The 231,335-nt window shown below is 42.0% G+C and overlaps 10 protein-coding genes across 17 annotated transcripts; 8 read left to right on the top strand and 2 right to left on the bottom strand.

Annotated features, from left to right (window-relative positions):
- Nucleotides 1-65,096: 65,096 nt before the first annotated feature.
- On the top strand, nucleotides 65,097-81,691 carry LOC146991255 (protein Wiz-like). The gene is made up of 10 exons (XM_085797294.1): nucleotides 65,097-65,174; nucleotides 65,774-65,860; nucleotides 67,467-67,952; nucleotides 69,379-70,176; nucleotides 70,888-71,241; nucleotides 73,204-73,424; nucleotides 73,529-73,700; nucleotides 74,321-74,477; nucleotides 80,031-80,230; nucleotides 80,895-81,691. Exons 2-9 carry the CDS (start codon nucleotides 65,848-65,850, stop codon nucleotides 80,197-80,199), a joined length of 2,370 nt encoding a protein of 789 aa, XP_085653420.1. The 5' UTR covers nucleotides 65,097-65,174; nucleotides 65,774-65,847; the 3' UTR covers nucleotides 80,200-80,230; nucleotides 80,895-81,691.
- Nucleotides 81,692-115,634: 33,943 nt separating this feature from the next.
- On the top strand, nucleotides 115,635-119,481 carry LOC146991254 (prostaglandin E2 receptor EP1 subtype-like). Its single transcript, XM_085797167.1, has 3 exons — nucleotides 115,635-115,882; nucleotides 117,089-117,999; nucleotides 118,765-119,481. The coding sequence occupies exons 2-3, from the start codon at nucleotides 117,130-117,132 to the stop codon at nucleotides 119,032-119,034; spliced, it is 1,140 nt and encodes a 379-aa protein (XP_085653293.1). The 5' UTR covers nucleotides 115,635-115,882; nucleotides 117,089-117,129; the 3' UTR covers nucleotides 119,035-119,481.
- Nucleotides 119,482-121,250: 1,769 nt separating this feature from the next.
- On the top strand, nucleotides 121,251-137,160 carry LOC146991253 (interleukin enhancer-binding factor 3-like). The gene is made up of 20 exons (XM_085797031.1): nucleotides 121,251-121,378; nucleotides 121,689-121,832; nucleotides 122,649-122,760; nucleotides 123,233-123,429; nucleotides 123,570-123,738; nucleotides 125,065-125,233; nucleotides 127,037-127,128; nucleotides 127,670-127,765; nucleotides 128,495-128,606; nucleotides 128,896-128,993; nucleotides 129,070-129,178; nucleotides 129,270-129,410; nucleotides 131,036-131,226; nucleotides 131,363-131,482; nucleotides 131,630-131,761; nucleotides 132,929-133,090; nucleotides 133,186-133,312; nucleotides 133,435-133,473; nucleotides 136,088-136,435; nucleotides 136,567-137,160. Exons 2-20 carry the CDS (start codon nucleotides 121,720-121,722, stop codon nucleotides 136,680-136,682), a joined length of 2,643 nt encoding a protein of 880 aa, XP_085653157.1. The 5' UTR covers nucleotides 121,251-121,378; nucleotides 121,689-121,719; the 3' UTR covers nucleotides 136,683-137,160.
- Nucleotides 137,161-139,261: 2,101 nt separating this feature from the next.
- Nucleotides 139,262-141,619, top strand: acp5a (acid phosphatase 5a, tartrate resistant). The gene is made up of 6 exons (XM_085796911.1): nucleotides 139,262-139,292; nucleotides 139,421-139,511; nucleotides 139,590-139,789; nucleotides 139,890-140,014; nucleotides 140,765-141,110; nucleotides 141,195-141,619. Exons 2-6 carry the CDS (start codon nucleotides 139,421-139,423, stop codon nucleotides 141,432-141,434), a joined length of 1,002 nt encoding a protein of 333 aa, XP_085653037.1. The 5' UTR covers nucleotides 139,262-139,292; the 3' UTR covers nucleotides 141,435-141,619.
- Nucleotides 141,620-147,343: 5,724 nt separating this feature from the next.
- On the bottom strand, nucleotides 147,344-149,515 carry LOC146991251 (uncharacterized). The gene is made up of 3 exons (XM_085789933.1): nucleotides 149,297-149,515; nucleotides 148,807-149,108; nucleotides 147,344-147,752 (listed from the first exon to the last, which is right to left on the bottom strand). The coding sequence occupies exons 2-3, from the start codon at nucleotides 149,021-149,023 to the stop codon at nucleotides 147,478-147,480; spliced, it is 492 nt and encodes a 163-aa protein (XP_085646059.1). The 5' UTR covers nucleotides 149,024-149,108; nucleotides 149,297-149,515; the 3' UTR covers nucleotides 147,344-147,477.
- A 5,400-nt stretch (nucleotides 149,516-154,915) lies between these two features.
- syce2 (synaptonemal complex central element protein 2) lies at nucleotides 154,916-156,219 on the top strand. The gene is made up of 4 exons (XM_085788790.1): nucleotides 154,916-155,011; nucleotides 155,287-155,366; nucleotides 155,453-155,567; nucleotides 155,719-156,219. Exons 1-4 carry the CDS (start codon nucleotides 154,916-154,918, stop codon nucleotides 155,920-155,922), a joined length of 495 nt encoding a protein of 164 aa, XP_085644916.1. The 3' UTR covers nucleotides 155,923-156,219.
- LOC146991249 (glutaryl-CoA dehydrogenase, mitochondrial-like) lies at nucleotides 156,137-162,622 on the bottom strand. 4 transcript variants are annotated; one of them, XM_085796725.1, is made up of 12 exons: nucleotides 162,337-162,622; nucleotides 161,733-161,851; nucleotides 161,471-161,503; nucleotides 161,170-161,310; nucleotides 160,131-160,193; nucleotides 159,812-159,982; nucleotides 159,583-159,712; nucleotides 159,104-159,320; nucleotides 157,795-157,898; nucleotides 157,499-157,624; nucleotides 157,226-157,386; nucleotides 156,137-156,872 (listed from the first exon to the last, which is right to left on the bottom strand). In XM_085796725.1, the coding sequence occupies exons 2-12, from the start codon at nucleotides 161,842-161,844 to the stop codon at nucleotides 156,799-156,801; spliced, it is 1,332 nt and encodes a 443-aa protein (XP_085652851.1). In that variant the 5' UTR covers nucleotides 161,845-161,851; nucleotides 162,337-162,622; the 3' UTR covers nucleotides 156,137-156,798. The 4 variants fall into 4 exon arrangements, with proteins under 4 accessions (XP_085652851.1, XP_085652879.1, XP_085652945.1 ...); XM_085796753.1 differs by having other exon boundaries at nucleotides 161,471-161,494; nucleotides 162,259-162,363; XM_085796819.1 differs by having other exon boundaries at nucleotides 161,471-161,494; nucleotides 162,337-162,356.
- Nucleotides 162,623-166,714: 4,092 nt separating this feature from the next.
- Nucleotides 166,715-191,113, top strand: slc44a2 (solute carrier family 44 member 2 (CTL2 blood group)). Of its 4 annotated transcripts, none has more exons than XM_085796560.1 (22): nucleotides 166,715-166,927; nucleotides 176,693-176,741; nucleotides 176,833-176,906; nucleotides 179,155-179,239; nucleotides 179,415-179,499; nucleotides 179,592-179,711; nucleotides 179,814-179,874; nucleotides 179,971-180,097; nucleotides 181,581-181,664; nucleotides 181,964-182,076; nucleotides 182,163-182,294; nucleotides 182,392-182,491; nucleotides 183,605-183,697; nucleotides 183,844-183,928; nucleotides 184,128-184,390; nucleotides 185,089-185,183; nucleotides 186,173-186,276; nucleotides 186,366-186,439; nucleotides 186,529-186,599; nucleotides 186,705-186,793; nucleotides 187,759-187,843; nucleotides 190,286-191,113. In XM_085796560.1, the coding sequence occupies exons 1-22, from the start codon at nucleotides 166,891-166,893 to the stop codon at nucleotides 190,393-190,395; spliced, it is 2,136 nt and encodes a 711-aa protein (XP_085652686.1). In that variant the 5' UTR covers nucleotides 166,715-166,890; the 3' UTR covers nucleotides 190,396-191,113. The 4 variants fall into 4 exon arrangements, with proteins under 4 accessions (XP_085652686.1, XP_085652513.1, XP_085652763.1 ...); XM_085796387.1 differs by having other exon boundaries at nucleotides 166,738-166,927; nucleotides 188,101-191,113; XM_085796637.1 differs by lacking the exon at nucleotides 166,715-166,927 and adding an exon at nucleotides 174,356-174,466.
- Nucleotides 191,114-191,448: 335 nt separating this feature from the next.
- Nucleotides 191,449-198,979, top strand: odad3 (outer dynein arm docking complex subunit 3). Its single transcript, XM_085789922.1, has 13 exons — nucleotides 191,449-191,630; nucleotides 191,868-191,989; nucleotides 192,671-192,748; nucleotides 192,887-193,078; nucleotides 193,196-193,297; nucleotides 193,536-193,661; nucleotides 193,889-194,011; nucleotides 195,266-195,415; nucleotides 196,022-196,182; nucleotides 196,284-196,440; nucleotides 196,797-196,946; nucleotides 198,442-198,529; nucleotides 198,622-198,979. The coding sequence occupies exons 1-13, from the start codon at nucleotides 191,552-191,554 to the stop codon at nucleotides 198,744-198,746; spliced, it is 1,653 nt and encodes a 550-aa protein (XP_085646048.1). The 5' UTR covers nucleotides 191,449-191,551; the 3' UTR covers nucleotides 198,747-198,979.
- Nucleotides 198,980-202,181: 3,202 nt separating this feature from the next.
- Nucleotides 202,182-230,777, top strand: rgl3a (ral guanine nucleotide dissociation stimulator-like 3a). 2 transcript variants are annotated; one of them, XM_085796163.1, is made up of 19 exons: nucleotides 202,182-202,318; nucleotides 202,673-202,766; nucleotides 203,610-203,872; nucleotides 210,716-211,008; nucleotides 215,172-215,216; nucleotides 215,357-215,541; nucleotides 217,536-217,720; nucleotides 218,439-218,750; nucleotides 218,851-218,954; nucleotides 222,340-222,424; nucleotides 224,462-224,512; nucleotides 225,722-225,808; nucleotides 225,898-225,930; nucleotides 226,049-226,170; nucleotides 226,265-226,360; nucleotides 227,107-227,242; nucleotides 227,361-227,621; nucleotides 228,228-228,342; nucleotides 229,833-230,777. In XM_085796163.1, the coding sequence occupies exons 3-19, from the start codon at nucleotides 203,678-203,680 to the stop codon at nucleotides 230,003-230,005; spliced, it is 2,478 nt and encodes an 825-aa protein (XP_085652289.1). In that variant the 5' UTR covers nucleotides 202,182-202,318; nucleotides 202,673-202,766; nucleotides 203,610-203,677; the 3' UTR covers nucleotides 230,006-230,777. The 2 variants fall into 2 exon arrangements, with proteins under 2 accessions (XP_085652289.1, XP_085652381.1); XM_085796255.1 differs by lacking the exons at nucleotides 202,182-202,318; nucleotides 202,673-202,766; nucleotides 203,610-203,872 and adding an exon at nucleotides 208,763-208,888.
- Nucleotides 230,778-231,335: the final 558 nt, after the last annotated feature.

Here is a 231,335-nt window from a genome sequence, read left to right as displayed (position 1 = left end):
GAAGAATACGCGGCTTCACTGAATCCGATCTTTTTCTTAATCGTTTTGAAAAAAATCTCCGTAAACATGGCATCGTTTTCAGAAATATCTGCGTCCACACAGATCCACTGAAAACGACCCAAAATGCTGTAGTACATCCTCCAGGCCTGTGTGGAGCGTGTAAGCGCGTGTAAGCGCGTGTAAGCGCTGCCACACACAAACACTTCAGACAGAGAAGAAGACGGGAAGTCCCCGCTGAAATTCAATAGAAGAAGAAGTCCCCCACTGTATTCAAACTCAAACATGGGATTAAATGTTGACAGGGAGTCGTGTCAGAGTAAATATGACGATCAGTGATGATTAAACAGGCGCTATTCACGGTAGTAGGCCGTTGTTGTTGTTACGTCCATAGACTGTGTAGCTGCTGCAGCTGTGTGTGTGTGTCTCAGGATACAGGTAGCGGTGGGGGGTATGACATCATCGTTTCAGAAAAAAAACCGTATTGGCCGTCCAGACGAAAATTCAAATTCAAATTTTCCCACTCTGGGACCCGTTTTCCAAAAATACCGTTTTCACCCCCCCCGAAAAACGCTGTATCCGTGTGGGCGCGAGGCCGATCCGATAAAGTATTTATCCGGATTAGAAAAAAACGGATTTGTGTGGACGGCCCCTAGGTCTAGGGACCCTGAGAGGTTCCTAGAGAAATGAATTAATGTAGGTAATGTTCATGTAGTGTTATTTATATAACACTTTAGAGGACTGATCAGAATCTGAATTCTGTTTTTACCAAAAAAAAAAAAAAGGGGGCGGTGTTTAGCTCAGTTGGTAGAGCACCCGCCCCATGTGTTGAGGCTATAGTCCTCGCTGCAGGCAGCCCCGGTTCGAGTCCCGCGTCGGACGGCCCTATCCTGCATGTCATTCCCCCCATCTCTGCTTCCCATTTCCTGTCACACTCTCAACTGTCCTATCAAATAAAGGCATGAAAAACCAAAAAAAAAAAAGATAAAAAGAAAAGAAAGAAAAACAAGAAAGGCAACATACTTTAGAATTAGCAAATGTAGATACTTATTTCTTATATAAAATAGAATAAAACAAATTTAAGTCACTGTGTGGTGCAGTGTGGATGGATCAGTCTGTTGGCCAGCACATTGTGGAGAGAGTGTGAAGGAGAGTCCAGACCGTGGACACAATGTTGATGGGGGCATTATACGGTATGTCCCATCATATCCCCAGGACATTTTTTCTGTCAAGGCAGCGACCGCCCGGTCGCGGTCATTTGAACACTGTACAATTAGCGCGACATAGCGCATTTACCGTTTATTAGCGGCCAAGAGCGACCTATCCATGCGTCCGTGTCATAGGTCCGTGTGTGTCTGTGTGTGTGCCTGTGTGTGTCTGTGTGTGTACGTACGTGAGAGAGGCGGCAGGTGGAGGGGCTGACTGGCAGAGATGAGAGATAGTGAAACGCTGTTTGAAAAAAAGAAGCGACCAACTCCTGCTTTAGCTTTCAGCCATGGTTCTCCATGCGGCTACCGCTACACACACAAACAAGGAGGCGGGTAAGAAAGTGCATCACTGCCCGTAATTTGCTATGATTGGTCGTTCACGTTGACGACGTAACACGTCTGGTGCGTCCGTGCATCAGCATAGAACTGCAATTCATAGAATGTGCCCCTGACGATCCTACGATCTCTGCACTTTGGCAGATTGTCTACACGCTCTAATCACTTCACGATCTAATATCGTCATATCACCCACCCCTAAGTGCAAGATAAAATGTGATGGTGATGGTGATGGTGATGATGATGATGATGGTCAAGAGTTAACTGTTGACTATTGTTACCGGGTTATGTGGGTACCTGGGTTTATACTGTAAAAGAAAATCCGGATGAGACAAAAACATACAAAGTAGAGCATGGCTACCCGACCCGAGCCCGCGGGTAACCCGAGGCCCGACGGGTAACGAGCCGGGCCTGGTTTTTAATGAATTAATTCGGGCCCGGGTCGGGCCGGGCTGCACGCGGACAGCTGGTCTTGGTCGTTGGTCGCGAGCGCTCTGATATAACCCTTTGCTATGTAGCAAAGGGTTATAGTCAAGTTGCAGGGATTGATTATAATGAAACCTTTTCTCCAACTGTTAGTATGACATCTGTGCACAGTCTGATGCAGCTTGCAGTGCAGCATGGCTTAGAACTGCACCAGATGGATGTTAAAACTGCGTACCTGCATGCTCCTATTGATTGTGAAGTGTACATGGAGCAGCCTGAGGGTTTTGAAGTTAAATCAAAGACGGGTGAGAAATTAGTCTGCAAACTTAAAGGATCATAGGGCAGGATTAATGAGAACGGCCAGTGACGCGACGGCCGCTGCGCGTAACTACAGCAACCAGGGAAGCCACCGGCACGGGAGCGCGCACAGACTTTTCACTGTTTACTTTACTCTTTACAGTCTTTCCTATCTGGGGAGGGAGGGGGGGTATTTTACTGTAGGTTCTCGCTCTCACAGACAGACAGACAGACAGACAGACAGACACACACACACACACACACACACACCTTCACTGTGCTGCAGCAGGAGGCTGCTTGTCTGTTCCTCTGAGCTCCTCTGCATGGATCTGTATGGGCTCCTACTCCTACAGGCCGGTACCGAGAATTAACGCGCCGGGTCCGGGTGTCGGGCCGCATCTGTCAGGGTCCGCGGTCCCATGAAAACCAATAAACACCGGACATATTCATGATTTCATAAAAAAAAAAAAAACGGACGCGTCGCGGACACGCCGGCCAGGACGTGAAAAGTGGACGTGTCCGGGCAAAAGAGGACGTTTGTCCACCTGCCTGATAACGTTGTTAAAGTGAAATTCCGGCGTAAGTGTAAACCATGGTCAAACACACCGTAACACCGAGTTAGACCCCCCCTCGAGAGATCAATTTGCCCGACCGCTACATTCACGAGATCCACCAACTTCAGCAAATACCGCAATATCGCCACACACGGCGCTCTCCGGATCCACTGTCTGACCGCAACCAAAACGCCACCATTTGCCCAAAATAATGCTCAGAACTGCACCAAATGTCATCAATAGTACACACAGGGTCCCAGCACGTAGTACGAGTTGTCAAACATCTGCTAGCTTTGCCTGTTTTCTTTAGCAAGGAGATGCAACTCAACTCACCTACTTCTCCTCCGGGAGCCGCTCGTTGGTGAGGAAGCCCTGACGAGTCGATCACCGAGTGCACCGGAGTTCCGCAGCTCAATCAACAATTACCTCATGGAAATACAATCAGAGTTTTTTTTTTTTTTATCTTGCATATCACTTTATAACTATTATTATCGAGTGCTGGCCACGATATAGGCGCAAATGAGCATTTTTAAGAGCTGCGGAACTCCGGTGCACTCGGTGATCGACTCGTCAGGGCTTCCTCACCAACGAGCGGCTCCCGGAGGAGAAGTAGGTGAGTTGCGGTTGCGGTCAGACAGTGGATCCGGAGAGCGCCGCGTGTGGCGATATTGCGGTATTTGCTGAAGTTGGTGGATCTCGTGAATGTAGCGGTCGGGCAAATTGATCTCTCGAGGGGGGGTCTAACTCGGTGTTACGGTGTGTTTGACCATGGTTTACACTTACGCCGGAATTTCACTTTAAAGTTATAACGTCGGCTTTTAACCGCTAGCTGCGGTTAACGGCTAATAATAAGACAGTAGTGAAGAGGGAGAGGGTGTGTAAGTTAGTGACCTGCCTGCTGCTGTGTGCGTGTGTGAAGGGAGGGGGAGAGAGAGTGGCGGCGGCGGCGGCGGCGGCGGGGGGGGGGGTTAACAGGGCTTTCAGTTGTGCTGGGTCGTTTGCTGGCAGTAACAGTAGGCCTAATTTGGATCCACCGTGGTTCAGAGCGATTGATATAACAGGGAGTGTCGCCACTCTGTTACTATATCAGTCGCTCTGCCGCGGTTGCCCTCTTCATGTCTCCATTCCATTGATCCATTCGAAGGCAGTCGTGGACGCGCTGACGTCAGGTCCGCTGGCCAGCGCGCGAAATTCACCCCCTGAATTGCAGCGCATTTTGCAGCACAGACCCCGTTCAGGGCAATGGAGAGATACGCGGGTGGGCTCGTTCTTTTTGGTTTTGAACGCTTCCTCACCCATTATTATCTAAAAAATGTAAAACGCATGGGTATTTTCCGGTATTTTCTCACAAATCCTGCCCTATGATCCTTTAAAGCAGAAGTAAGCGGAATGTTTGTGTTAATATAAGTCTTAAATAGTTCTATCTTCCGACAGCAATCACTTATATAGAGTGTTTGGTCTGAAACACGGGTCTGTCAGTCACTCTGCTCTGCTGTAAGCCGAGGAGAAAACTTTCCTTGTATCCTACAAACTTTATCCAATGAGGAGAGAGAACGGCATAAAGGGGCGGTCCTATGTGTGCAGCCAAGGGATGCGCGTGAATGCGGTGACGTAGGGACGAGGGCGGGGACTGCTAACTCCATCGGCTGACAAGTTAGCCAAAACCACCGAATCGCATACTTCTGCTTTAATAGATCATTGTACAGTGTTTCCCCCAGAAAATGTTAGTTAAGGTGGTGTCTGTCCTGTCGGGGGGGGGGGGTATTAAGTTTGGCTTTCACCACGTGCTGCTGTTATGCATGCGCGCTTCTCTGTGGTGTGTATGTGTGTGAGAGGATGCGGATCTGGGTTGATGATCTTATCATTGCTGCTAATGACAATCAAACTGTGAAAAATGTAAAAGAGATGTTGGGAGCTAAATTTAAAATGAAAGACCTTGGTAAACTCAAACATTTCTTGGGTATTGATTTTGTGCAAAGAGATGGTGAAATAAAAATGAGTCAAAAAAGGTACATTACAAAGATTTTGGAGAGATTTGAAATGATCAACTGTAAACCCAGATTTACTCCATGTGAAAACAAACTGAAGTTTGACAATGTGGGTCAACCTGTTGACCAAAAGAAGTATCGTGAAGTTGTTGGCAGTTTGCTTTATGTCATGATTTGTACGAGACCAGATCTGAGTTGGATTGTTGGCAAATTGTCACAATACCTGTCTGAACCAAAAGAACAACACTGGGTAACAGCAAAACATGTGTTGAGATATTTGAAGGGAACTGTCAGGAATTTGGTTTCAAAAGAAGTGATGTAAATCTTAAACTTGTGGCATATAGTGATGCAGACTGGGCAGAAGACCAGAGTGACAGGAAAAGTACAACTGGGTACTGTTTTAGTTTGTCTGAGACAGGGCCTGTTATTTCCTGGAAGTCAAGGAAATAGCCTACAGTTGCTTTATCCACATGTGAGGCAGAGTACATGGCCCTGGCAGCGACAACTCAGGAAAGCATGTATCTAGTACAGTTAAAGCAGAAGTAAGCGATATTTCTGTGTTAATATAAGTCTTAAATAGTTATATCTTCTGACAGCAATCACTTACATAGAGTGTTTGGTCTGAAACACGGGTCTGTCAGTCACTCTGCTCTGCTCTGAGTCGAGGAGAAAACTTTTCTCGTATCCTACAAGTTTTATCCAATGAGGAGAGAGAACGGCATGAAGGGCTGTGTGTGCAGCGCCTGAATGTGACAAAGTAGGGGCGAGGACCAATAGAGCCATGACGAGGGCGGGGGCTGCCAACTCCATCGGCTGACAAGACGTTATGGTGCGTTCAAGGCAGCCCGTAACTCGTGTTGAGTTAACTCGTGAAGTTACGAGTGGCCGTTATAGTGACTTTCACAGGTAAAACAGGTCGGAGAAACGCGAGTTGCGGGTTTCCTGGAACGCTACAAAGTCGTAAATCGTGACTTGAAGCTGTAACTTACGGTTTCAAAAGCCTGCCTGGAACGCAGCATTAGCCAAAACGACCGGATCGCTTACTTCTGCTTTAATTAAAAAGCTTCAGAGTAATTGTGATGGTTAAAGCAGAAGTAAACAGAATGTTTGTGTTAATTAAATTAAAGTCTTAAATAGTTCTATCTTCCGACAGCAATCACTTATATAGAGTGTTTGGTCTGAAACACGGGTCTGTCAGTCACTCTGCTCTGCTGTAAGCCAAGGAGAAAACTTTCCTTGTATCCTACAACCTTTATCCAATGAGGTAGAGAGAACGGCATAAAGGGATGCGCGTGAATGTGGTGACGTAGGGACGAGGGCGGGGACTGCTAACTCCATCTGCTGACAAGAAGTTAGCCAAAACCACCGGATCGCTTACTTCTGCTTTAAATGGGATGGACAGTGATTGTGAATTTGCACCAGTGACAGTTTTTGAGGACAATCAGGGGGCTATTGCCTTGTCAAAAAACCCTGTATTGCGTCAGAGAGTAAGCATGTGGACATCAAATACCACTTGATCTGCTCTCAGTGATTGGAAAATCTGCATTGAATATTGCCCAACCGCTGACATGGTGGCAGATGTGTTAACTAAACCTGTAACAAGAGTCAGGATGGATAAGTTTGTGTGTTTTATGTTTGGGATAAAGTGAAATGTATGTAATGTTAGATCTTGCTGTCAGTATTAGAACAAGTGGGGGTGTTAAACTGTTGATAATGTCAAAATGTCTACTACTGCTCTTGAATATGCCCTCATAATGACACCAGTGCACCAGGTGAAGCAAATCTTAATAAATGACTGATGGCCTGCCTTTGTGCCAGTTCTCCGCAGTCAAACAAAACTCAGTTGTGTCGTCTATGCTGTGTACCCAGTATTCCAGCTCTTTATGATGGCTGCGCCAACAGTTAGCCTACCATACAGTTACAATAAAGGATTTCGGAATGTAGAGTTGATTTGAAAGTCAACTGAGGATTTACCCAACTGTTAAAAACAAATGCGCATGGCCAAGCAGTTGCTTTACTACCTAACTATTTTATGTAAAATGTTATTAAAAAATCTTCTATAAATGTTTTTTTTTTATTGAGCTTGTAAAAGTTTTTCTGTGTTGCATGAATTGCATTAAAGGCACATTTAACAGAGACTAAATTCAAAACAATAAAATTACTGGCAAAGCAGTGGGATGGCATCTTGTGCTGTGTCAATAATCATTGAAAATTAGAGTTTTCTTCCAGCAATCATGAGTTCACAAACTCTGAGTCCATGAACCCTGCGATGACAAATACGTTTTCAGTTCCAGTAATGCTTATTTGCATGTGCCAGTGGACTGTAAATAATTGGTCAAGGACAAACCACCAGCTGACAGAGGGAGAAGGAGCTTGCTGTGAGCCGGTGGCTAGTGAACTAGTGGTTGTAGGCATAACTAATCTCAACTCATCTCATATGAAATACCCCTTGAGACAATTGGGGACTGCTGGCCTAGCCTGCCTCCCTGTGTGGCTTTTGTATAATAAAGATAACACGGGACACCGATGTGTTGCTTAAAGTCGTCTCTCTGTTTACTGTGAACCAGGTAGCACATTACACGCATTGCATTGTGGGAGCTAAGCATCCTGGGAATAGTAGTCCTACTACTACTACACCTCCCCCTTATAGCTAAACTCTTTCTCCATTCAAATAAACTGTTGTGCAACTTCTATGTGTTTTACTTATGAACTAAAACTGAAACACAGTATATCATTTTTATCAACATTTTAACCTTTGCATACTTTTGTATTTTTTAACTCAAGACTTATGAACTGTAACATCCCAAATCACTTTTCATGGGAACATAACTGTCATTGTTAACATTATTCACAAGTCCATTAGGTCGGAGGTGACTTCTGTTTCTCCTGAGGAGACCCCTGTCAGTCTCTACCATATATGACCTCGGAGTGTTGGCTGATCGGACGACTGCTCCTGTGGTTCTCTCAGTGGTAATCCAGACCTTTTGACCAGCAGTCAGTGCTGGGAGAGGTCTTGAGCGGTGTCTCAGGTTGTAGTTTGTGGCCTGTCTATGTCTACCCTTCTCCTCCTTCATGCGAAAGGCCTGCAGGTCTGGCCACTTAGGATCCAGCTTGGTCGTTGATTGAGGTAGAGATGAACGCAGGTTTCTTTCCATCAGCAGCTGTGCTGGTGAGAACCCGTGCACCAATGGGGTGGACCTGTAGGCCAGCAGTGCTCTGCTGTAATCACTGTCTTTTTTCCACAAGTCCTTGATGGTCCGTACAGCGCGTTCCGCCTCCCCGTTTGCTTGAGGGTAGCGGGGGCTGCTTGTGATGTGTATGAAATTGTTCTCTTTGGCAAACTCTCTGAACACTGATGATGAAAACTGCGGCCCGTTGTCTGATATGACAAACTGTGCAGTCCCGTGCCTGGCGAAGACCTCTTTAATAGCCCTGATTGTCACCTCAGCCGAAGTGCTTTTGAGCTCTGCTATCTCAATGTATCTTGAGAAATAGTCTATGATCAACAGGTAATCTCTCTTGGACCACTCAAATAGATCCATACCAACTTTCTGCCAGGGGCGGTCCGGCAGGGGAGTAGGCACCAGTGGTTCTTTGAGCTGTGATCTGTGTTTCTGACATAGTTCGCACCTTTCCACCATTTGTCCTATCTGGGCGGAAATGCCCGGCCACCAGACGGATTCTTTTGCTCTTGCTCTGCATTTTGAGATCCCCTGATGTCCTTCATGCAGCCGCTGTAGCACATCTGCTCTTAAGGGGGGTGGAATAACAAGTCTCTCTCCTTTCATAAGGAGGCCGCGAGCGATGTGGAGATCCGCTCTGTCCCGCCAGTATGGGTTGATGTGTGGGTCAGCCTCACAGTTCTCTGGCCACTCTGTGAGACAGTGTTCTGTCACTTTTGCGCACACTTTATCTTCTTTCTGTGCCTTTTTGATCTTCTCCAGCCTTTTGTCTGTAGCTGGGAGAGAAGACAGTACACAGTCCACAAAAACCTCTACCTCGCAAGTTTGTGCACTGTTGTGATATAAGCCTCAGTCTCTCCGTCATGCTGACGTCTGTTGTTGAACTGTGCTCTCTCGAATATTATGTTGTACTTTCCGATGTAGTGCTGTTCAAATGCTGTTTTAACTGCCTCATATTCCTTTTTATCTTCATCAGTCAATGGTAAAACTGCTAGCACATCATCCGCTGCGTCACCCATTGCATACAGGAGTGAATTCACCTGGTATTCGTCCTCCTTTTCATCGAGAGCCGTTGCTATGCGAAACCTCTCAAACCTGCGGATCCACCGCGGCCATTCTGCTGGGCTTGAAAAGTCGAACGGGTCTGGGGGTGTTATTTGTACAGCTGTCGCCATCTGCGTTGATTCCCTCGTCCTTTCACTTTCGGAGTCTGGGACCTCGGTGCGCCGTCTCTCTCGACTCGCTCCTCGGTGTGCTGGTGCTAACGAGCTAGCGCTCCGCTCCGCTCGGGCTCTGCCGTCGTCTTCGTAGCGGTCAGTTCTGGTTTAAACTGCATGAAACGTTTGTATTCGCCAGCTAACACTTACTGAAACTACCGCGGAGACTTACAGTTCACCACTTCTGATACCATGTATAATAAAGATAACACGGGACACCGATGTGTTGCTTCGAGTCGTCTCTCTGTTTACTGTGAACCAGGTAGCACATTACACGCATTGCATTGTGGGAGCTAAGCATCCTGGGAATAGTAGTCCTACTACTACTACAGCTTTTGTTGTCCTACTTTTCAGAACAGGTGATAACAGTTAGTTCAATCAACTCTGAGATGCTTTGACCCTAGCTGTGTTAGAAATCATCCACTCACTCACTCACTCACTCCCTATCCCCCACATCGTGTATATGATATAGTGCACTACATCATGTACACTATGTACACGGTAAATTTCTGAACGTGGTTGCATCAGCAGATGCGCCAGGTGTTGCTGTGATGTAAGCAGACACGCCAAGAATCATGTAAACAAACCACACACATAAAAATAAAATAAGAAAAAACGGACACTTGCGGGAACATTTGAGGATGAGATTCTGCGTGGTTGTGTTTCTCGGATAAACTAAATTTAAATATCGGAAGTTTGGTTTGGTCAACTACTGTTGTGTTTCCCGACCGTGAGCCGTAACAGCTCGCGTGTGCAGGGGCGGCGCCAGAGAAATTTGATTGCACAGGTGCTATGGGTGTGCTCCAACATTGACGGGGGGGTGCTCCTAGAAATGCATAGGAGGTCCATCATTGTCGAAGATGACGTAGCTTCCTCCTGCTGTGTTGAGTTATCAGTGATTGTCTTGCTGGCGATGGTGACGTGGCCATGACAATGCACCGCGACTAGCTCTGGGTCAGCTTGGAAAGGCTTGATGCGAAGAAGACTCACGGCTTGTGTTTGCCACTTTGTTTTCTTTTTGCCACCAGCTTTCCTGTTTGTGTACATTGTTGTCCTCCCGTATATGACACGTGCCGTCCCCTGCAGACGGTAACTGTGGTTACTATTAGGGCTGGGTATTGTGGCCAATTTCCTGAATCGATTCGATTTCGATTCCTAAGGTTCTAAATCGATTAATCACGATTCGATTCGATTTCATTAGAATCGATTCAATCTCCTCTTGAAAAATGAAAATGGCTCAACTCTGTGTTACAAAATACACTGTTCTTTATTTTTTTCTTTTCACCATAAACAACAGCTTTTAAGTGCAAACTTGTAAATGTGACAGTTTAAACTTGAACTGTAAATAAAACTGTTCCAATTCTCAAAAGGGCAATTTTGAAATTAGAAAGGAATTGCAGGTGAAAGTGAACTTGAACTGCAACATTCCATCACTGCAAATTGCATTAATTAATTAATTTATAATTAAGGCATTGTTTCTTTAAGTGCAAAAATAATATTGATGCTTAAAAAAAAAAAAATCAAACTGTCTATAGTCAAGTCTGCAGCAGCTAAAGCTCCCTCCCTCCCTCTTTTCGAGGAAATGTGTAGAAACAGAGCCCATGGTAGGCTAAATAAAGTGACGGTGAATGTGTGGAGCGGTTCCTGTGACGAGTCCGGCCCGGTCAGGTCGCCTATCTCCGGAGTCCGGGCGTCATGTGTTATAATACGACGGTCATAAAGTGGAGGAGAAAAGTCCCACTGAAAACACGGAGCTGCTCGTGTCCTTTATTCTGCGGTAATAACACGTATCATACAGTATGTTGGCTCACCTTCGGCGTGAAGAACATGCGGTACCTGTAGATGTCTGTGTGTGTGTCAGCTCTGCACCGCTGCCACACGCACACACACACACACACACACAGCATCGGAGCGCTCAAGTGAAACAATAACCTGCAGATCACCTGAGCTGATGTGAACTCCGCTCGTAGTTTGGTTTGGTTTGGTTTTTATTCATATCAAACACAGCAATAGCTACATTGCACAGCTACAAAGAGGAAGAAAGAAACTCCGCTGAGTCAGAGTGTCAGACGTAACCGTGCCGCTGCTTCATCAGGCACGAGACTACCGGAGGAAAAAATCAATCTCACGCGCTGTGAATCGATATTACAAAATTTAAATGAAATCGATCCAGAAACGATTAAATCGATTTCTTTACCCAGCCCTAGTTACTATTGCATATTTCCTTTTGCTGCTATAGCCTAATAAACATTTGCTTATGATTGATTGTTATACAAATATGATGGAGAAAAAAATGTGTATCAAAATTACAGAAAGAAGTGGCGGGCAGGAAAGTGAAGTTTTGCTCAGTGGCAGAGGGAGAGAGAGTGTGAGAGCGGCATGAGCAGAGCAGAGAAGCAGATACATTTAAAGGGCCCATATTATGCAAAATCCACTTTCTACTGGTTTTGTAGCGGTCCTATGTGTTCCCGAGGCCTTTCTATGACACCTGGAGGTGAAAAAAGTCTGTTCACTCCCTTAAAGGGATAGTTCAACATTTTGGCAAATTGGCCCATTGCCATAATCGCTATAGTCATAGCAGTAGGTTCATTACCTTTAATTGTAGGTGTAAGCTATTTTCAGTACGGCGGAGCGCAGCAGCTGGCTGCTCAGAGCTACGCTATGGAGGCTAACGGAATTTCTTGGTTTCCCTCATTAAACTCATCAAATTCAACATCCCAAAACTCCACAGCGCTTTTGTAGACAAGTTGTGACCTGCACAACCACCACGCTATGAGATAATGACGGAACGATACAAACGGAGCCGTTTTCGAGGTAAATACAGGGTAAATACGGAGACTGCTTGCTGAAAAACTGTCCTTGAACGCAACGCGCATCAGCGGTTTTGTATGAATTTACCTCGAAAACGGCTCCGTTTCGTATCGTTCCATCATTAGCTTACACCTACAATTAATTAGCTTACACCTACAATTAAAGGTAATGAACCTACTGCTATGACTATAGCGATTATGGCAATGGGCCAATTTGCCAAAATGTTGAACTATCCCTTTAATTGCTTGCTACACTTTTTTGAGATCGTGTCTCCAAACGGGCGAATTGAAAGTGCTGTGCAGCTTGACGTCACAAGGCATCGAACTCAAGTGACTCCACCTCCCGGTACTTCCTTATCCTCCCCCTGGGCCAGTCTAGAAAAACGTGAGTTCCGCCCGGTGAGACATTTCCGTAACTCATCTGAACGACGAAGTTTCCTCTCCCGGTGCAAAATCACGTCAATATTCTCCGGTAGCTTCACCGTGCACACCCAGATAACTTTGGTGTCATTACAAGTCGTTCCGACGAAATTAGCTCCAGCCGAGAGCCATATCCGTATAATGCGAGTACACGGGGCACGCAATGCAGCTTCTAAATAACACATTATCCGCCGCGAAACTGGTTCATTTCACCAATATTTTGTTATGATACGCTAGTGCTATTCCCCTCTGAGTTAGCTGGTTAGCTGTTATCAACATCAGGGGTCTGTATGTTGACCCACTAACCTCTGACCTGGATGATATTGTTAGGGTGAAAACTGTCTTAACACTGAATGTTTGCCTTTTACTAACTGAGTTTGATATTGTGCCGTACTGACTAACAAATAAAACAGAGTGCCATTGTCTCGCTGACTGATGAGATAAAACTGAACCTGTGTCTCTACACTGGAGACTGCAAAACTGGACACAGACACCTCATCAGAACTAACACTGAACATATATTCTCCACTTTGACAGTACTGATCAACACTGAATTCTGGACAGCATACGGAGTAACGGATTGGACCTGAGCAAGTGTCAGGGGCAAGGATATGACAGCGCGGTCAACATGAATGGAGTTTATTCAGGTGTACAGGCCAGGATCATGGAGATGGAGCCGCTTGCCAAATATGTGCACTGTGCTGCACACAACCTGAATCTGACACTGAATGACTCTGTAAAAAATATAGCGGAGATGCGTCAATTTTATGACAGTAGCTGCGTTTCCATTACAGATTTTCGCAAAATAAAAGCGGAATTTCTGAAACTTCGAAATAGTGCAGTTGTTATTTGCGGGTGTTTCTAGAGTTGCACGATACCCACGGTAGCCACGGTGCCCCGCGGTGCCAAAACGTAACGGTTCCTACTATACTAGAAATTCTACACGACGGTACTACCGTGGATTACTACTATGGTGCCAGTTTCCGCTACATAGCGGCCGCCTCTCCTCTCAGCTTCTCCCTGCATGCTACTCCCTTGTAAACAAAACCCACATGCGCCCACTGCACCTAACTACACAGCTGCTGAATGATTGGCTGTTTGCCTGTTACTGGTGATGTCCGGGGATATGATACACTCAGGGTTCAAACTTAACTTTTTTGCTGGCTAGTGAGCTTTAAAAATCTACTGGCCAGAAAGATTTTTTACTGGCCAAAAATTATGTATAGCTGTTTTGTATATTTTTCATTGTGTTGAACTGTTATAATACACTCATAAGCATTTTTAACACATATCATAGCTATTAGCATATTTTTGTGTGGAATAAAGGAGTCAAGTTTGCCTTTTTTCCCTAAAAGGTTTATTTTAGGGATGCACATGGTTAACCGTTTAACCATTAACCTATAACAAGAACTTGACCGAATAATACTATCAGTTATTTATATATATTTATTTATTAGCTCATGAGGGCGTGTCGACATGTGCAGACTTCCACTGCCTTCAGTCATATTATTTAGTAGCTAAGAGTTACAGGAGGACTGACACTGTGCACCATGAAGGAAGATCAGACAATAAATGTAGCTACACGGACATAGATGTGCATCACCTGTAATAACGGCGCTGCAATAAAAAAAAAAAAAAAGACGTCGCAGCTCTCCTGCAGCTTCACAGAGGAGCTGTCAGAGGAGCTCTGCTGCTCCTCTCTCTTCAGTGAAAAAAAAAAAAATTGGAGCGATGTTTTTTTATTGCCGTTAAATAAACATGTGCGCTGCGATATCTGATCAATGCCACATCCATTGTGCTCTGTCTCAGCTGATCGCGCTCATATGGAACTTTTCTTATTGAAAGTGCAGCCAAACACCAGACTGAAGAGAGAGGAATACACACGTGCGCCGCGAGCGTTGTAATCGGTCACAAATCATTGCTATATACGGCATGTTGTGAGCTTTAAGATCTGAACGACACCGGCTCACAACCCAAGCGTCACAGCCGGGTCGGGAGGAACAGTAACAACAACGAAGTAGTTTTTTTTTTTCACTCGCCAGAGTGGCCAGTCAGCCGGCTTCCTTTACTCGCCAAAGCATAAAAGTTAGTCGCCACTGGCGACTGCTAATTTTGAACCCTGGATACACTGTTTCTGCACGCTGGGTCCGCCCGTCTGTTATCTGATTGGCTGTTTGTGTGTTCATGCCGGCAAGAACGAACTCCATGAAGACAGCTGAGACAGCTCCGCTTCGATAGAAATTCACTTCAAAACAAACAACGAGCTAAAGTTCTGTCTCGCCCAGACGCGCGCATGGCTTACAGTCACAAACACGAGACAACACACTCACCACGGCTGAAGCACCGGGCCCGAGCGGCGAGTCTGCTGCGTCGTCGTCGTCAGTGGCACTTAATTAATTTAGCTCTGTTTATTTTCTCATTGGCTAATATCAGGCTATATGCTCCGTGTACAGGCTGAGGAATAATATAATATATATATAATAGTTAAAGGATTTCCAAGTATAAAGCACCTAGAAAATGCATAAAAATATAGTTTTCACAGGGAATCAGTTCCTGTTCATTGTATTTTGTCCTCTATGGTTTATTAGGTTGGAGAAGAAGCATTATTGTCAAATAGATTTTTTTAAAAGACAGTGGATTATTTACATTTGTTAAACATAAATGAATGTGCAAGAGACTGAATGGTTATTTATTTTCAACCATATAAATTCTAACTTCATTTATTTGTTTTTTATTGCTTATTTAACACTAGCACCGCCATTGGACACTATATACCTATAACCGCCATGAGTCGTTCATTGGACAAACTGTAATAAAGCATTAATTAGTGCTGTGTAGTTATTACATGTGTCTAACAGCTAGGCGGGGGGGGGGGGGGGGGCACACCGTAGGAACCCCGAGAGAATAAATAAACCCAATAATGTCGGCGCAAATCGGTGAATTTTCTGGTCGTCCAATGAACGAACGTGGCGGTTACAGGTAAAAATGAGAAAACATGATCGATATTTTTGTGTGTGAATAATATTTATTGTATTTAACAAAACGGGGTGCTGCCCAACATCATTTTAGGAAAAGTCACAGACTGGTGCACTTCAATGTTTTTTTTAAAATAAAGTTATGCACAAATGAAAATCAAAGTCGTCCAATGAACGGCAGTTGGCGGTTCTAGTGTTAAAAATATTTGTTTCAGTCTAATTCCTACTTCACCAGTATTATGTTTATCATGCACCAAACAACATTATAAGTAATTAATAAGTATTTATAACTTGTACAAATACATTGCAGTTCATAAAAATAAAAGTAATAAAAAAAGGTTGCAGTATCGTGATATTACCCGGAACCGTGATACTTTGTCTGGTATAGTACCGTGGTTACTCATTTTGGTATCGTGACAACTCTAGGTGTTTCCATTGAAAGGTGTTTTGCGAATGAGCTGTAATGCGTTTCTATGGTGACGGCACAGCGACGAAAACAGTGATTATATAACTTGATTGCTGAAAGGCAAAGCCCGTGTGGCGCTGGCAGCGGCCACAAATAAGGGCGCACTCAAACTAGGGCCAGTTGTTCCGTACCGTGCTTGAAGCACGAATGCCCCCCCTCCTCTGTCCCCCGCTGGCCCGCACTCACACTACCACGAACCTAAGCGTGCTCAAGCACAGTTGCCTCCGATACATAGCTACGTTGATAGAGGGATTATTTGTTTACCAACATGGCGGATGTGCGCTTTAACCTGACTGCAGAAAGAACGGAGCCTTTTAAACAACAGCGGTGATAAGGTGTTGACAATACGGGGGTTGTGTCCACACACCCGTACTGGTTTTATGTGACTAAAGGGGACATGTCGGCGCAGGAGGGAGTGGGAGTGTGGATGTGAGCCAATCTCCTTCAACCATGCACGAAAAAGGGGAATGATAGGAAAGGTTTTTCTAATTTATTGAGAGACAATGCTCAAGTCAGCAATGCATGACAAAAAACATGTGGTTCATTCATCCCCTCCAGTCACATAAACCAACACAGCGTGGACACACACAACTCCGGTGACGTGTAGAAAAGCGAAAAAAGTGTTTCCATTACACTTTTGCGATACACGTTTGTATCACACATACCTATCACCCTAAATCCACAATTTTTTTTTTTTTTTTGGTTTGTTTGTTTTGGTTCCAAAAGAGAAATAAAGAAAAACATGTGGAAAACGGAAATGTAGAGTAAATTCTCCATGTAGAACCCCTGGCTTTTATTTAGAAGATAGCCTACTCTATAAAACCACCTGTGCTTCAACTGCCGAACTGACCCAGTTTCAATTAGAGACAGGGGACCCGACTGCTCCTTCTCTTACCTTTGGTCAGTCGGTTTTCATCTTGCTGTGTTTGGGTGGAAATTATGGTCAGGTCGGACCATGGCCTGGGCTTCCCTTTTTTCTTTTTTTGGGGGGGGGCTGGTGCTCGTGCGTCGGGTCTGAGGTTCAACAACCACAGCGATTGTGGGCTTTGAAAGATTTTGTTCACAAGAACTTGCAGAAAATAGAAATTGAACCGGCTTCTAACTGAGACCAGCTTTAATTTGAGAATTTACGGTAACGTTAATTCTCTTGATCAGTGGAGGAGAGTGTGGTGAAAGCCAGCAGTCTCGGGTGCAGGTGGGGGGGAAAAAAACCCTCCGCTATCACTGTGGCAATGTGTGTGTACGGGGGAAAGAGAGGGGCGGAGGGAACGGGGGTGACAGATCCAACAAGAGGATGAACTATCCTGCGTTTAAATAACATATCGAAAATATCTGCAGGACAACTCATGGAGCTGGAAACAAGCATAAATAAGCAACTACACTTTCACAACAAGCCCAAAGAAACCGCAACCCGCGACGACCAATATTTAGAAGCGACTTCAAAGTCGCGTATAATAAGCGGACTTGGCGAGTTTTTTCGAAATGTAGGTGTTTCCATTACCAGTTCTTCATTTCAATATTTAGGTTTTGCGCATTTCAAGGGGTAATGGAAACACACCTACTGTTGAGTGTCTTTACACCTTTTTTCGCCAAAGTATTAAGAGATGGTCGCTCCTTTCTGGCATAATCTCATCTGAACTCTCACAGCATGGTGGTCATAAAAGCATTAACAAAAATCACCCTCGTCAGTGGAGTAAAAAGAGGAACGGGATGAAGCCGCAGCCCTTAAAAAACAAATGGAACAGCTTCATTTTCCTAGTCGTACAGCAAACAAAAATACTGGAAAACGTGAATACAGTGTCAAAAATGTTGCAGAAGATTTCGACATCCAAAAGGCAGTCACTCTCCTTGAAAACACAATTCAGACCCTCTCTGCATACCGACATGACTTTGACCAGGTCAAGCGCACCGCTCAAAATCTTGCAGCACAATGGAGAGCACAGAGCGAGTTCATGGAAATGCGCAAAAGAAGAGTGAAACGCCACTTCGATGAACTTTGTATCAACAATTATCAAGATGGCGGACGGGGAGAATAGAGGTGCTGCTGGTGTGAGTAAAACTCGAATAAAACCTGAAATATACCGAACGGACACAGGGAAGATTATTGTGGAAGATGAACTTCTAAACTTCCTAGCTGTCAAAATGAAAACTTTGAGCCAAGATCAAGACATCATGGCCATGACAGTAGACCACTTTGGATCGGAGTGGATTGTGAATTCCACCAAAGTGCCCAAGCTCCACTCGCAAACTTGTAGCGCACACGGGGTGCAAAAAGATGTAAAAGACGTCAAGACTTGTAATTAAACTACTCAACAAGGTCGGCGAGGACGCTCCTCGTTTTGTTTCACATTTTCTTGATGAACTACCACCAGTGACTTTTAATAGCCTCGATGTCTCCTGCCTTTTGGAGAAGATCGAGCGGCTAGAAGCAGACGTCCACGCCATGACTCGGGCTTTGTCTATGCAGACAAGCACCTGTAACGACCTGCGTGCTGTGACCGCGGATATAACCCAAAGGCTGGGTGCCATTGAACAGTTTGGTGTAAGCGGAGGGAGATCACCGACTTCCCGAACCACTGAGGAACCCCGGGGCAGCGTGGAGGTCCAGACCAGCGAGGAAGACTCGAGCCGGAGGGTGGAGAGCTCAGCCTCAAGCCGGGATGGACCAAACAACGCAGCAACCGGAGCCCCGCATGCAGCATGGAGTCACGCGACAAACACCCCAAACTGGTCCCGCGTGGTCAAGGTGGGCCACCGACTGAAACATGTTACTGGAGACACCACGACAAAGCCCAAGCCCCAGAGAAAGCCCCTCAGGGAAAAGAAGGCAGGCGGCATTGTTGGAACCAGTGCTGGTGGGAACATTCGGGTAATAAAGACCAGATTGGTGAATGTCTTTGCGACAAAATTTTCCCCCACTTTAGACTCTCGTCAGCTACATGAAAGACAAACTTGGCCGTGAGGTAACCTGTCAAAAGTTAGATACTGTGCAGACCCGATTCAGCTCCTTTAAAGTAACAGCTGAGTGCACGGAGGTCGCTGAAATGTACGATCCTAATCTTTGGCCAGAAGGTATGTTTGTGCGGCGCTTCTATGAGGCGCGCAGACCAAATGTGGCTACTGTGGGGTCAGCACCGGCAGGTAGTGTGCCTGTACCGGAGGCTGGGTCATCAGATGCCGTGTAGAAGCCTCAGCCATGGCTATCAGAGTTGTGTCATATAATTCACGAGGCTTGCGCCTGGGACAGAGTGCTGGGGACAGAGCGCTTCGTGTTGTTATTGACCAGCTCCTGGAGAGCACTGACATTCTCTGTTTACAAGAGACTTTTTTAGCCAAACCAGACTTGGATAAACTGAACTCTGTTCATAATTTCCACGGGGCAGGAGAGTCCACAACGGACCTAAGCATGGGAATAGTGCGGAGAAGAATACCCGGAGGGGTGGCCATCTTGTGGCGCAAAAACTATGACCAACTGATCAGTGTGATCAGACTTGACGTGGACTGGTGTGTAGCAATTAAAGTTGTACATAACATGAATGTTTTTGTTATTTTAAATGTATACACTCCATATGATTGTCACAAAAATGAGGAGGAATATCTAGATAGATTAGCATTCATAGGCTCATTCATTGAGGAAAGTGCATAAATATACGTGATGGGGGACATGAATGCTGATGTTGCTGATGACAAGTCTATTTTTGGTCAGCGATTAATACAGTTCTGTCAAGATTAGGGCTGGGCGATATATCGATATAAAAAATATAAAAAAAAAATATAAAAAATAGTTCAAATTTGCGCTGTGATCCTTGCTCCAGGCAAGCTGCTGACCCGGAGCTCTCTGCACTGCTCTGCTCCCCCGCCCCTCCTGTTTCACGGACAGAGGGGGGAGGGGCTGGAGCGGAGCAGACAATCCGGCCGGCACTTCAACAAACATGGAGGAAGCAACAACGTCTGCGGAGCGTGCGGAGGACGAATTGGTTGGTAAAAGAAAAAGTAGTGGCTCAGTAATATGGAGATGGTTCGGATTCAAAGTATCAGATGAGCAACAAAATCACGTTATATGTAGGGAGTGCCATAAACAAGTTACGGACAGGGGTGGAAGCACTACAAATCTTTTTCACCACCTAAAACAGTGGCACAAACTGCAGTACGAAGAGTGTGTGAAACTCCGTGCTGCAGAAGCCCCAGCTGCAAGCCATCCACAACCTGCAAAAGCTCCAGCCCCGAAACAAAGCTCACTGCAAGCTTCATTTTCCCGCGGTATACCGTATGAAAAGAAAAGTGACAAGTGGTGTACTATAACTAAAGCGGTCACTTATCATATGTGACCTGATCCAGCAAACCCTTAGCAAAAAGTAGTTTATTCAAGTGTACTACAAGTATACTTATTTTATACTAAAACTGAGGCAGTATACTTGAAGTTTACTTTTTAAATACTATATTCTATATACTTAAGAAAAGTATAGTGAAGTATACTTGGCTTATACTGGAAAGTATAAAGAATAAATCAGTGATGTGCTAGGGGACAGTCCGACTGCCCACAAGTCCGACGGCTCATTTCTCCGACTACCCATTCTACAGTGTTGAGGTTAGGTTTAGGGTAAGGTTAAGGGTTAGGGCTACTTAAGTCGGAGAAGTGGGAGGTCGGACTGATGACGCAAAAATAAAGAAATGTATGGTCGGAGTGGTAGTCGGACAGACGTCATGCGCCCGATGTGCTAATGATTATGCCCAGTGGCGTCATTAGGCCTATTTTAGGGGGGCTGAAGCCCCCCTAAAATATTCTTAAGCCCCCCCAAATAATTTGGTGTTCTTTTATTATGTGACTTTTTTTTATATATATGTGACATATATTCTCCTTTTAAGAACCCCCAGCTGTCACCGCATTTGTCTCTTGTTATTTCTGATTTGTTTAATTTAATTAGTTTGTTGAGTGTGTGACCACCCCCCTCCCAGCTGTGAGTTGGTAGGGCCCATGTAGCGGCGGCTTGTTTGAAGCGCCGCTCCGAGCTCCGAGCCTGCAGTGACGGGCTGCAGGAGCTCTGATGTCAACAGAGGGAGAGAGTCAGTCCACCTGTAGCTAAAAGAGGACTAGCAGGTATCAGACAGTAAGCTACTACATCTCTAAATAGCAGTGTTGTCAAAATGACCGCGATAAAATTTGAATTCATGTGAAATATTAATTGCGTTGTAAACTGATCAGTTTTAAAGCTACAGTAGAGCGAAGATACAGATATTATATGAAACCAGGAGACTCGAGGCTTCTGTTGGTACCAACCATGGCATGATAGCTTGTCAGAAAACGGGCTAAATAATGCTCCAAAGTTCGGCTAGATTCTGGTGGGGAAAACTTTTAAACGGGGATCCTGAACACTCCTGTCATCATGTGTGTGTTCCTCTCTCTCTCTCTCTCTCTCTCTCTCTCTCTCTCTCTCTCTTTCTCTCTCTCATGTGCTGTGTATGTGTGTAATGTGTTACTGTAACATTCATCTGGTACTTTATAGCTTGGCTGTGTTAAAGAAAATAACATTTAGCAGTAAAAACAGATTATTTAATGGATTAATTTAAAATACTAATGATATCTGGTGCCACTGCAGGCAGCACAGACAGACAGGGAGAGCAATGCTGTAGGGAGAGGCCAGACAGAGACATGCCCTGAATATGCAGAAGATCAGGTAAGACACCGGAATATATAAAAACAGCATGATAACAATATAGGCTAGGTATAAATATATATATATATTTTTAAACCTAGTCCAAATAAAACTACTAATAAAAGCAGAATATTCAAATTAAAATGATTCTCAGGGTCAGTCATTTGCACAACCCCCCAATGTCTATTTCAGCTCAGAAAAAAAAAAATCTGAAATTTCTTGTGAAGGTCCTGGTTGTGTAGAAGATGAAGGGGTTTCTAGGGTGAAATGTGCACACTTTACCAGAAATATCTGCTCCAGTTGGAGTCGCACTTCATTTCTGTTGTCTGGTCTTATTTGAATTGGAAAATGTGAGGAGGTCTGGGTGAAATCAAAATGAGCCAAAAACAGCTGTATTTGGATGGAGTGTATAACCATTATGACACAGGCTACTAGTGAAATATAATTAGTTTTCGAGTCCACCTGGACATATCCATGATAGTCAAACACCTGAAAAATTACTCAGGTTCACTTTTTTTAGCATCTACTTTTACACGGTAAAATTCAAAAGTAGTTGAATTCTTAGATTCAACTAGCCCATGATTCAATACTCTAAATTTACTCTAAATTCTAAATATTGTGTTTTTTCTGGGCCATTGTGAAAGTTCGTGCTTGCGCACTACATTCGTTCACATCCTGTGCATCTACTGGGGGCTAAGCCCCCCCTGTCCTTAAAACCTAGTGACGCCCCTGATTATGCCTACTTGGGGAGCTGACAGCACAGTTCAGGGAAGATTATTAAAATTGAATCAAAAAGTTACCAAGATACGTGGAGGGAGGGAGGAGGGGGGGGGGGGGGAGAACAAGTATCAAGGGTTGTTGTGGTGAGTTAGCTCAGTGCTAACTAACTGCTAGGTAGCGGTAGCGGTTAGCATCCTCTGCTACTCCGACTGTATTTGCTTTCCTTTGCGGTCCTGGCAACTGTCTGCTAGGCCTACTACTTATGTCAGGGGCAGGCTAACTTACCTACACACTACTACTACTACTACTACTACTACTATTATTATTATTATTATTATAATTATTAATATTAACGTAACTGTTAATACTACCACTACCTGAGAGGAGGGGCCTAGTTTGAATGTCTTGTTTAACTGCAACGAACAAAACTCCAGACTCTACCTGAAATTCATAAAATGTTACTTACTTTTACTTTCCATCTGTGCTTGGTAGTCCTTGGGATCTCTGCTGTGTAATCCTCCAAATATATTTTATAGGGTCCACGACGTTTCGCCATGTTAGCTCTGATGAGCTAACTCAGGCAGAGTGCCCTGCCTTTTTCAGCTCTCGCTGCGTGTGTGTAGTTGCGCATTGCACTTCCGGCCGATGCCCCGCCCCCCTACCTGACTGCCAATGGGAGGAGCTCAATTTAAAATTGGCGCCCGCGTACGTAGTTAACGGTCTCAAACGGTCCTGTTCCGAACGTCTCTGCCAGCCCCCCTGTAATCCTCTCAGCAGGCACGCCGATTTTTCCCAGTGGCCACCCGTGGTACTGCAACAAAAAATCCCATGCGGCCCAGAAAGGATTTTTCCCATAGACCGCAATAGTAAAAGAGAAGCCTGTAAAACTGTTCACAGGACACTTCCAGCTGTAACCTCCGTTAATTACTAATCTTTGTATTCTATATTTTTAAGTCATGGACTTTTTATCCGTCAAAATGTTTTCTAACGGCCAGAAAAGCCACAGAAAAGTCTCTTTTCTGGGCGTGACGTCACGGCTGTGTCCGTGCACCAGCAGTGCGCGGTCGTGTGTGTCTCGGGACCGAGGATGCCTGAACTAATGAGACTCTGTCCGGTGCTAAAATCACTCAGAAAAGTGGAAAACACGGCTCAAAGGTGAGTTTTTGTTTGGTCACATCGAGTTAATTTAACTTTATGATATTTAATGTCTGTTATTAGTCTCTTGTCAACTCGTATTCTTAAACGTAACGTTTTAATTGATGAGATCGCCTCGTAGTGACTGCATTTACTGACGTGAAACCGGACTGTTTTACATTACTTTCCCTGTAAAACCCATATTTTTCAGTAATTTTAGCTTGATAAGTCATTTATGCTGTATGTGTTTGTGTGTGTCAACAGTGTCTCATCGCGGCTGATGTTCAACACCTGTTGCTCCGTTCACGTTAATTTATTTTACGGCTTTTGCCACGCTGGTAAAATGTAAACCGAGACTTCTCCTCCATGGTCGGTGTGTGTCGTGTGTGTGTCCTGACGGTGCAGCTGCTCCCCGTCTTCACCGGGGCCGGAGGAAGAACCGTGGACGTCCTCCTCCTCCTCCTCACCGTCGTCAGTGTGTGTTTGTTCAGTGTCAGTATGCTAAATGATCACTTAAACTCATAATCATATTATTAAATTATTCGGAAAAAAACAAACATGCTTGTGACTTTTTTCTTCTTCTACCAAATCCAACATCTGCAACTGTGTCTGGGGCATTCGTGTTTAATTAAAATGTCTGGTTCTGTAACAGCTGTATTTAGTGGACACTGATATTCTGCGTGTTGTGGAAATATTGTATAAATTGTAAGTTAAACTGTTGAATTACAAAGAGTCTCATCCACCTCAAGGCTTAATGATGATGATGAAACTATGAACACAGCCAGTAGGCTACAGACAATTATTAAAAGGAAGATGCATTTGCCAAAGAGTTCTAATTTTCTTTAATCACAGCTGTGGTTGATTAAAAACAAAACACGTGTGACTAAGTTTATAATACCTCCACCAACATCCTGTAGATACAACTGGTGAACTGTGCAGCAAATTAAAGCAGAAGTAGCCTAAGTGGTCCGGTCGTTTTCGCTAATGCTGCGTTCTAGGCAGGCTTTTGAAATCGTAAATTACAGCTTCAAGTCACAACTTACGACTTTGTAGCGTTTCAGGCAACCCACTCGTGTTTTTCCGACCTGTTTTACCGGTGAAAGTCACTATAACGGCCACTCGTAACTTTCGACCGGTGAACTCGTACCAGATCGAACTGGTACCACTTCACGGTCGGAAAAATACGAGTTTCCTTGAACGCACCATAACAGTCCTCGTCGCTACGTCGCCACATTCACGGCGTTCCTTGGCTGCACACACAGCCCTGCATGCCGTTCTCTCTCCTCATTGGATAAAAACTGTAGGATACGATAAATGTTTTCTCTTCGGCTCAGAGCAGAGCAGAGTGACTGACAGACCCGTGTTTCAGTTCAAACACTCTATGTAAGTGATTGCTGTCGGAAGATATAACTATTTAAGACTTATATTAACACAAATATATCACTTACTTCTGCTTTAATCTTTTAGTTAATTTTCGTTTCTTTTGGATTTTTGTGAGTATTTTGGAGCCGTTTTGGTCCATGTTTGTAAGCATTTTTCCCCCCCTGAATTATATTTTCTAAAGTGCAACAAGTGGGTTCGGAGTGTGTGATTGAAAGCACGGTCTGCTTCCCGTTCAAGGCCTATCTCCACCTTCGTTGGTTTACGAGGTTGTGGAGTCCCTCTGCTTAAAATCTGAGGCTTTGAAATCGTCTGCCGTTTAAATTATCTGACCAATCTGTGTGCTTTAATGAGATGCACTGGACAAACGTGGGTAAACTGCTATTTTGCGCGGGCATATCATTAGTGCAAAATCGTGTTAGGCCTTTTTTGGGGGGGGGGGGGGGAGTAGGCTTTTAAAAGATTTGTCGGAATGGCAACACGTTTAAAAAAGAAAAAAATACCGCCATTCCGACCTTAGGAGACGAAAATTGTCGGAATGGTGGGACGTTTATTAAAGGGTAAAGTGTTGCCATTCCGACAATGAGGGCCTAATGTCGGAATGGCGGCATGTCGGAATGGCGGTTGCCCCCCCATGCTGCTACCGCTCAGCTGAGCATCTGGTCCCGTACTACGTGATTTCACGTGGCTACCCTTGTTGTCATAAGTGCACCATTCAAGGACCCTCGGAAAGCGGAGAATCTCACGATCCAGATGCAGTTTACAGCTCGTCCCTATCAGGTTCAGAAGTTATGTATTGTATGTATTGTACTGTACATATCAAAATGGATGGCTGGTTAGCAACAGGGACAATTAAAAGAAAAGCCAGTCAAGAAACAGATGGCGAATCGACAGGTGATCTCCCCACTGTCAAACAAAAAAGAAGATGTAGGAGAAAGTACAGTGCAGAGTACTTAGGTTTGGGATTTTTTTGGACTGGCTCAGAAACTGAACAGTTACCGGTGTGCCTGCTGTGCTGTGAGACGCTGTCAAATGAAGCCTTGAAGCCCTGTAAACTACGCCACCTGGAGACAAAGCATGGGCAGTATGTGACAAAGCCACTTCACTTCTTTGAGAACAAGCTCAAAGAATATCAAAGTAAAAAGAAAGTTATGGAGTGTATGGGCAGCGAGAACACAAAGGCTGTGGAAGCATCATATCGCGTCTCCCAACTCATAGCCAAGGCAGGGAAACCGCACACAATAGGAGAGAATTTAATTCTTCCCGCAGCAAAACAAATAGTTGAAGTGATGTTGGGAGAGAAGGCAGTGCAGCCCATCAACCTCATCTCATTGTCAGATAACACAGTAAAGCGCAGAATTGATGAGATATCAGATAATGTGTGTGAACAGCTGGTACAAAACATAAAAGAGAGTCGGTTTTATGCCCTCCAATTAGATGAATCCACGGACATTGCAAATGTGTCAAACCTGCTTGCCTACGTAAGATATGAAAAAAATGGCGAAATAAGAGAAGACTTTCTATTTTGTAAACCTCTGATCACCCGTTCAACTGCTGAGGCTATTTTTGACATTCTTAACGCTTTCATAATTTCCAACGGGATTGAATGGTCCAGATGTGTTGGAGTGAGCAGTGACGGAGCCCGTGCGATGCTGGGGCAGCATAGCGGAGTTGTCAGGCGTGTGAAAGCGGTGGCTCCGCAAGCAACATCTGTCCACTGCAGCATACACCGCGAAGCGCTGGCTACAAAGAAAATGCCCCCAGATCTTAAGACTGTTTTAAATGAGGCGGTCAAATCAGTCAACTTCATCAAGAGCCGACCACTGCAAACACGTTTATTTGCCGTGTTATGTGGAGAGATGGGCAGTGACCATCAGCAGCTGCTGTTACACACTGAGGTGCGGTGGCTCTCCCGGGGCAAGGTACTGACGCGCCTGTTTGAGTTGCGCGATGAAGTGCGAGTGTTTTTTCTTGACTCAAAATTTGAACTTGCACACCGCTTCACTGATTTTGAATGGCTGGCCAAATTGGCTTACCTGGCTGATATTTTCAGCCATTTAAATGGGCTAAACCTCGCTCTCCAAGGAGCAGCTGTAAACACCTTCAATGTTCAGAATAAGGTGGAAGCAACGATAAGGAAACTGGCGCTGTGGGCAAAGCGAGTCAACAATTCAAACTGTGACTCGTTTGAAAATTTGTCTGATTTTCTGACAAAGGAAAAGATGAAGCTTCCCATCACTGTCACCAACACCATCAAGGAGCACCTGCAGGGTTTGAAAATGCAGCTGCGCGAGTACTTCCCTGTCCCAGATGTGCAGTGTAGCTGGATTGAAAATCCATTCTGCAGCAACACTGATGAGGCCCTTGCCGCCCTGAGCGCAAAAGAGCAAGATAGTCTCCTGGATCTCTCTTTTGACACAGCGCTGAAGCTGGTCTTCTCACAGAAGCACCTAATTAACTTTTGGCTCCATGTTGCTTCTGAGTATCCCGACCTGGCCGACAAAGCTGTGAGATTTCTGATGCCTTTCCCGACAACGTATCTCGGTGAGTGTGGATTTTCTGCACTTGTGGCATTAAAAACTAAGTACAGAAATAAACTGAATGTTGAGCCAGATCTTCGACTGAGGCTATCATCCATCCATTGTGCCGGACATTAAGCATCTGGTTGCCGCCATGCAACATCAGCCCTCACATTAGTTTAGTTTAGTTTAGTTTATTTATTTAGCACACAAATTTCAATGGTGCAAGGAGGGAACGAAGCCGGTTGGCTTGTACATAGGTTCCACCCCATAACAAATTACAACAAGACAAATTTCAATGGCTAACAAATAAACATAAAAAAAGAGATAAAGTGCATACATAATCAATGTTATATGAGCAGAAATGAACGGAAATGAGAAAAAAATAAGGGGATATAGTGCAAAGTGATTCGGTAACAAATAAAGACAATAGAGATAATATACAAAAAATTAATTAATTGAACTCATAAAAAGACAAAGTAAGGATGTGGGATATGGAGAGAGCGAAAGAGAGAGAGAGGAAAGAGTGGGAAATTCAAGAGAAGTTGAGATGTATTTTTAACTGCTTTTTAAAAAGTGAGTAAGAAGAAATGGATCTTAATGAAGGAGGTAGTCCATTCCAAAACATAGGACCTCTGTAAGTCAAATTAAACTGATGGTGTGATGTGCGGGTGAAGGGTAAATATAGAGTAAGATTATTACTGTGTCTAGTGCGGTGAGAATGTACATTATAAGTGAAGGTAAAGAAATTTTGAAAAGTGATAGGGAGATCTTGGTTCCTGTAAATAAACTTGTGAATAAACAAACAAATCTGATAGTTATTCAATGTGTGAATTGGTAGAAGAGAATACTTAATGAATAGTGGTGCTGACGGAGCATATCTATTTGAATGTGAGATGAATCTTATGAATCTCTTCTGAATAGTACATAATTTCTTGAGATGTGTAGGAGATGTAGCTGCCCAGACAATGTTACAGTAGTTCAAATAAGGAGATAAAAAACTATAATATAACATTAAATGAGCAGAAGGATTAATGAATGGGCACACTTTTCTTAAGATGCCCATCATCTTTGTTAATCTCTTGCAAACAAGGTCTATATGATTTGTCCAATCAAGTCTTTCGTCAACTAATATTCCGAGGAATTTGGTAGTTTTAACTTGGGTCATTTCTATTCCATTAATGTATAATTTAGCTTGCTCTTTAGGGTAAGACTTGTTAATATTGCAAAAGATTACAAAGTTACATTTCTTCACATTGAGTGTTAATTTATTAAGTTGAAACCATTTTGAAACTGAAGATAAATCATCGTTCACAGAATCAATCAGATAATTAAAATTATTATGAGTTGCTATAAGGGTAGTGTCATCGGCAAATAATACAGGAAGAAAATGTTTACAAGATAGAGCTAAATCGTTTATATAAATCAAAAATAATAAAGGGCCCAAAATAGAGCCTTGCGGCACCCCGTGTAGAATAGTGGACTTGGCAAAGGAGTGGCCATTAACTCATTGAGTGCCGCGCTCCTTTCCAAAGTTTTAGTCAAGTGTACCGGCAAATTAGACCATATTTGACTTTTTATTTTAGAGCCATAGTGTATTCTATATTATTGCCACCAACACATACTGTGGCTCATTTGAAAGGTTTAACTTTATCCTTCAAATGGCCACAAACCGTTTGTTTCTACGTGCCTCCGTTCCTGAGAAAAGTCAAGCTAAACATGGCTGGGTTTCACCAAAATCCCTCCTTTTTTTCTAGAAAAGGAGATAGAGCGTCTTTTATGAAAGGTGCGCTGTTTGTGCCTGTCGCTCTTCTCACACTCGCATTTCTGGATCAAAGGGCTCGTATAAGATAAATATACACAACAATTGTTGTTCTATTCACAAAACCACCATCGGGGGCGGGGGGGGCGCCACTAAACAACAATAACAAAGACGCACCGTGCCGTGTCACAGCCTCTCGCCGCGGAACGTGAGGCTCTGCCGGCCACAGCGGCTCGCGAACACCGGTCCCGCCGGTGGTCGCGGTCCTTCTGTGGTACGGGTCGGTGGTGCCGGTCTGCTTTGACCCAGAGACCATCAGATTTTACCGCGGGAGGACTTTGGGGAGGACACGGTGTTGCTCCAGATGAAGACCGGGCGGGACTGTCGGCTGAGAGCTTCCTGGTTCAGCTCCCAGCTGCTGCAGCCTCGCGGGTGAGAGCAGAGCAGCTGCGGCGCAGCTGCGCTGCATCTGCATGCAGAACTCCGTTTGCAGAAGCTGAGTTATGATAAAAACTTCCAGATCATGAGCTGTCATGTGACTTTGATCGTCATCTATTTCAGTTCTCCTCGTCGTAGAGTCCCCAAATTTACATATAATGTGTATTAAAGTGTCTATTTTCATAATTTAAAAAAAAAGCAAAAAACGAAAAATTTCGTTTTTGGCACTCAACGCATGGGAACGAAAAACGAGAAATTACGTGGTTGGCACTCAATGAGTTAAATGTCACATATTGTTGTCTGTTAAATAAATAATTTTTGAACCAATTCAGGGCAGTATCCTCCACACCGTATCTATTTAATTTGGCAATCAAAATACTGTGGTTGACAGTATCGAATGCCTTGGTTAACTCATTCACTGCCATTGACGTCTATAGACGTCAATCTATTTAGTAACGCCCACTGCCATTGACGTCTATAGACGTCAATTAGGCTTTTTAATGCGGGAGGCTTGGGAAGGGTCTGGCGCAGCTTGTCAATAAAGACGGCTTGTAAACTAACATTTATAACCGTAAATCAACAGCAGGTGGCAGCAGCGCACCTTGGGTATGAATATCGAGGGGAAGTTGTGATCCGATGTGGGGAGAAATGGCGAGACGGAAGGCGGACGTGAGGTACAAGCAGCTAACGATTGGTGAGAGTTTGAGACGTGGAGATAGTGTGAGCACTGTCGAAAAGACGAGGGATGATGGCGATGATGGAGATCCCGGAGAGGGGACCTCAATGGCTCGTCGTAGTGGTTCGGGAGGAAGAGCTGTTCAATGCGGTGAGGATCCTTGTAGCGCACGGCGCGCATCAAAGGAAAGCCGCGTTTCATTTGATGATTCATCTGATGAATTCAGCGAACCGGACCCGGATTCATCGGACGAGTGGTATCCCTCTGGATCAGCGGGGAGCAGCAGGGACTCGTTCCCAGAAAGGGACACTAACCCAGACAGACGAGGTAAGAAATCAACTTTTTAGCAATTTTGTAACTTAGCCGCTTAGCCATGACTTTGATCTTCTGGGTTCGCGTTTACGCTCGTGCATGGAGGGCTTTCATCTTCCGCCACTGCCGCTGCTGACGTAGATCCCGTGGAATAAAGTCAATATCTATTTACCTACGTATCTGATCGCTTCCACAAGTTCATCTAAAGTCTGTAACATTTGTTGCCAGTAATGATGTGAATGAATTTTCAATTTATAGATCGTGTGACCAGTGTGACCAGTGTTGGCAGTGTTGGCAGTGTGGAGCTGAAAGGTAAGCTATGCATCTTTCTTCACATCAGACTGCAGCAATAAAAAATAAATACTTTTATGATGATGACATGATGAATGAATATATGTATAAAATTCACAGATCATACATCCAGCAGAGATCCCACTCCCACTCCCGTTGGCAGTAAAAAAAAAGGTAAAAGAAATCTCCACCTTACACTGCAACAATGAATTTGTTTAGCTAATAGAATTTGTTGTTACAATCCCTAAGAATTATCAGCACTAAACTGGTGTTTTGAGTTGGGAAGAGGTAATCAATTCACACCTGATGTGTTCTGAACTAATAATATAGGTCCACAAAGATAAATGATCGGAGATAGAACTCAGTGTGCATGATTACTTTAGAAGTTGAAGTAATTTATAAAAAAGTGAAGCAGTAGTTAGTCCTGGGTAAAGTAATCTGGGTTGCAGCAATAACGTTTTTTTTTATGGTAATGGTGTATATGTATTTATAATTTTTAGGTCGTGCATCAAGCAGAGGTCGTGGGCAGGATTCTGGGTGGCTGGAAGATGGCTGGCAACCACTCCAGATCCCCTTCACTGAGACCTTTGGTCCCCTGAGCGCTGCAGCGGAGCTGGATTCAGACCTGCCTGCTGACTTCCTGGAGCTGTTCCTCACTGATGAGCTACTGGGGCAAGTTAAAACACTGCTTCAACTCCGTTTGATCTGAGCTTGCATATGGGGAACGCAACTTGAACATTTGAACTCTGAATATTGGAAACGTCGCTTGAAACTGTATGGCCTATGGCAAATCGATCATGGTAGAATAATCTGAGCCCCCCCCCCCTTTTTTTTCTATTTTTTATTCCCTCCTAAGGCTCTATTGACTTTTTTTTTGTTTTGTTTTGTTTTTTTGTCAGTATTGCCCGTATTTTTTTCCATATCCTTTTTTTTTTTTTTTTTTTTAAATTTATCATTTATCCAAGAATCCTGACTCTATTGACATTATAGCCCGTATCTTCCTATTCAATGGAGGAGGGCCGACGCGATCTGGCTGTCGCTCCTTTTGTTTTCTCTCGCTTCCTCTCTTTTGTTTTGTTCTTGTTTTGTTACGCTCACTCCTGTCTTGGGCACAGGACGCTATGTTGTCTGTTTGTTTCTGTTTTGTTTGTTTGTTTACTTATCTGGATGTCTGTATGTATGGAACCCCAGTAAAATCAGTTAGCCATCATTTACATGGGTCGTGATGAGTTCATGGTTGAAGGGGAGGATGTGAAGCTATGCATAAATCCAGCTGCTCATATAGAACTACAGCCCTTTAACAGATATGGTTAGCATGAATGGAGATGATGAAGATGCTCAATACTGTATTGATAACACTACTAATATTATTTGTGAAAAATATGACCCCGATCATCTTCAAGGATTAAAGGGGAACTAAACCCCTCAGTTTTGGATGACGTGCTCTAAGCTTGAAATTCAAAAAATGCCTTGATTATGGGCGGGACTCCAGGAGCACTCTACGATCCCCTGCGCCCCATTCACACCCGCGAAATCACACAAAAGAGAAAAAAAAGTAATAAACACACATCGACACTTCTGCTAGCGCTAACGAGCTACTAACGAGCTACTCTAACAGCACTAGTAGCGTGGACACTACTAGGAGAGGACGCCAGAGCCGTGACACAGCATCTACAGCCGATCCGCCGGCTCGTTAGCTCGTTAACGGCTCGTTAGCGCCGGCCGCACTAACGATTCCCATTCAGCAGCCGTTAGCCGCAGCAGAGCAGCTAGAGCGCCTAGCAACCGTTAGCGGCAGGCAGCAGCCGGTGCTGATTGGTCGGGGAGCTAGTGGCCGGTGACGAAAGCTGCCTCCAAAACGTCATCTGCCTCCATCTCAGCCAATAGAAAAATTCGATTGTAATAGCCGTGTTTCAACCCATAGAGGGCAGTCACTCTACATTTTTACTACAAAATACACCAAATTGAAATATTTTGACTAAAATGTCAAAAGTTGGACCAGAATCAACTGACAACACTACCTTATACCCAAATACATTTGTTTTCAGCAGAAAAAAGTGGTTTAGGGGTTTAGTTCCTCTTTAAGTGCCCGTAATAACTTTTCTGTGATGCATTTCAACATCAGAAGCCTGTCTAAAAATCATGATAACCTTGTCACATTTCTGTCTACTGTCAGGTGCACTTTTGATGTTATTGCTTGCAGCGAAACATGGTTAAATGAAAAGTCACACACTGACACTCTTAACTTGGAGGGCTATAAATTCTATCATAAAAACAGACCAGGGAGAACAGGAGGAGGTGTATGCATGTATGTAAATTCCAGACTCCAGGCAAATGTTTGTGATAATCTGGTATTGGATGATGAATACTCCGATTCTCTCTTTATCAGTATAAACACTGATAAAGGTGATGCTCTTCTAATCGGAGTTATCTACCGTCCACCCGACTCAAATCCAATTAATTTTATGCACAAGTTAGAGGAAACTCTGTATACAGTAAACAAGAATAATAATAAATGCCTATTCCTTGGAGATTTCAACATAGACATCTCCAAGATTAATTCAGTTACTAAGGATTTCAATAATATGTTAAACTCTACCTCATTTTACCCCACTATAAACATCTATACCAGAGTAACACATTCATCTAAGACTATCATTGATAATATTTTAACAAACATTCAAAATACCAAGTTGGAGTCTGGTGTTGTCATGTGTGATATATCTGACCATTTTCCTATTGTCTTATTTCTAAATGTTGCATGCAAATCTGCATCCTCTCATCATAAATTAACAAGCCAAGTATTGAATGACCGAACCCTGCAGCAGTTGTGTGAATGCTTGGAGACAAAAGACTGGTTAAATGTTCTTAATGCCAATGATCCTGATACTGCATATAACAGTCTGATACATGAATTAAATGACTGCATTTGCAAAACTATCCCAGAGAAGACTGTTACATGTAGAAATCAGGAAAAAAATCCCTGGCTTACAAAAGGGATACTTAACTCTATAAAACATAAAAATAAACTTTATAAGCGGTATATTAAAACCCCGAGTGATAACAACAAAAATAAATATTATACATTTAGAAATAAACTCACCCACATAATAAGGAAGAGCAAATGCAATTACTATACTGGACGCCTAAATGCAGTCCAGGGAGACTCCAAAAGAACATGGGCAGTTTTAAATAAAGTCCTCAACAGGGGTCAGAGGTCTCTAGTGCTTCCAGATACAGCGAATAGAAATCTACCTCTGCTTACTGATAGTTTTAATAACTACTTTGCCTCTATTGGTCAAGAACTTGCCAATAGAATCAGGCATCCTCAGGGAAATTCCTATAGAAACTACCTTTCAGGCCACTATGTGCACTCTTTTTTTATGAAACCCACTGATACGACTGAACTTAAAAAAATTATCAAAAACATGAAGAATACACATACAGCAGGGGCCGATGGTATATGCAGCAAAATCTTGATAGCAGTCACAGATCTCATTGTACTACCACTAGCACATTGCATTAATTTATCGCTTCTTCATGGTGTTGTGCCAAAAATGACTAAAATTGCAAGAATTATTCCAATTTACAAATCAGGAGACAAAAATAATATAAGTAATTATCGTCCAATTTCTGTTTTACCAACACTCTCCAAAGTACTGGAGAGAGTGGTGTATAATAGATTAAGTGAATACCTTGATAAGCTGCATGTTCTTTCCAGCTCACAGTATGGCTTCAGAAAAAAGAGCTCAACTTGTATGGCTATTCTAGACCTCATTGAAAAGGTTAACGATGCTGTTGAACGGGGAGATTGTGGAGTAAGCATCTTCTTGGACCTATCGAAAGCTTTCGATACAGTAGACTTTAATATTTTACTGGGAAAGTTGCACCATTATGGCATTAGGGGAACGGCGCATAACTGGTTTAAAAGCTATCTTTATGGTAGACAACAGTACGTGAAAATAAACAAGCAGAAATCACAGAACAAGGATGTCATAAATGGGGTCCCCCAGGGATCAATTTTAGGGCCATTACTTTTTATTATTTATATTAATGATTTTGTTAATTCTTCTGAAATATTCCATAAGATCATTTTTGCTGATGATACCAATTTGTTTTTTTCTCACACCAACACATCTGAACTACAGGAAATACTAAATACTGAATTACAGAAAATAGATATCTGGTTTAAGTGCAATAGGTTATCCCTTAATATAAGTAAGACCAATTATATTGTGTTTAACTCTAATAAAAAGGCATCAGAAGCTCACTTACATCTTAAAATAAGTGATGAAGAATTACACAGAGTGAGCTCTACTAAGTTCCTCGGGGTCCACATCGAGGAGTCCTTAAATTTTAAACATCATATAGAGCATATAATATCCAATCTAGCTAAATATGTCGGGCTCTTCTTTAAAATAAGACATTATTTTTCTTTAACTACACTACTTACTCTATACAAAACTCTGTTTGTGCCACACATTAACTACTGTAATGTCATTTGGTGCAACACCTACCCTAGCTATTTGAAAAGATTAGAAAGCCTTCAAAAAAAGATCATACGAGCTGTGTCGTGGTCCGAGTTCAATGCCCCCACAAGACCTCTATTTCATCGCTTCGGTCTCCTCCGGTTAACTGAAATTAATGTATTTCACAATGCCTGTGTGATGCATCAAATTATCCATAAAACCAACCACAGATTGTGTGAGCTTGTTCCAGTCTGCGGCCCTTGGCATGCGTATGATACCAGGAAAAAACATCTAATTACTGGGAAAAAAAGAAGATTAAAAAGAACGAGACTGTCTTTTGCATGCAGAGGACCGCAGATCTGGAACGAGCTAGATGAGAGCTTGAGGGTGGAGACGTCCATCTCCATTTTCAAGAAAAAGCTAAAAATTAAATTACTTAGTTTATATAGATAAATTGCAACCATTGAACATCTGAACCATAGTAAATTGAATGTAAATTTTATAATCATTTGCTTTTATCTACATGTTATGAAGACCTTCTGTTGGTATGCTTGGGGTCCACGTTGTCTATTAATGGTTCATGTACTGTATTGTTAGTTTTGTGCGTGCTTTATTGTGTGTGTCTGTGTGTGTATTTATACTGTTAATGTTTCGTGTGTATAGTAGTCTTGTACATGTTGTATTGTTTTGTGTTATATGTATCCAGGCTCCCGCAATAAGCTTTTGGTAGCTTCAATGGGAGACCTGATTCACACAAATTATGTGTTGTGTGTGTGTGTGTGTGTGTGTGTGTGAATAAACTTCATTCATGCTAAAGGATATAGTGGATCAGACAAACCTGTATGCTAATCAGTTCTTTGAGGCACACCCCGACAGTCTGCCACACAGTAGGAGGAACGCTTGGAAACCGGTGTCAGTCCAAGAAATCAAAACATTCTTTGGCCTAACTTTTATCACTGGCTATGTGAAAAAGCCAAACCTGGAACTCTACTGGAGTGTGGATGAGGTAGATGCCACCCCATATTTTTCCCAGACCATGTCCAGGAACAGGTTCCAACTGATATGGAGGTTCCTCCATTACAATGACAACAAAAACCAGGATGCCACTGACCGCATGTATAAGGTTCGCCCAGTGTTGAATTACATCGTAGGCAAGTTCAAGGAGCTGTACCAACCTGGCAGAAACATCTGCATTGATGAGGGGATGATGCTGTGGCGGGGGCGCCTTTCCTTCAAAGTCTACAACCCTCAAAAACCGGTAAAATATGGAATAAAATCCTACATTTTGTGTGACTCTACGACAGGGTACTGCTTCAACATGAAGCCTTATGTAGGGGAGGGCAGTACCCTGTCAGCCACCGTTTTTGAGCTGCTGGATCGCCTCCAGGGTCATGGATACACACTGTTCATGGACAACTTCTACAACTCTGTTTCACTCTGTGAGCGTCTGGTGGGCGAGAAGACCAATGTCTGTGGAACACTCCGCAAAAACAGGGGCGAGCCGAAGGTCATCACTGAGGTGACTAAGTCTGACTTGGGGGCTGGAGGAAGACTTGTCCGCCACAACGGGAAGGTGATGGTCCTTGCGTGGCAGGACAAACGCGTAGTGAAGATGGTAACAACCTGTCACCAAGACAAGATGGAGACAGTGGAAGTGTGGCAGAAAGGTCATGGAACCAGAGTCCCTCAGCTGAAGCCAGAATGTGTGGTGGCTTACAACGCCTGCATGAATGGGGTAGATAAGCTGGATCAGAACATCGCTTACTACCCCTTCATCCGACGGTCACTGAACTGGTCCAAAAAATTTGTGGCCTATCTGTTCCAGCTGGCAATGTTCAATGCCTATGTCCTGTACAGAGCCAGGAACCCAGGGAGGTGCAAATCTCATCTGGAGTTCATACGCAGAGTGGTGAGGTCCTGGACTGCAAAACGGCATGTGGGAGAGCAGGTAGAGGAGGATGAGGATGCTGCAGATGTGGAGGCTGAGGTTGGGGCCGAGGCAGGAAGAGGCACACAGAGGGCGCCCTACAACACAGACCCAGAGAGCCGACTAGATGGGGTGATGCAAAAGCATCAGCTGGACAACATGCAGCCGACCAGCAGCAAGTCAAGGCCAGCGAGGAGGTGCAGGGTGTGTGCACGGAGGGGCCAACGCAGTGAGACAAAGTTGTGGTGCATATCCTGCCGTGTCCCCCTGCATGCAGGGGAATGTTTCGCAGCCTACCACACAAAGAAAAATTATGCTGTGTAACACATACATGCACACATGCACGCACACACACACCACCTGTAAATAGTTTTTTTTTTGTCAAACATGACACAATGTTTTTCAAATGGTCTGTAAATAGTTCTTTTTTTTGTTTTGGTCAAATGTAAATAGCTGTTCACTTACACACACACTTACTGTACTCACTCACACCGCGTGCGGGGACGGACGGACACACACACACACACACACACACACACACACACACACACACACACACACACACACACACACACACACACACACACACACACACACACAAATAGCACCTGTAAATAGTTTTCATTTTTTGTGAATAGTTTTCACAATTTGTTTGCTGGATATGTGCAAATAAATACTTGTTTTGCCATCACAAGCCTTTTTTCAGTGTTGTTTTTGTTGTTCTATAGAAGTAAACAACTGTTCAGATGTCTGAGGTGTCACTGAAACAAAAAAAACATTGAGTAATAAGTTATTAGTCTCCATTCTGCTTCTCTGCAGAAAAAGCTTGTTTTCTCAGTTTTTTGGTCAAAATATGTTTTTTTTTGCTGAAACCACCTATGTTCTACTGCTGATTTCTAAATAGCCGAGCAAGCTAGAAACAAACTTTTTTTTTCCTGGTCAAAGAAGAGAGTCTACACTTTCTTTAGACATGTTCATTGTTCATGTAGTCATAAAACTCAATACTCTTTGAGTCTTGACAGTTCAGTCAAAATCCTCAAAAATGGCTGGCAGTATGGGCGTCTCTTTTCTGAAAATGGCTGGCAGTCAATGAGTTAAGTCTAGAAAGACCCCAAGAGCAAACTTTTTCTGGTCCATAGCAGATGAAATAATATTAGTTAACTGAAGTAAAGCATGCTCTGTAGAATGTTTTTTACGAAATCCATACTGGTGATCATGTAAAATATTATTTTCTTGTAGGTGCCTCAATATTCTAGAGTAAACTAATTTCTCCAGTAATTTAGAAATGCAGGGCAGGATGGATATAGGTCGATAATTTCCAAAATTATCAGTATCGCCCGTTTTAAAAATGGGGGTGACTTTAGCTATTTTTAAATCATGTGGGATATTACCAGATTGCAGTGATAAGGAAAGAATATGGGTTAAAGGAGAAACTAAATGATCAATGGTTTCTTTAATCAAAATGCTCTTTATGCCATCATGACCTGGGGCTGAGTTCTTTAATTCCAAGATGATATTATGGACCTCTTGTATAGTTGGAGGATCGAAGGTGTTAAAAGGAGGATATTGCCCCTTAATAAAAGAACAGGGGTTCTCACCAGCATCCGAGAAACTTGATGCCAGGACAGAGCCAACATTAACAAAAAAATTGTTAAAGCCATTTGCTATTTCATCGGGGTTTGAAAACGTCCCCACATTCCCATATGTAGTGTATTATTCACCTGAACTTTTAGCTTTAACATCATGTATTATGTTTATTCTTTGTATGTGTGCCTTTTTTGAGAATTGAAGGAAAGTGTGAATTGGTGCTCTGCTTCATGGATATGTTTTGCTTAGAAGTAAACAAATCGAAGGTAGATGTTATAAGAGAGAAAGACGCACATACATTTATAGATATATAAAGATGTTGCATTAGGTGTTTAGTTAACAGTAATAGATTAGATAGTGAGTGGCTCTTGTGAAATGTACCCTAGGAGAATATCTTTCCTGTTGTTCACATTTTTCCTGTGAGAGTCTTGCTTAAGTTTATGTTAGACTTGTCCGGAGTATGAATGCAAGGTCGTAAAACTCTATAGGCTAGATCCTGTCTCATGTCCATAGACGCAAGACATGAACTGTGTATGTTAAACACTTACAGGAATTGTTCATGTTATGCAATGTTGAACACTTAAAGTGAAATTCCGGCGTAAGTGTAAACCATGGTCAAACACACTGTAACACCGAGTTAGACCCCCCCTCGAGAGATCAATTTGCCCGACCGCTACATTCACGAGATCCACCAACTTCAGCAAATACCGCAATATCGCCACACACGGCGCTCTCCGGATCCACTGTCTGACCGCAACCAAAACGCCACCATTTGCCCAAAATAATGCTCAGAACTGCACCAAATGTCATCAATAGTACACACAGGGTCCCAGCATTTTTTGTACACTGTTCTTCTTCTTGTTAATAAACTTATTTTTAAATGCAAGTGAAGACGTGTCGGCGGTGATACCTTCTTTTCATCAACACATCAATATACCACACATACATTAATGTTGGTGATGCAGCTGATAATTTTTTACGGTTAAGCAGATGATTAATAAGGTTCCAGGTTGACTTGATGTCGTTAGAGGCCTGGGTGAATTTTTCTGCATAATACTTTTTTTTAGTTTTTCTTAGAACAGCTGTAAATTTATTTTATATATTTCTTGTAAGTTTCAATATTCAAAGGGGTGGGATTAGTAATGGTTTTCCTATAAAGTTTGTTTTTTTTACGGGAGCGTTTCTTTAGATCTTCAGTAATCCATGGTTTCCCTTTAGAAGAATTAGTTTTAGACTTAGGGTTGAACAAGGGAAAAGCTTCTAAAGCAGAGGTCTTCAACAGGGGGTCCGCGACCCCTAGGGGGTCCGCGGAGGTACTGCAGGGGGGTCGCAAAAGTTTTGGTTGAGGGAAAAAAAATATGAAAAAAGATATGGAAGTTATGAAAAAAAGATCCATTGTGAATATAGGGGTGTTCCCTGCTGCTGAACATCAGATTTTTAAGTCCTTTGTTTTCCTATAATATAGGTGTCAGGCGAGACTTTGTATTGTATCTGATACAAACACGGCGCACCGTCTCTCCCTCACTCCCCCCCCACCCCCCTCTAAAATCAGCCCGATGGCGGGCGCACACACACACACACACACACACACACACACACCACTGGTGCTGTGACACTCGGTCCCTGAACCGTCAGCTACACAACGATGGGACTTTAGTTTTAATTCTCCATACACACTCGTTAATTCACAGCACACACTCATACGACGGTGACATTAACGCGCGCCGCCACGTCTGCTCATAGCGCAGCGACAATGAAGCAGCGTCAGGCCCTCACTGAAACGCTCCGTGGAACCGAGACATGACACGGTGCGCCCGGTGTAAATGTTCCCAGAATCAGCTCCGGTGACCACGGTGCTGACGATTGGGGGTGAGTCGCGAGCGTCATATGTCTTGGTAGAGCACAGCCGCTACAGCGACCCTCCGACAGTCCCATTGCTGCGTGTCAATCCCCCCCTCTCACTTTCTCTCCGCGCCCCCGTCTCTCTCCAGCTGCCCTTTCAAAATAAATGCATAAAAAGCCAGAGAAAAAAACAAAGTAGGAGAAACACTGCTTTGTTTTCTCTGTCTTTTTATGGTTTAGTAATTCTTTCATTGGTGCAGTAGCAGCGTTCAGTTACCACAAGCGTAGTTGTGACCTGTTGTGATCATAGATGGCATGGCATATATTTTGTATGTAAGTCCCTTCGAAATATAAAGAGTCCCATGACCAGCCAAACTCCTAAAAAAAGCGTGATTTATAGTTCATAATATGGTACTTTTGGCATATGGCACCAGGGCCGTTGCTAGGAATCCTGGGCCCCCGGAAAGTATACTCAAAGACGGTTTATAAACCAAGACCTTTCATGACGAGTTAGCTTCCTGTATGCATGTCACGTGGGCTTCTGCACGGCCACGCCCCTTTAGAGAGACCAGAGGCAGCTTGGAGTGTATTGATTCCTATGGGACAATTTAATGTGAACACCGATTATGGTCGGGCCTTTCTCCCCACGGTCACTGAAGCAAATTTTGGACTCATTTTTCACAAGCCACATCTCTTCTGAACAGTTTGACACCAAAATGGTAATTTTCAGACGGAGAGATCCGGAGAAAATCCACTTTGTTCAAGACCTGTCTCTGTCTCTACGACACACTCTCGCGAGATTTGGCACAGATCTCCTAGGCAACGTCAAACAAACGCCCGCGAACTCCCGTGAAAATGATTTAAATTATTTTTGGCATGCTAAATATTACTGTTAGTAGTGTAAATATTTAATGTTATCATAAGAAAATATAAATATCTCACTTTCATCTACCTACAAATTGTATAAATCCACACACACACGATCACAGACAAGGTGGTGACGGTTGGCCACGCCCACTTAGAGAGACAGGAAGTGTATACCATTTCATATCATTGGAGCAGCCGCTCATGGAGTATCTTTCCATTTATTGAATATCTTTGGTATACTAAAGTGGGCCCCTGCCCCCTGACTTTTCCACTTTTACGTATCTATTATCATTTCTTATTTAGCCTACTTTGTTTTGATGCTAATGCAACACTATGAGTATCAGTCAGGGTCTTATGCAGAATAATTCAGTTATACAAAGATTAGACTACTGGGGTTTTTGTGGGCCCTACTGGGCGCTGGGCCCCTAGAATTATCATCACCTTTCTCCCCTATACAACGGCCCTGTATGGCACTACAGGACCAGTTAAATATAAAACACAGTTTTATACAATATACTGTATATAAGTAGGGGGTCCCCGCTCCATCTCTCCATCAGTTTGGGGGTCCTTGGCCTGGAAAACGTTGAAGACCCCTGTTCTAAAGCAGAATTAATAAATACTATAAATTATAGGCTGCATCAACATCATTCAACCGGAGGATCTCATCCCAGGGAAGGTGACTGATGGCTGTTTTGAAAGATTCCAAGTTATTTCTAGTGAATTTGCGGAATTTAGTTTGGACACATGTAGAATTTATAAGGTTAGGAGGATCAATCGCATATACAATCTGGAAAATCGGAAGATGATCAGATATATCACACAATAGTAGACCAGAGCTGACTTCATAGTCCAGAGAGTTGAAAAGAATATTATCGATTAGTGAGGCTGAAGATTTAGTAATTCGGGTTGGCTTTGTAATTAGGGGGAAAAAATTTTCAGAGTAAAGTGTATTTAGAAAGTCAGTTGTGGATCTCATTAGGCCTTGGACCCGATTGCACAGCAGCTTTATAAAAGTCCTGAGTGCAATGTTGTAATTTTGTATCCTTATAATTGTTCAATTGACCCTTTGTCAAGGCCCCGCCCCCCACGGTTACTGTTGCTAGGTTGGACAAACAATGGTCACGGAAGGGTCAACTCCCATTGGAAACCATTGAAAATTAGGAAGATTTAAGGGAAATTTGAATTAACTCACATATCAGAAAAATGGTGTCTGTGATAGAAGACAGACGTGGCTAAAGAACGATTGAACGGGCATTACCCGACTTTTCCGAAAAATTGGGAAAAATCATTGTTTTGTCACTAGCTAGTAGCTAACGGCGCTAGCTAACGTTAGCTACAAGCTAACGCTTAGGGCCCTAGTTTCCTAGACCAGGTGAAGTCTAACATCAGCGCAGCTTCGCCACGCCAACGGGGTGTGGCCCAGGTCCATTTCGCAAGATTGGTGGGCCGCGCAGTCAGACTTAGACCAGCGCAATCCCTCCCCTCGTCCCTCCCACCGGCGCAAACGGCAAAGAGGGAGGAGAGAGGGCGGGAGGGAGACAGGAGGAGGAGAGAAAGGCGTGGAGTGGGTTTGACACAGCCGAGTCAGATCTTCACCAATCAAAGGAGCTCCTCTCCTCACCTTTAACTGCGAGGCGGGTGATGCGCGCTGCAAGTTTGTCATTTTATACTTTGACATGGACGGAGGAAACAGCGACGCCAGAGGCCGAACCTCTCCCAGGAGGAAACAGCTGTTTTGGTCCGGAGGTCCGAGCTCAAAGTGACCAATAATGAGTTTACTAATATACTTAACCAGGATTGATCTGATACACTGAGAACCCCTACCCAATCTAAGAAACAACAACTAATAAACTAATAAAGAAACTCACATTTATTCAAACCCTGTGTAACCAAGATGAGAGGTGTAGGCTACACTAATCACAACATAAACAAAGACCATGTGGATGAAATCAGCGTAAAGGACGCGCGCTCTCTCTCTCCCTCTCTCTCTCTCTCTGTCCTCCTCTCTCTCTCTCTCTCTCTGTCCGTCTCTTTTTTTCTCTTTTTTTTCTGTGATAGAGATGCTGAGTATACTGTAGTAGGCTATATACTGACTATCTGATACCGAGGCTGTTGTGGTGGACTAAGAGAGATGATGATTTGTGTTTTGTTTTTTATTAAGGCTGCGTGATGCGGTCGCACGCGCTACTGAATTAATAAGTAAATAAATAAATACAGCGATCATCACAAGGGCAGAGTGGTATCTCAACACGGCAGCGACATGCAGTCATCCACCCTCAGTCCTGCTTTTGGGACATCCACAGCTGCTTTTCAGTGCCAGTTCGTCCCTGCTGTGTTAATTCAGGTGGAGTTTCCTTTACGCGCAGACAGCCTTTGATCTCTGCTTTGATCTGACGTCAGATGTGACGGGACAATCTATATAGATATAAATTCACGTGTTGATTCCGTTAGTTGCATTAAATAGTGGTTATTGTGGATATTTATTGCATTGAAATGTGTCTGGAACTGTGGAGATCTGCCTGTGAGGTCTTGGTGACGTGTGTGCACTGCAGGTCAGTCAGCCAAACTTGCACTGCACCTGCTGCGCTCCGCCCTGCGCTGAGATTAGACCTGGTTGGAGGTGGTGGCGAGCTTTCAGCGCAACCTCGGCGGGACATTTTCGCACAAAACTTGCACTGCACCAAGCTGAATCTGTGACGCCTCCCCCTGCTGCGCGGCCACGCCTATCTCAGCGCAGCGCGATCTGCCAATCTTCCAATCTGACTTTGCGCTAGGCTGCGCTGGTCGAAACTTGCATTAGACCGGCTGCGCTAGGCTACCTTGCGCCACCTGCGCTGCGCCAGCAAACTAGGGCCCGTAATCTCCGCCGATCTCCCGTTTCTCCTCGTAAAACTTCACAAAGTTCAAAAGACATTAGTAGCGGTAATGTTACGTTTGCTAGATAACTTTGAAGGTATTAGATCTTCTCTGTCTATGAACATGACCAGAGAGTGGACTGGAGAATGAATGAGCTTCAATAGCACTTCAGTAATACAGCCAGGGAAAACGGGCTCACTTCTCATGAGGACTGCACACAACAACAACAACAAACAAAACTTTGCAGATAAATGTATCCTATCAGGCATAAATATTATGAGCATGGGGAGAAGATAGGAAGGCAACTGGCTCACCAGATAAGAATATCTGAGGCCTCTAGACATATAACTGAAATTCGCACCGGTTCTGGGAATACAACAAAAGACCAATCAGAAATAAATCTAGAATTCAAACAATTTTATTCTAAACTATATACAAGTGAAACAGCAGTTAATTCTGGAACTATACAAGAGTTTTTTGATAAGTTGGAGATCCCTTCCATCTGTCAGGATGATAGGAGTTTGTTGGAGGAGCCTATAACTCTAGAGGAGGTTACCTCAGCAATATGCAGTTTACAAAGCTCGAAAGCACCAGGCCCGGATGGGTATACACCTGAATTTTATAAGACTTTTGTCACGGAGGTTGCACCTCTTCTCTTGAAAGTTTTTAACGAATCATCTGAGACAGGGTTTCTTCCGGCAACATTCTATCAGGCAACAATTTCTTTAATACACAAAAAAGGTAAAGACCCACTAGAAGCAGCATCTTACAGACCAGTGAGTCTGCTGAACATAGACACTAAAATTCTAGCTAAAATATTGGCAATTAGACTAGAAAATGTACTCCCAACAATAATTCACGTAGATCAAACGGGTTTTATTAAAAACAGACAATTGACACATAATATCCGCAGACTATTCAATATTATATATACATGTAACTCCAACTCACTCTCTGAAATATTATTATCATTGGACGCGGAGAAGGCCTTTGACAGGGTCGAGTGGGGGTATCTCTTCTCGGCCCTGTCAAGGTTTGGTTTTGGTTAAAAATATATTTCATGGATCAAGCTCCTTTATGCATCCCCAATGGCTTCAGTACAGACAAGATTAAATCGGAGTACTTTAGGTTAACATGTTCCACTAGGCAGGGATGTCCCCTATCGCCGCTGATTTTTGCACTGGCAATAGAGCCTCTTGCAGTCTCTTTGCGAGCTTCAAAAGAATATAGCGGGATTCATCGAGGAGGCAAGGAGCACAAGGTTTCACTGTTCGCCGATGATTTATTAATATACATCTCCGACCCTTCTAAACCAGTCCCTGCAATAATCTCAATTTTGAACAAATTTGGACAACTATCGGGATATAAAGTAAATATTAGCAAAAGTATATTATTCCCAATAAAGACCATAAAAGACCAACAACTCCTTGATAAATTACCCTTTAGGACCTCAACTCAGTTTAAGTATTTAGGTATTAATATCACCAAAACATTTGCAGATCTATACAAGGAGAATTTTCAAAATTTACTAGACATTACAACAGAAGACCTGCAGAGATGATCCCATATTTCCATAACATTAGCAGGTCGAATTAACATAATCAAAATGACCATCCTCCCCAAATTTCTTTTTTTATATCAGTGTATTCCCATATATATCAAAAAAGGTTTTTTTCAAAGCATAGATAAAATAATCTCAGAATTTATCTGGAATAAGAAAAAGCCTAGATTAAGGATGAGCTTTTTACAGAGACCAAAATCAGTAGGAGGCATGTGGTTGCCAAACTTTAAATTTTATTATTGGGCAAGCAACATTAAAATGATGACCTACTGGCTACAAAAAAAGCCTCCGCTATGGTTAAGTATAGAGAATGCCTGTTGTCACCCTTCTTCTCTCTCAGCCATGCTGCTCTCAGCTCTGCCCACTGTAGACCCTGGCTCACTAAATAATCCAATCGTCTCCCACTCACTCAAGATTTGGTCTCAAATTCGAAAATCTTATGGTTGGCAGTCTTGTTCACTTCAAAGCCCTCTTATCGAAAATCACACCTTTGCACCTTCATTCACTAATACATTATTTAAGGATTGGTTTGAAAAAGGAATTCATACCTTCCTGGATATATTCATAGATCAAGTTTTTCCAACATTTGAACAGGTGCAGGAAAAATATAATATTCCAAGGTCACAGTTTTATAAATATTTGCAGATAAGGAGCTTTGTTATTAAGAATAATCCATCATATCCAAATATTCCAAATCGATCCTCAATGGATTTGATACTTATGCAAGATCCTTCTAGAAAGGGAGGAATATCCAAGATATACGAAAATCTGTCAAATCTGGCTGGCAAAGATACTATGGATCATCTGAGGTTGGCATGGCAGGATGACCTAGGCAGGGGGATCACAGAAGATCAATGGCAGAGAGCCCTAACACAAACTCATAGCTCTTCAATATGTGCAAGACATGGCCTCCTGCAATTTAAAATAATACACCGTTTACATTGGTCAAAACAAAAGCTCCATAAAATATTTCCCTCAGTAGATCCTTCATGTGACAGATGTGGACTTGGACCAGCAACACAGGGCCATATGTTTTGGAGTTGCCCGAAGTTATCAAATTATTGGGACAATATCTTTCAGACTCTATCAAATATCTTACATAGACCTATTAATGTAGATCCATTGGTGGCGGTTCTAGGAATTATTGATTCAAGCATAACGAAAAGCAACAGGGAGCATAACATGGTTTCGTTTGTCAGCCTACTTGCACGAAGGTTGATATTACTTAATTGGAAACAAAAGGCAGCTCCAACTTATTCAAATCTTATGACAGATGTTATGAGACATTTAGAGCTGGAGAAAATCAGATTTTCACTGAAAAATCAGGAAAGAAAGTTCTATAGTATTTGGCAACCGTTTATTGATTATTTTAACCACAACATAGTGTGAGGGCAAGCTATAGAAATGCTCTTCTCGAAGGAAAGACTTTGTATTTTATTTTATTTTATTCTATTTTTTATATTTATACAAATATTTATTTTTCCCTATCTCTGTTTAGTTTTTGTCTCCCCCTTTTTTTTTTTTTTTTTTTTTTACTTTTGAAGAATGTATACATTGGGGTACGTAAAATCTTTTTTATTTCCTTTTTTTTATTTTTAAATTAATCCCCTTCATCTGTGTATTTTTCATTTTGAGATACATAAGTTAATACAATTTAAATGACCCTTTTTATGTAAACGTGTACGTGTAAATGTGTAAGATGTCTGTTGCGTCTGATGTGTTCTATGTTCAAAATGAGAAAAATCAATAAAGAGAGTTGAAAAAAAAAAAAAAAGTGTTGTGAACCTTGCTCTGTCATGTTGTGTATTCTACAGTATGTTCTTTGTGGTTTTTGTGAACTGTTTTTTGCAATGATTCTTTGTAGGCTAATATGTAAAAACCGTATAAATAGCTGGCTCGTCTGGCTCGCCGTGGCGGAGTCAAGCGCATCTCTGGTCTCATCTACGAGGAGACCCACGGGGCCCATTTTCGATAAATATATCGTTTTGTCTCTATCGTTATTTTGTTATTATTAGTGGTGGCAGAAATGCTGGGCGAGCCGACCAGCGTTTCCTTACTTTCGGTTTCGCGGCGAGTCATGATAATAACGCCACCGAATCGCCGTTCATGGTCGGAACTACGACGGTATGTGAACCTCTTTGAACCTCTGACTTTAATTATTGATGAATGAAAACATGAGTCCGTCTTGCGGCGGTCAAAGAAATGTACGGTGCGTGCGGAGGCCATACCTGTCAAGTTTTGGATTTGAAAATAAGGGAAATTTTCCGGCACCCGCCGCGAACAGTGCTGCCACCCCAACCAAGCTCCAGTATCCCTTACATTTTAAGACAAGAAAGCTAAAATCACTGGCTTTATGCACAGTTGCACTACTTCCTGATCTTCAGCCAGCCCGTCTGCCATTATTGGACAAACTGATTAATCCAGGTGTGCCTGACCTCAATAGTCACAACAACAATAATGTTTTTTTTTTTTTTTTCTAACACATACATGAGGCATTCTGGTGTACTCTGAGGAGAAACAGAGGGAAAAGACAACATTGCTTCAATTTTTTTCTTTTAAAGCAGATTCAGTACTGACTGAGGTTCCTATCATTGTAACTGCAAGAATGAAAGTGTATTAAAGTGAACTCAGAACTGGTTTAGTGTGGAGCTGTGGCTGGTGGGCAAAAACAAAACTCATTTTTTAAAATCTTTTGGCCTGGACCGGCCTTTCAAGGCCCCCTTTCCTCTGCTTCACCATGAAGCTCTAGGCCACACTGTCTTCTTCCACAACTTCTGCCCTATTCTCATCTGTATTTTGATAGCTGGAGCTACTGTCAGATATCTATATGACAGAAGGCCCACACATGCTTTAGCTTTATACTGCTGAATAACTGGAGCAGATATGTCCAGGGATTTTCAGCCTTCTATGATTATAGAATGACCCTGTCTTTTACAGCAGGTAGGCTACACAGACACAGACACACACACCTGTTACTCTGCTGTCCCTCTCAGTTGCTCTCTGGACTGGGCTGCCTAGCTGTTCTTTTGGGTTAAGTGAGCATGGACGACACAACTCGACCGTTACAAGCTTGATGAGCAGGACCTCAGTCAGTGCCGCGGTGATGTAGGCTTTGGACTGTGTACTCGCACATACAGTAGTGACGACGAGCACGCTCATCGTCGCTAACCAAGATAGGATTAATAGAGAGTTGGCCACTCCGAGGTAAAAACCAAAACCCAAATGAAATAGCAGCGTCCAGTCCGGGGTGCCGCCGGGACTGGCCCGGGGTATTATTATTTTTTAATAACGCGGGTTAAAATACGGGAGATTTACGGGAAAATACTAATACGGGAGGACGGCGGGAAAGAGGGGTAAAATACGGGACTTTCCCGGCCAAAACGGGATACTTGACAGGTATGGCGGAGGCTCATAAATGTAGTGTGAAAACGCTTCGCTTTTCCAGAACTCCTCGTTGTCCCTTTAATAGACATGAATATTTGACTGAAATTTTTTTTTTTTTTTTTGGTCATACTTGCACTAGAATACTGACTTTTGATAGACTTGGCCTACTCACTATGTTTAATTCATCACATTTGACTTGCAATGGCCTACTCTTCAATCAAGATGTTTACACTGTTATTGAATCAGTGAAGTTCCTGAGAGGACGTTCATCTGCAGTGCATCATGAAAATATCACTGCCAATCTAATCACGGTTTAACACAACCCAACTCTTGCATCTAAGCGTTAAGGATAATGTCGAGACCTGCGTTACATTTTCTGTAGTTAGCTAAATCAATATGGTTTGTTTTTAAACAACTGCATGAAACCACAGCCGAAAAGACAGCTTGCATAACACAACAAGTAACATCTCCTGATTACTGCTCATTTCATCACTCCATATCTTCATATGCTGATAGTTTCATAGGACTGTGATCTGACCCATGGCTGCTGCTTTAATGAATGCTGATGCCATTTCAGATATGATTGACTGATATTTTATTTATCCCCTCAAACTCGTCACTCTGCTTTACGTTATTTACACTGGTCTTTTTTGTGTGTGGAGGAATAACATAAAGGGCCCTAGTTTCTTAGACCAGGTGAAGTCTAACATCAGCGCAGCTTCGCCACGTCAACGGGGTGTGGCCCAGGTCCATTTCGCAAGATTGGTGGGCCGCGCAGTCAGACTTAGACCAGCGCAAGCCCTCCCCTCATCCCTCCCACCGGCGCAAACGGCAAAGAGGGAGGAGAGAGGGCGGGAGGGAGACAGGAGGAGGAGAGAAAGGCGTGGAGTGGGTTTGACACAGCCGAGTCAGATCTTCACCAATCAAATGAGCTCCTCTCCTCACCTTTAACTGCGCGGCGGGCGATGCGCGCTGCAAGTTTGTCATTTCATACTTGGACATGGACGGAGGAAACAGCGACGCCAGAGGCCGAACCTCTCCCAGGAGGAAACAGCTGTTTTGGTCCGGAGGTCCGAGCTCAGAGTGACCAATAATGAGTTTACTAATATACTTAACCAGGATTGATCTGATACACTGAGAACCGGTGCTCAGTGTAAGAAACAACAACTAATAAACTAATAAAGAAACTCACATTTATTCAAACCCTGTGTAAGCAAGATGAGAGGTGTAGGCTACACTAATCACAACATAAACAAACACCATGAAATCAGCGTAAAGGACGCTCTCTCTCTCTCTCTCTGTCCTCCTCTCTCTCTCTCTCTCTGTCCGTCTCTTTTTTCTCTCTTTTTTTCCTGTGATAGAGATGCTGAGTATACTGTAGTAGGCTATATACTGACTATCTGATACCGAGGCTGTTGTGGTGGACTAAGAGAGATGAAGATTTGTGTTTTGTTTTTCATTACGGCTGCGTGATGCGGTCGCTCGCGCTAATGAATTAATAAGTAAATAAATAAATAAAGCGATCATCACAAGGGCAGAGTGGTATCTCAACACGGCAGCAAAATGCAGTCATCCACCCTCAGTCCTGCTTTTGGGACATCCACAGCTGCTTTTCAGTGCCAGTTCGTCCCTGCTGTGTTAATTCAGGTGGAGTTTCCTTTACGCACCGACAGCCTTTGATCTCTGCTTTGATCTGACGTCAGATGTGACGGGACAATCTATATAGATATAAATTTACTGTTGATTCCATTAGTTGCATTAAATAGTGGTTATTGTGGATATTTATTGCATTGAAATGTGTCTGGAACTGTGGAGATCTGCCTGTGAGGTCTTGGTGACGTCCACTGCACCTGCTGCGCTCCGCCCTGCGCTGAGATTAGACCTGGTTGGAGGTGGCGAGCTTTCAGCGCAACCTCGGCGGGACATTTTCGCGCAAAACTTCCACTGCACCAAGCTGAATCTGTGACGCCTCCCCCTGCTGCGCGGCCACGCCTATCTCAGCGCAGCGCGATCTGCCAATCTTCCAATCTGACTTTGTGCTAGGCTGCGCTGGTCGAAACTTGCATTAGACCAGCTGCGTTACCTTGCGCCACCTGCGCTGCGCCAAGAAACTAGGGCCCAAAGTCTTCTCTGATATTATAACATGTAAAAGGCACATAAAACAGTGTATTTTATTTACAATTTATTAGCCATATTCTTATATTTATTATTATTAGTAGTATCATCATTATTCCCTAGTATGTTGTTTTGAATCTTTATGATGTTTTAGTGATAGTGATTTTGTTTATGAATTTGTATATAGCTACATCCTATACACGAATTCGGCGAAATAACCGTTAGTCGAGCAGCCGCCATTACTGCGGTGACAGCTCCCAGTCAGGCAGCGATGGGTTCTGTGCGCGAAGCGGGCATTTGAATGCAAGCGCCAAGAAGTGGACCTTTTCTCTTCTGTAAATATGTCTAGGAAGGCTGGGAGGACATGTGCTGTCCTTGACTGCTCTAATATCAGCAAAACACAGTCCCTTACTTCAGGAGGAGTGCCCGTGTTTAGACCGTAACGTTACGTACAGCGTGTCAGCAGCAGCAGCAGCCGCCAGCGACGCAGTCACAGCTGACCTGTACAACCTGGCTCCTCTCCCTTCTCACCGTTACCTTCACATCGTTTATGATGCTGTCATAGAGAATCAGTTTACTATGACTGACACATGTCACCGCAGCAATGGCGCCGCCGCAAGATGGCGGCATACACAAATCGCTCGCCGAATTCGTGTATATTTTGTGTTCATGGAACAGCTCTCAGTGTTGATGTTGGCAAGGACGGTAGAATGACGTATTAAAAGAGCTGAAAACTAACAACGCCTCATCAATACTTGCAAAGCAAAAGCAAAAGCAACAACAACAAAAAACAAAAAAAACACCAATTGACAGAGGATCTACACAACATCTTTAAATACCAAGGGGGCAGTTGTTGGTCTGAGAAGTGAAGCTCACTTCCGCGTTCAAAAAACTGCAATCCCCTTGGCTTCCTCTGGGGGCTGGTGTCAGAAGGGAGCATTCTCCATAGACCCCCATGTTAAAATCGCCGATTTTACATCCTCAATAAACATGTTAAAAGCCTGGTGTCAGAACGTTTTTTTGTCTCAATCGATAGTTTCTACCGCCGCACACACTCTGAGGGGGGTGAATTTTTTTTTAACTCTACCGTTTTACTGTTATTAGATTAAGATTAAGATTCCTTTATTTGTCCCACAGTGGGGAAATTTACATTTGTGCAGCAGCAGCAACAAATAGCAACAGGATAAAAGAGAAAAACAGAATAAAACAAAAGGAATAAAAAACATCACACAACAATAATTGCAGTAAAGTGCAGTAGCCTATGTGCAATAGTCCAAGTTTTGGGGGGGGGGTTACCGAGAGCGGTGCCTGTTGTGCAGTCTCACAACTGCAGGGAGGAAGGACCTGCGATACCGCTCCTTCACACACTTGGGGTGAAGGAGTCTATCGCTATGGGAGCTTTCAAGTGCAGTCAAGGTGTCTTTCAGGGGGTGGGAGTCGTTGTTCCTGAGGGAAGACAGCTTGGCCATCATTCTCCTCTCTCCCACCACCTCCACCGGGTCGAGGGGGCATCCCAGGACAGAGCTGGCCTTCTTAATAAGTTTGTCCAAGTTTGTAGGTTAAAACCCTGGCCAATTAGGGCGCGGAAACGTTGAGTGACAGGTCCGAGCAGCTCCGTGGACAGCTGCTTCGAGGCCAGTGGGCGGGTTCTTGGCCGGCCAATCCAACATGGCGCTGTTCAGGCCGCCATATTTGAGTCACAAAAACGACTCCCCAAAACCAATGGCTACGTCCATTCTTTTTTACAGTCTATGAAAAATACACATGCCCCTTAATATCAGAGGACAATATCAATATCAGAGGACAACCAATGTGTCGAAACCACTGGACACAGTGTTTCGAGAAAGCTTCCATGTAATGGGGTAGAGCTTGAGCTGACCAGTCTACAGGAAAACAAGGGCCCCTGCCCCTGCGAGTACTTCTAAAGGGATCCATCTGTGCCTTTGGCTCCACTCTCCTCTCATTGTCCAGGTCTTTTATAATGTTATATACAATAATGCACACTTGACATGTAATAACATAGTGTGTAGCCTAATGTAGATCATGATGATATGAGTGTGCCACAGTTCAATTTTATACATGGAGTATAAATAATTATTATAATAAATAATAATTCCATGAATCTGAGTTGTTGTGGTTCCTGTCAGTGCTGTTTCTGTGATTTGTAAACTGCAGTGCAGCTTCTACAGAGGCTTTAGAAAGTGTTCAGACAACTTTTGCACACTTTAATGTCTATTTGACTTAATGAGTAACTGCTATTTGGCTGCTCTAAGCCATAATGACAAAGTGAAAACATATATTTCGGTTTGTGAACATTATAAAAGTGTAAAACTAGACTGTATTGCAGATGCTGACACTTTTAATCGATTGATGGAGCCTTGATTTAACTTTCAACATCCTATCTGAAGCTCTCTGTCACTTGGTACACAGCAATAGGTGGCGCTGTTGTACCAAAGAGTAAGGGGCGTAAAAACTCAGCGAAGAAGTTATCCTCGTCTGTCTCTTCATTGACGTCTGCAGAGAGAGTTTGAAACGCGGCGCGTCCTGTAGCTGAATCAGTTGAGTAGTTTTGTACCCAGCACTGAAAATTAGTGGAAGAGGAAAGGGAGGAATACAATACAAACTATAAAACAAGAATTAACATTATGAATACACAGACGGGTCACACTAAGAGCGGTTACAAGCCTCTATGAAGAAGAAAACATCGAGAAGTGTACGTCGCCCGGACTGGCGTTACCGGGGCCCCACCCTGGAGCCAGGCCTGGGGTCGGAGCTAGCAGGCGAGCGTCTGGTGGCCGGGCGCAGCCCGAACGAGCGACGTGGGCCCGCCTTTCCGTAGGCTCACCTCCCGCGGGAGGGTTCAGAAGGGGCCGGTGCCGTGTGATTTGGGTGGCAGCCGTGGGCGGGGGCCCCGGCGACCCAATCCCCGGACAACGACTCTGGCTTTAGGGACATGGAATGTCACCTCGCTGGGGGGGAAAGAGCCTGAGCTCGTGCGGGAGGTTGAGAGGTATCGGCTAGAGATAGTCGGGCTCACCTCCACGCACAGCCTGGGCTCTGGAACCCAACTCCTTGAGAGAGGTTGGACTCTCTTCCACTCTGGAGTTGCCCATGGTGAGAGGCGGCGAGCTGGTGTGGGCTTGCTCATAGCTCCCCAGCTCAGCCGCCATGTGTTGGAGTTCTCCCCACTTAACGAGAGGGTCGCTTCCCTGCGCCTTCGGGTCGGGGATAGGTCTCTCACTGTCGTTTCGGCCTACGGGCCGAACGGCAGTGCAGAGTACCCGGCCTTCCTGGGGGCCCTGGGAGGGGTGCTGGAAAGTGCCCCAACCGGGGACTCCATCGTTCTGTTGGGGGACTACAACGCTCATGTGGGCAGCGACAGTGTTACCTGGAGAGGTGTGATTGGGAGGAACGGCCTCCCCGATCTGAACCCGAGTAGTGTTTTGTTATTGGACTTCTGTGCTAGCCACAGTCTGTCTATAACGAACACCATGTTCGAGCATAAGGGTGTCCATCAGTGCACGTGGCACCAGGACACCCTAGGACGGAGATCAATGATCGACTTTGTAGTCGTGTCATCTGACCTCCGGCCGTATGTCTTGGACACTCGGGTGAAGAGAGGGGCTGAGCTGTCAACTGATCACCACCTGGTGTTGGATCCGTTGGCAGGGGAGGAAGCTGGTCAGACCTGGAAGACCCAAGCGTATCGTGAGGGTCTGCTGGGAACGTCTGGCAGAATCCCCTGTCAGGGAGGTCTTCAACTCCCACCTCCGGGAGAGCTTTGACCGGATTCCGAGGGAGGCCGGAGACATTGAGTCCGAATGGACCATGTTCTCCACTTCCATTGTTGACGCAGCCGTCCGGAGCTGTGGCCGTAAGGTCTCCGGTGCCTGTCGCGGTGGCAATCCCCGAACCCGGTGGTGGACACCGGAAGTAAGGGATGCCGTCAAGCTGAAGAAGGAGTCCTACCCATAGACTGTAAAAAGAATGGACGTAGCACCCGTGACGTCAACCATTGGTTTGGGGGAGTCTGTTTTGTTCCGCTTCTACAAAATAATTAACCCTCCTGTTGTCTTTCTGGGTCAAATTGAACCAAATTTGAACTACGGGGGTTTGAACCGCGCCATGTTGGATTCTACTTGCCATATTTGGAGCGGTGCAGCCGTTAGCCGGCCGAGGGCCCGCCCACTGGCCTCGTAGCAGCGGTCTCCGGACCTGTCACTCAACGGTTCTGCGCCCTAATTGGCCAGAACTTTAAACCTAATAATAGTAAAACGGTAGAGTTTTAAAAAAAAATCACCCCCCTCAGAGTGTGTGCGGGGGTAGAAACTATCGGTTGAGACCAAAAAAATAAAATGTACCAGGCTGTAAATATGTTTTTTTAAGCTGTAAAATCGGCTATTTTAACATGGGGCTCAATTGGAGTTGCTCCCTTCTGGAGCCAGCCCCCAGCGACAGCCGAGGGGATTGCAGTTTTTTGAACGCGGAAGTGAGCTTCACTTCTCAGACCGACAACTGCCCCCTTGGTCCTACCGAGCCTGGCTAGCTCGGGGGACTCCCGAGGCAGCTGACGGGTACCGGCAGGCCAAGCGGACGGCAGCCCGGGCGGTCGCGGAAGCAAATAGTCGGGTCTGGGAAAAGTTCGGGGAGGCCATGGAGGAGGACTACCGGTCAGCCTCGAGGAAATTCTGGCAAACCATCCGGCGCCTCAGGAGGGGGAAGCAGTGCTCCGCCAACACTGTTTACAGTGGAGGAGGGGAGCTGTTGACCTCGACTGGGGATATCGTTGGGCGGTGGAAGGAATACTTCAAGGATCTCCTCAATCCCACTGACACGCCCTCCGTCGAGGAAGCAGAGGCTGAGGATTCAGAGGTTGATTCATTCATCACCCAAGCTGAAGTCACTGAGGTAGTCCGGAAGCTCCTCAGTGGCAAGGCACCGGGGGTGGATGGAATCCGCCCTGAGTACCTCAAGTCTCTGGATGTTGCGGGGCTGTCGTGGCTGACACGCCTCTGCAGCATCGCGTGGCAGTCGGGGACAGTGCCTCTGGACTGGCAGAACGGGGTGGTGGTCCCTTCTCTTCAAAAAGGGGGACCGGAGGGTGTGTTCCAACTACCGGGGGATCACAGTCCTCAGCCTCCTGGGGAAAGTCTATTCCAGGGTGCTGGAGAGGAGAATTCGGCCGATAGTCGAACCTCGGATTCAGGAGGAACAATGCGGTTTTCGTCCTGGCCGTGGAACGCTGGACCAGCTCTACACCCTGCGCAGGGTGCTCGAGGGCGCATGGGAGTTTGCCCAACCAGTCCACATGTGTTGTGTGGACTTGGAGAAGGCTTTCGACCGTGTCCCACATGGCATCCTGTGGGAGGTGCTCCGAGAGTATGGGGTCGGAGGCCCTCTGCTGAGGGCTGTACGGTCCCTGTATGACCGGAGCAGGAGCTTGGTTCGCATTGCCGGCAGTAAGTCAGACCTGTTCCCGGTGCGTGTTGGACTCCGGCAGGGCTGCCCTTTATCACCGGTTCTGTTCATTATTTTTATGGACAGAATTTCTAGGTGCAGCCAAGGGCCGGACGGGGTACGGTCAGTGGTGTAGTGGTCCCTGGAGAAGTGGGTATACTCTAAATTTTCATCGTTATTTAACCTCACCTGTGAATTTCCAGCCTCTCCTCCATCTCCTTCTCTACCTCATCCAGCTTCTCCTTCTCTACCTCTTCCTGCCTCTCCTCCTTCATCTGTTCTAGCCTCTCCTCCTCTACCTCCTATGGTCTCTCCTTCTCCATCTACTCCAGCCTCTCTACTGTCTGTCACCTGACAAAAATATGTTGATGCATGACATATGAACAGATACATTAGGGATACAATAGAGCTTGGTGGTAGGCCTACAGTTATTGCCAGAGGAAAAAAGGATTTTACTTTCACACACTTATGTGTCATTTATTCCCCCAAAATGTATAAAATTAGCCTACACGAGCATCTGGAATCTGAGGTTTTTTTCTAGGCCTTTTCCTGACCAATGTTATTTATTTTTGTTTTTTAAACAGTTGCTCTCTTTCACACAAAGGATAGGCCTACATGGAAATAAGCTAGTAGTAAAAATAACTTTTTAAAAAAAAAAAGTGTTTGCCATTAAAGGGATAGTTCACCCTAGAATGATATTTCGCTCATTATCTACTCACCCTCATATTGACTAAGGGCTGGAAGAATTCTCAGAGTCCACCGTCCCTTCTCTGAGTTACAGGGGGTCTTGGCGTAGCAGTGCATGTCCATATAACGGTTGCAAAGGGACACCAGAGCTCTTCGTAAAAAAACACACACAAAAAAACATCCAAATACCTCCATGATGGTCGTATGTAATGTCCGTCTTGTGCTGAAGCCCCAAATTGCGTAATTGTCCCTGTCGCTACCCGATTTGCGGGGACAGCTCTCCATTCCGACACCCCTCCATTTCGACACCCCGCTGTTCCGAAATACCCCCACTTCGAAACACCGCTGTTCCGACACAGTCCCCCCCAGATCTGTCCCACTTGCTTTCTCCCCGACTCTGTTGTTGGAGATCTCCACACAGTAATAGAAATACACTTTTTTTCTCCCCCCCTGCTCCGCTCGAGCGCGGCTGAACCCGGCTTGAGCTCACAGGGGCGCGAGGCTGCTGCAGCCGCCGCTCGTGCTGACTGAGGGAGATGCTTTGGTTGGGCTTAGGCAATGAAGAAAGGAGTTGGTTAAGTTTAGTAAAAAGACCAGGTAGAGGCTAGACAGGCTAAGCATAATGAACATTATATGTCATTAATATGAAGTATTTGCTTGTTTTGCAGTTAATTATGCACATGATCCGTTTGACCCCAAAAAGGAAAAAAGGATCAATGCGCACTGAGCACTGGGGGTTTCCCCCAATAGCCTTTTCGGAGTAGCGGGGTCTTTAGAAAAAATAGAAAACCCCGCTATTACGATGAATGGAAGTCTATTGTCGGAAAGGCGGGGTGTAACCCCGATTTGCAACGTTACCCGATTTGTGACAGCCACGTACGGCAACTCCACTTGGACAAACTTAGTTGAATTGACTTAGGATCACTGCCCTATGTGCGTCGCCAGAGACGGTTTATCTTTTTATTTATTTTTTTCAAATACTTTATTAGTAATGTAAATTGAGGGTTGGTTGTGGTGGTCTGGATCTTGATGCTCAGAAAACAGGAACAGAGGCGGACTTTTAATGTTTACTGTCCTCTTTTCTCGCCGGCCTCATCACCATTACAACCACAAACAATCACAACTACCACAACACTCACTGAATAAACGAGTCTGCCGCGGCTGTCTTATGACGGACCTCCGCGGTTTTTATTTTATTTTATTTTATTTTTTAAATCATTTTCACAGTACCGTATTTTAAATTCACAGAACTTTAAGCATGTACGCAAATCGGGCAGTGCCCAAATGAAGTTTGTCCAAGTGGAGTTGCCGTAGGCAGCTGTCCAAGATGGCGGCAGTTTTGTCACAGATCGGGTAGCGTCGCAAATCGGGTAGCGACAGTCCCGAAAAAAATGAAATAAGTCCACATTCCAAGCATGTTTGTAGCGGAAGCTTCTCGAAGCTCCTCTTCCTGGTCCGTCCAAATCTCGCGTGATTTGCGCCGGCGTCAGTGAGGTTACTGCCAATCACGCGAGATTTGGATGGACCAGGAAGAGGAGCTTCGAGAAGCTTCCGCTACAAACAAGCTTAAAATATAGACTTATTTAATTTTTTTCGGGACAATTACGCAATTTGGGGCTTCAGCACAAGACGGACATTACATACGAGCATCATGGAGGTATTTGGATGTTTTTTTGTGTGTGTTTTTTTACGAAGAGCTCTGGTGTCCCTTTGCAACCGTTATATGGACATGCACTGCTACGCCAAGACCCCCTGTAACTCAGAGAAGGGACGGTGGACTCTGAGAATTCTTCCAGCCCTTAGTCAACATGAGGGTGAGTAGATAATGAGCGAAATATCATTCTAGGGTGAACTATCCCTTTAAATATTGGCTTTTATTCATTATCTGTATTGTTGAGGCTCTACAGTTAGATACCATTTAAGTAACTTACACTTTCACTGATAGAGAAGTGTTTTATGTCCATTTTCCTTTTCTTTGACATCCTTATTACCAAGCACAGACCCACAGGCAGAGCACACACGCACGCACACACACACACACACACGCACGCATGCAAACAAACAGACAGACAGACAGACAGACAGACAGACAGACAGACAGAAACACATGTACATGACACCACTGATGTTAAAATCCGTCTAGCTAACGTGACCCAGGCAGAACAAAAGCCGAACATGTTGACAACTTACATTCACGGTTGCAGATTCAAGCACCGTGACCTCCTGTCCCGTCCGACCAACGAGCAGGTAACTTTTACAAGCAGACGGAGTGACAGCGGGGACAGCCAATCACATGTACGTTAGCGAGAAACGGCAGAGCCAATCGGAGATCGATATTCAGGTTAGAGGCGGGACTTCTAGCAGAGACCGACTGTTAACCCTTTGTGCGCATCAGGGGGGATTTAGAAGTGGGTATACGCAATCCTGACTGAAAAATAAGTAGGTATACGCCGTATACCGGCGTACCCCCTCGACTACACCACTGGGTACGGTTCGGGAGCCACTTGATTTCATCTCTGCTTTTTGCAGATGATGTGGGCGGTTTGCAGCCAAGTGTGAAGCAGCTGGGATGAGAATCAGCACCTCTAAGTCCGAGGCCATGGTTCTCGACCGGAAAAAGGTGGCTTGCACCCTCCAGGTCGGGGGAGAGTTCCTGCCTCAGGTGGAGGAGTTTAAGTATCTTGGGGTCTTGTTCTCGAGTGAGGGGAGAGTGGAGCGCGAGATCGACAGGCGGATCGGTGCGGTAATTGTATCGGTCCGTCGTGGTGAAGAAGGAGCTGAGCCAAAAGGCAAAGCTCTTGATTTACCGGTCGATCTACGTTCCCGTATCGTAATCGGACACCTCGAAGGGCATTATCCTGCTTGTACCATGGTCACTTACGAGATAAATACATATTAAATCAATTACTTATAATTTAATGTTGTTTTTCCCGTTAAAATCATACGTCTTTAAGCGGCTGAGCCGAGCGGACTATTTAATAACACTCGTCGGCGATAAAAGAAAAAAAAAAGAGGGACCCACTGTGACCGCAGCGTGTAGCCAGTGACTCTGCCACAGCCTGGTAGTTGATCAGTGAAGGGAGGTGAGGTGACGGCTTAAATGTTACGTGAGACAAAGTATTATTTCAGACGGCCAGTGCACTTCTTACCGCTTGTGTGTTTACAGACTCCAGTGCCGTGATGCGCTGAAAAAAAGTTGTTATGGTCCGAGTGTCCGTTGCCATGGTTACCAACAAGCGTTTGAGCCAGCGCAGTAATATTTAGAACGTAATCAGGCAATATGACCGGAACATCTTTATGGGTGTCCATTATCACTTTTTAATGGACACCCCGCAGCCAATCAGAATCGAGGATTCACCCAGACCATGGTATAAAAGTTGTTATTGGATCTCCAAGGTGTGGAGAGAGGATTTACACATAATGTTCAGTAAGGGCCCATTCACATGGAGCGTCTTTTGCGCGAGTGTTTTCAATGTAACCGCGCACGCGGTGCGATGCGCCTTTTTTTCCGTGCGTGTCCGAGGCGCACCAAGATGAAAATATCTCAACTTTTTGAATGCCGCACGCGTGTCATGTGATCAGAATCAGCTGCACGGAACTGCTTCACTAGCAGCAACAAGCAGCCTGGCTCAGTGCTTGCTGCTTTCAGCAGCTCCCTCTCCCCCTCCCACTCCATAGCTGCCGTAGCAGCAGTGTGATACCAGTACATTTAACCGCATTTTTAACTTTTATTAGACACAAGGTAGGGAGTTCACGTCTCGCCTGCCTCCCTCCTCTCCACACGGCGGTGAGTCCTCCATTCAAACTGACAGACAGATCGAGCAGTGAAGCTGCTGAGAGGGATTCACGGTGCTTGAAATCTGATCAGCTCTGTGTTTACTCAATTCCTGGTTAAATGACAGAAGCACACGTAAAAATCTGACAGGTTCTTTTGGTTGCTTAGTAACGGCAGACGCGACCATAGACGCGAGCTCGGAAGCACTTTGAAAAACATTTTGCACGCGTTTTCAGGCGCTCCATGTGAATGGGGCCTAACGATCACACTGTAAGGAAATCTGTCACTGATGTAATCTTAACAATGATAATATGAATTATAATAATAAGAAGAATTAGAATAAGAATAAGCAACATTCCATGTACTCCTAGAACCGCCAAGAGGTCATTTTGACCTCCATTCATTCTAATGCAAAAATGGTAAATGGACTGCATTTATATAGCCATATATATTATATAGCCAGCCAGACACACAGTTCAAAACACTTTATAGTAATGCTTCACATTCATATACATACACATACTTTACAAAAAATAACAACAGTCGTTGCTAGGCAACCAATATAGGCGACTCATTATTTTTCTATTTTTAGAACAGTGTGTGTATATAAAAAATTTCAAAATTGTTACAAATTTCTGAATTCATGTCCATTTCTCATGAGAGCAAGGGACTGACATTGTTATGTTCAATGTTTATGAGTAATGTTCATTTGTTATCTGTCTGACACCTGTTTTAACTGTTTGACAACTTTCTAATATGTGAACTCGTGTTGTGTTGTGGGATGAGGTCAAAATGACTAACTAACTATCTAACTAACTGACAAACTGACAAACTGAGTGACTAAATGGACATTCTTTAGCCCAGATTGCAATGATTGGAAAATCAGTTTTATAATTTTTTATATACACACACTTTTCGAAAAATAGAAAAATAAAGAGTTGTGGTTGCGTAGCAACGACTATTGTTATTTTTGGTAAAGTATGTGTATGTATATGAATGTGAAGCATTACCATAAAGTGTTTTGAACTGTGTGTCTGGCTGCATATATAATGGCTATATAAATGCAGTACATTTAGCATTTTTGCATTAGAATGAATGGAGGTCAAAATGACCTCTTGGCGGTTCTAGGTAAAATCACTCTTTTTTTCGTTCTCTTTTATACTAGAACCGTGAAAACGCATAAGATGATGTAGAACACACTTTTAGGAAAAGTCACCGACTGGGAGACATAGGGTTTTTACGCAAACAGAGTTACGCGCATTTTAAGAAGCGAGAGAGGTCAAAATGACCTCACGGCGGTTCTAGTGTTAAGGAGTCTAGCTGAAACACCATCAGGGCCAGCCGACTTGCCAGGACGCAGTCTCCTCAGTTCTGCCGACACTTCCTCCAGGGAGAGTAGAGTGTCATCGCCATATGGAGCAGGACCGCCAGGTGGAGCAGGACCGCCAGGAGGAGCAGGACCACCGGAAGCAGGACCGCCGGATGGAGCAGGACCGACAGGTAGAGCAGGACCGCCGGATGGAGCAGCACCGCCAGGAGGAGCAGGACCGCCGGAAGCAGGACTGCCAGGTGGAGCAGGACCACCGGCTGGAGCAGGACCACCGGATGGAGCAGGACCGCCAGGAGGAGCAGGACCACCGGAAGCAGGACCGCCGGATGGAGCAGTACCGCCAGGTAGAGCAGGACCTCCAGGAGGAGCAGGACCGCCAGGTAGAGCAGGACTGCCAGGAGGAGCAGGACCACCAGGTAGAGCAGGACCGCCAGTAGAGCAGGACCGCCAGGAGGAGCAGGACCGCCAAGTGGTGATAGTGAGGGAGAAGAGGCTATATTAAACCTGTTGTAAAACTGGTTAAACTCATTTGCCAGGTCAACATCTCCCTCAGGCTGCCTATTTCTCTCCTTGTATCCAGTGATGGTCCTCATTCCTCTCCAGACCTCCCTGATGTTATTATTTTGTAGTTTGCTCTCCAGCTTTTTCTTGTAGTCTCTCTTTGCTTGCCTTAGTCTCACTTTCAGTTCCTGCTGTGCTGTCTTAATCAAGACTGAGTCACCAATCTTAAAAGCATCCTTCTTCTTATTTAGGAAGCTTTTGATGTCACTTGTGATCCACGGTTTATTGTTAGTGAAGCAACAAACTGTTCTGACCGGCAACACCACATCCCTGCAGAAGTTTATATAGTCAGTGACACACTCTGCCATCTCATCAGTGTCAGTGGATGTGTTGTTAGGTGTCTGCGAGTGTAGCAGAACATTCCAGTCTGTAGACTCAAAGCAGTCCCTCAGAGCCTCAGTAGCCTCAGGTGTCCACTTCCTTACTGTGAGTGTAGTTGCAGGTTCCCTCTGCACACAGGGTTTGTAACAGGTCTGCAGACAAACCAGGTTGTGATCTGACCTGCCCAGTGGTGGCAAGGCAGTGGCTCTGTAAGCTTCTTTTACATAGGCATACAGCAAGTCAAGGGTTTTGTTTTTTCTGGTAGCACATTTAACAAACTGTGTGAATCCAGTCAGGTGGGAGGAGAGGATAACATGGTTGAAGTCACCTGATATTATAATAAGTGCCTCAGGATGTTTTGTCTGTATCCTAGCAACCATTTCATGCAGTATTTCACATGGAACATCAGCTGTTGCCTTGGGAGGGATGTACACAAGTATTGTTGTGATATGACTGAATTCTCTTGGTACATAATATGGCCGCATTCCAACAGTCAATAATTCAATATCTGGACAACACATCTTCTCTTTGACAGTAATATGTGCAGGATTACACCATCTATGGTTCACAAATAAGGCCAGACCTCCTCCTTTTTTCTTGCCACTTGCCTTAGCATCTCTGTCTGACCGTATGAGAGTGAAGCCAGGTACATCCACAATGGAGTCAGAGATGTTTTGATTCAACCAGGTCTCAGTAAAACACATCAGGCTGCACTCACGGTAAACTTTCTGAGTCTTCACCAATCTCCAGCTCATCACTCTTGTTGGTCAGAGAGTTGACATTCCCCATGATGACAGACGGCAGAATGGGCTTGTATCTCCACTTCCTTGCCTTTAAACCTGCACCAGCATGGCAACCACGAAAACGCCTCTTCAACTCAGCCGGAATAGTGTGATACACCCCAGATTTTCTCCACTTCAACGAAAAAAGATCTTCACTTGAAAAAAATTTTCTCTTCACAGAATCAGTAATTGAAAAAATATGATAAAATACAACAAAAACAGAGTAAGAAACTCAGTTAGCTTCCCATAAGGCTTTTAGGGCCTTTTTTTTTTTTTTTTTACCAGCCCCTTGGTTTCACCATTTTTATTGACGTTTACCTGCTGTTTTACCTTGATTTTATTCTGTCAATAAATAGTGGATATGCTCCTTGAATATTTGTTATTCATGGTCTCGTCTAATTTTAAAAGTACACAATAATTTACGAGCAGATCTCGAGGGGGGGCTACGGACACTACTATGAATTCCAGATTATATTTATTATAATTGCACTTATTTATTTGATTTTTTTTTTTTCTTTGATTGGAATTTAGATTATTAATTTAGCGTTAGGCTACATCTTTTCATATTTTGATTTTTTTTATTGATGATTTTCAATTGTTGGCTTGAACCTCTTTCTTTCTTTCTTTCTTTCTTTCCTTCTTTCTTTCTTTCTTTTTGATTGGGTGCTGTATGGATAAAGTATAGGCCTATTGGTATTTTACGGAGCGCCCAGCCTTTCTGTGGAGTGTCACTAGGGGGCACATAATCACCTGCAACAGTCCTAGTGGATCCTTGGGGCTTTTATTATGAAAAAGAAATGCATACTGGGACCGTGTCGACCAGTAGCTACTTCCGCTAGTCACATCCGTGTGTGAGACTGATGTTTTGAGGCAGTCGGTGAATGCTTCTAGGTGAGTACTTTAATGTGATCGTAATAATCTTGGTTAGATCTACAGCTGAAGGTGTAACACGCGTATCTGCTCGCTTTTTGACAAGTAACGTAGTTGTTGCGGGCACGTAGCTATCGTTAGCACGCTTCAGGAATACAAAGGGCTGAACAGAGGTAGCTCCAGTTAGCTTTCTGCTGTTTTCAGAAGATGCTCCAGTCACTCACGGTTTTTTTCCTTGTTTTTTTGTAAAGCTTTTCTCTCGACTAAGAGGTATTTTGTTGAAATGCGGAGCTGGAGTTTCATTTACAGAAGTTTTTCCAAACGTGAACAACATGTCAAATTTCAGTCTACAACTGTAGAGATGTTTCTCCACAGGCTAACGTTACTTCTCATCCCGAGCTCATGATCGTATCACGTTGTTTTAAAACTGACTGTCCGAGCAACAGGTTTGTTTTATTACTGCATCAGTCTGTGTACTGTAAACTAGTAAAGTTACCTTTATTTTTGCATTGAATTTTGCTTAACTAAAAGCTAAAAGCTATGTCTGATCATCTATAAGTTGTTGTGAACAAAGGTATTATTATTTCCCTGAGATTGATTAACCGTTTTACTAAATTCAGATTGTAGATCTGTGTCTTGAGAGGATCTGCAGGAAACCAGACCGTCAGTCCCTCCAAACTAAGACACAGCAGCCATGGATTCACCAGGTGAGGGAAGTTGTGAATGCTGACGTTTTGTTTATGTCACTGACACAGTCACCAGCCTCACCATCTTATGATTGTGACCAGATCAGGTTTTAAACTACAGTTCAAACAGTTAAAGTAGCTTGCATAGTTCTGGAGACATGCTTCATTTAAATATGCAACTTTACTTAAAAGAGATGGTTTGGTGCACTTTTATCCATCTCCTGAAGAAGAAATCAAATTTGACATAGCAGCCCAAGGGGAAAATGTCATGGGACGTGAAATGAAATGCTCTGTGCATATTCACAAAATTGTGGTTGGCACATGCAGGGCTCCAGACTAACTTTTTTTTAAAAACTAGGAACACAGTGGCCCACAACTTAAAATTGTTGGAGCACAAGCAGAAAATTTAGGGCCGCACACTGTAAACTGACTTGCAAGGCAAATATTCACATTTCCTTTTCAGTCATGATCCTCACACACATTGGCCTTCTACCTGTAATGACAGGTGGAAGGCCCTTTCCATGTTTCCAGTGTTAAAAAAAAAAAAAAAACAGTGCACATGCACTTGTTCTTACAAGACCGAAATAAACACACTAAAGTAGATTATTATTATTATTATTGTTATTAATTCAATTTATATAGCGCTTTTCAATGACCCAAAGACGCTTTAATTCATACCACATTCACTTTTACTTGCCCTGCCTCAAATTTTAGGGGCAAAATGCCCCCATTTAAGGGCAGTGTGGAGCACTGACATGTGTAGTTTAAAATAGAAGGTGGTTTTTGTACCAATTCTGTCACACATGTGCAGATCTGAAATTGGACTGTGGCATTACACAGTCCGATGACATGAAGGAATCACCCAGGCCTTTCGAGGTACGTGACTGGATGAGTCCTCAGTGCTTGTGAGCTGCCTCAGTTCAGCACATGGAGGATGACTGACCTTTATCTTCCATTTCACCACAAGCTTTTAATTGTGGAAAAGTATCACTTTTCAAGGCTTGGCCTAGAGATGTAATGAATCTGTAGTAGGGCTAACACTGTTCCTGTAACCAGTAAATATTAGTATCGATTTCAAAGCTTCTGCTGCCATGTGCAATGCAGTCAAAAAAAAAGTGTCAGTTAAAGCAGAAGTAAGCAATCCGGTGGTTTTGGCTAACTTCTTGTCAGCCGATGGAGTTAACAGTCCCCGCCCTCGTCCTACGTCACCACATTCACGCGCATCCCTTGGCTGCGCACACAGAGAGGACCGCCCCTTTATGCTGTTCTCTCTCCTCATTGGGTAAAGCTTGTAGGATACAAGGAAAGTTTTCTCCTCGGCTTACAGCAGAGCAGAGTGACTGACAGACCCGTGTTTCAGACCAAACACTCTATATAAGTGATTGCTGTTGGAACATATAACTATTTAAGACTTATATTAACGCAAACATTCCGCTTACTTTTGCTTTAACTCGGTCAGTCGTTAGAAACCTCATGTTACCTCACAGAGAATTGATCCCAATGAGTTCCATGCAGGAGTGATACAGATGTGCTGCAGATTGTAGATGTCGGGAGAGAGAGATCTGGCTTGTCTCATAACTAGAGACATAATTTGTGGTGACAGCCTCTCATTTGATCTTCCCCACAGCATCTCAACAGGCAGTCATATGTGAAGTCTGTGGGACATTCTTTGAGACACGCCGAGGGCTGTCCAGCCATGCTCGCCTACATCTACGGCAGCTCGGTGTGACCTTGTCAGAAAGCAGCGGTGCTCCCATAGAGCTCCTCTACCAGCTTATCCAGGAGAGGGATGGCTCCCTCCCCAACTTCAAAGCAGACTCCTCTACAACTGGAGCGGTCTCCCTCAAAAACACACCCCAGAAAGAGGCCACTCCCTCAGTAGCAGAGGAAAAGAGTTCCTCTTACAAGGCAGCGGTTAGAGTCACAACTACACCACAAAAAATGGATCATCAAGGATCTCCAGTTAGATTAAAACAATCGGCAACCACTGTCCTGCAGTCGCCTCCATCTTCTCTAAGGCTCAGTGAAGGCAGCAGCTCATCCTCTTCAGATCACCAGACCATAACTAAACCACTCTGGGCACCACTGGAAACCGATGCTCCTATTACATTAGGTATTGCTTAAGTGTTGCCTGAAAATAGCATAATCGTTACTTTCTATTTTTGCAAATCCAGTTAATGATCACTATTTTCATTGAATTTGTGGTGTTTTATTCAAATTAATAACATCTATGGTCTTCACTTGTTTAAAGGGATACGCCAACATTTTTTTTTTTCGTGTCTTGCCTCACTCCCGAGTCCATGACCAGCAGATAGACACCATCCTTTCGACTGTGCGTGCAGTAACAAGGGAGATAGATCCTGCATCGCCCGTAATTAGCTTAGCTCAAATGCTGGAAGTGCATAACCCCAGTCTGTAGTCACCTTTAAAAAAGGGCTTAAAACTTTTTTGTTCAGACAGGCTTTCCTAGGTCGTCCCTAGATGTTTTTTTTTCTCTCTCTGCACTTTAATCTCCAACTTTAGCTGTTTTATCCACTGCTGATTTTAACGTGTCTGATTTTTCTTTTGTTTATTTTGTTTCTGGTTTCTGTAGCACTTTGAGATTACTTTAAGAAAAGTGCTTTACAAATAAAATGTATCATTATTATTATTATTATTATTATTATTATTATTATAGGTAGTGTTAGCCTGCCTCCACCTAAAGTCATCAGAGAAACTCTTCAGCAACTCTAAATGGAAACCGGCGGGCCGATCTTCGTCTCAGAGCTGACAAAACTCTCCGGTAAGGCATCTTGAGCGGTCAAATGCCGGTAACGGGACGAGATCGGTCAAAACGGAGGGTTCAAGCAAAGACGGTTTAGTTTGGTTCAAGCTAGCTACGTAGAGGGTAGGTTAGCTTCCTATTCCTTCCTAAGTAAAAGCACAAATTGTATCGTCATGGTTTTCTGTATGTAAAGGGCATCGGGTGTTTTTTTGCAAAAGTAACCGGAAGTGTGTTGGTCACAACGGCTAGCTTGAGTAGCGCCGAATTGGCTGGTATTTAGACAAATTAACGACACACTGCTGATCTAAACGGCTACTTTCTCACCTAAAAATGTTTTAAATGTCGATAAAGTGATATATTTACAGAGTTTAGAGCTAAAATGAAATCAGCTTCTGGCTGCTGATTTTGGCTCGGGTAGGAGGCAGGCTAACACTACCTATGCACTTCCAGTATTTGAGCTAAGCTAATTACGGGCGATGCGGGCTCTATCTCCTTTGTTACTGCACGCACAGTCGAAAGGATGGTGTCTATCTGCTTGTCATGGACTCGGGAGTGAGGCAAGACACGAAAAAAAATGTTGGCGTATCCCTTTTTAAATTCGGGAGGACAGATGTTTTACAGTAGACAGAAAGACGTTATCTAAACTAAAGAAAAAGTGAGGTGTGCAGCTGTATGTGAAAGACAGTTTGAGTCTTCAGATGTAATATTCTTATTTTAGGAAAATATATTGCCTCAGTCTCCTGTTGACATGTTGCCTTTCTCCCATACTTTTCAGACACCAATGATGAGGTCCATGTTTGCCAGCTTTGTGGCTGCTGGTATGAGACACGCAAGGGCTTGTCCAGTCACGCTCGGGCCCATCTGCGACAGATTGGAATCCCTGACAGTGACATCAAGGGCAGCCCTATTGATTTTCTTTACCAGATTATGGAAGAGGAGGATCTCAAACCTATCAGCAGTGAGCAACAGAGGCCACAGACCTCAAACAGCCCCCCCAAGTCCTCCTCCAGACGTTCCTCCGACTTGTCCCTTCCATCTGCGGCTCCCCCCAACAAACGACCGAGAACGTCAGAGGATTGCACCTGTCTCCTGTGCGGGGAGGAATTTGAGAATCGTAAAGGCCTGGGCAGCCATGCTCGAGCTCACCTACGTCAGATGGGGGTGACTGACTTGACGGGGAAAACCTCTGCGGTCGACACCATCAGGGAACTGGTCAGCAGTGGCATGATAGAAGCTATGCACCCCCCCAGAACAAACAGGACATCCAGCTCATCTGCTGTGGCCTCTACTGCCCCAGCAGTGATTCCAACAATGGACCGGTCCCGGAGTCCACTTCCCTCCACATCCTTCATCTCAAGTCCTGGAAAGACCCCTCAGTCTCCTCAGTCTGCTTTCAGCAAGGCCCCGAAGGCTAAGAAAGGCTTTCGGCTAGCAGTAGACCCCCTCCTCAGGAAGCCCAAGCCTGAGCCTGAGGAGGTTGAACTCTCTCTTCAACCAAAATCCTCCGACACTCTCAGCAACTCTCCCATGCAGAAGTCCCCCACTGCTGACGCTTCAAAGCCTTTTAATACAGGTAAATCTGGCAGCCATACATGGTTAGCATAGGCTGGTTAAATAATTAAAGAAATATTATAACATTTTGGAAAATTGGCGCATTGCCATAATCCCTATAGTCATAGCAGTAGGTTCGTTACCTTTAATTGTCGGTGCAAGCTGTTTTTAGAACGGCGGAGCAGAGCCGCGAGCTGCTCAGAGCTACGCTACGGAGACTAATGGGATTTCTTGGTTACCCTCATCAAACTCATCAAATACACAATCCAACAACTCCACAACGCTCTGGTGGACAAGTTGTGACCTGCTCATTCACCACGCTATGAGATAATAACAGAACGTTACCAGAAAGAGTTGTTTTGATGAGGAAAAACCAAGAAATTCCGTTAGCCTCCGTAGCTCTGAGCAGCTCGCGGCTCTGCTCCGCCGTGCTAGTATCAAGGAAAGGTCTGTGTGTTTGGGGCGATCACAGTGTTTCTCTATGTCTCTGTGTGCAGCAGCCTGAAAAGCCTACAGCTCCCAGTTGAACAATCAAATCTATTTCTGGTCTGGTGGTTCCTGATTGGTTGAAGGGAAAGATTTGATTGGTCAAAGATACCGGGGGCTGTAGGCTTGTTTTCAAAACAAATCCTGCCTACCCCAGCTTAAGGTACAATTATAATACTGATTTGTGTTTATTTGTACACTGTATGATTTATATTATGTACATCACAATGTGCATTTGTTCCCTCAGTGTCCTCCACAGACGTCCACTCCCCACCAACAGTCCTCTGTGACTTCTGTGGTCAGCTTTTTGACACCCGCAAAGCCTTGTCTTGCCACGTCCGCGCTCATCTCCGTCAGCTGGGCCTCACCTGGTCCATCAAAACATCGCCAATTGACCTCCTCAGAGAGGTCATGTTGCATGGTGACGATGGCAAGAAATCGTCTTCAGCATCAGGAAAAGCCACATGGACCCCTCAAGGCTCCAAACGGCCCTTGGATGGCTCCCAGACGAGGGAACCGGCCTCCAACAGTTGTACCACCCCTCTTGATTATTCCATAAAAGAAACATCCCCAGCTGGCAAGAGTGCAGCCACACACACTGGTGAGTAGTTGACACCACTCTAAAGCAACAGTTAAAGGAGGATTCCCCCTAAATCGTTGTCCTGATGGTCACCCAGTGTTGGGGGGTGCAAAAAGTGCCACTAAAATTGATGCAGGCAAACCAGAGTTACACCATGGCTAGACGGCGCTAGGGATAGCAACAACGCTAACCTATGGGGGCAATTCTTTCAACCACAACAAACACTCAGAAAACAATCAAATATCTATGGTACATGACTGGAATCCTTATAACACACCACTGAACTCATATAGTGTACAGTATAAACAGTATAAACTTTGTGTTTTTGCATGTAGTCACTCACCTGAAACAGCCGAACTCTGAAACATCCTGGAAAGACATTACTATCTGATCGCAGAGCGCCTGCTCTCCCCGCCACAGAAACAAACACTTTTTCCTTGTTGTGATGATTTCTTTACAAAAATAAACGGTCAGAGATATTTTGGACATTACCACTGCACTGCTCCACCGTTTATTTTAGTAAAGAAATCATCACAACAAGGAAAAAGTGTTTGTTTCTGTGGCGGGGAGAGCAGGCGCTCTGCGATCGGATAGTAATGTCTTTCCAGGATGTTTCAGAGTTCGGCTGTCTGAGGTGAGTGACTACATGCAAAAACACAAAGTTTAAACTGTTTATACAGTGCACTATATGAGTTCAGTGGTGTGTCATAAGGATTAGATATTTGATTTTTGAGTGTTTGTTGTGTTTGAAAGAATTGCCCCCATGGGTTAGCGTTGTCGCTAGCGCTAGCGTCGTCTAGCCATGGTGTAACTCTGGTTTGCCTGCATCAATTTTAGTGGCGTTTTTTGCTCCAACCAACACTGGGTGACCATCAGAACAACGATTTAGGGGTCAAAAATGACCGGAATTCTCCTTTAAGAGGCTTGTGCCACTGAAGAAAATGTTTTCTTACATAGTGGTGGATCCGCATAGTCCACAGCTATAAAACTAGCGATGATCCTATATAATATGCACAGTACTTTCTATATTTTATAGGGCCCGACCGATATGGATTTTTTGGGGCCGATGCCGATGCCGATTATTAGGGGGGAAAAAATCCGATAACCGATTAATCGGCCGATTATTTTTTTTTTTATAAAGTTTTACAATTTTATTAATTTAAGTAATATATCTACATATATTATATAATATATAACTTAGGGCTGCCAAATTTTCATTGGTCAATTGGTTGCAGGAAAAAACAACAACATTTGGAGTACTGTCTTGTCAAAATTAAGTCAAAATCAATGACTGAACTGTGAAAGGCTATAGGGCTTTTATTTTGAAGGGCCACATACAGGAAGTCATGACACGTGACACTTTTTTGTTGTTGTTGTTGTTGTTTTTACACGGCACGGCGGTCTCTCTCTCTCTCTCGCTCTCTCTCTCTCTCTCTCGCTCTCTCTTTTTTTTTTTTGAAAAGCGACTTTTTCCAGTGTTGTTCCAGACGTTTCTGGTTTGTTGAACTCGACGTGGAAGCACGTATCACCGCTGTTTTCAATGTTTAGCGGGTGCTGCCGCGAGCCCCGGTCCCACAGCGCTCAGTGTGTCACGGAGCAGAGACATGATTGTCCCGCTGCAGTCAGAGACCCGCACCGCCGCCGCCCCCCACACAGCCTGAGCTCAGTCACTCACCCTCCTCATCCACTGTGTTTATTGATAAACGGGCGTAGCTACTGCCGGTAATAACTGTAAAACCCGACCGGCATACCGGCTTGTTGAATCTCGGACCCAACACGGCCGGAGTCACGGACTGCTAAGTAAATGGCTCTTGATGGTAACGTTGGCCAACATAGCAACAGAAAGAGTAACAAATTGCTCCATTTGTAGGTTTTCTAAAAGTTAAGAGTTAAAAAAAAAAAAAAAATCAGCTCTTGATATGTGGAACTCACTAAATTGGTAATGCGTGACTAATACTTGCCTCAACTTTCTCATCTCTTTAGTGCCAGACACATCCTGTGAGCTTTGTGGGTTTGATTTTGAAAACCGCAAGGCCCTGGCCAGTCATGCGCGGGCCCACCTCCGACAGCTGGGAATCATCGAATGGAAGGCCGACGGAGTGAGTTCGCCAATAGAGCTCCTCAGTGATTTGATCCGGAAGGACCCGGCCAAAGTGGCAGCAATAAACCGACGTTACCGTATGGGAGACCTTTATATCAAGAAGGTGGGCTGTGCTAAAATATGCTTAAAATAAATCTCTGTCAGACTGATTTGCACTCAAACATGTATGAAATTCCTCTTGATTTACCATGTGTTAATTGATTTCAGTCTCAGAGAGCTGCTGCTTCACCCTGCCTGTCCACAGACTCTGACTCTGTGCCTGGCAGCAGCTTTAAGCCTGAGCACAGGGCAGACAGAGAGGACCTGGGCATCATAGCCGGCTCATCCAGACAGTCACACGGCCACACACGCTCTCTTTCAACCCACATCCAGTCAAGGGGTAAGATAAAAACAACTCCGATAGATACAGTAGCAAGATCAGGGTATCCGGGGGGTCTTCAAAAGTATTAAAAGGTGATAAATCAATTTTGGGAAAATTAAAGTATTAAAAAGGCTTTTCACAACTTTATAAAGTCTTATAGTTTGAAGGTATTTTTTCTGAATTAGCTGTCCAAGAGTCTGAGTCCTAAAAAACATTGTGAAAGTGTGTGAATTTAAGATGAACAGGTACATAAAAAAGAAAAGAAGATTGTTGTTTTTGTTTTTTGAGAGTGGAAAAATGTTAATTTTTTAATTTTTTTTTTTTTTTTTTTAATAAACTTTGCCTTTGATTTATTATCCCAGCCTATTTTGAATTCTGTTGTACCATAATGATCTATAGTCTTTATCACAAACTAAAACTGTTGCGTTAAAAGTGTCACTGATGTAAATGGTTACAGCTTGAAGTGGCGGTGAGGTATTGAAAAATATTGCGATGGTCTTGAAAAAGTCTTAAAAAGGTATTAAAATTAACGTCAAGATTCCTGTATATACCCTGAAGATACAGACACACTGTTATTATGGATAGAAACATCTACATACTTATTTCTGCATGTTACTGTAACATCTCTGAAATTTCAGGGGTCCATCTACCAAGACATGTAGTTCGTAGGGTGGACAATCAGGACTCCAACTCCCAGCAGCCATCACGGTCTGGCAGCATCCCCGCTATGCTACCAAAGCCCCCACTAACACCGCTGGTCAAGCTGGTGGGCAAGGTCTACTCCCTCAAGTGCAGGTCAGTCTATAAAGTACAAAATATAAAGAATCACATTCCCGTTGTATTTTAGTGACCTATAGAGTAGGATACAGTGCTAACAGAGTTTGTGTTTCTGAAAAATCAAGTCATGTCCTTGACAGAAAGTAAGGCAGCTCAGACTGGACAGTAAGATTTGTGGAGACAGGTCCTAGGTTCCTGTATTTTCCACAGTGGAAACCTTATCCAGCTTCATGAATAACACCCTGTTCAGACTAACAAGTTCTATTTCAGGTGATTCAAGCACCGCCCACGTCTCCAGTGACCACTTGTGATTAAATCACGCTTCCCTACTTGAAATGCAAATAAACCTGGGTGCTATTCTTAGCCAGTCCGACTGTGACAGAAGGGTTCATTGTCATTCATTGTCATTAAGGGGTTGAGTGAATCCGCAGCTGAAATTGAAACGCTAGAATATTTTGGTTTGATGATGAAACTGGTGGCACTATTAGGGGACATCTGTGGATTAGGCGGTCCTTCAGTGGACCTCGCTGTGGCCCAGGACACATTTTCGCGTTCCCTCTGCTAAAGACTAGCACTTTAGTAATCAGTTGTATGATTGAATTCGAGGAGACAGATGTTAAAGGTCCCATATTATGAAAAACTGTTTTTTTTTTGGTCTCTACATACATAAACTGATCCTCCCTGAGCCTACACTGGGTACTAGTTTCATTTGGACGTTTCCCTCACGGAAAGCGTGATTCATGCGTTGCGTGAAATTGTAGGTCACATTGTAGCCACTAGGTGGAAGCATCGTACTGAGATGCAGCTCAAAAGATTTTGGGATAATTCCACGTTTGACCACAACGTAGCTGCAATGGAGAGTGGCGCTGTTCATAGGCCATAGGCTACTTCATTTGCAGCTGTGGTCGAGAGGGCTAGAGAGTGAATGGAGAGAGGGACCGCTACGCCGGTCAATCAGATCAATGTTGTTGTTTTTTATTGTATCACAGTGGTTACAGTAGCCTACGTTCAACAGGATCAGTGGTTCTCATGGGGGTCCTGGACCCCTCCATATTTTTGATCTCTCCTGTAGCCTGGCCGGGTCTGGCTCCAAGTTTGAGTAAATTGTCTCATATCTATTTTCTGCAAGTTCTGGTGAATGTAACAATCCACTCATAGCCCACGATCGCTCGTTTAGTTTCTAAGCTGCTTCGTCCGTGCCAGCAGCCTGGACCCGATGCGGCTGGACTCACGAGCGGAGCATTAATACACATCTGTCAGCAGCTGCTCCAAACACACAATTTGAAGGGACAGATTAGATGCTGATTTTGTTAACAGCAGGGATGCAAACAGCGTGCCGAAAAGCGAAACTTGCTTTTTTCATGACCAATTAGGTGACTTGTGTGAATCGTTCAGATCCGAAGAGTTTTTGTTTTGGGGAGGGGGGGGGGGTCTCAGCGTCTCAGCTGGGGTCAGTAAAATGTTTTTCTAACAGGCTGACAGTGACAATCACATGAAACTGAGGCGAACTCATTCATGGTTGCGTCTGATTACACTGATAACAGCCTACCTCCAATGTAGACGCGCGACATGCACGCCCATTAAAGCGGCGCGTATCCGCGTGCAGTCGGTGCTACGGCAACGCCGTTTTTTCCCCCGTGCATGTCCGTGGAGCTGTGAGCCGCGGACATGCACGGTTCCTACGTTGCTGTGTCAGGCAGATGTTTCCACGGGGCTCTGCCCCGTTTCAGAGGTGAAGGAAGCCCTAAGTGGAAAGACGTCACCTCCGCGATGTAGAATGTGTTCAATTCAAAAAGTGAAACTAACACATTATTTAGGCCTATATGTCCATGACACACTGAATGAAACATCCCATGTCTTTATTTATTCAGTTTATTTTAATAGTAATAATTATGACTAACATTCAGTGAAGACCTAAAAATCAGTATCTCCAAAATGGAAATATTGCAAAGGAATTTTTTTTTTTAAGCATTTTTAATATAGAAATGTTGGCCTTCTGAAAACTATGTCCATCTATATGCACTCAATACTTGGTTGGGGTTGAACTACTGGAAATTGACTTTTCCATGATATTGTAATGTACTTATTTGTTAATGGTGAGCACCCCATTGCTCTACAATCTCATAGTTTCAAAGAAAACGGATTGATTGATTTTTACTTAACGAAATGAAACGAAAACAATATAGGCCATGCCTATATTATATTACTATATTGTTGCAACTTTAGAAAAAATAATGCAGGGGGGAAAGGGCTTACAAACATGGACCAAAACGGCTCAGTAATACGCACAAAAATCCAAAAGAAACGAAAATGAACTAAAAAAAAAACTAAACATCATGAAGTGGTCTCAATCTGTGTTTTACGCATGCCTCTGTGCGTCTGGCACATGTGTCTTGGAGTTCTGAATGGAGGCTGTATGTTCAGCTCCCCTTACATGTGAAATTTATTACATGAAACACGACGAAATTTCTTCACTTAGACTATGAACTGAAAAGTGTGAGGAGAGCTACTGTAGGAACCGGTTTTTCTGTTCAAAGCAAACAGCTGAAGTACTGTGGGGGGCAGGACTTCTGTCTGACAATGTACTTGAGTGAAGTATCCACAAACACACCCATTGGTCAGAGATAAAGAGGATGTTAATGTGTCGCTAATGTGTTACATTGTGTCCAGCTGTCGTCACAGCAATTATTACAAGCACACCTATTGGTCATTGCTAATATTTTTTTACCAGTCCACCACAGTGTGCATGGCATGTGTGAGTGTGTTTGTATGTACTGCTGCTGTAACTTGCGAATTTCCCCGTCGTGGGATGAATAAAGGCATACTTTACTTTACTTTATATGTCTAGCCTATTAAGCTCATTACTTTCAATAGAGCCGAGAAGGTGGAAGATAGTAAAATATTTTTCATTCTAGTTTTAGAGGTTGCATTAAAATTTATATATATATACACACACATTGTGTATATATATATATATATATATATATATATATATATATATATAAAATGAAGTTATATACTTTACATCACATTCATAAGATGTGTAGTGCGTATCTGAGCCGTTTTGGTCCATGTTTGAAAGCCTTTTTTCCCCCTGGATTATATTTTCTAAAGTTACAACAATATATTAATATAATATTGTTTTCGTTTCATTTCGTTAAGTAAAAATCAATCAATCCATTTTCTTTGAAACTATGAGATTGCAGAGCACCTAAAAACCAGAGCACCAGTTCATAGCGATTTTCACAACACTGTCACTCTGGATCAGCGGTACCACAACGCTGGTTATCAACTCAGTAACTCAACCCTGGTTTGTCTTATTGTGAATTTCTGAACGCGCACGTATAAAAGGCGGATTCAAGGCAGCAGACAAGTCACAAACAGAGCACCGACGCGTCAGAGAGAAGCGAGTTCAGCGCAGCGCAGCGCACACCTCATTTCTCCTGTGACGAAGAAGAAGAGGAAAAAAAGAAGCCCGTGGTCCGACCAGACCCAGTTCTTGAATGTTTACGTTTATTTAGAAGAAGTTTAATTGGTGCTGATTAAACTTGTAAGTGAATGCTGCTCTGGATCAACCAGACCTATTTTAAACAGTGGCCAAACAACAGAACCATTTTATGATATTAGACTATATATTTTCCATTTTTGCTGAGCATAAGGTTTGTTCTAAATTAAATAAAAGTCTGTCCCATACAGACGCGTGTCTCTCTAAACGGGTCCGCTCGGCACACACACACACACACACACTGTCAAAACATGGATGAATGAAACCTATCAACTATGTATCGGTCGCGTCTTGTAGCCTATTTCTATCGAGGAAAAGTTATTTCAGGTTATCCTATGTTTTATCGCCCAGCCCGAAAGTGACATAGGCTATTGCCCGTTCATTCACGAGAAATCATCCAGCAACACTCAATCAAAGAAGGTGGGGAATGAGAAATCTGTGGCACTACTGTACAGTAGTTCGCTCATTTTAAAAACACAGACAGGTGTGTTTGGAGCTGACGAGACTGAGGACCGAAAAAAGAGAGTGAGACGTATACTGTAGCTGCTGTTGTCACATTTTTCTCATTGAAAAATCCGCGCGACTCTCACACTCACGCGTGAATCTCGCGTGAAATCGTCCAAATGAAACTAGTACCCACTGTACCAACTCCTACAATGAGGAAAGCAAACGGGTCCTGCATCGACTCTGCAGCCCACCAACTGGTAAAACGGTGCTCATACAGGCTGTTCAGACTCAGCTCCTGTGGTGATGTCACGACAGGAGTGAGGCCGGCCCCTCAGCGCCATAAAACGCCTACCATGTCTATTTCTATGGCTGCAGTGCACAGCAGGAAACTCCTGAGCTAAATTGATGAAATACCGACCAATTTTAAGTCATAAATTGGTAATAATCTTTGCCGTGTACAGTAGCCATGTTACTTAAAGGTACAGGCACAGAAACAGCTTGTTCTCAGTAGAGCTCTTTTGAGCGACTTTTAGACAGCTGACATTCAGGACCACGGATCAGTTTGGGGCATTACATTTCGAATACAGTTTAGTTGGACATCTGACAGCTGAGTGAAATTGAGTAAAAAGAGTATAATATGGGACCTTTAATACCAGGTCTGAACTGGGAAATAAAGTCAGACTGTGTTGACTGTGATTTAGCTGAACAACTAACATCAACTTGAGCAGAAACGGAAGGGAAAACCTGTGCAGTGCCATGTTGTTCATTTGGACAACAAAACTCATTCCCAATTCACTGTCACACTGTCATTCACTATAATTACAGTGATGGCAAGTAAGAGAAAGTCCAGTGCACCTACAACCTGGAACACTCCATCTGAAACTTACCACACTTTTATCATTAGGACAATTTAAATCTATAACTGGATCTTATTTTAACTCCAACTGCTCATGTTTTTAACTCGACTTCTCTGTTTTCAATTTATCTTTGTCACTCTTACTTTTTGGTATTTCGGATATGCTTGTATGTTTCAAACATTTTGTGTTGTGTCTTGTCCTCAAATGTTTTGTACTTGTCTCGGCTATATTGTAAATGAGGTTGCTCCTCAATATATTTCCGAGTTTAAATAAAGGTTATAATAATATTAATAATTTATGGACCGTAAATATTAGGGGTGGGAGAAAAAATCGATTCACATAAATATCGTGATCTTTTTTGACGATTTTTAAATCGATTTTTTTTTTCTTTCAAAAATCGATTTATTTTAAAAAAAAAAATTTTTTTTTTTCTTTTTTTGATTTTTTGGAATTTTTAAAAATATTGTGCAATGTGCATTTGTTAGCCTTTTTTACATACAGGGAGTACAGGTTTTGAAAAGGGTTTAAGTTCACTTTATAATGGAGTATGTTAATTTATAGGCTTCTACAGTATTTGTGTGCAGATAAATGTTAAAAATGCAGACTAAAAATCGAGAGAATCGGCAGTATCGTAGAATCGCAATTTAAATCGAATCGCCATTCCAAAAAAATCGTAGAAGAATCGAATCGGGAGAAAAGCATATCGTCCCAGCCCTACTAAATATTTTCATGTCGCTCATCTCTCTCTGTTTTGCTGTGCAGGTTCTGTGAAGAAGTGTTCCATGGACCTCTGTCTGTTCAAGAGCAGTGGATCACACACCTACAGAAACACATCCTGTCACTGGGCTACAAGGGCAAAGCGTCTCCACCTGCTGCACCAGTGGCAGCTCCAGTGGCAGCTCCAGCACTGGTGGATCCGGTCGCTGTGTAGTCCTCCAAATCTAAATCTTCAGGTTACACTATAGTCTACTTGCCAGCCCATAGGGCCCCATTGTGAACCCGGAAATGTTGAGTACCCCAAAGTTTTATGTTAGAAATATATAGTATGGGTCCCCAGTATTCAGAAACTGCCGGATGCTAACTTATATATATTGGGCAATTAGCACAATTGACATAATTAGCATAAATTACCATAGTTTCCTATATGGGCAATATTTCCGCAAAATTGACTTGGCTGATCTGGGCAATATTGGAGTGGTTTTAGGGGTTATTGATGATGCTGAATCCATTTCTGACATTTTCAAAATTCAAAATGGCTGTCTAAACCGGTAGTGACCAGATTTAAACCGCCAGTGGGCCGATTTTGATGGATTTCAATCTGGTCCCTTCCGGTTTAGACAGCCATTTTGAATTTTGAAAATGTCAGAAATGGATTCAGCATCATCAATAACCCCTAAAACCACTCCAATATTGCCCAGATCAGCCAAGTCAATTTTGCTGAAATATTGCCCATATAGGAAACTATGGTAATTTATGCTAATTATGTCAATTGTGCTAATTGCCCAATATATATAAGTTAGCATCCGGCAGTTTCTGAATACTGGAGACCCATACTATATATTTCTAACATAAAACATTGGGGTACTCAACATTTCCGGGTACTCATTTTTGGCAAGTAGACTACTACAAAAGGTCATCATTTCTATTTTTAATTGTCACATCAGAGTCAAGATGAAGTGTCTGTTGCTAAATAGACATTCTTGTCATGGAAAGGATAAACATGAGTCACACTAGGAAAGCAGCAGAAAACCAGCTACTCAGGTGAAATCTACATGATTTGTTGGATCACTGTTTTTTTGTTTTTTTTTAAGTACATTCCGTATTTTGATGATTGGTCCTTTCCTCCTCCTGTTCACACATTCCTTCCATTTGTACAAATGTCAAAAGTGTTTAAACGTGATTCAGTGTCTTTTCTTAACCAACATGTTCCACACTGAGAGGATGATCCCAGACAAAATGGATCCCTCTTCATTTTGCCTTTGAATTGAGCCTCCTTTTATAAAATACATTTTTAAGTGTATCTGAAAAGATGGATTTTTTTTTCCATCAAATGGAAAATATTTTAGAAAAACACAACACTGATACCATATAGTGGTAACGTCTTAAAAATCAAGGCCTCAGGCATTTTGACCGTTTCTGTGCTTCTATAGCTTCTAGTGTCCAACTGTTTCTGGCCTTTTTACACTAGTTTTTATAAAAACTTGTTACGTAAATTCAGTCATGACAATAAACATGTATTGTATAAAACATGCTTTTTATCTATAAAAGAAAACGGTCTGACATTAGGCTGTTTGGAAGAAATTGTTGAGAAACGGTCTGAATTTCACGGAAGAGTCCCAGCTCTCTCTGGAAGAGTCATGATACAGGTTGTCCACATGGGCAATAGATACATTTCTCTTAGTAGTTTCTAATATCATCCAGTATTGTTGAGCAATTTCCATCCATCATGTAATTCTCTCATTCACACATGTTTTGTATCCTCTTGTTTACATTGCCTTTTTCTGCCTGGTTTTCAAATAAATGTTTGGAATTTCACTGTACCAAAAGTTTCATTCATATTGATCACATCTGGATGTTTTTTTAATAATAATTATAGCTATTTTATACTTTTTATGAGAGGTGGGGAATGACATGCAGCAAAGGTCCTGTACATCGGTTCTGCACCACTTGTGATAAAGTGTCTCCTGTAGTTTTCCATTGTCCAAATCACTTTGTTTCCCAATGAGACACGTAAGACATCGATGTGTCCCACGTCTATTTGAGATTGAACCTTTTACACCAAACCAAACAGGATGTAGTTCTCCCTTTTTGGAAAAACCGGTAAACAGCACTTTGTTGCGTCACTGCAGAGAGTTTACAATTTATCTCTTGGATGTTTTTTGGTTTCAGCATCAGGCTGCAACATAACAAAACATGAAAAAAAAGATGTGGTCTGAATTCTTTCCAAATGCACTATATTTCTGGCTTGTGTAGTAGTGTTTTTTTTTATTATTTGATTTGATTGAAACTTCCCGTGTTTACACATTCCTTATTCTACTCCATATTTTAATTACAATATCTTTCCACTGTCTAAACCAACAACTTCAAGCTCATAGACTTTCAGCTCTATGTCATGAAAATATGAAAATCATGGAGAAAACCAGCTGCACATTCAGCATCAGAGCCGAGTCATGTTGATCTTCTAAACCAGGTCCTCACCAGAATACAACCGTGTGTGTTTCTGCACTTCTCAGCTCTGCGAAGGTTGTGGTAGACGTTGTGCGTCTTGATTTTAGTAGTCAGTGTTTTATTCTCAATTTTCTTTTCTTTTTTGTTTATTATGGGGGTTTTTTAGAGCACAGTAGTAAGTTGCTGTCACTCATCACCGTAGCATTCATTATAGTGCAGATTCTCATTTGATTGCCTCCACTTTCCAGGGCTTTAGTCATCAATGTGTTGACAGGGTGTCATTAATCCTACTACCAATATAGCCTCTGCAGTGAGCCCTCCATCCTTGATAGCTCCTAGATGGACTGAACCACTGAGCCTGAGGAAATAGGAAAGGTGTAAATTGGTAAAACCCTGTGAGGAATAATCTGTCTGTCTGCTCTGATTCTCACATGTTAGGGTCTGTATAATGTCCTACAAGAAAAAAGGGTAGAATATAAGTTATATTATATTGAGTATTTAGTAGTAATATGTGACACAACCTCTGCCATGCTAAGGAATGGCTTCTCTGCAATACATTCTATTGGTGGTGGTGGGGGTTCCGATGAGCAGGAAAAGTGGGTGTGGCTGTTTTTTTTTCCACCAAGGAGTGTTTTGGCTGTAAAACTAATGTTTGCGATCAACTCAGAATCACGAAAAACCCCTAGTTCGACCCCTCACAAGTTACTTAAAGCCAAATTTAACATTTCAGAATTTTCAAAAAATCTGGTTATGGGTACCCCAACTTTGAGTAGTTTTTTAGGGGGTTTCCCACGGGAGTTTAATTTCAACATTTTATTATATGATATCACACACCTTCCTAAACACAATGGTGAAGACATTTCATGAGCTTAGAATTACAAGGTTCTATCTCCGTTTTGGGTAGTTCCGAGATATTGAGCATCAAAGTTCCAACTCGGCTTATGTTTTGGTTGATAGAACCTTTTTATTTTATGAATAACTAATTAAAAAATGTTGAAAATTTAAAAATAACACCACACAGGCATTAACAGACCACTAATGGATGATATTATGCAAAAAACTCAATTCTAAGCTCACGATTTCTTGGTAATGATTTACCTCCCAGATTTTCATATGTTTCCAATGGAGAATAATGTGGAAAAATATAATGCTGAGGTCAAAGACCCCTAAAGGTCACCAAAGGTCAGCCACCAAAGTGGTTCCACGTCTGAAATCAAAGCTTGGGGTATGTCGGTATGTCGATGAAATGCTGAAAGTTTCATGCTTTAGTCATAAAATGCACAATACCTTCCATATGAGCTTATCTGCCCCACCATGTAGTTTATACATCCTCAAAAGCTGGGAGAAATTGAACAGCACAGTATTATTCCTATGTACTGTGTGATTACCTGGGATGTAAGGCTGCTCAAGTGTCTCTGCCACCTAATTGTCTCCTCCCAGAAAACCAAGGTAAATGATTCTGTGTCTGCAGAGAGGCCAGGGAGACTCTGCAGGGGCTGAGAGGATGATCCATAGTAGGTTTCCATGCGCCGTAACACTGTTTCTGTTTTCTGCTGTCTCCACCCTCCTCTGTCACTGCCTCTGTTTAATGTTCCCGTCACAGTGACGGCCCCTGGAGTCCAATACTGTGTGATTTACTGCCAGAAGGGAGTCCACTTCCAGCCACTGATGGACAAATCTGCTCCTCTGGCGCAATGCGAAGGCACTTACGGAGTGAGCGAGTTAACCCACCTGACGAGATCTGACCGGGCTGTTGCTCACAGCCATCAACACCTGATGCTTCAAACACAGACGCAAGGGACTCGGAGGGATTTCAAAGCAGTCATTGAAGTAAGAGCCCAAATTAGGAGCACATCTGTCTTCCAGAGCTGTGGGATCTTAGAGATCTGGCATAATAATTTAGTGGTTCATGGGGTTTTAAAACCATTGTGGCTTTATTATGGCTCCAGTTTGCAAAGAAGCTGGACAGTAGGTTACCCTTCACTAGACTGCAGGCATGAGTGATGACTTGAAACTCAATCTTATTTCTAAAACCATTAAATACTAAATAATCTTCACAGTAATGATGTGATTTAGGTGACATTTGTGGGCTTTTTGTGAATAATTAAAGGGTAAATTAATGGACCATAAATCCCTTAGGTCGTTTTAAAGACTTGTCTACATTGTTTCAGCAGTGGAAAATCATAAAACTTACCAAATAATAATTTCCATATTTCTCAATTAAAGGAGCAGTGAGTGGGGTTTTGGACTCTAGTGATGAGGTTACAAATTGCAACCAACTGAATACCCCTCTGTCCAAGAAGCTCCGGTGGCCTACAGGTGATAGAATACTCAGAAGGCCGGCTCCCTACAGTACACCAGCATGAACTCGGTTTACCAGGGATGGAAAGAAAAAGAGTCCAGATTATAGGGGTGACCCCCCTGTTGCAGTCAAGCCAAAAAATATGAATAAAGGAGGGAAAATAAAACAAAATAAATCAAACAATATTATATAATCAAGCAGTTAAAGCGGAAGACTTGAGCCATCAGCATTTGTGATTGCAAGTCTGTTTTCTTCTTGAAACATGTAACAAAGAAATAAAAATCAGCAAAGCCTGACTCAGCACCAATTAAACAGCGTTTACAGTAATAAACAGAGCTACAGCATCCATCATCAGCCAAAGCAAATTTATATAAAAGGAAATACAATTTCCAAATTATCAAGCAGAAGTCAATACAAGCTAAAACATTTAAAATCTATCTGCTCTGACCTTTCCTAGAAATGCTAACCAGTCATGGGTAATGGTAAACAGCTGTCTAATCCATCACACCACTGTTCAAAACATGTGAAATTCTGCACTCTGACCACAGTTTGTTGTATTCTGCTTTGATGAAAATGAACCTACTTCAAGGCTGCGTTGTGTTTGCAGTGTGCACATTATGGTTTGCAGTCCTCACACCAGCTCTAAGTCTGGCCATACACTCATAGTTGCTGTCTCAGCTTATATATTTATTCTTAATAATATTTCTTCCAGGAATGCAAAGTCATTTCTCCCAGTTTGTTTAAAATGTACTCTTTAAGGTGATATTAATGTAGGAGTCTATGCCTGCTGCTTTATTAGGGGGGAAGCCAGAGAGGGGATAAAAAAGGAACAAGGCTTTCTCTCCTTTCTTGAGTTTGTGAATGACTCATGTGTCTGGAAGTAAATTCTTCTAGCATCTCCAGCATGATTTATAGTATGTTTTGAGGGCTTGGCAGAGGATGGTGTTTTATCACATAACTTGTGGCTTCGCAATCATCCCTCAGAGAGGACAGATTCCCCGAGACTGTGCAACTCTGGCATTGTTTCATTTGTACTTTTCCGTTTCAGTTTTCTCCTTGTTTCTAGTCTCCGACTGCGTTTCAAGGACGGGTGTTTGCACACACTCAAGAGGAGTGTGTCGACAGCACAGATGCATGGACACAACAGTGTGTGCAATTATAACTGAGTGTCTGCTTAGTTAATGAAAAAAATCAAGTTTCCTTTTTCCTTACTTTTATAAACCACAAATAAAGCAATCCATCGCTAAGTTCAGTCTGATTCAGCATTTTCAGGCTTGTTTTTTAGGCACTGAGGATGTGATGAGGTCATCGGAGTGCACGTTGCCGCTCTGTATGTTTTGCAGTGTGTTGTTTTGTAGCAGCCTCCACTGAGACTAGACACCAGAGACGAGCAGAGAGCCTCTTCCAGGTGGTCATGCTGCTGCTGCTGGTCAGACGACCTCGCATAACCCCTGGATCAGTCAAGAAGAATCTGCAACCTATTTGCCACAAGCAACTAATCATTCCAGTGATTTACAGTGGAACAAATACATGACTCGTTGCCAAGATGCTTTTTGGAAATCCAGCCCCGACTCATAGTTGTGTATTACAACTCAGTTTTACAAGAAGTTAACAAGCAAAAGCTGTGCAGGGCTGGAGAGTGCAAAACAAAACACCAGTTCACCAACTGATTAAACAGCTGCAAAAGAAAAAAAAAGAGAGTCAGACAGGATACTGCAGCGAGACAGGACAAGGAGTGAGTGTTTGCATTTACAATTATTCATCAAGCTATCAATCTTTTAAAGTTAATTTAGGAGGAAATCAAATGTTCACCCTCTGCAGTGACCCATATCATTACATTGTTATGTTCATTAAAAAGTGCTTTGTCTGTGTCAAAATGTCAGATATTCACATTCCAAGTCAGATGTGAAATCCAGAAAAGTCGTGCCCTGCTTTTCATCCTCTACAGACTGATGTATGATTTTTTTAAAAGGAAAGAAAGAAAGACATTGTTTCATTGTTCTGGATAATTAACCCTCCCCCAGACAGACCTGACCATGAAACTACAACCGCTGCAGAGATTCAGAACAGACTTCTGTCACTCTGCATAATGATTACCAGCAAAACACTGGAGAATAGTGGAGCTCACATTTGCTCTGCGTGCGTACAGGTGTTTGCGTGTGGTAGTAGCTTTATCTGCGTGTCTGTGGGAGTTTCTGCCTGTGCATGTGCAGCCCCTGAAGTGATGTGTCCTGGCACATGATAACAGCATGTGTGTAGATGTAGACATGTAGCACCTCTGGCTCAACAAGCTAAACAAACACACCATGACAGAGAGGTCATGGGAGAATATCAACATAAATCACAGTGAGAGCAGGATTATGTAACTTTGAGCACTAATGTCACCTCTGGTGCAGCACTTGAAGCTATCACTCAGAGCTTTGTCAAGGTTGTTGTTTTTTCAATGAACACCCCCCAAAAAACTTTCCCACAACGCAAAAGAAAGACGTGATGATGGAGAAGAGATCAGACAAAAAAGATGAATTCTGTTCTGCCCTACAAAGGCAAAATGCAGTAGGCCTATCTATCTGTAAAAAATGCCAAACTGCATCAAATTATGAATAACTAGCAAGTCTATAATTGATTAGATAAAGGTGGACTGAATTAAATGTATTTTGTAATTTGTCTATCTGACCAATTTTGACCGTTTTATGGCAGATACTGCACTTTGCCTTGGTTTTACTCTGATGGAATTATAGAGTAAATTATAGAATAGGGAATACAGTACTCTTTGCAGATACTGCACTTTGCCTTGGTTTCACAGTGCTTTTTTGGATGGACAGCAAAATAAAAAGCCCAGTAGCTATGGAAATTTTAGCAGTACCAATATCAAATTCTACCAGATTGAAGAGAATATGCCACACTTTTGATTGGTAAAAAAAATATATATTTGAAAAAGTGCAGATACTGCACTTTGCCTTTGTAGGGCAGTGCTTATGTCCCAGAATTTTCTTATTATGTATGTTGTAAGGATGACACGTAAATTTAGCACAGAGACCAAGAGATAAAGAACAATAAGTCAGTGCTTATTAATAAACAATTGTTAATCACATTCTTACCCATTTTTGAACTGACTGGTGATAAAGAGTCCAAAGTCTGTTAACGATGCCAGTAAACATTAAACATGACTTAACAGTTTCTGAGAGTTTTTGGCCACCTCAAGGAGAACTCTATTGAGTTTTCATATTAGTGTCTCCTTTCATGTCTAGGGAGTCATGTTACTAAAAAAGGCGATTCACTCCCTGAGAGCAGGTCATGTTTTCCTTCCTGTTCAGAGAGGACACACACAATAGCATCACATGCACTTAATCACACAAACGCAGAGGGGAAAGAGTGAGCTACTAGTCACCTCGCAAACAAGTCAAATGGATCTGTGGCATCTCATTCCTCCGTGAAGTGTTGGAGCATTCATGACAAGATGGAGGCTAACATTGTGATTGTGTCTTTTTAAAGCGTATTGAACGCAGCCCCAAGTACTTCAGAGTCACTGCAATTTTGGCAATGACAGAAGTCTGAGGATGTGGAGTCAGAAAGAGCTTACCACTCCATCCCTGCATTGTATATCTTATCTGTGCAGGGCCACAGGGGGCTGGAGCCAATCACTGCTGACATAGGGTGGGGGCCATTTTGGTGCCCTAGGCGAGATTACTCCCAGCCCCCCCCCCCCATATAATAATGATCATATAACGATAACATATCAGTGTATCTGTATGTCCCCTCCGACCCTGAGATACACAACTTGCACAACAATCAGTAAAATTTCATGGAGTCAAGTCTCTCTACAGTCATGAAAACAACCTGTTGTGGTGCTTCAAATGGGTATATGGAAGTCTTTGCTTTACAAAAGCAGTGGAATATAGGCTACTGTATGAATAAAGTAATAGATAAGTGTAGAAAACAAGTTAAAATAAAATTTTGTGAAATCGCTTTTTGAGCATAAATGTTATCTGTCATTCTATTTTCACCAAATGTCTCAAATGTGAAATAAAAGAAGCTGAATATTGACTTCACATCACATTTCAAACTTCATGATATGTGTGTAGCCCTAAATGAGAAATTAGCTTTTTTTTCTCCTCCAAACAAAATATCAACTAAACAGACAAAAACACACAAAATTTACAATATTTAGCCTATATAATGTGGCCTACATGTTTTGTCACTGTGGTGCTGTTTGTTATTTTTTTGTATTAAGAAGTAATAGTACCAACTAGTTATAAAAATTGTGAAAGTTACACTTTTTTTATTTCTCATTTGTGGAGAAATAATCATTTGTGGACGGACGGCGCCTTTAGCATTTGCCTATACTGCTTATGCCACGAGCCGGCCCTGGGCGGGGCACACCCTGGACAAGTTGCCAGTTCATCACACGGCTGACATATAGAGTCAAAATAATACACACACACTCATATTCACACCTACAGAAATAGAGTTGCCAGTCTACCTAGTGTGCATGTCAACCTTTTACTTCAGCTGCATTGTGGGTTATGTAGGCACCACACTGGCTGGGGGAAACACTCCTGGTTCTGCTACATTGACTTTGAAACAATTTTAAATTATTATTTTTTTTAAATAGTGTTTTTCAATGGTGAATCAGACACTCCTTTTGTTGCAGCTGCTATAAACAATGACACATTATCACCCTAGAGCAAACTTGTTAACAGTAACATATTTATTTACGCATCAAGCAGTTGGGGAGTGACATCATCATTCATTTGGACTGACAAAAGTAAATCCAGTTCAGCTCTGAGGGAAATATCAGGTCCTGAGCTCCAAAAATAATATATTCATTACTATGAGCCACGCCTTTCACATCACAGTCATATTTGATCCATTTAAGGTATGACAGAAGACAAAGGGAAAAGTATCTTTTATAGATGGGTAGAATTTCCCCCTGTTACAAAAATTAATATGGAGCCAGGAGTTCCCCCTCACATCTTTACTGAAAACCAGTCATGCAACATTTCAGTAAATCCCTTCACATCATTCACCAGAGAACTTCAGGGGTCAGCCCAAATCAATAAAAAAAACTCAGTGTCCTCAAAAGCATCAGTGTAGAGGAACACAGTGCAGGGACGTGGAGTGGAAGTGTTATGCCCCCTTTATTTCCTGTAAAGAGTGAATCACACGCATGAGTGCCAAAAGAGAGCGTATCAAGCTGAAAAAGGGTTTGTCCTGTGGTGTTTTTCCCAACAACTTTCATCTGAGGAGAGACATGTGCTCTGCAACAGTTTACAGTCACAATAATAACTCAGGATGTTAAGCAACGTAACTGAATACATCCAGTCCACTGTATGTCACATGTGATGTTAGGGTTGCTGATGAGTCACGGGGGGATTTTTTTTTTCACAGATCATCATTTGAAGTTTGCATGTAATTTCTCAAATGCTTGATTAATCAATACTGATTGCTGAAAGATTACATCAGAACACGTAACCACTAAACAATATCAAACCCTTGAGGCGCTGAGCTGCACAGATCCCAATGACTCACCACAACTATTTTCATCCATAATTAAGAAAATGAGCTCAGATAAATGTGGCTAAATGAGTCTGCAGAGTCACTTAAATAGATGGTAATTGATTATCCACTTTTAGCCTGGAGCAAATCATTTCTAAATATTTTACCATCACTTGTAGGCTACTCTGTGAGTGTTATCTGATCACACATATAAAATATCTTTCTATTTTCATCAATCAATGCGTATTTCTTTATAGGGAGCGACTTTGGAGCAACAGGGAGCGACTTCCACAGATGAATTGGCTCAATACTGCAGCTCAGGCGTTTTTCCGTCGGTACATTTGATTGTATTGACTATCGTCCAATAACTGTTGAGAGGAACAACATGAAAACAAAATCAATCACGCTGCTTTTATTCATTTAAGAGGAAACCATGTAAGCAATTGCTTGTTGTTGTAGGGTGTTTCTCAGGAGCATGTGTGCACGGTTCAAACTTTGGTTGCCTTATTTCTCTCACATCAACACTGGGAGTGCAACAGGATTTCTTTATTTAGCTGCCATGCCTTGAAGGCCTCCGGTTGCTTTTCTGCACAGGATTTAAAACATGAACTTCATACCTGCACATGTGAAGGTGAAATTATTTGGTCTGCACAATATTTCCTGTCCATCTGGACTGGGTTGGTGTTGACATTTTTACTGTGCAAGGGCAAAAAATAATAATATTCTGTGGCATTAAAGTGGACAGTGCCAGGCCAGACTGCCAGTCCATCATTTCACTAATACAAATCGACAAGACACAATGTGATTCATATTCATGCTCAGGCAGTATAAAGAAATGATGTGACAGAGCATCAGATTGCTTCTCTCAGGAAATGACTGCTTGGCAAAATATAACAGTTTAGTATTAATAGTTAGTTTTCCTTTCATATACAATTTTTCTGGATGGATGTGACTTACAGGTGGCATACAGGCCCAAGCTGTCACTCCTTTAATAACTATTCTGAGTGTGAACCTGACTATATAAACATATGTGTTGAAAGTCCCCCCCCCTGACAACATGACCCAGAGGCTTTGACACAATAAATATCCTCAGTGTAATCCCTGGCATTTTCCAGACCCCCTGTCCAGCTCTGAATCATGGACTCCAGATTTATTCATGCCCCCCCCCCCGAACAGTACCCCTCCCTCCCTCCACATAAGCCACATAGTGTGAATAGGCCCAGAGAGAGTGCCACATTTCAGATGAATGAGCTGAGACATCTTTGAAATTTAAAGCAAATCATCAAAGTCCCTGAATTTCCACCAATTCCAGATAGTTCAATGAAAATGTCCCTCCCCTCCCAACACTGTATAACCTTACACGAACCATTTTTAACTTGGTAGGATCCTGTGACAGGACACAGCAGTTAGTGCAGCTGCGCTCATTACAGACAAGCCCCTCAGCCAAACTCACTTCACTCCAGACCAGTTGGCTCCTCGAATGTGGAGGCTTAACCAGGTGTGAGCCATGCAAAATAAATATTTCACTCCCAGGACTGAGTTTTTTTTTTTTTTTTTTTTTTAATGACTGACAGATGATTAGTTATTTTGTTCTGTTGACACTGGCTTTCCTTCCTCACTTCTCACTGTTGTACAGAAGGAAAATTAACAATCATTTTGTCTTTGTTCTACCTTCACCTTTGTTTCGTATGTTACATGAATATGTGAGAAAACAATATTTTTTTCTTGATTCTTTGATTGATTAAAAAAAAAGATAATTCAGGTACAAATATGTTAATGACAGTGATTGTGATCATGAGGTCAACTTCTGCTTAAAAAAGAAATCGAAATCAAAACAGATAGGATTTAGGAACAGAGATGGGTTTTAAGTCAGCAAGGTGGCACTTTGACAATTCTGCAATTCATTCAGTGAGACAAACTGTTTAACCATGTTTTACACCTGATGTTTCTTGAGACTCCAGATTTAAGCAATGAGTCATTTTCTAGAGAGGACTTCTTGTTTCTTTTACCTGGACCTGTGTTTGATTCAACATTCTTGCGCTTCATCTACCGTAGCATGAGAATGGATTTGCCTACCTAGCCCTTAGTCTGTTGATCGCAGTGTGACGTAGTTTAACTAACTTTCCTTTATTTGAATTGAAATCCACATCTCTTTACTAACTCTCCTGTCATTTCAGATCCTGCCTCCCTCCCATGCCAAGCATCTACTAATTTCCATCACCTGGTTTTTCCTGCCCCTCTCCTCACTTGCAGCTTATTTGCTCACTAGTCCCTCGGTATGTCTGTGTATACTTGTCCATTTTCATAATCTCTGCCAGATTGTCTTGTGTATTCTCAGCCAAACTCTCCAGCATTTCCAGTTTAGTCTTCCTGTTCTGACTCTGCTCTTGCTTTTTTGGATTTAAGGTTCCAGCCTGCCCTTTATCAGATTTGTTTGCCTTCTTCTGTTTGATCTCCTTTTTTTTTTTTTTGGACTGTGCCTGACTGACTTTAGTGATGCACTTGCCTGCCTCCGGTATCGTGCTTCTGGGTTCATTTCTGCCATTACTCAGTGTGTGTTACAAGCAGAGGAAGTAATGTACTCAAGTCAGCTAATAATACACCTGTTTTTCGTGATGTTTATACATGCAGTGTGATTTCTACTATTTTTACCTAGCAGATTAAAATCCACTGGGCTGAATTATGAACTGTGCCTGTAACTGATTCACACTGAGCTTCTTTACTGACTCAACCAAGCCACCAAGTAAATTCCAGGAACCATACAGGACAGTAAAGCTGGGGGGGTGGGAACTCTTTTAACTTGTCGACACTTTGGTATGGTTCATCTAAGAGTGAGCAGAGCAACATAAAATCAGTCAAGAAGGTCCAGGCACAGTGGAGTCAGACTAAATAAGTCTTCACATACACACATGCAGAGTATTTGTGGAAAAGATCCAGGTGGTGTAAAACATGAGAGATGAGCAGGCTATGATCTCCTGTAATTATTCAAAATGCAACACATAATTTATAACTCTAAAGCAACTTCAGCAGCACTAATCCCATATTCTACACTAACATTTTATTCAATACACATAGCACAATGTGTTTATATATTGTATCAGACATCTTATGCAATATGCGCAGCAGCTAGCTGTACTTTTTCTAGACGATAAAACCCCAGAGTGACATTTTTGTATATCTCACATCATTTGCTGAGCACAGTGAAAGTATACATTTGTACATAACACTGGTGAGTCTTCGTTGTGTCACATAAACACTCTGCAGCGCGGTGATGCTCAACAGGGCAGTGCAAGCTCCAAATATGGAACCAAAAAATTATTGGGGAGCGAGTCGACCAAAATCTCTAAAAGCCGGCTGCATGATTTTATTTTTGCTGTGTTTACACGGCCGCCTCATGGAGCAGTGAGTGCAGGCTGATGTAGCCGCCTGCTTCATCTTGATACCACTGAGAGAGAGAGAACAGAGTTTGGCCGCTGAGCAGCAGTTGACTCATGTTGTTTCATAATGAACTGCTCACTCCTCGATTTGTCTCATCATGTTCCTCCTGCTGCTCTCTGTGGAGCAGGAGTCGCCTCACCAGGAGTCCCTTCAAAAATCAAAACATGATGGAAGTGGAAAAATACTTAAAAACACCCTGGGGAGTTGTCCTCCACGTAGGCGGGATTTACTACTATGAATAAGGTTTAAATTTGTTTTTTCCCCATGGGAGCTCACTGACCTGCCATTACATGGATAAACAAACCAATTGTGTGCCATCAATGAAACCACATAGTAAGTAGAAACCAACCCATGGGTACACTCCAGTCCATCCATACCATAGAAAAGTCACTTCCTCTGGCTACACGATAAATCGTTTTTGAAGCCCCCCGAGGCTGCAGACAGACACTAATGGCCTTCTCATGATGGATCTTGTTTACCTCTTAAGTTTAGAACAATATTGGCAGACTTGTTTGTGACTGACGATGTTTCAGTCGTGGCTGCTAAGGAACAGATCAATAAGATCGGATTGAAGGCAGGGCTTTGAATTAATTGTGAAAAAGGAAGACAAAACCAGACTGTGCTCACAAGCAAAAACGTTGAACATTCTGACACACACATACACCTTTTTCTATATCACTTAGTGATGAGTCTTTTGCTGCAAATCCTCATGAGCTGTTTTTAGACAACCATGGAAATCAGCCAGCAGACTCCACCCACTCGCTTTGTGAATGGATGAAGCCAATCCAGTAATTCAGTGTCCTCTCCACCCACAGCGCTCGTAGGCCTGTCAACATATTAGCACATGAATCATCATTTTGGTGTATTCTAATTTTACCAGTAAAAATTTCCCAACTACTTCGGGACATGCTGCACCTCCAAAAGTGCAAGGGGTAAAAATGTGTATGTGTAGTGATTTTTAACTGAAACGCCCACCCACAGCATTTCCAGCAAGAACTCATTAAGTAGGAGAGAAAACATGATCTGACATTGCGATATAGCAGATCTCGTGTGGATAGTTTAGAAACGGAGAGCACGCAGCCAATCCACTGGACAAACTGCCAAAATGAATGTTCTCCCCTAACATCCACGAAACCTCTTGATTTTCAGCTTCACACCCATTGGACCAACCCCCCTTCTTTCCGCTGGGATCTGTGGTTCATGCATTTCAGAAGTCCGAGGTTCAGGGGAGAGACACAGTGTGCTTAAGAAATCATCAATGTTGTGATTATCAAGATTACAAAAGACTGAAACATCCCTGTAACAAAGAGCAGAGAAAGTACATCCAATCTTTCACCCACTGATCACCGCTGGGGACAGGGGTGTTTCTAGAGTTTGTCCGGGCCCAGGGCAGATATATTTTGCCCTGGGGCCCCCCAATCAACCATAATCACCGTTAAGTAATAAATTATCTGACACCAAGAAAAATGTTCAAAATCTAAATATTTTTAATCCCAAATGTCCGTGTTAGGGTTAGGGTTAGAAAATATGAGCATACGGATATAATTTTTTTTTTTAAGTAACTAAACAACTTCAACATGGTCAAAACATGAAGCCCCCTTTGAGAGGCTTAGTTTAGTTTAGTTTTTAGTTTAGTTTAGTTTATTGCCCATTGCTGTGGAGTTAAATTCTTCTTCTCACAAGCTGCTCCTCCAACTGGGGAGTATGGCAGAAATCCCCAAATGCCTGATGAAGTGTTATTTAGCTTTCAGTATATTGCTGAGCCTTTAGGATGACCACTAAAAACAGTGAGCCTCATAGTCAGACAGTTTGAGTGCAAGTTACATAATAGCAGATGTAGAAACCCATTTACACAACATCCACAAATGGAGAAATTCAATGCCTGGCTGATTTAGTTATAAATTAGGATTAGATAATCACTGTTAAGAGGAAGAGTATGAAGAAGATTCTTGAATAGCCGAGGACACATCTGTTTTGATCTTTAACTTGTAGTTCAGGCTCTATGGTTGTCATCACAGTCGCAACAGTTGGGAAGTAAGTGACAATTAATGTATATCAGCGGGGAGTTTTGCATCTGATAGACTCATCATATAAATATCTAATGGGCTTTCAAGAGCTGTACAATACTGTCCAATAACTGCGGGCCAGAAAACAGCTCAGTTTCTTCATCGGTAGTAACTGGAAAGTCCAACAGTTGTTTCATTCATCTCTCAATATTAACTTAATTTAGATACCAGATTTTTAAATAAAACCAGCCAGGCACAGGAAAATACAAAAGTAGAATATATTAGCTGTATACAGACTATTTCCTGTTCTAGGTAGCTGATCACTAGAAGAGTGTTCAGTTTGCTCCTCAAGATGAGTTTTATTAATGTACTCATTTACTCATTTAAATTAATGGATATGTATCACAAAGGGACTGAATTGTGAATGTGAGAGCTCTACAACATGTCTGAGTTCAGTTCAGTTCTGTCTAGCAAGGAGGTGCAATAATGGTGTGCAGATGTATATTACGCAGCTGAGATTAAACATCTGCAAAATGACTAAAGCAAGACTCCTCAGCACCGCCTCTTGAGGACTATATTTATATATTAACATAAACACAGCCTTAATAGCAAATTAATTAAAAACAAAAAGTGAGTGTTCAGATGAAATCTTTCACCGCCCTGTTGCACGTTGATCGCCTCCTCTGCACTGGCCTCCATTCATGGCTGCCCTCATCCGTATGCTGTCCAGCAGCAGTTTATCACAGCTGTCATCACATTGCTCATTTAACAGAAACTCAGGCAGGCTGGGTACACCTGCATGGAGGACAGCAGGAGCCAGAGCCTGTCCTGCTTTGGACTGGCATGAACATCACATAGAACTGCAGACTGGCAGCTGGCGCTTGGGAGCTATTAAGACTGGGATATGCAGCTTGAGATAAAAAAGAAATTTGTATGACCTGTCGTCCAAATACGTCTGAAGGAAAAGGTGTTTATGGCCTTTTCTGAATATTCACATAAAGGTGAAGTGAAAAGGCAGAGAAAGCTTGAGGGAGAAGTTCAGCTTCCCCTCACACACACACTTTGCCATTTCTTGCTTTCAATAGCCCCACATAGATTGTTGAGCGACAGAGAGTGTCTAAGCACCAGTAATGAATGGTGGTAACTCTTCTAATTTATATTCTGTCTAGTTCACTTAGTTAGCTAAATTAGTTAGAGGGATCACCCTGCAAATGTAGCTACTTCAATTGCAACTGAAATGTGTAGCCTTTCATTCCTTTTGGTGGATCTATCATGGCCTATTCCTATCCCTAAAAGCATTGTCCACTGGTGTTTAAAGTATGGCATCTAACAACGACAACAGACGGCCCCAGGATTACAAGTACAGGGTTTTAGATCATTTTAATGATCTAAAACCAAAATTAAGGCCCTTCAGACTCAAGTTTTTGACACAGCTTTCTCACACAACAATGTGGGCAGACACAACTGGGGACAGGTGGTAAAACCCTCCACAAGTCACACCTTATCACCGAGGCTTTGATTTTCTGAATAATGATGACATAAGTTGTTTCCATTCATACTCATTTGACCTTCAGCATGAATAAATTTGCACGTATTCAGCACACATCAGGATTATTATCATACTGAAAGCTGACATCTGTAAAACCAGTTATCATATCTGGTTTGGCCTGCAGCGTCTGAGTCAGCTGTGCATTTCAGTTGTTGTACTTTGTTCTCACTCCACTGGATGTTTTTTATGAGGATAATCCTGATTTTATCCCCTTAATACCAAAGTTTGCATTGGTTAGCTCAATCTACAATATCACATAAACTGCACCATTCCTGGAGGCCAAAATGGGTTTTTAGCTGTAGATTCTGACAAGAAAATGTAACATTATTATCATCATAGTACTGTACATTGCTACACATGGATGAAGGCAGTCAGGAACAATCAGAGGGGTGTGGTGAAATTCTGAAAGACCATTCAGAACTTGGTCCGCACACTAGAAGTACAGTAGCTCAAAAGTTGGTTTAAAGAAGATTATCACCATGTAGCTACGTTACATTTCAGCCCCTGACCCTATTGAAATAGCCTGAGGGAATAAAGTCTGACTCAGACAAACTAGGATATAGATTGCTGATTGTTTTACTGTGATATGCTGCCAAACAATAACCCTGTGTATTGTTTGGCAGCATATCATCACTTTATGGTAATCACACAGCGATCAATGTGTAAGTCATAGAGTCATCTGATACATCATTTATCTTCATTTTCATCGGAAAAATGTAACATTAATTCCAGACATTTTGATTACTAATCTTCTGGGTCTTCATTTATGTTAAAAAAAAAAAAAAAAGCCCTTTCTGTCATATACTCAAATTATGTATATACTGATACCATTGGAAGCTGTATGCAGCTGCTGATTTAATCTAAAGTGTGAGTTGTATCGTACTGTCTACCCTTACATGGATATAGCAGTGTTTGGCTGAGATTCTGGTTGTGGTGAGCTGCAGCATGTGCCAAACATGTGGTTTAGGTTCAGTGTGTGAGGATGCCAGGGCACACTGACATCCTGTAACTTAGTAGTTAAACACACACACATACTTACAACCAGGCGTTTTGGAGCACTTATGCCCTCTGAAGTAGGTTCTTCACTGGATTTTTTATCCGGCACATGTTTTGAGTTTCTAATGTGAGAAAGACAAAAGGGCAGAAGTCAAACTTGCATCCTTCAACTGGATTAAGTCGGCATTATAAAACAAAGTGCATAAAGTCAAATCATTCGTCTCCTCCCTGCTGACTAAACTTTCATTGCCAGTGAATCCATCTGGCCAGGTCACAGCAGCTGAGTGACTGTTGCACAAGGATGTGCAGGATTTGTTTTATTCTGCTATGGATGTTATTTATAACCCCAAATACTGACTTTGGAAATGATTTTGACTTGGACCGATTGGAGTTAGATGTGAGTGATGCGACTCTCAGGATGATCAAGGACCTTCTGCGCCATGAGCTGACAGTTAGCTTTGGTTAGCATAAAAACAGGAAATATTTTGCCAGGCTCTTTCCAAAGAAAAAAAAACTACAACTCTGGTACTTTCAACACATGATACCGATTTGTTTTATCCATAGGAAAAAATATGTGTGAAAAACCACACAGTGTGCAGTTTAATGGGAGGTTTATGTAGCCTACCAAACCAGCTAATGTTCTGCTAACTTCTATAAATCTCCATCTATTCATCAGGCTTTGTGAAAAATGTAAGCATATTCCTCTTGTTTTATTTTCCATAGTTTAAGACAATTGGCATCCTCTGTGGAAGCTGCAACTGGAAACAGAAAGCCTCATGTTATCATAAAGTTAACAAGTAAATTGTAAGTGAATTTATCAGCTTGGCAAACCCATGTACACAGACAGCTGTAGACACCACAGATGTGCTCATTTATTCTTATGTTTCAAGGATGTGTTCCATATAATATATGCACAGTAAATCATCTTTCACATAAATACATGTGCTCTATCAATCAGGGTGACAACATCCATGCTTTGTCTGCTGTGTTTATTGTTTTATAGATGAATTATTTGAGGTGAGGCCGGGTAACAGGGCACCTTCTCACACAACATCTCTCAAACTCATCCTCCCTGTTTACAGCTGAAGTCTTTTGATGCTTTCTTGTATTTGTGCTGTTTATTTCTATTAAGCTCTAATGTAGCCTACCATAGAAATAAATCTGCATTTCCATGCCTTGCTTTTTCCCGTCAGGTTCAGCCGTAGTATGGCGAAAGTTGCTTCAGGCCAACATGAACATTAGGCTACACATCAGCAAAGTGATAACATCGTCTCTCCGTCAAACAAAGGAACGTATTTGAGTTTAAGCAAAGATCAAAGAGGTGCGAATTTAAACAAATGTTTGTCAAACTAATTAAAAACATGAAAAATGTGAGGAGCGGGATCTGATGCTGAGATCACTGAGTAGATTATGAAAATAAGGTGAATCATATATTTGGACATTTCCAGTAATCAGAGCTAAAAGCAGTTGGATACCAATGAAAGATGTGTTAAACAGCACCAGCAGCTCTATGTGTTTGTATATTGGAGCTTACTAAAAGCATATTTATGAACACATTTAGGTGTTTAAAATGAAGGAGGTCCTAACCGTCATTGGCCTTTCAGTTTTTTGTAAAGACCGAAGGACCATAAAACAGGATTATGTACAAGTAATGAATTGTATATTGGTATTTTGAGTTGGCAGCCTTAATGAGGCCTATAGGTCTAATTCCAGCTAAATAATACATCTCATCGTTGGTCATTCCTTGCATAATATAATGTTCTTGCTATAAAATATCCACACACTGTTTACATCATGAAGTCTGACCAGTTGGCTGCTAAAAATCCCTTCATAAATATTGTGTGCAGACATGGTGTGGTGAATGGCAAGAAAAACTAAATTCTTCTGTCAAAGAGCAGCTGTGTTCCTCAGATCACACCTCAGACCAGGTTTATCTCTGTTCCATTGTATTTTAAACCCTGAACCCAAGAGGCCATCGCACCAGTTTGAGCCTGGCCTGCATTGTTGCTGTCGGGACGTGGCCCAGTGATGAGCCTTTGATCCTGTTCAAAGCCTCAACAGGTCCATGAAAAGCTACTGACTGGTCATTCTTGTATCTCGTCCAGGCTGTTTGTGAGACTGAACCAAAATATCACTGCTAAAATAATGATGAGAAGAGAAGTGATTTTGAGTTAAAGAGCAGTTCTCAGTCTGTGGTGTTGATTCAGTTTCTGTACGACGATGAAACATGTCTTCACACTGCAGATGGGTTTGATTTGCTACTTTTTAAGTCATGCCAACATAAATGTTTTTTAATCATTATTCCCAGCATATCAAGGTTATTAAACCACTAATAATTAATACATCATGTCCTTGGATCCAAATTATTAAACCCTGGGGTCTACTCTAGAGGGAACTGCATGAATGAATCACAGCAGAGTAGCAGAGCTGTCCTGATGACTTACAGAGCAACTCTTTGGCTCAGCTCCATTATGCAGCCTGAGGTTAGGGGTGCCCAAAGACGGCCTTATTTATTTAACCCCCAAATTATCTGTATCTGTGTGTTGGGAGAAAATGAACTGTGCTGAGAAGTGCATTAAAAACTTTAAAAATGATGTATCTGATGTGTGAGTTGCATCAAACCAACTGTGCTTTCCTGGTGCTGCCTTTAACACTGGATCGTGACAGCCTTTTAATATATCAGGGTACAACACTAAACTGGTTTAAAATAGTCTAATTTCTCTCTCGTCTATGCTGATGATGATTAACATGTGATGATTGTTGCACCAGATGCATCACAGATCATTGGAACCTCAGAAGAAATGTGTTTGTTGTGCTAAATTTGGAAGATGCAGCAGCACACTTTTACAGTAACTTTGGATAGTTGAAAACAGGTCTCTATCTCCTATAAATAGCTCCTATCAAATCAAAAGTCAAATTTTTCAGACATTTTCCTGCTATCCTGATATTAAGATATAATAAGTTAATGGCTAACAGGCCTCAGCAGCAGAGAGGGCACAGACACAGAGCTTTGTATCCTCCATAGTGAGTAAAAGTAGCACATTAACGGGCCTGTGAACTGTGAACTCACGTGTTGATGATAAATACTGTAAATTATTGAGACATCAGACTGACAGCTATACTTCGTGTCACAGTTTTAAATTAAATTTGCTATACACCTGTAGTTTTGAAATCAATATTGAGTGTGCTCACTTTTTCTTCGAACTTGTGACAGTTTTAAATGAAGGCATGTGATGTGGACAGGTGAGCCATGTCTTGAATCCTTACACACACAAAGGACACGAAGGGTGAGTGTTTAAAGGGATAGTTCACCCAAAATCGAAATTTCACTCATTATCTACACCCCTTCATGTGGACTAAGGGCTGGGAGAAGTTTCAGAGTCCTCCGTGGCTTCTCTGAGTTACAGGGGGTCTCGGCGTAGCAGTGCATGTCCATGGGTTCGTCCAAATTAATGACGAACCGGGAAGAGGAGCTTCCGCTACAAAACAAGCTTGAAATATAGACTTATTTAATTTTTCTCGGGACAATTTCGCATTTCGGGGTTTCAATATAAAACGGACATACATATGAGCAGCATGGAGGTATTTGGATGTTTTTTGGTGTGTCTTTTGTTACGAAGACAGTTGGTATCCATTTATCCAACCGTTATATGGACATGCACTGCTACGCCGAGACCCCCTGTAACTCAGAGAAGCCACGGAGGACTCTGAAACTTCTCCCAGCCCTTAGTCCACATGAGGGTGAGTAGATAATGAGTGAAATTTCAATTTTGGGTGAACTATCCCTTTAATGAAATAATCGTGCATTAACAACAAGAGGGCTTCTCCGAAATGACCACATGAACCTCTGCACTTTTTAGCTCATCTCTTGATGATGCTGCAAATCACACAACATAAAGGAGACAGAGGCCTCGTGCACACATGGACAGCAGAGAGAGAGAGTACAGATTTAGCCCACATGGCAAACATTTTAAGCTTAAAGGAGTCAATTTAGTGTTCACACTGTGTAACTTGTGTTAGACTAAACTAAGACCAAAATTGAGACCAGTCTAAAACTGCAAAAAGAAATGTTTTACCATTTCTGAGGTCATGAATTAACTTTATAATAGTTTTTTGTACATTTATAAAATGTTTATAACCAGTTTAAATTATTAATTTTTAATACATATTATTTTTTAAAAATGCAGTCATACTGTGTCATTCATAAAATATTTCTATTTCAGTTTTGCATGACAGAAGATTAAAAGTTATTGCAGAAGGGGAAACATTTGGACATTTACAAGAGTTACAGGTTTGAGCTCTGGCAAATTACGGGGACGTGAAAAAGATAAATATCCTTCTGTGAGTCAAGTGGAGAGAGTCAGACTGAAGGTAAACACTGTGTAATTACTATCAGCAGTATTACTAAAATCAGTGAGCTGGCACATTGCTTCAGCTGTGTCACCACAGTACAGTGCGTTCCTTGGAGAGAACTGCAAGCTCAGAGTCATGAAGGCAGCAGAAGCTTCAAGGTCGGGTGAGTGTGAGTTATCTGTCCCTCTGTAACGTCACTGCTGTGTGCAGCCTGCGCTAAATCTGTCCTACGGTACTGTACAGTCATCCCTGCTTCAGTGTCCAAGCTGAAGACAAATGCAGGGGAAGTAACTGAGGCAAGTGTCCAATATCTAACATAAAGCTTCTCCCCATCAGGCTAGTCCATCTGGAGCTTTTATTACTGAATATGAATGACATTTTTAAAAATCTGACTTTCAGTTATGTACTTTATTTGTGGGAAAGGAACATTTGCTATGTGATGAGTGTTAATACTTGAGTCCAGATGCATCCCATGGATTTCAAGCCTCAAGTCACAGCTTTCTGCCAATGACATTTCATCATTGATTGTGACTCTGATGATGAAACACAAACAAAATGGAAGAAAGGGGAAAGAGTGGAGTGCAAAGATAGATGGCTTCAAAATCCCACCCAAACCAGAGTTGTTTGGCATTGTAAACTTTTGTGCAAAGCATTCAATTTGATTCAATTTGATCTACTGTATGAGTCTGTGGTGGCTTTAAAATCTGTCTAACTTGTGTCTATGTGTACATGGCAGTCTGTGCAGGTTATAATCAAGCTGCAACAGTGGTACTAACTGCAACTGTCCAAATGGCCACTTAAAGCTGCTGTGAATCCATCCCCTTAAACTCTCATGGAGAAATGATACAGCAAAATTTATCACGTTTACAGACCAGTACAAAAATGGGTTGATCTTCAAGTCACTTGCTTAAAGGGATAGTTCAACAGTTGTTTTCGAGGCAAATGCAGAGACTGCTTGCTGAAAAACTGCCCCTGAAGGGAAGCGGTTTTGCATGAATTTCCTTCTAAAACAACTCTGTCTGGTAACGTTGTGTTATTATCTCATAGCGTGGTGAGTGTGCAGGTCACAACTTGTCCACCAGAGTGTTGTGGAGTTGTTGGATTGTGTATTTGATGAGTTTGATGAGGGAAACCAAGAAATCCCATGAGCCTCCGTAGCGTAGCTCTGAACAGTTCACGGCTCTGTTCTGCCGTTCTAAAAATAGCTTGCACCGACAATTAAAGGTAATGAATCCACTCCTAAAACTATAGGGATTATGGCAATGGGCCAATTTGCCAAAATGTTGAACTATCCCTTTACGTTTTGTGAAGGTTTAAATTTATACATAATTGTGAGTGTGGTACTTTGGGTAAGCGTATGCTTGCTATGAACCAGCAACATTGCTGCTGCTCTCCACCAGCTTTAGCAGACAGCTTTTGATGTGAATTTCCTCCACAATATCAAACAAAATCATGACAGAAGACTGACAGCTGAATTTATATTTAGATACAAGAACTTTTTAAAATAAAATAAAAACCTGCCAAAAATATTTTCTGTATTTCTCTGGTCACTTATTTTCCAGTTTGTGGTTCTGTCAGAGGAAAGTTATGATGTGTGAGAGAACATGAGCTGGATTTTAGCAAGACATGGCAGAGAACCAGAGAAACTTTCTGCATCATCTGATGCCATCCAGCATTCATTATATGGTTTGTGGGAGTTTATCACTTTCTTGGGTGGCATGAGTCAGAAACAGAGAAAAAGGAGAAGACCTGAGAATGACGGCCCCTGTTTAATTTTCTGGCACAGCTCATTTAAGGCTCTGTGGGTCAGCTAATGGTTTCATCGTTTCAAGCTAGACTCTGTTTATCTTCATTAAATATCATGTTAAGTATTTTAAGCTTTTCTTGCCAGTTGTTTTGATTATTTAAGCCTGCCTGTTACCAATAGATTTCACTCAGCAAATTGCCTCTGAAAAACAACCTGCCATTTAAAGGGATAGTTCACCCAAAATTGAAATTTCTCAGAAGCTTCTCTTCCCGGTTCGTCAAATTTGGACGAACCAGGGTCTGTCCTCTTCCCAGTTCGTCCAAATTTGACAAACCCAGAAGAGGAGCTTCCGCTACAAAACAAGCTTGAAATATAGACTTATTTAATTTTTTTCGGAACAATTTCGCATTTCGGGGCTTCAATACAAGACGGACATTACATACGAGCAGCATGGAGGTATTTGGATGTTTTTTGGTGTGTCTTTTTGTTACGAAGACAGTTGGTATCCATTTGCAACCGTTATTATGCACTGCTACGCCGAGACCCCCTGTAACTCAGAGAAGCCACGGATAACTCTGAAACTTCTCCCAGCCCTTAGTTGACATGAGGGTGAGTAGATAATGAGTGACATTTCAATTTTGGGTGAACTATCCCTTTAAAGAGGAATTGTTTGACTTCCTTGCTGAGAGTAGGTTGAGAATATGTCTGTGTTGAGTCAGTCTGAAGCCACAAACCAAGGTTCATTAGCATAGCCAGCATAAACACCAAAATACATCTTAGTATTTGTGTGGATTAAATAAATGACATACAGCTTGTTCATTTGTGAGCTCTAAAGCCATTGGTAGGTTTATCATGTGAGGATGGTTCTCAGGTTCTTGTCTAAATCTTATCAGTCTTGTCTTTACAAACACCAAATAGGCTAATGGTACTAAGTAAATAAAGCCATTTTAAATATTGCATGTTTTGATCACTCTTGATAAAAGAAACTGCTGAATGAAGATGGATTAACTTTTCATCTGCAGTTGTAGCCTTCTTCTCCACACCTCATGTACTTTACAACATCTCTACATACAGTATCAGTCATGGTCTAAATAAAAAGAAAAACGGATTAATGATTTTTACTGCAACAATTTCTAATCATCCAGATGTATGATATTTATCTTAACATCTGGTAAATATGTAGCCAACAGTCCTGTAAACACATGTACAAAACATTGAAGCCCACCATAAAGAGTCTGAACGACTACCGGCCAGTAGCACTCACACCAATTGTTACAAAGTGCTTTGAGAAACTGGTGCGGAGGCACATTATTGCCAGCCTGCCACCGGCCCTGGACACACATCAATTTGCCTACAGAGCAAATAGATCCACGGAGAATGATGCTATTGCTGCAGCTCTTCATGCTGCATTGTCCCATCTGGAGCAGCGGGGGGGGCTATGCAAGGTTCCTCTTCGTGTATTACTCCTCAGGCTTTAAAGGGATAGTTCACCCAAAATTCAAATTTCTCATTATCTACTCACTCTCATGTCAACTAAGAGCTGTGAGAATTTTACTTCTCTGAGTTACGGGGGGGTCCGTGCAGCAGTATTTGTCCATATAATGGTTGTCAATGGATACCAACTTTCTTAGTTCAAAAAGACACACCAAAAAACATCCAAATACTTCCATACTGCTCATCTGTAATGTCCCTCTTGTATTGAAGCCCCGACATGAGAAATTGTTCCGAAAAAAATTAAATAAGTCTATATTTTAAGCTTGTTTGTAGCGGAAGCTCCCAGTGTCTCGGTTCACTGCTCTGCCTGTGTCAGTGCAAAGAGATTTGCACTGACCGGCGGAACAATTTCTCATGTCGGGGCTTCAATACAAGAGGGACATTACAGACGAGCACTATGGAGGTATTTGGATGTTTTTTGGTGTGTCTTTTTGGACGAAGAAAGTTGGTATCCATTGACAACCATTATATGGATAAATACTGCTGCGCGGACCCCCCCTTAACTCAGAGAAGTGACGGAGGACTCTGAAAATTCTCACAGCTCTTAGTCGACATGAGGGTGAATAGATAATGAGTGAAATTTGAATTTTGGGTGAACTATCCCTTTAACACCATCCTCCCCCGTAGACTGGTGTCCAAGCTGACAGACCTGGGTCTTTCAACATCCATCTGCTCCTGGATCCTGGACTGTGGGTAGGCCCCCACATTTCAACAGCTCTCAGTCTCAGCGCTGGATCCCCACAGGGCTGTGTGCTGAGCCCCCTACTCTACACCCTCTACACTTAGGACTGTGTCTCTGCGTCCCTTCCCCACCCCAGCAACACCATCATAAAGTTTGCAGACGACACAACCGTGGTTGGACTCATCTCTGGGGGAGATGAGTCGGCCTACAGGGATGAGGTAGAGCGGCTGTGTGTGTGGTGCAGAGACAACAATCTGCTCCTCAACACTACCAGTAAAACGGACATTCATCCACTCTACATAAATGTTGTCTGTGTGGAGAGGGCAACAACATTCAAGTTCCTTGGGGTTCAGGTCACAGCAGAGACTTTACTTCCTCAGACTCCTCAGGAAGAACTGCCTCTCCCAGAAGCTACTGCTGGCCTTCTACCACTGCTGCATTGAAAGTTTGTTAAAGCACAAGTAAGCGGAATGTTTGTGTTAATATAAGTCTTAAATAGTTCTATCTTCTGACAGCAATCACTTATATAGAGTGTTTGGTCTGAAACACGGGTCTGTCAGTCACTCTGCTCTGCTGTAAGCCGAGGAGAAATCTTTCCTTGTATCCTACAACCTTTATCCAATGAGGAGAGAGAACGGCATAAAGGGGCGGTCCTCTCTGTGTGTGCAGCCAAGGGATGCGCGTGAATGTGGTGACGTAGGGACGAGGGCGGGGACTGCTAACTCCATCGGCTGACAGGAAGTTAGCCAAAACGGCCGGATCGCTTACTTCTGCTTTAAAGGGATAGTTCAACATTTTGGCAAATTGGCCCATTGCCATAATCGCTATAGTCACAGCAGTAGGTTCATTACCTTTAATTGTAGGTGTAAGCTATTTTCAGTACGGCGGAGCGCAGCAGCTGGCTGCTCAGAGCTACGCTATGGAGGCTAACGGAATTTCTTGGTTTCCCTCATTAAACTCATCAAATTCAACATCCCAAAACTCCACAGCGCTTTTGTAGACAAGTTGTGACCTGCACAACCACCACGCTATGAGATAATGACGGAACGATACGAAACGGAGCCGTTTTCGAGGTAAATACAGGGTAAATACGGAGACTGCTTGCTGAAAAACTGTCCCTGAACGCAACGCGCATCAGCGGTTTTGTATGAATTTACCTCGAAAACGGCTCCGTTTCGTATCGTTCCGTCATTATCTCATAGCGTGGTGGTTGTGCAGGTCACAACTTGTCTACAAATGCGCTGTGGAGTTTTGGGATGTTGAATTTGATGAGTTTAATGAGGGAAACCAAGAAATTCCGTTAGCCTCCATAGCGTAGCTCTGAGCAGCCAGCTGCTGCGCTCCGCCGTACTGAAAATAGCTTACACCTACAATTAAAGGTAATGAACCTACTGCTGTGACTATAGCGATTATGGCAATGGGCCAATTTGCCAAAATGTTGAACTATCCCTTTAACATATTGTCTGTGTATGCCAGCTGCACAGTAGCAGAGAAGGTGGCGCTTTAGCGGGCCATAACCACTGCCCAAAAGATCGTCGGCTCCACTCTCCCCACTTTGAATGGACTTTATAGCTCCCACTGTCTCACAAAAGCAAAAACAATCCTCAAAGACACAACACATCCTGGTCACTGTCTGTTAGAGCTACTCCCCTCTGGCAGGAGATACAGGACAATTAAAGCCACAAACAGATTAAAGAACAGTTTTTACCCCCAAAGCACTGATTGCACTTAATGCTGAGTAATGATGAGTGGTTAATGTGTGTTTTATGTTTTTTTTAATTTTTTTTTAAATGTTTTTATGAATTTTTGCACTGCAGGAGATGCACTTTCAATTTTGTTGTTGTGGAAATGACAATGACAATAAACGTATAAAACACTTAAACATACTGTGTGCACAATACCAGCATCTAATTCTTACAATAGCCTTGAGATTTGTGCAAAATGAACAAATTGTTTTTAAATGGAAATTGTGTGTTCCAGGTTGTAGAAAACAAAAGGTCAATGCATGAGGCTGATTGAACCTGTGACACAGTAATTGTGTGTTTGTGTGTGGGTGGGATGATAGGTAGTTGGGAGCTCCTATTAATAACATTCCTGCTGACTTAAATAGCAGGCAGTGGTTCTTAAATCTTGCTCCTGCTGCAGACTCATTTTAATTACCACTCCTCCTCTTTTATTCCCACTGACAGGAGTTATCATTAATCTCTGCACAGAGGCAAACCCTTCACTTTTATTACCGCAGACATCAGCAAAGCGACTGATCAAAATCCATGTGGTGTGAGGGTGGGCGCTGTTGTGGTGGATCTCACAGTTCAACCAGATTAGCTCAGTCCCTTTGCCTATTTCACCTCTGCACTGATTAGACATGTTGCTGCATTGGAAGCAGGCTTTTATTTCCTGATTAAAATGCAGGAATTTGAAAATCATATTCATGAAGTTGTGCAAAAAAATGTATGTCCTAATGCCTCAGGATTTTTGTTTGTCGCTGCCAATTTTGTATTAAAATTCTCCCTCTTTGTCCAGGATAAGCAAAGCACATCAGCCAACACAGCTGGCTACAGCCAGAGTCTCCATATAGATTCATACAGATATTGACTCAACGCAGGTTTAGTTTGGCCGAGGCAGATGAGGGAGAATTTGATCTGATTCAGACCATTTAACATTGATATGGAAACCATTCGTTGGTTTTCACTGTGAAATCAGATTTATGACAAAAAAGCCACAGATATGTTGTAGTTTTACTATTTGTAAAGACAACAGGAAAGGGGTTTTGAGAATTTCACGTCTTGAAAAAAAGGCGATCCTGTCCTGGATGCATTTCTTGCCATCTGCATTTTTGAGGCTCTGGAATTACATCATGACATTGGATTTCAGTTTAACTTTAAAATGAACTACATTACTTTGCTTTTTCATATTTTTAGAAAAAGTCATGGTTCTGATCTTAGAGAATAAAAACTAGAGCACAGAAAACTCAGACTGTTATGGCATGTCATCAACCAAGAATTTCTAAAGACTGATGTTTTAGCATCCAAATGTGCTTTACTTTGAGTTTGAAAAGTAGATAACCTGCAGCTTAATACTTTCCTAATTTATTGCAAATTGAGTCACTGTCGGGAGAAATGGTGTTTGAGGACATTTTAGGAGATGGATTGTGACAGAAAAAGTGAATGGAGAAGGGAAAATAAATCATAGGAAAGCAGTAGAGTACCTTTACATGGCAAATGCCAGGTAAGGACTCAGCGTGTGTGAGGTTGGATAACAGTAATAGCCAGGCTCATGTCCCAGTTACAGTAATGTTTCCCCCCTTTCTTTCTTGGTACTATTTGCATATAATGACACTTAGTTGTTTCACTCTCCTGACTGGAGCTATCTTGCTCTTTGCCTTCTTCTGTCTGCTCTACCTCCAACTCTCTAAACCTCAACAATTAAATCCTGACACGGGTCATAAATCTCACAGGCGCACGTTGTTGGCTTTGCCAATATCCTGTGTCTGTGACAGGCTGCTCAGTCAGAAACCTTCTTTCTTCAGAGATAGACAGACATCATCAAGTTATCAGCACTCAACACAGACACTTAAACCCACAGAAGTCATTGTCCTCTTGTCCTCTTGCCCTCTTGTCTACGGTGTCAAACCTTCAGTGAGGTGAAACAATGAAAACAGAGGGAATGTCAGAGGGGGTAAACCAGGGAAATGTTTGGGGTTCTCATTGGGGAAAAGGGGCTTCTGATGGCCCCTCATATTGGTACATTTTGCAGTGACATCTAGAACCTCCCATATCGACACTACACAGTGTGCACTGCTGTTACTTCAGACCTCTCATAAGTGGGGGAAGAGGGAACATCTGTGAATTGTTGCATTCTTCGATGGGTTGTTTTGTCTGGGTCCCCCCAGAGTCTACTGGGATCATTCCTGTTCACAGTGCACTGGCTGGCTGAGAGCTTTCAAGGACGTGACGTAGGCAGGCACTTCAGGGGAGCCAACATGGTGACAGATTTATAATAAAGGGAAAAGGTTGTCCCACAGAACCGTTTTCTTTTGTTGTGAAGAAAGAAGCCAACATTTTAGCTTCAGGAGCCATGTGAGGTTTTGCCTGATTTACATATTATCTGCTGCTGTACTGTTGCTGGAAGCAATCAGTAGACACTGTATCCGGCAGTGTGGTGTTTACATCTCTGACACAGTGAAGAGAACAAGAGTGTCTGCACCAGATTCTACGGTAATAGTCTACATCCACTTGTGGACAAGTCATTTGACACAAAACCAAAAATGTCAGACTGGTGGGTTGTTGACGTCAGGGCTTTGCTGCTTTGATGTACACATTTTTATGCAGTCACTCCAGAAAGACATTCTTTAAGACAAAGACCCAAGAGATACATTCATGTCCTGCTTGATTTACACAGCAGGTGTGTGTGAATTCGGCAGATGGGTTTCAGGAGGTTGACAGATGTTGTTGGACATAATACGCTCTTGTTCTAACACTGAGGCTCTTGTGGTGCTTTCATGAGACTCTGTAGCAATATATTTCACAGGATAAGTATAATCATGGCTCTCTGGAGAGGTTGAATAAAAAATATATATATATACAAACTCAAGCCAAATATGGACAGCAGGTTTCTTAACACTTCAAGAGAAAATATTTGATCTGGATGAGATTCTGTGAGGTCTAAATAAAACACAATCCCAGAATAAGTGCACGGTTCTCCAGGATCTTGAGCTTATACGTTTGTTTGTAACATCTCATGAAAGCCTTTGATTTCTCTCATGTCATGTTAGACCAGAGTGTTACTCTGTGTTGAGAGGGAAGGTGAATGAATCAGCCCACTGAAGCCCGTCTGTCTAAACATTTTAGTTCTGTTTGCACAAATGCTCCGGTAAGTTTTTACCTGCACATGTTGACACACAGTGTGGAAATTGTTCTATCTATCTATCTTCCTATTTGTTTTCGTGCTTTTGTTTCTCTGAAGGTACAGGTACCTTTGGTGAACCTGTATGCCAGTATTCCCAAACCTGTGAGCAATACAAATGAAGATAATGATTTTAATGTTTTAAAGTGAATTCTATCTCATTCTTTAATTTTTTTTGTTTGTTTTGTTTGTTTTATTCTTGTTCTGAGGCCTATCACTGTGATAAGCTAACAACAGGAACTTTTTAAACATTATACTTGTCTGCTATCTCTGATTGTGCACTTACCATATCAAAATTGTTAACTGTGTTAGAAATGAGAAGTATCAGAAGGAGATACAGTTAATACGCACATGGAGAATGGACACGTCATCTCTCCTTTACAATAAAAAATTAAACTTGAGCTTCCTCCATGTTGCCAGTGCTTTCAGTTCAGTCCTGTATGTTCTGTCCTTATCATTAAAATAAAAAGGGCTCTGAGAAAGCATAATTTGGCCTCTGTATTGTTACAGGGTCGGAGACAGGCTGCCAACATTTTTGAGTTTTTCAAGTGGGCCATGAGTTGGAAAAAGTCAGGAACCACTACTACTCGCCTTAAATATTCTTAAGCTTATTGGAGATAGCACTAACCGATCTGCATCCATCCATCAGTCCTGCCTTTACTCTTTACTATTTGCTTTGACTGACATGTATTTTGACATGCACTGGCATATTGTTTCCTCAAAATCTGTGCTGTATCACAGGACATACTTCATCATAATGCTGTACTGTATCCAAAGGAATGCTGGTTAACGGGTGCTTTTTCATATTTTGCGTTGCCCAGAATGAATTACAATTGCAAGTATTTGTGGATTTCACCATATTGTGATTGTGTTATTTTGCTTGGCACAATGACCACTTCACCCCATCCTAACAGTTTGAGACATACAGTAGGCAAAACAGTAACTGAATATTAGAAATGACCTCTTAGTTCCACCCAGACGGACAGACAGCAGTTTCTAAACAACTTGCACCACAAGGAGTGTGTGTTTCATCAGGGAGAAAAGTATCTGAACTTGTTTCTGCCTCTGACAGCTTGTTTGTCTCCTCTTCTCTCCGCTGAATATTCTCATGCAAACATTCCACTGTTTCATTTTTGGCCAGTAGTTTCTGAGACGCCCAGACAGATAGCGTGTGGCTTTCCACTCATAATAGCCAGCATCTCCTTAAAATGTCAGTGAGGAATGAACAAATACATGACCCCGTCGTTACCTTTGCCACACTGAATGCATTTACATGATGTCACATAGCTTGATTGAAGCTGGCACACTCTAGTCATGAGAATTACTGACTTCGGCCTGAATTTCCTTGCAGAAAGAAAAAAAATCATTTCAGAGATTAGAGAGCCGAGCGCTGGCAAACCGAGCTCCTGTCTGCTTCAAAGCAACTCAAATGGTAAGAAATACTCAATCTCCCTGACATACCGGCATGTGCTCTTGCAGAACGGTTTGGCGAAATGGCCGTTGAGAGGAACCGTTGAACAGTTGTGGTGGGGGGAGTTTGGAGTCTCAAAGCCAAGATGGAATACTTGTGTGCACATGCAACAAGAAAACTTTTTGAAAGCTTTTTCTGAAATATTACATTTCATGAAGAGATAGAGATCTCATTGTAAACTTTTCCAGTCTGAAGAGCGCCTCAATCGCAGAGCACTTTCAAGATGATCAGGTATGCAAAGAGTAAGGGTTTTTTTTTTTACTTTGTGGTCAGTAAAAGGGAAAAGGGTGTAGAACGAACCTCAATCCCATAAACCCTAGACTTGGTGTTGGAAGAGCCAGTGGTCTGCAGAGGCCAAATGGCAGCATTTGCAGGACCAATTGATGAGAAAAATGGGGGCAACAGGGTCTCCTTTCAGACCTGGAGGAATAACGCACATGGCGGCCAGACTCCTGATTGTTGCACTTAAGAGTCTAAATGGGCACCAGGAAAGGAAGCGATCAGACATGAATTATTGGTTCTCTGCTCCAAGAGCAACAGACACTGAAACATGTTTATTCTGATGTGCTAATAAGATGTACGAGGCTAATAAAATAAAAGCAATCTAACCTCTAGTCCCGAATCCCTTCTGTGGTCTTTGAAATCAACAACAGTCTGGTCAGGACTGAGTGTGCATAAATTTATAGTCATCTGTTTTTGAGTTCGACTGTTACTAAATGTGTTTTTACTATGAGAGGTCAACAGAAAAATACAGGCTAAATTAACAGTAGCGTGGATCTGAGGAGACCAACTGTCAGTCTTTCTGTCTGTCAGTCCACTATACTTTTGTCCTGTCTGATATATCTTGACTGCTGTGAAGAAACACCAGGTTGAGAACTTCGCTATTTTGTTGTTGTTGTTCCGTTTTCATTTTAAAACACATCTCTAGCTGTTGCTACATTTCCTCCCCATGTCCACATTACTTCAGAGAATGCATTTCCTGAAAACAGTGAGTTTTGCAAACACAAAGTTTGACAACAATGTGTAAAATGTGAGCTTGTTGTGAGCTGGATCCCTCCCTGGAAATCTAAAAGATGCACCTTTGAATGTGAATGTAGTGTAGTTACTTTCGAAACTCAATTAAAGAATCAATTTTGAGAAATAAGTGGAGACATGGTGCACTGCTTGGTAACAGCCAATCACGTGACAGGTTTAGAATTACGTAATTCTGACCTTACATCAAGATGACAGCAGGAAAATATTCAAGTGACAAGTGAAATAGGGTTCATTGGTGACCCAGCTGAACACCTATGGGAGATTTTGTCCGTCGTGCTATAGCTGCTTTCTCCACCATCATCATCTAAACAGCAAATGAGGAAATATCTTTCAGGGGAAACTGGTGTTGATCCCTCAAAGACCCAGATTTCTGTAGAGCACTGAAGCTGTTCTCACTGTGCAGTGGCCAAACTCCTTACTCAAACGCAGCATGTTGTTCTTTCCTTGAATTTCCTCTGTTCACAAACTCACCACACCGTTGCCAATAGAGCCTTTTGTTCAGCTGCCTCTCTCTCTAATTTTTTGTAAACCAATTTATGTGTCAGTGCCTACCTTCGCTCTCTTTCCAGTGAACCCGCAGCCCATCTGAAATGTTGCTTTTTCCCCCTAATTCCAAACCACAACTTGTGCAAGTATGTGCCGGCTGTGCTGCCAGTTCATTGTAAAATTAAAACAAACATGACCACCTGTCCCCAGTATGCAGCAAGAGAACCAAAATCAGACATACATCATGCCTCTCCCTAGTTTTTCCCCTCTCAGCCTGTCAATCAGCAAGATGAAAAATTGACATGTTGTCCTTGATGCAGCTGCAAAACTCCTCAGGACTAACATCAGTCTTGGAGGAACATCTGGATCTTTCATGAGGGCGAATATGACTTTTCCATACTATCCCCGCAAGTTTCCAGAACTAATAGGTATGTGGAGTTTCAAGAACACAACTGCAAAACAAACTAATTTTTAGATAATTTCACCTAATTTGGTCTTTTTATTTAACTCCAACTACCAGCTGACATACCCTCCCTGCACTGAGGTTATTTATTCAGAGGACTGAAATAGAAAACCAGACTGATTAACAGCATCAACAGCCCCGGATCCTCCTGGACAACTGATAGGCTACCTCAGGGGTTATTTTGAGCGCAGGGTTACACTGCATTTAACAGTAAAATAAAGTTAATGTGGTCTGCGAAACTGAATCTGTTCACATGATTCAGGCCTCAGCGTAGGTAACTGAACAATCTGGGGCCACGACAAGTGAAAGTCACAGACTCAAACCAAGTGCGTAAATCTAAACGATGTGGTGACAGTACTGTAATGGCTGAAACATCTGCAGCAGCAATGTAAATCAAAGGAGCTTTGGTGTCTCCAACGTGCTGCCAAAAGATAAAACAGACCTGTTTGAGCTAATTTCTTAGAACTGTAGGTGTGACACACACACACACACACACACACACACACACACACACACACACACACACACACACACACACACACACATGAGGTGAGTAACGACATTACACTGCGCTCACTAACCGTAATGTAAACAGCGCAGCGATACAAAGCGCAGCAGCAGCAGCAGCAGTAATAGCAGCAGCAGCAGTAACAGCAGCAGTAACAGGGGATGAGACGTGAACTTGTGTGAGGGGGCGCACAGCAGCAGAGCCGCCCACACACACACTCAAGACTGAAAGACGCGCTATAAAAACGTGTTTGTGTGTTGTAGTGTCAGAAGGGATCCTTTACAACCTCCAAGCCGCCATGCAGCAGCCGGACGCAGCCGGACATGGAGTCTACTCTGCACAGGACTTTTTCAAAGGGAAACATGATTTCTGATCTTCAGCAGAAAACATCTTTTCTCACGTCTATGGACCGCTGAGGGTATATATCCAATTTCAACAAACCAGATTTCACAAGGAAAAATATCTTTCGGATGTTCATTTCGGTCTGAGAAGGAGGATATCAGAACTATGTCGTGGTGAGTCATTTTGCTATTTTTTAAAATCTTCTTCATTTCATCTTTACCCTACTTAACTTTAAGGTAAAGATGAAATTCTTTCAAACGCGTGCAGATCACGAGCCTATTTAAATATCTGACTGAAAAAAACTATATATAAAATATAATATATATTGAAAAAATATATACTATATATAGTTTTTATATATAGTTTTTTTCAGTCAGATATTTAAATAGGCCCGTGATCTGCACGCGTTTGAAAGAATGGTCCTAGTAATAAAAACATTACAAACACAGATTGTAAAAGAGGCAGTCGCCCTCAGTAATTTAATCTTTACCTTTCATAAAGTAAGGTAAATTTATTTTAAATTAGCTATATTACTGATAATCTAAAATAAAACAAAATAATAAAATAAAAAAGTTTTGAGTTATATAAACGTATGTATGCTTGTAATCTAAACAGTAGTTGCCAGTTTAGACAACAAAACAAGAGGCTTGTTTATTCTCTATTATAGAAAAGTCCCATACGATCATGGGGTCATGATGAAAATAATGTACCATATTGTTCAGTGTGCTCTTAATGTAAACTGCTTTAGTAGTCAGTGTCTCGCTGGGGGATCTGTCCTGTTTATGACCTATATGACCTTCAGCCAAAATACACCTGAGTGATGAAATGCTCTACCTCATAACAGCTACTACTAGGCTACTACTTTTGAAATCATGCTGGAGGCAACACATCAGGTGAGGTTTAGGTATGAATTTATGAGATTAATTTGTCTTGTCAACTTGATTAGCATCTATAAATAATTTGTAGTTAATAAACTCTTTTTGGTTCAAGGGCCTCAGATCTTGATCGTAAAAGATACAGAGATTAAATTTTATAATTAAAACAAACGCCAACATAAATGTTATGAGTGAGGTGTGATTCCCATTAGCTTCCAAAACAGACTCACAAATGGAGGGTTCTAACTCGCCCACATAATGTTCAGATGAGATTGGTGACTGTAAAGGCCACAGCATATGATTCACAATCTTTATTTGTTTATTAAATCACTTAGCAAGTCCTCTTGTATGTGTGTGGAACTGATCATTTAATTTTCACCTCTATGTTGATGTTTAATGTTATTAATCAGATTTTTAATATCAACAACTAAGCAAAATTAAACTTTTTTCAGTTATTTGGCGTTTTGCAAATCATAACTGCCTCCTTTTCTTTTTTTATTGCAGCCTCCCTTGACGATGGACTTCAAGCCCTTCAGAGATCAGTGATGTTAGCTTTGAGCCACTACAACTCCTCAGCCTCCCCGCTCCTCCCCCGTTTCACTAATGACAGTGCAGGGAAGGTGGAGGTCAAGGTGGCTGTTGAAGGGCTGCTGCAGCAGGGAAACTCCACCTCGGTGCAGCCCACCACCAGCGGCGCCATCGTGGTCATACTGTTCATGACGCTGGGCATCATCTCCAACATTGTGGCCCTTTTCATCCTGGTTAACGCCTACTCCCTCCAGCGCCGGCGCTCCAAAGCCACATTCCTTCTCTTTGCCACTTCACTCGTGGTCACAGACTTCATTGGACATGTGATACCTGGGGCCTTGGTGCTCCGACTCTACCTCCAAGGAGGCGTGCACCCAGAGAACTACCACTCCTCTGATGGCATGTGCCAGTTCCTGGGTGGCAGCATGGTGTTCTTTGGCCTGTGCCCACTCTTCATGGGCTGCGCCATGGCTGCCGAGCGCTGCCTGGGGGTCACCAGACCACTGCTTCACTCCTCTCTGGTCACCAAGACCCGCACAAAGATCTGCCTGTCTGTCATCTGGTTGGCAGCTCTGAGTGTGGCCATCCTTCCCTGCTTCCAGCTGGGCTCTTACACCTACCATGTCCCAGGGACGTGGTGTTTCATCAATGTGCTCGGTGACACTGAGGGAGTGGATGTGGCGTTTATGGTGCTGTTCTCTGGACTTGGCCTGGCCTCGCTAGCTGTAGCACTGGTGTGCAACACCATCAGCGGACTGACGCTGGTGCTGGCTCGGCTCAGGAGGCAGCCGGGCTCCCATCACTCCGCCAAGTCCCACGACATAGAGATGGTGGTGCAGCTGGTCGGCATCATGGTCACCTCGTGCATCTGCTGGAGCCCTCTGCTGGTGAGTTTGGGGAAATGCATTGACAGGGAAGCATACAGTCTGTCATCCTCTGTCACTTTGCATGAGAATAAGAAGTCAGCCCTACTGCAAAGGCAATGGCAGCTCCATCACTGTGGTGGTACCTTGCTTTCACCTGTTGTTGTCAGCATATTATTTCCAGCATTCAAGTAATGACTTTCAGTTGATGACAGGTTCTGCTGCATGCTCCTTGAAACATGGGTGAGCAAATCGATAGTCCTGAGTATCAGTGTCCGTTCTGGCCTCAGTAGGATTGATTCCAAAAACACATGATCCACCACGACCATCTTCATTTCCTTTTTACCATAAAGCTCTTTGCATCTTAGCATGCATATTCACCAATCTCAGTACACATCATAGATTACAGCTTTATTATTTCTTTATGTTCACACTTCTACTATATTTTTATTTGGTTTAATTGAGGGCCTTTTAGTCCACTTTGTGGTATCACCCTCCATACTTTTACAGTTATAATGTATGGCTTGTAAGGTTCAGATGGAGTCACAAACACCCATGATTGGGCAGGATTAGTAAAATACTTGTTGACCTCAAGGTAAGATATTTAGTAAGATCATATTTGGTAAGATAAGATAAGATAAGGTAAACAACACTGGTCATCACCTGTTTGCACTGTAAAGCAAACTAGATCACTTTCTGAAAATTAAGTAAACAGTCCAAAGGCAGTGTTTTCACTCTTTCACCTCATAATAATCATAATAAATGCATGTATGTGTTTCATGCCTTCAGATCTTTGGCCTGATGTCCGTGATCCGCTCCTACACAGGATCCGTCGGGGACAACCTGTCCAGCTATAAAACCCTGATGGTGACGCTTGTGAGGCTAGCCACGTGGAACCAGATCCTCGACCCCTGGGTCTACATACTGTTGCGCCGCACGGTCCTCCGCAAAATCTACCTCATTGTTAAGTGCCAGGTGGGCCAGAGGGGTAATATAATAGGCCGCTGGGAGCACACCTCTTTTCAGAGTTCGGAGAAAAAGGAAGTCAACCAAGTGTGAGCTGGGGGGAAGGACTGATATGGATAGTTTATGGATGCACTTTCTCACCAGGTTATTGAGGATATAGTAGCTATATGAAGAGCTCATGCAAAGACATTTCGATGGAGAGTGCCACATAGTGACTGTGTGGACCAGTTTTGATGTGAAGTATGACATGTCTCAGCTGGTCCACTGTAGAACAGATTCAACCAAAATCTCTCTTTCATACTCCGTCGAAGTTTACCAGTGAGTTCATTGTCTGAAAATAGAAGCTAGCTATTGCTGTGATTTTGCACAACATATTACGGACATTGTACCGTTTACTTATAATAAGTGAACATTCCTTAGAATTATAACTATTGTTATAATTATACTCTCATTTCGAAATTCATAACAGCAAAGGGCAAAGATGTAGGCTGCAGGAATAATAATATTAATTATAATAATAGGCATGCTGCAAAGGGAGTAGTATTTGATTTTATTTCTAAGCCTCACCTCCACCAGCTTTGAAAGGGAAATGTAAATGGCACAGTGACATGTTCTTGTTGGTTAAAATAGAGCTGTAAGCACCAGAGGGAGCTAAATCCAGTGGTATGTTGAGTGTCTTTGTGATGTGACGTATTCTGTGAATGTATTTCATTAAGGACTGTTAATATTACAATACTGTGGAGTTTATGAATGTTTAAGCTTTGATATGCTTTGTATGTGTTTATACAGTGCTTTATGTGAAATAATATAAGATTTTATAGGTAATACTTGAACTGAACCCTCTATTACAGAGGAAATGTAAAGAACTTTGAATGTAAATAAAACAATACAATGTGACATATAGCCTAACCCTGAATTTTAAAAATGTATTTTTGACTAATTGTCTTTTCCACTACACCTATTAAGAATCGGTATCGGTGCGTGCGTGCGTGTGTGCGTGTGTGCGTGCGTGCGTATGTGGTTAGTAAATTTAGCAAAATGAATCCCTCTGGAAGTTTCTTCCATCAAAACACGATATCTGGGGCGCAGCCACAAGGAGAATATAAAGTTCTTGGTTACATCTCTTACCAAAGCCCCTGTCTCCTTATTGCTCAACCTCCAACACAGCAGATTTTAACCATCCCCAGATCAGTGCCTCAACACAACCCTGTCTGTGAGTCTGCAGACCGTCTGTTCACCTCTGACATGAACTGTCAGCTGTGAGACCTCATAGGCTACTCACAGCAGGTGCACCAGTCAAGATGTAGAAACATGTCAGAGACAATCAGTAGAGACTGGAGAAACCTGAGCTAAATTTCAAGTGTTACAACAAAGTAACAGAATATTCAATCTAATCCAGTTTTATCATTTTGTATTATTTAATTTATGATTAAATAATTTATGATTCACTAAACTAAACTAAACAGTATGCTATAAACTGAATTTAACACTGTCTGACAACAATGCTCAAACTCAGATAATTTGACAATGGGAGATGGAAAATGAATCATGATCATGTGAGATACTCACTCATGTCTTGAGGTTCAATTCCACATTTGTAAAAGAAATTTAGGATTTCGGTGTTGATATATTCATGAGGGATGAGCTTTGTGTGTGCATTTAAGTAGGCTATAAATACTAAGCTGGTTGATGATAACTAAAAATACAACAGAGATTAATATTCAGAAGAACATGCATGTAGGCCTATACTGTAAAGAGTCTGATGGAATTAACCATAAGACATAAAGTGCATTTGCCTGCACCAAGGCCTCATGAGACTGCATCTGCACCTGTAACTGAATATTTAGACCGCTACATCTATAAAGAAAAGAGTGATATGGATCAAATTCACAGTATTATTTTTAAGTTGTTTTTTGGCTATAATCATACTATAGGCTAGGTTAAACATGCCAATAACATTAGCCTACTTCTTTACAGTGAAAAACATTTGATTTGCAACCTCATTTCAAGGTTAGACAGCATAGCAAGATGCATATTGTCTTATAAAATCCTATGGATGCTATCCTATCACATTACCCAACATGACTTTATTGTGTTGTTTGAAAGAAAAAAGACTGATTTAAAATAATTTAATTAGCCTAAAACGTTTATGTTTGTTTGATTGTTTTGAGTAGAGCTAATGTAGTCTTTTTATTTTATTTTATGTAACCTATTTAAAAAAAAAAAAATGATGTAGCCTATTTTCTACCTTTTGCCGAAGAGGAGAGGTGAGTGTGGTCCACACTCCGACCTGTATGTGGCGGTAACGACTTTTTCACAACCGCCATTAACGGAAGGAAGAAGAAGGAAAGCAGAGGAGGAAGGAGAAGAAGCCAGAGAGGAAAATTAAAGAAGAAAGAGGAGGAGGAGGGAACAGCATAAAGGTGTTTTCGGTAAGGTACGTTTTCAGTGGTCAAACGCAACATAAGCTGCAGTTCGCACCGCTGTGCAACACGACCGGTGCTAACGGCAGGCGGGCTAGCACGGTGGCTAACGTTAGCCCGCTCCGTGACATCGGGTGGGCGGTCAGAGGTGTAAACATCTGCTGGCCGCTGTGGCCGTCGCTGCAGCTCCCCTGCACACAGGACGGGGGGAGCTTCACGACGTGAACGTGATTGTTGGACGTATGTTTTAACCGCGGGCCTGTCTCCAGCCCGGAGCTCAGTGGCTAACACGGCTGTTTGTGTGTTTGCTGGCTGCCGAAACAGGTGGTAGCTTCTCCGCGACAGTCGTGACAGCATGGCGGCCGCTGCAGGGTCAATGTGGGACGAGCACCAGGCGTATGAGGAGCTGCTGTACTGGGACAGTCTGATCCAGCAGGGCCACCGGCTCCTCCCGCATGACTTTGAAAGGTACACACACACACAACCCAGAGAGACAGATTTCAAGGGTACCAGAGCATCTTAAGCAGGGTAATGGCTGAGATGCTGCAAAAGCACTTCGATTTCACATATACACATTTGTACATTACCATTAGTTTCATTTATTTCTCAATTTGGATCTGAAAAAATGACTCCACCTTTACTTCAACTGTCTCCAAACAAACAATGTATTGTATTGGGCCTGACAGATATGTAGACAAAAACTTTGAATTTGCAGAGGTGACTAATACCCCCAGACGTTGGTTATGTTAAATGTTAGAGAAACTGTGAGGAAAAACACTGCACATCAAAACAGCCCAGTTGGGATGGGTGCACTAAAGAAGATGAATGAGTCCGCACACCAAAATTATGTTAAATTTTAACTCTCCTTGCTCATTCAAGTGGGGCAGAGGTTGTTTGAACCTTCAGAAGTCATCACCATCAAATGGCAAAGGCTGCTGCATCTAAGCTTAAAGCTTTATGTAAATGCAACCAGTTTGAGACTAGTTTCAGATCAGCCATCACTAACAGTTCATGCTGTAAAAATACACACACAAACATCGTAAAGTCCCACAGACACACAGAGAAAGTAATTTGTTGGTTTCATGCTGAAATAATTTTTAGCATTGCAGCCCTTTGAATTAAATGTGGGGTTATAATAAACCACATAAAGCTTCAGGGTTCAGGCTACAGGATCTTGGTAACCACTCAGTGTCGATCAAAATTATTGAAGCTTGTTGCATCTTTTGTCTGAAACATCTGAGCATCTCGTTTTTCGGTGCCGTCCTGATTTTGTGACGCCCTCAGATACGAGGAACTGCGGTACTGGTACGACTGCCTGTGCTACGAGGAGGAGCTGAGACAGTATCATGACTACATCGCCGCTATCGAGGAGATCGAGGATAAACATCACTTTGAGGTTTTTCTTCCTTCTGCTAACTTGGTGCAGACTTTTAATCCATTATTGTTGGAGTCATTTTATCCACTTCTTCTTTCACAAGATGGAACATCTACTGTTTTCCATCATTATTGTATTTCTTGTTAAGCTTTAAACAGCCTTGCTTAATGAAAACTGTATCTTGTGTGAATGTGTCTGTGTTATTTATTTATTTTTTTTAATAATGCTAATCTTTACTGTTTCTGCTAATATTGTACTACCTCGTAATTCTGTGTTCGCTTAGCTTGTTGTGTTTCACTGTGTCATGGTTACAATGTAGTTCATAAGGAATTTAAGAAATGTTTTAATGACTATTCAAAGTTGTGCTCATTACAAAATAATCTTGTGATTTTTATATGGACTTCACGTTTTCTATAATGCACACAGAGTTTTTCTTCTGTCCAATCCAATCATTGCTTTTGTTTTTTTTTGTTCTTGTTTTTCTCAAATGAAGGAAGCTTCATCCCCCCAGGTCCGCACGCCGTACGATCGCCACGTGATGGCCAAACACTCTGAGGTGTATCCCTCAACAGAGGAGCTGGATGCGGTGCAGAAAATCGTCTCCCATGTTGAATGTGCTCTGAAGACTGTCTCTGACCAGATGGATACTCCAAAAGAGAGCGAAGAAAACACAGACACCGAGACACCGAGGTAAGCGAAGTGCCCAAATGGACTGCAGCTGCTGTGACACACAAAGTACAACAAGGGAGTTTTAAAATGCATGAGTCCTGTTTTTAATATGAATAATGAGATCATATTCCTTCTTTTTCTTTCCCTCCTCTCCACCCAAGTTCTGATTCACAGGAGCGGGTCCTGCGTGGGGTAATGAGGGTCGGCCTGGTGGCCAAAGGACTCCTGCTGAAGGGAGACAAGGACCTGGAGCTGGTGCTGCTTTGCTCCAACAAACCTACGATCACCCTTCTTCAACAAGTGGCTGAAAAGCTAGCTGAACAGTTGGAGGTACACATTGACCTACCTGTCATTTTTATACAATGCCCGTCTAAAAAAAAAGTCACTACTTGGATTTAACTAAGCTAATAGGTAAGAGCCTCCCATTGGATAATTACTGCATGGATGATTGTATTTCAGCTGGCAACAACTTATTTAACCCTAACTGATGCAGTCCCATTTCCTAAACAACCTTGTCAGAAGCCACATCCCGTGGTCGTGGAAAAGATGTTAAAGGGGAATTGCCGTTTTTTACAATCTGGACCTTATTTCTAGCATAAAATACGATCATTTACTCACCCAGATAACTTTGGTGTCATTACAAGTCGACAGATCCAGTCGCGTATATCCATATAATGTGAGTCTACAGAGCAGCAGAATGCAGCCTCTAAATAACACATTATCTGCAGCGAAACTCGTTAATTTCACCAATATTTTGTTATGATACACTAGTGCTATTCCCCTCTGAGTCCGGGGTTAGCTGTTATCAACATCCGGGGTCTGTAGGTTGACCTACTAACCTCTGACCTGGATGATGTCATCTCCGACCGCTGCCCGGCTCATTCTGATCATAATCATTCTGGCTTGTGATGTAATAAGCCGAGTGAAATTAAAATGGCTAGTTAAGAGACACATTTTCTGACTAAAATGTTGACGTAGTTGTCAAAACTTATGTTTAAGGGGTGAGGAGGCACTCCGGATACACAAATACACATACTAAAGCAATGAAAAAGTGAGTTTTGCATAATATGTCCCCTTTAACGGAGAATTCCGGTCATTTTCTAAGTAACGCTCTACAGCTCTATGTCCCTGAGTGCGACCATAGGAAAAAATTTGAGAAAAATCTGTGCAGACCGGACCTAGCTCTCCTCCTGCTAGCTGCGCTACACTGCAGTTAAACAGTGAAGTTCAGTGCAGTTCTTCTAACCGCCACTTTGGCCTCTATATGATGCTCAAAATATCACTACACATGCTTTACAACACCCACCAGTTCCTTACCACACAACACAAGTGTGCATAACTCAGTTAATATGAGAGAGCAGTGTTAACGTGTGTTTTTATCATGTACCTCTGTTGACTGTCGAGCTCTGGACTGTTTCCATATCAACAAAGACAAAAACGCGAGGAAAACATGGATTTAGGAGTCACAAATAAATGTTGTGACATTGCAGAAACTTATCGAAACGATACCACAGGCATCTAATAAAATATCAGAGTGTGTGACTTTTTTGGGGGACGGGCAGTGTATCATTCTCCATTAACACAGATTTAAAAGATTGGGCTCTTGAAATCTGAAGAGTTCATCTTGGCATACCTGACTTTTTGTGGTTTTCCCAGGCTAATTCAGTGGGGACATACACAGTGAGCCAGTGTCCAGGTGATGCAGCCATCGTTGTGACAGGCACGAAGGAATTGGACCTGACTCTCACTATCCACTTGACGTCACCTCTTGTCAGGATGGAGAAAAAGAGTGAAACTGCAGAAGAAGAGGAAGAGCAAGAAGAAGGTACATACGTTGGTCCAGACATCCGCTACCACAAGGCTGATCTGTGTGCTCTCAGTGTGCAGACACTGTACTGCTCCACTGATCTGCAACTTTTCTGGATGTTCAAACCTCACTCAAGTTCTGCAACCTCTCATTCGACCTCAGTGGAGCTTGTACAGCGCTTGCCGCTGACCAAGGCCAGTGAACAACCAACAGATGTTGGCTCTTCACTCGCTCGAGAGTCCTTTCGTCGTTTTGTGACAAACTGGTGTTTTCCAGCAACACATTTCCCCTGTAGTCGCTGACACATTCTGCACATGTTGTTAATGACATTGCCTCAGTCATCAGAAAAGAAAAAAAACATTGTGTATTCTTGTTGAATTGTTTTCATGTTTAAAATGAAGGCTTTTTCAAGAATAACAACTTAAAGCGCGCATTGCATGTACTTGATGCTGAACATGTACATTTGGCACCAGCTGCAGCAAAACTGATCAGCAAAGAAGAGTTTGCTTTAGTATCTCAAGAGAGAATTTTAATTCAACTAGGAAGAAGGAGAAAAGAGGAGGAACAACTAAGTGATCGTTTGGTAATGTCTGAATTTGTTAGTCAGTGGAGTGTTGGTGGAGCTTCTGTGTTAATCGGCACGAGCTGATTTTTCACACAAAGGTCTGAAGTAACAGTGAGGTCATTTAAAGGTAGGGGGGAGTTTGCTGAAGCCCTACGCACAGAACCATACCGGTCTCCGTGCAGTTTTAGACCATTGACTACACTGCACTCTGGATTTTAGCTTCCGCTTGTGCATCAGTGACACTTTGTATTAGAGAAGCTTTGTTCAGGTACATTGAAACATATGCTTTATATTCACTGGTAAATTGTCTGACAGGTGAAGGTCAGGTGTGGTCATGGGCAGACTGATTAATGCGCCTGTGATGCTCAAACACGGCTGCTGTTGCTGCAGATGGTAACAGTTTAGACAGCTGTTGTGAAACTGCGTCTTCCCTCAGTGAGATTATTGATTTGTATTTGAAAACAATACTTTAAGTGGCAATTTAATTATTATAACTTCTGATTATAGCTATTGCTTTTGGTTTAAGAAAATAGTGATGTCAAGACCTACTTTTGTGTAAAGCTGAGGACATTTTGAATATCCAAGCTTTTATCACACAGCCTTGTTTTAACTTCATTCCGTTCATTTCGTTGAGGCACAGGATTGAAATCAACTGTGTTTGGCTTAGATTAGCTGAGTTGTAACTGTAGTGTAGACAATGAGCTAAAACTCACACACAGCTGGTATGGCTCTTTGGTTTTCCAAGTTTTCACAAGGCCTGCTGAAACCAGTTTTGGATGAGGGACTCCCATCAGTTTTGCTGCAGTGTGGGGCAGACGTGTAGATTCTCTAAATGCCTGTGATTTACAACTGATTGCATTTTAGTCTGTCAAGTTTTTTAGGAACGCTGGACCTTTGACCAACTGGACACACTGTCTCAGGAAGGGGGAGAAAGCAGCAAACCCAAGCCGAGGGGCTGGTGGAAAGGGGGTATTATCATAGATTTTTTTTTTTACCAAGCCGCATATATTAACAACATGCTATGCGATTTTTGCTTCCACTTTTCATACACTGTGGAAACATTAGTTGGGATCCATGGCAGGTGACTGTCTGGTTTGTTGGGACCAACATTATTACACATTAGGTACATTAGGCTTTGGGCCCCCTTTCCCTGCTGCTGGTGGTTTGTGGAAAGCTGCTACTCCCTGAGCTGCAAGACAGAGCCACCCCCTTGGTCAAACTGTACCTTTTCTTCTTACCCCACCTCGTCTGAATAGAAACGCGAACAGACAACGATCCGCCGGACGTTCTGGACAGGCAGAAATGCCTAACTGCCTTGGCGTCTCTCCGCCACGCCAAGTGGTTCCAGGTTTGCATTCACGTCCTTTTCTGTACTTAAGGTTGAACTGTTTCTTTCAGTCATCTCAAATTTAGACAGTAACAGTTTTTAACTGTGCTCCCAGTTGTTGTTGATGTAGCTCATAAATCCTGAAATGTCAAAGTTTAAAACAATTTTAGGGGTGTGATCTGCTGATCCATACCAACGACAAAATTAAATTGGTATCGACAGCAGCACACTGTTTATACAGATTAAACTCCCATGTACCAGAGCTGTACAACAAAGAGCAAGTAACGGACATGTCTAATATACAGTGGAGTCCAAAAGTCTGGGACCACCTTACCATTGCAGTGAATGGGAGGGTGGTCTCAGATGTTTGAATCCCACTGTATCTCACTACTTTTATATATTAGTTTAAACACTTGTTGATTCTGGAGACGGCTCAGATGTTCTGACCTTTCTGTGCCTGCCTTGTTTTCCGGGTCTTGTTGGAGCCCTGAAAGCACAGGGGTGAGTTGGTATTGAAGTCGGCAGCTCCTCTAAATGAACTGGCTTTTGTTTGTGTCTCTAGGCCAAAGTGAGCGAGCTGAGCTCTGCTGTTGTCGTGATCCGGATCGTGAGGGACTTGTGTAATCGTGTTCCTACCTGGATGCCACTGTCAGGATGGGTAAGGAAGCTGTTGATGCACATAATAGCAGCAGCTAAGATGTAGTTTTTCTTTTTGTATAAATCAACTTTTTTTCTCGTTTACGGTCAAAGACCCCCTCCCATGAAAATCGTGTTTTTCGTGCTTTTCACATGTTCCTGTGGCATTTTTCTTGTGTTAGAGCACATATCAGCAGAAAAGGAAGTGCAAAATTGCATTTCTGAGTTTTTCTGCCTTCAAATTGCTGTGAACCAATGGCAGACGCAAACTGGCCATTTCAGGGAGACTGGAGCTGACGTGTCACAGCTCCAGGGGAGGGCACTAGTGCTACAAGCTCTGCATCTGGCTCAGAGGTGAAAGGCTTGGCAGCTCGGTGTAGCTGTCAAGGTATAACAGGTATAGCTCACCTGGTAGAGCAGCTTGCACTGTGAGCAAGGACTATGTTCCAGTCTGGGATCGAATCCCAGTGTGGAGTTTTACGCTAAACGCGCTGAATCTGTAATTGTACAATGTCCAGCTGTCAGCAAGCGGGGGGTGGGGTGCAAGGAGGTGGCTGGGCGGGTGCAGAGCAGCGCAGTCTCCGCCCACCCTCCAGAGGTGCATTGCTAATGTGCATTGCTAATGAGCTGGTTTTAAAATGACCAAAAAGGGTCGCGGGAGGGGGACTTTAAATATTATCTTACTTTATTTTTTTTAAATTGTGGCAACATCTTGGTAAGCAGTGTGTTCACTCTGTTGTTCTCCACACAGCCGCTGGAGCTGCTGGTAGAGAAAGCTATCAGTACATCTGAGAGACCAATGGGAGCAGGTGAATCGTTCCGCAGGGTTTTGGAGTGTGTTGCCTCTGGGATCCTCCTGGATGGTGAGCTTGTCAAACCAGCACAAATGTTCATACACTGATCTTATTTTATTTATTTATTTTTATGTTATTAATATTCTTGTGTGTGTGTGTGTGTGTGTGTGTGTGTGTGTGTGTGTGTGTGTGTGTGTGTGTGTGTTGTGTGTGTGTGTGTGTGTGTGTGTGTGTGTGTGTGTGTGTGTGTGTGTGTGTGTGTGTGTGTGTGTGTGTGTGTGTGTGTGTGTGTGTGTGTGTGTGTGTGTGTGTGTGTGTGTGTGTGTGTGTGTGTGTGTGTGTGTGTGTGTGTCCAAAGATGGCCCCGGAATTAAGGATCCATGCGAGAGGGAACCGGTCGATGCCACAGAGCATCTAACTCTGCAACAGCGTGAAGACATTACACAGAGTGCCCAGGTCAGAAGAGGCTGCTAATACGTACACACACACTCATATTTTGATATGAATATCTAACTTTTGATGTTTTTCTTAGTTTGCCTTGAGGCAGTGTGCATTTGGACAAATGCACAAGGTGTTGGGGAGGGACTACAAACCTATGAGGACACGGAGACCATTGGGAGCCAGTGGCAAAGATGGCACAGGTACCTAATGATCTACAACCTCCGCCCTGTCCATGATGCATATCATTTGGAAAGGATGTATTCAGAGGCTTGTTTCTGTTGTGTCATGCAGCTCAGATCGGTCCTGCTGGTCCTTTCAGCCTGTCAGCTAAGAGACAATACTCTGAGGTGGAGAACGACGAGGATGAGCCCCATCTCAACAGCAAACAGAGGAAGTTGCTCAAGTTCCAGAAGCGATTTCAGAGGAAATCATGTTAGTGTTTTACTGTGAGAGTTGTTGGTGAAGGCTGAGATCAAACTATGTACTTTGATTGTGCAGACATGACCCACAGTTAGAGGTCCGACACTGTAATCACACACACAGACACACACGGTGGCATTAAAATGCTGCCTTTTGAAGGGTCTTCTTAACAGACGCAGTATGGGAAGATGTCCATTTTAAAGGACCTAGTATGTTGATATATATGGATATAGAACTCCAACAATTAATCTATTAATCGAACAATAAGCGATTATAAAATTAATCTTCTATTTCGATAATCGAATAATTGGTTTGAGTAGTTCTTTTAAGAAAAAAAGTCAAAATTCTCTGATTTCAGCTTCTTAAATGTTAATATTTCTGGTTCCTTGTTCCTTTATGACAATATACTGAGTATCTCTTTGGTTTGTGAACGAAACAAGACATTTGAGGACGTCATCTTGTGGTTTGGGAAACACTGATTGGCATTTTTCAACTTTTTTTTTTTTTTACATTTATTTTTGATTTTCAATTTAAACAAACATACAGCACATTTCATAAACAGCTCAGCCATGATTCATCAGTCTTTACAGATTCAAAAAAGAAAAAAACATAGGATACTGTCATTTCAATGAAATAAAATAAAGTACATAGCCATAGAGAATACACAGTTCATCCATCTCAAGGACTCCAAATTCTGTTAAATATTTGTGTTTTGTCCCTGCGAGAGAACTTTATCACATTAATCAGCTCTCTTTTCCACATAACATATGTTGGCACGTTATCTGACTTCTACATAAGTAGAATGAGTTTCTCGTTTTTTCAAAATTTTTTAACATTTTTTTGTCCAAACAACTACTCAATTAATTGTTTAAATAATCTACAGATCTATCGATAATAAAAGTAATTGTTAGTTGCAGCCCTATATGGATACATTGCATTTGTCCTAACACCACATCCTGACAAACAGCCAGCAAACCGGCGACGAAATCTCGCACGAAAGTGTCCTGATATGCAACGTGACGATTTTATTGCGAGTATATTCTATTGGTTCAGAATCCAAACCAATCATCTTCTGGCGCTATTTTTAGATTCCCCACATTTCCTGGTTGCCGTTTTTGACTTCTTGCAGTATTTTTTTTTTAAATTTTATTTTAATGCAATTCTCTCATATTTTCCTCTCTCTGCTAACTAGCTTGTCAACAGGAAGCAGGGTGTACTTTTCAACCAATAAGAAGTGTTTAGGGGCGGGACATATCGTCCAGATATAGAGACAGAGCGAGCAAATTTTTCAGGGTTGGGCGTCATCGCTGGACAAAGCGATGTCGTCCGCGGCGTGTCAGGACAAGCTGACTGGAAAGTGACGCATTCTAATCACTTTTTCTCGCTCACGTCGCCGTCGCATCTCTGTATGTCAGGATGGGGTGTTACAGCATCACATCACTCACTTGGTGTATGACACTGCACTGTGGAATCAGGAATATTTTAACTCTATATTTGTGGGGGAAAATTATGTAAATAAGTGAGGAAATGCAGACAGCAAGCACTAACATCCGCATGGTTAATCTCCAAATTTATTAAAATCATTTATGTGACCTCTTCTTTTTGTCCCTTTCTTTATTTGTTCTTTTGCTCTGTAGTCACTGATGATTTCAGCATGAATGCTGTGATGCGTCTTAACCAGTACAGACCAGGCCTGGAGTACCGGCTCACATCTCAAACTGGTCCGGTCCACGAGCCGGTCTTCACCATGGCTGTGGACCTGAACGGGAAGACCTACGAGGCCACTGGGCCTTCCAAACGAGCGGCCAAGCTCAATGTAGCCACCAAGGCAAGACTCGGTCAATCACTCTGCACTGGCTCATCCATTGGCTGCAATCACAAACCCGTTCTTGGCATCTTTGCTGACCTGAACCAATACAGTCTTAATGGTGCATGTATGAAATCGTGACTCTTGTCCTTCACAGGTCCTGCAGGATCTTGGTCTTCCAACAGGTTCAGAGACTAAATCTGAGCCCAGTGTTGATATTGAAGGAACCCAGGACTCGGTGAAAGATGCTTCCACAACCTCTTCTACATCAGAAGACGTATGTGCACATTTTGTTTTGTTCCTCCCTCTGGAGTGGTTTTACTCTCTCACAGTAAAGCCACTGTGACACTTGCATCCTGAAGAGAGAGGGGGTGCTCTTGAGTAAAGGACTCGAAGTCATTGTTTGTGCTCTTTCTGTTAACAGAACAGTCAGGGTCCCATCTTGACCAAACATGGTAAAAACCCTGTGATGGAGCTAAATGAGAAGCGGCGCAGTCTGAAGTACGAGCTGTCTGCAGAGACAGGAGGCTCCCATGAGAAGTGTTTTGTCATGGAGGTGAGTGTTGTTGCTTCACCCTAACCAAGTGTGTGTTGAATACTACAATTTAACCTTTAAAGTGACGTCTGCAGTTCTTGAGACTGCCCAGTGCTACAGCTTTTAGAGCTGGGCAGTTAATTCTATTAGATCAAGTTAATATATTTTTGATGATAATTTTGGCTTCCATTGATTTATAAAAGCAAAACATTCCAGATATACCAACTGTTCAGCCACATTTCTTTTCTGCAGCAAATTTCATCTCCCCTAAAGAAAAAAGAAAAAACACCCGACATCATGGGTTCTGCTCCTATTGCAACATAAAGGTCTCATGCACATTAACCAACTCTGTTTCTGATTGTTCACAAGTGATCTGAGGACACATCCACTGAAAGTCTGTCACAACCAGACGGAGAAATAAACAGTTTTATGAGTTAATGGTGAAGAGTGAATCCACTGGTTGTGGTTGTTGTTGTTGGTGTCTTCTTAAATAGCCTGAAATGGACCAGACATCTGTTAATTGAGTGCAGATGAGAAAATAAGAAAATTTAATTGTGTTGCCATAATCAAGCTTTGAAGTCTGAAGTGTTGCAGGTATAGCAATAAATAAAGAGAGATGCAGCCACCTTGACGTCAGCCAGAGGTTTCTGAGCAGCACAGTGGGCTGCTCCACCGTCACCATCTTGGCGCTTCCTCACTCTTTTGGATTAGCATTAGCTGGGCAAAGAAGAAGAGCACGTGTGGAGCTGAGACTGTAGTGATAAGCATTCACCCAGCCGCCTGTGACTCAAAGTAACCAACCTCAATTACAGGCCTTAAAGCTTTTTCTAAAATTTGAGTTCCTGACTCATGTTCACATTCACCCCCCACACAGTTGTCATGAAGGAGTAAAACATATTGCTCACCAGGCTGTAAACATATTTATTCCTGCTGTAAAGTTAGACATTTTAACATTGAGTTACTTTTGGAGCCAGCTGCAATTGGCATTTTGAAGTGCTGCAGTTCTTGGCACTTCAGCGTTGGCTTCATTTTTTAGTCACTAATGTTGCTGCTTGGTGTCGACATCTCCCTCTTACAGAAGAGGACCACTACAGCCAACTAAAAATGTTCACATTTATGTTTTGCAGATTCTTCTTTTCTGTTGAATCCAACAAGACTTTGATGTGTGTTCTGGTTCTTGTCTCACAGGTGGAGGTGGATGGGCAGAAGTTCAAAGGGAGAGGCTCCAACAAGAAGGAGGCAAAGGCGTATGCCGCCCTCGCTGCCCTTGAGAAGCTGTTCCCAGATGATAACGGAGTGTCGAGCGCCAACAGAGGTTTTGTAAAGAAGAAGGTTACCTACACCGACATGGTAACATATCCAGCTAGTGATCCTCAAAGACAACGAGTTAACTAAATTGTTAGCGGCACTTCACATTGTTTTTTCTGCTGTATCCTTTTGAACAGCACATCCCAGGGTTTGGCACCATCCGTGGCATTCCTTCAGACTCTGGATCCCGCGGCTGGGGTCCTCACAGAGGTCGTGGCCGGGGTCGAGGCAAACTGTTTCCTTCAGGACCCAGCTACAACAAGAGTAAGGAATTTTACACTTGCTAGACGTTGCCTTCGCTGTGCAAAGACAAAGTAGGATTCTTTTGAATATACATCATTATAGCTTTGAGGAAATTGATGAATTTCTCTCCATTATTTTAAAAGCTAACTACAGTTATGAGAGCAGCACTGGCACAGGCTATCGTAAGTATGGCCCACTCCTCTGTCTTGTGTTGTGTTTTTATTGTCTTATCTGCTGAACACACAGAAGAACTATTGTTCCGCATTATTCCTGTTTCATTTTAAGGAAATAAAAGGAAACTGGATTATTGTTAATAAAACACAAGAGGGTTCAAAGTCATGGAGAAACATGACCTACTTTACAGTGTTTTTTTAAATTCAAAATAAAACTACATCCTTCAGTAATTACAGTTTAATAAGTTCATATCTTATATGTCTGGGGTCATTCTGCTGTAATGCTCTCTGGTTTGTTCCAAGTAGAGCTAAAACATCATCAATTAGTCAGTTGTTAAAGGGATAGTTCAACATTTTTGGCAAAAATAATCTCTATAGTTTTAGGAGATTTCAGGGAGTACCAACAATTTAACACAGTGAAAACCCTCAAAGGATGCGGTCAAAAGTCAGTAGTGTCACCTTAGCTAGTCAGAAAAATCAAGCGAGATGTTGAAAACAATCCAAGGACTACTACCAAGGCTCAGTTCCTTCAGGACAGTCCTGGTAGTAGTCATTTTATAGTCTCGAGTGGTGTGACTATAAAAAGGCAAAGCCGGCAAGTTCATGGAACACGGTCCCTACTGCTTTGCCCATTTGTCACCAGGTAAAAACCACATCTCTGTGCCCACACGTTTTTGTGCAGTGTTTGTTGTAGTGTCTGTCTTGATATAGTGACACCACCTGCACTCAGTTCCTTCAGGACAGCCTTGGTAGTAGTCCTTGGATTGTTTTCAACATCTCGCTTAGGGATGTCACGATTAGACATTTTGTTGGTACGATTATTGTCAGAGAAATAATCACGGTATTATGATTATCACGATTATTGTACATTAATTAATTTCACAACACTATGAAAGTGTAAAATCAAATATAGTCAAACTATAGGTTACATTACTAATTATTTACACAAAATAATATAGTTAATAATTGTCATCTATACCAAAAAGTTTATTTTAATTTTTTTATTACAAATGACACGCTAACATATACCAATTCAATGTTACATTAGGAAAATTAACTTAATTTAAACCAGTAACTGTGCATTTACCTCTATTTTGGCGCTTATTTGCCAATATAGTTCTGACATAATCTTTTTTGTAAAGTGACGGTATTTAAGAATCATGACGATTAATTAATTGTGGTGTTTAATACCGCGGTTAATTGTGAAAACAAGTAATCGTGACATCCCTAATCTCACTTGATTTTTCTGACTAGCTGAGGTGACACTACTGACTTTTGACCGCATCCTTTGAGGGTTTTCACTGTGTTAAATCGTTGGTACTTCTTGAAATTTTTGCTACGTCTTGATGATACTTTGCACCATTGATACTGGCACCTTCTTGTATCGTTTTCCGTCCTTTTTTTGGCATTTCCAATGTGTCCTCACTGAGCTCTCTGGTCTTTGCCATCGCAAGTCTTGCGTTGACATGAAAATGACTGAAATGAATGTCACAAGCAAGTCAACTTTTATTGTCAGAAAACTGGTCAAAAAACTCCCAGAAACATTGAAAATAATTGTAAATACTTTAGACCCTTAAAGAGAATGGTTTGTTCGAACATTCTATGGACTTTTGTCTTGGTATCACTGGAGTATGAATAATTTTGGATATGGTGATTTTTGTTCAAAGTTCAAATAAACACCTTTAACAATGTAACTTTACTTAAAGCAGAAGTAAGTGATATATTTGTGTTAATATAAGTCTTAAATAGTTATATCTTCCGACAGCAATCACTTATTTGGACTGAAACACGGGTCTGTCAGTCACTCTGCTCTGCTCTGAGCCGAGGAGAAAACATTTATCGTATCCTACAGTTTTTATCCAATGAGGAGAGAGAACGGCATGCAGGGCTGTGTGTGCAGCCAAGGAACGCCGTGAATGTGGCGACGTAGGGACGAGGACTGTTATGGTGCGTTCAAGGAAACTCGTATTTTTCCGACCGTGAAGTGGTACCAGTTCGATCTGGTACGAGTTCACCGATCGGAAGTTACGAGTGGCCGTTATAGTGACTTTCACAGGTAAAACAGGTCGGAGAAACACGAGTGGGTTGCCTGAAACGCTACAAAGTCGTAAGTTGTGACTTGAAGCTGTAATTTACGATTTCAAAAGCCTGCCTGGAACGCAGCATTAGCGAAAACGACCGGACCACTTACTTCTGCTTTAAATAAATTGGTCATGGCTCCAGACTTTCTCTCTTGTCCTATTCATGTCAAATCTGAGTTGAAATACTAATCTGTGACTGACAAAATTAAGAAATTCCCTGTATTTGCCAGGGGTATGAATAATTTTGAGGACGACTGTAAATGTGATCAATGCAGAGTGACTAAAATTGATTTACTTCTGTGATGGTAAACAACATTTTATTGGTGTCTTTGACCTCTCCTCCTTTGTTATTTGGACAAAATGAGCAATTCAAATATGAAAACTTTGATAGACGTAGACATTCTTGAATTGCAGCTGTAGTACAAAGCTTGTCCGTCATTTGTTTTTCACCTCAGTTTGAAAATAAAAACATTGTAGCATGGATGTAGCACTAGGAACAATTCATTCTACATAGCAGTAATACTTGATTGTTTGTTTTCTAGATAAGCTCTATGGAAACACCACAGCCAGCACCACGGCCTCCAACCCCCCCGCATCCACTGAATCAGGCAGTGATATCGGCTACGGCACCTTTTACCCTGAGAGCAGCAGCAGCAGCACCACCTTCTCCTCCCCACCCGTCCCCACCTCCGACTACAGCGCCACGAAGCCGGAAAGCTACCAGACCATGCCTCCTCCGGCCGACCAGGAGAGCCCTTACAGCTACGGCTACGGAGATGAGAAGAAGAAGATGCTGACCCAAGGTCAGACTGAGAACCAGGGGGACTACTCTATGTACAGCACAGCCTACCCCAGCTCAGTGACGGGCGGTCAAGTGTATAATAATTATGGTGAGTAAGGATGGAGCGAGGTGAATTCAGTCACTTCTATCAAACAGAAACTGCCTGTGTCTGCCTGACGCTTCGTCTGTTTGCACTTGAAAATGATCCATTAAGTAACGGTGTGTTGTCTGGCTCCACAGGGTGGGGAGACCAATCGTCCTGGGCCGGTCAGCAGCAGCAGGGCTACAACATGTACCAGGGCTTCGGAGGACAGAACCAGGGTTCACACTCTGGATACAGTGACATGAATTACTAATCGTGGTGTCATGTACAGCCTTTCTCACCTCAGCTCTATGCCATCTCTGATTGTCCGCCCTCAACCATGATCCAAGGATACCACTTCGGGAAAACAAAGGAAAAAAAAATTGTTGTGTCTCTGTAACTGGAATTTTTTGTGTTTGTTTGTTTTGGTCACTCTTCACCTCGCTTGTCTCTTACAAGTTTTAGTTCACAGATGAAAGCTAATGTTTTATTGAAGTCCCTGTTTCCTTTAACTGCCGCAGCCCTCATTCACCTGGATATGTAAAAAAAAAAAAAAAAAAAAAACATACCTGGTCTATTTTTATGTCCTGTTTTGTTGGGTTGTTGTTGTTTTTTTAACCTAACATACTGGTTGTGTATCAGTATGTGGTTTTTGATTTGAAGCTGCTAGTTTTAAACTGATGATTTGTTCACTCATGTTACATAAAAATGCTCTAATAATTCTCATAAAAATAAATGACTCTTACTTTGGAGTGAATTTTCTTGCCACTACTTTACTAATTCACAAACAAATGTAAGTAAAATTTCTGAGCTCCAGCTCTTCAATTGTTTTGACATATGAGGCTTTGATATTGAATTTGACAGGTCAAGTCAGTGGAGTTATCATCCACAGGAGCTGAATTATGTCTTTGGCTCAGCTTGAGCTTCCCTTTAAAATGCCAAACATACTCCCCACATCTGTGATACCAAGAATGTTTTGCAACACCCACAAATCCTGTGAATGGCTTCTGCAATGCATGCAGATGCTTCACATCACCCAGTCCAACATGCACCTTCTATCATGTAGCGTGCATTATGTATAATGCAGCTATGTTGTTACAAAGCTGGGATGAGGCCTCAGTGACCTCTGTGAGGAAATTAGGGCATGTTGGCTGCAAAGATACTAGGAACTCATAGAAGCACAAGGACACATCCAATTTAGTATAGGAGGGATGAAAATTTGTCATTGTTGCATGCAAAGCAAACTTATAGTCTGCTGCATATTTTTCAGAATATTCTCTGACTCTGCATATGAAAGTAAATGCATTTGTACTATAGCCTCCAACTCACAGACCTTAATGAATATTACCAGTTACTCTCTGGAAGGGAGTCTATGTTTTTTTTTTTGTTTTTTTTTTTTCCAACTCTCTTTTTCCAATTGATTTTTCTCATTTTGAACATAGAACACATCAGACACAACAGACATCTTACACATTTACACGTACACCTTTACATAAAAAGGGTCAATTCAATTGTATTAACTTATGTAAAAATAGACAGATGAAGGGGATTAATTTCAAAATAAAAAAGATTATACGTACCCAAACATGTATACACTCTTCAGAAGTAAAAAAAGACAAAAACTAATCACAGACAGGGAAAAATAATATATTTATATATATACATATGTGTGTGTGTGTGTGTGTGTGTGTGTGTGTGTGTATATACTGTATATAAAAAATAGAATAAAAAAATTTATAAAATACAAAGTCTTTCCTTCTATGAAGATCACTTATATAGCTTGCCCTCAGACTATGTTGTGGTTAAAATAATCAATAAACAGTTGCCAAATACTATAGAACTTTCTTTCCTGAGAAGGGAGGCTATGTTTTAAAGTTTATTATCTGTATCTCCTTCCAAATGCTCTCTAACTGACCAAACTGGAATTTAACTGATGTCTAATGCATCATTTCATAATGCACTCTTGCATTGCATGCCTCCAAACTGTAAAGCAAAAAATTAATGTGCAAGTGAGAAAAGGCCAGTGTCATTTTAAGTGACAGAAACTGTGGAAACATAGATAGTATGGTTGGAGTAGAAAACAAAAAACAAGACCACACTCAGGGAGACTATGATACACTCTGAACACGCCATGATCCACTAGACTGCGGAAATATAAATTTATCAGGGCTGTATGTCTTACTCCCGATTTGCCCCAAAAACACGGAAACACAAGGACAAAAACAGAGGAGGAAAATGATGATTAACACCAAAGTGGAAACAGTGGAGTCTGGGCACCAGCTAAAATAACCATTGTGAATCACATGTGGCCCAGATGACCCTCTTTTGTCCCACGACTGAGACAGTGTCTGTGTGAGCAATGCTCATGCTGCTGCAGCGTGTCCCCTGGGCTGGTCCTCCTGCAGCCTCTCCTCCAGGAATGCTGATAAAAGGACGGCAGGAAGAGCGCAGCGAGGACAAGCTGCGTCCCGTCAGGTCATCCTCAGCACACCTCAGCAGTGAGTGCTTTATCTTTGGCATTGTTATCTCTGCACACCCACACCTACTCTCCTCACATTCAAGCTGTTTTTTTTCCTTTGAGGCTTTAACTTCTGCTGTGCTTGTGTTTGATGCTGTTTCTGCTGAGGCTGATGCAGGTCATTTGATCTGTGGGTTATGGTCGTTGTTTAGGAGAAGCTCAGTTATCCAGATATGCACTTTGTCAAAATGAAACTGTGACCTCTGACCCTCTCAGGCTCCTTTGATTAGCTTCCATTAGCTGCAGCTGGGATGTGTCAGCCTCAGCCTGCAGCCAATCATGCGCCACCTGCAGGCATAAAAAGCATGTTGTTGTTTAGTGAGGTAGGGGGAAGGTGAGACTGCCTGTGGTGCAGCTGCAGCAGTGGTTTGTTGCGCTTGTTTCCTGTTCCTCTTTACTTATATTTCGGTTCACTTTCAGTCGGTGTTAAATGTCTCATCTTGGTTTGAGTTCTGTTTTGTCCTGTTGCTGAAGATCTGTCTCTTTCTCTTCAGATGGCGCTTCTACTGGGATCCATCTTGATGGCTGCCATCTCCATGGCTTGCTGCTACCCCACTGCCTTCCAGGACCTGGTGGACAGCAGCAGTAAGTCTCCCCCCTTGATCTCTCAGTGTTTTGTTCCCTGGGTTCTTAGCTAAGAGTTAATCTCCTGTTCACTGACAGGCAACAGAACCTCCATTAAGTTCTTGGCCGTAGGAGACTGGGGTGGAGTCCCTTACCCCCCCTACATCACCGCTGTGCAGAAGGCCACAGCTCGAGAAATGAGCAAAGTGGCAGAGCAGATGGGAGCTGACTTTGTTCTGGCCCTCGGCGATAACTTCTACTACAAAGGTGTGGACAGCGTGGATTCTCCTCGATTTAAGGTTTGTGGAGAGAATCTGAAAAGAAAGTGGTGATAAATCAAAAATGATTGTGATATTTATATTTTTTTTTACTTGGTTTCTCTTCTCTTGCTTCCATCAGGATACTTTTGAGTCTGTGTACACTGCAAAGTCTCTCAGGGTCCCCTGGTATGTGCTCGCTGGTAATCATGACCACGCAGGAAATGTTAAAGCCCAGATTGATTACACCCGCAAGTCTGACAGATGGTATGGCAGATTTTGTTTTTTTGTTTTCTGTTCCAATCAAATGGAATTAAAACATCCAGGAGAGAAAAGTGTTAAAGGGATAGTTCACCCAAAATTCAAATTTCACTCATTATCTACTCACCCTCATGTTGACTAAGAGCTGTGAGAATTTTCAGAGTCCTCCGTGCCTTCTGAGTTACGGGGGGTCCGCGCAGCAGTATTTGTCCATACAATGGATACCAACTTTCTTTGTCCAAAAAGACACACCAAACAACATCCAAATACCTCCATAATGCTCGTCTGTAATGTCCCTCTTGTATTGAAGCCCCGACATGAGAAATTGTTCCGCCGGTCAGTGCAAATCATGTGAGATTTACACTGACACAGGAAGAGCAGTGAACCGAGACATTGGGAGCTTCCGCTACAAACAAGCTTAAAATATAGACTTAATTTTTTTTTCAGAACAATTTCTTATGTCGGGGCTTCAATACAAGAGGGACATTGTAGACGAGCAGTATGGAGGTATTTGGATGTTTTTTTGTTGTGTCTCTTTGGACAAAGAAAGTTGGTATCCATTCACAACCATTATATGGACAAATACTGCTGCGCGGGCCCCCCGTAACTCAGAGAAGGAACGGAGGACTCTGAAACTTCTCACAGCCCTTAGTCGACATGAGGGTGAGTAGATAATGAGTGAAATTTGAATTTTGGGTGAACTATCCCTTTAAACCGACAGAGACTTGGTTAAACTGTTATGCTTTATTATCACAGGAGATTTCCTTCTTATTACTATGAGCTGGACTTTCACATCCCCAACACTGGGAAGACCCTGACCATCATCATGCTGGACACCATAATGCTATGTGGAAACTCTGATGACTACGTAGATGAGAAGCCCCGCGGCCCGCTGCGTGAGGTGGATGCCAACCGTCAGCTGGCCTGGCTGCAGGAGAGACTGGCACAGTCCAAGGCAGACTTCCTGTTGGTGGCCGGCCACTACCCTGTGTGGTCGGTGTCGGAACACGGGCCCACAGAGTGCCTACTGCAGAGGCTCCATCCTCTGCTCATTAAATACAAGGCCACTGCCTACCTCTGCGGTCATGACCACAATCTGCAGGTTTGTTTTTTTAAGAAATGTGATTTGGTAAATTTGCAGTAATGATTCAAGCTTGGCTTCACTCCCAGTGTCTCTTGTCCACAGTACATTGAAGAGTCTGGTGTGGGCTACGTGGTGAGTGGAGCCGGAAACTTCTTGGATCCTGACGTCCGTCACTGGAACCACGTTCCAAAAGGTACGGTGAAGTTCTTCACAGGCCAAGCTTCAACACTCGGAGGCTTTGTCCATGCAGAAGTCACCAAGAACCAGATGATTGTGACCTTCTTCCAGGCCAAAGGGACCTCTCTCTTCCGCACTGTCCTTTCTCAAAGGCAATTTGAATAGATGAGCTTACAAGAACAATCATACAGCATCAGTCAGCAGTGAAATGGCTGACGAGTCTGTTTTTTAATCTATGGCATTAATGTATCAAAACATTTATTTTAAAGAGAATCAACTAGTTTTACATATAAATTTACTGTGATAAAAGAATAAATGTGGTTTTGTTTAAAAAATGCCTTGTCATCTTGGTTTCAGTCTTGTGACTTGATCTCTCAAATGATTTGCTTCGCTCTGCTCATTTTCCGTGCTTTGTTCTGTGGAAAATCGTAGCTTGCAGTCATGGGTTTTCCTCTTTGAACCAGAACTGAACGGCTCAATTAAGTCGTGTCATACAGTTTTTTTTTTTTGTTTTTTTTGTTTTTTCTTTCTCCCTTTCTCTCTCGACTGCACTGTCAAATGAAGGCCTTCATTTGACAGTGCAGTCGAGAGAGATAGGAAAGGGAGAGGCAGAGAGAGGGGGAATGACACGCAGGAAATGGCCGTTCGATGCAGGATTCGAACCAGGGCCGCCTGCACAAGGACTATAGCCTCAACACATGGGGTGCCTGCTTAACCCACTGCGCCCTGTTTGTGTCATACAGTTTTGCTTCCTGTAGCGTGACATTTGGACTGATGTTGGGGGCATTTAAAGGGCTATGTCATGTTACATTTGATACTGGGTCATTTGAACATGCAAACATGATGTAGCCTACACTTGTCCCTGACAAACTGTAACGTCAGATTTTTAGGTTTGGATTCATATCTAGCTTAGAATCCAAGTATTCAGCATTGTCTTTTGCAAAAGAGGAATTGAGAAACTAGTGGAAATTCCACATGTATGTGGTTTATTTAGTCACAGCTCTATTACTGTAAACATCACTGGACAGAGAGGCTACTACTGTACTGAAACATCAGGTGATTGTTTAACCTTCTCTTGTGTGTTCAGGTCACCAGTTACCCGTTTTCAGGTTTTAAATGCATAAAAGTACCACATAAATAGTTTATGGCATCAAGGCTTTTTGACTTTGTCAGAAATATCTATTTAAACAAAATTTCACAAAATTCCAAAATGCATGACATTTGTGGTGTTTGAGTCAATTTAAGATCAATAATTGAGACTGAAGTGCTAACATGTAACCAAGAGATCAGAAACAAATGGGATGATAAATAATTGTATTTTACAGCTGACTAACACCATAGATGGTAGCAGAAAGCTGACAAGAGGAAGGTTACATTGAAGCCAAGGGGTATACTGACAAAAGGCCCAGGGGCCCACACCAAAAAATATTAAAACTAATATTTTCATGGATAAGGAAGCCTAACAATGTAACCAAGAGAAGAAAACAAATTGGATGAAAAATGTTTTTAGTGTATTTTACAGCTGATTTAAAACACGGGTCAAAAATGACCCTAACATCATAGATGGTAGCAGAACGCTGACACAAGATGAAGGTTTATAAACCATAAACTTGCAGTTGGCTGTTGAGTAATAAATTGTCAGACTTGTATTTGCATATTAATATTGCCTGCTACTTCTAATGATACAACTTGGCTAAGCAAATCAATAGTTGAACAAACAGTTGGTTTAAATATGGATTTTGTTGCAAAACTAAAGGCAATCATCCTTTTTTCAAAGTCATTTTGTTGTGTTGGTCCTATATTGTGACATACTTTGATCCTGTAACCCAGCCATTAACTGTGCTGCATAAGCATCAGTCTGATGCTCATCATGGCACAAGCTCATGTGCAGAATTAAATGCTGACATTGACTGCTGCTGAAGGGCAGGAGAGGTCAAGATACACACAGTTGCTGCTCTTTTGTCCGTGGCACAGAGAACCACCTGGCCTGCCAACAGAGGATTAGGCTGGATGACAGCCGATTGGCAGCAACTGCAGGATAAACTCAACCAACCAATGACAATTAACCTGGAAGCAAAGCATGGACCCGAACAGCCGGGTTTCTATTTTTTCTCCTGCTTTCCTGCTGACATGCTAAATTGTTCAGCTCTGTCTTGAACGTTTGCATGATTGAAGTAGCACAGAGAAAAGGAACATACAAATAACCCACAGTATGGTGTGTAGTATATGCTATCCCTACCTCTGTTTTTCTAGTGGTGACCACAATTTGGCTACTGTAGGGTTACTGACTGTTGGTAGGTCATGTCCTGATCCAATTAGGATGAGTTACAGGCTGCTGGTGTCATGCATCGTCAGACGTGCACAGCTGAGTCAGTATCAACAAGAGATCGGCCGGGGATAGGCTGTCAAATGAGGATAAAGGACAGGTGAGGCTCACTTAACCCTGAGTGACGTAAACTCCCTCCAGACTGAAAGTCTCACTGCACATCAGTTGAGACGGACAGATGCGTATAGACACAAGGTCTGATTTTACAGTAACTGCATATGTATATGTTTTAATTTGCTGCTTACCAGTGTCTTGGATGGGTGCACCAATCAGTTAGCTGCAAATAAAAAAAACAATTGAAGTAGTTATCAATATTTACACAGTAATAATGCTGAAGATAATGACCTCTATGAGAGCAGTCAAAAGAAAAATGCTGATCAGCACCAACAACAGGCAGACACAGTGTGAAGCTAGCTGGTGGTGTGGCCCATTTTAGTGGCTAAAGAGTTGGTGGAGACCGAAAACAGAGCTAAAAGAGCGAGTGTTGATGATTCGTAAATGTTGTGTTCAAGAATTAGATTCAAAACAACACAAGAAACCTCACAGAGCTCAATCAGGGCCAAGTTGCAAGCTCTTATGTTGAAACCATTTAAAGATGGATGTAGCCTCTGTGGCATCACCTACATCACCTCAGAGTGGGCTGCTGCACCATCAGCATCCTGTCAGAGCCTGACTTCACCCCTACTGTCAGAAATGGGCAAAGGGGCGGAGCATGTTTGGATCCCATGCTTCAGTGAGTGCCAGTTCACATGCTCACCACCACCTGTCACTAAAAGCAGCGTGTCCTCAATGTTGTATGCTTTAAAGGCATCATGAAATTCAAATGGGTGATTTGTTCAATCCAATGTAATTAGTTTGCTTTGCCAGGCTGTAAACATGTTTACTTTCTCTAAAGTTGTGACAGTTTGACACTGCAGTCTATCATATGTTAACTTAACAGTTTTTGTGATCGTGTTCGATCTTTTTAGCCAAACTCTCAGTCACAGATTCAGTGGCCACGAGCTGTGTGTTTGAGGTTTTATGATCTGCTGCCAAATGTCCAGAACTGCAGCACAGTAATCCTGCACTCACATGTTCCACTTCAAAACCCAAACAGCAGCTTATCCTAAAAATGTCTCTCGAGAACAAAGCAAACAAAAGGATGATTTCACAAAGCAGTCAGGCCCATGCCGATTGTCCATTTGTTGATCCGACAGCTCATTATGTCACCACCACGTTGTTATTCTGATCTAAGTCTACACTGGATATGTACAGAAACACACACCACACAAACGTCTCAGTCTGAGGTCAAATGTTTCATTTATATTTTTTTCTTGGGTTAACATTGCATGGAAGTTTCTGGTGAATCACCTGCTTACAGCCTGACCTTCTTTGAGTCTTATTGGCTCTTAAGCCCTAACTCCTCTGCTCCAGTTGGACAGATCCTGTGCCACCAGTGGACCTCCCACCGAGCCACTGTGGTGTTTAGAGCCACAAGATCTCCTGCCTGAGGAAATAGGATTAGCGAAGGAAGCTTTTATCTTCTCTCAAGTCATAGAAAAAAGTCACATCTATATTGTAAGATGTAGATTTTTTTTTTTTTTTTTTTTTTACATTTAAGTTATAGTGTGGGTTAATTTGATACACATATGTTGTCAGATCACAGAATAGGGAACTGTTACTAAATCCTGATTGGTGCTTAGAATAATGTTCCCCATCATGTTCTCTATGAAAAATAACCAAAAATGTTATTTCTTTGGCAGACAACTGTGTTAGAATTGTGAAATGGTCTGATAGAGGAACTATTTTCTCAGGGACTTTAAGAATACCTAAAAGACCTCAAACCTGAGGCAACTTGTGCATTTCAAAATGCTCCTAGTTGGTTTTCTGAGAGAGAAAACTGATTTTCTTTTTTATAATTCAGTTTGTCTGAAGTAAAGTCCAAGTCTCCATTTATTTTGAACTTATTTTGTTTGAATTTCTCATGAAGGACATGAAAAAATAATCAATTTTCTCTTCCACTTCCCCCTTCGTGAATTGGCTGCACCAGCGCACATCACAACATGTACAGCTGCAAAACCACTTACACTCAACACAACATCTGTGCTTTTGTTTTCCCGTCTTGTTGCTACAAACATCAGCTCTTGCCTTAGATACAGTGTGTTGACTGTCTCTGCGGCGCAGGGCTGGAGTTTTCCTTTCCTGGCACTGTCCCGCCATGTAAAACAGCATCGCCGACATCATGGAGACCTCTGCCCAGGCCACCAGTAATCCAGACAGGCCGTTGACACGCGAGACCCACATCTCAGTCAGGCCCAGCCCACCCTGCAGGGCTGCAGGGCTGAGCCTGGATCAGGTCACACCTGTCAGACAACCACAATCACACGGTACGTCTCTGAAGCCCGTCTCCTCAGGTTGTGCTGCTGCTGTCCGATTATCTAATTCCACAGCTCAAAAGTAATAAAAGGACGCTGTATTAAAGGCTAAGCTGCTCATCTAATCTTCTCTCCCTAATCTCCATCCCTTACTGAATACAGGCACTCTGGGTTTCACAGATGGAATGAGCAATGTTACCTCGATGACAGTTCCTCTAAAAAAAAAATTTTTTTTTTAAATGTTTATACATTGTTTGTGTGGACGTAGACAGTAATGGTGGAATAATGTTTTCATATTTGGATGCAGTCACAGCCTTCATGTGCTTTTAATATCCCTGGCTTTCTGCTTTTCAGCCAATATCCTGCTTAAAAAACCCTGAAATCATCTTTTTGAGTTGTGTATTATTATTATTCGTTGATTTGAAACGGGACTCCACATATTCATGAACAACTTTTTGAGTTGTGTAACACATGTATTTGTGCGTCCATGCATGCATGCTTGTGTGTTTGAGAACAAGCAAAACAAAGCAAAAAGGATTGTATAGCTTCTGCAGCTGCATTCAAACACACAATGTCACATTTTACTCTTTAACTTGACACTGGGATTTTCTGTTAATGTAATTTACCTTCTTTACCAAAATTGAGAAGTGAACGTAATTTAACCACTATTTAATGGACACAGTAGCTGTCCTTATAAAAGGGCACTACAGAGTCACTTGAAAGAGGTCACCTCCACTAATTGAATTAACTCTACCCTATTAGTAAGTCAGGTCGATCCTACTAAAGACTGGCAATATATATAGTATCAGAATAAGACTTAAGCACGAGTGTCAGCAAACATTGTAGACACCAGTATTCACCTTTATTTGACACCAGAATTCAACACAATCATCCTGTGATGTGCACACAGCTCTCTTAAAATACACTGTTATAATGAGTCATGATTTTAACTGGCATTAACGATACAGTCATGTTGATGGCTAATCCCAAACTAGTGTTGAATATTAATTGTTTTTGGTTGAATATGGTTACAAGTTCCTAATAACTCAACTACTTGTTGTATCATGTTGAATCATGTGGACTCAGGGCGATCTTACATCCAAGCAAACTATGACAGCTTGGACTGATGTTACGAGCGAGTCTGGCAGGAGAAGGAGACATTTCGTGATGCTAACTTGGCACAAATCCACTGGGAAAATGAAGAAGTGAAGGCTTTCCCTTTGAGTATCCCAGGCTCTCTCAGAGTTTTTGTCTTTGTCAAGCCCAGAGATCAGTGGCTACAACAGAAGTGAATCCATTCATACTGTCTTTGATCCCTGCCTGTGTGTTTCCAGTTTAATGTGAAACATTGTCTTTGCTGGTCATATTCTGTGCCTTCAACTGTGACACCAATTTAAGGGGTGGAGGGGTGAAAGGTGTGTAGAGGTGAAAACAAGGAGCCACGGAAGCTCAACTACAGACACCCAAAGTGAGAGAGAGAAACACAATAACGATGCGATTATGTGAACACCGTCCTGGACCGAGTCCCTCATGCATCACTCTCCTTAGGGATAGGCTGGTTGTAGGATGGGCTGCCCAGGGAGGTGGGGAAAAATGACGGTATGTATGGCATGACAGACATCAGAGGGCTGCCCAGTGGGCTGCCATGTTGGGGCGTCATGGGAATGATAACATCATCCTGGTCCCACACGTGAAATGCATTCGGGTGGGAGTGGCAGAGGATAGGTGGCATGTGCAGAGGATTCTTTCCCCCCACCTCTCCGTCTTTTTTCATGTCCTCATCGATCGGGCCCAGCAAACAGTCTGTGGACAATCAGAGGGTGGAGAGAAGAGGTTATTTCGGTAACACTTTACAATAAGGGTCCCTTAATTAACGTTAGTTAGTACATTATTAAGCATTAATTAACTTTTTAAAGATATATTAACAATCATTATTATGTATTACTTAAGGTTAGGAAAGACATTAATTAATGTAACCTATTACTAAGCAGTTAATTAATGTTTACTACTCAAAGTTAGTTAATCAATTCAAAGTTGAGTAATGTAATTAGTTATCATTATGTATGCATTACTCAGCGTTAGTTAACACATTAGTTTATATATTAATGCTTAATAATGTACTAACTAACGTTAATGAAGGGACCCTTATTGTAAAGTGTTACCAACTCTTACACTGCTTTGTTCAGGTACCACATACAGTAGCCTAATTGCTAGAGAAAATTCAAAGTGTCTGAATTGCTACAATTACTTTGTTCCGTTTGTGTTACAACAGGCAAACAATTATGGTGTAATGTTTAGAAGAAGGAACAGGACTTCTTCTAATTCATTTATAAAGTCAAAACATCATGGTGTCACATGTGTCTACATTTTCAACACAGCATAATCAAACTATGCCTGAGACTGCAAGACTGCAGTGGCATTTTCAGTGCATTGTAACATTTAAAGCAAAAGGAAATCACCACACAACAGCTTGGAGTTCCAAAGATGTGATGACAAAATACCAGATATCAGCTCATAACACCTGATATTTAGCAAATTGTGTAAAAAAAAATTGAATATTATGCGTCATTCATTCAACCTGTGCGTTGAATAGAGTGGCAGTGCATCCGTTACATATCCGCCACCGAGGTAACCCATGTGTCTGTCGGTGGTTTGCACTCTGCCCTTAATAATAATTTCATTAAGCCAATATGTAGTGAGTACAGATGTCTTACACATTATCCTCCAATGTCACATTCAGTACTTCCCATATGTAATTAAGAAATCAGTAACACTGTGAGTTCATTCATGAGTACATTCACACTATCATCCAGTGTTGTAGTGAGATGGATTGAAGTCCTCTAATAGACTTGAATACCTGTTATATCCAGCATGAGGTCTTTGATGAGGTGACCCACGATAGCGTAAGCGACAGCGACCACAACCAGGGCGGCCATCACAAGGTAGACAACGGATTTGGGAAGCTGGATGAGGTCCCTGGGTGGAGGCTTGTACTCCTTGTACAGAGGCTCCACATTGTGAACCAGGAACTGGAATGGCTGTCCACCTTCACCAGTGTAATTAAAGCTGTCCATATTCCCAGAGTAGGAGCCTCCAGCAAGTCTAAGTTATTCCATTACATTGAAGGTGAAAATGTTCCTAACCACTTGATGTCACTCCCTGAAAAGCAAAGAAGGAAAGTCATGGTTGAAAATGAAATGAAATAGGCCTACTAATGTTTCATCATTTTCTGATTAATAAAATAATGTATTTTATTGCATCCATTTGAATACATTTTTATCTACTTTAATGGATTTCTTTTCTGACCTTTATCCACCATAAATAGGTCCATGAATAAATTCACCCACCTGACAAGACCACGTTTTTGCAGCTTCCAGATAAAATACACTTGCATCTTTGTTGCTAACATTTTTCTACACCATGATTATTCCCTGTCATCAGTGCCAGCATGTCGCTGCCTTCAGTTTATCCTTCACCAAGCGGACATCAGGACATCTCAGACGGTCTGTGAGCCTTGCCGCTGTGTGCTGTGTCCTCTCTGTGGAAATAATCCAGGCTGTGGGCGGTGACAGACAGAGAGAGGAAGGGAGGGATTACACTTCCAATCACAGCAGCGATCAATGAGTCCTTCATCCCACTGCCAACCTATCTCACACAGATTACCTAATCCACAACAGATAATCTGATTGAGTGCTTTCTTCCCTAAAATGCGCTCACACATTATAGCCTATCCACCCACACCCAATAGGCCTACACACAAAGAAATTGAAAGATCATAGTCTTTGCTAAGAAATTCTAAATTGTTTTGGGATCATGAGAAATAAATCCTCAATGTAATGACTTCCGGACTAGGCTGAAATTAAATCCTGCTCTACTTGCAGATCTACTGTAATTTCTCATGGCCATAGTATGATGATATAACAATTACATCGTTCAGTAACCAGCCTTTGACTAGGCTAAAATAAGAAACTGAAAAAGCAGCAATAAACTGCAAGAAGTAGGCCTAACACTTTTAATGAAATGAGTAGCCTATTTCTTACATTTCTTTTTCATCACTGTTTCAGATACCTGAATGGTTCATGACTTGTCTTGAGCAACCTAATCTCCTCACTCCCCAAACCCATCCTAAATTGCACACAGCTCCCAACATTCAAACCCATGCTCAAAACCCAACTTGATTAAATAAAATAAATATTACATTAACTTTTAACTCTCTATTGCATAGTGTTGCCATATGGCAACAATTACTTTATCTTAATTTTTCTAAAAAGCTACTTTTTTTGTTTTTACAGTTACGTGTGAAAAGGGGGCTTTTACTTTGAAGGACATACAATTTATGAGGTCAAATGACCAAGATATCCTGTTTGCCAGTCCCTTTTGCTCATGGACATTTGCCATGTAAACATCATTGTGTGGGGCTCCCGAAGACTGTCTTTTATTCAGAATTTTGGAAAATTTTCATTAAATGAAAAATTGAAATCACTATCTGGGGAAAGTAAACTGTATTTTTTTAACATTTAATTCAGTTTTGATGTAATAGTATTTTTGTAATATGCTAAAATACATTTGTTGCCATATGGCAACAGTATGCAAATATGAAAAATTCCTGGTGCATTCAACGCAATGGAGTCCCATTGACTTACATAGCATGAACCTACCCTGAGACTATGTTTATAACCTTTTCTTATATTTTAAAGGTAAAAACATTTTTTATATATATATATATATTTTGTGATGAAAGGTATTTTGTAACATATTATCTAAATAGACTACCTACGGCGCCCCCAACTTCCAGAGAACAGTCACCACACGCAGCATGCAGAACAAGTGGTAATTAACATATCCAACCACATATTAACCAAACATCAAGTGAAAGTATTGAGTAAAGGACTGAGCTATGTTCCTTCCTCTAAGGTTAATGCATTTAATTTAAAGGTGGACTGTTATAAATTCTTCAGACAGTTACACTTGAAACATTTCTTTCGCAACTCTGCTCAGACAGCTTTGGGGGGAGCTATTGATAAATTTAAAAAGAAATCCAAATTTGTTCCCACTGAGGCACCTAACCCCACATTAGCTACTTTTAGCAGAGTTGTTGAAAAAGATATAGAAGCACTGGTTAAATCCCAGCAGAGTCCAAAGAAATACAATGTCAGTATACTTGAAAGGAAAGCCTTACAAGAACTGCAGTCTAATCCTAAAATTATTATTAAGCAAGCTGATAAGGGGGGTTCCATAGTTGTAATGAACACTACTGATTATGTTAAAGAAGCTATGAGGCAATTGAGTAACACCACCTTTTATCAGATGTTGTCCAGCAATCCCACTGAAAGAATTGCAAATGAAAGAAATGTCATTTTAGATCATGCTCTTGCCAACAAATGGATTACTGAGAAACAGTTTGATTTTTTGAAAAATGATTTCCCCACTATTCCAGTATTGTATCTTCTTCCTAAGATTCACAAGTCTTTAACCGACCCACCGGGTAGACCTATTGTCTCCAGCAATGAGTCTCTTTTAGAACCTCTAAGCCAGTTTGTCGATTTTTATATAAGAGACATTGTAAAAACACTTCCCTCTTATGTTGCAGACACCGGTGACGTCCTGAGACACCTGAAGAACATTATTTTACCCAAAAATGCTTTTCTTGTCAGCTTTGATGTTGAAAGTTTATACACTAACATCCCCCACGAGGGCGGGGTAGAAGCTGTGCATCATTATCTTAGAGATGTCGAACATGCTCCTGTAGATTTGCTTATGAAACTTACCAAATTTATATTGGAATCGAATTATTTCATGTTCGACAATACATTTTATTTACAGACCCATGGCACTTCCATGGGCTCTCCTTTTGCGCCCAATTATGCAAACCTCTACATGGGCCTATGGGAAGAAAAATATATTTTTAACCTAAATAATCCATTTAAAGATCATGTCATATTTTTTAAGAGATACATTGATGATATTTTGTGTGTATTCACAGGTCCAGAGGAATTATTAATCCAATTCAGGGACTATCTTAATAACACGTACTCTTCCCTGAAGTTTACTATGGAGTACCACACAGACCAGATACACTTTTTAGATTTGCTGATCTCTGTGAATGAAGAAAGAACACTGGATACTACTATATTCCGTAAGGAAACCGATAGGAACACTGTTTTACATGCCCAAAGCCATCATCCTAAATCACTTAAAGATAATATTCCTTATGGGCAGTTCCTTAGGTTGAGGAGGATATGCAACAAAGAAACAGTTTTTGACTCTGAAGCCCAACTGATGACCGACAGGTTCATTCAGAGGGGCTACAGAAGAGAAACTGTCGAGAAAGCACTTAACAGGGCTAAAGATAAGAACAGAGAGAGTTTGTTAACACCTAGGCCACATGAATTAAAAGAAAACTCTGTCACATTTGTATCCGAATATAGCCATGCTTCTCATGCAGTAAAAAACATTATTCAAAAACACTGGAGCATGCTAAGTAGTGACCCTAGCCTTGGGGCTCTTGCTAAATGTAACCCCAAATTTTATTTCAGAAGAGGAAGAAATGTCGGGGACACTGTTGTTTCCTCCTTTTATAGGGAACCTAAGCCTGCTGGCAATTGGTTAGCCCAAGAGATTTATGGTAATTATAGATGTGGAAGATGTATACATTGTGCCCATACGCATGACACCAAAGTATTCAGTCACCCGCAGACGGGTGAAAAGTACAAAATTAGAGAATTCATAAATTGTATGTCAACACATGTAGTATATATGTTAAAATGTCCATGTGGTATGATTTATGTAGGACAAACTAAGCGCAACCTCAAACTGAGGATAGCAGAGCACAAAGCTGCCATTAGAAACGGGAATATGGATTATGCTATCGCGAGGCACTATAGAGACAGAAATCATGGGTCCGCTGCTTCTCTTAGATTTGTTGGGATAGAAAGGGTGTTGCCCAATCCAAGGGGAGGTAATCCAGTCAGAAAGCTTCTCCAGAGGGAAGCATACTGGATTCATACTCTCAACTCGCTAGAACCCCATGGTTTAAATGAATCTTCAGGACTAAGCTCCTATCTATAATTACTAATGTAGTTTGTTTTATGTCTCTTGATGAATTTTTGATGTTGTCCCTTACTCTAGAATCTTTGCCTACCTTCTTTTCACACAGGTAGTATATTCAAGAGACCGCTTCTCCCCCCTTTTTTCCTTCATTGGAAATAGTTGAGTATTTCAGTTCATATGTATATTGAATGTCATTATTATGTATATTTAATATCATTGTGATGTCTTGAGATGGGAATTATATTCATGCAGTTGTTTATTGACTTGTTTATTGACTTGTATAGGTCCTTATATTTGTTGTTTCTTGTATGTTTTTTGTATGCTACTGCATGTGGTGCATTTGTGTCGGTAGCTCATGATTTGTTTGTTATGCTTTCAGATGAGCCACCAAGTGAGGAGTAAGAGCAGCATTTCCCCTTCCCTCACAGGGGTTTTCTTAGGAAGTATGTCTTTCCTCAGATTTATTTTGTATAATTTAGACATGTGTGTATTGTATATTGGCATTTGTAGCAGCATTTGTTCTTATTTGTCAGGAGTTGAGATGTAACGAGTTGAAGGCAGGCCAGCCCATGGCAAGCTGTGGCTGATCCCACTGATTGCCGGGGGAGCCTACAAAGGAGCAGTGTCAGTGCCTGACCCACAAGCCTGATGAAGCCCACGGGGCGAAACGCGTTGCTGCGGTTTTAACAAATAAATTTATTGAATGTACCCCATTGAGTGCGGTGGAACCTTCTTTTCTTTTTTCATGGTTTTTGTTCCTGACACCACCTGCACCATTGTGGAGTTTTATCTGAGTTGTGCAGGGGCAATCTCTTCTCTACCCTGAGACTATGTTTATAACCTTTTCTTATATTTTAAAGGTAAAAACATTTTTTATATATATATATATATTTTGTGATGAAAGGTATTTTGTAACATATTATCTAAATAGACTTGCACTTATATCTTCTAGATAACTGAATGAAATGAAATAAAATGAGTGATTCAGTGTACTTCATTGAGACGGGTTCCAGGTTCTCAGACATTTTAGATAGGCTAACTGTTGAAATTATACAATGTTTTTATTGTATAAATGTTTGTTTGTTAGTTTTGGTTGAGTATGAGATGGATTTGTTGAGTGTTGCTTTAAATAAAATTAGTTTTTGGTCAAAAATGTTGATTTTATGGGCCTTTCCACCATTGCATATTGTTGCCAACAATTTACCAACGACCCCCCCTTTAAAAAAAATTAAGATTTTTAAAAAATATTTCTGTTATAATTTTAAGTAATAAAAACATGCAAAACATTTTTTACCATGCCGTAATATTTCATGCAATAGAGGGTTAATATTTGTGTGTTTATGGCTACTATTTAAATGACTTATTTTATATAATTTCTAGTAACTGTGTTAAGTGTCTTGAGCATTTGTATAAGTGCTTACAAATAAAATGTATAATTTTGTGTTGTTGTTATTATCGCTAATGTTGATGGGAGGTTGGAAATCAGAGGCTAAGCTAACAGGACAGTTAGCACTGAGCTAGCTAACAAGTTAGCTTGACCACATCCAGCTGCACTAAACCAGCAGCACTGTCGTATTATCGGCTTTATCTCTGTAGGTAACTCAATAAGTTATTCGTTTTCAACTGTGTGCGTTTTATATAGCTTACTTTGTTCTGCAAATATATTTTCAAGTGTTAAGTTTAAATAAATGATAGTTTAGCAGGTTAACATGAGCTAACAGTGTTGTTGCTAGTTAACTGTTAGAAACGAAATATGGGTAACTAAGTTAACAGGGTGGTCAAACTGTGAATCATATCAGCGTAATTCCTCTTGCAACGTTGTTCATGTATTTCTGTATGTATAAAACAGCTGTGGGATTTTTCTTTCTTTCTTTTCATTCATTAATTTACATTAAATTCAGATCTACTTGATTGGGATGGATGATATTGATTTCTACTTTGAGGACCCACCAGCAACGGTACAGTCCACCTCCAAGTCCATCCCCAGAGGCGCTCATGGAGATTCACACATGGTAACACTTTGTCTGATGAAAAAGACCCAGAAATTTCAAAATAATACTTTTCAAAACTTTAAAAGCAACATATGAGCTTTGGTACTTCAACAACAAACTGCCGTGATCCCATGGTGTGTGAGATGACACTGTTTCACCAAGCTAACACATTGTTTTTACACAGTTCAGCTTAGTATAGTTGTTTTGGTTTTTTTGTTTGTTTTGAAATACTATGACATTTTATACCTGGTGACAGAAATGTTTATAGCTGTTTTTTCTTTGTCCTTACAATACAGGCCGAGGACGAAGACCATGACTCGGCACAAGGGAAGTCTTCAGGGGTGAACGTGCCTGAGATCCAAGGGGATGATACCAGGTGCCCAGTACACCTACAGCTACAGACTAACTCAGACTAAAATTATGTTGCATTACCAACTTTTGTATGCTAATATCCTGTTCTAGCGCAAACATAGATTACATCAGCAGAAGAGTAGAGGAACTGGTAGGAAAGATTAACAGCAGCCGCACCAATGACCAGAAAGTGATGGACAGCTTTCAGGAGAGGTTAACAGAGAAGGTACAAAACTTGAATGTTTTGGTCCACTGCTCTGTATTTACACAGCTACCAAATTCTCATTTTATGATGGTCCTGAATGTACTGATACTGAATGTGCTGGGTGGGTACCTACATATCCTGAATGATCTCATCCTCCAACCTCTTACCGCAGGTGTCACAGACATGCCAGCTGATGAAGGAGCACATGTACACAGTCTACGAGAGGAACAGTAATGACATGCAAGTGAAGCTGCAGGAGTTGACCGAGGTGCTGGAGAGCTGCACCAAGCTCAACGGTGAGCTTCTGGAGGCCAGCCAGGCCCTGACAAGTCTACGAGGGGGTCTGAGCATTAGCAAGGCATCGCAATCCCCATAAAGTACGGTAGTTATCGTCCTGAATAAGTTAATATGTTCTTCTGTTTAATATTGTATTGACTGTTCAGAATAGTTCACTTTGTCTGCCCCAAACGAGAGGATAAGATTACTCTTTTGGTATCCTCTTTCTCTTATTCCAGGAATACACCGTTGTCTGTGTCTCTGTAGTTCAGGTTACAGCTCACAATTGCGGCCCAAGAATACAAAGACAAATGCTGAATTCATATTTTATTCATGTTCAGTTTCAGTATTCGTTGATTCAATAAATACGCTGCAAAGAAAAAGAAGAAAATGAATCAAATGATTTGACTCTGATGTTATCATTTTACATTTCTTATGCATTAACATGCCCCATTGTTTATATAGTTCTCTTCATCCCACCATACTAGAGATGTGTTAGCACTGATAAGCCACTCCTAAGTGACAAACATAACATAATATCATTTTTAACATATGACAATTTGATTACAGGTATTCAGGAGTTTGCACAGTATCTCATCTACACAGCTACAGTACATCCTCCCACTCATTCAGAACCATTCATTTACATGCTATCCAATTACACAGAATAAACACAACGTAACATGCAATAACCCTTACAAAAGTCTGCAGTATAATTCAGACATTTAAACTGTACAAATGTCTTATAACTCAGTTGGACCCAAAGCTTTACTCAGTTGCCTTTACACGTATATTGAGTGAAAACATGTATGTAATGAGGTATTTGTGTGACTGTGGTATCCCACCAGGCAAAGCGTGAGGAAGATTAATGACACCTCAAGTTAGAAATGAATTCCCAGTTGGTTTGAGTTTCTCAGAAGTTACACAAACTGTTATTCTACATCAAGTCCATTTCATGGAAAACAGTTGAAAGGCGTTAGTTTCCAACAGTGAAAGACTGCAGTCCAGTGATGGCTCTGCCCAGGATCAAGGCATGAATGTCATGAGTTCCTATAGAAAAAAATCATACAATATAATGAACAAGTTATATTTACCGCTAGAGATATTTAATTTATCATTAAAAATCACATTCTTCGTATCAAGAATAAAATTCTTAAGTCTGTAGAATCACAGACAATAGTTGTTAACCCTTTTTTTTATACTTCAACAATCTGTTGTATGAAAAAAAGGGCTCCTCCACTCAACAGGTCAACCTTTAATAATCTCTGCATTGCCGACCTCTGGTGGTGGACAAACATAACTGCAATTAAATCTCAAAACTATATCACTGTCAGCTGCTGGTGCTTTTGAAAATATTTTCATTTTACATTTAAGTGTGTATGTGGCCATTTGTGTGCGCCTACCTTCGTATGTGTTGACAGCCTCCAGGTTCATGACGTGACGGATGATGTGGTACTCATCTGCAATGCCGTTTCCTCCCAACATGTCTCTGGCTTGTCTGGCAATATCCAAAGCTTTGCCACAGCTATTCCTCTTCAGCATGGAAATCATATCTGGTGCCGCTCTAATAGGATGAGAGCAATCACATCAGGGGAAAATGTTTTTTTTAAGGAAAGGAGAGGACCAGTCACAAACCAAGTCCAAAACATGAAAGAAACTAAAGGACAGAAACTCACTTCTTCTCATCAATAAGTCTTCCCAGGGCCAGACACGACTGCAGACCAATAGTGATCTCTGTCAGCATGTCAGCCATCTTCTTCTGCATCAGCTGGTTCCTGGCCAGTGGCACCCCAAACTGGATTCTGATGGGCGGATATAAAGACATGTAAACTAACACCTCTAAATAGATGCTGAGGGAGACAATCTGAGTATGCAGAATGATAATGCTAACGTTTGCACATTTTCTCTCACATCAGACAGGTCCTATAAACTTGACCTTCATGCACACTACAACAGACAGACTGTCATTTACCTGTCCAGAGTGTACTGTCGGGCAGCGTGGAAGCAGAATTCAGCCGCTCCCAGAGCTCCCCAGGCAATGCCATACCGGGCGTTGTTGAGACAGCCGAAGGGACCCTTGGTTACAAAGGCCACAGACGAAAAACACAAGTCACATTTATGCTGTCAAATAAGAGTAAAATTAAAGGGCATTTCCAGTCATAATCAATGTTTACCTCAGATATCAGATCACCTACAGTATGATCAGTTCATTTCATACAATCCGTAGTTTTAAAATTTCTGTGGTCACAACAAGTAACGTATTTTTGGCCATCATTTACATTTTTTAATTACTCGGAATTACCACGGCTTCCACATTGTTCTTTTCCGGGTCAGAGAACACAACAGTAGAGGGACTCTGAGGCGTTTGTTCTCTGACACGGAAAGGAACAATGTGGAAGCCGTGGTAATTCAGAATTTTGATTTAAAGGTATAATGTGTAGGAATTCCCCCCCATCTAGTGGTGCAGTTGCATATCGGAACGTATTCTTGATGTTGCATTCAGGTGAAATCGGGCAGACATCAGACAGACAACAGACGCTGCATGTAACAGGATAAACAAGCGTCTATGTAAACAAGTGGTCCGCCAGCACGAGGCAAAACAATACAGGCGTGACAATATGTTGTCATGGTGATGTCGTATTGTTTACCTGACCCACGTTTTACCGTCTTTCTCTCGTGGAGTGAAATGACATCCGGTTGGTTTGCCGACGGCCGTCTGCCTGACTGCACCTGAATGCAACATCAGTGCCTCCGTCCTCCTCACACTACACAGTGGTGACAGTTTTAACAGGCGCTACCTGGAAAACTTTCTCCCCGAGCCGACAGCTCCGCTGAGTTTCCATGGTTACCTACGGTCACGCTGCCACTCAACGTAAAAAATGACGATGCAACATGGCCGCCTCGGTTCGGTGCGTCGCCCACTTATGTATTTGTAACGACTTGTAACAACTCATTCTAAGGTCCGAGAAAGCTTTCATTTGTATGCGGGTGTGATTCCACTTCAGTGAAATACGTATTTATGAAAGACATATTTTATTTTTGCTAATAAAAAGCCAAATAAGTTACATACTGGGGCTTTAGTTTAATTGTAAAGCGAATTATATATAATATATAATAATATATATATAAACGTCGACACACTGCAGTTGGGAGTATGGATGGTATGAAATGAACTGATCATAGGCGACCTGATATCTGAGGTAAACATTGATTACAACTGAAAATGCCCTTTAATTTGGTTTTGCTGGAGTTGAAAATGACATGAGAGAGCCAACACTCACAGCCAGGCCAGAGACATTGGGCAGGAGGTTCTCCTGGGGAACCTCTACGTCGTCCATCAGGATCATGCCAGTGGCGGACGCCCTCAGTGAGAACTTGCCCTCAATCTTGGGGGTGGAAAACCCCTTCATTCCACGCTCCAGGATGAAACCCCTCACCCTGCCATCCTCACACTTTGCCCAGACCACTGCAATGTCTGCCACTGGGGAATTTGTGATCCTACCAGAAGGAGAGTGAGAATCAAAGATAAAAGTCAGATAATAATAGTATGATAGCTTGTAATAGCAGGAGATTAATAGTATATAAACAAAAAAAAAGACAATTGGCAAAGACTCATAAAAAGCTTTAAGGTTTTAGTTTTTCTTGATCAGATAAAAATGCAGAGGGGTGGGCTCTGTCTCCAAATACCAGATCAACATTATATTTCATAAACTACTCTATAATCTAAAGCAAAAGTGGAAGTATATATATGTCCACATACCAAGTCTTTGATCCATTTAAGATGAAGGTGCCGCTGGACGGGTTGTACTTGGCCTTGGTCTCCATACCGCTGGGATCACTGCCGTGGTTGGGCTCCGTCAGGCCAAAGCAGCCCAGGATTTCTCCACGAGCTGCAGGAAAAATCGACAGCGAGCTTACAATAAAAAAAAAAAAACCTTGTGCTTTGAACTTTGCTGTTTAAAATGTCACGATCAAGAGGTGTTTCTTACCAAGCCTTGGTAAGTACTTCTCCTTTTGGGCCTCTGTGCCATAGGCATTAATTGGGTGCATGACCAGTGAAGACTGGACACTCATGACTGACCGATACCCACTGTCAACTCTCTCCACTTCTCTGGCGATGAGACCATATGCCACATAACTAGTGCCAGCACAGCCGTATCCTGCAGGGTAAACAGAAGGGAATCTAATTCCAAATAATCCTGCGCAGTGAGTACATACGTAATATGACAAAAATATCATGTGGTGTATTGACAAAGCAGAGAGAAATAAACCTATAGAAAATAAAAATGAGGAGTGTTTTTTGTTTACCTTTAATAGTTGGGCCTAGGACGCCCATCTCTCCCATCTCTGAAACAATCTCACGGTGGAAATCTGTAACATGTTGGGTAACAGACACCAATAGTCAAAGATTGAGCAGAGACTCAACAGTTTACACATTTGACGGGTAGGGTCAGCAGAAATGAAGTTATTCTTTGTAATCTAGATTCTATGAGATTTCATAAACAAAACCACTGGCGAGAAACTACAGGCAAAAACACTGATTTTGGGCTATTTTTCTTCCTGAACATGTCTTCTTTCAGAAAAGTCAAAAGAAATGGTAGAACATCCACATTAAGGTGGTTATTTTACTTCATTGTGTCTCTTTCGTCGGTAGATTTCTCCTAAATTCACCAAAAGTTAACAGCTGCTGTGACAGACTGAGCTGTGCCTGTTGTCTGACCCATGTCATGTCAGGTATCATTGTAAAGCTCTCTCTCTCCCGAACAATGATGTAGGCTCCAAAAATTGTCATCTACTCCATATCCGCAACCAATCGTAAAAGTACAATTTACATTAACACATATGGAATTTTACAGTACAAGTCTTTAAAGGCCGTTTTCTCAAAATGAGTTTTTCCTCAGACTGAGTTAGTAATCTCCACGTCAGCAGCACTTACAGACACCAAACCTTCCAGTTTTATTGCTGTCTATATTCTGAAGGTTTTTACAGAGGGGATTGTTGATATATCATTCACAGCCTGATTTATACAACATTTTATTCCTAAAAATATGGCGAAATTGATAAAAAGAGATACTGTATCCAAAATACCCTCTGTAAAAACTTCTCACTCTAATATGTCTACAATATAAAATTAGTGCATATTTCATCAGATATTGCCTCATAAACATAAAATTTGACAAAACTTGTAATACGTAATGTGATAAACTTGGGAAGTTTCATGGTGATATCTGTTATTTAAAATGTTTTCCCTATTCATCTGTAGTGTCTCCCCTTAAACAATCTGTACATTCCGATCCCACGCCTAAAAACCCCATCTGCTCTGATCACGGATGTGTGTTTAGCTCACGTTCATGTCTGTTAGCCATGAGGATGCGGGGCATGAGCTTTTCCTGGCAGTAGTCACGGAAGGAGTCTCGGATCATGATCTCCTCCTCTGTCAGCTGACCCTCCAGGTTGAGGGCGTCCCGCCAGTTGAATGCCACCTTGGCTGAGGGTCAAAATATGAACGCGCACACACACACACACACACACACACACACACACACACATACATCCATATGCTGTGGTTATGTCACAGTCAGATGTTGTAACAGAAGGTGGAAAAGAAACTGAGCAGGCCAGACTGAGCTCATTGAAATGTCACATACCAGCCTTGGCAGGTTTTTTGACTTCTTCCACATCTAATGGAGAAAAAGTAAAGAAAAAGTCCTGTGAATTACACATCCTCTTACACCAATTTAAACAAATTATACATCATAATCCTTTGTGTTCGTTTTCTGTTGTGCATGCTAGTGGGAATATGTGTTTACTACATTAAGAAGCTAATGTGTTTTCCAAACAGCACCCATAAAACCTACCACCCTCTCTGTATATTTACAGAATGAGTCTGGATTGTCTAATGTAGCCTACCTTTGTGAGCTGAGGCAGCTGTGGCAGCTGTGCCCTGGGCTCTGGACAGTGTGACAGCAGCACATTTCTGACTGCTGGAGAGCAGACGCGTGACAGCACCTCTGACAGCCATGTGTTTACTGAAAATGGAGGAGACGAAGAAGACATGTTGTCGTATTTAACATAACAGTGTGTGGACACGGTTTACAGGTGGCAATGGCACATTGTGCAACACTGTAGCAGGTTCAGTAGGCAGACAAGGGAAAACAGAGTAAATATGCACAATAAAATGAATCAGTATGGTAGTTTTCAGTATGATAATAAACACACTTGTGTTGGACCAGAGTTGTTGTTATTATTATTACATTATAAACACTCAATGCAAGACAAGCTGTATGAGTTTGGGTTTTATTGTGGCAATGGGTTAGAAATTTTAATGTTTACATTTTAAATCTTTACCTTTAAATATTTTCTCAACAACTAAAACAGTTTTGTACACATTTCAAATCAAACAGGCAATCTGTCCTGTGAGTCAGAGCAGCTTAACCTGCACGTGCAGCAAAGTTTACAGTTAGTGGCTTATTTTCAGTTTTCTTTAGGAAGCCTCGTCCTAAACGCACAGTACCTTTTTTAATCTCTCGGTGAGTTTATCTGATGATCCGGTGACTTCCCCGACCTGCAAAAAGTTGCTTAAGTAATATTCCTCCCGGTGAAACGTCACCAAGATACGTAACAGCCAACATGGGCGCTCCGCTCCACCATGACAGGTGAGGCACGAGCCACTTCTCCACTTCGAACTTATGCAACACACTGAAGTTACACAACTAACCTTAGTGTGACTCCCAATGGGGTATCATGAATGTGTTGGATACACACCGAGCCCGTGCCTGTTGTGGATGTGAGGACTTTGTTTCTATGTCTGGTGTGGAGTTGTGTCGTTTAAATTGGGGTGTGTAAAGTTGGATTTGGGAGAAATGTCCTCACCCAAGATGGCGCCTGAGGACTGACGTATGGTCGGGCTGTGTGGAGGGTGTCGGCCCACCACTTCTCAGCTCATTGGCTGGTAAAATAAGGAGTCATGTACTGAATGTCTGAGCGCCTATATGCAACTTGTGTAAGTGACAGTGCAGCTGGTGGTGGAGCCACCTGACCACAGGCTGACACAACAACACCTACAGCCCATAGACTGTAAAAAATATATTAATAACCTGCTACTGAAAACATTTTTCATTGTGCTCCTAAAGTAAACTAACAAATGTTAGTGTAGAGCGCCCTTAATAAGCAATGTTCAGCTTTTTATACGGAGGGAAGTTTAGGTTAACAGCTCACACTTTATGTAGATCAGTAGCTGGCTAAGATCCTCGAGTAGGCCTAATGCTTAAAACAAACTGGTAAGCTTCATTATTTTTGGTAGATTTTTACTTTTGTGAATGCTTGTTAATGCTGATCTTATCTAGGCTATCTCATGATGTTACAGTATCTTTATTTCTTATTTCAAATTAGCCATAATGGAATGTTGTGACTGGACTTTATGCTTAGTAAGTCAGTCCACCCTACAGATTGAAAAACATTAGATCCCTGTTTATCATTCAAACTGAGAAACAATCCTGAAATATTGCAATCATGTTACAAATAAGCTGTAGATAACACCCAGGAGCTGAAAGCATTATAGTTTATAGTGGACATTCTAAATGGAATGTGTTCAGGTGTTCTCTAAATAAAGGCATATTTTAGCTCAAATTGTCGTGGTAAGGAGAACATCATTGTTTTTTTAGTCTTGGAACCCATTTTATTGGATTCCTTGACTCCGAAAATGTAGGCATACAGTTTGACACCAAAATTGTCATTATAGCTACAACAGAAGCAAAGATATTGGCCTCTCAAGTATGGTCGGCAACCATTTTTTTAAAAACATGACTTATTTCGGACACAAAGTGTGATCTCACTTGTGTCTTAAGATTTATTTGTATGACCCTAAGGTACTTCCATGCCAAAGGGGACCTTTGCATCATGATTTGAAGTCAAAAGTCGCTTAACCTCCCTACTAATAGGCTGTGTGTGAATTTTAGGCTTACATAAGGAAGAGCAGGAGAATCAGACCAAGTTGTTTCCTTTTCCTTTTCCTTTTCAGAGGTGTTTGTATTACACCTCTATACTTAGAGAGGTGTTATACTTATATCACACATCTCTACCTCTCTTCCCTTCTGCACCTCTCCCACTCTGCCCTCAATTTAGGTCCAGTAAACTCATCAAACTCTCCATCCCCAAAGCCTGCGCCATCTTTGGACGCAGCGCTTACCAGTTTGCTGCAGCTAATGACTGGAACACTTTACAAAGCACCCTCAAACTCACTGTCCTCACATCACTCACTCTTTAAACAAAATCTGCAACAAATTACAGTTGACTCTTGCACCTGTTGAATAGGCCTAGGGGAGAGTGGGGTAAAGTGAGACACTTTTTACATTTGCTCCCCTCTAAGCGAGCTAAAATGATTTATCAGTAAAATTTAAACATTTCCCATGAATTCAGGATGTTGCCTAGAAATGGAAATTATCAGAATGTATTTAGGACGAAGGACAGTGAAAATATGATTGTTTTAAAAAAAGTGGTCTTGTGTCTCACTTTACCCCAGGTCAGGGGTAAACTGAGACAAACTAGAAAAATCAAGGGGGTAAACTGATCCACTTACTTTTTCCACTCTGAAACTACCATAACAACACATGTTCTAACAGTTAGAGTCCTGACAGCTAGCTTGACAACCACACTTCCCAGAACTAATGTCGGACTAGTAGCAGAATCATGGGGATTTGTCAATTAAGCACTTTTGTTTTCTCAACACAAAGTGACTCAAAACCAAAATCAAATACAACACAAAATGTTTTAATTAACATTCAAATGACAGATAGAACCAGTTAGATAGTCTGGGGGTTAGATTGTAGGCCCTGACAATCGTGACCATTTTGATCAAAAGTCCTCTTGTTTGTGGGGGGAGCCAACAAAGTGGAATGTGACTAAAATTGAGTTAATTAACCAATAAATAAGTGAGCTGACTGAGAGCACATCATAACAAAGTAGTGTGGCTAGAGATCATGTTTGATCACGCAAGATTTCTGGTTTGGGGGACGAGATTCTAGTGTAAATCTTTGTGTGTGGTGCTCACAGTGTCTCACTCATGGATTTATTATAATACATCCATGGTCTCACTTTACCCCGCAGCATTTGTCTCACTTTACCCCAACACCCCCATTTTAGAAAAAACGACCTCTCTTAGAAATTCAGGCTAATTTTCAGCCAGCATCTTCACATGGTATGATGTGTTAGTAGTTCATCATCGTGTATCATATAAGTTTTTCTACCTGAATCAATTTGCTTTGGCACAAGAGTTGATTAAGTTGACAGCAAGAAAATTTACTTTTACATGCAAAAATTATATTTTTGTGAAAAAACATGCTTTCCACAGCATCATGAGGTCCTCTCCTTCATGACCATGGGGAAATGGAAGGGGCTTGAAAACATAATGGTCAGATGACCATAAATGTGTTCCGTTTTCTAGATACAGGGGGTGTCTCACATTACCCGGTGTCTCACATTACCCCACTCTCCCCTACTTGTCACGTCTCACTGTTTTTACTGTTTCATTGTAATGTATTTGTATTAACTGTTTGTTATTTGGCTCAGGCTGCACTTGTAAATAAGAATACATTGCTTGCCTGGGTAAACAAAGGTTAAATGAAAAAAAGAAGAAGAAAGAAACAGAAACAGTCTTTTATATCTCAGCAGCTATTTCTTGCATTTTTTTCAGGATGAAAATCAAATTAAGTCTATTTATATAGCACTTTACAGCATCTAAAATGATGATCAAAGGGCTTTGATTATAGACAGTGCAGTTAATTTGTCAGGGGATATGTCTAGAAAAATGGGTTTGCTTGTTTGCTTGTTATTTTAGATGGCTAAGTTGTTCTCATGATTTTCTTTGGAAAGCTGATAATATTTCATGATGTTAAATTATTCATCACTTTACCGGCACACCTTCTACTCGTGACATTGTGGTCAAAGGTTGGGCAGAGCAGTTAGCTGCCACAGTTCACCTTCCATCCAGATCAGTTTTAGAAAAAAATACATTCCAGTGTATTTGTCTGACAGAGTTTATCATTAATATAACTTGTAATATAACTTATATTATTTGTTAGCATCATCATAGAGTCACATCATAGAGTTACCATAAAATAGACCAGACATTTCTCCTCTGTTGTCTCACTTGTGAAATTTATGATCTGAAAAAAGAAAAAGAAAAAAAACTCTAAGTGGACTACTAGGGTAGGGTATTGCTACCGCACTGTGATCCACTTTTAAATGAACTTCAGTATAATGGTTCATGTGAGGAGATGTAGTATTGTCGATATTGTCTCAAAGTAGAGGGATAATTCAGTGGTGGATGGAATCTGTCACTGTACATGACTAAAAAAAATATTTCCTCATTCAAACTTTTGTTTAAACAATTTAAAGAGTAGCCTACAGAAAGGGTAGGCTATGTAAAATGGAATGAAAGCATATAACAGCACATTTAATGCAGTATTCTCTTATGTCATGTCGGCTGTCTGGTAGAGGTTAAGCCAAATTTGGCTACTTTGTATACACTTATTTAATACTTACATCTATCAATACTACAAAGTTTAGTAGGCTATTAAGAATTAGCTCTGCATTGAACAGGAGTAAATTTAATGTGTGTTATTCTCCACCATGTTGTCTGTTTAAGTGTGTATGTTTCTAATGGCCAAATATATAATGAATGATGCTCTTGGGTGTAATTGATCATATAAAAGAAAGTGGAGTTCTTCAGTCTCACTCATTTGAAACCCACAAGTCTTTACAAACACATCCAACACATTCCATTGAAGAAGCGACAGGACAAATGATTTTGTCCCGCTAACGCGCCCTCTGGTTGGCTGCGTCAGCTGTCAGTCAGCAGCCCTCTGCCCTCTGATTGGCTGTCCCTCTCTGTCAGCCTGGAATGCGCCGTGCTTCAGTTTGGGTTGGGATGGTCTCTCCCTCCCTCCCTCTCTCTCTCAGTATCTACAGCAGTGGGCCACTGTTATTGATGTTTTTTGCCTCGACATTTCCATGGTAACTGTCCAGTCTAAGGTCTGATCAGCAGCGAGCAGTCAAACGGAGAGTGAGAATGGAGCCGGAGGAAAAGAACCCGGACCCTAAATACGGTAAGAGGAGCCGCTCGGTACCGATTTGTCCTCGATCTTTAGATTTTTCTCTAAACGGGCGAAGAAATGGAAACAATGAGTGTAATGGATGGATGGGTGTGGACCTCATGGGTCGTATGCAGATCTGCAGGCATCCTCATCCTCCACAGCCAGTTCCTCAGGAGGCAACAGCTTCATTATAGGACACTGTGCGTTAGATTAGTTTTTAATTAGACACCTACAATAAATGAAAGCAGCGTGTTGTTCGCGGCTTGGTGTAGATATGACTGGTTTGATCGCTTTAAATGGCCTATTACAAACTAAAATAGCCTACAGCTCCTACAGCTCTAAATGATGGTGTTTATTGTAGATAAATGCCATAATATGACTGATCTTATCTTAACAGCTCATTTGTCTTATTCTGAAAAACATGAGATTAAGGAAACACATGCATGGATAGCATATTTGATTTATTGTGTTTTCCCCTGGGCCTAAAACCATTTGGATTGACAAATGGTTGTTTCACAGATACACACACACACACACACACACACACACACACACACACACACACACACACACACTCACAGACACTTGCACAAACCTGCAAACACATGTTTACACTGATTTTTTGCATGCACGTTCTATGGAAAATTCTTCTTCTATATAAGACAAACACATGACTCATTGCCGGCTATTTTGTGTGTCACACATGCATTTTCTCCTCCAGCACTAACAGGCCAGCCTGCAGCAGTCTGCTGTGTTCCTCGTGTGTCTGGGATGGGCTGTGGTTCATATGGACTGCTTAGTCATGAAGTCTTCATAACCCGTGTTGTTCTTGCTTTAATACCCCCATGTCAGTGTTGTTACATGAGAGCATGGCCTCTGACAGCAGAGCTGCAGACCCCAGTCATCACACTGGTATTTCACTAATACTGTCTGACTCTTGACTTATTACATCTTTCACAATATAAGATGCTTCCAACAGCCCACACCCACAATAATCCCGTCCCGTCCCATCCATGGAGCATTTCCTTGTTGCTTTCCTGTTACCACATAAACAGCTCTTTTTCCTCCCCTCCCCCACGAAGGCTAAAGGTCGAAAACCACAGTCCTTTTAAAACCACTGAAGGTTTATAGGATGCAAAAACAATAAAACAATAGAAATTCAAGCACATTTTAAACAGTGGTTTGCTCAGTCAGCTGTCCCTCTAGTTAGGGCCGCGGGCAATCGCACCGGGCACTGGTCCCAACAGCTATGAAATAGCTGCAGGGACCAGTGCCCGGGCAAAGCCCGGGCACTACTGTTATTGTGTGGATTTTTTCTTCTTATTAGTGTGACTGCTGAAGCAGTCACACTATTGTTCTTCTGTTTGGCCATTTTCTTCCGCCTTTTTACGGTCTTCTTCTAGTCCTTCATACTTTGTGCTATTTCAACAATTCATATATCAAAACGTGCAGCTTTTTTTGAACTTTATCGGCATTACTTTTCTCTTTTTAACTATTTATACTTTTTCAAATATTTAACTTTTTCACAAAAAATCTCACATTCATCAAAGTCTCAACCTCTCTTCATCACAACTCCACTGTAGTGTAGGGGGTAGGGTAATTGCTTGCCACCCCTAAGGTCACTGGTTCGAATCCAAGGGAAGAATTCTTGTTATGTTATGTTGAATTCTGCTCTCCTCCCCCGCCTTCAATTGGTTACAGGTGTTTGTTATCTCCTTGATTACTCATACCAGTTTGCAGCACATCATCACATTACAATGAATGACAACAGTCTTGAAAGCAGTGTGCTCTCTGTAGCCGAGTGGCAGAGTAAAGGTTTAGTGATCATATGGTTATGGGATCCTCTTATCAAAGGTTTTCTTTACCCCTCACATACTGTCTCTGTCTGTAGCCTAGTGGTTAGCTTGCTGGTCTGGAGACCTGAAGGTTGCTGGTTCAAATCTTGTCTCAACAACAATTATAGTGAATTATTTTCCCAGTTGTCCTCTGTTGACTTCTGATAACTTGCTTCATGTTGAAACTGCTGCTCTCAGCCTGAAATTCACAGAAATTTTCATTCTAAGTCATTCAAGCTTGACTCTCAAGCTTTCTTGATGTTGACAGTGTGCAGATCATTAACAGACAACAGTCTCTGCAACTGTGTGTGCACTGTGGCCTAGAGGCAGAGTGGAAGTCTAATGACCATGAGGTTGTGGGTTCGATTCCGACCTTGGTCAAACATTTGTATGGTGATCACTGCTTGCACTATTTGCTAATTCTGCAACAGCATTCAGTTGCTATCAGCAGTCACACCATTTCCATTCTTGGAAATGCTTTTTCTAGTTATTTTTCCACTTCCGGCCAACTTTCGATTCGCTACTAGTCCTGCAACTCGAAGAGTTGCAGGACATATTATATATCAAAACGTGCGTCCTGATCGGGATCGGTGTGCTATTACTTTTCTCAACAGTGTACGAATTATTCGCGACGTAAGTCGCGAAATACTGCGCAAAATTTTTGCATGTAAGTCAATGGGACGGGCGGGAAAAAAAGAGCGAAAAAGACCAATCATCGGAGTTTAACAAAAGTCTACTGCTCAGGCATACTTTCACCTAGAGACTCCATTTAAACTTTAAACAGTAGACACAAGTCTTGTGTATTGTCGTATTACTCCACGTTTTGATAGGTCATATAGTTTTTGATCAATCCCTGATCAATGACCATGATCATTTTTGGAGAAATTATGAGTTTATAATGGGTGTGTATTGCATGGAATGTTCGTGTCAGAGTGCGTGACATCATCGGTTAGAGTGGGAGAGAGTGAAGAAACATTCTGTATTTTTTCTGGATAAATTGCCACCACGGCCACAATTTTCACTCTACACACATAATTTTTTCAGAATTTGTAAGACAAACTTGTTATCTCTCATGTCATGTGCTCAAAATATCAGAGAGACTTACAGAATTGACAGAATCAGCCTCTGAGTGCGGCCACGTCTGTCTCTGCTCCTCATTGAGTCCAATACAAATATTTTCTGAGAGGAGCAGAACGGCCTGATGTTTTAAAACTGCCAGCGTCGCCAAAATATTTACTGTAGAAACACCAAATCGTACCGAAATTTTCAGGAAGTCCTTAGAGCAACGTTGATCTGTGTTTTGTTCTGATAGGAGTTACCGTTTTCTCACCCTAAGCCTAATTGTGAGACCGGTTTAGAGGCAGAAAATGGCTGTTTTTCTCCACGTTTCTGTCTGTCTCAGCCTGCGGGGGCCCCTATCGCCGTGGTAACCTCTTTGATCCTCAGGCCAGAGCTCGTTAACTTCATAAACAATCCAGCTGGCGCTCGTTTAAATGTTTATAAACACAGACACAGCTAAATCAGACTGACACAGGATGCAGCTACTAACTAACTATGTGTCAAGTCAGTCACACACACAGACTCTAGAGCCAGCTTCATGTGATTACAGTCACACACACACACACACACACACACACACACACACACACCTTCATGTGATTAAAACACAGTTAACGTGCAACAGAATTTAAACTTAAACCATGATTTAATCTGGTTTTAAAGTTAAACCTTGTTGGTGTCACACACACACACACACACACACACACACACACACACACACACACACACACACACACACACACAGGTAACCTAATGTGGTTACAGCTCCTCCATATCAGTGCTTATAGAAAGATGATCATGTGTCTGTCTGATCAGCTCTGTCTTGCGCTTAAGATCGTGGGTTTGATTCCCATGTTGACAGAGATGGTAAAATCGGCAGTAGCCCCGCGGCCCATTCAAAATTTCCCGAGAGGAAATTTTCTAGTTTCCTCCTACTGTTACTACTACATTTCCCCTCTGTCTGGACCTGTGTGCTTCCAGGCTGGCAGGCAGGCTGCAGCCTGCTCTGGGATCAGCCTCGCCCGCTCTACCCACTCAGCAGACAGTGTCAAGAGGCTTCCAGTCAATACCAAGCTGGCACACGCTCAGATGCATTGCCACACACACACAAATACACTGCTGGTAAATGTTAAACAATGGTCTCTTATCGTTCTGAATGCTGCCTGTTGCTGTTTGATCCAAGCAGTCACTGTGAGGAGTCGAGGGAAACGCTGATCTGAGCCAGTGGTTGTCAGTTTTTTATGTATCTAACAGTTCAGAGAGACTGAGATGTGTTTCTTCTTTTCCCTCTTAGAGTATGTACTGTAGGCCACTGACCTCGTAAGTGGCTGAGATGGAGGAGTTTTTGATGTAGATGCAGCTGCCTGATACTGTTGCTTCTGAAATTCTATGAGCGCAATATCAATCATCCTCATCTATATGTCCTAAATAGAAAGGTAATGTCAGGAAGAAGAGCACAGGAGACAAAATGTACTCAATTTGCACTCACACACACATACACACACACAGGCACAGACAACCGCAGTGGCCACTAACCCATTAAGGTAGCCAGGGAAGAGCTCATCTGATAACCCCTCTGGGCCCATTAGTGATTCACATCAGTCATGACATCATCACTTCCTTTAACGCACACACTCATACACACTGACAGAACTACAAAAACACATCTTATTGTCAGTAGAGGCAGAGTCGCATTTATTCTAGTTTTGGATTTTATACCTTGGTCATTTATAGAGAATTGATCAGGATTTTTAATAAATGCTCATCAGGTTTCAGTAACATTTGGCAGACAGACATGAATGCAGACTGAGACTACCTATAGTTCCCTTGTGTTTTCATGATCAGTGTCCCTGGTGTGTGTGTAATGAACTTCCAAAGGAACCCAGATTATCCAAATGTTGGGAGCGGGACATGTACTGCAGCAAATTGACATTAGTAAACCACTGTCCCAATTACAAACACAAACAAGACCATTAACCAGACATTTGGCAGCCTGTACGCAACAACAACAAATGCTTTTCTGCACAATCAGAGATTGTTTGGAGGGACAGAACAGGCATAGAGTCGCCTGTTGCTGCAGCACTAATGGAGCTGTGTCTCTCACATTCACAGATGGTCCTACAAATGAAAGGCTGATGGAAAAATCACTCCCAGTGTTTGTCCTCTTCAGTATAAAGAAAGAGAAAATGTGTACACATACTGTAGGCAGGGTGGAGGAGTCAGACAGACAGCAAGCTCTTTGGTTAACAAAGATATCTCAGTACTGACATTGGAATATAGGTAACACTTTACTTGAATAGGTATTCATAAGATTGACATAAAACTGTCATAACCATGACATAACAGCTGTCATAAACATCAATGAATACTTATAACAGCTGTTGTTAAGTGTCATTCTGTAAGTTATGTCACTTTTGATGCAAAGTTGACATTATTTGAGATGTCCTTGTCATGAGAACTTGACATAATTTTTTTAAGTTTAGCAATTAGGTCTGCTATGACAGTTTAAATTGTCTTTATGTCAAGTTGTCAGAACAAAAACATCTCAAATAATGTCAACTTTGCATCAAAAGTGACATAACTTACCGAATGACACTTAATGACAGCTGTCATAAGTATTCATTGATGTTTATGACAGCTGTTATGTCATGGTTATGACAGTGTTATGTCAATCTTATGAATACCTATTCAAGTAAAGTGTTACCGGAATATATTTTATAATTAACTGTACAGGTGACATTTTTAAAAACAATACATTCTAATTGTAAATTACATATATTATACATCAATACTGATAACATCAGTTTGTGGCATCAGCATGAACAATAGTAGAAAGATTTGTAGCGCAGAAACACAAAGACTCATTTTGAGCAACTGAGACCAAATTTATTTTTATAGCTGTAACATCCTGCTCTGGATTGGTCACCTTTTTTATATAAAATAAAATGATAATTTATGGTATGTTTGCATGATAAAACCTGGAGAAATTCAATATATTACAGGCTCTAATGCAAGTGAAATAAACTGGGTTTGCAAGGAGATGAAACTGTGTTCAGTAGATGGTATTTGGTGCAGGCTGTGGGCACATCACATGGCAGTGGAGGTGGGCAGAGCAGACCACAGTCACATGCCACCAGAGAACATGTAGGACTGTCTCATATCTGATACATCTCATCGCGGGCACATGTGTGACAATCAGCCCGATGTATCATAATCAAATTATTGTCTGGATGCACAAAACTATTCCAAGAAATCTCTACGCACTGTTTGGAAAGTTTAAAAACACTTACACAGGATATGTAGTCAAAACAGTGGTTACAGTCCAGTAAATACATCTGCAAACAGAAACAGGAAGCTGAGAAAATATCGAGAGGACCATTAATCTTTATACGTAGAAGACGTCAGACTACAGTGAAGGGAGGGTACAGCTGTTGCTCTGTGTCCTAATAGACATTTTAAAATAGCTGAATTAAGGAAACACTTAAACCATCCATTTAATGGATTGAGTAAGAGCCTAACCTCTTGTGTTCAGGTCACCAGTTACCCGTTTCCAGGTTTTAAATGCATAAAAGTACCACATAAATTTGTTTATAGCATCAAGGCTTTTTGGCTTGGTCAGGAACCTCTATTTAAACAAAATAAAACAAAAACAAAAATGTTCACAACATTCTAAAATGCTCTGGTTAAAATGATGACATTTGTGGTGTTAGGGTCACTCAAAACTAATATTATTTAGGCCCCTGGGAGTTAAAACTGAAATCATAAGTGCAAAACCAACCTTTTCATGGATAAGGAAGTCTAACAATGTAACCAAGAGATGAGAAACAAATGAGATGATAAATAATAGTTTCTAGTGTGTTTTACAGCTGGTTGAAGACTCAGGTCAGAACTGACCCTAACACCATAGATGGTAGCAGAAAGCTAACAAGAGGAAGGTTACATTGAAGCCAAGGGTCATACTGACAAAAAAGGCCCAGGGGCCCACACCAAAAAAATATTAAAACCAATATTTTCATGGATAAGGAAGCCAAACAATGTAACCAAGAGAAGAAAAACAGATTGAATGAAAAAAAAATGTATTTAGTGTATTTTACAGCTGATTTAAAACACGGGTCAAAACTGACCTGAACACCATAGATGGCAGTAGAAAGCTAACACAAGACAAAGGCTAAAATAACTGTTATGATGACTTTGATTCAAAGCCATCGTCACCTACTGCTGCAGCTAACACGCCCTCTTAGTGTTGGCTAGTGTGTGTGTGCGTGCACGGGCGCCTGTGTGTGTATGTGTGTGTGTGTAAACTGCTAGTTTTGGCAGCAGCAGATTCTCAGGCGCCATACGTCTTTGTTGTGTTTGAGCTCCTCTCTCAATTCTCCCATCAGTGCTTTTTTTTCTGCTGCAATTCCCCCGACGAGCCCTGAACCCTGAGCCAAGAGCAGAGAGGCAGGGAGTAGCTACGCTGACACAACTCTGACTGAGCGCTCTGAAAGGAGGAAGTGAGGAGTTAGAGGTCTGAGAACCCAGACCTCCTACAGGAAGGAAACTTATAGACACAAAGAAACTGTCATACAGTGTAGACGGAGAGGAGTCTATACACACGTACATGACAGAAACTCTGAGAGCAGTGAGGACAGAATGACAAAATACGAAAGAGCAGGTACAGTAGCCTACTGTAACAGTCAGTCCAGCTGGATTCATTTGGTTTGTTGTTGTTGTTGTTGTTGAATGTCTTCTTGATGTGACTACAGTCTGTCAGATAGAGATGACTGAAGGCTCCTTTCCAAATTGTGAAAGCTAATGGAGACACAAAGTGTACTTTAAAATACAAAGTCACATCTTTCAGTTGTGTGAGCAGCAGTGTGTGTGGGTGTGTGGGTAGAGGATGTGTGATGTGTGTATCCTGTGTACATGTTTTTGACGCAGCAAGCGTCGTAACAGTCGGTGACAACAAGTAGCTGAGCTCCACTCTGAGTCCGTAGCAGAGCATGTACAGAAAAAAAGATGATCTGAAATGTTGCAAAGGTTGCGTGATGCCACACAGCACCGTGGCAGGATGTGTAGACTGGTTATCTGTGTGTGGAGGATGTTGTGTTTACATGTGGTGGAGGCAGCAGAAGTCTGAACAGCACAGATGAAGAAATCCACGTTCTTGTTCCTCTTCTTATTCCTGCTCATGTTGACTCACGTTGTTGACTCATGATGATCTCACCACAGACATGTTGGGCTGGGTTGATGCTTCTTCTCTGCCGCGCCAGAGGTGTTACCATGGCTGCTGGCTGCTGGCTGCTGGTGATGCCCACAGGGAGCTCACTGTCACTAGGGAGCCATTTTGTAGGTTTCCTGGGCATAACAGTGAGGCAGAAGAATCCCTTTGTCCTGTCTCTGTCAGTACATGGGCTTAAAGTATACAAACACTTTGACAGTGCAGTTAATCACAATAGTGTCCATGACACACTGTGGATTAAACGCAGCTGAAACTAATCCTCCTACAGTACATGAAGGTAATGTCTGTTGTTGTAGTCGGGCCTAATTTGTTTTTTATAGTTGTACAGCTGCAGTTACTGTTTGACAGTGATGATGTATCTGAATCTAATGGGGAATGCATCAAATCACAAGATTTTCAGTTTTCAGTTTGGCAAAATCCTAACAACTGAGCAGCTTGTCAGACAAATGTCTGCTTGTAAGAAAAAAAAAACTTGCCAATTATTATTATTTATGTGTCCAGTGATCAATCAATTCATTGACCAATTCTTTAAATCATATACATTCACACTCATTGTGCCAGTGTCTTCTCCACTGTGGCATATTTTTATTTTTCATGTGATGACTGATAGCCTCAGTACTCTGGCCATCAGGGACAAACTGTGCTAGAAAACAGAAAAGATCCAACACTGCTGATCAATAAATCACTATCTATTAACTGAGAAAAGATCCAACTTTGCCACACATTCAGCAACTAAATGGCTTAGTGAGGGGGATTATATCACAGTGATTAGAGACTGAGAAAGGGTATTATAATATATTATATATATTATAAATGCTGTTTTCACAAGTGTGAAGAGTTTAGCGCGTTGCATGGCAGTTTCCACCATCAGTGTGTGAATGTGTGTGTGAATGGGTGAATGCGATGTATGATGTAAAAGCGCTTTGGGTATCGTTGCAGGTATAGTAAAGCGCTATATACAGTAAATACCATTTACCATTCTCCATCACTTCTAAAGTATTTTTTGGGTGATTTATAGTATGATAGTATGATACTATACTAGATAATATTAATGGCAAGTGAGAGGAAATTGAGGGAGAGAATGGGGAAATGACATGCAGTAATGTATCACACACAGTGGCGCCAGTGAACTGCTGTCATCTGATATATAAAAAAAACTTGACAGCTGAAAACTGTTTGTGCAGTTTCAGTTCATTTCCAACCAGACCACAATAGACACAATTCAACAAGACCGTTACAGTAACACAACAAGAACAAACAAGCAAAACAAACAGTAAACACTAACATATCAATACAGTAAATGTATTCTGGTTTGAAATAAACTGAAACTGAAAACTGTTTGTTGTTGCACTGGACACATTAGTTTGATGTTTTACATTTACATTGACACATAATCAATATTAGAGATAGAGAACACTCCTCATTATAACACACAGTTAAATGTTGTTTCTCAAAACATGGCCGAGTGATGGGTCATTTTCATACATGTAAATTATCCATGACTTGCTACATCTTAACTTAAGCTGTGGGGAATTGTTTCTCTTTAAGGTGGTCATTGAAATGAAGCCAAAGGTTTTTGGTAAACCAACACATGTCAAAATGAGATTGAGGTTAAAAAAAAAGTCTGTTTATGAACCTGTGGTCTCTCTTTATCACCAGGGGAGTCCAGAAAGTTTGATCCAAACTTCAAAGGGCCGATCCACAACAGGTGAGACATCTGTTCTGACCACTCACCATCACTCCTTTTCCTTCTGTAGTGCCAGACGACAGTAACAGTTTGTCTCTTATCCTCTGTTCAGGGGCTGCACAGACGTCTTCTGCTGTATTCTCTTCATCTTGGGATTGCTGGGCTACTTCGCTGTGGGTATCCTCGGTAAGCCAGAGCCTTCATCCCCACAACACTACAAGTACTCTTTCATAGACACTTCAGTGCTTAGACACATGGGTTTAGAGGATAACCTGCTTTTGAACACCTGTACATCATATATTTTAAAACCAATCACCAGAATAGTTCACTCACTGGCAAAACAGCAGTGTCATGTCTTTGTCAGGGTGCTGTATTGGGTCTTTTACACTTTGTATAGATACATGATTTCCTAGAGAAATATAAACCACCATCAGCACTAACTACATAAAATTACAAATAGTGAAGTGTTGTATTTCAAAAGCACTGATCATCACCCCAAAGATTTGAGTGACAGTCCGTGATCATGGCAACAGAGAGAAGATTTGTGCTACATATTTTTAGTTAGGCTGGCATCGAAGGTCACAGTGGTCTGCAGTATGTTAATAATAATGATTTTATTTATAGAGCACTTTCCATCAAAGTGCTGTACAGTTACAGAACGTTTAAAAACATGTGAAAACAGACACAACAATAAAACAACAGTTCAAACATGGATGACAGAGAAGGCAAAAACACCTACTCATACGTGACAGTATACAAGTGGGTCTTAAGCTTAGCTTTAAAGACCTCAACTGAACATGACTGCCTGATGTCCAAGGGAAGACTGTTCCACAAAGTAGGTGCGCGGAAGGAAAAAGCCCGCTCACCTGCTGTTTTTTTATTCACCTTTGGGACACTCAGGTAATCACTCGCCTGGGAGCGCAAAGGTCGTACAGGTACATAAGTGTTAACAAGATCTGACATATAGATCGGAGCAAGACCATTTAAAATTTTGTACGTCAACAACAGCACCTTGAAATCGGCTCTAACCCGAACAGGGAGCCAATGAAGAGAGGCCAATACAGGGCTGACATGTTCATAGCGGGATGATCCGGTCAGCAAACGGGCTGCTGCATTTTGGACTAACTGCAGACCACAAAATTACAAGTAGTGAAGTGTTGTATTTCAAAAGCACTGATCATCACCCCAAAGATTTGAGTGACAGTCCTTGATCATGGCAACAGAGAGAAGATTTGTGCTACATATTTTTAGTTAGGCTGGCATCGAAGGTCACAGTGGTCTGCAGTATGTTGTGTAAGTGTGTGTGTGTTTCTCTGTGTTGTTAAATTTCAAGACATTATGCTTTGTCTATCTGCTTTCTGAGAATGCAACATGAATGTCTGTCCATGTCCTTGGCACGGTATGAAAAGAGTCTGTGTTTAGGAGCTGAGGTTCAACTTAAATGTTGTTTCTTAGTTCAAAAAAGCACAACCCACACTGTATGCTGCTGCTGCCTTTTATCTATCACAGGTTGTTGGTTATTTTATTGTTTCATTGATGTTTTATGTACAGTAGTATGCTGTTGTTTTATCTAGTTTTTGGCTTGTGTTGGTTCATATTTTAATCTAGTGTTTTGCTGCTTTGATGAGAGTAAGGCAAGGCAATTTTATTTGTATAGCCTGTTTTTACAAACTGTTTGTCTCAAAGGGCTTTACATGGCATCATAACAACATCCTCTGTCCTTAGACCCTCACATCCACTGAGGAAAAACTCCATAGAAAACCCCTTTAACAGGGAAAAATCAGAGAAACCTCAGAGTGAGCAACAGAGGAGGGATCCCTCACCCAGGACGGGCAGACGTGACATAGATGTTGTTACAGACAAGAAAACAGTTTATAGTTTATGACAGAATGTGGGAAACATGGAAATGTTAATAACAGCTGATGGAGGCAGCTTCTGGTGGGAGGAAAGGCAGGGAGAGCAGGCCAGCTTAATGGGAGGACTGGATGGCAGACTGGTTCATGGGAAGGGAGGGCAGGCGGCGGTTGGTGCAGAGAGATGGAGCTCCGGTGGATCTGTGGAAACACAGAGAGAGTGCGAGACACCAAGGCCAAACTACGAGGTGCAACAGATAATGATAATGACAGTTCAAAATGTGCGGAGAGGAGAGCTACCTGAACCAGCCCGGAAGGTCTTAAGTCTAGACTTAAATGTAGTTAGAGTGTCTGCCTCTCTGACCCATGGAGAGAGCTGGTTCCACAGTAAAGGAGCCCGGTAACTGAAGGCTCTACACCTCCCAGTCTGTCAAGCTGAAATTGTGTCATTGGAAACTGCAAAGACAATAAAACATTATTGTCTAACGCTTATGGTCACAGAACACATTCAGTTTAATGTTACTGGAGGCCCTGCAGTAAGCATTTGTCAGTTGGTTTCATGTGCATGTCTCTGCTTGCAGCCTGGTCTCAGGGTGACCCCAGGAAAGTGATCTATCCCACCGACAGCAGAGGAGAGTTCTGTGGACAAGCTGGAACACATCTGGAGTGAGTGTCATGGCAACATGATTACTGTGGTGATCACTGTAAATACACCAGTTTAGCTGCAGTTTATCAAGTACTACTGTAATGTGATGATGTCCTTCATTTGGGTCTTGGAGACATGTATGTGTTATCTTGGCCTAATTATAGCTTTGTTTCACTGTTGTTCCTGTTCAAACAGGAAGAAGCCTCTTCTGTTCTACTTCAACATCCTGAAATGTGCCAGTCCTCTGGTTCTGCTGGAGTTCCAGTGTCCCACCACCCAGGTCAGACACACAATCTGCCCATCTCTAAGATTATATCTTATGTATGTGTATATCTCGCATTAAAGCTTGTCATGATTGTTTGCTGTGTCCAGTTATGCGTGGAAAAATGTCCTGACCGGCATCTTACCTTGGTGAAAGCCAAGGTAGGCAACAAAGAAGACCGGGAATACTACAGACAATTCTGCAAGGAGGGTGTGGACTTTGCCACAATGGTAAATAATTAGATAATTCACTTTATTCATATCATATACATGTTTAAATGACAAATACGTTTTAAATAGATACACCAATAACTACTTTCTTGCTTTACTCAGAGTCCTCCTGAGATCCTGAGGGATGGCTTGTGCCCTGCCATGTTGATGCCCAGTAAAGCCTGTAAGTGTTGAAGATTTTCACCCACACAACAAGCTGCTTTGTCTTAAACAAGTAGAGCCATATAAACACTGATCATCTCCCCCCTCCCCTTCACAGTCACACGTCGCTGCCTCCCTGCCTTGGGAACACTGAAAGGTGGGGTGGTGGTGGTGGGCAACGAAACCAGTTTTGATTCTGGGCAGGGCGCCAGTATCAACGCCACTCAGGTGTTGGAGGCATCAAAGTGAGTCATTTTCACTGTATGAAAACATGTACAAATACTGTATACTGTACATACAGTATGCAATAGGATGTCACAATTACGTGTTTTCATGATTAATCGCGGTATTAAACGCCACAATTACTTAATCGTAAAGGTTCCTAAACAACGTCACCTTCCAAAAAAGATTATGTAGGAACCATGTCGGCAGATCAGCGCAACTCGCACGGAATGAAAACAAAGTTACGCAACATTATGAACGATATGAATCATCACCTGCGGGATAACGACCTTGCTTTGTACCCCAGAGTAAAGGTAAATACACAGAAACTGGGTTAAATTATGTTAATGTAAATTTAACATAACACTGAACTGGTAGGAATTTAAATGTTAGCGCCTCATTTGTAAGAAGAAAAAAAAAGATTAAAAAAACTTCAAACATTTCCTCAGAAGGATTAATAATTGGTCCTATATTACTGTAATAGATACTAATATAATATAATAATCGTGATCATTTCTCTGACAATAATCATACCAAGAAAATCCATAATCGTGACATCCCTAATATGCAATGATGATGATTTTAGTCTTTAGTCTTCTTTAGTGTGTGAGATTGTGGCAAGGCTCCTCCACACGCTGCCGAGTGATCAGGCCTCAAATGTACTGTATGTTGGAAAGAACTTTTTTATTTATTTTTTTTAATTTTATGAGGGTTTTTCTTTTTCTTTTTTACAGTAACAAACAGACAAATCACACACAGAAAAAGACGAAATAAAACAAACAAACCAACCAACAAACAAACAAAAAACAAATTGCCCATTTTAGCAGGTCTGAGTCAACTAGGCAAGGAAAGGCAATTTGCGGGAACTAGAGAATATAACATCAGAATGTAAAGTTCCAAAGACCTTACAGAAAAAAGGGAACAATTGAAGGTATCCTTACCTGCTAAGATAGTTACAAAACAAAACAGAAAAAAAAAAATTATAGGGGGGCAGTCCAATAACAACAACAACAACATAGTTGACACTGAACTTTTAGCTGCACATTGGTGATCAGATCACCAGAGATGGATGTTGTGAATGTTGACACCTGAGGCTTTAAACTCCATTCAGACCTATTGATGGATAAACTAGCTATCCCAGTGCATTAAAAGTTATTATTTCAGTCTAAAAACTTGTCCCTTGTACAAAAAACAAAAAACGTATGACTTTAACCTTTTTTTTTCTTTCCTGGCCACCATTCAGTGTTGAATTACAGTTAAATTGAAATCTCTTTGGTCTTAGACTATTAAAACATAGAGGTGGACATCAGTCATAACTGTTTTTTAGTTCTAGAGAAAATGATGTGTACTTGCTGCAGCCTGTACGCCGTGGTTCTGCTCTCATGCCCACGGGGGAATGCCCCGTCAGGCAACTTTGTCAGTTTCCTGACTGACGCTTTGTCAAACACTTTGTTAGTGTTACCTACATGTCGGAGCTGATTTTATTTCCATTTCCTTTCATCGCAGGAAATCAAATGTTGTTGTTGAAGCTCGCCAAGTGGCCATGAGAATCTTTGAGGACTACACTCAGTCTTGGCATTGGATATTGCTGTAAGTCTGAGCACTCTGCACTGGTAACAGGATGTGTTTGTAGATTATTTTTAAAATAAAAAAGACTTTTAGAAAAATATATACATCATATACACAACTATCAGTTTGTTGTCTCTAGACAGAATAAGTCACCTCTGCTGTTGTTTACACTTACACTTATTATCATGGCTGAAATGTTGAAGAATGACCATCACTTGGAAACCTGAAAATATCCATGAACACAACTGAAAGATCACAGACTGAAATGTAATAAGACTGTTGTTCATCTGTTACTGTGTTAAACTGTCCTCTGTCTCTAGTGGTCTGGTGATAGCCATGGTCGTCAGCTTGATTTTCATCGTCCTGCTGAGATTCCTGGCTGGTGTCATGGTCTGGGTCATGATTGTTTTGGTTATTATAGTCATTGGATATGGTGAGTCTTCATCCTTTGAAAATGATAAGGTTGCATGTATTGAAATGAAATTGAAAACATTCTAAATATTCAACAAATATTTGTAGGCATTTTCCACTGCTACATGGAGTATGCCAGTCTCAAAGGAGAGCCTGGCGCTGACGTCACCATCCGTGACCTGGGCATCCAGACGGACTTCTCTGTCTACCTGCAGATCAGACAGACTTGGCTGGCCTTTAGTAAGCACAGACAGACATGCTTTTATGGAATTATGCAACAATTTATAGATTATAGTATTTATAAATCCTATAATCTGTTTCATTCATTATTTTACAGTGATCATCCTGGCCATTGTGGAATTCATCATCATCCTGCTACTCATCTTCCTCAGGAAGAGAATCCTGATCGCCATCGCTCTCATCAAAGAGGCCAGCAGGTTAGACTCAGCTGGAAATTTATCTCAGTCTTGTATTTCTCTCCTGGGTTTTCTGAAGTAGAACGGTACTTGGACCAGCTCACTTATTTTAAAGCCGTACCAATAAAGGAGGAAATTAATGTTAGTTAGCATTAGCTTTTAGTAAAAGAAAGAAAGGAAGAAAAAAGGCATCAAAATTACATTAATGTACAATACTAAGTTATGACCAATTTAAAAATGCATACCGCTCTGATTTTGTTTCAGCCAGACTTTAACATTTTTATTAAAAATCCTGATGTCTCGGGTTAGTTTTATTTTGGTTGGTAGTGAGTTCCACAGCTGGGAGCCCTTCATAGAGAAGGCTGATTGCCCAAAGGAGGTCTAGATTTTACAGTTACCACTTGTTGTTCCCTTGGTGATCCTATCACTATTTTGTCTGCTAAAAAGACTGCACAGAACATCTAGTGCCAAATTCTGCAAACAATTTAGCAGCTGAAGAACCAGATGTATGTATATGCAGGCTTCTTTAAAGACCCACTCCCGTGAAAATCGTGTTTTTTGAGCTTTTCACATGTTCCTGTGGCATTTTTCTGATGTTAGAGGACATAGTAGCAGGGAAAGAAGTGCACAATTGCATTTCTGAGTTTTTCTGCCTTCAAACTGCTGTGAACCACTGGCAGACGCAAACTGGCAGTTTCAGGGAGACTGGAGCTGACGTGTCACAGCTCCAGGGGAGGGCACTAGTGCTACAAGCTCCCGCCCCGCTCTGCATCTGGCTCAGAGGTGAAAGGCTTGGCAGCTCGGTGTAGCTGTCAAGGTATAACAGGTATAGCTCACCTGGTAGAGCAGCTTGCACCGCAAGCAAGGACTATGTTCCAGTCTGGGATCAAATCCCAGTGTGGAGTTTTACGCTAAACGCGCTGAATCTGTAATTGTACAATGTCCAGCTGTCAGCAAGCGGGGGTGGGGTGCAAGGAGGTGGCTGGGCGGGTGCAGAGCAGTGCAGTCTCCGCCCACCCTCCAGAGGTGCATTGCTAATGTGCATTGCTGATGAGCTGGTTTTAACATTACCGAAAAGGGTCGCGGGAGTGGGACTTTAATACAACACTTAAACCATTGTTTTCTTTTTTTCAGAGCCGTGGGGCATGTGATGTCATCTCTCTTCTACCCACTGCTGACCTTTGCCCTGCTGGCTGTGGTGATTGCCTACTGGGCCATCACCGCTGTGTATCCTTTCACTTTTCAGATGTTTGTCAAGGACAGTCGGAAAATACATCTTTTAATTGTTTACAATTGTTCCCTCCTTTGACCAAAGTAGCAGCTGTAGCTTGGATAGATCCTCACCTCGTTGTTTCCTTGACAGCTCTGACCAGTTTCTTGTCCACCTCTAATGAGCAGGTGTACAAAGTCTTCAACAACTCTGAGTGTGAGTACTCACGAGAGACCTGCGACCCCAAGGTATGTCTCTTAACGCCTTAGAGTCACATTACATTTAATATTAGAAAATTTCAGAAATACTAAAGGCCAAAGAGCCAACACAGTCTGACCCATTACACTTTTAATTCATCCTGCTATACAAGGATAACATTACAGTTTGCTGTATGAAGAAATCTGTATAGATAATCCTACCTAACCTTCCTATTCTCTCTTTCCTCAGACATTCAACACCTCCAACGCCTCAGCTCAGTGTCCAGATGCAGAGTGCCTGTTTGCCTTCTACGGTGGTGAGACCCTCTACCACAAGTACCTCATCCTTTTCCAGTTTTACAACGTCTTCCTGTTCTTCTGGTGCGCCAACTTCGTGACGGCACTGGGCCAGGTCACTCTGTCTGGAGCCTTCGCCTCTTATTACTGGGCCTTCAAGAAGCCTGATGATATTCCCGCCTACCCCATCTTCTCCTCACTGGGACGCGCCCTCAGGTAAAGAGATGCATTTGTGTTTTCTTTGTCTCAGGTTTGTTCACATGCACCTAGATATATAAATTCATTGCTTTTAAGATAAGATACACTTTACTTATTCCAAGCTGGGAAATGACTGTTTTTCAGTGACAATATGTTTTCATAAACAAATACTATACGGTTAATGTTTAGTGCGAAGTTGTCATACTAATATTTGTCTTATCTCTAGTTAAAATGTAATTCTAGTCAAAACAAATCTAATTATACTAAAAATAAGCCTAATAAAAAGTAGCTTGTTTTTTTGGACACTTTTTATTTCTTTCAAGCATATTTTCACTTGAAATAAGTAGAAAAATCTGAGTGGAGCAAGTTTTTCTTTCTTATTACAAGCACAAAAAAACTGCTTTCACTGGCAGATTTTTCTACTTATCAAGTGAAAATTAGTTTGAAATAAATGAAAATGATCTAAAAACAAGTTAATTTTTAGGTGGTGAGTCTTATTTTAAGTGGAAAGAGATTAGCTTTGACTAAAATTGAGGCATTTTGATAAGAAATAAGACAAATATTCTTGGAAAGAGTTTGAGTTTTTGCAGTGTGTGGGTTATTCTCTCTGTATACGACAGAGGGGAAGGTCAGTGGGTACCGGCTCAGCCTCCTGTGTGATGGGAGAAGAGGGTTTGATGCTCACAGTTGGCCTCTGTTTCATCCTTTCGTTACAGATACCACACAGGCTCTCTGGCATTTGGCTCTCTGATCCTGTCCGTGGTCCAGGTCATCAGGGTCATTCTGGAGTACCTGGATCATAAATTGAAAGGTCAGCTGATTTATCAGAATAAAACTAGTACTAAATACACTTGGGTGTTGAATGACACTGTATCTCTTCATTATTATCCTATATTCATCAGTAACGATGGTTATATGCATTTATAATTATATTGTTAAACTGAATGTACTGCTGGTGTTGAATGCAAAGCTATAAATCAGAATAATCTGCAGCTTCAGTCACAGCAGACCTGGTTAAAGGGATAGTTCAACATTTTGGCAAATTAATAATCCCTATAGTTTTAGGAGTAGGTTTGTTACCTAATTGTCGGAGCAAGTTATTTTTAGAACTGATATTCAATATGCTACAGTGGCAACTATTGTCCTTCGTTACTGTTAACATTTATTTATTTCCCACACACCTTTAATAACCTCCTCATGCTCATATGTCACTTTGTGCTGAAATGTATTTTCTGATGTGTTTATGGCAACCAGGATATTTATATTGTATCAAAGATAGAAGAAGAAGCAGCACTCGTGTCCTTCTTATTGACTTTTTATTGCAAACTGCATCAGCACTTACAACACACAGACCGGTTTCCACAACGTTTTCCTCAGTGTGTAACCTTAAACAGGAAGTGATGTACTTAAATAGCATACACGCAGCTGTGGTCAATCACTCAATACCATGAAGTCGTACAAGCAGCAATAATAAAGAATCACAAGTGGAATCACAGATATTTGACAAATATTAGAACAATTAGAAAAACGCATCAAGTGTTCAATTACAATATACCCAAGAACCCATAAGTAGACGTCTAAAGTACCACAGGTATATAGAACAATATTGTTCAATTTTTGGCCGTGAACCTCTTAAGTTTTTTCCTTAAGGTTTTTTTGGAGAGTGCGTGTTTTTTCTTTGATTCGTATACTATAGTATCAAATATACCAATGAGTATAAATACAACCCAAACATAGGTTAATAGACAGTTGCTGCTTGAATTTGTTGTTGTAAACACATGCTTTCCTCTCATCCTGCAGGTGCTCAGAACAAGTTTGCTAAATTCCTGCTGAGCTGCATGAAGTGCTGCTTCTGGTGTCTGGAGAAATGTATCAAATTCCTTAACAGGAACGCGTACATCATGGTGAGCCCTTGTAACTCAACATAGTTATATGAACAATGTGCTATGTGATGGGATTTAAAAAATGAATTCAAAAAATGTCTTTTATCTAGATTGCAATCTATGGAAAAAGTTTCTGTACCTCTGCCAGAGATGCCTTTTTCCTTCTCATGAGGAACATCGTCAGGTTGGGTTTCATTTCATTCATGAAGCTACTGACAGTCTAGTGTGATTCCATGCAGTCTCATATTCTGTCCTGTGCCTGCTTCATCTCAGGGTGGCTGTTCTGGACAAAGTGACTGACTTCCTGCTGTTTCTTGGGAAGCTCCTCATCGTTGGCATTGTTGGTAAGGGAGCTTTTATTTATATTTATGTAGGCCTACACCAGTGGAGAGAGATCTGCCTTTGTTTCTTTTGCTACCCACACATTCTAATTCTTTTTCTCTGCACAGGTATCTTCTCCTTCTTCTTCTTCTCTGGAAGAATCAAAGCAGTTGAAGATGCCGCTCCGTCTCTGAACTACTATTGGGTGCCAATATTGGTAAGAATCAGTCACATCTGTGTGATTTTTTATTTAGTTTCTATTGTTTTATCTATTTCCAATATTTTTATCTTATGCTTGTTCACTGTTTTCTGTATGATGTTTTTTTCATTTTTGTCTTAAAGGACAATTCCGGGCAAATTCAACTCGGGGGTGTATTTTCCTAACATTTTAGGTCTAAAAGAAGGAATCTGAAGATTTTCAGTTTATTGCTCCTGTTTTGCGGTAGTTGTGTCTGTCCCCGCATCGCCACGGCAGAAATGAATGGGAGCGGATGCAAGTTCCGCTGCTTAGGCTGTTTACATCCCTCAAAGCCGCAATTTTTTCCACAGACAGCGTCAGATGGCGACTCAAACATGCACCCAGAAGTTTATTTACTTCAAGCAAGCCGACATGTTTGTAAAACTAGATCTATTTCAAAGTCTCCCGGAGTCTCGCGCGAGACCCAGTTGCAGTGCTTGGTGTGTTCACATGCAGTGGGAAAGCTACCGTTTGTGTCATAAACACAGGAATATCAACTCTTGACTTGCTTCAAGTAAAAAAAACTTCTTGGCGCATGTTTGAGTGGCCATCTGACGCTGTGTGTGGAAAAAAATTGCGGCTTTGAGGGATGTAAACAGCCTAAGCAGCGGAACTTGCATCCGCTCCCATTCATTGCTGCCATGGCGATGCGGGGACAGACACAACTACCGCAAAACAGGAGTGATTAAACTGAAAATCTTCAGATTCCTTCTTTTAGACCTAAAATGTTAGGAAAATACAGCCCGAGTTGAATTCGCCTGGAATTGTCCTTTAATTGCTTCATTATCTCAATGATATTGTATTTTGTATTTTGTGAAGCACCTTGTAACCCTGGTTTTGGAAGGTGATATAGAAATAAAGTTTATTATTATTATTTAATGAGCTCACCTATGGGCTCTGATGTTGTAGCACAGGTTTTGACATGTGTATTTTTCTTCCCCCAGACCGTGGTGGTGGGATCCTACCTCATCGCCCATGGTTTCTTCAGTGTGTATGCTATGTGTGTGGACACACTGTTCCTCTGCTTCTGTGAGTACCTTCCTTTCATAGCAAGATCTCCTGTGGATTGTTTTTCTTCTTCATGGTTTCAGGCTGAGCTGCTGGTTTCTTCTTCTTCCTGCCACGGTTCTGACTCTTTTTCTTCTCTTTGTCTCGTTTCTCCCATTAATTTCACTTTACTTTTATTTTCACATATTCCCTTTATTCCATGTTTTCATTTCCCCTCCTAATTTTCCATTAACCCCCAACCAAACACACTACAAATGCATCCCCGCACACTCAAAAAGGTGAGGATTTGGAAAGAAATGACGGCTCCTCTGACAGGCCGTACTTCATGTCCCCCGAGCTGCACGAGATCCTCTCCAAAACGAAACGACCGGAGGAGGAAGATCGTGACGGCGTCGAGCAGGCGGATCCTGTGAAGCAAGTGGACGAGGTGAAGCTGGAGGAGGAAACGCCTCTTCACCAGGAACAAGACGGAGAGATCCAACTGAAACAGCAGACGGTGCTCAAGCAGGACAACGAAGAGGAGCAGCCACTGCAGTCTAAGATCGATGCTGAAGAGCCAAACCAAGAGGGAGGTGTGAAAGTGAGTCAGGAAGAGGGGAAGGATGAAAAGATAGAAGACGTGGAGATGAAAGAAAAAGAAGTGGCAGAGCAGGAGGAGGTAAAACAGGGAGAAGAAAAGGTGGAGGAGGCGTCGCCGCCGCCAGCTGCCGAGGCTCAGGGAGAAGAGAGCGGTGAGAAAGAAGAGAAAACAGAGGAGTCAAAGGAAGAAACCCCTCCCTCCGCACCACAGGAGTAGATGTCATGGCAACATAAAGGTGAGGCTTGGTAAACCTCAGAAAGCAGAAAGAATGAAAGACCTGTCCCTACGACTTTGTGATATGGACCTGATAAATGTAACGGCATACAACAAGCTAAAGTTTCAGACGGCCTTGCTACTGTATGTGAGCGGCAGCGTGACGTCCGGCTGGAGGAGGATGAGGAGGATGAAGCAGGTCAAAGCCCAGTGCATCTCTGTAGCTTGAACAAAACGCTCTCTTGTGTTGGTTTTAGAACAGTGTTGGTTTTTATATCGTGAAGATCTGTAGAAGTTTGTGAGTGCTGAACCTGTGCCTGATTACTGTCACTAATATTTGTTGTCTTAATCCTGTTGATGAATGCACTACAGAACCACTCGAGTACTGTACACAGTCGGAACAAACACATCTCAGTCGATGGTGAACCCTCTTTCACTGTTTACAACAAAACCAGCTGACGCCAAAATCTTACAGACATGTTTGATAAACTACTGTATATGAATACTGGATTTTTTTTTTTCCCTCTGTGGAACGTGTGTATACACACAGTGGTGTATGTCTATGATGTGGTGTTTGGCTTCAGTCTTGTAGAGATCGTCGCCGAGATGGGATCCCATGTATTTGCCACCTACTTGCCTTGGTATTTCAGACTGAACTGGCGTAAGTGCTGTGACTGCGTCTCCATGACGCAGCCATCGTGACCTCTCAGACTCTGTGGACTCCACCATTGTTTACTGACTTCAACTACCTTGCTCTGTCCCTGTCCTCTTTCTCTCTCTCTCTAAGTGCTGCATGGTGTTGACTTGGCCTTCTGAATGCTCGCAACTAACATCTTAAGTCTCTGGATGCTTTTGTACTCTTTTTCTCGTTTGCCACTTTGTGAATTATGTAAGTTGATTTTCCACTGAAACTAATGATGACATTCCATATTAATGTCTGTAAATCTTGATTAAAGGTGATTGTATTAATCATAGTAGTTCTGTTATGGGTAAATACTGTATGTGTGCATCATGCATGTGTTTGGTGTTGGAAAAGCAGGTGAGTTTTGTGTTGTTTACAACAGAATCAGACATAACAGGGCTGATCTTGGATTAAAGGGGCACTCCAACATTTTTTGGTGACATCAGAAGTATAAGGCAGTAGTTGTAGATGTTTTTATGTGGAGCTTTCTGAAGTCCAAAGTGGTTACTTCTAGATGAAACATCTGCTGGAAAGGCTTGGGGTTGATAAATTACGAAGAACTAACTTAATTATTAGGATATCTGAGCTTTTACAGAAAAATAAGCAATTCTCTGTAACAAAGACCCAGCCCTCTCATGATGTGTCTAAACTCCCAGTACACCACTGATTTAGAGCACTCATACATTATTATCTTCTCATCATGCTGCAGTGATTTATGTACAACACCACCAACATCCCTGCTGGGTGTGGTTACAAGTTTAACAAAACACACACTTCCAACCAACAGGCCTCAAATTTTCATCTTTGGGGCAGAAAACCAGTGTCTTACAAATGCAGTAATTAACCTGCTGGAGTGTCCCTTTCATACTTACTGTAACATGCTAAAAGACAAAACTGATCACACAGACAGCACATAAATGCAAGCATGGTTACATGACAGCGCAGTGTTAGCATGTATGTCCCTCAACTTCATCTGTCCATGTCACAGTGGAGGACCTAGAGCGTAACGATGGATCAGCAGAGAGGCCGTACTTCATGTCGCAGAACCTGCTCAGCCTCCTGAAGAAGTCCAATGAAGCAGCCAAATCTGTGGATTAAGTGTGTGTGTGTGTGTGTGTGTGTGTGTGTGTGTGTGTGTGTCAGTATATGTAAGTGAATAAAAGGAGGAATGTAGTGCCATTACCTGTTATGTACAGAATAAGTGTACCTTGCCGTCACATGGGATTCATTTATTGTGTCTGTACATTATTGATTCAACCTTCTGATCTCATTCTCTCCCCGTACCCAGCCAACAAGTGTGATTTATTTAGGCTACAGAAGGAATTTAGGAGCATGAGTTTCAGACTATAGTTGATAACTATGTTAATGTAAGCAACGGTTTTCCTTAAAAGGTTGTAATTTACTGTAATTTTGTATGATACATTTCGGATTATGTTACCTTTGTTTCCGTGCTATGCATTTTATGTTGAAGCTTTATAGGGTCCAGTATCTTTCAACGAGATCTCCAGTTTTTTTGACTGATGTAACCTGATACATAAGTAAAGCTGTGCTTTATCAGTTTACCTAACATGTTGCACTCACCAAAGCAGATTTGCTAACTTGTTGGCAAGACTTTTCAAGCCTCAAGAGATTATACGACCCAAGTGGTTGAAGTTGAACTTGCAGTTTTTATAGCGTTCTTTTTTGATTATCTTTACTTAATAGAAAATATAGGCAAGATGAATGTGCAAGTCAGTGTAAAGTTTTATATTGCCTCTCCTTTGTTGTAAACTAATAAAAGTTTCTGTTGCCATACCAGTGTTCAAAGAAAAGAAAATACTGTGGTTTCTTCAATTTATTTGGTTGTTTGCTTTTTTCACTTCTGACCATTTTAGAAAAATCATGTTTTCTTATAATATAATCTTTAAATATTTTTTAGGTATGAAATGTGTAGCCTATAATCATAAGAGCCATTGTGTAGTCATATAGCTATATAGGCCTTACATGAAATATACAGTATAACACACCAGGGACTTTTTAAAATGAAATGACACAACCAACCTGTTGACAGGTGAGTAGTGTCTCGTACTGTCACGACCTGGCTTCTGTGTTGCCTTGGTGACCGTAGAGCTGCAGCCTTTTGGCGTTACAAGCTTCCGTGTACAGGTTGCTAGGCAACCCCACAGCCTGCAGGAGCTCTTCCTCCAGGTTTTAGCTAACGCTCACTGTGGCCACAGTTTCTGTGTTGGGTCTCTATTTTACAACAGCATCAGAAATGGCGTCCAGTAGCTACACCGTCAAACCTCCGCTTCATGACCAAATAACGGAGATGCAACGTAAAATACAACTACTGGGTAAGTTTGTTTCCAAGCACTCGGTGAGCGTCGATTACAGTTCATGCTAAAGGAAGTGCGCTATAGTTAGCTAGCTGCCATGTTTAGGTTAACTTTACCACATAATTAACCTGAAGCCTTACACACAGGACTCTGTCCAATGGAAACAGCAATTAGCTGTGTAATATGTGGTTCTAAGTAATGAGACGCCTACATTGATAATGTGTTGTTGGTGTAACGCGTGAACGTGTCCACCAGAGGGCGACAGAGCTGCGTACTATGAGAGCTCCCAGTCCGCCATCCAGAAGAACAGAGAGTCCATCCGCCAGCTGAGGCAGGACAACAAGAGGCTGCACAGGAGGCTGGCAGAGGCCAATGCAGTAAGTACACCAAACAAAGTTTACCATTTGGTTTTGCTTTGTTTTTTACACTTACAAGTAGATGCATCACTATCATGTTGTAGTCAAGACCACCTAATACCTGACAAGACCAATATCAAATATTTACATTATTAGTACTCAGCTAAACAGAAAAGATCATTTTGAAATAAAGTTTGGATTGAACAGAATAACACAGCAGCACAGAACCTGCTAAAGTCTTCCACTTTTGACACTGGTGCAACCAAGTTTTTCAGATGGTTACACAAGCATACACTTTTGTAAAACAATCTTAAAGTTATTGAATTACATTACATGAAGCAAAGTGAGCGAGTGACAGAGAGAGACATTTGTGGTTTAAAAAAAGCTGTGGTATTGTCCAGCTCAACTGAAACCGAGTCAAGACCAAGTAAAAATGTAGTCAGAGAGACGAAAAAAGCACAAGGCTTGCTTCAGGCACTCACACGCAAGGAGACAAGGTGATGCGCAAAAGGCCTTTAATTAATCAGGGCATGGATACAGGATAAAAAAGACGCCGACCGGTTTCGACCAACACAGTCAAGAAGACCCTCTTTTAAAATGTAGTCAATCCTGAGAGACCAAGACCTTGAAAACGTGGTCTCAAGACCGGTCTCGAGTACCACAACACTATCACTAATAGATACTTTTCTTATTCCCTCCCAGGGTGATGAACTTATCATCAAAGTAGCCTTTCATAACAGAGGTGCAGAGAAGGATGCCTTCCGCAACATGTCAGGGAAGGTGGGACTTTAAATGTTTTGTTGTTACTGTCCAGTCATTATGGTGTTGGTGGCTGAGTAAAATCAAAATTTTAAATTCAATCCTCAGACAAGAGTTTTCATTCTGCCTCTCTCTCCTGTCTGCATGTCTGCCTCTCAGGAGGCTCTCGTCACACTGGACCAGAAGGTGCTGTCCAAGATGAAGCGTCTCAATGCCTTCAAACACATCACTCATACCTATCAGCAGCGCCTAAAAGAGCTGAAGGTGGAGTGCCAGAGACTGAAACCAGAGGGCTGCAGGGGAGTACAGTCTGCTGATGCAAGAGCTCAGAAAAAAGAGGAAGATGCCATGGTATTTACGTCTTGCTGTGGCGATTGCACAAAAAGTACAACATTTCTGTCTTCTACTTGACAGAAAGAAACACACAGCTAAAAATAAGTAATAATCAAAATGAAACTGTGTCTTCAGAACATCCGGGCACTGGAGAACAGTCTGGAGAAGACCCAGTTTAAGTGCAAGGAGGCTGAAAACATCATGATAAACTATCTGAAACTCAAAAGTCACCTGCAGGTTTGTCCAACATGAACTTTTTTAAGCTTCAAAATAATGTTTTTTCCACAAATTCAACACCACTGTCACACTAAAATCACATAAATTCACTTTCCAATCTCTTAAAATTGGCTATTACATTGATGTTAATACATGCTGTATACAATATAAATTGACACATCTGCCTCATCTTTCATTCATTCTGTATATATTTCCTGTGCTTTTCTGTTGCTTCACTTTTACACATTCATCCCTTCAGGAGGAGAGTCTGACTTACCAGGGCCGGCTGGACAGTCTGGAAGCAGAGATCCTGAAGCATAGACAGGAGCTTCACAACCTGCAGATCATGAATAACGATGCCCAGTTCTCTAAAGAGGCTGCTAAGGTGACCGATAACCCTTCTCAACATGCACGTTTCCAGTAAAGGCATCAGAAGATGATTCACTGACTATTACTGTCAGTTGGGAGGAGTCGTAGTGTTTGGCCTCATTTCTGTGCCTTAATTATAGCCAGCATTAACACACTGCTGTGTTAAACTGTGATGGTTTCCTTCTCTCCTTCCCATATTTCCCTCACTCCCTGTCCTTTGTGCCTCTTCTTTCCTGCTGCTAGGCCGAGTCTCAGCAGCAGGAGGAACAACTCTACAAGGAGCGCAAAGAGAGAGAACGCATCATAGCCATCTTGAGGAAAAGAGTTGAGGAGCACAAGGCCCAGGCTGAGAAAATTGATAGAAGGGTAAGATGCACATGATGTTACGGTAACACTTTACTTGGAGGGTGGGTGCATAGCACATTCATACTACAGATGAAAAATAGCCTCTTGGCTAATTCTGGCGCATTTACAGTGATGTTATTAATGTGCACTGTCCCTGTTTTTTCAAATAAGACCTTTCATACGTTGTTCATAATGCATTCACAACAGCTTCATAAGGAATTCATACATCGGGTTACACTGTCATGGAATAACAAACTTGGATTATTATTTTTTTCAAAATAAAAGCCTCCCAAATAAAAGCACTTGTGCACTAATGCACTTGGAAATTTAAGAACAAAATACCTCTATTCAGCATTCTATTGCAATGGTTCATGAAGGCCTCGAAAACACAAATGCATAGTGTGTTGCCCAGATGTTTCATCAAAGTCCCTTTAACGCACCTGGAAGTAGACCTACAGAGACAAAATACCAAGTCGTGCAAAGGCTTCATTAAACTCATGCAGAATTTATGCATTGTTTGCTCCTGTCGCCCAAAGTTGCCCAGACACTGAACCATTCCAGAGGTAGCATCATTTGTAATTCAGTAATGAATCCTTCACCACCTGTATAGTAAAGTGACATGCGAAGTAACATTCATAAACCATCCAAGAAGCATTTACAAATAACTCCTTGCCCTTATGAAGCCTTCACTGACTGTATTGTACTGTGTGTATTCTTGTTTCCAGGTGCAATTAGGGTACTTTTATTTTTTTTTAAAAATCATTATTTCAATTCATCATTCATTATTCCATAGGAGTGTATGAATTCCTTATAGAGCCGTCATGAATGCATTACAAATACCTTATGAAAGGTCTTATGAATGTGCTACGCACCCACCCGTCAAGTAAAGTGTTACCATCGTTTTTACGTTGTTTCTCCATTTCTAGATCTGTCACGATCACATGGACAGGATTTTCCATATTGCAAAACATATCTCTGTAATGCCTATAATTTCTTCAGAATTGGTACAAACATTCACTTCAACTAAAGGACAAACTGATTAGACTTTGGTGGTAAAAGGTCACAGTGACCTCAGTAACCACTTCTTAGCCATTACTCAGGACTTCACATCGCAATTACAAAATCCCACTCACATGGTTCATATTTTATATGACTGGCCACCTTCACTCATTACACTCTTTGCCACATATGTAATTTGATTCAAAGCAGAGACATTATGTGTGGTAAACACGAGTAATTCACTTTTGCGTTGGTTGTAAACTTCGCTCCCTGCAGATCCAGAGAGCAAATATGCAGCCAGATGAGCTGAGCAGTGAGGCCCAGCGCAGCACCACCAGGATGGCAGTGGAGGAGGAGAAGGCCATCTCCACTTTTGAGGAGGCCTTCCTACGTATCAAGGAGGCCACTGGGGTGACAGATATACAGGTGTGGGTGTGGACAGAGAAGGATTTACTGTATTTATTTGTTAAAGGGATACTTCACCCAAAATCGATAATTCACCAATCATCTACTCACCGTCATACCAAGGAAGGGTTTTGCTTTCAGAGTCATCAAATCGCTTTTGGAGTTCCAGGGGGGGTCCGGCTGGCAGCGGATTTTCATATACTGTAATGGCGGCGGATAGACTTCACTTTTGAATGGTCCAAAACACACACTATGAAACATCCTGTCTGTACTGACCCAAGTGTCCTGAAGCCGCAGCATGAAAAGGATTTTCTGCGAGATGTTCGTTCGTCGTTGTAAACCATTGGATGTACAGTATGATGTAAACACAGAAGAACATCTCGCAGCAAATCTCATGCAGCCACTGGGAGCTACTGCTACAACAAGTTTGCCAGCCGGACCCCCCATGGAACTCCAAATGCGTTTTGATGAATCTGAAAGTTCTCCAAACCCTTCCTTGGCATGACGGTGAGTAGAAAATTGGTGAGTTATCGATTTTGGGTGAAGTATCCCTTTAAATAAGTGAGTGTCACTGTCACTGTTTACATATTTATACTTTTTTCCCCCTGTACTGTACATGGCATGAAGGAGATAGTGGAGCGCTTCATCTCACAAAAGGAGAGACAGCAACATCTAGAGAAGCTGAAGGGAGAGAATGAGAAAGTCCTGGAGCAGCTGAAAGAACAGAAGGCACAGCTGTACCAGCAGTTCCAGGATATGAAGTACTCTGGAGAGGCGAAACTCTCCAGGTGAGACAGCGGGACAGTGGCAGAGGATCAAAGGTAACATGTCTGCAGCTGTGTAGTGCTTCATCTCTCTCTGTCCCTGTCTTTTTCTCTTGCTTCAATAGTGACCAACAGATGCTGGAGGAGTGTGAGCACCAGCTGCAGGCTCAGCAGCAGAGGTGCGATGCAGCTAAAGAGCATCTGGATTGGCTGGTTAAAACCATCAGTACTATCCGAGCAGGAGTGGAGCACCTGGCAAACAAACTTCAACACATCACACTGGTAAATACGACCTTCTTGACTTTAGTTTTAAATCCTTTCTTCTCAGAAAACAACAAAACAGCAACCGCACACTCAAAACACTGTACATATATCAATTTATTCCAGCGGTTCCAGCAGTAACATGCCAGACAAAATGCCAGACACCTGTGTCAAACGTGGCAAAGGCTAGAAAAGCATCATGGGAATTGTAGTCCCAACAGAAAGGTTGTAGTCCTAGATCAAGTTATTCTAATAGCCTTAGACACAAAGTGTCTACTGAAAACAGGAAACACCAATACATTGAGGTTATTATATAAATCATTTCTTCTTGAAATTTCACTCAAGTAGCCAACAAGCTTTCTTCTATTTCTCTCCAGAGCGAGGATATCGCGCCCGAGCTGTCTCCAGACTCAGATGAGTTTGTGTTGGAGCTGATGACCCAGTGCGAGCTGAAGCTGCAGTTACTGCAGGAGGAGCTTCAGGGGAAAGATCTGGCTGCTATTATGACTGAGATGGAGAAAGAAGAGGTGAGAGGGAACTCTACACACTGTCAGCTGCCATCACTGTGGTTTTAAATACCGGTTCACAGACTCAATAGTTATGTCGAAAACTGAGTTGCATGCAAATTGTTCTCGTGCACTTACCGAGAATATCTGTTTACAGTGTATGTGGGGAATGTGTAGGCTGATCATTAGATGAATCACAATGCACATACTGCCAGAGAATGTTGGCACATGACACTGTTTGAGTCAGCTCCATCAGATCTGTCATCATACACTGTCATTACTGTCACTATAGCTGCTGTAGGTGGGAAGCTCCTGTCACTTTTAACCAAATACTAAAACTAACTTTAATTATTATTATATGCCATTAGGAATGATTGTTATATAGCGCTGGAAAGTGCTGAAAAACATAGTAAATAACTACCGTGGTATAGCATGACTGTGTCGAGGTGTCAGTTAGATGTAGTCTTAAATTTAACTTGCTGAACCCTGCAGAAACCTCAACTTCAACCTCCAATGATAAATGTAGTTTTGGCAAAAAGTACATTGTGACTGTTGCTGAAACCTACAGTACATGGTCCAGCACATGAGCACAGCATGGCTGAGCATTTATGCATGCGTGCTGCTGTGCTTGCATAGCTTATCCAAATGGAAAAGCAGCCATCAGAGCGACCTGAAGTGTTTGCTCCTTATTACTAACGCTCAGCAGCACCTCCGCTGTTTGAGAACGTGAGATATCAGAGTGTACCGTAGGAAACACGTAACAGTCTGTGGGCCACTTACAAATGACATTGACAATGTAACACTCAGGTCCACTTCAGGGAGGCAGAATCTATGTAACTGACGCAGCTCTGAGCTGATATTCGTAAGATCAGTTGAGACTTGTTTGTTTGACAGTTGCTGTTGGCCAGCGATGCTCTGGTCTTGTGCTTCTACCGTTCTTGCCAAGGAAATATCAAGTCTAGAAAACGCTGGTTGTCCCTCGTCGCTTTTACATAATGAGAACTTAATGCCCCTAATCACTCCGGCATTCAGCTCCAATAATTATCATAATATATCATCATAACAAGTCATAACAATTAGGGAAATTAACTTAAATACTGCAATTAACTGTTTGCATAACAAAATGTGATGTCAGCCACAGTCCCTGCTTTTTTTTAAAAAAGATTTAACAAAAATAATATCCCATGTTGCAACAGTGTAAGTATTATACCTGTAAAACATATTTTTTCAGTTTTGTGAAATATCACATTTCATTTTTTATTTTATTTTTTTATTACTGCCACAATGTGGATGTAAAAGTAAAAGTCTGATAGACATTGTATTTCATAAATACTGTAGGCCTATATTTGAATATTTTGATACCAAATCAAAAACGAAAAAAAAAAAGCCACAAGGAAATAATGGACTTTGTTCATCATGAAAAATTACACTGACAAATGTAGAAAATAGTTTTGTCACTGGTGGTAACTGATCATTGATCATTGACTATTTGCGCTTTGTGTTTTACTTTGAGCAGTTCTACGTGAGGATTGAGAGGAAACTGCCTGCCTACAACACCCGGGTCAAGCTCCCTGAGGACCAAGACCTGGACCTTTTCAAAGACGGTGAGTTGGGAGCCACATGCACCCACACACACACATACACACAGTCTTAATCTCAGTTTAACGGAAAAAAAAAACTGTGCTGTATGTCTCAGAGGATGTAAGCGACGAGGAGGAGGCTGACATCATCTCACGGGAGGCACTGAAGCGCCAGTCTCAGCTCATCATTGACTCCAAATCCAAGAAGAAACTTTGGAAGAAGAACAAGGGCAAGTTCTGATTCAGCCCCAGAGTCACAAGAAAAATATTTACTACCAAAAGAAGATCTTAAGTCAAGGACAAAGAACATGTAAGGATTTTCAGTGCTATTTCAACCAGCTAATGTTTTATATCTAAAATTTCTAGTTTATTGTGGCTGATTCATTGCTAAATGTTGTGACAACAACAATGTCCTTTGTGTGGAGTCACTGTTGCACTAATATTATTTATAATCATGACAGACCTGTGTCCAAAGCTTCTTTTTTTTGTGATGTTGTGGATTTACTATACACCGACACCATTCACCGTAGCCCGCCGTACTCTGAGGAACCAACCTTTGTTCATGTGTGATCCACATCAAGACTAAAGACGCTCAGGTTTTGACTCAGTCTAACATGATTCCAAGCTCCACTGTGTGTAGCGTCAACACCTGAACTATCTCTGCTATGTTGAGCATCTCATTAACGCCTCTGCTCAAATGCTCTGCAGTTACTGATGTCAGGTGGAGTGCCTATGGCTGAACTGGCAAAACAATGAATATCCATACCTGAATGTCAGAGGGAAAGACAACCGTGTTTTTAAGTCCTTAAGTGTCCAACAACTCAGAGAGTTACACAGTGTGACCACCACACTACTGTCTGTGGACAAAAGCTTTGACTGATTGACTGGAGCACAAGAATTAGGTGCTTCTTTGTGTGTGTATATAGATAGTTTTTTCCTTTCAGCTCCTCCAAGTCTATCCACATTTAAACTTCCTGCAACTGTTATTGTCAGCACATTTAATAATAGTAGCCACCAGGACTTTACCGATATAATGTTTTTGATGTGAGGACAGAAGCAAAGTTGTCATTTGGGGCTAGAAAGTCTACAGTAGCCCATGTTTCACATATTTATATTTGACTGCTCTCACTCCAAATAAATGAAATGAAATGAAACATTACTAGTAATCATGGCTTTACCTCAAATCCTGATTTTCTAGGTATGACATCATTTGTCAAAGTCATCAAACCAAGGGGGCAGTTGTCGGTCTGAGAAGTGAAGCTCACTTCCGCGTTCAAAAAGCTGCAATCCCCTCGGCTTCCTCTGGGGGCTGGCTCCAGAAGGGAGCAACTCCAATTGAGCCCCATGTTAAAATAGCCGATTTTACAGCTTTAAAAAACACATTTACAGCCTGGTACATTTCATTTTTTTGGTCTCAATCGATAGTTTCTACCCCCGCACACACTCTGAGGGGGGTGAATTTTTTTTAAACTCTACCGTTTTACTGTTATTAGGTTTAAAGTTCTGGCCAATTAGGGCGCAGAACCGTTGAGTGACAGGTCCGGCGACCACTGCTACGAGGCCAGTGGGCGGGCTCTCGGCCGGCCAACGGCCGCACCGCTCCAAATATGGCAAGTAGAATCCAACATGGCGCGGCTCAAACCCCCGTAGTAGCGGCACAAAACAGACTCCCCCAAACCAATGGGTGACGTCACGGACGCTACGTCCATTCTTTTTACAGTCTATGCATCAAACACATACATTTAGGACAAAGACTGAGCTGTGGTTTCAGCTGGCACTTTGCTGACCAGTGGTGGAGATATCAACACTCAGTCAGTGACATTAGAAGTTTTGGTGGCCTCACTATGGCAGGCCAGCCAAAAATAGAAGTGAAAAAAAAAAAAACTTTACTATAACACCACTTGATTGGTCCAGACACTTAGGTTGGGAATCACTCATTTGAAAGTCTCCACCAATGTGGCTTTGCAGATAACTGCTGTTGAATAGCAAATGTAGACATCATCTATAGTTAATACTGGGATTTAGCATACATATCCAACAGACCTCCATGTTATGAATGATCGTCTAAATTTTATCAAAGAGAAAAACCACAGTAAATATAAAGTAGGACAAGAAGTATAGTGATATTAAACAAAAAATATAGAAGCTGAAGAACTAGAAAGACCAAAATAATTTCTTCAATCATCCAAATCTATAACTCATTGTACAGATTATCAAAGATCTCAAGACAATGAATGTGTCTTCCATGATATCTCCTGAGAATGTGACGAAAATTTTAAAATATATAAATGTATAATTGTATGTCAAAGTAAAGGCCCCCGACCATTTAAGAAGATCCAACCCTAAATGCATTGGATTGCTCTCTCCTTCATGACCCCCAGACCTCTTTCAAAAGTCTAGTGTAAGTCCAGTCAGTACTGTTTTCGTACTCTCGATGACAGACAAACAAGCAAATACACCAACAGCTCTATGGTGAGACATAACGTCACTGACTGGCCGAGGTCATTATGTAAAGCATATTTAATGCGTTTAAACTGAAGCATGACACATGATAAGAAACAGTTAATTAAGTTAGTTAAGAGACACTGAGAGCCTGCTTTACAGTATGTGGTGATCACAACAAAGAACTCACTGTCTATGTTTGTGTGTCTCATCTCACATATTATAGCACCTATACAAATACAATACTCTACTCTAAAATAAATAATAAACATACTATGTTATACTTAAAGCAGAAGTAAGTGATCCGGTCGTTTTGGCTAACTTCTTGTCAGCCGATGGAGTTAGCAGTCCCTGCCCTCGTCCCTACGTCACCACATTCACGCGCATCCCTTGGCTGCACACACAGAGAGGACCGCCCCTTTATGTCGTTCTCTCTCCTCATTGGATAAAGGTTGTAGGATACAAGGAAAGTTTTCTCCTCGGCTTACTGCAGAGCTCAGTGACTGACAGACCCGTGTTTCAGACCAAACACTAAGTATAAGTGTGTATAATATATAAGTGATTGCTGTCGGAAGATATAACTATTTAAGACTTATATTAACACAAACATTCCACTTACTTATGCTTTAAATATTATGTTAAACATTTCTGAACATAATATATTTTTTTTAAATCTCAGATGAACTGAAAGGTGAAAACCTTCATTGTATTAAATCCTTTTCTTTTCTTTTTTTAAATGAACTTTATTGAAAAGGGTTTAAACAATTGAAAGCACCGATCAAACATCAAACAGGGGCTCCACATAATGTCACATTAATCAGAGAAAAATAATACTCATTAGTCTATATTGTGCATATGGCTATGAGCAGTATTACCAGTATTTTTTTTTTTTAAATAATAAAATATAAGTAAATAAATAAACAAATAAATAACATGACATGGGCATAAGAAGAAAGGGAAACAGAATGGACATGCATTAGGCTACTCTTCTTTGAAAAGATTCTCATAGATTCGTAGTTGTGACGCTTTGTTTAATATCAATAAGTGTTAAGGTTTTAATATCCTTAAATTTAAAAAAAACTCATGAAGTTGGGTGAGACTTTGGACTGTTTACATTGGTCTATATGTAATTTGGTAATTTGCCGTGCAAAACAAATCCCGATAGCTACGGCAGTCAATCAATAGGCTACATCAGCGCATATTGACCAATCAGAGAGGGGAGTCCCCGCTGCGCTTCCTGGTACACGTTTTGAATCGCGGGACAGCGTTTCTTCAACATCTCCTCTCAATCTAACATGTCAAGTGTTTCAGTCGTGACTCTATCATGGCTTTAGACGTCCACCTGCTCTGAGTAACCTGTCGCCCACCCAGGTAAGACACATTTAATATTTAATCGACAGATGCCATCAGACGGTCGAGTTCATTAGTAAAAAGCGAATGGATTATTGTGAATTTCGTGTACATAGCCCGTCTTTTACTGTTTGTATCAGTAGCCAAAGTGACACTGAAGCCAGAGAGTTTGTGTCTTATTCCAATGGGGAGTTAGAGACTAGGATCATAATTGCAGATAATTATCTTTCTCAGAGCACAGCCAAACACGGAGGAGGCCATTCCAACAAACATGCGCAGAGCATCCTCCACCCACAAACGCAAAGAACAATCCGCCCTCGGTGATAAATGCCGGAGTCTTCATCCAAGTTTCACACTGTGTCTCTGCATGATCAGTCCGGCTGAAGACACACACACACAGGCTACAGATCTGAACATGCTCCAAGGACGTCAGGACTCATGATGCTGATCCAGGAGAGCCACAAGTACAGTTAAGTGATTTATTTCTTTACCTTCATATGTTTTTAACTGTATTTAAAGTAGCCTATTATATGAATGCTAATATATATCCATATTTGTCTTGTGGTTGATACAAAAGAAGACTTGGTGTTCGGTTATTAAGACTGGTTGAGCTTTGAGAAGTAGTGGTGTAATTTGTTGTAGTGGGTATCACACTGCTTTTTATACTGCTGCTATTTTATGGTTATATGCAGCATTGACCAGAAAGGTCCAGACTCTATCACTGCAGTATTTGTATTTTATTTAATACCACTTTAGAGCATACAGTATAGCTACTGCCAATGCCAGTACTGCCATTTCATTAAAAGCAACCACACTGTTGTTTATGCTCCTTTCCAGCTAAGTGCTTTAAGTCAAATTTCAATTTCTCACTTCATCAAGACAAAGTGGGAGTGTATAATTTATAGATTGTAGCTTTTCTCTGTAGTTTACAAGTTTTACACGGCCCTCTTATTTGTGAAGGGATTTAGGTGAGTTTAAATGATTCACGTTATCTGTGGTGCTGCTGCTGCTGAATTGTATTAGGCAGCATCATTAACTCTATTTATGTCCCTGCATGGTTAATTTAATTGTGATTTGTGTACTTACATTCAGCCACCACTGACCCAGTTTTTGTTTTAGAGCTTGTCTTTGTTTCATGAAGATACTGGGTTATGTGGTGTTGTTTTAACACCCACAGCAAAACCAGGACAGGACACACACACTCAGCGTTACGTGGCATTACATAGGCCTACATACATACAGTGCATGTTGTTTGGAATGATAGTGCGAGGAGCCGTGGCTGACTGTACTCACGCTCTCCTCCCCGACACAGATGAGGCAGCAGGTGTGGGAGAGATCTGACGAGGTGCGTGGGATCTGTAGCGTGACACGGAGCGGGAGATGAGGACCATTCTGGCAGCGTGTGGAGGCGGCGGCGGAGGCGGAGGGGAGTCCCGAGGCCTCTGCAGCAGGATGGGCCGGATGAAGAGGCTGCTGTGGCTCAGGCCCAGTCAGTGCGTGGACGTCCACATGGACACAGAGCCCGGAGTGTGGCTGAGGAGCTTCCAGATGTTGGACACCGATGCACAGTGCAAGGTGAGAGAGTTAAAACCCGTTCTTAAATGGCTTACAGGTTGTTGAAATATAAGACACAGAGGTCGAAGCATCCACACACTCATCTTTTTTGGTCTTTGGACAAACAGATCTTCAGAAGTCTTCACCGAGATATGGAAACATTAACAGTATACTAACACTCACTTTAGGGTGAGGTGCTCTTCCTTAAGCCAGGAGGAAGTATAACAATATAATATGATTCATTCTAATATGATACAGTATAGAACATCGTCTGACATTTCGCTTTTTAAAATTTGAGACCCATGGCTTATGATTGATCTGAAACATTATGGAGTCAGATGTCTGAGTCTGACTCTTAAGTGATCAATCACTGACCTCTAGGGCGGCTATAAGCAAATAGTTTTCATCAATTATTGATCTACAGATTTCACCTCTCAGGTATCAGTCCGTAAAACTTCAGGAAGTATTGACTTGACATGTTGACATGGGCAAACAATCCAAAACCCAATGGATTTTATCACTGATTAATGTTCTGTTGATCGTCAATTAATTAATGAACTCATTGTTGCCTAACAGACACTTGTGTTAGAGTCTAACAGACAGCCACAACACTATGCCCTTAAATGTCCCATTTACTTTTCAGTACAGTGGTTATGTTTTTTTCAAATGGTTGATTATCTTACTTTTTATGTTATTCAATTCATCATTTTAATTTTACTGAGACGATGTCACCTGTGATTCAGTGTCATTTACACGTAAAGCATGATCAGGGTTGATTTACCAGCTCGTGTATTATAAAACACACTGTATCCGTGTCTGTGACGGAACAGCTGTCATATATTCAGCCTTTGTTTACTCTTGGTTTCTCTCTGGGAACTTCCACCATTGTTTTCCATTCAGGTTAACATTTTTTCACACGGCATCATGGACAGCAGAAGCTGCTCTGTGACTCAGATCAACATCTACAGTAGACCGATCCTGTTCCTGTGGCTCTACCGCACGTTTTAGACAAAAAGCCAAGTGAGGTTTTTGAGGAAATAACTGTAACCAGTATATTTCAGCATCATGGTGCTTTGGCTCATTGCCGGCCGACCTGCCACCTCATCACCCATTCATGTGTCTAATCAGTACTAATTGAGGGTCTGTTTCTCTGCTCTTTTGTCCAGACTGTGTGGAGGGACTGGGTGGTGTGGACAAACAGGGGGAGATGAAGGGTTGATTTTCAGTTCAGAGAGAAAGAAACTCATTAGAGAAACAAAAAGCTCATTCTTCTCCCTGAGCTACAAAGGCGGCGGATGGCCTAATTTTATAACATCTCATCTTGCTTGCTTGTCAGTTTTGCTATCTTTTCTTTTCCCTGTGTGGTGTTTTCGGTTCCACCAAAAGATTTTCATCTCCACCTTTTCCAGGATTCATGCTTACTTGAAGCCACAGAGTTGACGTCACTTTAGAATCACACCAGACCTGTTTTCATGTGGTATGTCCTCCACCCCTGTCATCATGGGCAGAGATGTAACCTCCAAGGTATTGAGTAAAACTGTCCCGACTGGATTCTTTTAGACTCAGACGCTCTGTGTGCACTGTTGTTAGTGGCTTTTAGTTGACAGAAATATCTTCCTGAGAATATTGCATTTGATCTCTTCCTGTAAAATGATCTGGGGTGATATTTGTGAAGCTGAAAATAACACTTCCTGATAGAACGTGGAGTTGTTTTAAACAGACTTGTTCTTGATCAGGTGTTACAACATTGTCTCTGTCATGTACTGCAAAAACTCAAAATCTTACCAAGAATATTTGTCTTATTTCTAGTCAAAATGTAATTTCTAGTCAAAACAAATCTCATTATACTTAAAATAAGACTTATCACATAAAAAGTAGCTTGTTTTTAGACACTTTTTACTTCTTTCAAGCATATTTTCACTTGAAATAAGTAGATAAATCTGAAAGTGGATCACTGGCAGATTTTTCTACTTATTTCAAGTGAAAATTTGTTTGAAACAAATGAAAATGATCTAAAAACAAGTTCATTTTTAGGTGATGAGTCTTATTTTAAGTGAAAAGAGTTTAGTTTTGAAATTAGACATTTTGAGAAGAAATAAGACAAATATTCTTGGAAAGATTTAGAGTTTTTGCAATAAGAATACAGTACGCCCACAGTGATAATAAATAGTCATGAAATGAACGTAAAGCTGGGATATGTGTGACTGTAGTGGGGTCAAGGGTTTGGTGATTTGACTAGAATTTTTTAAATGAATTAACAACATAATTTGCTATCACACACGATGGTAATTCATCCATAATCAGCTGACAGGCGAGGTGGGGTACACAGGTTAGATTAGATTAGATTAGATTATACTTTATTATCAGATCACTCTGAAATTTGTCTTGCGTCCCATGACGTCCAAAGTTTCACATAAATAATAACAAAATACAAAAAACATACATTTACAGAAAGCATAAATGTTACCCTCAAAAGTCACATTTAAAGAAAAACACAAACTACCTCCTAACTCCTCGCAACATAAATCCAACATTACAAAGTGTCTTTGGTGCAACACCCAGTGCTCAGTCTGTACATGAACCTTAGGGTCTATTTAAAGACCAAACTCTGATTTAGCAGTTTGACAGACTGAGGGACAAAAGAGTTCCTCAGCCTGTTCAGTCGAGCTTGTGGAACTCTAAACCTTCTGTTTGATGGCAGAAGCTGATATTCCTCGAATAACACATGAGAGGGGTCAGATGAGATATTACTTGCAAGGGACAACATTCTTTTAGTGTATGCTGCTTGAAAATGTAACTCCAAAGTTTGACCCACAATCTTTGAACAGATATGTAGCAGTCTGGTTAGTTTGGTTTTAGGTTAGGTTGGCAGGTCAGCAGACTATTGCAGGGGGAACACACAACCATTCATACTCACATTCACACCTATGGGCAGTTTAGAGTCAACACTTAGCCAATGAAAGTAACCTACACATGTTTGGACTGTGGGGGCAAGCTGGTCCCAGGACAAGCCCACACAGCCATAAGGAGAACATGAAAACTCCTCACAGCCACTAGGTTTGATACTGGAAACTTTTTTTTGTGAGGCACCAGTGGTAATAACCACTGAACCACCCTGCTGCCTACATGGATGTTAATGCCCCACGAAATGGACAATAATAAAAACACATGAGGCATACACTAGACTAGACTGTCAAGCATCCGAATAAGGTTTCAAGGTCTGACTATAAAATAGCGGCCATGCTGTACTGAGACAGAGTGGAGCTGACAGCAGAGCCCACAGACGTCGTCTCTAACTGGGAATAATGGCTTTCCAGGCCCACAGATGTGACACCGTGATAGAACCTCATAAAGTCTCCTTATGGTCATTGTGTTTCATTTATTATTGTCGGTCACAGTTTCTTAAGACTTTTGCAACACATTGTGAGAATATTTACAACAGTTCATATTGCAGCCTCAGTCATTTCCAGTGTGCAGGGACTGACTTTGACCACTGTACTGTACTGTACTCCAGCTACTGCACATTTCTTTAAGTAATAATAAGTGAATAAATTACTTCTCTTTTAGTGACTGAGTGTTTTTTACCATGTTAAATAGTTTTAACTGGTTTAAGCCCATAATGTGACCCCATATCATATGTATACTACTGCCAGCACGTGTACTGTAAGTGGCTGCTGTGACTATTCAAATAGCACATTAAAATGGTAAGATAACTTTTTTAAATGTTTTTTTTTTCAGGCAACCCACTATTATTAATACTTTCTTTATATAATGTTTGTTACTTTCTATAGGATAATATATTCATATTTAAGGGGAGACACTACAGGTGAATAGAGTAAAAATTTTGAATAACAGATATCACCATGAAACTTCCCAAGTTTATCACTTAGCTACATTAAGACAAATATTTTTTGTATTACAAGTTTTGTCAAATTTTATGTTTAAATATATAAATGAGGCAATAAATATGCGCTAATTTGAATACATTTCCAGAACCGAAATCTGAACAATGGATAAAGCCCCTTTCAAAATTCTTGTTTTATTTTGTTGACATATTAGAGTCAGAAGTTTTTACAGAGGGGATTTTGGATAGCTCTTTTTATCACTTTGTAAATGAGAAAATACTGTCACCAGCCCTGAAAAATCCAATTTTGCCATGTTTTTAGGGATAAAATGTTGTATAAATCAGGCTGTGAATGATATATCAACAATCCCCTCTGTAAAAACCTTCAGAATATAGACAGGAATAAAACTGGAAGGTTTGGTGTCTCTAAGTGCTGCTGAAGTGGAGATTACAGGCCCAGAGTCTGAGGAAAAACTTATTTTGAGGAAACGGCCTTTAAAGACTTGTAATTCCATAGATTGTTAATGTAAATCATACTTTTACAATTGGTTGAGGATACAAAGGAAATGACAATTTTTGGAGCCTACATCATTGTTCAGGAGAGAGAGAGCTTTACAATGATACCTGACATGACATGGGTCAGATAACAAGCACAGCTCAGTCTATCACAGTACTGGTCTGTTAACTGTTGGTGAATTTTGGACAAATCTACTGAAAAAAGAGACAAAATGAAGTAAAATAACCACCTTAATGTGGATGTTCTACCATTTCTTTTGACTTTTCTGAAAGAATACATGTTGAGGAAGAAAAATAGCCCAAAATCTCAAAATGGATAAGTGCGTGAAAAAACAGTGTTTTTGCCTGTAGTGTCTCGCTTTAAAATCTGCATAAAATTTTTCTCTGTAATATCCATTGGTCCACTGTATTAGCTCCGCCCACACCTGACTTATTAGCTCCGCCCAGTGAAACACACTCCGCTCTTAAACTGGTCTGTCCACTTGCTCGAGCGTGACTCCAGCGGCAGGACAGAACTAACTCACTCTGTCTCATACTTGGTCGTGTCTGAAAAAATGAAGCGTGTGAGTGAAGTGAGCTGTGGGAGGACGGAGCTGAGCCCGTGAGCACCGCAGCAGCAGGAGATTGGGATTCATTTTTTCAGTTGACATAACATGGGAAAATGGCACTTATCGATGGTAGGTTCAATGACGTAAAACCTTGCATTTTTTTTTAAGTTTGCATGAGTGGTGGAGCCTAATCGCTTCTCTGTGCTCACCGAGACAAACACATGGATAAATGTTTGCATTCAGTGGAGGATGTCTGATCCAGCAGCTGCTCTGACTTGGTTCACAGTCTGTGTCATGTGGTATCAGGTGCTTTTTGGATGCTGCTTTTGTCAGATGAGCTCTAAATAACAGTGTTATTAACTGAGGTGCTTGTTGACAATCAGCATCAGGCTTCACTTTGACCGCATCTTTCCTTTTAACTTTATCTGTCATTAGGCACACACCTTATCACGACAGGTCACACCTATTATTGTTGTCTTTATCTAAATGATTTATATTGTAATTGTCTTTGTATGTTTTAATCTGAATGACATAGTCACTATAGGGCACTATAACAGGACATTTCTTACTGGCACCATCATCATTCATGTGGTGTTGGAGGAAAATCAGTGTTTTAGTAGAGACTTACTTGAACATTATTGTTGTGTTTGTATACAACCCCAGAGTTACAGTAAATGGAGTGTGTTTAACTTATTTTTATTGGTGGAATTGTGTGATTAAAAAATAACTAAGATGACATAGTACAGTAATATTAACACATTATGTTTGTAGTAGTATGTAGTGGTTAAATGGTGTGACAAGAAAGAAAAAGGCAAGGCAATTTTATTTGCATAGCCCGTTTTTACAAACAGTTTGTCTCAAAGGGCTTTACATAGCATCATAACAACATCCTCTGCCCTTAGACCCTCACATCCACTGAGGGAAAACTCCATAAAACCCTTTTAACAGGGAAAAACCGGAGAAACCTCAGGTTGAGCAGCAGAGGAGGGATCCCTCACCCAGGACAGGCAGACGTGCAATAGATGTTGTTACAGACAAGAAAACAGCACATTAAACACATTAGATGACAAAGCAGATAGGTGCCAGCCAAGATCAATAATGGGTAATCATACAGGCAATATTATGATGCTATTCTTTCTCAATAGAATGAATATGAAAAAATGGTAAGTGTAAATATCAACATGCCACAACTGTCATATAAATTAAAAAATATTCAGGTTATCAACATTTATACTTACTTGGCTTCTCTTTTCCACTTCAAGATCAGTTCAGAGCCAAGAAAGAAAAAAAAAAAAAAAAAAGGTGTCAAGTTGGAATTGAATTTTAAAAAAGTATGTCACGGCTGAATAAATTCTCCCTGTGTTCCTGGACGTAAACACACTCAGGCAGTGAAGGTCTTTCTGCCAACTAGTCATCAGGTGTCTGTCTGCGTCAGAGTTCAAGGCTGGGTCACAGCCAGAATCTCAAGAATGAGCTTAATTGACGTTGAGTTTGACCTTTTTAATGACATTACTGAGTTTGAAGGTTTATCACATTTGTCATGACTCATGAGGTATTTGTTGCAGATATGTCGGATTGTCACAGTCATTCAGTTAAACAGCCTGGGTCCAAGGAGCTCCCCGACTGTGACTTTTTTTTTCTTCTTTTTTTTTTAATTCTATGGCAAATTCTGAAACAAGCTGAGGCTATTTAATGTAGTCTTATTTTTGCAATGCACATATTTGCACATGTAGACATAATATTATTAAAATGTGCACTGTTTCTAATATCTTCTATATAGTCCAGGGAATCATTGTGTTTCTGTTTAGTTTTATCAGACACTAAACCAACCTCTCATATGTATACTGTGGCCTGTATTATGTACACCGTCCTAAAGAAATGAGCACAATAGACCGTATCATGTGTTTGAATTTCTCTATGCCATATCTTGATGACCTTGCTTTCTCCCCCCGGCAGGACCCGGTGCAGGAGTGGGGGGAGGAGGAGGAGGACGGGGCCGTGTTCGGCATCACGCTGCGCCGGGAGCCCGTCCCGCCCAGCTCGGACGCGGCGGCGGAGCTCCCCACGGCGCTCGGCTTCGCCCAGTACCACACGGTGAAGGTGCGCAGGCTGAAGGCCGCCACCCTGGAGCGGCTGGTCACCCACCTGCTGGACCGGGAGCAGCAGGACGCCGACTTCACCCGGATCTTCCTCTCCACCTACAGGGCCTTCACCTCCACCAGCACCCTCATCGAGCTGCTGTTTCAGAGGTGAGAAACCCTCCACACTGTTGAACTGACACGTATGCTAACAAAACCCATGAGGGCCCAGCCGGCCGGTCTGGAAGCCCACATGTTGGCTCATTATTGGTGTTCCACTGAGAGGGATCTGCACAGTTCTCTGCTGATGGAGACCCTGTGTTTAAAGGGATAGTAGCATTTTTTAAAAGTGGGGTTGTATGATCTACAAATAGCCCCTAAGTACTTTAATTGCAGTAGAAGACTCTCTGCACTCCTCCCGTTAGCAACGCCAGCCCATAGCCCTGCCCAGAGATTTACAACATACAGTGTTGTGAACAGACCCAAAGAAACAGCCTATTTTCACGGCCTAAAAGAGGTTTTACCTGAAAAAAAATACACAGTTCCATTGTTCGCTATAATATCATTTTTTCCAGCCCTTCAAAGTTCAGGAAAAACGCTGTTTTTATTTGGACCAACTCACGTATCCCTCTGCCCAGGGTTAGCGCCTGCTGATCAGCAGTTGGTTAGGTCCAAATAAAAACTGCGTTTTTCCTGCACTTTGAAGGGCTGGGAAAAATTATATTATAGCGAACAATGGAACTGTGTTTTTTTTTTCAGGTAAAACCTCTTTTAGGCCGCGAAATTAGGCCGTTTCTTTGGGTCCATTCACAACAATGTATGTTGTAAATCTCTGGGCAGGGCTATGGGCTGGCGTTGCTAACGGGAGGAGTGCAGAGAGTCTTCTACTGCAATTAAAGTACTTAGGGGCTATTTGTAGATCATACAACCCCACTTTTAAAAAATGCTACTATCCCTTTAAAGCATTTTAGGAAAGATGCTTATTTGGCTACTCGTTGAGAGTTATATGAGAAGATTATAACACTGTTGTTTCGAATGCAGCTGTCAGCTTATCTCAGCACTAAGACTGGCACTGGGGAAAAGCGCAGACCAGCTGTCTAAATGTGACAAACACTACTGTACTTCCACCATGTTTTATGGGGGGTTTATAAGCTTTGGGCAGAGCCAGCTGACCACTTCTGTTTGTTTCCAGTCTTTATGCCAAGATAACTTCAACAGCTGCTGGCCACAGTTTCATATTCATATTATAGATCTTCCCATGTAACTTATTAACATGGCAAGCAGGTAAATAAGTGCAGGTGACTCAGAAAGCGGTTACATTTTTTTTTTTTAACAATATATTTATTGTTTTTGACATTGGTGTCCCATATTTCTCTGAACTTGTGTAGCTTCCCTTTGGCAACTTAAGTTAATTTCTCCAGTGCCAACACTGCAAAACCTCAAGAATATCTGTCTTATTTCTAGTCAAAATGTAATTTCTAGTAAAAACAAATCTCATTATACTTAAAATAAGACTCATCACATTAAAAAGTAGCTTGTTTTTAGACACTTTTTACTTTTTCAGACATATTTTCCCACTTAAAATAAGTAGAAAAATCTGATGGTGGAGCAAGTTTCTCTTCCTTATTTCAAGCACAAAAACCTTTAACTGGCTGATTTTTCTACTTATTTCAAGTGAAAATTTGTTTGAAACAAGTGAAACTTAAATTATAAAAAGTTAATTTTTAGGTGATGAGTCTTATTTTAAGTGGAAAGAGATTAGTTTTGACTAGAAATGAAACAAATATCTAGGAAAAATTTTGAGTTTTTGCAGTGAAGCATGATATTTCAGGTGTAGGGCCGTCCATACTTTTACCCCTCAATGCAGTTACTCTCCTAGCCTGAAGCAGGGATGGATGGATCAATCATGGGTGCAGTGTTGCGGCCTGGTGCAAAGTGGTTAGGATAGATACCTAATAAACAGAGCTTGGCCTCAAGTGGAACCACCATATTAGCGATCAAGTCATGACATTATGTAGGTTATGTCTTTCCAAAATGACTGGATTTTGTTTTTACATTCTCACATGCAGTGCAACCGGTTATATTTTGTGATTGTAAAGTCTCACAAAGATTCATAACAAAATAACAAGTTAATAAAACAGTAGTGTCAGTAAAGCAGTGTTTAGAATATGACTGAAATAACTTGAGTTGAATTTACTATATGAAAAAGCCAAAGTTGTTGGACATGTGACACGTCTCCTTATGAGAAACAAAACACAGATTTGAGGGCGTTGTTGGTATTGGTCATTGATTTGTTACTTGACTGATTTGTTGTTCTAGTGTTTGCTCTTATACAAATGTAAATAGAGCAGCTTTATGCTGTGATACAAACACTATCTGGAAACAGGGCAACAACAATGTAACACCATCTCTGTTGACCCAGGGTAAGTTTCTATGACAGGTATTATCGTCATGAGTTAAACAAAGCACCTGGGAGCTTTGTTCCTCTCCGGAGTCGTCATGACTACGCCTTCCACACCCAACACAGGAACTTCTCCACTTAGATGAAGCGTAGGGATTTGACCTGATACATGTTTATCCGCATCTAATAAGTGTCACGAATAAACTCCTCGGTCGTTAGTGGTTATAAAGGAGACCGTTGATAGAAATTAGTAGATGAGTTGAACTTTTCCTCTATCAGCTCCTTATCATTGCTTCAAAGCTCACCTTTGTTTAACGTGCTGCAGAGTGCCGCCTGTTTGAGAAGTGGCCATTAGCGCTGTAGGTTTGCTGTGTTATTTGTCAAACAGTCACCCTCATATCTGAGGTGCTGGTGGCAACAGGTTTCCTGTGAGCCTGATGTGAGGCTGGCCGCAGGACAACATGGGAAGTGTGTTTTCGCCTCACAGGATTCTGTACAGGATGTTTTGTTGCTGCCATTAAGTTCTCAACCACCTGTACTATAGCGTGACAGGTCATAATGTTGATGATGGTGATTGTTATTTTATAAACTGTAAAAGTCACATTAAATCATTTGCTCCCTGTGACCTGTTACTTTTTACTGAGCACAAACAGCCTCATTATGAATGAATATTTAAAGACCCCCTAAACCAAAAATGTCCTTTTTTAAATGATTAACATGTCAATTTAGTGTGTGGGCTCTGCTACAAGGCATTTCAGGAGCAAAATTGCTAATCCACACTATAACTGAGCATTTTAGACTTGAAAATGCAGTTTCAATACCAGAGTCTGAAAAAACTGGATTCAATTTTTCAAATTGGAGTCAGTTTTCGTGCGTCACGAAACTATAGCAACCAATCCCGTTGATTTTCCTCCCATCTCATTACATAAAATATGCACAGGGTATAAAGCGGGAGTAACGTACGTTAAACAGCGATGACGGCAACGTTGCTCTGTGTTCGGGTGAGGAGCGGTTAAGGACGATGATACCAGCCTGTTACCGAGCAACTCAGAGACTCTGGGCATGGCCCCTGGATGCGAGCACCTAAAGAACTCTATAATTCACAGCAGCAGCGGCGGCGGCTCTCAGGAGCTCATGTCGTTGTTTGCTGTAGTAGTTCACCGCGATAGTGACACTTCACATATACAGCTAGATGCACTAGATTTGAATGAATGGTCGCGGTGGCTGAGCGGTAGCGTTGCCGCCTTGTAATCTGTAGACTGTTCAAATCCCGGTGTGATCATTTTTTTTTTTTCTTTGTTATAAACTTTATTCACATTTCAATACAAAGACTCCCCGGAGAAAACACAAGCTTGCACTCGAAACCTGACGTGAGCTTCGTGTTTTGACATCACCTTTCTGTCTCCCTTGCCCCTGACGCGAACCGCCGTTACCTAGCAACCCTGACCAGGCAGTCATGCATATTAATAGAAGCTGAATTTTTCAATGAGGGAGAAATAATAGACGTGTTTTTAGTGTCTTAGAGAGTTATTTTAAACAACTTTTTGTGGGTAAGCAATTTTAATCAAAAAATAGTTATAGCAGAACATTTTCACACATTTTAAAATGTCTCTTTAGGGGTCTTTAATGCTATTGTCACAGTTTGATGCAGCTACAGTTGGGACAGCAGCATGGCACTTTGCTTCAATTACTCCGCATTATATTTAATGATGTTGTTATTCATTCCTGAGGGGAACAGTCGTCTGTTTGTCCTCCACGCCCTGCACCAAGGCCACCGTGTCCCCGAGTGTTGCAGGACACTTCCACAGGATGAACGGGCCCAGAGGGAGCAGGTTGTTTGTACAGGATGATCTGTGTCTCCAGGTCGCAGCACCGTCCCACCGCTGATATGTGGCACTTTAATGATTGATCATTGTGTTTCTCTTTTCCACAGAGAGGACTTAATCGCTAACCTGGACAACACCGTCTGCCCTCGCAGGTGAGTGTGGCGACTCCTCTGTTTACATAGATTAGTTTGGTTTTGCCAAATGTAGTATAATCAAAGCTTAACATGGTCTGACACTAAGCAGACTGCCGTCCAGGCCGATGTTAATCTGCCTCCCCTCCCTCCCCCCTCAGTCCCTTACCCCCCGTGATCCGTCTGTGGCTGGAGGAATACAGCGTGGACTTCAACGAGCCCCCCCAGCACCAGGCCCTCAGACTGCTGTGTGTGCACTTACGACAGCGTCTCTGCTTCAGACGCCTGGCTAAGACTGCAGAGACCCTGCTCAAGAGTCTGCAGGAGGAAGGGACACGGACATCCAGTAAGAGACGTGTTTGTTTATATCACACTGCTGTCTGTGCATGTTGACTCTAGATACATGAGACATTAATTACATAATCCCATTAGAGTTTCAGTCACTTTGCCTCATTGATTTTCATATTAAAGGTAAACGGTTTGCAGACAATCCATCTTGCGCTCAACCTTCCTTTTATTCAGTCAGTTCACATCCTCCATTCAAAGCAAAAAATACATTACATTACATTGTGAAATGAATGGAGATGGAGAGGTTGGTAAGGAAAAAAACGACTTCATTCATTGTGAAAAGCAACTATTATTTGTTTATATCACACTGGTGTGTGTGCATGTTTACTCTAGATACATGAGCTATTAACTCATTGAGTGCTGCACTCCTTTCCAAAGTTTTAGTCAAGTGTACCGGCAATTTTTTGACGATTTTTGTAGAGCCACAGTGTATTCTATATTATTGCCACCAACACATACTGTGGCTCATTTGAAAGGTGAAACTTTATGCTTCAAATGGCCACAAACCGTTTGTTTCTACGAGCCTCCGTTCCTGAGAAAAGTCAAGCTAAACATGGCTTTTTTTCTAGAAAAGGAGATAGAGCGTCTTTTATGAAAGGTGCTCTGTTTGTGCCTGTCGCTCTTCTGACACTCGCATTTCTGGATCAAAGGGCTCGTGTAAGATAAATATATACAACAATTGTTGTTCTATTCACAAAACCACCATCGGGGGCGGGGGGGGCGCCACTAAACAACAATAACACAGACGCCGTGTCACAGCCTCTCACCGCGGAATGTGATGGTCTCTCGGCCACAGCAGGCCGGGAACACGGGTCGGTGCCGGCGGCCTGCTTTGGTCCAGAGACCATCACATTTTACCGCGGGAGGACCTTGGGGAGGACACGGTGTTGCTCCAGATGAAGACCGGGCGGGACAGTCGGCTGAGAGCTTCCTGTTTCGGCTCCGAGCTGCTGGAGCCTCGCGGGTGAGAGCGGAGCAGCTGCGCTGCATCTACATGCAGAACTCCGTTTGCAAAAGCCGAGTTATGATAAAAACTTAATGAGCTGTCATAAGACTTTGATCGTCATCTATTTCAGTTCTACTCGTCGTAGAGTCCCCAAATTTACACATCAGGTGTGTTAAAGTGTCTATTTCCATAATTTAAAAAAAAGTAAAAAACGTAAAATCTTGTTTTTGGCACTCAACGCATGGGAACGAAAAATGAGAAATTACGTGTTTGGCACTCAATGAGTTAATTACATCATGTGATTAGAGTTTCAGTCACATAGGTTTTCATATTAAAGGTAAATGGCTTGCACACAATCCATCGGTTACACTCAACCCCTGCTTAATTGTATTTATTTATTTAGATTGCGGAAATTGTATACATGTGAATATGTAAATATGCCAGATTATAGCCACGGCTCATTTCCGTCTGTAGTCTCCAGGCAGTAAAAAAAGACACATGAGAAATACGTAGAAGAACCATAGAATACCAATACAAAGACAGAATACTGACTCAATGAAGAACATGCACACACAAGTACAATAAAATGAAAACAAAAGTAGTACATATCAAAAACAGTTTATAGCGACCCTACCCTTCCACTTTCATTATAAATAATAAAGAGGTTGGTAAGAAAGAGGTTGGTAAGAAAAGAGATGATATCATTCATTGAGATGATATCATTCATTGTGAAAAGCGACTACTCATGCTACGGTGACCTCAGCTGAACTGTGGGCTGTTCCTGACTGAACAATTAAAGTGTAGATGATATAAAATCCCTCATCAGTTCCCCCTCAGTGCAGGTGTGCTCAGTGTGCTGACAGCAATGATTAATATCAGTGAAATTGATGACCTCAATAAAAAATAAACTCATCGTTTTTAACAAGTCACGTGATAAAAAGGCATCATGTGTCACTTATGATTATTGCAGAGTTGTCTATGTTTTCTACTGAGAGTCCAGTAAGCCGCCTGTTTTGTTGTCATTTATGATGGGTTGTGTTTGACAGATTGCAGCCGCTCTGCGTCACAGCGCGGCCGTGAATCACCGCAGCAGCAGCAGCAGCAGCAGCAGCAGCAGCAGGCCAGCGATCAGGAGGACGGAGGAGAGACGTCCACTAAGGAGGAAGACAGATTCAGCTTTATGGACTGTCCTGTGGGAGAAGTAGCAGAGCAGCTGACCAGACTGGATGCTGTAGGTTTTCGTAAATCAAATATATAAAGCTCCATTTCCACATCAACCATGTCACTCCATGCGTTAAAGGGATAGTTCACCCAAAATTCAAATTGCACTCATTATCTACTCACCCTCATGTCGACTAAGAGCTGTGAGAATTTTCCTTCCTTCCTTTCCTTCCTTAGTCCTCCGTCCCTTCTCTGAGTTACGGGGGGGTCAGCGCAGCAGTATTTGTCCATATAATGGTTGTGAATGGATAGCAATTTTCTTCGTCCAAAAGGACACACCAAAAACATCCAAATACCTCCATACTGCTCGTCTGTAATGTCCCTCTTGTATTGAAGCCCCAACATGAGAAATTGTTCCGCCGGTGACACAGGAAGAGCAGTGAACCGAGACACTGGGAGCTTCCGCTACAAACAAGCTTAAAATATAGACTTATTTAATTTTTTTCGGAACAATTTCTCATGTCGGGGCTTCAATACAAGAGGGACATTACAGATGAGCAGTATGGAGGTATTTGGATGTTTTTTGGTGTGTCTTTTTGGACGAAGAAAGTTGGTATCCATTGACAACCATTATATGGACAAATACTGCTGCACGGAGCCCCGCTGTAACTCAGAGAAGGAACGGAGGACTCACAGCTCTTAGTTGACATGAGGGTGAGTAGATAATGAGTGAAATTTGAATTTTGGGTGAACTATCCCTTTAATATTGTGTCTCCTTGTCCCCTCAGGAGCTGTTTGTCCGAGTGGTGCCCTTCCACTGCCTGGGCTGCGTCTGGTCCCAGCGCGACAAGAAAGAAAACCGCAACCTGGCGCCCACCGTCCGCGCCACCATCTCCCAGTTTAACGCCGTCACCAACCGTGTCATCACCTCGCTGCTCTGTCCTTCCTCGCCCGGCCCGTCCACTTCCTCTCCCCTCTCATCGCCCGTCTCCTCCTCTACCTTCCTGTTCCCGTCCACCGCCCCGAGCTCACCCCGCTGCCCTCGCACCGGCCCCGTCCACCGAGCGCGCATCATCGAGAGGTGGATCGCCATCGCCCAGGTCAGGGTTTCAAATGATTTCAAGTCACAGGCATAAACAAATGATTTTTTTTGTTTTAAAAAAGCAAAACCAACTGTCCTTCCTTCCTCTGTCTGTTCAGGAGTGCAGACAGCTGAAGAACTTCTCCTCTCTGAGGGCCATCCTCTCGGCCCTGCAGTCCAACGCCGTGTATCGCCTCAAGAAGACCTGGGCTGCTGTCAGCAGGTCAGACAACAAGACTCTCACTCTCTACTTAGAGAAACGTTGACCTGAGTTACTTGTTGAAGGCACAAAGTGAAAGAGACTGAGAGAATAAAACATGAAATCAATGGTTTACAGCACACATGTCAAACTCAAGGCCTGGGGGCCAGATCCAGACCACGATACAAAGTTACGTGGCCCGCGAGCAATTTTCATCACAATTTTAGCCTGGGTGTTCCCATGCTACCTTGCGTGCGATTTTATGATTTTATTCACTCTGCAAGTCAGCCTCAACGAGGGAGCCAATCACAGAACAGGGGAGGGGGCAGCAAGACGATGACGACACACCGAAGTGACTTTGTTGATAGCTTGTTGATCCAACATGGCCGCAGACACTTTACCTTTCGATGCAGCATTAGAAAGTGTTTTCAGATTCAGATTCAGCTTTATTTGTCCTTTACAGGAAACTTGTTTTCACCTCCCCGTACAAAAACTCACAACCTCAAGATACATAAATACATTACATGGCCACTATACATACATACCCACTGGCACCCATACAAATTAAACAGAAGCACACATTTAGCGACGCAATCTATTTAGTTCTGTTATAGCAGAGGGGAGTTAAGAAGTTTAGACCTCAGGTTTATTTTGTAAAAAGAGCAACGTTCTGTCACTCTACATACGTCATCGGGTATGATTGATATGATTGGCTATAAGCTACGTACAGATGCATTTGATAGACATTAGTAGCGCCCAATAAACAGCTCTGGGGCCTCATTTATCATTGTGGATACACGCTTTTTTACACGCTCTTTCCCCCATTTTGTGCGTACGCACTTTTCTCCGCCTAATTTGGGATCTATCAAACCAAAACTTGTCCGGAGTAAGAGCAAAAATTTACGACCAGTCCGACCATGGCGTACCGGCATTTACACGCTTTTTGAAGAACAGGAGGAATTGGCGACGCCGCTGCAGAGTCAGAGAACTGCAGTATGCGAGGGAGAGAGGAGCGCGGACACTGTTTGAAGTAGCAAGTGGTGGTGATGATGACCCCCCCCCCCCCACCACCACCGCCGCACACGTGTTGACGTCGGCACTTTACATGAAAAGCACAGCGACTCAGATTTTTCCCCTGTGCATTTACACTAGTTTGCTCCTAAATACTGGCTTTATAAAACGAATTTCGTTTTCTTTTGATATCATATTGATATTTTTCCCTTGCATGTAGGCTACACCTCTTCCACAACCCATCTGTCCAGTCTGGAAAATAATTTCTGCGACGTGCGTGTGTTACGTAGCCAGACTGGACACACACAAGCAAGCAGCAAGCACAATAATGTCGGCGCAAATCAAAGCAAATGAGAAAACATGATCGATATTTTTTGTGTGAATAATATTTATTGTATTTAACAAAAATGGGTGCTAGCTGCCCAACATCAGGAAAAGTCACAGACTGGTGGACTTCAATGTTTTTTTTTGTTTTTTTTTTAATATATAGCTATGCACAAATGAAAATCAAAGTCTTCCAGTGAACGGAAGTTGAGGGTTAGTGGAAAGGGGTGCAAAGTAGTACTGACTGGCAGTGGAAACCCTGCTTTAAATTATTATGACATAATCTAAAATAAGGGGCAGAATAAATAATTCTTCTTCTTTCTGTTCTGTTTCATTTAGATTTGGGAGTTTTTTTTGTATTTATTGTAGCCTTTCAATGCAAGATGATGTTTCTGACTGATATTGCCGTGTTACCGTGTATCTCGCTTTCAGAGAAATTCCGCTTCTTTCTCCGCTCTCCGTCCGTCTGTTGTCTTCACCGTCTTCCACTGACGTCATTCCACAGGTTTCCAGAGTGCACATGGCTACTTAATATGCACGTAACTGATTTGCATTGACCACATATGGTTGTGTGGGGCTGTTTAGGGGGCTGGGTATGAGGCGTGTTCTCATCCACGCTTTTCTCAGGTCCGGTGTGACTTATCAAGGGAAATACCGTGCAGCCGTGTGTACGCGGAGTTTGATAGATCTGAAAAGAGTGTATATTTTTTGGTCGTACGCACATTTTGCCTTTCCGTCGTACTGAAAATTTAAGAGGACTTTTACACGCTCTTTGATAAATGAGGCCCCTGGGCTTTCGTAACCACGCCTCAAATACAAAAAAATGAACGGGTGGTTCCAGACCGAATCTCAATCTACGTTGAGATGAATTCTGGTGTTAGCCAGACTATCACAATACAGTTTTCACCAGCTTGTTCATATCTGATTTATTCTTGAAGGCACGGTTAATGAAAAACAAAGTTATTTTAATTTTTATTTATTATATTCTTACTTCATTCATTTATTTATTTTATTTTTTTCAAGTATATTTTTTGGCTTTTTGCCTTTATTTGATAGCACACAGTAGAGATAGACAGGAGAGGGGGAGTGACATGCAGGCAAGGGCTGCCCGACGCGGGATTCGAACCGGGGCCGCCTGCAGTGAGGACTGTAGCCTCTACATGGGGCGGCCGCTTTTCACGCACAGCCCCTTCATTTTATTTTTTATTGAGAAAATTGACAATATGCTGGCTGTTCAAATTCATTTCTCTCATTGAAACAATGTCAGTTTTAGTCGAAACTTGTTTGACCCGTGACATATTTTGTGTTTTAAAGGGATAGTTCAACATTTTGGCAAATTGGCCCATTGCCATAATCGCTATAGTCATAGCAGTAGGTTCATTACCTTTAATTGTAGGTGTAAGCTATTTTCAGTACGGCGGAGCGCAGCAGCTGGCTGCTCAGAGCTATGCTATGGAGGCTAACGGAATTTCTTGGTTTCCCTCATTAAACTCATCAAATTCAACATCGCTTTTGTAGACAAGTTGTGACCTGCACAACCACCACGCTATGAGATAATGACGGAACGATACGAAACTGAGCCGTTTTCGAGGTAAATTCATACAAAACCGCTGATGCGCGTTGCGTTCAGGGACAGTTTTTCAGCAAGCAGTCTCCGTATTTACCCTGTATTTACCTCGAAAACGGCTCCGTTTCGTATCGTTCCGTCATTATCTCATAGCGTGGTGGTTGTGCAGGTCACAACTTGTCTACAAAAGCGCTGTGGAGTTTTGGGATGTTGAATTTGATGAGTTTAATGAGGGAAACCAAGAAATTCCGTTAGCCTCCATAGCGTAGCTCTGAGCAGCCAGCTGCTGCGCTCCGCCGTACTGAAAATAGCTTACACCTACAATTAAAGGTAATGAACCTACTGCTATGACTATAGCGATTATGGCAATGGGCCAATTTGCCAAAATGTTGAACTATCCCTTTAAGTTTTGGCCCCTTGTGTGATTGAGTTTGAAACCCCTGGTTTACAGTAAGTTGATGATATTTTGGATATTGTCTTTACAGATACAATTTGTTTCTGTTTCAGGGAAAATATGGCCATCTTTGACAACCTGTGTGAAACCTTCCCTGATGATAACTGCGTGCTCATCACCAGAGAAATCCTCGTGGAGGTAAATAATACATGTGTGTTTGACGTTGAGTACACGTGTGGGACAGTGTGTACTGAGGGAAATACCTGCACAGCTGTTATTTTAGTGTTGTAATTGTTTCCAGAGGAATGGGTGGAGGGTGTTGTCATGATTGAGTTGGATTATTAAATCTAGTGCTGTTAATTTAAGGGCTTCCTTCCCACTGCGCTGCACAGGAGCCTTGTTTGACTTAATGCTGCCTGATTGTCCCTCGTAGAGCTCCTTGGGCTCAGCCTTGTTAAAACTCTACATACTGTCATTACCCTGAGGTGTGAAAACTAGTTTAGCATGCAGTTAATTGATCAACAGAATTACTAAGCAGCTGCTCTGATAATCACTGAATTATATGAGTGGTTAAACAGTCAAAACCTCCACCTGACTGACAGCAGCTCCTCCTCCACTGTCACCATTCTGCTATGAATGCATCTGACTTTTAGACTTTTTACAAGACAAAACAAGTTGCTGAGTTCATTTAAAAAGTGATGCAATAAGCAGTAATTATATAATTGTTAATTGCAGCATCAGGCGTGTTATGTATTATTAAAGGGACATTGTGTAACTTCTCCTGTTATCTATTCAGGAAAATCGATTATTTGGTTCAAAAGTCTGTTTTTCATTAATCAGTAATCCCCCCATCAACAAACTGAAGTGTTCCGTTAAAGCAGAAGTAAGCGATCCGGTGGTTTTGTCTAACTTCCTGTCAGCCGATGGAGTTAGCAGTCCCCGCCCTCGTCCCTACGTCACCACATTCACGTGCATCCCTTGGCTGCACACACAGAGAGGACCGCCCCTTTATGCCGTTCTCTCTCCTCATTGGATAAAGGTTGTAGGATACAAGGAAAGTTTTCTCCTCGGCTTACAGCAGAGCAGAGTGACTGACAGACCCGTGTTTCAGACCAAACACTCTATATAAGTGATTGCTGTCGGAAGATATAACTATTTAAGACTTATATTAACACAAACATTCCGCTTACTTCTGCTTTCAGCTCTGAATTTGCCGTTCATATCATTCATATCTACATGGAGCGGGTAAGCTCGGTGCTGGCTGCCATGTGGTGTCGCAATGTTTTTACGTTCAGTGGCAGCGTGAAACCACAAAAACTCAGCGGAGACACCGGAGCTGTCGGCTCAGGTCGAGGTGGCCTCTGTGAAAAGTCACCGCGGTAACACAGTGAGGAGGAATGGAGCGTTACACTGATGCTGCGTTCACCTGCAGTCGGGCAGACGGCCGTCGGTAACAAACCAGATGTCATTTTAGTCACAGAAGTGGAGAGGAAGCCGGTAAAACGTGGGTCAGGTAAACAATATGACATCGCCGTGACAACATATTGTCACGTGTATTGTTTTGCCTCGTGCTGACGGACCACTTGTTTACATAGAGGCTTGTTTATGCCGTTACGTGCAGCGGCTGTCGTCCGTCTGCCGTCTGCCCAATTTCACGTGAATGCAGCATGAAAAATACAACTGAGTTGTTGCGATCTACAACCACAACGCTAGATGGGAGGAATTCCTACACAGTGTACCTTTAAGGGTTGCACACACACATCAACCTGTCAGCATGATTCTCATTGGTAGCCGATTTGTTTTGCTCCTCATGGCCCAGCCTAGTGCTTTCTTTGGTGTTTATCTCTGAATCTGCTCTCTAATGTGTCTCCTTTGTCCCCTGTGAAAAACAATTGATATGAATGTGTAATTAGTGACATTGCTGTTATCAGCAGTCCGGTTTCTATACAACAATGAAAAGGCCGTTTGTAGGCCAACACAAATAAAACCACAAATGGAACCAGTGGCGCTAATCAAGAGGTATTAATTTCACTGAGGACAGGCAGCCACATACACACACACACACACACACACATGCACACACACAGTACACACCTGATGGCAAATAACACGATAGGGTGTAACTGTGACAGGATTTCCTTGGAATCCATAGTCGTCACCCGGCCTCCTGCAACACATCGACCTTCACTTATTTAGTCAATCAGAACTGACATGACCGTCATGTGTTTTCTGCAGGATGGGACTCAGTCAGACGCCAGTGCCAGCCCGGGCTCCAAATCACAGATGGTAAGAAAATGGACATTTATTTTGGAGATAACCCTGTTGCTCCACACTTCTCAGTTTTACCATCAGGATGAAGTGAAGACAGAGAAAATGAAAGGCAGAGGTGTTTTTCTTTCTGCCTCAATCATCAGTTCTGCTTCCCCAAAAATCACATGATTTCAATCTAAAATAGACAAGTTCCCTCTTCTTTTTCTGTCTGTTCATTTACTAGAAAAGATTTGCACATGTAGAGCTCATGTGACAGTTTGGGTTCTCCTTTGCGGAGGAGAGGACGTGTACAGAGTTTCGCACTGTTTAGTCCGGGTGGGGCTGTGTCTGTGTAAAAGTTTTATAGCCCACCACAATCACTCTGATCACTCTGTTTACATAGTGACGCTCCTGTGATTTCACTTGTGTGTATGTTTCTGTGTCAGTTATATATATATTTTAAACATGTTTCAAAGGAGGTTAAATCGAAAGCAACTGGACTTAGTTATTTGTCTAGGAAGACGTTTCACCTCCCATCCAAGAGGCTTCATCAGTTCATGTATGCATCTGACCAGGCTGTGACTGGTCCTGGACCAGCCTGGTCAGATGCGTACATGAACTGCTTTCGATTTAACCTCCTTTGAAATACTATGACCTGGACAAATGAGAATATGCACAGGCTTTTTAAACATGTGTTTATTGTTTTTTCACCAATTTGACCAACCATATTCATACTTAACTGACGACAATACACAACCTTTTGCCTAGATTAAACAGAGATCATGCTTGCAGAATACCCTCCACCCCTCAATCGCTGTTGAAACAAAATATTCACAGCATGCCTAACTGAGTAAAAAAAAAAAAAAAAGTTTATCAAGGTGAAAAGGTTGCAGCAGGCAAACAAAAAAAGAGACTCCTATGTAACCCTCTACATTTCCTCTAACACTGTCAACAAAAAACAAAATGAAAAACGAAACAATAAAAATGTATGTATACATATACTCCAATGATGTCAAATTGCCAAAAGACAGGAAGAACAAAAAACGGAAGAAAAAGAAAAAGAGAGAAAAAAAGACAAGAGATTTGGTTTTGGTATTTGGATGTGTCAGTTATATTTTGTCATTGCGTTATCTCCATATCCTGCTCAGACTCAAGAGTCATAACATTAGAAGTGTGCACCTGTATTAAATTAATATGTTATATTTAAGAATATGTTGAATGTAAACACTTGTTGTGTACCTTCAGGGCTTCAGCAGCGGTGTTGTGCCGTACCTGGGCACGTACCTGACCGTCCTCACCATGCTGGACACAGCGCTGACCGACACTGTGGAGGTGAGGACACATCACATCCTCAAACACAACTGTCTTTTTGTGCTACTTAAACAGATTTATAATGCCGTAATGTTTTTCCTTTCTCTCAGGGCGGACTCATCAACTTTGAGAAACGCAGGCGGGTAGGTGTCGCCTCCTAGTGGTGTCTCATACTAACATGCTCAACTTAGATTTTGTGCGCCGTCATTCTTTCTGTTTCAGGAATTGACCTGCGTCTTGTTTTATTTCTCTCTGTTTCAGGAGTTTGAGATTCTTTCCCAGATTCGACAACTTCAGGATTCCTGCTCCCACTACAAATTCCCAGAGAGCCTTCGTATCACTGCCTGGCTGCAGACGCACACGCTGCTCACAGACCAGGAGAGGTGAGACACACACTGACACCGCAGCAATCCACTATCAGGACAATTAATGCTGTTTGCATAGTGTCTTAGTCTCTGCTTTTTATGTCCTGTGAAGCTACGAGCTGTCCCGTGAGCTGGAGCCTCCAGTTGACCCCTGTCCCAGTTCCCCCAACACATGGAGCAGTCGTCTACTCACAAAGAAGCTTGCCTCGTAAGTCTGGATTCATGAGATCAGCCTTGTGTAAAATGTGTCAGAGCTCACAGCACTTTGGGTTTATTTAAGAAGTTAAAGGTTCCATATTTGATACTTTTCAAGTGTTTTTTGTTGTTGTTGTTTTTTTGACGGATTGACAACCACAAGATGACATTTGTGGTTTTAAGTGACAAAAGCCGTCTGAATGTGGTTTTTTGTCAGGTGTCTCTCTGCAGCTCTCGTAACTACAGGTCAGTCAGCCAATTAAAGCCGGAGATTTGCTCACTGACCTGTTGCAGGGATATTCACCCCTGCAAGTTTGGATGGTGGATCTCTGTAGGCGGGGCTTGGGTCATGGCAAAGAACGGTGACTGTAACGTTGTGACATCATAAAGTTACAGATGTCCTGACAGCCTGTTGTAAGGCCCAGTTTACAGGTTGTGTGCATTCCTCTGTGGACTGAGCACAGAACTTAGACCTGTTTTATAATCCGAAAATACACTGAAATCTCATTTTATATACTATAGGACCTTTAATCTAGTTTCCTTTCATTTTGGACATAAGTTGCTTTGTACATTACATCATTTGCATTTTTCTCAGTGACACATGGCTGAGGTCATGAACAAAAACTCCCAATGCTGAAAACAACCTGAACTCTATTTTCCTTTACTTAAAAACTAAAGTGTATTTTTCTTCCCAGTTAAGAAAAAGTGATTTCAGCTACTGCTCTGTGAAAAAGCTCTGCTTCGATTGTGTGTGTGCAGGTTGCGATCGGCCAGTGAGAGCTCCCTAAGGAAGACCCACGCTGATCAGATCAGTGTGTCGTCGTCAGGCTCCAGCAGCTCGGACATGGAGGACCTTTCCGTCCCTCAGCCGTCCCCCCTCAGACTCAAACTCAAGGTATAAGCACCAGCTGGTTCCCGTCATGTCATAATGTTGGTGGGCAGCAAGGACAAAGTTACTTTTAGCAATTAGCTGGAACCGAATAATAAGAAATCCTCCTGTGTCTTCTGCCCAGTCTCTCTCAGGCTCTCTTCACAACGTAGCAGAGGACTTCTCCTCCTCCTCCTCCTCTCCAAGTCTGTCCAGCTCGTCCTGCAGCTCCTCTCACCCAGACCTCAGCTCCTCGTCTCTGCCGATGAGTCCTGAGTCCTCGTTGTCCTCCAGCTGCTCGTCTCAGGCTGTGCTGCCTGTCTACAACAAACAGGTCGCTGACTCATGTATCATCAGGGTCAGTGTGGAGTCTGTCAGCAATGGAAATGTCTACAAGAGCATACTGGTGAGCACGCTGGTTTTGTAACCATGTTTTGAGGTCAGGCAGTCTGTTGCCTCTGATCTAGTTTAACACTTTCTAAAAATGGAAAGCAGAAGTAAGTGTGAGGGGAGCGGTGTTGCTCAATGACCAGTCATTCAAAAGTGTTTAAACAGAGGTTACTTTTGAGCAGCTTTCATGCCTGATCAGAAATCCTACAATTGATTTATTGTTGTTAGCCTAGGATTTATGAATAAATCCTTTAGTGCGTCGGTAAAGCAACACAATCAGGCTGAAAATATCAGTTATTTCCACTGTCAAAGCTTTAAACAGTTGATTTTTAACTCAGATTTCATACTGATACTCACTCCAAGTGTTCAGCTCTAACATCAATAATCATAACAATGCAAATTTCCGATAAAACTGATAATGTTGATGTTGGATGATAAATGCGATAGAAGCTTTCACCAACAACCAATCTGGCATTTTGCCTTATAAACACCTGAAACAATTAACTAACTTCAAATCACAGTGTATTTTGTATAGTATGTAATACTATAATAGTGATGTTAAAATGTGTAGATAAAATGACAGCCTGTTGTTGACACTGTGACTGTGACGTTCCCTCTCCAGCTGACCAGTCAGGACCACACGCCTCAGGTGGTTCAGAGAGCCATTGAAAAGCACAATATGGAGGACGTGAGCTGCCACGACTTCAGCCTCTGCCAGAAACTCAACAATGGAAAAGGTGAATATCTCCTCAGGCCTGTGTCAGTCTCATCTTCTCTGAGTAAAGGTCTGAGCTGTTTATAGAGCAGGACTCTGACTTTTATATAGGTTTCTCTTTTTCCCTCTAACTTATGATCAAATAACACAATAAGTCCATTGACAAGTAGAAGAAGGAGCTGATTCTGTACAGAGGTGGGTAGAGTAGCCAAAAATGGTACTCAAGTAAGAGTATAGTTACTTTAGAATAATGTTACTCAAGTAAAAGTAAAAAGTATCCATTCAAACATTTACTTGAGTAAGAGTAGAAAGTACTTGATGAAAAAGCTACTCGAGTACTGAGTAACTGCTGAGTAACCTCTGATTTGTTCGTTTAATGATCAGCGTGTAAATGTAGGCCTAATCAAATACAGAAAAATATAATAGCAATGAAAAAAATCAGATATTGCCAAAGAACAACATTTAACAACTAAGACAAAAGCCTAAATGACATTTTTTTTTTACAAAGTAACATAAATTACGACAAATTCAGCCACAATAATTTACATAGGCCTATCTTTGAACTGTCCATAAGCTCTTTGTGTGGGTGTGTGTGTTTGTCTGTGTGTCTATCTGTGACCCTGTGTGTGGGCGTGTGTGTGTGTGTGTGTTACATTTCGCGTCGGACAGTTCACGTCTCCATGTCGCCTATTAATCCCTGATCATTGTTCACCTCGTCGGGCATTATCCACGACATACCAGGGCTGACGTCATCCTAATCATTTACTAGCCGCAGTTTCTCAAATTTGAGGCGGAGTGGCCATCCTGTTTACCGCAGAGATTTTGTGTGACTGTCTGGCTCCGTCTGATTGGTTAAACGGAGGCGAACGTCGCGAGTGGCTACATCTGATGGGTCAAACGCAGTCATGTGACAGAGGCTCGGAAGTATCTCCATTAAAACATAAACAAACAATTTGCACATTGGATCAATAAGAAAAAGTAGCGAGTAGCGACCGGAATGTAGCTCAATGGAACGGAGTAAAAGTACTGCTTCTTCTGAAGAAATATACTCAAGTAAAAGTAACAAGTATGCTGCATTGAAACTACCCTTAGAAGTACAATTTTTCCAAAAAGTTACTCAAGTAAATGTAATGGAGTAAATGTAGCGCGTTACTACCCACCTCTGATTCTGTACAAAGCTGCCAGTCAAGCAGCAAAAAAAAAAAAATCACTTCTATGTAAACTGTAAATGTATGTTTCCAAATGTGATTTAAAAGCAGGAAAGTTTTGGCAGCTTTAACTATAACAATAAGTGGTGTAATAAACTATCATCCAAATCAGTCATTATGTTTTCAACTAGGGTTTAAATTCTCAGCTGGAAAACAACTCACTGCCTCCAATTATACTATAATTCTCTCTAAATAGATTTAAAATGGAGACATTTCTGAAAATAGCTCTGCATGTAATCCTCAGAAATACAGCAGCGAAACAGAAACGGGCTGAGGAAAAATAAATTGTCTTTTTCTGCCTCAGAGCTCCTGATCCCCGACAAAGCCAATGTGTTTTATGCCATGTGCACCACCGCCAACTACGACTTTGTCCTGCGGCAGCACTGGAGGAGCCACGGGAAACACCTGGGCTCCTCCTCCTCCTCCTCCTCCTCCTCCAGCCCCGGAGCTCAGCCTAGGAGCCGCCACGCCAAGTGATGAGCCTGCTTCATGACTGAAGGGTGATGAGCCCTTCATCTGACACAACCACCACCACCAGACAACAACACTTGTGGCTGTTTTTATCCACTCGTTATCACGGGGTTGTCGCTGTGCAGCAGGTATGAGCCGCTGAGTTTCAGCTGAAACAGAACCTGGAGGAGTTCTCAGCTAGAAGCCGTCACCACAGGGAGCAACATCGAGAGGTGCCGCACCGCAAAATATGCTATAGTGTTTGAGGAATTTGAGGTAAACGTCCAAGTATACAGAAGAGAGACACTAAGAAGAAGAGCCACTTTCTATTCTCCAGTTGTTCTCCGTCCATGTTTGGATTAATGAACCACATTTACCCAGGATCTTACTTCCTGACATAAACACACTTTGGATTTTTACATTGCGGATCATTGTGGGTGATGAATCCCCATCCAGCCCCTGTTAGAAAACTTGACTTTCACTGCAGCCAGTACAAACATCAGGGAGCAGCTGGTCTGACACAAGCGTCCTGTGTTTATGAGGCTCCGGGGAAACGTGATGTGAACGTGGACACATGCTGGGCTGCAGCAGCAGATGTGGGACTTCTCCTTCATCTCGTTTGGCTGAATGACTAACAGGAGTTTCCTGCTGACACAGAACATGATGAATGGTCAGACGGAGTGACTAAAGACGAGATCCGCGCCAGAAGATGACGACGTCGGAAATGATCTGGATCCGTTTGGACCCGTGGAGATTTTAACTGTCTGAATTAGTAATAAATATTCACATATTTAATCGTCTTCTAGTTGACAGTTTAAATGTTTTAATGTAATTTTTATCAACTTAAATTATTTAATGCATCTCAGTATTCAGATTTTAGAGCGCAAGTAGCATGATAAAAATGTTTTGTGTTTGACTTCATTTTGGATCCTGTCTTCGCTCCTCTCAGACACTGAAGACGTCCTTAACTTGAGTTCTCTGAGGCTCAGCTGCTGACTGCGTCTGCTTGGAGGGAGAAAGCAGCTTTTCAAATGAAGGAGACTTTGTGTGCGAGCATAAAAGTGTGCATGTTTTAAATGTTTTAAAACGTCTTGCCCGGAGTGTGTGCGTTCCTGAACCGTTATGTCGACAGCACAGGCTGTGATTCAGGTGAAGCTGCTGATGACTTTAAGTACATGATCACGCTGTGAATGAGATTTAATTGAATGAAGGCTCGTGTATGTGGAAACAAGGTATCTCAGTAAGTTAATGAATGTGACTTAAATGATGGTCTCGGTGATGTGAAGTCCTCCACAAAGCCAGTGTTGGTTGGTGGTACAGGAATAATAAAAAGTAAAGTAAAACTCATTGCTGGAAC

The sequence above is a fragment of the Trachurus japonicus genome, chromosome 1 (genome assembly GCF_045865225.1).
Source record: "Trachurus japonicus isolate A0001 chromosome 1, Traja_1.0".
Classification (NCBI taxonomy): Eukaryota; Metazoa; Chordata; class Actinopteri; order Carangiformes; family Carangidae; genus Trachurus; species Trachurus japonicus.
The sequence above is the reverse complement of the archived record's forward strand: the minus strand, read 5'-3'. Positions and strand labels throughout refer to the sequence as shown.

Coding starts and splice junctions, on each gene's coding strand:
- LOC146991255 (XM_085797294.1), top strand. Junction 67,953..69,378: donor CGATGCTCCTATTACATTAG/GTATTGCTTAAG, acceptor CATACTTTTCAG/ACACCAATGATGAGGTCCAT. Junction 71,242..73,203: donor GAGTGCAGCCACACACACTG/GTGAGTAGTTGA, acceptor TCATCTCTTTAG/TGCCAGACACATCCTGTGAG.
- LOC146991254 (XM_085797167.1), top strand. CDS start 117,130: ATGTTAGCTTTGAGCCACTACAACTCCTCAGCCTCCCCGCTCCTCCCC. Junction 118,000..118,764: donor TCTGCTGGAGCCCTCTGCTG/GTGAGTTTGGGG, acceptor TCATGCCTTCAG/ATCTTTGGCCTGATGTCCGT.
- LOC146991253 (XM_085797031.1), top strand. CDS start 121,720: ATGGCGGCCGCTGCAGGGTCAATGTGGGACGAGCACCAGGCGTATGAG. Junction 129,179..129,269: donor CAGTGGCAAAGATGGCACAG/GTACCTAATGAT, acceptor TGTGTCATGCAG/CTCAGATCGGTCCTGCTGGT. Junction 129,411..131,035: donor GCGATTTCAGAGGAAATCAT/GTTAGTGTTTTA, acceptor TTTGCTCTGTAG/TCACTGATGATTTCAGCATG.
- acp5a (XM_085796911.1), top strand. CDS start 139,421: ATGGCGCTTCTACTGGGATCCATCTTGATGGCTGCCATCTCCATGGCT. Junction 139,790..139,889: donor TGGATTCTCCTCGATTTAAG/GTTTGTGGAGAG, acceptor TGCTTCCATCAG/GATACTTTTGAGTCTGTGTA. Junction 140,015..140,764: donor ACCCGCAAGTCTGACAGATG/GTATGGCAGATT, acceptor TTATTATCACAG/GAGATTTCCTTCTTATTACT.
- LOC146991251 (XM_085789933.1), bottom strand. CDS start 149,023: ATGGACAGCTTTAATTACACTGGTGAAGGTGGACAGCCATTCCAGTTC. Junction 147,753..148,806: donor CCTCATGCTGGATATAACAG/GTATTCAAGTCT, acceptor GATTGTCCACAG/ACTGTTTGCTGGGCCCGATC.
- syce2 (XM_085788790.1), top strand. CDS start 154,916: ATGGATGATATTGATTTCTACTTTGAGGACCCACCAGCAACGGTACAG. Junction 155,012..155,286: donor CTCATGGAGATTCACACATG/GTAACACTTTGT, acceptor CTTACAATACAG/GCCGAGGACGAAGACCATGA. Junction 155,367..155,452: donor ATCCAAGGGGATGATACCAG/GTGCCCAGTACA, acceptor ATCCTGTTCTAG/CGCAAACATAGATTACATCA.
- LOC146991249 (XM_085796725.1), bottom strand. CDS start 161,844: ATGGCTGTCAGAGGTGCTGTCACGCGTCTGCTCTCCAGCAGTCAGAAA. Junction 161,311..161,470: donor CAAAAAACCTGCCAAGGCTG/GTATGTGACATT, acceptor TTTGACCCTCAG/CCAAGGTGGCATTCAACTGG. Junction 157,625..157,794: donor CGACAGTACACTCTGGACAG/GTAAATGACAGT, acceptor TCCGCCCATCAG/AATCCAGTTTGGGGTGCCAC.
- slc44a2 (XM_085796387.1), top strand. CDS start 166,891: ATGGAGCCGGAGGAAAAGAACCCGGACCCTAAATACG. Junction 184,391..185,088: donor TCACTGGGACGCGCCCTCAG/GTAAAGAGATGC, acceptor CTTTCGTTACAG/ATACCACACAGGCTCTCTGG. Junction 186,440..186,528: donor CTCATGAGGAACATCGTCAG/GTTGGGTTTCAT, acceptor GCTTCATCTCAG/GGTGGCTGTTCTGGACAAAG.
- odad3 (XM_085789922.1), top strand. CDS start 191,552: ATGGCGTCCAGTAGCTACACCGTCAAACCTCCGCTTCATGACCAAATA. Junction 192,749..192,886: donor TCCGCAACATGTCAGGGAAG/GTGGGACTTTAA, acceptor TCTGCCTCTCAG/GAGGCTCTCGTCACACTGGA. Junction 193,662..193,888: donor TCTCTAAAGAGGCTGCTAAG/GTGACCGATAAC, acceptor TCCTGCTGCTAG/GCCGAGTCTCAGCAGCAGGA.
- rgl3a (XM_085796163.1), top strand. CDS start 203,678: ATGAGGACCATTCTGGCAGCGTGTGGAGGCGGCGGCGGAGGCGGAGGG. Junction 218,955..222,339: donor ACCTGGGCTGCTGTCAGCAG/GTCAGACAACAA, acceptor TTTCTGTTTCAG/GGAAAATATGGCCATCTTTG. Junction 225,809..225,897: donor CGCTGACCGACACTGTGGAG/GTGAGGACACAT, acceptor CCTTTCTCTCAG/GGCGGACTCATCAACTTTGA.